At 47.4% G+C, this 276,140-nt stretch overlaps 6 protein-coding genes across 13 annotated transcripts; 3 read left to right on the forward strand and 3 right to left on the reverse strand.

The window, feature by feature from the left end:
* Window positions 1–9,410: 9,410 nt before the first annotated feature.
* Window positions 9,411–29,843, reverse strand: MVK (mevalonate kinase). Of its 2 annotated transcripts, XM_024741555.1 has the most exons (11): window positions 29,741–29,843; window positions 28,732–28,823; window positions 27,704–27,851; window positions 24,898–25,042; window positions 22,930–23,085; window positions 19,726–19,829; window positions 19,089–19,134; window positions 15,061–15,151; window positions 14,569–14,685; window positions 11,220–11,373; window positions 9,411–10,188 (listed from the first exon to the last, which is right to left on the reverse strand). In XM_024741555.1, exons 2-11 carry the CDS (start codon window positions 28,807–28,809, stop codon window positions 10,037–10,039), a joined length of 1,191 nt encoding a protein of 396 aa, XP_024597323.1. In that variant the 5' UTR covers window positions 28,810–28,823; window positions 29,741–29,843; the 3' UTR covers window positions 9,411–10,036. The 2 variants fall into 2 exon arrangements, with proteins under 2 accessions (XP_024597323.1, XP_024597324.1); XM_024741556.1 differs by lacking the exon at window positions 29,741–29,843 and having other exon boundaries at window positions 28,619–28,751.
* A 254-nt stretch (window positions 29,844–30,097) lies between these two features.
* MMAB (metabolism of cobalamin associated B) lies at window positions 30,098–41,984 on the forward strand. Its single transcript, XM_024741592.1, has 9 exons — window positions 30,098–30,227; window positions 31,573–31,634; window positions 33,050–33,143; window positions 35,808–35,865; window positions 37,551–37,623; window positions 37,875–37,972; window positions 38,308–38,372; window positions 40,144–40,203; window positions 41,633–41,984. Exons 1-9 carry the CDS (start codon window positions 30,112–30,114, stop codon window positions 41,730–41,732), a joined length of 726 nt encoding a protein of 241 aa, XP_024597360.1. The 5' UTR covers window positions 30,098–30,111; the 3' UTR covers window positions 41,733–41,984.
* An 11,674-nt stretch (window positions 41,985–53,658) lies between these two features.
* Window positions 53,659–108,572, reverse strand: UBE3B (ubiquitin protein ligase E3B). Of its 2 annotated transcripts, none has more exons than XM_024741467.1 (28): window positions 108,391–108,572; window positions 104,508–104,614; window positions 102,950–103,131; window positions 102,671–102,791; window positions 101,293–101,352; window positions 100,770–100,874; window positions 98,969–99,065; window positions 97,639–97,724; window positions 96,671–96,753; window positions 93,430–93,535; window positions 93,012–93,132; window positions 91,834–92,011; window positions 91,239–91,402; window positions 89,928–90,095; window positions 78,118–78,289; window positions 76,425–76,543; window positions 75,676–75,790; window positions 74,804–74,903; window positions 70,326–70,445; window positions 65,960–66,136; window positions 65,724–65,834; window positions 63,695–63,832; window positions 63,272–63,337; window positions 61,366–61,424; window positions 58,825–59,007; window positions 58,237–58,348; window positions 56,728–56,820; window positions 53,659–55,843 (listed from the first exon to the last, which is right to left on the reverse strand). In XM_024741467.1, exons 3-28 carry the CDS (start codon window positions 103,108–103,110, stop codon window positions 55,652–55,654), a joined length of 3,207 nt encoding a protein of 1,068 aa, XP_024597235.1. In that variant the 5' UTR covers window positions 103,111–103,131; window positions 104,508–104,614; window positions 108,391–108,572; the 3' UTR covers window positions 53,659–55,651. The 2 variants fall into 2 exon arrangements, with proteins under 2 accessions (XP_024597235.1, XP_024597234.1); XM_024741466.1 differs by having other exon boundaries at window positions 108,376–108,571.
* A 252-nt stretch (window positions 108,573–108,824) lies between these two features.
* KCTD10 (potassium channel tetramerization domain containing 10) lies at window positions 108,825–142,458 on the forward strand. Of its 2 annotated transcripts, none has more exons than XM_024741475.1 (7): window positions 108,825–108,909; window positions 115,968–116,181; window positions 124,544–124,713; window positions 127,338–127,427; window positions 127,758–127,810; window positions 129,101–129,296; window positions 139,675–142,458. In XM_024741475.1, exons 1-7 carry the CDS (start codon window positions 108,907–108,909, stop codon window positions 139,897–139,899), a joined length of 951 nt encoding a protein of 316 aa, XP_024597243.1. In that variant the 5' UTR covers window positions 108,825–108,906; the 3' UTR covers window positions 139,900–142,458. The 2 variants fall into 2 exon arrangements, with proteins under 2 accessions (XP_024597243.1, XP_024597244.1); XM_024741476.1 differs by having other exon boundaries at window positions 127,341–127,427.
* A 314-nt stretch (window positions 142,459–142,772) lies between these two features.
* Window positions 142,773–242,866, reverse strand: MYO1H (myosin IH). Of its 5 annotated transcripts, XM_024741469.1 has the most exons (32): window positions 215,104–215,154; window positions 186,790–186,951; window positions 184,135–184,250; window positions 182,704–182,902; window positions 181,671–181,751; window positions 179,154–179,333; window positions 176,203–176,301; window positions 174,952–175,065; window positions 174,558–174,629; window positions 173,558–173,677; window positions 172,402–172,469; window positions 171,961–172,066; window positions 171,587–171,667; window positions 169,530–169,621; window positions 167,710–167,804; window positions 164,532–164,578; window positions 161,041–161,121; window positions 159,788–159,893; window positions 158,942–159,059; window positions 154,845–154,958; window positions 152,259–152,335; window positions 150,810–150,878; window positions 149,291–149,375; window positions 148,457–148,616; window positions 147,744–147,827; window positions 146,870–146,963; window positions 146,613–146,668; window positions 145,627–145,762; window positions 145,188–145,258; window positions 144,957–145,054; window positions 144,244–144,343; window positions 142,773–143,200 (listed from the first exon to the last, which is right to left on the reverse strand). In XM_024741469.1, exons 1-32 carry the CDS (start codon window positions 215,113–215,115, stop codon window positions 143,177–143,179), a joined length of 3,117 nt encoding a protein of 1,038 aa, XP_024597237.1. In that variant the 5' UTR covers window positions 215,116–215,154; the 3' UTR covers window positions 142,773–143,176. The 5 variants fall into 5 exon arrangements, with proteins under 5 accessions (XP_024597237.1, XP_024597238.1, XP_024597236.1 ...); XM_024741470.1 differs by lacking the exon at window positions 215,104–215,154 and adding an exon at window positions 242,805–242,866 and having other exon boundaries at window positions 142,773–144,343; XM_024741468.1 differs by having other exon boundaries at window positions 142,773–144,343.
* An 8,686-nt stretch (window positions 242,867–251,552) lies between these two features.
* Window positions 251,553–274,640, forward strand: FOXN4 (forkhead box N4). Its single transcript, XM_024741474.1, has 9 exons — window positions 251,553–251,638; window positions 265,337–265,482; window positions 268,458–268,582; window positions 268,676–268,789; window positions 269,097–269,224; window positions 269,856–269,952; window positions 270,867–271,074; window positions 272,923–273,315; window positions 274,381–274,640. Exons 1-9 carry the CDS (start codon window positions 251,553–251,555, stop codon window positions 274,638–274,640), a joined length of 1,557 nt encoding a protein of 518 aa, XP_024597242.1.
* The last annotated feature ends 1,500 nt before the right edge of the window (window positions 274,641–276,140 follow it).

A 276,140-nucleotide genomic window follows, 5' to 3' on the forward strand; every position in this document is an offset into this window, starting at 1 on the left:
AGTTAGGGAAGAGGCGGGGAAGGATTCCACCTAGGGTCTCAGAGGGAGCGGGGCCCTGCTGACATCTTGATTTCAGACATCTGGCCCCCAGAAATGTGAGACAAGAAAGTTCTGTTGTTTTCAGCCTCTCAGTGTGTGGTACTGTGTTCCAGCAGCCCTTGGACGCTAATACGAGGGGCTTGCATGCCAACTAAAGAAGTAGCGAAGAGGCCCCACCCCAGGCAGGAGACTATCCGAAAAGGGGACACCTGCTCCCTAAATGGGGGAGTGTAGTGGGACTCCAAAACTGAAAGGCCCCTCTGGGCACCTGGGTAATCCTTCCATCTGTCACCTCCAGTCCGTCTGTTCCCGTTGCCGCCACTCCCTTCCAGCCACTGCCATCTCTCACCTCCCCTTATCCCCCTGCCTCTGTAACACCACAGCCAGAGGACTCACCAAAGCACAACTGTGACCTGCCCTCCCGTGTCTAACACCCACCATGGCTCCCCAGGGCCCTTGCTTCGTGTTGGCCCAGACCCTGCTTCATACAATAGGTGCCATCTGAACACCGAACCATGTGTGCCTTCTCTGCACCTACTCCAGCACTGCTCCCCTCAGTGCCTTTGCTGCCTAGAATGCCCTCGCTCACTTCCCAGCTCAGCCAAAATTCTGCAAAGGCACCTCCTCCTCCAGGTAGCCTTCCCTGATTCCCTTCCCACACTCTAGCTGGGACACCTACCACGCCTCCCTGGGCTCCATGGTAACTCGGAACCTGCCGCTCTTTACTCTCATTGTCATTTTGCTTAGCTGGCTCTGCCTGTGAGCCCTGGAGGGCAGGGACGGGTCTCATTCACCCCTGAGACCCTAGCACCCAGCACACTGTTCGAGGTCAGGTAGTATGTCTACTTGATCCCTTGGCCCCAGCCAAACTCAGGCCTTGGCCAAGAAGCTGGCTCTGGGAACAAATGTTAGCTCAGCCACCTACACCTGGGCCAGTTACTTTCCTGCTTGTGACACTCAGATTGCCCAGGGTAGGGGGAGAGAAACTGGCTTTGGGGTCAGGACCTGGGCTTGAGTCTCACTTACCGGCTGGCCGGCCTTGGGGATGTCACTTTCTCTTTCTGAGCTTCAGCATCCTCAACTGTGAAATGGGAACAGCAATGGGGTCTAATTATAGTGATTATTAATGGTTTTTGTCATTATACTGATGATCAATTCATTGTAATTGTAATGCGTATCATGTGGACTTCTGTCTCTAAAAAATCTTTCAAGGCCACATTCCCTGACCAATTCCTCCGAATTGTGGATCATACACATGCCCTGTGAGAGTGCCCAAAGTTTCTGTTTGTCATTTAGTTCTTATAACTCTTTACATATTAATATGCCACCCTCCCAACTGGATGACATCTTCCTTACCTGTAGGGACAGTGTCATACTTCAGGGGCTTTTGAGGGACCCAACAACTGCTGGTTGATTGATCTGACCCTTCACTACCCAGGGCCTAATACAAATCTGAAACAACCTGGACACTTGAGCTGAGGAGCAAACTGCAGGGTAGAGACTGCAGAGTGGATTTGGAGTCAGGCAGACCTGTGCTTCCACTTGGCTCTGCCTGCCTCTAACAGGCTGTGAGACTGAGGGCCAGCCCTTTCACCTCTCTGCTGAGCTTCGGTTTTCCCTTCTGCAAAATGAGGGACAGAATACCCACTTCTCAGGATGTCTGGAGACATGAAGGTGCCTGGCACACAGCAGACATTAGATGAACGAGCAGGTATTGAACCTCAGAGTCCTGGGTTCCATCCCAGTGCCACTCCTTCCTGGCTGGGTGATGTTGGGCTTGCCCTCCCACCACTCTGAGCCTCAGTTTCCTCTTCTGGAGAATGGGGACAACTCCCACCACTGAGAACCGTTGTGGGAAATAATTCGGTCCTTCGGGTCAAGACTGACACGGGGAATGTGTGCATTTACTGGTGGCTGTTATTCTCTTGCACCGAATGTTATGAGCGTCCAGACCTGCACTCCCCTAGGGCCAGGGCCCCCTCAAGGTCTGGTAAGTGGAGTGAGGAAAGGGTGCAGATGGGTGCTGGCTGCATCACCCCTCCCCCAACAATGAGGACACTTCCTCCTCCTCCCCACCCCCAGACTTTAGAAATACTATTTGTTCCCCAGCCCCTGGTTGCTGGGAGAGGGAGGGTCTGTGGAGGCCCTTCTTTCCCTCTGAGTGAAAATAGGTTAAGAAGGGAAGAGCCCCCTGCCCTCTGACCAAGACCCTGACCCCCACCCATTCCTAAACCCAGCAAAACCCCTTTAGAGAGGTGGTCTGGAGAGGTGGGCTTGGGGATGGCCAGGTTTCCTGAGCTGAGCAGGGTAGCCACGTCGCAGGCAAGAGTGGCCACTTTCTGTCTCCCTACCTTCTCATCCATCCATCCATCCATCCATTCATTCACTCATTCACTCTTCACTCTTATCATGCGCCAGGCACTGTGCTAACCTGGGGAGGGGGCAGCAGTGAGAAGACAGCCTTGGCGCCTGCCCTCAGAGACCTGGCAATTGACTGGGGAGACAGGTGATGTAAGAGCAAATGACGGCACTTTGGAAATAAAACAAAGAGGCAGGTGGGGTGGGGTGGGGTGGGGGTGTGCAGTGGTACTTGCTTCCATCACCATCACCGCCATCCTCACTCTCACCTGCCTGGTCCTCCCCATGTAGCACCGGGAGGGAGTCCATGTTTATTTTCCAACTCTTGCACTGGAATGTAAGCTTCCTGAAGGCAGGCACAGGGGGCCTTACTTCCTCAGTGACGCAGACCAGCGCCTGGCACAGGGCTGTCTCTCAATCATATTTGTTGAGTGATATGCCAAATGAATGCACAGGCACCGTGTTAAATGCCCTACACCTGTTCCTGCAGGTCGTCCCTACACCTGCCTTAATGGAGGCGATGGAGTTGGCTGTCTCCATTTGCCAGATGAAGAAACTGAGGCTTGCCCGCAGCCATACAGCCAGCAAGTGTCAGAGCTGGGATTGAGATTCAGTTCTCCTTGAGCTCTTTTGCTCTACTGCCCAGGCCTGGAGTGGGGGTGAGGGAGGCGTGGGGCTGTAGCAGACAACAGGCCCCCTAGCTCCCCCCAGAAGGAAGCAGGTCGAGAGAAACAGTGCTGCACGTTCCATAAATAACCCGGTCCCCGGGCCCTGCCTGTGGTTTAGCAGCCCGAGAGAGTGTGTGTGTAATACAAACAGCTCTAATCCCCTGTCAGTTAAACTGGATATCAGAGGAGACAAGCTTCCGAGCGGGGAGGCCTAATTGAATCGAATTGAAAAGGCGGAATGGGCGGCCGGGACGCCGGGAGGGAGCAGGCGCGCGCGCGCAGCTCCTGGGCCTCCCCTGCCCTGGGCCGGGCAGGCACCGCAGCCCCCGCAGCAGGAAGCCAGGCTTGGGGGGGGGTGAACATCGCAGTAATGCGGGGCGGGGGGCGCCCCAGCCGCGGCACTCCGCCCCCTCCGGCCTCCCCTTTATCTGCTGGCTCTGCCATTTTCTCTCCGTCGCTGACCCTTTCTCTGTTCCCTCTGTTATCTCGAATAATGTCACTGCCTCTTTAGAATCTATTCATCAGAGCAGAAAGAAGCCAATGCTGACACTGATAAAAAAAAAAATACCATCTGTGCCTGACGGGGAAGCGCTCTCAACCCAACCTCTGGCGCCCCGGCCCGCCCCTGCCTCCCGCCGCCTGCCATTGGCTGGGGCGCCGGGGGTAATCAGATTCCGCTGGGGGCGGGGTGCCCTCCCACAGGTGGTGCCCCTGCTCCCCGGCTCACTCTCCAGAGCCCCAGGGAGATGGGCTCTGAAAGAGGTCTCAAGCCCTGGCGGTTTTCCATCTGCAGAAGAGCTTAATTTGACCATTCGGGGTTTTTAAAAACTGGTTGACAGCATTTAAAAACCAGGTTATTTTACCCCCAAAACCCAGATGTCTGAATTCTCCTTAAAAACTAAATAGAAATGTTGGGCGATAGAGGACCTACCACCCCGCAAGGAAACACCTGTCCGGAGCTGGGGGTGGAGGTGCTGCACCCTCCCCCAGGCCTGGCTTTTCTGTGTCACCTGGCTGGCCCCTGGAGGCTTGTGAATGTGAGACTCCTGGGTGGGTAGGGTTCCTCAGAGCAGGGCTAAGCAGGTGGAACACCCCAGGGTACTTTTCATGGAGCTGAAAATAATATCCTCAGGAACAATCAACCAAGGCCCAGAGAGGGAAGGCCTCAAGTGTAAGTCACACAGCATTTTAGAAATCTCCCAATTCATGGGTAGTGCTCTCCTCAACCACACGAGGCTGGTGGGGAGATGGGGGTCGTGACTCTGGTCCCACCATACCTCCCCTCCCCGCTCCCCATCAAAGCCACAAAGACTCCTGCATCTGTGTGCTATCACATCACCCCTCCTAGAAGCAGGCTCTGGTCGAAGCTCCCTAAGGGTGTCAGGGGAGGTACTAGCATCCAATCTTCTCTCTCCTAGGGCAGGACGTCGCATCGGCAAAACCCAGCCTCGACCGGCAAGGAAAACGGAGGAAGCCCCGGGCTTTGCCATCAGACACTACTGCATTCCAATCCCCGCTCGGCCACCTCCAAGCTGTCCCGTCACCTCTCTGAGCCTCAGTTTCCCCATCTCTGGTAATAACAAGAGCTCCTGCTTATTGGACACTCACTCCACATACCAGGCTCCAGGCTAAGTGTTTGATGTGCATTGTTACCTAGTATTCCCACTTTACAGACGAGGAACCTGATGCTCAGGGAGGTGATGTGGCCACCCCAAGCCCCACAGCTGGAGGTGATCAGGCCACAGAACAAGGCCAGACCTGTCTGACCTCAGAGACCACAAAATAGGAATCACTGGGAAGATGAAACGAGGGCACAAGGGCAAGCTCCTGGCACGGTGAATGGGCCCCGTGGTTTCTATGGGTGGGGCAACCAAGGTCCAGAGAGGGCAAGAGACTTGCCTAAGGTCACACAGCAAGCTGCCTTTTGGCTTCCTCTTCACAGCCAGAGCATCTTAGGAAGAGCACTGTACTGGCCTCTAGAGACCCATCTCAGGGCTTAGCTCCTGCACCTGTTGACTTTGTGGCTTGGAGCAGGGACTCCCTCTGGGCCTCAGTTTCTTCATCTGTAAAATGGGGCTCATCACACTTTCCTCACAGGCTTGCTGTGGGTACAGGTGGAGAGAATGATCATGAGAGCATCCAGAGCCACAGGCCGTCAGGCCTACAAGGGTAGGAGCAGCTCCATCAGTCACCTAGCTTCCCCAGGGCTCAGCCCAGTCCCTGGCATGCATAGGTGCCGATTTAATATCTGCTGAATGAATATTGTCCATGAGTTCAGGGGCCAGGATCTGCCTACAGCCCTTGGCAGTCGTGGGGAGGAGGGCAACCCCTTTCTCTCCGGGCAGGGAGGATGCCCGGGGGGAGGCCAGGTGCATCCCAGGAAAGGCTCGGTGTGCCCCCATCAGCATTCATGGGGGACACCTCAGCCTCAGCCAATACATTACGTAAATGTATTGAAATGGATGTTTTCCTTATCAGATTTAAAACAGTGTGTGAGAACAGACCCAGCTCATCTTCTGTGTGGGGGTGGGGGGTTTTGGCAGAGCAGCCTGCAAAAGAGGCCCAACTCCCCCGTCTCTTCCCCTACGCGTGCAGTTAGGTGGCCTCCCCGTTAGCCCATGAGTGTGGTGAGAATGGATGCGTTCGGCCTCCCCACCCCTTCCCGCTGCCTTGGGGGGAGGAGGGGCGGCCCAGGAGGAGAGGGAGGCCCCTTCCCTCCCCCTCAGGCTATGGCCCCTCACTTCTGCCCCCAGTCTTCAGGAAGAAGCAGACCCCTCAAGAGGGCCCAGCAGGTGGACTGGGCCATTTCCTGCGGTCGCATTTGTCACATTACAAGCTTTACCGTGGGAAAGAAACAAATACAGTAGAGGACTCCAGTTTGACTTACCAGCTGGAGCCCAGCGCTCCTCACCCTCAGTCTGTACTGACACCCCAGCCCTCTCACCCCGGTGGCCAAAGATGGGCCCTGGTCAGACCCTGCAGTGAGGGATGTCGTGTCCAGTCTGACAGATGGGGTTCAAGCCTGGGCTTCACCCGCTTAGATCTGTGGCCTTGGGTGAGTCACTGAACTCTCTCAGGGAGCATCTGTCTGCTCCTCTGCAAAATGGGAAGGCCATTCAGGCCCACGGTCCAAGACACTTTGAAACCCAGAAGCTTGGCACCAAAACTCACTTGTCGGCAGATGCAACACGGGCTGACACACTATGTGTGACCTTTACCCTTCACACCCGTCGCTGCAGTCTGGAGTGGCGCTGCCCCAGATGCCACAAAGGCTGGAACATAGGGTGTCTATCCCTAAAGCTGCAAAATTCTGAATTCCAAATCACATCTGGTCCCAGGGTTTCAGAAAAGGCACCGCGGTCCTGTCCTACAGACACCGCAGAGTCCCTGTGGGAATTAAATGTGACAATGCCTGCGGGGTTTAGCACACTGCCTGGCATTTTTCATGTGACGAAACTGAGGCACATCTGGATATAACAGCCAGATGTGTGGTCCTGGACAGGATTTTGGACATTTGGGGAACAACTGGGAGGAAACGTGACTATGGCCTGGGCACTGGAGATGAAAGCATACTGTAGGCACGTTGCTTAACCTCTCTGGGCCTCGCCTTCCTCATGTAAGCTGATGATTGAGACTGGCACACAGGAAGTGCTAAGACACAGCCAAGGAGCCGGTCCAAAATGAGCTGGAAGGCAGGAAGGGCAGGGGAAGGGGGCGCCTGCTAGTTTTATTTTTTTTAACAAAAAGCTTTCGCAGGAGAATAAGAATGAAAATGGGGACCTCGAGAGGCAAAGGGATGGGCCCAAGCACACTGGTATGGCAGGGCGGGCCCTACCAGCCTGCTGACCTGCAGCCAGCGCCTGACTCAACAGGCTGCCCGCCGTCCATGGGAGCCGGTCTCAGGGAGAAAAAGAGCCCCACCGACAGGAAGAACATGGGTGTGACTGTAGCGGCTCCTCTGTCTGCTGCCTGTCTCCCAAAGCGAGACCTCTGCCAGAGCGGGCAAATGTCCTGCGACTTCTGGCTGGTGGGGGGCGGGGGGTGAGTGTTAAACTGGCTGCAGAGGCTGGGAGCCACTCCAAATGCTGACTTGAGAAACTGCCGTCCTCCAGCAGCCGGAGAGGGCTTGGGGCTACGTCACCGCCTCTTTGGGGAGGAAGCCAGGAGGCTGGAAAGCCAGTTGGCATTCGCTGTGTTTCTCGAACTGCGACCCCGGGGCTCTCCACCTAGGGGCTTTGAACAGACGGGGCTGTGTGCGTCTAACCAGCTCTGTGCACCATTTCTGGGCTCTGAGAGACACCGTCTCTCAGCTCAGGACCGTTAAAATGAGCGTTTACTGAGTGCTTACACTGTGCCAGGCACCGTGCCAAGGGTGTTACGTGCATTTTCTCATTCAGTCTTCATGAAACTCTGTAAGGTGGGCATTACTATTACTTCTATCTTCCCGATGAGGAGCCCACGGCCCCGAGAGTGGACTGGCTTGCCCGAGGTCACGTGGCTAGTGGCTGGCAGAGCCGGTTGGGGGCCCAGGCGAGCTCTCAGTGCCGTGAAGGCTGCAGAAACGACCTTAGGTGTCATCTAGTTCAGTGTCCTCAGCCTGGCCACACATTCGAGTCACCTAGGAGCTTGGACAAACTACCCATGATTGAGTCCCGCCGTGATCTGTTGAATCGGAACAGCTGAGGGTGGGGTGAGGCATTCAGGGGTGGTTTCCAGGCGCAGCTGGGAGTGAGAACCACCACGCTAGGCAACGAGAAGGGCGAGGCTACAGATGCAAATCGTGTACAAATGTTGTATCAAGACAGGTGGCCAGGAGTGGGGCCCACTAGGCCCATATGGTGGCCGGTGACAGTGGCTGAGGTGAGAGCCTGCAGGCCAAGGCACGCCAGGTGGCTGCTTCAGTGGGGCAAGAGTAACGGGTTGGCTTCTGCTCCAGGAGTGACACCTGGTCCCCAGGGAGCGAGGAAGAGGGAGCGTCTCAAGGAGCAGGTAGGTTCTGGGGCCTCAGCCTCTGGACACCCTCCTCTCAGGCCTGCCTCCTGCAGTGCAGAAATGCTGCCAACCAGCCTCATCCCTGAGAAGCATCTTGCAACCCTGAGTGCTCATTCAAACCATATGGGGAACTTTCAAAAAACACCCAGGCCCAAGCCCCACTCTGACCACGTACATCAGAGTCTGGAGGAAATCAGGAGCCCGAGCGTGGAAAACAGCAAGAATCACAACAAACCTGTGTCCAGGCAGAAGCACATAGGGGCTGAGGGCAGGGGCTGGAGTCAGACCATCTGAGTTGGAATCCTGCCTTGGATGCTGATTCGCCGTGTGGCCTTGGATGAGTTACTCAACCTCTCTGAGCTTCAGTTTCCCGATCTGTAAAATGGGACTGAGACTGGCAATTATTCTCCAAGATTGGGGTAGATGAAAAGCGATGACTGAGGGACAGTGCCTAGAACGGTGCCCCACACATGGTAAGCCCTCAGTATTATCATTTTATGCATTATTTGTTTTGAAGGGCAGAGGCAGGCAACCCCCCATCAGTGATGCTAGGGTCATTTTCACATGTTAAGCTGGGGCAGATGTTCTTCCTATTGCCCTCAGATTCCTGGCAGTGACCCCAGGCGGAACCTGGAGAGAGAACCCTGGTGTGGGGGGCAGAGAGACTGTGCTCTAAGGCTGGCTCCTACTCACCCTCCCCGTGAAGATGCTGGGAAAGAAGCCAGCTGCCCCCTAGTGGTCAAGGGCAGAAGCACAGAGCCATTTTAACCAAATCCTGCACTCCCTGCCCCAGCCCCCCCCAAACTTCTCGTCCGGCCTCTTGCAGACCCAGGGCTTCCAGAGCTTCCGGTGGCAACGTGCTAGCTACCAGAGCTTTTGTATGGATTCTGCCATTTCATAGAGCCTTGACTTGCAATATAAAATTCAAATAGGGCCAGCAGGTGCCAGGCACCGGCTACCAGTGCTCGTCTCTTTCCCACCCCCAGTCAATTTTAGAAAGAAAGGAATATTCCATGACCTACAGCAGGTTTGTTTCCATTTCTTAAAAAAGTCTGCGGATTAGTGGGTACTCACGATTTGAGAAGGAAGGAAGCTTAAAATTCCCCTTTTTGGAAAAGTGGGCTGGAGCTCTGCTGAGGGGATGAGAGCTTGATGTCCGGGCATCCGTCCCTGTCTGGCCAGGGCCATCTGGGCAAACCCCGCCCCATCCCCTGAGACACACAACCAAGTGACCCAAAGCCTTTCTTTCCACTGAGAAAGTGGCTGGAGAAGGGACAGGACAGGAGAGGAAGGTGTGGGCAGCTGGAGACTAAGAGGCCCTCCCTCTTCTTTCCCGACACGAGTGAAGCACTGTTTACTCAAGATCTTTTTATTCCCCCTTTGCCATCTTTTCTGCAAACCCCTTGGGTCCAGACTGGAAGAAACTGCACATCAACCCTGCCTTTGGCCAACCCTCGGGCTGCAGGGTAGAAGGCAAAGACCACGACCCGGACACCGCCTGAGGGAACCCACAATCTAGCTGGAGAGAACAGCCTGGGAAGGCTTCCTGGGGGAGGTGAGCAGAGGTGGAAGGAGGGAGAAGGCCCGCTGCTCTGGAAACCAGACCCCTGTATCTCGGATCCAAGCAGCTCTGCCAGGGAATTTGTGGGTCTGTGGGCGCTTCAGGGAGGACAGGAAAGAGGCCCTTGAGTCTCAGAGGACTCCACATGGCCCCACTGTCCGCCGGCTCCAGAGAACGTTGTAGAACACAGACATGGCTTCTGGGCCGCCTGCCTCACCCCGGGGACTGGGGGGCATGGCCAGTGGGAGGGGACACTGAACTAGATGACACCTAAGGTCATTTCTGCAGCCTTCACGGCACAGAGGGGCTGGGGGCCTCCCGGTCAGTGTCAGGAGCTGGGTGCCCACCGGCCGGCACAGAGGACAACTCCAGTGCCCAGGATAATCGGGAAGGGGCTTCGTGGCGGGGTGGTTTCATCTCAGAGGCCATCCAGGGCTTGCCGGACAGGGGGGTCCAGGGAGGCGGCCGTGTGGACGGAGACACCAGGGGCACCGATGCTGGTTTCCCAGCAGTCAAACCCACAGCTGGTCAGCGCCTGCTTCATGGCCTCCACCTCCGGCTGCTCCAGATCTGTGGGGAGGAAGGGCAGCAGGTCACCCCTGACAACCGTCCACTCCCTTGGAGAATGTTTGTCTCCGCTCACGGCACAGGCCCAGGGGCCGGTCTTCCTGTTGGTATGCCGAGCCTGGCACCCTCCCCGGGAGGGTTGTGGATCCCAAGTCACACGGACCTGACCTTGGCTCAGCCGTGGGGCCTCAGACAAATGACATCCCCTCTCTGAGCCTCAGTCTCCTCATCTGGGAAAGGGGATAATAATGAGACCTACCCCTCAAGGGTCACGGTGAGGCTGGCATGGGCTACTGCAGGTGGAGAGCCTGGCACAGCGCCTGGTACACCACACACGCTCAAGAATGTTCTCTCGCCATCGTCATCGCCGCCTGAACTAGGTCCCCACAGTCAAGGTATCCTGAAGTTAGGACACGGTGACTCCCTGAGGCCTGGGAGTCCCACTGAGGCGGAGGGGGCCTCTGTGGGCCACTGAGGGCTTATAGCAGAGCAAAGGGGAAAAGCAGGACAAGAAAAGGAAGGAGGAGGAGGCCAAGAAGGGGAGACAGAGAGAAAGGAAACCAAAAGGAGCAGTGACTCCCACCCCAGCACAGGGGCTGCTATAGGCCCGTTCCTCATCCTCGGCCCTGCTCTTTCCCCAGAGACTAAGAGGAGAGAGACCCCTTTCTTTTGTAGCAAGGTCAGTCCGCATCGTGGCCCCATCAAGAGGTGACAGCAGGGGATGCAAGGCTGGTAGGGTTGGTGGTGACAATGTCCCGGTTACTTCTCAAGCTTGTGGGAGGCTTGGCAGGTAAGGAGGTGGTGCGAACAAGCCCGGCACCAGCCTCTCTAAATGCCTTTTTCCTCCTTGAATCTAGGCAACAATCTTACATAAACTAGATTGTTAGCATCCTCATTTTACCAATGTGGCAACAAAGGCCCAGAGAGGTTAATTCACTTGACCAAGGCCATATAGCAGAGCTGAGACTGTTCAGAGGCCTCTTCTTTCTCCCAAGGGAACTGCCCAGGTGGAACCCTGCCCATCCCCTGGGTACCTGGCCTGAGAAGCGTGATGCCACAGCCCCCGCCGCCCGCGCCAGTGAGCTTGCTGTGCAGTCCGTGGGCCATGGTCACCTGGCACAGCCGGTCCAGCGAGGCATGGCCCACACCAAGGGCATTCAGATGGTGCTGGTTCATGTCGATGAGCTCCTGAGGGAGAGAGGTCTCTGTTCCTGCTTGGCCTGCCTGAGGTCGAGGTCCTGTGCCCGCCCTGTCCACGTGACAGCTGCTGGTTTGGGAACGCAAATGGCTCTGACTACCGAGCACACTGTCCCTCTCCACTGATAAAAGAACCTCTCCTTCCCGCAGGATGTCCCACGGGGCTGGGATGGAGCTGGTGGTGAGCACATGTCCCAGGCCTGGCCACAGAAGGCTCCGGCCATGGGGACTGATCAGGCTTGTGACCCCAGCTGGGCCAATGAGATCCCTCCCAGGGTTTACTCTGCCTCTTTCCTTGGAAGCTGCCAAAACTGGTTGACTTCAGAGGTAGGCCGCCAGAGTTATCTTCCCTGCACATGGTCAGAGATTACAGAGAAGATGGAGATTTCACACTAGATCTTTGGCCCCTGGATCCAGCTATGCCTGAAGCTGTCCCCTCTGGTCGTGTCAGTTATAAGCCAATAAATTCCTTTTCTGCTAAAGTCTAGTTGAGATGGATTTCTGTCATTTGCAGGAAAAGAAGTCTCAAGTAATATGCCATCCTACAGCTCCCTCAGCTACCGATTTTCAGAATAAGAACAGGTTTGTAGTTCTAACAAGGTCACAAGTGGGGGAAATTGCTAAATGTTTGTTCAGGTTTCTTTGATTATGCATAATAAAATTCCTGCCCTCCTGCAGATCAAACAAGATGCAGGTTGATGAAATAACAAAGCTAACAACCCTCACTGCCCAGGCGTTCCTTATTTACATTTCATTTACTCCATCGGTGTCTGGCAAATCCCTTCAACATGCTGCTGGCACCCTGCTAGATGCTGAGGCTCTGAGGATGAGCTCCGGTCTGCAGGGAAGTTACAAATGTGGGATCTGGAGGCAGAGGGGCCTGGGTTTGGGTCCCAGCTCTGCCACTTCTTGGTCGTGTGTCTTGGGAAGAGGTCTTTCACTCTGAGCCTCAGTTATCCCCCTTGTAAAGCAGGGATTGTAAGAGTATCTGCCTCACTGCTGTGAGGATGGAATGAGGTATCTTTCACATGATGCGTGGAATGGGGTAAGTGCTTGGCAAACGTCAGCTGCTGTTAGTACTTTTATGGTTGCATTACTATCATCCCCAGTTTTCAAAGGGGAAAACTGAGGCTCAGAGGAGAAAGTGATTTGCCTAAGGTCACTGAGCTAGTAAGGTACTGAGCTGGCACGGGAAGCCGGGTCTGCCTGATGCGAAGCGTGCATCTACCCCGCCTCTGAGAGCACCCTTGGCATCCCTCCTGCCACCCACTTCTTGCCGTGTGCGGCTTGACAGCATGCAGCTCTGCCCCGGGGTCTTGGGAGCGCCTGTGTGCCATAAGGGTTGCCAATCACAGGGCCGTCTGCCGAGGCCCACCTGGTTCTCCTGCCTGGAGCCGTCGGGCAGGGTCGGGTCTGCCTCCCCCCCGCAGCCCGCCTCACACACCCCAGTACTTTTGACAAACGAGCAGACAGGCGTGATGGCCCGGTGGCAGCCTCGGGTGCCTTTCACCGGCCCCGAGGGCTGGATGGGAGGGAAAACTTCTGGGGGCCTCTCTCTGCGCCTGAGCACCAGGTGTCACGTTGCCAAGGCAGGTTCCAGACACCTGTCACATTCTGATCCAAAATCTGTCAAGGATCAGATGACAGGCTGTGACACAGGAGAACAGCTCGCTGGCTTGAGCGCAGAGCTGTCCGGGAGGCGAGCTGCACATTTCAGCGGCTGCCGAAGCCAAAAATATATACGATGTATAATCGACGTGCTGTTCTGAGGCATTCTCCAGGGGCTCAACAGGGTGTATTTTAGGCAGCACTCCATCATTATTAATTTCCTACTCGGGAAGACTGTGTTCCCTTCCTTTCTACGTGAAAGGAATTGAGAATGAGCAGGCAAAGGCTGGGGGAACGAGGGCAAAAGCCCAGAAATGAATTAGATGGAGTCCCTACACTGGGCCTGTAGTAGATACTCATTAAAAATTTGTTGGGAATTCCCTGGCGGTCCAGCAGTTAGGACTCGACGCTTTCACTGTCGTGGCCCAGGTTCAATCCCTGGTCAGGGAACTAAGATCCTGCAAGCTGTGCAACGAGGCCAAAAAAAAAACATTGTTGACTAAAGGAATAAACAAGTAAGTCAGTGACTCCCTAGCTCAGGGCCACTCACTAGTTGGAAAACCTCAGAGAAAGTCATTCTCTTTAGGTCTTGGTTTTTATATCTGTAAAAGGGTGGCAACTTATCCACTTCACAGGTAGATTGTTGTAGGACTAAGTGAGGAATCATTTGTGAAGAGACCTGGGAGAGTAGCAGTTCCCACTCATTACAGGGGCTGCAGACTCAAATACCTACAGTGGGACAGGGAGGCACCAGGCAAAGAGTATAGTGGCTGTGGGTAATACTTAGGGAGTGGTGGGGACTATGGAGAAATGGAGACCCCAGGGCCACTCTCAAGGGGGTCCCCTGGGCACCTCCAGCTGACCGCTGCCACACAGCTATGTCAGCTGGGGCTGCCGGATCTTCTGATTCTTGCAGGGAAGCCAGATGGCTTTTTAATGCAGTCCATTCACTGGGCCAGATGGACCGGGTCTGGGAATGAGCCTGGGCCCTCTGGCTGAGCTGGTGGCTCATCGGGCATTGTGCTCGTGTGTTACCCACAGGGCCTCACTGCACTCTTAAGACACTCCAGTGAGGCCACGATTCAGACCTGGGCCTGAGGAAACCCAAAGCGTGAGGTCTCAACCTCTACACTAGAATTAGACACAGGGTGGTGGCTGGAGTATTGACAGTGAGAGAACAATTTTAGACCATGTCTGATGCACGGCATGCAGGTGAGAAACAGTTACTGCATGAATAGATGCACTTAGCAAACATGACGGGAAAGAAGCGGCCAGGGGAGAAATTGCTCCTGGACCTATGGAGGACTGTGTCCTTACATGCATGATCCCAAACCTGGCCCGTCGTACTTAGCACATGCCAGGCACCGCCCTCAGTGCTGTCTGTGTGTTCACTTGATTATTCCGAATCACCTGGGAAGAGGCTTCAAAAGAAGGCACGCTTGCTCACGGGTGCACACATGGGTGCCCAGGCCCCGGCCTCTGTGTTTTAGCTCCCAGAGATTCTGAGCGCAGATGGGGAGCCCCTGCCTGGGACAGCGCCATGGGTGAGGGACCCCGATCCTGCAGGCGGGCTCTTACCTCCAGCACGAGGTAGTGCTCTGGGGCTGGGGCCGCCGCCATCTCCCCCAGCAACCGCTCGCACTCCAGGGAAATGGCGTCTATGGAGGTCAGGAGGGGGGCCACGATCTCTGGGAACTGCAGGGAAAGGGATCGAGGGCCCATGAGGCCTGGGGGCTGGCAGACACTGGACAGCTGCTCCAGCACCAGGGCAGGGGGAGGAGGTGTCCCCAGGGCCCACACCCACCCTCTAAGGAGACCCCCTCTCCTTCTGGCCTGGTCCCCACCTTGTCCAGCCATGCTTGACCCAAGCGGGGGTTTTCACTGCAAAGCCAGCACGTCTAACAATTCCTGTTCTGCCTCCCGGCAGGGGTATGGACAGATGGTACCTTCCCAGGTCCCCTCCAGCCCACCCCCCTCCACTAACCCACGAGGCAGAGGGAGGGCTTGGACACCCAAACGTGAGTGCCGTGGCCCTGCCGGGAACCCGCCCAGGAGTGGAGCCAGCAGCACCTTCAGCAGCCTGCTCCTGACGCCGGCCACCAGGGCCTTGGTGCTGCGAGGGACTTTGGTGTTGGTCAGCAGGATCTTCAGAGCTGGTGGCCTGTGGGGTGAAGAGGGTCCACAGTGAGCCCAGGACAGGGCAGCTGGGTCAGGGCTGGGGGCCCGCCTGTACTCCGCCCCACCCTGACCCAGTGCAGGAAGCAGAGGCCCGGGGAGGTGACGTCAATGGCAGGCTGGAGACAGGTCCAGGGAGCATGGGTTCCTGACGCCCACCCCGGGGTGCCCACCACCGCCTACAGCTGCCTCCCTGCTTTGGCCCCTGAGCGGACGGACATTTTCCTTTGGCTTGTGACTCACTCATTCATTCATTCCACCTCGAGCAAACGTGCACATGGAGGGCCTGGCATGCATGGAGTTAGAAGTACAAAGGGTACAAGAAGGGGCTGAGGTTCTGTCCTGTGGGCCACCCCAGGGAACTGGAGAGGAGGGTGCTGAAGATTCAAAAAGAAAAAGCCACAGGACCAGGGATGGGTCATGGAGGGGGCATGGGGAAGAAGGATGCTCCAGTGGGCACAGGAACGCGAGGGGAGGGCAGCCTTATGGGAGAGTCAGGGTCCCAGCGCTCTGAGCCAGTTCTTGCCCTGCCTCGACGGTGCCCAGACCAGTGGCCCTGGTATGATACTAGGTGTGGTTAGAGGAAGTCAGTCACCCCAGATGGGAGAACGGAGGGCCTGGTGGGGCCACGGTCAGCCGGCTCTCCAGCACAACCCTATCGTCTTCATCTGCCCTCTGGGCTTTCTAATCCCTCCTAAAGCCACAACCCCAATTGTCCTTGTGGTTGGCTGTCTTTGGGGACTTAAGCCACTGTTTCTTGTCATCCCAACCTGCCTTTCAGAGCACTGCTCCAAGGCCAGGGACAGAGCGTGGAGAATTTGGATGAGCTCTAGCCAGAGATAGCTGGAGACAGGCCCCTGATACGTTTATTCGCTTTTCTTTTCACAGATCAAGATTGTAAAATCCAACAGGGCTGGAAAAGGCTGTCAGAAACCTGCTTGATCTCACCGCCCATAAGCCCATGAAATTAATATCGATTCTCAGCCTTGGAGACTGGCTTTTTTTAACTTTACAAACGATGAACATTCTATTTGGCTTTTCTCTTCCCTTTAAAGACAAGCCATTCCTCAAAAGGGCAGCATTCTGGTAGGTCACATCTTGATCCTCTCCGCAAACAATGCTTTTATTATTATTTTATTATTGAGAAGCACCAGGCGTGGTCTGGGGTGCAAGGGCTCCCCTTTAAGCCATTGGCGGGATTAATGTGGAGTCTGGCCTCCTGGCTTCTCAGAGAATCTGCCATCTGCTCACCACAGCGCCCTGTAACCAGCAGCAAAGGTCAGCCGCTCTGTCACCATCCATCGGGATGGGAGAACTTTGGGTGTCACATCTTCATCTTTCTCAGAAAAAGTCCTCTGCAAACGGGCCTGCTACTAGCCCTGCGGGCCCCACAAAACTCAGGGTCCTATGACATCCAGTGACCACCACCTGGGGCTATGCCCTGTAAGTGATCTGGGCCTGGCTATGTCCTCAGCCTCATCTCATCTCTGCCCTCCCTTGGAGCTCATTCCACTCAGCCACACTGGCCTCCTGGCTGCTGCTAAGCACGCCAGGAACACTCCTGCCTCAGGGCCTTTGCATGTGCGTCTCCTCCTCCAGGGACCTGCCCCGGCCTCGGCAGCTCTGCTCAAATGCCGTCTGGTTAGAAGCTTCCCTTGATCAGCCTGTCCAACTCCCCCATTCACGTTCTGGCCTTCCCTCTGCTTAATGTGTCCTAAGGCCGTGGGGATGGCCTGCCGCGCCCTTACAGGGACATCTGTCTGTGGGTTGTCCTCCCACAAAGTGGGAGTTCCATGAAGGCGGGATTTGGGGCTCCCTGCTGAGGCCTCAGCACCCAGTAGTTTTTCAGAGATATTTGTAGACCGGATGAATGAACTTGGTCAGGAAGGAGTGAATAAGCACTTGATAAATGCCATTTCTGAGTCCATGCCCAGGATCCCTATTACGTAAATGAGAAGACAGAGGCCTCAGGAGAAGTGACTCACCTAAGGGCCCCCAGCAGGCAAATGGCAGAGCTGGGCTCAAACTTGAGCCTGTGGACCCCAGAGAATCTGCCACCACCTCGCCACCACCACCGGTCACTGTGCACATCTTGGGGCCTCTCCCCACGCCTCCGCATGCCTAGGAAACCCTCCAGCGCTCAGCTCTTAATTCCCCCCAGAGGCCATGCATGTGCCTGGCCACATCTGCATTGATCTTCTGTCCCCAGGGCCCAGTTCAGGGCTTAGGATACAACAGGCTCACAGGGAACAGAGTGAATGACCTGCCCCTGCCCTGAGAAGGACTCCCCAGGTCTGCAGCCTGCCTATGACTGTCATCCCCAGCGGCTTCAGAACCCCGAGGACACCTGTGTGCCGAGGATCACAGCCACGACTGCCTCCTCCAAAAGCCCGTGGGCTGAGGGCAGGCACGGGCCCACAGACCTCTGCATCCCGCCTTCGCTCCTGCTCTCACTGCATGTGGATTCGGTCCACCTGGCAGGGCCAGCCGCCACCTGGGCACAAGACCCCCCCTCCCCCCGCCATCGCTTCCACAAGCAGCCGGAGGGAGCTGTTTCAAGCTCCTAAATGGTTCCGCTCCCTCCTTTGTGTGGAGCAGTGGCTGTCACCCAGGGGCACTTGCCCTCCAGGGGACAGGTGGCAATGTCTGGAGCTCTCTTTGGTTGTCACACTGGGAGACAGGGGAGGTGCTACGGGTATCCGGTGGGCAGAGCCCAGGGATGCTACTAAACATCCCACGCTGCACAGGACCGCCCCCACTGCAAGGAATTCTCCAGCCCCAAATGTCCGCAGCGCTGAGGCTAAAGAAACACTGATGTGGGGCCTCAGAAAGGCAGGCTTGGCTCCCAGAAGCTGACAGAGCAGGGGTGGGGAGATGCCAGAGGTGCAGGCAGAAGGAGTCCGCACCATGGCCTGCCAGGTCACTGAGCCTCGAATGCAGTGGCCCAGCTGGCAGAGGCAGAGGGCCGGGACCTGCTGTTCAGCTGCCAAGAAGACCACCCTGGCTGCAGAAGGTGACAGGGAGCCCTGGGACCCTCAGAGTGTGGAAAGGTGCCCCGAGGCGGCAGAGCACCCTGGGACAACCACTGCCCCCCCACAACTTGATGGAGGGCTCAGGGAAGAGCCAGGAGGTACCTGCTCCTGCTGGCCATGAGCTTCACTCCTGCCGCTGACGTTTCCACACAGAGTGCAAACAGAACAGAGGGTGTTGGAATTTAATACGCATGTCTGTAATTCCAAGGCTTCCGGCGGGAAGGCGGAAGGAAATATAAAACAAGCTGAAAGTTGCTAAATGTCCCTTCCACTCGGACTCCCACGAGCCTGCTGCGGGCTCCAGTCGTGCTCGGCCATGGTGCCATCACTATAGCAACTCCCACGTTGTCTTCTGGTGGCTTGTGTGTGTATGTCTGTCCCTAACCGCCCAGGACTATGTCCGAGATTCATCTTTATACCCCTAAGCCCTAATGCAGTGTCATCTGGAACACAGGAAGGTATCAGTTCTTGTTTACTGAACAAATGGACGGATGAACAGGTAACTGAATGAAGGTCTGGGGAAACAGCCACTTCCTGGAAGTGGAATGGCGCAGCCTTGCATGACCGCCCCCTCTGATCTCTCGGCAATTTAAGAGCTAAAGTGGGGAATTCTCTGGCGGTCCGGTGGTTAGGACTCTGCACTCTCGCTGCTGAGGGCCATGGTTCAATCCTCCCTGGTCAGGGAACTAAGACCCCACAAGCCACGCGGCGCAGCCAAAAAAAAAAAGAGCTAAAGTGGAGAGGAAAGAGCAGGCCTCCTCGCGGCCCACGCCCTGTGGGACCACACAGGGGAGGGGATGCCCAGGGGCACATGCCCCTCACTCCTTCCCAAAGAAATGGGGCTCCCCCCTTCCCTGCCAGACGCGGAAGCTGCGGCTCCCCCAGAATTACCTCTTTAAGGATGAAATCTTCCCTTGCTGGTATCGGAGCGCTCCTCCTAAAGAGAAGAAAGAGTGGGTCAGAGTCGTAGGAAAAGCTCCGTACCTGTGCCTCTCGGGAAAGGGGCTGGGTTTGGGGTAGGGGTAGAGTGTCACCGTAACCAGACTCAACCCCATAACTAGGCATCTCAGCTTCAGGCAGCAAAGGCCCAGGAGGGCGCGAAGGCGCTCTGCACCCAGGACTTGGGGTCCCTCCCTTACATCCAGGCATCCAGCTTCCCTCCGATGGGCTGCACGGTGATGGGGTGGAGGTGGGACTACAGCAGGCGTTCTCATCGGAGGGGAGCCCAGCTGGTGTGGTCTGCAGACCCCACAGCAATGGTTCCACAGCTTCACCATCTGGACCCCTGGGGCTGGGGGTCCCACTGAAACCGTAGCTGCCCAGGCCCCGGCCCACCTCCCAAGATTTGGATCCAGGACATGTGAGGCCCTGAGACGTCCCCCGTTCCCCTCCCACCAGGAAAATGCCATCTTCGTCAGAATCCACTGATGCTGCTCATCCCAAACCCACAGAGCCTGGGCAGCTACGCTTGTCATAAGAATTTCTAAAAGACTAAAAATAAAGAACACAGGCCCGAGGCAGCACCTACCCCAGGTGCTGACAGCGTTGTCCACTCCGGAGGGGTTCCCATGAATCACCCTCTCCCCCTGGAAGGCCCACTTGTTAATTAGTTCCAAGCTCTCCTCAGTCCACCTGGAGGAGACACAGAGATTTGTCTTTACTGTCCATGGTGGTGAAGAGGGGGCTGGGGGTCACCGAGGGAAGCAGAGGGCAGGGGTCACAGGCTGGGCTTGCTGGAGACCAAAAAGGCAAAGGGGCTTGGGCCCCGAACTCAGAAAGAAGAGAAAAATAAACAATTCTGAACCTCTCCAGCTAAAGAGCATGCCCTAAAGCATGCCTTTTCGCCTGGTACAGCGAAAAGAGCCAAGGCTTTGAGTTCACGGGATCCTGCTTTTTGCCTCTTACGAGCTGAGTGACCCTGGGCCCCTTGCCTGCCCTCTCTGAGCCTCACTCTTCTCTGTAGGATGGTAACTCCTCCCTCCTCACAGGCTCAGCGCAGGGGTGTGGAATGTGGGTCATCTCTGGATCCCTCCCCAGCCCGTGGCCACAGTGCCTCCCCAGAAGGGATGCGGACTCAATGACGGTTTAAGTGAACAGACCCAAAACATGCGAGTATCAAACGAGGGCAAGTGCTCAGCCCCACTGCCCCACCTTCTCTCTCAGCTCTTGTTTCCTTTCTGTCGAGCCCCTGTCCCGTGAAATGGCAGAAGCCACTGGGGCTTGTGCAGCTGAGCTGGGAATCAAGCAGGGAGCTGGGGTGAACCCCATCCCGCCGCTGACTCACTGGGCGTCCCTGAGCAGCTGCGTCACCTCCGACCCTCAGTGTTCTCATCTGGGGAATAAGGATAAAGATGTCCACCTCACAGAGGATTTTGTGGGATGGAAAAAACACAGGTGCTTTGTAAAATGCCCAGGGGAGAGTATGTGCTCTGGAAAAAGAGGCCACCTGGGATCACGGCACCTGGAGTCACTCCAAGCCTGGTCCACCCACTCCTTTGCTGTGGAGCCTTGGGCAAGTCAATCACCCCCTCTGAGTCTCTTTCCTCATCTGTCAGATGAGGATTTTAGGGACCTGAGACTCACATGGTGGTTGTGAGGCTATGATTCATAGTGAGTTAACACTGCTCAAAGCTACTGATTACCCAGGGCCAAGCACTGCGCTAAAGGCTTTCTCTAATGGACGATCTGTAATCCTCACAATCACTATAACTCAAAAGGGAAGGCACAATTACCATCCCCTTTCTTACAGCAGAGGACACCGAGATTCAGACCACAGTACCACAGCTGCCTGAGCTCGTTAACTACTGACCATTTTGGTGCCGACGAGACTCACTCACTTGTCCAATATTTATTGAGCATCTACTATGTACCTGTGACTAAGCCCACACAGACGTGGTCCTTAACTGCTTGCAGCTTGGAGTCTAATACAGAGCAGATGTCAGGAAGCCACCAGAACTTAACTACAGCCTCTGGGAAGTGCGATGCTGGCTGCACGGGGTACACCCTGTTCTGAATGGAGGGGCTGAGGGACAAGGTGGGTCAGTGAGGCAAGACATAGCGGGAGAGCAGTCCAGCCCGAGGCTGTGCAGCCTGTGTTACTCCTGGAACTGGACAAGAACTGGCCCTTTCCAGGACCGAAAAGTGAGCGAGCAAGCCAGCAAGTGGGGAAGGGGTAGCTGAACATAGCCCAGGGCCTGGCCCACTCTGCAAACTCGAGACTTCTTTCCGATTGGGAAACGCTGGGGGGCAGGGCGGGTGGGTCTGCTCTCTTCACAGCTTCTGAGAAGGAATGATGGGTCTTCAGGGGAGGTGGGAGAACTGGGTGGAAGGAAGCAGCATGAGAAAGACCACACCCACATGCACATTGGACACTGGCTCACCCACAGGTGTGTACATGCACGCACGCACACAAAACCACCCATATCCTTTGAAAGGCAGAGCCAGTTGGCCGGTCTGTGGGCAGGTGTCTATGTGGGACACCCAGGGCAACACGGCCTTCACTGCTCTGGGCTAGAAGCAGTGATCAGCACACAGTAATGAGCGGCTGTCTTGAAGCCTCCTTCCTGAGTCACCATCTTATCTCAGGATCAGCACATGTCAAAACTGGAAGCTCCCCCCACCCAAGGGATCATAGGTGCTGCCCCTCACTTTCAGATGAGGAAATGGAGCCCCAGAGAGTAGCCAGTTAACCGGCAAACCTGAGATTCCTGAAAACCATTCCGGAGAATAGCTGCCGCGCATCCCCCGCAGGTGCAATCATTACGGGCTCATTACCTGCCTAATGCTTCCCACCCCCACCTCCGACCCCCCCAGCCCCGCCCCAGCCTCTCTCCAGCACACGCCCTTCAGAGCAGCCCTGGGGAATTTGGACCGGGAATCACATCAACAGACCCACACACCTGCTGTGGCCACGGGGACCAAAGCGACCTCCAGGCTTAGCCAGCAGAGCCCCCGACAGCACAGCTGGGCCCACGTGGCTGGTACATAAGGCCCCCCAGCGGGAGGGCTCCCCGGAGCCATGAGGGCCCAGGGCAGGTGTCACCAAGAAGCTGCCAGGCTGGATCCTGGGGCCTCATCCCCAACTCCCAGGGCAAACTGCATTATCTGCGCTAGGGCCGGTTTCTCAAGTTTCCCCAAGTAACAGAAACAGTCCACCGGCACACCTGTCTGGACAAGCCTCAGTGACTTACAATAAGCCGCGGAGGAGACGCTGCGACCTTGTGGGTCGAGGACCCGCGGGAGGGGAGACGCCCTGACCTGACGGATGCTCCTGTTTATTTCTCAGCACGTTACACTGCTTTTCATAACCATTTGGTACCAGCTGGCAACACCCGCCGGGTATCCGTATCGACATTTACAGCCTCACTGAGTGAGGCTCCCAGGGTGAGGTGGGGGGGCAGCAGGCTGGCCAAGGTCCCTCAGCGAGTCGATGGCAGGGGCAGCCCGATGGCTCCTCTGATCCATTGCCCTCTACATCCGGGCTCAGGCTCTTTCTACCAAATCACGGGCACCTGAACCCAAAGGAGGCAAGGAGGGGTGGCGGGTTGGGGGCAAAGAGCTCAGGCTCTGGATTCAGACTGCCGGGTCCAGATCTAGGTCTGCCATCACTAGCTGTGTGGCTGCCCTGTCCCCCAGCGTCCTCAGCTGTAACGTGGCCAAGGGACACCTCTCTCCTCTTGGTGCAGGGTGCGGAGCCCAGGAAGGACAAGGAGCGAGGCAAGGGCCTGATTACCTGCTGGCGGCCTCACCATCCTTCAGTGGGTTTGGGATCTCCTTGCACGCAGTCAGGAGGGCAGCCGCCAAACACACGGAGTAGGCGGCACTGGAGCCGAGGCCGGCCCCAGTGGGCAGCTCCGACCACACGGCAACGTCCAGGCTGGGCAGGGCCCTGAAACACAGCAGGCAGCAGAGCGTGGCTCTCCTGGAGGGCCGCGAGGGGCCCGCGCTGAACCGGCGGCCCAGACCCAGGACTGGACACGGGCAGGGCCTCACCCTAATAGTCTGGCCCAGTTTTCTGACCTCGGGGAGATCTCCCAACCCCAAAGGCACCCCTGTTGGATGCCAGGAACTCATGGTGAATCAGACAACTTGAAAATAGGGAGAGGATCGTTTAAGTCACTATGTTGTTGTCCAACTGGAGTTCTTCCTAAAAGTGCCTCGCGATCCACCGACCATTCCTATAAACTCCTTCCTGCTCCCCACAGAAGCAAGGCTCTTTCAATGCCCTGCCCTCAGCATAGGCTGGTCCCTCTGCCCAGGACAGCTCTGCACCCCTTTCTCCCTCAGGGGAATTCCTACCCATCCTGCAAGACCGTCCTCAAATGATCCCCCTGGGCGCTGATACTGTGTTCACGGGATGCCTCTCCTGCTGGACAGCGTTTCCCAACCGCGTGTAACACAGGCCTGCTCTGGATCAGCAGAGAGTTCCCAATCGCTGCATCTTACCTCTACTTCCCCCCAGCGAGAACTGTCAGACGTCAGGTTCTATCATTTCCATTAAGCACTCTTCCCGTTTTCCAAATATAACATTATAAGACTGAATCTGCCTTTTCAAACTGCACGTGCCCACCCCACCCACATCAGATTCTGGAATGTGTCCCCCGCCCTCACCCCAGAAGGGGACACGCCCCTCTCAAGGTGAAAACCCCGGCACTGGACTAAAAGTGTCAAGACGCGATTGAATGTGTCTGCAGCGCAGCGCCCGGGCCCAGTGGCCGCTTAGCCAGCGTCTGCTGCACGAGTGAAGGGCTGCGCCTTGAGGCTTTCCCTTCAGGTTCTGGCCCACAAATCACAATGAATACGCACTGTGTGCCAGTTACAGTGCTAGGCCCATTTCATCTATAATGTTTCTAATCCTCTGATAGTTTTTCTGAGGAAGGTGATAATAATAATAGCTAACATTTATCAAGCTACGTGCCAGGCTCTGAATCAAACACTTTAATTAAATGAACTCATCTAACTTCACAGGAACCCTACGAGGTAGGTGCTATTACCACCCCCATCTTACAGATGAGGAAACTGAGGCTCAGGAAGGGTAAGAACCTCACAAAAGCTAGTAAATGGTCGCGCTGGGGTGTGAACCAACGCCGTCTGACACTCAGCCCGTGCCCTCTGTCACCCTGTGATACCACCTCAGCAGGAATGTCCCCCTCTAGGAGCCGGCTTTCCCGAGAGAGGAGACAACCCACATCTTATCGTAACACAGGCTTCACTCTGCTAATCACGGAGTTCCCCTGGAGCCTGTGGGATGTGGAACAAGGGTGCCTCTCTGGGCATGGCTTGAAGAAGACACACCGTGGATCTGAGAATGGAATCTGGCTTTGGTTGAATCGAAGAGGCCAGAGGAGGCAGTGTGGGGTTAAAAGGGCAGGCGCCGACACTGAAGGGAACTAAGTTGATTTCCCAGCTCTCACCACTCACTAAGTAGCTGTGTGGCCCTGAATGTCTCTATCTCTCTGGGTCCCAGTTTCTCCCTGTGCAAAATGAGGAGAGTGTCCTTCTCGTGGGGTTGCCATGAATACTGAAAGCAGACCATACATATAGGGTCTAGCACGGCTCCTGGCACGCGGCGAGGACAGCTGCTGTTATTCAGAGCCTGGGAAGGAGCCCGTGCATCGTCCAGCAGCCAAAACTACCTCCACCCTGGCTCAGTTTCCGGGGCAGGCTGCACCCGGACTCCCTGCCCCGACCGCGCACACACCTCTGACTCTGGCAGATGGACAGGTACAAGTAAAGGAAGGACAGCACAGCCAGGTGCTCGTGGTCGGCACAGTCCTCGGGGAAGCCCGCCACCTCCTTCAGCTTCTCCATTTGCTCCGGGGTGAGTGCTGTGACGTCACCTTGCTCTGTCACATGGGCAAACAAGTGCAAGCGGGTGGGTGAGAGGGCCTCGGGGCTTTTATAGACACCAGAATACAAAAGGCCGAGCAATCACGGGAGTCAGCATCTGGATGGACATGGACTCAGGGTCCGAGCACCACAGCTGAGAGTGTCAGGGGACTGCAGGCTTGGGAGGCAGGCAGACTTGCGTTTGGGCCCTGATTGTGCCAGTTACTGTGACCTTGAGTAGGTGACTTAATCTATTTGCACCTCAGTTTCCCTCCTTGGTAAACAGAGATAACAGCAGTACATCCTCCCAGGGTTGTTTAAATAAGGTACAGAGTATCCTTAGCACTGCTCCTGGCATATAGTAAGGGCTTAATTGCTAGTAGTTTTCAAATACACACAAGCACACACACACACACGCACACACAATCAAAGGCCTAGGACTGAACTCCACGGTACAAAATCAAAACCAAAGGCAGTATTATTTCCCTCTCCCAAAGCATAATTAGTGAGAACAGGACACACACATAAAACCAGGACACATAAATGCCCAAATGTTCACTATGTTTAGGACTATTAGGAGGGAACAAAAAACACTGGAAGAAAAATGTGGCAGACCCTGGCAACCTAGTAGAAAACTTGACACCAAAAAGTTCAGATCCCCTTTGTCTCCTTGGAGAAGTAGTCTAACGAGCCCTTGCGAATGACTACACTCCATATCACAGCCTCCACCCACCTCCCACCCTGTGGGATCATCAATAGCAACCCTCCCAGGCATCATGACTCTGCTCACAGGGGCTCAAAGAGGTAAGTGACCCTCCCAGGCTCACACAGGGAGTCTCAGACAGGTGGTCTGAGATGTGTGCCACTATACCTGGCTGCTCAATCCGTGCTACTGACATACAAAAGTAGCAGCCAGTTCTCATGGAACGTTTCCGGCCAGGCTGAGTGGCCTGGGGTAGCACGGAAAGCAAGGGCCAGGTTGCTCCAAAGTAGTGACTCTGAATTGAGGCTGTCCCTGCAATCACCCAAATACACACGCCGGGTCATCTACCACCACCACCGATTCTCAATAGGAGAGGGGCAGGGCCAGGAAGCCATCTGTACTGTTAAAACAACAACAACAAAAACCTCTCCCGGGGATCTCAAGGCAGAACTGAGGCTTGCTTGAAATTGTGGGTTTTCAACTCTTCTTTCATCTCCCTACAGGGTTTGGGAGTGGCTGAGTGACTAGCTGTGGACTGATTCTCATGGGGGACAGGGAACCGTCTGGAAAAGGCTCCTAGGGCTTCCCTGGTGGCACAGTGGTTAAGAATCCACCTGCCAACGTAGGGGACACGGGTTCGAGCCCTGGTCTGGGAGGATCCCACATGCTGCGGAGCAAGTAAGCCCGTGCGCCACAACTACTGAGCCTGCGCTCTAGAGCCCGCGAGCCACAACTACTGAAGCCGGAGTGCCTAGAGCCCGTGCTCTGCAACAAGAGAAGCCACCGCAATAAGCCCGCGCGCCGCAATCAGGAGCAGCCCCCGCTCGCCGCAACTAGAGAAAGCCCGCGCACAGCAACGAAGACCCAACGCAGCCAAATATAATTAATTAATTATTTTTTAAAAAAGAAAGGCCCCTGGAGGAGTCTCACTTGCCCCACCCTGGCTGGGAGACACTGTTCCAAAGGATGAGGCGTCAGCCCAGACAGGAGGCACTGAGAGCAAAGAACACACCGCAGCTTTGCTGCAGACAGTCACTCCGCTGATGAACGAACTGTGTCTGCTCAGGAGTGGACAAAACAGTCCCAACACTAGCAAAAATGAGCACGGAGGCCTTTATTTATTGGTATGGGAAGAGAGCCCCAATATATCGAAGAAGGCAAAAATCCCACACGCTTCTAAGAAGTTTATATGGAAAAAAAAAAAGAAGAAAAAGAAAACAGAAAAAGAAGGAAACAAAAAGAAAAGGAAGGAAAAAAAGAGAGAAAAGAAAAAAAAAGTGTATGTGGCTTGATCCAATTTTGGGTAAAAAACAAGCTCTCTCCCTATCTCAATCAATCAATCTAACTACTGGTCTACAGGAAATTACCCAGAAGGATGAACACCAAAATGCTTAGCGTTGTCCTGGGGCGGTGGAGTGGGAGGCAGTGATAATTGGGGATTTTTTTTCCTGGCAACATCTCAGCATTGACCGTATTTTCCAGTAACATAAGTTACTTTTATTTTTAACGATCTTCAATCACACAAAACACCAAAACATTCTCTTTGTTAAAACAACATTGTAGAAGGGAGGCTCCCTTTGTCCACTCCCCGACCGAAGTACCCTCCAAGACATAACTAATCACCATTGTCAGCGGATATATATCTTCCCAGGCCTCTTCTCTGCATTTACATACCCACTGATACTTAATCTATACGTGTTGTTTTGCATCTTGTGTTTTTTCACTCAACAGTAGGCCCTGATGACCTGTCCCAACGGCTCACATAGACCCAGTGCATCATTTTATGCTTTTAAATTTAAAAAATATTAATAAATAAGTGAAGCTATTTTTGTGGGGACAGGAGAGAAAACACCCCCAGAGTGGCTGGCTTTTGGTCCCTTGGGGACAGCCTGGGCTGACAGCCCAGCTGTCCTCCTTCCCCCTCTTTTCGGGGCCCAGGCTCTTCCCGCACCTGGTTCCTGCTCCCTGCACTTACTCAGAAAGCTGGTGTCCAGCATCTGAAGCTTGGCCACATCCCAGGCCCGCTGGATGCCAATGTTGGGTAAGTTGAGGTCCACTTTCCCATTGCTGTGGGGCTGAAGCCGGAGGAATGTTCTCAAGTTCAAGGCCACAGCCAGTGCTACCTATAGAATGAAGGGCACAAGCAGTTAGCCTGAGGGTGGTTGGCAACAAGCATGGCTCCTGTCTTACGAAAAAGGGGCCCTTGTCAATGAGCCGAGAAGAGAGGGCAAATACTAGCACACAGGCTACTCTCACCTATATGCCCTTGGCAGACACTGCTAATCAACCTTGGCACCCTCTCCTAATCAAACGTTGGCACCCTCTCCCACATGCCTAGGCACAGCCACTACCAATCAATTAGGAGTTAATACCTATTTATATTTGCCCTCCCCACGTAAAAGTTCACACGTTCTCAACACCAAGGAATGGCTTCCCCATAATCACCATGCTTTCAAAGATAAATATAAGTTAAAAATATGAAAAACGACAGCTTGTAAGAGTGGAAAAAGCATGGCTTTTGGGTTCAAGCAGACTTAGGTTCACTCCTAGCTCTACCGAGGTGTACGGGACCTTGATCAAGTTACCGATCCCCTCCTAAGTCCCAGCTTCCACGTCTGCAAAATAGGATAATAAAAGTTTAACAGCAGAGAGTAGTTGTAAGAGGTAAATGAGACAATGCATGTCTCAGGCTCCTTTGCAGAATCCTATTCGTTTTCCCCAGAGTTTAGTCCTTAAAACTCTTCTCCACCGAAGCTCACTTCCTAAGTGGCCTCATTCCACCCACGGGGCTTTCCAGGTCATCTTTTTCCTCTCTTACTGGGTGGGCCAGAGAAGCCCTTCAGAGGGTCTAAGACCTGTCTTTTCTTTGCCCAGCTGGGGAGAAACTGACCTCCTCTCTGATGTACTCCCAAGCTATGCCTCAAGGCTTCCTTTCAGCTTCTTTTAAGGTTAGCATCAGGGAGAAGCAGTTCCTAATCCTCAAAGGCTCAGGGGGCCTTGTACCTTGCCATGGACCACGGCGTGCTCTCCATGAAGGATGACTTTCCCTGGAGCAGACACTAGCAGGACTTCTGACAACATGGCTCCTGGGAGTCCTGAAAAAGAAAGCCAGAAAGCGGATGGAAGGTCCCCAGAACTTAGAGAATGCCTAGTTCAAGCTCACCATTATAATAAAAAAGGCAGCTACCATCAGCATTTGCTATGTGCCCAAATAAAGCAGTGCAGGGTAGCAGTCAGCTAGACACATCAAATAGATCTGGGTTCAAATCCAGCTCTTCCACTCCCCAGTGATATCATCTTAGCTAACTCACTCAAATAGCTATGAACCTCAAAAGTTTCACGGGGACAATAACTGTACTTAGCTCAACGGGTTTTGAGAAGGTTAAATTAAACAATGCAAGGGAAACACTTATGGTCTGGCACACCATAATCACTCAAATACTCATGGTTACTTATTAATGGCTCTGTTCTTGGTTCCAGCTTTTATTATTACTACTATTAAAGACAAATTTAAATGAAATCATGAACCAGAAGGAACCTTTTCCTGGACATTTAGGCTGTTTCTAACGTTTCACAATTACAAACAGGCTGCAGAAAACAGCTGTTATACCTTTTTTTTGCACATTTAAGTCAGGATCTCTACAAGACAGAGTCCTAGAAAGTGACTTGCTGGGCGTACGTGTGCGCGTTTTAGATTTTTATAAATAATGCAAAACTACCATCCATTTAAGGCTTTACCTCAATAGCGTGAGACCAGAACCGCACTATGCGCTAAGTATATACTACAGTGATCCCTGTTTCTTCGGGGGTAAACTCAGGCTCGGAGTGGGGGGACCTATTGCTTGTCCGAAACTCCAAATCCGGTCTGTCAGATTCCAGGTTGCCGGCTCTTCAGGACGGATTCTCAGAGTTGGGGAAACTAAGCCAGAGAAGCCGGGAGCCCGGTCCAGGGTCGTCCTGGGTCTCGGCCTCGGACTTCGCGCCACCCTGTCCCGGGACCCCGACCTCTCACCTGTAGCCACAGGGCCTCTGCTTCCGAGCTCGAGCCGCTCCGGGACTTCATCCCCAAGCTCGCGGGCGGCGGGGGGAAGAGGCCTCTTCCTTCGCTCAGCCAATCAGAGCACGCGAACCGAGAGCCCCTTTACCAATTGGCTTGAGAGTTGGCCAATAGCTGTTGCTAACTAAGTCCTCACGGGTTTCCCCGCCCATCTCCTTCCGTGAACCAATGAGAAACAAGTCTCTGGGAGTGTCCCGCCCTGGGGAGAGAGCCACGGACCAATGGAAGATGGCGGCTGATGGGTGGCGCGGCCGGAGGTAGGTGGAGTCACCCCGGGATCTGGACGGGAGCCTGGCAGGGTCAGTCCCCTACCAGAGCCCTGGAGCATGGCTGTGTGGGGTCTGGGAGTTCGCCTTGGCTTGCGCGGGTGCCTCGGCGCCCGCAAGCTATTGTGTCCCCGTTTCCAGAGCCGCGGCCCCCAGGGCGTGGAAGACGGGGACAGGTGAGTACCTGGCTGGGAGGGTAACTCAGGCATCTGCCCTGAGTTATGTTGTCGCCGTGGTTACGTCAAACCGCTGGGAGGTCACCGCAGCAATCGCCAGGTGACGTCCTCTTTAGTCGTGACGTCACCGTGGCAACGTGGGCTCCGTGGAAGCCAGAGACCGAGGTTTCTTGGCACAAGACAAGTCCAATCGAAGCCCAGCATCCATCAGGACAGGGCATATCCCATGTGAGCCAAGAGGGTCATCTTGCCTGGCCCCACAATCAGGAGGGGCCTCAATTCGGAAATTAACCTATCTCCAAAGCAGTTTATACTTTAAGGCACAGAGATACACCAGCGCGGTCTTAAGAGGACTGTCATTATATGCCTTGAAACTTGCACCCCGTTCCCGGACCTTAGAACCTGATATAATAATGGATTAATCTATTTCACAGATCCAGTAATTTAACCTTTGAATAACCTTCTAATGTCACATTTTAATGTTGAAGTCTTTATTAAAGGTGTTGCTATTTGAAAATGCCAGTTTTCGAACCCTGTTTTGGCAATTCTCCATTTCGGAGTATACTTGAAGCTTTACAGTATGGTAATGGCCCAGGGATTTTTCCCTCCAAGAGTCCCTGGCTTGGTAGAGCAGAGGTAACAATTTTGGGGTGTCGAATAAGATAGTCTTGGGCAAGAATCCCAGCCCTACTGCTTCTTCCCGTGGTGACCTAGGAGGGTGAGTCTCATCCCGTCAGCTACCGATTCCTCAAAAACAAAATGAATGGGCTTCCCTGGTGGCGCAGTGGTTGAGAGTCCGCCTGCCGATGTAGGGGACGCGGGTTCGTGCCCCGGTCCGGGAAGATCCCACATGCCGCGGAGAGGATGGGCCCGTGAGCCATGGCCGCTGGGCCTGCGCGTCTGGAGCCTGTGCTCTGCAACGGGAGAGGCCACAACAGTGAGAGGCCCGCATACGGCAAAAAAAAAAAAAAAATGAACATCATAGGTAGTGCTTGGGAAGATTCCAGGGATAATTCAAGGAGATAATGCCTGTAATTCACTTAGCATAGTGCAGAGACTATGGAAGTGATCGATAAATTCTTTCAGCCAACATTTATAGAGCGTCTGCATTGAGCAATGCACTACATCAGCTATTCTGCAGATAAGGGTGTGGCAAGACACAGAACTTGCCCACAAAGGGCTTAAAACTAAGAGGAACGGAGGGGAAAGATTTCAAGAGATCCAAGCAGAAGGGGGTAAGTGCTGCCTCTGAGGATATGGGTAGCAAACTGTGACCCACTGAAGGACGTGCCCCATTATATATGCCATCCTCACTCATCATCTCTTGATGTTTATTTCTCCTTAGGCCACAGCCTTCCTCAAAGACACCCAAGCTCCCCAAGATCTACACCAAAACAGGAGACAAAGGTAGGGTGGGGACAGGTGAAAAATGCAAAGAAAGACATGGCAGATTCCATCTTAAAGTTCTTCCAAATTCTAGGACTTCCCTGGCAGTCCAGTGGTTAAGACTCCACGCTTCTACTGCAGGGGGCATGGGTTCGATCCTTGGTCAGGGAACTAAGATCCTGTATGCCACGCGGCACTAGAAATTGATGGAAAATTCTGGAATGAGAATTAAATAATAGCTTTAAAATATTTTTTTTAAGTTCTTTCAAATTCTTTACAGACATTAAAAGTATGTGACAGATCTCAACAGGCATCACCCAAATGTGATGTGAAATGAAAGATGCCCAAGATATATTAGGTGATAAAAGCAAGTTGCAGAACATCCAAATAGTTGGAATCCACTCGATAAAAGTGTGTGTGTGTATTTATATGTGTGTTCAGGTGTGCATAGAACATTGTGAAAGGTTATACCTTGGACTGTTACCTGGGAGAGAGATTGAATTGTGGGAGAGGGGAATGAATAGACGGGCTTTCATTGTTTCCTGTACATACTTTTATTCTATTATTTATTTTGTAATGAGCATATATTGCTTCGATAATTTAAAAAAATACCAGAACATAATGTACAGGAAAAAAAAGGTGCAGAAGAACATATCAGTATGATACCGTTTTCTAAAGTTTTAAACCACGCATGGACTTCCCTCGCGGTCCAGTGGTTTGAACTTGGCGCTTCCACTGCAGGGGGCGCGGGTTTGATCCCTGGTTGGGGAACTAAGATCCCTCATGCTGCGTGGCATGGCCCCCCCCCCAAAAAAAAAAACACGCAGATTACCAGTATTTATTGCTTTGGAGGTATATTTATGTAGTAGGAAGATAAAAACATTCATAGATGTACTTAATGCCATTGTACACTTAAAAATGGTTAAAATGGCCAATTTTACATTATGTTTATGTTATCACAATAAGAAAAGAAAAGATGCAAAGGGATGACAGTGTTGATGCCCTCCAGCCAAAGACTCCAGGGACGGAATTCCCTGGCGGTCCAGTGGTTAGGACTCCACGCTCTCACTGCCAAGGACCTGGGTTCAGTCCCTGGTCGGGGAACTAAAATCCCACAAGCCAAGCAGCACAGCCAAGAATAAATAAATAAAGAAAGAAAGTATATCAGGACATAAGTGAGGACAGTGGTTACCCCTGGGGAGGGGGGCAGTGACTGCAAGCGGGGACACGGGGGCTTCTAGGGTGAGGCTCCTATTTTATTTCTTGATCTAGATGCTGATCACAGAGGTCTATATCAGTTAGTAACAGTTCATCAACTTGTACACTTATGATTCGAGCACTTTTCTGTGTATGTTATCCTTCAAGTGGAAAAATGCTTTAAAAGAGCTTATCAGGAAAAAAAACTCTTTAATTTGGGCAGCAAAACATTTTCACAGGGTTTTCCAGCACCTTCACCGGAGAAAGGAGACCGAAAGACGACCAGGTGTTTGAAGCCGTGGGAACTACAGATGAATTAAGTTCAGCCATTGGGTAAGGGGGACGGGATTGGCCTTGAGGTCGGGCTTGAGTTGGTTGTTAGAGGGCATGACTGATGTGCAGCTCTCCAGAGTGTCCGCCAGTCCCAGAGGCTGCCAGCCCTCGATGAACCTTCCTTGGCCTGTGGCTTCTGTCCCTCACCGCGTGATGCTGCCTCGCCCCTCCATCCCTGCTCCCTCATTCTGCTCGTATGTGTGTGCCGTTGAGGTGCATGTGCAAAGTGACAGGTGAGTCGAGCACAGTACACAGGGCATCAGACATGATCCCTTTCGGGAGGCTTATTTTTTAAGCATATACACAGCTAGAGTTTAGAAGGTGGACTCGGAGAAGTAGTCAGGATCGGCCGGGCCATGCCGGTGTAACCAACAACCCCCACATTTCGTGGCTTAAACCACCAAAGGCGTATTTCATCCTCTCACTTCAAGCCCATCGTGGGTTGGGTATGTTTCTTCTCTGCCTGGCCTTCACTCTGGGACCCGGGCTGGTGGGACAGCCTCTGTCTAGAACAACACCAGTAATTGTGGCAGAGGGAAGAAAGATCACGGTGATGCCCACGCTGGCTCTTAAAGCTTCCACGAAGTGACACGCCACCTCTGCTCACATTTCATTGGCCAGAGCCAGGGACGTGGACACATGTGACAGCAGCAGGGGTGGGAGGGGCCGCAAATAATTGAGAACAAAGTTCAGGCCACCATGCTCAGCAAGCCGTTGGCAGCATGAGCTGCAGTTATTATAAGTACTAGTTCACAAGTTCCGACTCGGCCTTGTGGGTGAAGATCATGGTAATCAGACAGACCTGGGTTCAAATTCTCTCCCACTGCTGACTGGCTGTGTGACTTCAGGCAAATCACCTGGCCTCTCTGAGCCTCAGTTTCCTATTCTGTCAAGTGATCCTAGTAATAGTATCCAATCTCATTGGGTTCTTGTGAGGATGTAATGAGAGAACTCCATGTTTCCCCCTTAGGACAGTACCTAGCACCAATCATAATGCTAGCTATTATTATCATCATAATTTTATTAAAACTTACCTGTTCATGGTGGCCATTTCTCAGTGATGGGCCTAAGTGAGGTTCTCAGGAAAGATAATGTAGCTAGTCTGCCAGCAGAGGAGAGAGGGCAGACCCCTTGGTGTGTGTGAGAAGGGTGTGGTGAGGGGGAAGTGCACAGAAGATGAAGTGGGCAGAGGGGCGGGAAGGCAGGTTCTAGCATCGGCTGTTTAGAATTAGCAAATCAGCAGGCCATCATCCCTCAGGTGATGTGGTGCAGGGGACTGGCCACAGCTCAGTTGTGGATTCTTCCGTCCTCAGATGTTGGTGGAGCATCTGCGTGTGCCAGGCTCTGCTGAGTGGGGAGCCTCAGCCCTGCCTTCATGGAGCCTGCGGTCTGCGGGGTGCGGTGCAGCGGGCGGGGCGGAGCAGACAGACGCTGGAGGGGCAGCCACAAGTGGTGGGAGCGGGGATGGAGCGAGCATGGGGAGGGGCCTCCCGCTGGCCTCTGTCGTGGGAACATCCTCGGTGAGCAGATATTCCCGAGCATCTCCAATGTGCCAGGCCTGAGGCATACGCCCCCGCCTCACCATCCAGAGGGGAAGACCAACGCGGGACAGCTTACGTGTGTGCTTATTTAGTTCTGATTGTAAGATGGGCTAGAAGATGCACAGTCGTTCTTCTTTTGTCCTTTCAAAGCCATTCTCCTGTGCCTGGGAGGCTGGCCTGGAGATGGTCTCACCCCGATTCCTTTGTCCTCTGGCTTTAGAGTTGGTCCAACCAATGGGCAGCACCAGCAGGAGATCGGACGAGGGTGAGAGGGGTAGGGGTATGTGTGACCCCGCCCCCAGCCCTGTGCGGCTCTGGCAGTTGTGGGGCTTTCCACTGCTTTCTCCCAGCTGCCCAGCTCCTGGCGATGGCCTCTGCCCAGAATGCAGCTCTCTCCAGGGTTGGTAGCACCTTTGACGCTCCCTTGCCCCTTCAGGCTCTTGCTTTTGCTCATCTCTGCCATCCATCCGCAGTTCCCATAAGCCTTCCCACTCTGTCAGCAGTCCCTTCGTGAAGCTTTTCTCCAGGAACCCTTCAAACACACCACTGCCCGGCCAGGACCCTGACTGGTACAGAAGAGGGTGCAGTGTTCTGAGGGAGGCCAGGGCCACAGTCCTGACCTGCATCGGGGGCACTTTGATTTTCCTGCCCCACCCAGCCTTACCAGCGAACTCCTACTCAGCCTTCAGAGTCCCACCTCCAGCATCGCTTCCTCCAGGAAGCCCTCCCTGAACCCTAATCAAGGCCAAATATCCCAGGACTCTCACCCTTTCCTTCAGAGCACTGACCTCAGTTTGCAACTTCACTGTCAGTCGTGTGACATCTGATTCACATCTCCCTGTCCTGCCTAACGGGGCCTGTGTCACCTCTGTTCATACTGAATCACCTGGACCTGGCCAGAGTAGGCGCTGAAAGAGGAGTTGTTGGCTGGATGAGCGGCGAAAAACAAATACCTCCAACCACATGGAAGGTTACGATGTTCTCAATGTCAGCAAGAAAACAACGGCCTTCCTGTGACAGCTCAATTAGCAAAATGGCCAATCCCCTGAGAATGTATTGCCTTCCAGCAAGACAGGGCCTGGGGATGTTATATTTGAGGCAAATTCTTCCTTCTTCCTCACAGGTTTGCTATGGAATTAATTGCAGAAAAGGGCCACCCGTTTGTGGAAGAGCTTCAGAAAGTGAGTAACATTGTCTCACCCCGAGCTGGGATTTTCCAACCCCGAGGCCTGGTGGCCATAACTGGATTTGCCAACTGACCATCAGTTCCTTTCTGTGTCACCTGGGACTAGTCCACTTACCCTCTGTGAGCCTCAGTTTCTTCATCTGTAAGATGGGGACACACAGAGATGACCCTCCCTCACAGGCGAGTGGTGAGGTTTGGCCTCAGAGAGGGAAATGTGAAGGGCAGTGGTCTCAGCCCAGGGCAGTTCTGCCCCTCAGGGGACACAGGGCAATGTCTGGAGATGTTTTAAGTTGTCACATTGGAGGTGGAGGTGCTACTGGGATCTAGTGCGTAGAGGCAGGGATGCGGCTAAACGTCCTACAACGCACAGGACGGGCCCCATGACAGAGGATGACCTGGGCCAAAATGTCAGTGGCCCTGAGGTTGAGAGACTTGAAAGGCCCAGCTGTGGTTAGCCCTCGGCGGGGGGGATGGTAGGGTTCTTAGAATTACTGTTCTGTTCCTTAAGAGGCAGCGGGGGCTCTGCCCCACAGAGAGGACTTCAGAAATAGAGGCAGGGCCACCACCCCCAGAACGTGGAGAATGTACCTGGGGTTTTAGTCTGCGTGCTGACCTGAGTCAGCTGCTCCCTGGAGGGTCAGCGCTCGGCCTGCTTCAGTCCTCCAGGCCAGGCTGGAGCCCACTGGGGCCCCTGGGAGCAGACACAGGGTAGTGAGGGGCTGCAGAAAGATGGGAGGCCTAAACTGCTGGAACATTCTATGAATGAGGCACCTCCTGTATGAGGGAGACTGGTCTTCAGCCTCAGAATGAGGAATTGCTGGCGTCTACAGTGGTCGTTTCTGTCTGCCGTGCTCACCTCTGAGCGGGGAGCTGCTCCGGGCCTATGGCAGGCCAGGCAGCCTGTTCCCGGCTCTCCCTGCAGAAGCCCATGAGGTGGAGGCCAGCCCTCACGTTTTACAGAGGACAAAACTGAGGCTCAGCCCAAGGCCGCACAGCCAGGAATCAGCGGGGCTGGGATCGGATTCCCAGACTGGGGCCACCTCTCTCCAGCCCCCGGGGTAAACGCTGCAGGTGGCCGCTGGCGGAGTAGTACGGTGACGCCCCTTTCCATTGGAAGCCGCAGAGACACCACGAGGTCAGGGAACTTACCCAGAGTCTGCTTGCTCGGCGGCTCAACAGGGCTCCAGTCCACTCCCGGTGGGCACCGTCTACTCTCACCGACCGTGTCCTGCTCCCGGCACACTGCCACGGTGGCTGTCTCATCAGAGGGCACAGCCCTGTCCTGTACAGTTTAAAAAGCACTGTCAATTTGGGTCTCTCCACCCAAGTGTTATAGGTTAGAAAACCAAGGCCGTCAGTTTAGAGAAAAGAAAAAGCCCTCGAAGGGCCCGGCACATGGGAGAGGAGGGTCGGGGTGAGAAGACTCCTCCCGACTATCCCTGGGTGCTTGACACTCCCTGTCTGCGTCACCCAGGCGTTCCAAGGGAGCCAGGGCCCCTCCCAACAGGGCCGACGTGCTGCGCTGCAGGTTCACACAGAGTTTGCTGATTAGCCTTTGTAAATGCCGGCTCCTTAGAGGCCTGACAGCTCCCGGCAGGCCCAGCCCTGCACGTGGACGCACGAGAGCCCCGCTTGGCCTGCGTGACAGGGTCTTCACCCACGCCTCCCATTCCTTCCCAGATCCAATGCTCCCTGCAGGACGTCGGCTCTGCACTGGCAACACCGCGCTCCTCAGCCAGGGAGGCTCACTTAAGTAATTCCCTCCCTGAACCCACTGTGTGTGCTCAGAGGGCCCCGGGGGGCCTGGGCCCGTGGGCGGGGGGAGTGATTCTGTCCTGGGTGTTGTCTGGGACCCCTGTCAACCTGGCCTGTGCAGCCTGAGACGGAGGGTCCCTCTGAGCCAGGGGAATGGTTGGCGGGCACCCAGGCAGAAGGGACGGGGTGGGTTCCTTGTGATCCTGGGGCAGTGGCCTCACGGCCATGTCCTTCTCCTTGGCTCCACAGAACATGCCACGTTCGAGGCAGGGCCCATCCTGGAGCTGGAGCAGTGGATCGACAGATACTCCAGCCAGCTGCCCCCGCTCACGGCTTTCATCCTGCCTGTAGGTACTGGGCTGCCTCAACCTGGGGGTGGCTGCGGGCCAGTGTGTTGACCAAAACACACAGGCAGGGATTCAGCCTCCCCACTTTTAATTTTTAACAGCGACAAAAGCTTTCCCCCAGCCCCCAAGTCCCCTCCCGACCGTCACGGCTCCCTCCCCAGTCCTGCCTGCTTTGGAGAGGGGTACCCAGTGGGTGTGCCCTGGCAGGGCCCCTGGAGACAGAACACTGCCTGTTGTGGGCGGGGCCTGTGTGTCCCTCCATCCATCCAGGCTCCCTGCCTGTAGTGGGCACCCTCCCCCTGCCCTTCCAGCCAACACCTGCTTTCTCCTTTCAGTCCGGAGGCAAGAGCAGCTCCGCACTGCATCTCTGTCGGGCCGTGTGCCGCCGAGCTGAGAGACGGTACTGGGGTGCGGGGCCGAGGGAGCGTGGCCTGGGCAGAGAGACAGTGATCCTGACGGGGGTGGTGGGGTGGGGGCGGAACAGCACGTCGGGATCAGAGCTTGTGCAGAAGCAGGCAGCTCCAGGAAAGGGGAGGGGGAGGCCCAGCGGGTCTAGGTGATTATTTGTAATTATAATAACACTCACGTGGTATGAAATTCAGGTGCGTATTCAGTGAGGACTCCCTGTTCCTGGGGTTAATCTAAATGGTGGGGGTGGTCTCAGCTGAGCAGAAAGGATTGAAAAGCTCCACACCATGATAAGAGCTATGAGGGAGGGTACTTGGCACCAGAGTGACCCAGCCTGGGACTGGGCATGGGGGGTACTGGGGGCACAGTGGACAGAGTGCCCAGGGTGAGGGGACAGCAAGGGCAGAGGCGGCAGTCTGCATGGAACACACACAAAGGATGCCGAGTGTCTGGTCCAGAGTGAGGGGCGTGAGGCATGACGAGGCTAGAGGCTGAGCTGAGGCCAGGCCGGGCAGGGCCTCATGTGCCCCGAGAGCTCTGCATTTATCCTGCGAGCCATTGATGGGTTTTAGGCCATGAGATGACATGCTGGCTGCTGGGTGAAGAAGGGCCCAGACCAGCCACCTGCTACCCCAATCCCCCAACTCAGAGTCAGGAGAGGAGGGACCCCCCCCGCCCCCCGCCAGAAGCTCCTGACTGCCTTTTCAAGGAAACTTTAAAAGAGTAATTGCGGGGCTTCCCTGGTGGCGCAGTGGTTGAGCGTCCGCCTGCCGATGCAGGGGACACGGGTTCGTGCCCCGGTCCGGGAAGATCCCACATGCTGCGGAGCGGCTGGGCCCGTGAGCCATGGCCACTGAGCCTGCACGTCCCGAGCCTGTGCTCTGCAACGGGAGAGGCCACAACAGTGAGAGGCCCGCATACCGCAAAAAAATAAATAATAAATTTTAAAAAAAAAAGAGTAATTGCAACATCTCCATTTACACCACTCATAGGCCAGGCTGCCAGCCGGCTTTACAGAGAAATGGGAATAAAGCCCTGCTTTATATAACCGGCAGGACCGTGCTGGGCACTTTGTGTCCATTATTTCATTGATTCCTTGTGGTAACCTTGGGAGAGAGGTGGTGGCAGCCCCCACTCTACTGGAGTCAGGACGCTGGGGCTCAGAGGTGACACCGTGGCCAGGGTCACCTGGGTGGTCCATGGCAGAGTCTGGATTTGAGCCCGGGTGTGTCTGCTCCATACCTGAGCTCTGTCCATAGCCCCATGTCATAAAGATTTCACTTTTCATGAAAGGCCCTTGGGGCCAAGTGGTTCCTAAAGTGATGCCGAGTCACAAAAGAGCTTCAGCTTCAAAAGGAAAAAAGTCATTTGTACAAAGCTGTCCACATCAGCAGTGCTCATAGTAGCAAAAAACTGGAAACAACCCAAAGGCCCAACATCAGGGAATGGCCGAGCAGGGGTCGGAGGGGGGCGGTCCTGAGGACACCAAACCCGTGCCCAGGTGACAAAGCCCCTGGGGCAGGAGACACAAACCTGGGGCCTCGGTTTGGGGCGAGCACCTCCCAGCAGGAGTTACGTAGCAGAGGCGACGCGCGTGGAGGGGCTGCCAGCTCACTAGCACTCAGCAGACAGCACCATCTAGCGTGTCTGCACAGACTGGCGAGGCTGCAGCGGGAGTGAAATGCTGACTCAGGACGCAGCTCCTGCCCCCAAGCGTGTTGAGCCTATAACGTAGTGTGATGCTGTGTTTCCTCCCCTTCTAGCGTGGTGCCTCTTGTCCAGTCCGGTGAGACGGATGCAAACGTGGCCAAGTTCTTAAACAGGTACTCAGATGGGATCTGGAGAGTCTTTCTGAAAAAGTAGGCACTTCGTGGCTCCAGCCCTGGCTCGTGCGGCTCCAGCGTGGGCCAGGCCAGGGCTGAGAGCTGAGGGACCCCAGGAGCTGCCTGGGGTCCAGAAAGTGACCTCACAGCCAGGGTCTGGCCCCTTGATGTGGTCACTCCTCCCCCAGGACATGGCCTGGGCTTTGATGGTCCTGACCAGCTCCTTTCCTCCTGGGAGGGGAGTGAGGACCGTTCTGTTCATGTCACAGTAGTGATCCTGGGGAGCCTTCCAGCCCTGTAGGTTGTGTGGGCTGAGCCAGTTCGTTCTCTTAGCAAGGAAGGCATCACCGCACAGATGAGGAACCAGCATATGACAGCTCTGCGGCGGGGGCGATCACCCAGAGTGGAGTCTCTTCCACTGCCCAGTCCCCCACCACACTCCCAGAGAGACAGCCAGGCATCAGGAGGAGGGGGGCATGGTTCCAGGAGGGGGCACGGGTCAGGGAAGGTTCCAGCAGGACCTGGCATGGAGCTGGCCTCGGGGTAGGGTTGGGGCAGGGAGAGAAGAGGAGGGTGGGGTCAGTGCGGCCTGGAAACAAGGGAGAGCACAGGGCAGCTTCGTAAGCTAACTGCCAGCCGCTGAGGGGCAGGCTCGCTGCTGCCTCTCCTGTTTCCCTCCCCACCCAGCCCTGCCCAGAGGCCCCATCACCGCCGGGTCAAAGAAAAAAGGGAGGGGGGCACTAGGGTCTAGCCCACTAGAACATTCCAGGCCAGTGCTTCTCAACCAGGATGTCTGGCAATGTCTGGAGACAAGTGGTTGGGGGCTGGGGTGCTGCCCAGTGTCCTACAATGCACACAACAGCTCCCTCTTCCTGCCACGAAGAATCACCCAGCCACAAGGAATGATCCCGAATGTCACTAGTGCCGAGGTTGAGAAGCCTGCTCTAGGCTCCCTCTACTCAAAGAGTAGACCAGCAGCACCAGAATCACCTGGGCACAGTTTAGACCTGCCAAATCCTGGGCCTGGCCCAGCCAGTCCTCCCGAATCAGAATCTGGTCTGCATGTCACCAGGATCCCCAGTTGACTTGTGTGCACACCCCAGTTTGGGAGGCACCAGTCCTGTTCACTGGAAGGTGCAGAAACCAGGGAGTGGTCCCAAGTCACCAGCCCTGTGAGGTCAGACAGGGTAGTGGCCTCATCTTGCAGGAACCACCCCAGCCCTGGCGCCAGAGTCGGGCGCTGGGCTCTCAGGAAGCTGGCCTGGAGAGCCATCCATCAAGCCCAGGTTGGCTGAGCACCCGCTGTCCCACCCGATGCTCCTGGGGCACGTGACTGATATTTCCTCCTAGAAGGCTAATATAGGGAGGACCCTGTTAGCATTGATCTCTCATTTCAGATCATTCCATTTGCCTTCTTCTGCCCCTCCAGACTCAGTGACTATCTCTTCACGTTAGCCAGATACACAGCCATGAAGGAGGGGAATCCAGAAAAAATATACAAGAAAAATGACTTGTCGGTCCATGCCTGAGGCGCTTGGAAATAATGGAAAAAGGGAGCTTTGCAGACTCCTCTACAGTGACAACGGGAAAGGAAGACTTTGCCCTCGTGTCCTGATTCCTGAAGATCTCACCCAGAGGGGCCAGAAGCTGGTCTTTTATCCAGACTCCGCTTCCTCTCAGGGCCCCCCACTTCCTTCAGGAGCTGAGGCCGGTGAATTCTAGCCCCCTCCCCTGGGCTCTCCTCAGCCTTCCAAAAAAGAATAAAAGTGGGAAAGGCTTGAGGGTGTGTGTGTGGGGGTGTGTGTGTGGGTGTGAGAGAGAGAGAGAGAGAGACAGATGCCCTCCACTGGCAGCTCATTTGGAATGGTACCAGAGGCCCTTGGAAATGTAATTGTGATTTACCTGTGCCAAAGGGGCTTTAAAACGTCACATTTATAAAGAGTAAGGCAGACGGGATTTGGAGTTTAGTCACCTCTGAGCCACTCATCAAGGGGGAAGGACGGCTGCAGACTGACAGGCGAGGCCTCGGAAACACTTGGACTGAAGTGCATGTGTGGCGAGGGTGCAGCCTGGAGAATCTTCTCTAAAGGGGAGCCTTCCTCCATCGAGGGACGGACATCCCGGGGAGAGGAACACCACCACTTTAATGAGGGCATGTCCTGCCCGGGCAGGTGGCGTCCAGGGTCAGAGGTGAACTGCGTTCAGCTTCAGACTATAAGCTCTTATGTTTCCAGCGAGGCTGATACAGACCAGACCTACTTCTCTGATGTTGCACTTGGCTGGTTTATGCCTCTGAGATCCAGGCCACAGCTGTATTTTATTTCAGTTGTCACTGCTGCTCCCGCCCGCTAGGAAGTGACCCTGCCAGTGCCAGGTGTGTCCTTGGGAAGGGGGATATTTATGAAGGGTGAGGAGGCAGCCCTGAGAACCTGAAGACTCCACGCCACTAATTGCAGGAAACAACTTGGGAAGGGCAGGCTCTCACTAACTGTCAGGGCGGAAACGCCCAGTGAACTCCATCCAGCCATCATTTATTAGCCTGAAGCTCGGAAGTCTGGTCCCTCCAGCCATCCTTGCCAGCAGTTAGGAAACATTAAAATGATGAGTTTTGTGCTAGCTTTGCTTTCGTTCTTAACCACCTTACCTGCTCATTTTGCTGGAGGAACATCATTATCTCGTCCCTTCTGGGTCCTTTCGTTCCTGGACTTGAGCAAAGTGGCTGAGGTGCAGGTGACCGTGAGTGAAAGTGAAAACCCTCCCCGGCTTTTGGCCCCGGCCAGCAGTTGGCGCCAGGTCTGGTGCATGGTGGGCACTCGGCCTGTGTGAACAGAACTGAGAACATTACAGAACAGGCTAAAGGTGGTTCACTGTCGGGCAGGCACTCAGGCTGGACCGGGGAGGGTTATGTTCCAAGAGCTCACAGCAAATCCATCAAGTGACTAGGTCCTGCCCACACCTTAGCATCTTCCTGGAAGGAGCAGGACGTACATAATAAAAAGTCCCACATTCCCCACCGTAGTGAAACATCTGCAAAGGACAAGAGGAGTTCTTCGAGTAGATACAGCGTCCTCATGGGATGATCTCTGAAACAAGGCCTTTTCCTGTAGCCATATCCCCTCCCCAGCAGCCCTTGCTGGGAGGGGCTGTCGCAGGCCAGATGGTAACTCTGGGTTCCCAGGTCCCACGCCCCCTGCATCATTCCCTTCCACCAGCAAACATCCCTGAGAAACAAACACCCCTGAGAAACATGCAGGTGCAGGCATGTCCTGTGCCACTGACCTGGGAAGAACTGAGGCGGCCTGCTGGGGAAGGGCTCGCCCAGGGGACGGGTCAGTTTGAAACTTTCGCTCCTCTGCCGTACCTTACATAGCCATGTGGGAGCTGGAAGCAAAAGGAAAAATGTGTTCACCCCCGTACACTTAGCAAAACATCCTCCTCGGTCTCGAACCCAGTGGGAAAAGTTAATGAAAACTCCATGATCGAAACACATGACTGTATATAAAGCCCGTCTGCAACCGCTGTCAACCCTTGTAAATGGTCATCCGCATCACACAGCAACGCAGGTCGGGAGAGAAATGGCAGGCTGTTTTTATATATAATGGTGATACCTTGTCGATCATAGATTTTGTTTTTGCATAAATTTGATTTTTAAAAATATCGCGGTGAGGGACTTCCCTGGTGGTCCAGTGGTTAAGACTTCACCTTCCAGTGCAGGGGTTGTGGGTTCGATCCCTGGTCAGGGAGCTAAGGTCCCAAATACCTTGTGGCCAAAAAAACCAAAAACATAAAACAGAAGCAATATTGTAACAAATTCAATAAAGATTTTAAAAATGGTCCACATCAAAAAAAAATCCTAAAAAAAAAATACTGCAGTGGAATAAATTCTGTAAAAAAAAATTGCACGAAAGTTATTTCTCTCGCTTCCTGGATTTGGGGGTGTTCCCATACATTTTGCACCCAAGAAAGTGCTCCACCTGCCTCTCCCTGGTCCAGGTCTGGCTCTGAGGATCGTATTTAGGGCCACAGTCAGAGGTGGTTGGATATTCCAGTGGTGAGAAGCCCACCAGCCAGCATTGTCGAAGGGCTTGACATGCCAGGCCCCAGGCCAGGGGCTCCACAAACATCATCACATTGAAACCTCACAGCAACCCCGAGGGAGGCACTGTCTATGGCAGGAGCGGGGAAACAGACTTGCAAACCAGCTTGTGTCAGGGAGTCAGTGCCAAGATGTGGGCCAGGGACACAGCCCTGTGACTCCCGGCCCAGTGCTCCTCCCCCCACTGCCACTTGACAGTCATTTTAATCACGCCCTGGGCCGCTGAGAACAATGTCAGGCACTAATAGATTCTGCTGTCTCATTTCTCAACCTACTTTCCCTTAACTGATACTTCATGGCTATTGTTAATGAGCATTTTTCACCGAGTAATTTTCATAACCCGAACTTGTAACTCATCCCAATGACAAACGTCCCCGGTACCAAATCCCCCATCAGCTGCAGTGTCACCCTCATCTCCCCCCACCCCACCCTCACACCTTCCTCCGACAACCCATACAGTTTTATGATCCCTCTGTCCCAGTTATCATTACCGAACCTTTAAGAATCCAGACACATTTCAAGTTTAATTGAATAAAATCCTTTGTGTAATAAATTCCACATGAATGCTGCATAAATCAGTGCCTTGGGAGGATTTGTGGCTCACCCCTCCCTTCAGAACAGGCCCACTGGCGATACTGGACCCAGGCTGGTCCCACCTTGCTTAGGGAGAGGACTGAGGCACCCTTTGCAGCCCAGCCAGGGTGCAGTATTCATTTGCCTTGACCTGTCACTTTTCTTCTCTGGAGTCCATCGTGGAAGACAGTGCTTGGGCGCAAGCAGAGGCAGGAGATGAGCTGGTTGGGGACACCAGGATTTGGAAGGTTGGGGGACACCCAGGAACTTTGGGGGTGTCCCGGTGCTCTCCCACTCCACAGATTCACAAACTTCTGATGAAGGCTCTGTGCATCCTCTCCCACTGTAGTGAAACATCTGCAAAGGACAAGAGAAGTTCTTTGAGTAGATACGGCAGTCTGCGTACAACCCGTGGAAGCCCCGGGGAAGAACCTCTGCTCTCAGTTCTCCAGTGCAGCACCCACTTCAGGAGTGAATCTGTGCACAGGGCTGCCTGCTCCAGCGGCCTCATTGCTGGTTCTGCGGAGCCCCAGGCTTGTGGTGCGAGAAGAGTCAAACGCTCGGCATGGTCGTCAGCTTCAGGCAGACTTGGGTCCAAGACCAGCTCTGTTACTTCCTAGCATCACGACTCTGGGCAAGTCGTTCCATCTTCCTTGGACTTGCTTCTTCAACTGTAAAATGGGAATGAAAATCACATCCACCCCACAGGACCACTGGGAGAGTTTAATGAGGCAATGTTTAAAAGGCTTAGCATGCTCCCCCGTCTCATGTTAGCTATTATTATTTTGATTATTATTTGAAATCAAGTTCCAGCTCTGTCACTTCCTAGCTGAGTCACCTTGAGGGAATCTGTAACCACTCTGAACCTCAATCTTCAGCTTTTATTTTTGGGGACAATGATACCAACTTCCAAGGGTTCAGGAAATATGTCCATGGGCCTGGCACACGGCAGCAGCTCAACAAAAATAAAATGTAGCTACTTTTGAATCAGGTTTTATCCTTTTTCAAAGCACTTTCAAATAGCTCAGGCCCAGGTGGAGCGCACAGGACCGGGAGTAGCACCTCTGGTTTGTTAAGACTTCCCGAGCCGGTGGGAGATGGGGGCCTCCAGAGGGTCCTGGGCCAGGCCAGCCCAGGGGGATGTGGCTCCAGGAGCAACAGGCCGAAGTGAAAGGGAGGGTGACCCGGTCACAGAACAGCGAGAGCCAAAAGGGATCAGTGCCCGAGGACTCCCCGCGGGCAGCAGCAGAACCTGGTCTTCAGATTCCCACAAGGGGTCCTCTTGGGACAGAGGACATGATTGACAAATAACTGGGGCAGAGGAGGAGACGAGGGGACCTAAACCCAGGAGGAGCCCCCTACAAGCTACCTCTCTGAGGAAGGGTGAGCAGCAGGCCAGCTCAGCGTGCACCAGGGCAAAGGCAGCCTGGGGAAGGGATTGAATAAATGGCAGAAAGGCGTCCAGCTGACCCAGGACCTGGGGGTCCTCCCCACACCAGCTGCTCCCAAGGCACAAACCCTTGGCCCTAGTCTTTGGCCATCTGCAGTGCCCACATCCCTCCCCAGTGAGCAGGTGCCTTTATTTACGATCACCTTGGAAGGGTCGAGCAGACATATGTTGCTGAGGGTCGTTTATTCTTGTTTATAAAATTTATGGCTTCACCTCGATTACACACTGTCAAAACGGGAAGGATTGGCCCCAAAGTCTCTTGCCGCATGACTGCCTCAGACGTGTGTACATCTGTTAACTCCGTAGGAGCTGTAGAGGGAAATAAGGCTGCCGATAACTCAGAAGCTCGCTGTCCCGTCACGAGGTGTGGGCTACAGGCCTCAAGGAGAGACATCAGGCGCCTACGTGGAAGGGGAGGAGGTCAGGGTCTGCGGGTGGCCGCACCAGGTGGCATCGGGACCCTGGCCTTGCCTGGCAGACGGGCTCTCTCAGGCGCTTTGGGGTGGGGCATGGAAGGGGAGGAACTTGATTCCTGCAGCCCTCAGGGGTCCGGCTGCAGGACTGGCAGCTGGAGCCAGTTCTAAGCCTGTGGATCTCCACCTGCAGGTGTCAGCGGGGAGAGAGAAACATTGACTCCACTGTGGTGGGTGGAGTTAGGTACGACCTCTCAGGAGGGCAATCTGGCAATGTCTACCCAAGTCCTGGAAATGTGCGTCCTTCTGACCCAGCAATTCCGTGTCTGAGAATTTCTCGGAAGGAAACAGATTCATCAGTGGAGTCATACGGTTTTTTTTTTTTTCAGTGCGTGCTGCTCATTACAGAGAAAAACTGGAAACAAATGTCCAACAACAGGGAGCTTATTATTAAAGAAGAAATATTTAACAATAAGGGACTGTAGGAAATATCATAAAGCTACTGAAAATGATGGTGCCTATATATTTATTACTATGCAAAACTGTTCACAATCTATTAAGTGGGGAAAAAACCCCCAAATTATAAAATGGTAGGTATAGAATGATCCAAATCCTGTAAAAGAAACATGAGTGTAAATATACCATAGAAAAAAGATGCAAGGATTCATTCTATATGTTAATAATGCTTATCTCTAAATCGTGGGATTACTGGGTGGTTTCTACTTACATTTTTGTTTGGATTTCCTTTTTTTTTTTTTTTTACAATGTATTTGGGTTAGATTTGACAGAGGCGCACTTGTATAATAAACATGATTGAAAAAGTGTAAAGAAACTTGACAACTGCTTTCCCTGCCTATAATAAATCATCTACCTCCCTTGGGATGTTTGGAGCCAAGAGAACAGCCCAAGGGGAGGGCGCCCACCAGCAGCCAAAGCCAGGGGGCCCCTCCAAAAACTAGAAGCCTGGTGAGTGTGCCCTGCGTCCGTTCTATTGGAGACAGCTGGCTGTTTGGAGTGCAGCCCCTGTGCAGCCTGAATGTGGATGCTTGGCTTCCGTTCTAGGACAACAGCTGAGGGAAGAAAAATGATCGCAGCCCCACTGAAGTGCACCCGGCGGGTAATCACACCAGCTTTTCAAAGGATGTTGAGGATGCTGGCATCCTTCTTTGTCCTCCGTTGGCTGCTGCATCTTTAACTTGTACAGAATTTGAGAGTAGACAGTGGACTTTCACATTTAATTATTTTATGTGGATTTTTGTTCTGGATTATCACCCTAACTTTACCTGGACAAACTGGCGCCCCATCGGGTAGAGTAATGAATCCTATGTGCCGTAGTCAGCAAGTGGAAAAACCAGCACTCAACCCGGGCTTCCTAGATCAGAATCCAGCTTCCTTGTCCAACTCTGTTCTGCTGAGACAGGGCTTATCCCAGGGATGGGCAAGAAATGCCAATTCCCACTGATTGGTAGTGGCTGCCTAAAGGGCTGTGGTAAGGAGCCTGAAGCTGGATCCGATTCAGCAGGAAGGAGTTTGGTAATCCATTAGTGACATCTGCCATGGCTTCCTACGGAGGTAATGCAATAAATAATGTGTATTCGACGTTTCTGAATTCCTGGGCCAAATCCCTCACAGATTTCAAAAGGGTGGGGACCTCAGAGGTAGGTATGGGTCTTCAGGCTGCCTAAGGGTTCTCCTAACCCTACAGCTCCCCAAGACAGCAAACCAGCAGGACAGGGATTTCTCAGGGCTTTGAGACGACACACCAGGGTCAGAGATCTTTGAGACCCAAACACTTGTAAGTCCGACTAATTGATCAGTCAGCCCTGATGAGCTCCCCAGCAGAATTTAGAATCTGTAATTACATTTCACATTAAAACATGCAAAGTTAAGATTAAAGCCAGTGAAAAGTGGCGTGACACCTCCCGCCCCCAGCCCACCTCTAGCCTCTGCCTCCATCATCCATCCCTCCTCTCGCCAGCAAGCGGGTCTCCTAGGGGCAAGGGCTATAGTTCTGGAAGCCACTTCCTTGGGCTGTTTTCCTCTCAGTTCCCTCTAAGGCTGTTTCCTGCTGTGCTAGGGACCAGGTCCTGCTCCCCTCCCTGCAGTGCTACATTTAGTTAAGGCAAACGCTTTGTTCAGGGGGACATTTTTGGGTCTCCCAATTTACAGTGATCTCCAGCTAAAGACCTCTAAGAACACACCCACACCCGTAGTTGAGCAAAGTCGGATCGACTGTCCTGTTGCAACGAGAGAGCACACAATACAGAGAGCCACGGGGTGTTTCAGGAACAGGGTGTTAGAAAGGACCTAGAGGATTTGGGCTTGTGTCAGGTCCTTTGGGGAAGGTTCAAGGAAGCAGGGGTAGTTCTATGACGGGGTGTCTTAATAAACCTCTATTAGGAGGGAGGAACGTGTGAGGCTAAAGCTGCAATGGAATACACTGGAGGGTCAGACAGGCACAGCCCCCAACCTGTGCGAGGGGCCAGGGGGAGTGACAATAAGACAGGGCAGGGCACCCCTTATCAGGTACATTCCCAAATCCAACCCTGCCTTTTAGCTCTTTAGCTGGGGACCTGCGCGGCTGTGCAAACTGTCACTTCTCCTGGTTTTGCCAGGACTCAGGGAGACTGAGCTCTGGGGTCCTCAGCAAGTCCTTAAAAATGCTGCAGGGCCTTATTTGCAAAGTGGGCGCAATTTTGTCTGTTTCCTTCAGCCCCCAAGAGGGTAGGTGGGACAGGGGACAGCAGCAGACACAGCGGGCTCTGGACAAGGGACAGAACAGCCCCTGGGGCTTCCCTCAAGCTTGGCCCCTTGGCTAGAAGGCTCTCCCACGCCCTCTTCTGCCTGCTCAAACCAGGTAAGGGCTCTGGAGTGTGGCAGACCTGGGTTCAAACCTTGGCTCTGCCGTTTACTGATGCTGAGACATCGGACAAGGGGCTTATCATCTCTGAACCTCAGTTTTCCCAGCTGTGAAGTGAGCATCCTAGCAGCACCACACTGGAGATAAGTGATGACCGTACGTGCTCACACACGTCCTCCTTGGATTAGTTAAGCCTCTTCCCCCACCCCATATCGAGCTCTGCAGGGCAGGGTGGTGCCCACATTCTTCTCTCTGTACCTCCAGCACCAAGCCCAGCCCAGAGCATAGTAGGTCCTGGCTATCTATCTGTTAGATGAATGGACATGAGCCTGAACTCCCTGGCAGTATGGCTTCCTGGGCCAGCTCCTGGCTGGGACACCTGCCAGCTGCCAGGCCCATCTGGCACCATTGTAACGGTGACCAAACCATCCACGCTGCACAGCAGACTCCATGCGGCCCTGCACTGCCCCACTTGGGTGATGGTCCCTTCCCTGGACAGCGTCCCTGGGTGGGTCACAAGCAGGGTGGGGGAGTCAGTGGGGCCAGGCCCAGAGGGAAAGCGAAAGGACCATGGAGCCTGACGTCTGGGATAGGTGTCCAGAGCAGCCCAAACTGTCAAGAGGACGAAGTGTCACTGTGTCTCTCCGACCTGTCTCTTTCTGCCTCTAACTTCAGGCTCCCCGGCCTCCCCTGGAAGCCCCTCCCCTGCAGCCCCCCTGGGTCTGTTTGCACCCAGTGACTTCTAGCCCCCTAGGCTTTGCCACCTCCAGCGCCCCTCACGGCATGGGGCGTCCTGCACAGACCATTCCCCTTGGCGGCAGTGCTAGTAGTGGTGGAAGGGGGACCGCCGTGGTCTCACAGACGCAGGGCCAAATCTCGCTTCTGGCACTTCTGAGCTGCGTGGTCTCATGCAAGCGAATCCACCTCTCTGAACCTGTGTCTTCATCTGCAGAACAGACCAGTTACACTCCCAGGGCCCAGGGTCCCCGGGTGGATTGAATGTGACCACTTGTGCAGAGGGCTGAGCGCAGTGCTGGGCTTGGGCGAAGGCCTAGGGATGGCAGCTACCATCACTACACTTATGGTAGGATGCTCCCACTCCCGTCCTTGGTGATAGATGTGTTCTGATTCCCACCGTCCACCACCTTCACACCTTCCGTCTGGCTGCTTCCTCTGCCCCAAATACCTCCCTTCCCATCTCTGAAGTGGAAACCCTCTTTCTAAGTGAAAATGAAGGAACACCTCCTTTACAGCCCCCTCCTGCCTAAACAGATGTGACCCCTCTTCTTTGACCCCCGCACACTACTTGTTACCATGACGATGCTCTTTAAGGCACGACTCACTAGGCCCAGTTCTTGGATAAGAAGAGAGAGGCTGGCGGAGGTGGTCCAAGCTCCTGCAGCCAATGAGTGGCCGGGATGGGCCTGGCACCCGTGTCTGTGACCCCACAGTCCATGTTTCCACCCCAGCTGTTCGTGAGGTCCTCAGGACAGATACTACCATCGCTGGGGTGATTTTACTGATGAGGAAAGAAGGTTCAGGGAGCTGGAAACTTACCCAGGGTCACTCGGCTTTTGATGCCAAGTCCAGGGTCTTAGCCTGATCGCTGGGGCTTAGCGGACGACACTCCAGCCCTTGCTCCTCTGCGTGGTCTGCGGCGCAGTGCCCCAGCCAGACCAGCTGAAGCAGCATCTCCCTGGGGACTCATGTGCATGTGAGTGTCTTCGACGCTCTGCTTTGGCTTCCTCTGCGGCCCAGCTTCAGTGGGGTGTCTTCTGCTGTCGCTGGGGGGATCCCTGCAGTCTGGCTTCTAGGTGTAGGGTCTGTAAACTGACAGACCCACCCCAGTCCCCCCAAATTTCCAAGAGCTGAGAAAACCACAAAGGGAATGCAGCTGTGAGTCCTGGGTTGGGGAGATGCCTGGCCTGAGTGCGCGGGGAAGCGCAGAGCTCCACCAGGGCTCGGGCAGAGGAGGACCTGCACCCCTGGGGCTGGGCTGAGCGTGGTGGAGCCCAGCTCCTTGGGGTCCTGCGGGCCGCTGACTCCGACTCCTCCGTGACACGGTGAGTGCCGCTCACCTACTTAATGGAAGCCCAGGGAAGCGAGGGGCCTCGCCCACAGCCTCCCAGCTGGCGGGAGGCAGAGCTGGAACGCGAACCCAGTTCCAGATGCTCTGAAGCCCTTGCTCTCTCTAGCGTCCTCAGTTAGAGCTGCACTCCACCAGACTCGGGAGTCAGCTGCCACCTGTTAAGCACATGCTTGTAACAAATGTTAACCATCACGATGATTATAATGAGAGGCTGCTTCATTCTGACTCCATGCTCCAAAGGCTGGAGAAAACCGTGGCTCCCGTCTGGGCCTCAGAGCAGCCCCTTCTCAGTGTTACTCAAGTGTCACACTGTGTGGGTGTGTGGCTGTGTGCGCGTGTGTTGGTTGGGGGATGGGGGGCACAAGCCTGGGAACACCTGGGCCAGGATCCTCTGGCTGACGTGCTCTTGCTTGTGTCCTTTCCTGCTCAGCCCTACGCCGCAGGCAGTGCAGAGGAGGGCGTGTGCTTCTCCCCACTCCGCAGAAGCTCCACAGAGATCACAGAGGACCCTCCTCCGTGTCATCTCTCTTCACCCTGCTGTGACTGTCGGTGGCACCAGAAGCTACTCTGGAAGCCTGGCCAGAGCCCGACGACCAGGTGCGGGGGCAGCCCGGGTTTCGCAACATGAAAGGTGAGGAAGGGCAGGAAGAGGGCTGACATCTGAGTGCTGACTCGTGCTGGGTGCACATCACGCCACTGAACTCTGGCCGCCCCCGTGGTGGCACCAGGACTCCCGGAAACGCACACAGCCAGGCCGCCCCATGACAATTAGAGCAGGAAGTGAGGGACCGGGTTTGCACACGTGCCTTTGTTTCTTGGAAAAGACACCAAATGAACACTTTCCACAGTTCTCTACCAGCTCTTATCAATTTAAGACATTTCCAGGAAATAAGACTTCAGCCTAAGGGGGGCCCTGGGTCTACACGTTAGCCAGGCTTAGAGACAACCCGCCTGTCCGTACCTCTCACAGTCAGCAGCGTGTATCGGCTACATCAGCAGCACAAACATAGGCTGATGGCTTTGCTGGAGTCAGAAACAGTGGTGACCTGTGTTCCTCAAACTGCCTTCCACCTAAATATTCTTAGGCACCTGCAAGTTCTATCAGTGTATTGAATTGTCCTCATTTTAATAGTAATGGAAAACACCCCACTTGTTTTTCCTAGTTATAAAGACAAACTTTCTGTTTGCAGTACTAACTTGTAATTAAAAGCCAAAATATCACAGGATAAGGCTTTAGTTTTTTAGGTGGGCGTGTCCCACACTGGAGGCCACTGATGGATTTGGGGGACTCTGCAGAATGTTTTTCCTTTGCAGGATATAAATGCTCTGTGGGAGGGAGCCTGGCATATGCGAATTCCTCTTGGGAGCCCAGGTGGCCCAACTGGCAGGCTTTCAAGACCTCTCTCCTGATGCTCAGATCCTCAGGTGCCCCCAGGCCAGGGGAGGCAGCAAGAACTCACGGGAGGAGGTGGAAAGACTGGCAGGGTTGAGATGGGCTTTCTGCTGGGTGTAAACCTGGTCTTGTGTAACAGGAAGAGACAGGGCTGGCGTGTCCTGCAAATGCGACCCTCAGTAATGGAGGAAAGCCGAATACACCCAGATTAGCTGGAAAATCTTACTTTGAGCACTTCTGAATTATCTGGATTTTTTTCAATAAACACCTGTCACCATTTTACGTTACCGTGGAAGGCATGTAATCCAGGGTGGTGGCTGCCTCTGGGAAATGCGTGAGAAGGATGGGGAGCACGCAGGGTGCCTAAGGGGGCTTAGCTTTACCTGAAAGGTGACACACTGTCCAGCATTGTTGACCCCGGTGAGGCAGTGAGCCTCGGCTGTCTGCTGCATCCTCCTCTGTGTCTTCTTCCCGCTGTGGAAGCCTGCACGCCCTTTAAGCCCCAGATGCCCCATCCTGAGCTCTCCAGGCACTCGGGTGCAAAGTGCTCCTTCCCGACATAAAAAGCAGAACAAAGCCACTGTGTGCTGAGTACAAATTTAATAAAGCTTTTGTTGTTTTAATCCGAAGTTTTCTATGAAAACAAGCTCCACCCCACAACTTTTTAGAGCCATCAAGAGCCATTGAGGTGTCTGTGAACACCACCTAGAGAAGTACGGACTCAGGGTTTCAGATAGTGCAATACTTCCAGCTGTTGAAGTTAAATGAAACTACAAACTACCCCTCCTCGTCAGAAGAACAAAGTCGATGCTGGTGCTTAGGAACCCACTCTCTCTGCATCCCACACTGGCAGACCCCTAGGAAGTAAGAATCAAACCTCTTAGTGCAGGTTGACAATCCTTTAGGCACCAGCATAAATGTACCCACCTGCCCAGAGCACAACACGCACGTTTAAAAGGAATTTTCCAAGGAATCGAGTGTTTAAAGATAATGGCAAGTCCACGGAATTGGAGATTACTGACAAATCTTAATAATAATAAGAGTAATAAATTCCTATCTGTCTTTAAATTCCTTGCCGTCTCCCCATCAAGGTAAAAAACACGTGCTCTGTTTTGTAGAAGCCTGGGGCTCTAACATGGCCAAACGTGAGCCTGGGCAGGATGCCAGCACCTGGCTGAAACCCTCTGCCGGAGGCCATGGAGACAGGTCCTGCCCGCTTTGCCACCAACATGAAGGTTCTTTCTGGAAGGTGTTTTGCTATGTGGAAGAGAGCTGCGAGTCCTCTGCCGGCTCCTGGCCTCTAGTCTGGCTTCAGTCTGGCTGGTGGGGATGCACCGGGAGTGTGGTGGCGTGGGCGAGGTGGGTGGCTGTCCACGCAGAGCAATAACATGGCTTCTGCCTCAATTCCCTGGATCTAGAGTACAGTTCTCGTGATAAAGGTGAAGAATGACGGCAGGAGAGCGCAATGGGTTGGAAGAGAAAACAAAGTGAAAAACCCCAAACCAAAAAACCCGGAGGGCCCGTGAGTCTCCTCAGCCTCATGAGCCTCCGTCAGTGCAAAGGGCTCCCGGGTTCCCAGTGCTGAGGAAGGACGAGAAACAAGACCCAAGTTTCTTGGGACTTTTACAATCTACAGAGTAAAGCCACTGCCCAGATGGGACAGGTACCTTCAGCTGGTGTTTGTTCCTCACTAGACGACAAGTGTGGCCAACAAGCAGGGGAAAGGCAGCCGCCCTCCCCAGGAATCAGCAGGCTTCGAGTAACAGCTAGCGCCTTCTGGAAATGGAGCTGCTCTTAAGGAACAACGGTTTTTTTCTCTCAAACCCGGGATGCCAACGTGAGTGCCCAAGACGGGAGCAAGCCAAAAGGGGCTCCCTGGCAGCCCGGCTGCTGAGGACCCGGAGCATCTGAGGTGAGAACGGGCAAAGGACCGCCGCCGAGTGGAACTCGTGGCTCTGAGGTGGGAGCAGCGCCCTGAGCTTCCAGTGCTCCGTGGTCTCACCGGCAGGCACCTCTGCTGCCCGGGAGCAGGTGGGCCTGGCTATCTGGAGAGAGGCTGCTGCGGAAGGGATGGAGGCTGAGACTCTGCAGGGTGCATAGAGGCTTGGCGAGGCCTTACCTGAGTAAAGAGTTTTCAGAAACGGAAGGGACGCATCTCACGTTAGGTCGGCTTCATGCATTCAGGCCCACGCCCTGAAAACCACTCCGGAGCCTTGGTGTTCCTGGGATTTGTTCATGCATGGCTCGCTCAGAAAATTAAGGAACAGAAACTCACGAAAAGACCAAATTAACAAAAAGAGAAGCCCCACTGCCATCACAGGCCTCGGCTTCAGGCCACTGTAAAGTAGGAAAGAAGGACCAATGCTGGAGGAATCTGGAGGTTTATTTTCAACACCTCCTTCCTGTTAGTGTCACCTGGAGAGTGCTGGGTAGCTTTGTCACGTGCATCCAAAGTTCTTGAGGCCACAGGGGACATCTCATGGCTACAGAGAGGGTCTGGGGGCCACCGTCCCCTGGCACGTCAGTCGTGCTCCCAGGGGAACGCCGCCTCTTGGGGCTGAGGGTGGCTGGGAGCTAGGAGAGCTCGAAGCCCGTGTTCATGCTGATGGCGTAGCGCAGCTTCTCCCGCAGGACGCTCTTCTTGCTGTAGTTGGGCAGCTTGAGCAGGTTGAAGCAGGTGGAGGAGGTGGGCAGGCGGCCACCTGGCTCCCGCTTGCGGATGGTAAAGAAGCCACGCAGGACGCTGCCCAGGGTGTCGCCGGTGTCCTGCAAGCACACCCCACAGCCTCAGGTTGGGGGGTGCCTGGGGAGAGGGCTGGACCGGCCCCCTGCGGAGGACAACCAGCCTGGAGAGGTGGGTTGCACAGAAGCAAGCCTGGCTCCTGGGGTCCTGCACGGCAGAAGCCTGCATGAAGCAGCACTTGGAAACAGGACCTCTGGTTTAACTGCTAACCATCGGTAAACCAATGTGCAAAGAGCCGGAACACTGTAAAAATCTTATGGTAACAAACTCCTTCCTGACCTTGCCAGCGCTGCGGCCTGCGACTGACCGTAACTTGGGGCAGCCTTCCTTAAGTAAGGGGGCTGAGGGTCGTCTAGTGTCACCTAAGAGGAGGGATCGGCGTGACGGCGGTGGCATCGTGGAAGGCAGCTACACTCAGAGGCCACTGGGTTTTTGTGGGGGTGAGAAACTTATAACAACGGCTACCATCTGAGCACCCACTATGGGTCAGGCTTGTGGCACACAGAACACGATAACCCCTAGGGCGTCCACTCTCCCTGTGCAGAGGGAATGAGGCCGCGTACCCAGGTGTGCACAGCCGGCAGGTGGAGGAGCTGAAGCCTGCGCTTGTCCAATTCCTGAGCCCACGTTCCAACCCCTCTCCCACACTGCCGCTCAGACCTGTACCAGCAGCTACGAAAAATGCCCCGCAGGTATTCTTCCCTGAGGGAGTAACGAGAAAGGGACCTCCAGGAGAGCTGAGGCCCCAAAGTGGCCCACCTGTGCTCCTGGCCCGAGAACCGCGACACCTCCTCACCCGGCCAAGGAGCCTGGCTGCCCGCCCTGTGGATACAACTGGGCAAGCGCCCCACCCGGTAGGTGCAGCAGACCTCACCAAGAGGGGCCAGCTCTTCCCCAGCAGCGGTACCTGATCATCCGACACTTCCACACAGCGGATGGAGAAGGGAGGCTTGAGGTAGGCAAATCCCAGGAGTGGGGGCCTGGAGCAGCTGGTCACAAACTGCAACACAAAGCAGGGCCGGGAGTCAGAGTGGGCCTGGCTGACGCCGTCCTCAGGGAGAGACCACTCGACAAGAGCACCGGAGAGGGAGGAGCCAGTGGGCCCGCTAAGCGTGTCAGGGGGAGGCCTGAGCCGAGGGCGGAGGCCAGGGGCACGCAGCACAGCACCAATCGTGAGTGCTTGCTCTGCACCTGCCTTGCCGCTCGGCTTCTTCGCCACGCAGAGGATGTGCACGCGGGCCTGCTGGGTTGCCGGGCAGCCCCTGTGAGCTTGGTTCCTAATCTCCTCTCAGCACGCTAACAAAAACCAGGCCTCAGGAGCCAGCAGGGCTGAGGGCAGACCAAGGTACTGGATGCCCCAAATGGGGCCTGTGGGCAGCCAGCCTCGCTTCCTTGCTACACTCTTGGACTTCCTTGCATTTTCCAGATGGTAGCTCCTGTGTCATTTCCCAAAATGACTAGTCCTGCCTGGACAGAGGCATCTACCCACCTGGAAATCCAAGTGCTTAACCTGCACAGGGAAATCCTCAGAAACCGTTCACTTTCTTTAGTTCAACATTAGCACAACGCTCTCCCTTCTCTTGGGGATCTAGGGACCTGCTACTTACAACACCAAGCTGTGCTTCAAAACTCCGTGTCAGGCTGAGTGTTTAGGTCTTAAAATAAATATTACCATTTAAACAATGTCATAAATGGTAGTGAGATTCCTGAGACGATCCAAAAAGTTTACGTGTCATGCTTCAAAAACGTATTGACAAGATATATTACTATCCTAATATCCTGTATTTTCCACCATAAAGAACGCAGCAGCAGATCCTATTTAGAAGCATTTCCACACCGTGCTGTGTCCTCTGTGAACCCGAGCTCAGCTAATCATACCACAGGTGCTGTGTGACTCGACCCGTTTGAAGGATGAGGAAACAGACGTAGGTGAGTCTATGCCCCTCCCAGTTCAGGCTGATCAGGCCTGCTGCCCGCTGCCAGCCAGAGCTGGCCCAGGGAGGGAGGGGTGGTCAGTCTCCTGGGACAGGAGGAGGATTGGAGGGCAGGGAGAGCCTTGGGGCTCTGCTATCACTATATTTAAAGAAAGTACAGTCATATTCTCTCCTGTACAACAGTTCTGTGGCTTCCCCCTGGCTCTGGGGCTGTCTGCAGCCACAGAAAAGGGCAGGCACAGGGCAAGGAACTGCAGGTGTGGTGACAGGTCACCCAGAGACATAAATATGCCTGCTCTGAGGGGCACCGACCACGTGGTTAGGAGAGACCGGCTTTCCTCTTTCTAGGAGAGGGGGGAAAGCAGCTCTACAGGTTGGCAGAGATTGTTATGCCTACAAGAGGCCCTGTTGGAAAAACTGGTTCTCTTGAGAATCAACTTCTGGAATTGGCCCCCTGCACGTATAGATAACATATGAAATACCTTCAGAAACATGGCTCTCTCGTCGGGCGTGAAGTCAGAGGCCAGGATATCCCAGAGCCAGATAATGACCCTGTGACTTCCATGGAAACCACCGTAGTACACTGTGTGCTTCCTGAAAACAATGCAGACAAGGGCTCAACCACACATTCTGATGGGCGCTTACAGACACAGGCAGGCATGGAATTTAGACAAGCGGCACAGCAAACTCTGGCCAGCCCGGGTGACGACAAACTTCTCTTAAGCCAGAAGTTCATGCCTTTGTAACCCCAGGTCTCGCAAGCTCAGTGGGTGGAGCGTTGCATTGTAGGCCCTGTTATTTCCCAGCAGAAGCTGACAGGAGACCCTGCGCCACTGTTTCCTAGGACTTTGGAGAGCCTCATGGGCCTCAAGCTCTGCTTCTGCTTCTCAGTCTCCAGGCAGACAAGGGCTTGAGCCTTTCTTCCAAAGCAACTCACCCAGAGATCAGGGAAGAGGAGTCCATCTAGACACAGGACCCTGAAAACTCTCCAAAAGGAACCCAAAAAAAGGAGCAGCTTGCTTTCTTGGAGGCCTAAGAATTTCAACCTTGCCCCTGCACTCACTCCTTACTTTAAATCTTCCAGATCGATCTCAGCATTGTCCCCGGAGATGAGTCGCTGTAGCTCAGGGGTCGAGAACATCCGGGTCCACTCAGGTTTGATGATGGAACGGAATCCACTAATGAGGGCAGCTGTCTGGTTCTTGATTTGAGTGTGCATTCGAAAGTGGGCCATCAGATGGATGTAGCTAATTCTGTTGCCAACAAGGGAAAACAACGGAAATTAACAGGACAGGGTGGGCAGTTGCTGATGGGCTGAAAGATGAGTCCAGTCAGTTCTGAACCATTTTACAAAAACACAAATAGCACCAGAGCACTTCACCAGAACAACGGCGATGAGGATGACAGCCCTCCTGAACGGCCCACGGTGTGCCACTGTGAAAGCGTTAGTGTCAAAGGCGTCACCTCATGCACTCCTCGCGAAAGCCAGTGGGTCAGACGTTGGGGTGACCTCACTGTCAAGAATCAAAGCGAGGCATCTCCAGCTAAGGAGAGGGCCCTTCTTAGGACAAAGGGACTTTTATTTAACTTCATCCTTTTGGACATAAACCAATTAAGATACTGTTCAGTCCTCCAGAGAAAAATTGTTTCATGTTGAAACTTCAACCAAAACCTTGCTAGACTGGACAAGGAGTCTAGGCCATGAGAAGGTAAGGCTGCGGAAAGTTTTAACCACACGCAGCTGGCTGACGATTAGGCTTAATGAGGAAGTTGGAGCACTCACAACGGTTCCAAGCAGCCGGTCCTCCAGGTCTGCTTTCACCAACACACGTAGTTCACCTGCAGCCGCACGGCACAGTGCAATGCTTCTGCCCAGGTGAAATCCCTTTCCACAGGCTTGCCAGCATTGCTGATTTCTTAGCAAACCATTCATTCAGATGAAAGAATGTGAGCCCAGCCCAGGTACAACTCTCAAAATTCCAAATTAGTACAGTCCAAATAAATCTGTTTTACCCCAGGATGCTCAGATCTGAGTTACTGACCTGGAAAATATGCCTGTTTAAAAAAAGCTTCCAGTGGCAAGCTTGCACACTGATATACTTAAATATGATTTTTTTCTATCACTGCTATTTCTTTCATGTACTCGTTGAAGCAGGTGACTAATACTGTTCCATTTTACCAAAAGAGGGAGGGAGCCTCGGAGACTTTCCCATCGAACACCCAGGAAGTGCAAGCTCAAATATCTCTGCAGGAGCAGGTCCTGGTGATGTCTTTTAAGAGTCTGCAGGACTGAACATCCTTGCCCTTATACTGAGGTTTTATGCTAAGAACACATAAGAGCTTGTGAAATGACTTTCCACGTAGGTTTCCAGGCAGGACAGGAACCTCACTCCAACCCAGGCTGTATCAACCCACCTCCACCGGCTGCTGTACATACGGCTCCTACCATCATCCCCGTGCCATGCCTGGCAAAACAGGGCCCATCTGAGGGTAACATATCTGATGATGTGAGATCACTGCTCTCATTTATTAAGGGCCTCCTCTGAGCCAGACATCCTGGAAGGTACTTTACATGCATTCTCATGTGAAATCCTCTGAAGGGATGATTACAGGCACACGGTGGGCAGGCTCAGGACCCACCCTGCTCTCTGACACCCCCAGGCAGCTTCCACCCACCCTGTGGCCCCTGTACTTTCTGTCACTCTAAGGCTCCGTGGCCAAGAGTCAAAATGGGTGTATTTCAATCATGATGAGAACTGGGTCTGCTCTCCTGATTGTTCTGACAGTCTAAATAAAAGCTCCCCGAGCGCGTGACTGACTGACCCGACCCGAGAGGGACACGAGGCTTGGGGACGCTGGGCTGCGAGGTGCATCTGATCCAAATGACTCACCAGGTAGGACTAAGCTCTCACTTGTCGCTGAAGAGAGTGGTGCTCAGATTAACAGTTCAGATGCTCAGCTGAGCCTAGTGGCAGGAGACTGACAGATTGACAAAAGGGCCAATAACTACTCCTTGAGCCGGGTCCTACCGTTTAATTAGGTGAGTACAGGGCTGGGTGGAGACATGCATGGAGGGGCTTTGCTTTGAGGAACCATTTATGATAGATTCCTAAAAGCCTGTTATCTGTGACAAGAGCTGCTGGGCCTCAGGGTCTCCCCACATCCGAGGACCTGTCTGCTGCATCTGAATTCATCACTGTGTCTTCTCAAGAACAGTGTTTTATACAACTGCCACACACCCTCATTCTAAAATGATCTGCCCCTCCAAGGAGTCTTTCCACCTCCGTGCCCTCTGGGTTCAGGACTTCGTGCCCAACCGGCTCAGAACCCATCTGTCTGCATCTAGAGCCGTCATTAAATTCCTAGGAACACCACAGCCTGGGTGCCTCTGACCTTAGAAGTACTACTGCAAAATATAAATTGTCAATTCTTATTTTGCAAATCGAATTTAATACGATTTCGGCCTATGAACTGTAACCAGTAAATTCCATTATGATGTTTATGGCCTCTTTCTACTTCAATTTATCTTAATAAATTCTCAAAGTAAGCCCAGAGAGCCAGAATGAAGTCTTTTCAAGTGGTGACCTTAAAAATCGAATTGCCATACTCACTTATTTTCATTTGTAACAGGAATGGTCTTCCCTCCAGGAATCAGTTCATGGCAAACAAGCTGGGGGAGAGGAAGGGGAACAATTACTCAAGAGAATTCTAATGAGAAAATAAAGCTGCCTGAAGATGGAAGGGCCAGATGCCGACATCCATAATAACGACAGAGGAAGATGAGACATGTTTGGGAACAATCATTTTCACAAAAAGCCAGGGCTTAAATATCAACAAGCCGGCCCTGCATGATCAATATGACAGGTTCCTTCTCATCTGATCCTCGTACAAACGTGTATATTAAGGCTCCGGGGTGTTGTGGAGGGGAACGTATTAGCAATGAAGAGCACAGGAGGACAGATAAATAAATGCTGGTACAACCATACCTTGGAATACAGTGGCGCTATTAAAAAATATGATGAAAAAGTATATTTCTTGAGAAGGTGGGGGGGGGAAAGAGCAGATTATATAACAGCAGTCAAGGTATGCAAAAAATTATATATGTGCCCAGGGAGTAAAACCCTAAAAAGGCTCAGGCCACATGCTAACAGTGGTGCTCTCCAGGCACCAGCACTATAGGTGATTTTCACTTTCACCTTTATACTTTTATTGTAGCTGAATTTTTGGTTAGAAGTTTGCATTATTTTTATAGTCAGGACAGAAAATTAAGAATGTCAGGAAGAAGTCTCAAAATTAAAGATTAAAGTCTCTGATTAAAGATTCAAAAACGCTATAGAATCAACTGCTTTCCTCAACTTCAAGAAGTCTTGTGGGTCGCCTAAAAATCAAAGAATGCATCATTTCAAAGCTAATTTTAATAGAAATTCTACTAACATAATATACTGTAACTCTAGAGACCTGGAAAGGAGTAACGGTGCCCTCTAGTCCCACTGCTATCAACATCTCGGGGCCGACGCTGCAGGATGTTAAAGCTGGATGGCCCTTAGGAATGCCCAGCCAGGTGTTTCCCACAATAGGTTCCAGGGAACTCCTGATCTGTGCACCACCATCTGGAGAATCTCTCTGTGAGGTGGTGTGCCCTCCCTGAAAGAGGAGTTCTGTGACCAAATGAGCTGGGGAAGGTTGAGGTTAACACAACCACAGCAGGTTTCTTTCTCATGGGCTTCTTAGGGCCCTGACGTGCCAGCGTGCTCAGTGGTTCTTCAGGAGGAGGACAGGGCGTGCAGTCTAGAGGGCATCTGGTGACACTGGTCCCAGCAAGGACTAATTCGGCAAATGGTATTTGTTGAGATAAGGAAAGTGTGGCTCAGGGAGACTGAGTGACCTCGCTGAGGCCCTGGGAAGTCGGCCCTGTACTACGAGCTCCAGAGCGGCCCTAACACCACATGCACACTGGGGCTCATGCAGGGGTCCGGGGATGCAAATGGAGGGGCTGGGAGCCCTGCAAGGAAAATCAGGACAGAGAAAGTCTGGGGGAAGCCCCTCGGCTGCCACGACTTCAAGGGTCTTTTTTCCCGGCTCTGCTCTCCATGCCGAGGAGGAGCAAGGACAGGGTTCTGTTAGAGGCACACCCTGTCAGGTGGTTCCTTCCCCATGTCTCAGTCATGATGCTCTGGAACAGCTAATCCTCACCATGGTAACGAAAGGCAGTGTACAAAGTAGGAGTCACAGCTTCCATCAGAAATGACCCCAAAGTGCCCTGGAAGCAGAGCAGGGTCTCGGTGGGAGCTCTCTGGGGGGCGAGCAGGCCAAGGCCAGGTCAGCTGGGAAGGGGAGGGGAGCGCCCTCCCTCCTGGCAGGGTGGCAAAGGGGCTGGGGAGGCAGAGGAGAAGGGTGGACAGACAGACAGACATAGCCCCAGTCTGTGGGTCTCCTGGGGAAAACACCCAGACTGGGGCAGGTCTTAGGAAGCCAAAGTGGGGAGGGGGAACAAGGTTCAGCCAGAGGCCCACCTACCTGACCCATGACATCCTCATCATATGACAGTGTCAGGCCCAAGTCAGCAATGTCCCCATCGTACCGCTAAAGCAACAGAGAAAGGGACAATGTAGGGGCCAAGGAGTGCTACATCCTTGAAGGTTTTAACACTCCCCGCCTATGACATCGGCTTGGGCAGCTACCACTGTTGCTGCCGTACACCTTGAAACAAAGGAAAAGGCCACTCATCACCTGCAGGAAGGAGGCTGTGAGCATCAGTCCCGGGAGGAAGTGCTCAGGAGGGGCCACGAGGCCCTGCAGTGGCTAAGGAGTGTGCCGCTTCACCACAGCAGGAAATCCCACTCCACCCCATGACAACGGGGTACAGCTGAACCCCACGGGGCGCCACCTGGCTGAGTTCACACCGGCACTCAGCTAAGCCATGCCGCCTTCCACACTGACCTTAATGGAAGTGAGGTTTTTATAGAACTCGGAATCCAGAGAAGGCAGTTCATCCACAGAGCTGTAGAAGACACTGTGGTGGTGCCCGAGCAGCTGGCTCAGGAAGAAGGATGCAAAGGGCACGTCCACCACAATTCCCTGCCAGAGAGGAGACAGGAGCTGCCACCTGCTGCCCAGCAGCCCGTCTCGGTGATCTCATCCAGGGCGGCTCCGGCTGCAGATGGGGCTCCGAGGGCGCCAATGACATCTCTAGACTTCCTAAATTTTCAATCTGGAGAGCGATACATCCCTACCACCTAAACACAGTCGAGCGCCTCCTGGGGACATTACCACATAGTGGTTAAGGGTCCAGGCTTTGCAGCGGCACAGCTCAGGGATCACACCTCAGCTCTGCTGCTGCTAGACCATGGCTTTATCATCTGTAAGTGGGGACCAGAAGAGCCTCAGTTTTAAGGGTTAAACGAGCAAGGTGGGGGAAGTTTCCAGGAGGAAGGGATAGCTGGGCAGGAGGCCTTTAGTACAAGGCTCACAGGTGCCCTCCAGGGCTGGAACACAGGTCTGTCGGGCCCCAGCACGAGGTGTGAAGGAGGGGGTGAGCGAGAAGGCCAGGGAGGCAAACAGGGCAGATCAGGAAGAGCTCATAAGCCTCGTGGAGTCTGGTTTCTATCCAGAGGGCAGCAGGGAGCCCTGGGAGGGCTCTCCGCATGGGTACTTCCTGTGGGGAATGGCCTGGAGGCAGGGACACAGCCCGGAAGCCCTTGCACAACGCCAGGAACTTCAGACAGACTGTACTGGGTGGAGAGAGGTGTGCGGGCTGGAGAGACTGAGAAGGGAGAGCCAATCAAACCCCACAACGGGCCTGTCCTGAGGACGAGTGTGAAGTGAGTTAACACAGGCCACTCCTCATCAGGACCCAGGAGGTCCTTATTGCCGGAGAGGGAGGAGACGGAGACTAGGCCCAGGAAGTAGGGGGAGGACATTTACAAAGCGAGGAAGTGGTGTTTTTCAGCTGGCCCAGCCTCTCCTGGGTCTCATCACAGCTACACGTTCAAAGGAAAAACACGGCATATGCCCAGGCAGGGCCTCATGGGTTTTTTTGTTTTGTTTTGTTTGTAAAAAAGGGGAATCAACTGAGAAATTGTCTCCATTTTGCAGATGTGGAAACAGAAGCACAGAGAATGAGCCCAGGCCACCCAACCAGTCCAGGGCAGGAGGAGGCCTGGAGGGTGCTTGGACTCACATGGGGCACCTGACATCACAGCAAGGGCTGAGGCCGTGGACCGGGGCTGTTTACACAGAGAGAATGATGGACTAGAGAGTATGTTCACCCCACATGACCTCCTCTCTCAGCCTGGCCTGCTATAGCTTCTTTGCCTCTGGAAGGCATCCTGGCCTCCCTGGGCTTTGTGATGGGTGTGACACGAGCACTACTCAGGTGGCGGCCGCTGGGGGTGAGGCAGGCTGGGGAGGGACTGGTCTCCTGTGGCTCTGGAGTCCACTGTGAGGCCACAGGGACAGGCTGCTGATGAGCTGAAGGTGGAGCGTTACTTCCTTCCTGGGGAGCAGGATCCTCAGGGCAGGGGGTAAAGCGCCACCTGGAAGCAGTCCTGCCAGTTGGTGGGCTCTCAGGGGAGAGGGATCAGGAGCTGGGAGGGCTCGCCCAGAGCCTGTGGAAGGCCACACCACCCCGGCCCCGTGACACCGGGAGCAGAAGCTCAGACACCCTTCCTCCTAATAACGGTGAGGATGGCAGCTCCGACTTCCCCCGTGACCAGCTGCCAGCCACCATGGGAGATGTTTACCTGTATTACCTCATTTACCACCTGCAGCCATCCAATAACGTAGCTCTACTATCCCCGCTTCACTGACAAGAACACGGTTGGTGCTGGTTCCCGTCCCTCTCTCCTCACCTTTATCCTTGTGACAGGCAGTTGCCACTATGTACCTGATCACTTACATGTATACGAAGCCCACAGTACTTAGAACATTTTATTTTCCATTCCTGTTCACTGGTTCTTAACGTGCCTACCTCATACACAGCTTTCCCCAGCATCTTGCCCACAAACTCAAACAGCTGCAGGTAATTCTCATGAATGTAGGACGTGGGCGAAGGGTAGAGTCTCTCATCCCCACTGGTCGTCTGCAAGGCAAAAGGACGGGTAGGGACAGGGAAGTTAGATGCCTTGCAACAAGCAAGGCCTTCACTTCTCATCTGTCACCTCGAACCCGGCTGCCGTCAACCACGCTCTCGTGCCCTTTAAATACCTTGAACAGGTTGAGTGCTGGGTCAAACACCCTCTTGATGATCTCTTCTAAGAACTCCTTGAAAACACCGTCTTGATCAATCCCTGCCTCGTCCACCCCGAGGTCATTGACAAACTTCACGCGGATGACGCCCTTCATGACGTGCTGGGAGAGCTGCCGAAGTTGCTCATAGCCATCCTGCCAAGGGCAGAATTACCGCCCATTAGGAACCCAAGGCCCCCTGCATAATTCAGGGCTCCCTCCTCAAAGCTCCCTCTCCCCTGTGGGAAGCATTCCCAGTGTAATTACTAAATGTGTCAGGACGCACGGGTGCATGAGGAGAGCCAGCAGTTTTCACCTGCTTCTAGACCAGAGCCTGTTAAAAGAAACACTCATTCTGGGGATGTGACTTTACCACTCTTTGGCAAGGGGAGGCTGCCCTCAGGAGGATGCAGAGCAGGGAGATGGAGAGATCAGACAAGATGAGTCACAAGCTCTCGGTCATCAGACAGGACGGAAGACGCTGAGACAAGATGAAAGCGGTAAGATGAAAAATCAGAGTAGCCCCCCACCACTCAACTCCTGGTACCTTTCCCCAGATCATGAAAGGCTGTGAGTCATGCTGGAAAATTCAGGTTATATCCTGAGGGCGCTGGGGAGCCACAGAAGAGTTTAGGCAGAGAGTCACATGGCTGGCTTTCTGTCTTAGGAAGATTTTTCTGTTGGAAGCAAAGCAGAGGGATGGCAGGGAGCAGGGAGATGGGTGCCAGGAGTGCCGCTGGGCCTGGAGGAGGGCAGAAGCGGTGGGAAGAGAGGCCTCAGCACCTCCGGCTTGCGGTCAGCTCCCTTGAGACACGCAGCCACTGGGCATGTCTCGCTGTCCAGAAAGCTAGGACATGACTCTGGAGCTCTCCTGCTAAATCATCGTGCACAGTCTATCTCTTGATTCTGATCTGTCGAGGCCTTCCTGGCTCCAGAGCCTATCCTCAAATGTATTCCTGGCAGGTGGGTGCTGACGGGCAAGCTGCTTAGGCTTTCATTTCAGAGCAGTGATTATAAAAAACCGTGCTTAGAACACGATAGGGCCCAGGGAGGAGTACTTTGGCCCAGCCTGAGAGGCCCCATAACCAGGGTCAAACCGATGTCTTTAGATACTGTCACAGAATAGGTTACAAATCAGCTGCCATGTCCTATTGTGGCCACCCCACGTTCCTCCCCTCAGGCACAAGTGCAGTGCTCTCAGATGCTCTGTTGACATCAGACAGGCCATCTCCACAGCACCCACTCACCTGCCAGTCTGGTTCCTTGCCACAAAGCAAATGAGGCCAGTATGGCAAGACCCGTTTTGGGGAACGCTTGCTGCCTTCCTGCCGATCATGTTTTCCTTGTGCTCACCTACTGATGCAAAGGCCTGTGCCATGGTGGCTACCCATCTTATTTGGGAGTTAGGTTCCAAAGTTAGTGAGCAGGGAAAAAAAACTACCTCTGAAGTCCCCTAAATCACCTGAAGGAATAAGAACACGGTTTTGAATGCACAATCCTGGAAAGTACTTTTTTATGCACATGAAATATGAAAATCATTACGTTAGACAAAAAGGAGAGAAAAACAGGGAGTCACCAGGCAGCTGCTGCAGCATTTCAATCATTCTGCCTAAATGTAAGGTAATTATCTTGGCACTGAGTGGGGACGGGGAGAGAATTCTAACATGCCCGGGCCTGCAGGACTTCCTCCATTCTGCTTTAAAATGATGCCTCCCTAACCTTAGCATGGGTTAGGAGGTGTCTCAGAGTCATGCAGATTAAACGAGATGGTCCATGTGAAAGCTCTTAGCAAGTGGTCAAACTCATGGCAGGTGCTCCAGGAATGTTTACTGGACTCAAATCTCAGTTTTGCTGGATCAGCCCCACTTTAGCCTCCCTTTGAAACACTGTAGAGAGGAATCTGCTGCCCACCTCCTCTGACATACTTCCTGTTACACCCCACTGCCCTCTCTGGAGGATTCTATATCTGTGCCCCAGGGGAAGGTGAGAGGGGGACTGGGCGTTCCTCTCCTCTTCTGCATCTCAAAGAGCGGATGCACAGAACACTGAAGGGGAACGGGGAACTGGCTTCCAGGCCCAGCTCTGTCACTGACACCTGAGTGACCTTGAATTCCTCTGGTCTCAGTCCTGCCTTTGATGGGGTGAGGGGAAAGGGATGAGCAAGGGTGTGTCCACAGCTCGCAGTGCTGGTGTTCTGGCCCCCGTTCACCCCTGTGACGAGAGGCCTTCCCGCAGGACTTTGGACCATCACCTGGAAGCCTAATACACAAGCCTCACCTTCAGTACAAACCATAAACAAGCGGACAGAATAAAAGCCCAGGATATCATGGGTCAAACATCGGCTTTTTGATGCCCCCTTGTGTCCTAATCAAGCAAAGGCCACTGGGCTCTCAAGTTCTGATACCCAAACCACTGAATCGTGAGAACTGGGGTAACTGAATCAATGACCCTCTCTCCTTCCTAATTCAGTACGAACACCAGTGATCAATTTCATGACAGGATCTATCCCAATGAAACGTAAAGAGGAAAATGGACTTTGCCTAAAATCTAAGACAGAAATCCCTCCTCTGACGTCCCTGAGGGATGTGTTTAAACAAGCTGGCCCAGGGTAAGCGGGTGTCTGGTAAATCTCCCAGTGACACTTGAGGAGGGTGTCGGGGATTCTGTCACTCTCAGGAGACACCACAGTTTCCACCACCCAGACTCCCCGTTGTGCTGGCTACATGGGAGTGGGTATGACGGACGGTGGGATGGAGGAGTTTAAGAGACAGGAAAGGTGCATCTGGGTCCGACAAAGAAAGTGCTGGAGAATTGAGTTCCTACAACACAACTGGGCTTTTTCTTCTTTGAGTCAAAGCAGAGTTCGCAAACTGGTGGCCAGCAGGTTGAATTTGATGGGCAGACAGGTGTTATCTGACCTTCCAGGTACTTTACAAAACCTGACTGGTTCACAACACAAAGGATCTGTGGATTTCACATAAAACCCTAAATTTTGGTCTTTTCTTAACAAGCCGGAGCATTATAGAGCCCAAATCTCCACAAGGCAATACTCAGGTGGCCTCTTTTAGAGGCATGTGTTCTCCACCAGCCCCAACACTGAGGCTGGTTGTCAGTTGTCATTTATCAACTCACTTGTGAGGTCAGTCCAAGGGCTGTGCTTCAAGAAAAACTGGAGCAAGCAGTGGAAGTGGAGAATATTTCTATTCATTTAGCATGCAAACAAAACGCCCCGTGCCGAGACACTCTCAGCGAGCGCTACTCATCTCCATGGCTGGCAGGGCCCCTGGGGGCACTTACATTTCTTATCCTTAGTTTTGAGAATGTCAAAATCATCTGTTCACCACCTGCTGCCTTTCCCCGGCAGTTTTCAGTGTCAATCACCAGTGGTCAGAGAACTTAAACAAGTTCTCCAGGAGCGACAAACACAGCACAAATGCCCCGAGGCAGAAATGAAAACGTGTGGGGAGGAAGGGCTGCTGCCAATGCCGTTTGCTGGTGGCTGGCGATGCGGCCCCGGGCTGTCCGGGATCCCCTGACTGTTCTATGCTGCAGAACATACCGATGAGGAACTGTGGCTGGAGTGTGATGAAAGGCAAGAGAGCAAGCATGGGCATATCAACGAAGCCAGGCCACTCCTGGGAATGCGGACATGGGACTCAATCACCATAGGCGCACACACGCTGCACAATGCCGGAGGAGCGTGTGGCAGGCACGACGCAGACACTGCAGGTGCGTGCGTTTATTATGACAATGTTCAGAGTCTTGTTCCAGCAAAATCAACATATCATGACAACTTCCTGACATACGGAGGACAGTGTCCTGAGGACAGGCACCTATTTCAAAGTCACACAAAGTCGCTGCATGGGAGGAACCCTGGACGCTGGGTTTGGCATAGGTGGGCCACTTCACGTGCAGCTCCTAAGTTTATGTCCAAAAAGAACGTCTAGCTCTGATCGATGTATTTCCCAGGATGGCTCAGTAACTTAACACCCGCGCTCCAGCCTCCACACTCACAGCTGGGCGGCTGGGCAAAGCGCCTGCCAGGACAGACAGAGTCTGCACAGGTATAAGCGTGTCTGTCCTCATTTCAGAGGCACAGAGTGTTGGCCACTCTCACCTCGTGGGGTAAAGGGAGGGAAATGCTGCGCTGGGGTCTCCAGAACTGAGGGCGTGTTTAATCAAGCAGTGCTCAGAGCAGCCGGCAGGACAAACAGGCCCTTCCTGCACCCACAGCCCTGGCTTCAGTGTCATTAGATCAAGGAGTGATAAGAACAGTTCAGAGGCAACAGGTCACCCACTAGAAACCCTACGGTTTACAGAGCGCACTTTGCAACAGGCTTCTCACCTCCAACATCCGGGACCGGCGGATGGTAATGTGAGTGACATGAGGGGAGGCAGAGCTGGTTTCCACAAGCCCCAGTCTCTCCTTCTCCTTGGTCACCATGTTTCGGAACAGGAGAACTCTCTGAAATGAGCAAAGGTGAGACCGATAAAGGGGTCAACAACTGAGGATCCCCTAAAACACACTGTACAAAATTAATGAAATGTAAGCACGTGAGAGGCTCCCAGAATGGGATGCTTTGATGTGTGCTACAGGTTAGAAGTGTTTTGTGAGGACAGTAAACTTCCCCCCAAATGCTCTTGGGAATTAGAAATATAGCTGAATACATGCCAAGGGGAAAGGTTCCAGAAAGAGTGGTCTGGCTACAGCCAGAGCCCAGCTAAGAACAGTCTGGGAGAAAAATCATTCTCCTTGTTCAGTCAATAATCCACTGTAAAAACCGTGCGGCAGCACGCATTACAGAGGGTGCTTTATATAGCCGTGCCTGCTTTAGAGGAAATCAATAGCATGAATTTAAAACACAGAAACATTTCAAAGATATATATATTTTGCTGTCAGAAATGTGTAAATGACCCTACAGTATAAAGGTCCCTGACCTTTCTACCTGCCTCCTCTGTCTCCTCAAGCACATCGCAGTCCCACCAGTAATATTTCTCAAGTATCATTTAAATAGAACCCTCTTGCATTCTCAAGATTCTGACAGGCTCCTTTAGAAGAGCATTGACCTTTGGCCCCATCCTGTAATAGCACTCAAATCCTGTCAGCGGAATGAACGAATAACTCCAACCTCAGCTGTTTTTCTGAAAAACGGAAATCTCCCCAAAGTCAAGAGCATTGCTCAATACAAATAATAACAGTAATAATAATAACAGCCACTAGTAATAACAGTAGTAATAAGAGCTAACTATACACGAGGGGAGGCTACTGCATTTTCATTTGATCATTCTATTAGCTCCCTGAAGTAAATAAGGTGACAGAAAAAGCCACTGCCGACAACCTCGAGATGGGGGATGTGCTCAATGGAGGGACTAGTCAGTGAAGGGGTGCCATGTGGCTGGTTTCCAAGTCTAGAAACTAGGACTGAAGTGCCCTGAAAAACAGCAAAAGCTCTCGGGGCTCCTTGGCGACGCGGAAGGGGGAGCGCGGGCTGAGGACAGCGAGGGTGGCTGGAGATGCACATGGCGGGGACTCTTGCCTCTGCCTTCTGTGCTGGGGAGCTGGAGACAAGCACAGGTATTTAACTCACGGGCGGCCATGTGGCATGACTGCTTCCCGTGACCCCCAAGTCTTTAGCACGATCACCTGAACAAGGGCTGCTGTCTTGTGGAACTTGAGGCAGAAGATAAGCCTCCCGTCAAGGTTAATACCATATGGAGCAGAGACAGCGGACACAGAGGCAGAACTACAGAGGTGACCACAAGATTGCCGGCCTCCCATGAATTGCAGAAAGACTGGATGGGGCTCTGGATTTCCGTGGGGCAGGGAAGAAGGTTTGGGGTAACTTTCACCAGCTCTCAAGGGGCTAGGAGACCTCAGTGAGCACAGGGGACATCTAGGTAAGGATCATCATCCCACTTTGCAGATGAGGAAACTGTCGTGCAAAGTCACACAGCTGGTGCACGGGGGACCAGGGCCCATGCACAGACCACCACACTACCCAGCCCTACCCCCCACATGTGGCCCTAGGCCTTCTAGGCCAAAGTGAGAGAGAGAGAGAGAGAGAGAGAGAGAGAGAGAGAGAGAGAGAGAGAGAGGGAGGGGGGGAGGGAGGGAGGGAGGGAGGCCTTAAGTACCAGTCAGGAGATGAACTGCGTGTAAACGTGTAAAAGCAACATAAGAGAGTGCAGAGGCTGAAGTACTGCGTGTGTGAACCAGGCAGAGCTGAGACTTTTAAAAACATTAAGGAAAGCAATAAAGGCACTATAAGCCACCCACTCAGGTGGCATCAAGAATGAGGGAGAGGTTCGGTGTCCAGGGCAGATGGCATAACAGTAACAGATGAGAGAGACAACGCAGGCCTGGAGAGAGGCTGTCACCCCCTGTATGCCCCAGTAAGAACGTCACCGGAAGAGAATAGCACACACGCTGTGAAGAGAGAGGGGAAGCCTGAGACACAGAAAACACGCCAAGCCTCAGGCACTATCCCAGGCCTGCTGGTGCCATCACAGGAGCAGGACAGGGGCCAGAAGATGAAGAAGGGCCCTATTTTCCCAAGGGAGGCAACAGATTTATGAGCCAAGGACGAATGGCTCATAGTCTTCATGATGTAGATCTTAAGCGCCCCCACCCCGCCCCTTGGTGAGGATTACCATACAGCCTGGACTCATGTCAGGTCAGCTAAACGCAGAGCTTCCCAGACTTTCCTGTTCTCAGCACCCCTAACGGCTCAGTAATATTTCTTACTGCAATCTTAGGTCAAAAGAAATACGTAACAGTTCCATTTAGTAGACAGTTAAGTCCTAACAACTTAATAAGTGTTTATGTCCTAAGAACTTAGTAGCTGTATTTAAAAAACACGCATAAATTGAAATTTAAAACATTTTAATTTCATTTTTTTAAAACCCAGCTTGGCAAATAGGATATCATCGAGAAGAATGGAGCAGAATTTAACGCTGACGCTGTGGACTTGAGCAAGCACTTCACACAGTGCCCAACAGATTTCACTGTGTTTCCCTCAAAAAATTAAAATATCCTGTAGCAACCGGGGTGCCCCAGCACACCGTTTGTTAACTGCAGACACACGGAGTGGAGATTCCAGACCAGACGCTGTGGTCCAGGGCTGAAGTCAGACACCCAGGAACGGGGCGAGAAGCCGCATTTTAAGTCAGATTCCACCAACCTGGACTAGACCCACGAGGTGAAGGGCTGGAACCCACTTCAAATGAGGACTGGCTGGAGAAGGGAAGGGCACCACCCTTGGAAAACAGACCACCCAGAAAGCAAACCGCAGAAGATGACACCATCCACTTTTAGTGGCTGTTCAAGGACCAAAGAGTAGAAGTTACAGGGAAGTAGATTGTGTAAGACAAGGAAGGATGTTCCACCACTGGGAAGACAGAAGCCATACAATGGCCTGCTTTGCAAAGCTGCGCATCCTTTATCTGAGGCAGGGGCAGGGATGCCGCTGAAGGGGCTCATGCATAGAGCGCGCGCGACCAAGTCATCTCCATGAGAGGCTTAGTTCTGTCTGAGCCTTCTGAGAGGCTCTGCTGTCAGGCGCAGTAAGAATTTAAACGGCCACGTGTTTGTGAACCGCTGCTTGAGGGGAAGTAAAGAAGGGCAGCCACAAGTATGACATCAAGGTCAAGACAATACCAGAGAACAGTCAGGAGGACTAAGTAAGTCAGGAGAGAAAGGAAAGGGCACCTGTGGGTTCTAAGGAGCCTCCCCCCGAAGGAGCAGACATTTCTGGGGTGCTCACGACACACCAGGGACGCCCCTCATCTCCCGGGCGCCCCTGCCGCAGCACCTGGCCCTTCCCAAGGCTCTCACGCCCCGTAGCTCTGTATGCCACACACCCCGGTTCTCTTCCTTCCTCTGATCACTCCTCTCCCCGTGCAGGGCTCTGGCCTCCGTCCCCGGTCTGCTCACTCCCTCTGGCTCCCTGACCACCTCAGCCTCATCCATGAATGCACCGAGGAGGTCGCAAGCCGTCCGCATGTCGAGTCCACCTCCAGCCCCGTCCTCTCTCCTGCACTCCAGACCCTCGAGGAGCCACAGACACGTCGCCTGCTCCCGGCTCTTCCCAGTCCCGCTCCTGCCTGTGCCCCCACCTCTGGGAATGGCCCTCCGGAGCAGCCAGGCCCCCAAGCCAGAAACCTGAGCATGCTCTGAATCCCTCCTCTCCTTCCCCCGGAGTGCCATCGTTCTTCAAGGCCTGGAGGTGCTACCTCCTTCAGAATCTCTTGATGTCATTGTCTTTCTACTCCCGTGGACCCACCCGAGTTCAGGCCAGTTGGCCATGACACCTGCCTCTCGCCAGTCCTTCAGGCAACGGCCAGAAGGAATTTTCTAAAGCAGAGCTCTGACCAGGTGCCTCCACAGCTAAAAACTCTCCGATGGCTCTGGACAAAATCCACGCCCCCACCCTTGGGTTACGAGGCCCTTCCTGCTCCAACTCCTACGAACCTCCTCAGTTTGATTTCTTGACCCCACCCGGCTCTCCCTTGGCACCACGTTCTCTCTCACCTTGGGCCTGCAAGCGCAGTCCGACTACCTGTGGAGTCTTCTCCTGAGCCCCTGCCCTGGGTGCCCACGGCATCCATCCCCATAGCATCCACCCCACACTAGCCAAATGGACAGTTCACACTGGCTTCAATCTCTGCACCCCCAGCACTTGGCATAATAGCTGCAACAGCGTAAGAGCCAGTCAGCATCTGTGTTTACTGAACGATCGTTTTTACTCATTTTTAATAATCGCTACAACAAAAATGGGCAGTCAGGAACTTGGTGGGAGGACCCCAGCTCTGAGTGCAACTCACGTTTTTGTGGGGAACAACGTGCGGGGTGTACTGCAGGATCAGCTGAGCCCGCTTTCTGTCCTTGTCAAGTTCCTGGAAGAGCACGCTAGGTTTGAGATCCCTTAAAAACAAAGACATGGATTTGGGATAAGGAACAAGAAAACCATCCTCTAGTGCAGGGCTAGCCAGCTACAGCCTATGGGTCAAATCCAGCCTGCTGCCCATTTTTGTAAATCAAATTTGAATGGAACAGTCACACCCATTCATTAGGTACTGTCTCTAGCTGCTTTTGCACTACAATGGCAGAGTTGAGTAGGTGCAACAGACACTGTCTGGTGTGCAAAGCCTGAAATATCTACTGTCTGGCCCTTTACAGAAAAAGTCTGCTAATCTCTATTCTACTGCCACAACTTCAATAGTTACATAAGAGTTGATCTGTCATTGATTAAAAAAAGGCAGACATGCATCTTACGTTTAGTTGTTGCAAGAGGATTTCCCTACCCTACCCCACAAAAAACCTAGCTGTGGTTTTTATCCCGCTAACTCTGCTGATAAAAACTGCCATTTAATGATCATAACCTGTTGCTTAGTTCAGCTGAAAGAACTTTCCTTTCCAGTTTGCGTATGAAACATCTGCTCAATGCAAGCTCTGGCTGCCAACACTGAGCTCTAATCACCTTCAGCGTACTGTGTCCTAACAGAAGCAGCTGCGAGGTGACCTGTCCTGACAGGTGCTTTATAGGGACATATGCAGATGAAAGGACAAGATGAAGAAGACGGACCAAGTCCTCTCTGCCCTAAAACATAAGTGCTGAGCATCAGGCCACAATGGTCCCAGCGGCAAGACAGAGGGACTCCAGCTTCCGTAAACGCCCTTCCCACCCCGAGCTCACTTGCGCAGCCAGTGGTCCTCGGGGGCGAAGCGCCGCCGGCAGTCCCGCTCGTACAGCACCATCAGCCACCCGTGGACGGACTGGAACAGCTCCAAGGTCTCACCCTTGGCATTCTCTGTGGAGCAAACAACCAGGAGAGCCACAGTCTCGGAGCTGCTCAGAACTGGAGGGGACAGGAGGATAGCCCGTGTCTCCTCTCGTCAGCCCCGAGGCCCAGCAGTTCTTCGTCTCCCTCATGCTGAACGTTACATGGAATCAACAGAATTAAAAGGCTCCCTGGGTACATTCTAAGGGCCTGTGGGACCCGGGAATGTCTCAGACACAATCACTCGCACTGCCTCCCACTTGTATGTCATCCAAAGGACCTTTTAATCTAAGGAGTTTGGTGCTGAACGACTGGAAACACTTCAGGAGGTAGACTCTAACTTGAAGTGGGACCAGACACGTGTTTTATCTTCATGAAAATCAACTCAAAGAATCAAAAGGAGTTTCAGGGCAAAATTAATCATGAATAATCCTTCACACACACATGTAAATCCTGAAGGATGCCTGGGAGAATAAGACTTCTATAACCACACTACTATCTTAAGGGGTCATAAAGAGTGGAGAAATAAAACTTCTAACTATGTGAATAAATGTGCATTTTGAATTAACTTTGATGGACAACAAGGCTAGGAATCAGTTGATGTTATACTCTAGACTTCCCATGTGTAGCAGCAATTAAACAACGGCTGACATCTTTACCTTACCTACGATCCCATCCCAGATCATCTTAAACACAAAGGAATTCAGAAAAGAGGAGATGGTGACCAGTTCTTCTAGTTTGAATGAAATCTGTTCTTCATAAACTTCAATGTCATCAAGGATCCTAAGTGAGACAGAAAATTATTCATAATTTCCCACTAAAAAGAAGGGGAAAAAAAAGATCTATTCCTCATTCTAGACAAAATAATGTTAAGAAATAAGCTCTATCTGTTAGATAAAATTTACAGGTAAAAGGATATGATGGAAGGGTGGGTGGAGGTATAGATGAAGCAAGAGTGGCCATGAGTCAATAACTAACTAACGAAATTGGTGACAGGTACGTGAAGGTTCATTATACTAGTCTTTCCACTTTCTATTTATTTGAAATCGTCTATAGTAAGAAGTTAAAAAATACAATTGAGAAAGGAAAGAAACAACACGTTCTGCTCTACCCTTTTCTTATTCATAAGGATCTGACTGTGACACTGCTTATGAATTCATGTCTGAATTATTAAGGAATCTTGACTGAGAGTCTGTGTCTACTGAGGGAAGTTGTGGAATCTTATTCTGCATCTGTAACAGACACCAGGGGCACTGAGTAAGTGCTTGATAAGTATTTGAGGGTGAATGAATAAATGTCTGAAAGAATATATGAATAAATGAACCATAAGATGCAGCTCTATCTGAAAATCTCCTATAACTGCTCTATTCACTTTAGAGCCTGACTCACTCTTGGGTCACCCTTGACCAGGCAATTAAGTGGGTGTCACCAGCAGCCAAAGACCCCTGCTCTCCCCTCTAACTACTCACTGGGCCCTCCCTCCATGACTCATACCCAATCCGCCACCTACATACCCCTAATCCCCTCCTGCCAATCTCTCCCAGACCGAATATAACTTCCTGAGGTCCATTCTATCTTACAATTCTTCACCAACCTTTTGGGAAAAAGTGGAATTAATAGAATACCAATACTCAAGTAGACACGTAAGCTTAAAGAAAAGGAACTGAACGGGACTAACATTTGTTAATTTCTCACTGTGCCAGGCACTGTACTAGGTACTTGACATTCCTTTTCTCATTTACTCCCTGTCAGATTGGTAATGTTGTCTCCATTCCAGTGTTGAGGAAACTGAGGCTCAGAGAGGTTAAGCAACTTGCCCAGGGTCAGCTTGACAACAGTTGTAAGAATAACAGCCAACACATACTGACTGCTTCCGGTGCCTGGGACTATGCCTATCACTGATCTCTTCTGTACCTTCCCACACAGCTAAGAGGTAGGTGCTATGAATTCCTATCTATAGATGAGGAAACTGAGGCCCAGAGAGGTGGAGCCCCTTCCCCTCTGGACCAGGGTGTCTCAGTGAGTGGCTGAGCCAGGTTCTGCACACTGGCTCTGGAATTTTCCAATTAACTACCTAGCACAGTGAGTAAATAGCCGAGGTGTGATTTGAACCGAGCTCTAGAAGACCCCAAAGCCCACATAAGTGGTAATGACCCAGCTCTCCTGAAAGGATGGGAACTAACAACTGCTGAATCCCTACTAAGTACCACCCACTTTGTAAATGTCTTGTCTAATTCTTCTAATGACAGGTCCAAACGCTTGCAGTAATCACATTAACAAATGCTTCCTTGCTGACACTGTAATTTGGTCTCTCCACATTCTAGGAAAGGAATTCAGCCCCACAGCAGTCAACCTACGTGATGAGGTGCCGGGAACAGTCACAGAACAGCATCAGCATGGCCAAGAGCTGCTTAGACTCTTCAGTGTCATTGTTGAGGCATTCCAAGAAGAGCTTTAACCCTCCATGGGGCCCCAGTTCACAGATAAACGCCCAAAGTTTGGGCAGCAGGTCATCAAGGTAAGTGAGACCTGGAAAAGGATAGAGAAACCCAAGCTTCAGGTGGGGCTCCACCTGGTCCCTTATGTCTCCTCTCCTTCGGGAAAACAAAACACTTAAACCTATTAGTGACCATTTAACGCATGTTGAGAGAAAGAAGGTGCAATTACGAAGAATAACATCACCATGAGAACAACAATGATAATAGCAGCTAACATTTAATGGGTGCTTACTATGTGTCAGATACCATTCTAAATACTTCACAGGCACTATTTCCTTTTCACCTTGGGAAACCCGATGTTATCACCATTTTAAGGGAGGACACTGATGCTCAGAGAGATTGAGTAACTGGCCCCAAATCACACAACCAGTAAGTGTCAGAGCCAAGAACAGAACCCAGATCTGCTGACTCAGTGTTTATGTTTTAAATCAGGGACCAGCAATTTTCTTCTGGAAAGGGCCAGAGAGTCAGTATTTTTAGGTTTTCAGTCTGGACCAGTCTCTGTCACAACTACTCAATGTGCTACCATCACAGCATGAAAGCAGCCATAGACAATAGGTAAAGAAATTCATGAGGCTGTGTTCCCAACAAAACTTTAATTACAAAAGCAAGCGGTGAGCTGGACTTGGCCCATGGGCCATAGTTTGCCAACCCCTGCTTTAAACTATCTTCCAGGCTTATCCACATTTAGCAAAGCTTTCCTCTCATCTACTGCTATTATTCTATCTCTGTTAAAAATGGGAAAGCAGCAAATGACAATATGAGATACTCTGAAGAGTTACACAAAAATTTGACCCCGGGAGAAGCAGAGGGCTTCTCGATGGCTAGGCCTCAGGCACACAGGCTGCATCTCTGTTATCTATGAAGGCTTTTAATATGGCTATTGACCTAGAAAGTGTGGCTCTAAAGTTCCACTTGTCACTGAATGTACAGTAAGATGTGTTCCTCAAATTATTCCTCAGAAAAGGAGGAGTCACCTTATATTTGAGTCCTTATAATGCCTCTCACTTTATAGAGCACTTTGAATGGCTTAATTTTGAACAAAGAACTGTTTGGGGAAGATATATTAGCCTGGGGGCAGACTCAATCAATGCCACTTATGGATGTTTAGAGGGTGAACTGAAGGGATTGTAATGGAGGCAAAGAAATTTAACACCCATCTCATTATTATTCCTAAAGATTTGACCTCACCTTTTCAAGGGTACGGGGATGTGGTTATAAAATGCAGAAACCTCACAATTTAAAAATAAGTTAAAAAAAAACAAAAACAAAAAACAGGGTGACTGAGAGGACCTTCAAGATGGCAGAGGCGTAAGATGTGGAGATCACCTCCTCCCCACAAATACATCAAAAATACATCTGCGTGTGGAACAACTCCTACAGAACACCTACTGAATGCTGGCAGAAGACCTCAGACTTCCCAAAAGGCAAGAAACTCCCCACGTACATGGCCATGTGGCTGACAGGGTCTTGGTGCTCTGGCCGGAGGTCAGGCCTGAGCCTCTGAGGTGGGAGAGCCAAGTTCAGGACATTGGACCACCAGAGACCTCCTGGCCCCACGTGATATCAATTGGCGAGAGCTCTCCCAGAGAACTCCGTCGCAATGGTAAGACCCAGCTCCACTCAATGGCCAGCAAACTCCAGGGCTGGACACCCCATGCCAAACAACTAGCAAGATGGGAACAAAACCCCACCCATTAGCAGAGAGGCTGCCTAAAATCATACTAAGTTCACAAACACCCCAAAACACACCACCGGACACGGTTCTGCCCACCAGAAAGACAAGATCCAGCCTCATCCACCAGAACACAGGCACCAGGCCCTTCTACCAGGAAACCTACACAACCCACTGAACCAACCTCGCCCACTGGGGGCAGACACCAAAAACAACGGGAACTACAAACCTGCAGCCTGCGAAAAGGAGACCCCAAACACAGTAAGTTAAGCAAAAAGCAGCAAGGGAAAAGCAACAAATAACATACAGGGGATCTCCATAAGGTTAACAGCTGATCTTTCAGCAGAAACTCTGCAAGCCAGAAGGGAGTGGCAGGACATATTTAAAGTGATGAAGGAGAAAAACCTGCAACCAAGATTACTCTACCCAGCAAGGATCTCATTCAGATTTGATGGAGAAATTAAAACCTTTACAGACAAGCAAAAAAGCTAAGAGAATTCAGCACCATCAAACCAGCTTTACAACAAATGCTAAAGGAACTTCTCTAGGCAGGAAACACAGAAAAGGAAAACACCTACAATAACAAACCCCAAACAATTAAGAAAATGGTAATAGGAACACACATATTGATAATTACCTTAAATGTAAATGGATTAAATGCTCCAACCAAAAGACACAGACTAGCTGAATGGATACAAAAACAAGACCCGTATATATGCTGTCTACAAGAGACCCACTTCAGACCTAGGGACACATACAGACTGAAAGTAAGGGAATGGAAAAAGATATTCCATGCAAATGGAAATCAAAAGAAAGCTGGAGTAGCAATTCTCATATCAGACAAAACAGACTTTAAAATAAAGACTATTACAAGAGACAAAGAAGGACACTATGTAATGATCAAGGGATCAATCCAAGAAGATATAACAATTATAAATATATATGCACCCAACATAGGAGCACCTCAATACATAAGGCAACTGCTAACAGCCATAAAAGGGGAAACTGACAATAACACAATAATTGTAGGGGACTTTAACACGCCACTTTCACCAATGGACAGATCAACCAAAATGAAAATAAATAAGGAAACACAAGCTTTAAATGATACATTAAACAAGATGGACTTAATTGATATGTATAGGACATTCCATCCAAAAAGAACAGAATACACTTTCTTCTCAAGTGCTCATGGAACATTCTCCGGGATAGATTATATCCCGGGTCACAAATCAAGCCTCAGTAAATTTAAGAAAACTGAAATCGTATCAAGTATCTTTTCCAACCACAACGCTATGAGACTAGATACCAATTACAGGAAAAAAACTGTAAAAAATATAAACACATAGAGGCTAAACAATACGCTACTATTTAACCAAGAGATCACTGAAGAAATCAAAAAGGAAATAAAAAAAATACCAGAAACAAATGACAATGAAAACACGATTGCTCAAAACCTATGGGATGGAGTAAAAGCAGTTCTAAGAGGGAAATTAACAGCAATACAATCGTACCTCAAGAAACAAGAAAAATCTCAAATTAACAACCTAAACTTACACCTAAAGCAATAGAGAAAAAAGAACAAAAACCCCCCAAAGTTAGCACAAGGAAAGAAATCATAAAGATCAGATCAGAAATAAGTGAAAAAGAAATGATAGCAAAGATCATAAAACTAAAAGCTGGTTCTTTGAGAAGATAAACAAAATTGAATAACCATTAGCCAGACTCATCAAGAAAAAAATGGAGAGGACTCAAATCAACAGAATTAGAAATGAAAAAGGAGAAATAACAACTGACATTGCAGAAATACAAAGGATCATGAGAGATTACTACAAGCAACTGTATGCCCATAAAATGGACAACCTGGAAGAAATGGACAAATTCTTAGAAAAGCACAACCTTCCGAGACTGAACCAGGAAGAAATAGAAAATATAAACAGACCAATCACAAGCACTGAAATTGAAACTGTGATTAAAAATATTCCAACAAAAAGGACACAAAAGGGGGGGGCCCATGTACCGAAAAAAAAAAAAAAAAAATTCCAACAAACAAAAGCTCAGGACCAGATGGATTCACAGGCGAATTCTATCAAATATTTAGAGAACAGCTAACACCTATCTTTCTCAAACTCTTCCAAAATATAGCAGAGGGAGGAACACTCCCAAACTCATTCTACAAGGCCACTATCACCCTGATACCAAAATCAGACAAAGATGTCACAAAAAAAGAAAACTACAGGCCAATCATTGATGAAAGATGCAAAAATCCTCAACAAAATACTAGCAAACAGAATCCAGCAGCACATTAAAAGGATCATATACCATGATCGAGTGGGGTTTATCCCAGGAACGCAAGGATTCTTCAGTATACTCAGATCAATCAATGTGATACACCATATTAACAAACTGAAGGATAAAAAAAGATATGATCATCTCAGGCTTCCCTGGTGGTACAGTGGTTGAGAGTCCACATGCCGATGCAGGGGACACAGGTTTGTGCCCCGGTCCGGGAAGATCCCACATGCCATGGAACGGCTAGGCCCGTGAGCCATGGCCGCCGAGCCTGCACGTCCAGAGCCTGTGCTCCACAAGGGGAGAGGCCACAACGGTGAGAGGCCCGCGTACCACAAAATGGAGAACAGTATGGAAATTCCTTAAAAAACTAAAAATAGGACTACCATATGACCCAGCAATCCCACTACTGGGCATGTACCCTGAGAAAACCATAATTCAAAAGTGTCATGTACCACAACGTTCACTGCAGCACTATTTACAATAGCCAGGACATGGAAGCAACCTAAATGTCCATCGACAGATGAATGGATAAAGAAGATATCCATTCTTCTTTATATATGTGGCACATATATACAATGCAATATTACTCAGCCATAAAAAGAAACGAAATTGAGTTATCTGTAGTGAGGGGGATGGACCTAGAGTCTGTCATACGGAGTGAAGTAAGTCAGAAAGAAAAAAACAAATACCGTATGCTAATACATATATATGGAATCTAAAGAAAAAAAAATGGTTCTGAAGAACCCAGGGGCAGGACAGGAATAAAGATGCAGATGTAGAGAATGGACCTGAGGACACCGGGAGGGGGAAGGGTAAGTTGAGACAAAGTGAGAGAGTGGCATTGACATATATACACTACCAAATGTAAAGCAGATAGGTAGTGGGAAGCAGCTGCATAGCACAGGGAGATCAGCTCAGTGCTTTGTGTCCACATAGAGGGATGGGATAGAGAGGGTGGGAGGGAGACGCAGGAGGGCGGGGATATGGGGATATATGTATACATATAGCTGATTCACTTTGTTATACAGCAGCGACTAACACAACAATGTAAAGCAATTATACCCCAATAAAGATGTTTAAAAAAAAACAACAGGGTGACTAAATAGCCAATAGGTCAAGTAAGAAATCAAAAGAGAAATTAAAAAAATACCTTGAGACAAGTGAAAATGGAAATAAAACATTTCAACATTTATGGCATGCAGCAAAGTGGTTCTAAGAGGGAAGTTCATAGTGATTCATGCCTACCTCAAGAAACAACAAAAATCTCAAACAATCTAATTTTTTACCTTAAGGAACTAGAAGAAGAATAAATGAAGCCCAAAGTTAGTAGAAAGAAGTAAATAACAAAGATCAGAGGAGAAATAAATGAAATAGAGACTGAAAAGGCAACCAAAAAGATCAATGAAATTAAGAGCTGGTGCGTCTGGAGCCTGTGCTCCGCAACAAGAGAGGCCGCGATAGTGAGAGGCCCACGCACCGCGATGAAGAGTGGCCCCCGCTTGCCACAACTAGAGAAAGCCCTCGCACAGAAACGAAGACCTAACACAGCAAAAATAAATAAATAAATTACTAAACTCCTACCCCCAACATCTTCTTTAAAAAAAAAGTTAAGAGCCGGTTCTTTGAAATAAAGTTGACAAATCTTTAGCTAGACTCACCAAAGGAAAAAAAAAAAAAGAGGCTCACATAAAATCAGAAATGAAAGAAGAGAAAACTGATTGAAAAAATACAAAATATCGGTCTTCCCTGGTGGCACAGCGGTTGAGAGTCCGCCTGCTGATGCAGGGGATGCGGGTTCGTGCCCCGGTCCGGGAAGATCCCACATGCCGCAGAGCGGCTGGGCCCGTGAGCCATGGCCTACTGGGCCTGCGTGTCTGGAGCCTGTGCTCCGCGGCGGGAGAGGTCACAACAGTGAGAGGCCCGTGTACTGCAAAAAAAAAAAATACAAAATATCCTAAGAGACTATTATGAACAATTATATGCCAACAAACTGGAGAACCTAGAAGAAATGGATAAATTCCTAGAAACATACAATCTTCTAAGACTGAATCATGAAGAAACAAATTCTGAATAGACCTATTACTACTAAGAAAACTGAATCAAAAACCTCTCAACAAATAGAAGTCCAGGACCAGATGACCTCAATGATAAATTCTACCAAACATTCAAAAAAGAATTAATACCCATCCTTCTCAAACTCTTCCAAAAAATTGAAGAGGAGGGAATGCCTCCAAACCCATTTTACAAAGCCAGAATTACCCTGATATCAAAACCAGACAGGCACAACAAAAAAAGAAAATTACAGGCTCTGATGAACATAGATGCAAAAATCCTCAACAAAATATTAGCAAACCGAATTTGACAAGATATTAAAAAGATAATACACCATGATCAAATGGGATTTATTCCAGGAATGCAAGGATGGTTCAGTAACTGCAAATCAATCAATGTGATACATAATATTAACAAAATGAAAGATAAAAATCACATGATCATCTCAATATATGCAGAAAAAACATCTGAAAAAATTCAACATCCATTTACGATAAAAATACTCTCAACACAGTGGGTACAGAGGGGATGTACTTCAACATAATAAAGGCCATATATGAAAAGCCCACAGCTAACATCATTGTGAAAAGCTGAAAGCTTTTCCTTTAAGGTCAGGAACAAAACAAGGAGGCCCACTCTCACCACTTTTATTCAACATGGTACTGGATGTCCTAGCCAGAACTAGGCAAGAAAAAATAAGTAAATAAAAGGCATCCCAGTTGGAAAGGAAGAAGTAAGATTCACTATTTGAGCTGATGTGATATTATATATAGAAAACCCTAAAGATTTCATTAGAAAAACTGTTAGAATAAATTAATTCAGTAGAATTGCAGGATACAAAATCAATATACAAAAATCCACTGCTATCAGAAATGAACTATCAGAAATAGAAATTACAAAAGCAATCCCATTTACAACTGCAACAAAAAGAATAAAATATCTAGAATAAATTTAACCAAGGAGTTCTGAAAGACCTGTACACTGAAAACTATATGACACTGATAAGGGACTTCCCTGGTGGCGGAGTAGTTAAGAATCCGCCTGCCAACGCAGGGGACCCGGGCTTGAGCCCTGCTCCAGAAAGATCCCACATGCCGCGGAGCAACTAAGCCCATGTGCCACAACTCGTGAGCCTGCACTCTAGGGCCCGCAAGCCACAACTACTGAGCCCACGTGCCACAACTACTGAAGCCTGTGTGCTTAGAGAAGCCACCACAATGAGAAACCCGTGCACCACAATAAAGAGTAGTCCCCACTTGCCTCAACTAGAGAAAGCCCGCGCGCAGCAACGAAGACCCAATGCAATGAAAAATAAATAAATAAATAAAATTAAATTAAAGACAGTGATAAAAGAAATCAAAGAAGACACAAATAAATGGAAAGTTATTTCATGCTCATGGACTGGAAGAATTAATATTATTAAAATGTCCATACTACTCTAAGTAATCTATAGATTCAATGCAATCCCTATCAAAATTCCAATGGCATTTTTCAGAGAAATAGAATCAAAATTTGTATGGAACCAAAAAAGACCCTGAATGGAAAGCAATCTGGAGACAGAAGAACAAAGCTGGAGGCATTGCGCACCCTGATTTCAAACTATATTACAAAGATACAGTAATCAAAACAGTATGGTACTGGCATAAAAACACACACACAGATGAATGGAACAGAATAGAGAGCCCAGAAATGAACCCACACATATATGGTCAATTAATTTACAACAAAGGAGGCAAGAATTTACAATGGGGAAAGAACAGTCTCTTCAATAAATGGTATTGGGAAACTGGAACAGCCACAGGCAAAAGAATGAAACTAGACTACTACCTTACACCATATATAAAAATAAACTCAAAATGGAGTAAAGAATTGAATGTAAGATCTGAAACCATGAAACTCCTAAAAGAAATCACAGGCAGTAAGCTCTTTGACAAGGGTCTTGGAAATGATTTTTTTGAACCTGGCTCCAAAAGCAAAGTCAACAAAAATAAAAATCAGCAAGTGGGACTACAACAAACTAAAAAGCTTCTGCAGAGCAAAAGAAACCATCAACAAAATGAAAAGGCAACCTATGGAATGGAAGAAAATATTTGCAAATCATATACCTGATAAGGGGTTAATATCCAAAATATATAAAGAACTCATGCAAGTCAACAAAAAAACAAGTAATCTGTTTAAAAAATGGTTAGAGGATCTGAATACATTTTTCCAGAGATGACATACAAATGACCAACAGGCACATGTAAAGGTGCTCAACATCACTAACCATCTGGGAAATGTAAATTAAAAACCACAATGATAGGGTTTCCCTGGTGGCGCAGTGGTTGAGAGTCTGCCTGCTGATGCAGGGGACACGGGTTCACGCCCTGGTCTGGGAAAATCCCACATGCCGCGGAGCAGCTGGGCCCGTGAGCCATGGCCGCTGAGCCTGCGCGTCCGGAGCCTGTGCTCCGCAACGCGAGAGGCCACAACAGTGAGAGGCCCGCGTACCGCAAAAAAAAATAAAAATTAAAAAAAAAAAACAAAAAAACCCACAATGATATATCACCTCACAGCTGTTAGAATGGCTATTACCAAAAAGACAAGAAATAACTAGTGTTGGTGAGGATGTGGAGAAAAGGGAACCCTTGTGCACTGTTGCTGGAAATGTAAACCGGTGCAGCCACTATGGAAAACAGTATGGAGATTCCTCAAAAAAACTGAAAATAGAACTACCACATGATTCCACAATTGCATTTCTGGGTATTCATCTGAGGAAAACAGAAACACTAATTTGTAAAGATGTATGTACCCCCTTGTTCACAGCAGCATTATTTACAATATCCAAGATAAAGGAAACAACCCAAGTGTCCACCAATGGACAAATGGATAAAAAGATGTGGTGTGCATGTGTGCGCACACGTGCGCGCACACACACACAGGAATACTATTCAGCCATAAAAGAGAATGGTATCTTGTCATTTGTGACAATACGGATGGACCTTGAGGTCATTATACTAACTGAAATAAGTCAGAGAAAGACAAATACCATATAATTTCACTTATATGCAGAAACTAAAAAACAAAGAAAAAAACCCAAGCTCATAGATACAGAGAACAGATTGGTGTACCTATGGTTGCTGGGGCAGGGGGTTGGCGGTAGGGGAAAGGTAAGCAAAATGGGTGAAGGGGATCAAAGAGGACAAACTTCAAGTTATAAAATAGATAAATCATGGGGATGTAAAGTACAGCATGGTGACTATAGTTAATAACATATACTGCATTTCTGAAAGTTGCTAAGAGGGTAGATCTTAAAAGTCTTTAACACAAGAAAAAAAAGAAAAAATTTAACAATGTATGGTGATGGATGTTAACTAGCCTTACTGTGCAATGTGTACAAATATCAAATCATGTTGTACACCTGAAACTAAGATAATGTTACATGTCAACAATACCTCAATTAAAACAAATGGAGTAACAAGTTACAATGCAGAGGTCACAGGTATTCTTCTACAGGACAAATATACTCATTTACAGCATGATATACCAATTCAATGAGGGCTGCATCCCGAGCGACTTAGACAGAAATGAAGATGCCATGCTCTGGAGAGCCGGGTCAGAGGAGCAGCACGTGGCTCCAGGACCAACACACGTATGTGAGGAGCACGAACAAAGACATTTTGTAAATTGTGAGAGCAGAAAAACAGCGGTATTTTTAAAACAAGTGTGTTATTTTCTCTAATCTAGTTTGTGTATAGTTTTGTGTATAGCCAAGCTAATAGAACAAATATTATACATATACTTTAGACTAGCTCATCTTCATTTTTAAAATCATGTATTTTTTTTCCGTCTTTTTTTTTTTGGCCACGCAGCGCAGCTTGTGGGATCATAGTTCCCCGACCAGGGATTGAACCCGGGCCCTGGCAATGAAAGAGCTGAGTCCTAACCACTGTGCCGCCAGGGAATTCCCTAAAATCATATACTTTCAAATTGGCCAAAAAACTTCTTTTTCAATTCTCTCATTGGGACAATGGGGGATGCTTAATGTGGTTATCTTATAAAGGTGGACACAGGCTATTACCTCAAAATCATCTCACTCAGTATGCTTCCCAGACCTTCCCACTCTGCTGGGGTGCCAGCTCATCTGGGCCCCTTCTCCTTCTGCACTCTCCTTAGGGAAATGGCCCTCAGGCCCAGCCCTTTCACCCCACCCCTTTGCTCAAGCCTCCACACAGTACACAGTATGCTGGCTTGGCATCTCTGCTGCAGGTCCAGCAGGTACCTTACACTCATCACAGCCAGACAGAACTCTCGATGGCCCACAATCCCCCCTCCACCTCCTGCCCCCCCCATCCAAGCTGGTCATCCCTTAGCTCAGCAAATGGCCCCACCATCCACACAGTTGCTTGGGCCAGAAATCTGGCAACATCTTTGAAACTTATAGTCCTCACTCCCTCAAATCCAATCTACCAGTAAGACCTGTAAACTCCACTCCTGGAGTGGACTGTAAATCCTCCGGCTTCCATCTCCATCAGCCCAGTGGTTCTGAACCACGGATGATTTTGCACACCGCCCCACCTCAGGGGGCATTTGACAATGTTTGGAGACATGTACGGTTGTCAAAAGTGGGAGAGAGGTGCTACTGGAATTTATGGGTAGGGGTCAGGGGCTGCTAAACATCCTACAACGGATAGGATGCCCTCCACAACAACAAATTATCTGGCCCCAAATGTCAACAGTGCTAAGGCTGAGAAACCCTGCCCTAGTCCAAGTCAACAATGTCTCTCATTATTTTCATTGTCACAGTGTCCTTCATTATATTAAATATACTTTCCTCTTACTTATCATTGGTCTCCTCACTACTGCAATGTAATCCTCTTGGGAACACAGACCTTGGCTGTCTTAGTCCCCTCTGCATCCTCAGTGCCTGGCACGCATAGGCGCTCTATAAACATCTGAAGATGAGTAAGTGAGTGTGAAAGACAGAAGTAGCAGCACTTTGATTTAAAAAATGTAAAATGTAACAGAGAAGTTCTTAACCCTTTATGCAGTCAACAGCTTCAAGGTTTATAGACCTTTTGTCCTCATAACACCCATCATACTAACAACTCCCGTGCTGCTCACAGCGGGGACTTTCTTCCTTGCTCAGCTAAAACGGAAAATGTCGGGCATATCCATGCAATGAGATCTTACACAACCAATAAAAATGAGGTTTTTAAAGAATTCTGACATGATAAAATGCTTATAATGTGATTAATGGAAAGGGAAAAATAAAACTATGTATTTCAATCTAAATATATATTTATGTAACACACTCAGGATCAGGTGGTTATCTATGGACTGTAGGATTAAGAGTGGTTTAAGTTTTCTTTTTTCTGCTTCTTTGTCTTTTCTAGTTTTCTATTCATAAAAAAATATTAACTTTTAAAAAAGCAAGTTGCACTTCATAATGAAAATAAAAGCCAGGTCACAGGAACAAGCTAGAAGTGCTAGGACTGCAATGACCTTAAGCTTTTTAACTGAAGAGAATCAAGTTCTAAGAATAGCTCAAAAATACCCTTCTTCAGAATCTATTTTCTGAGTCAAGGAAGCCAGGAGAAAATCAACTTCTAAGAAAACTTGTCTGGCAAATGTGAGAGATGGCAGAGACCGCCTCAGGACTCCAGACCTGTGAGTATCTGCAGCCGGATCTGGGTTAGAGTCGTCAGCGAGGTCTGGTAGAGGACGCAGATGTTGCAAACCTTCTGTACCTCCGCAGAATCAACACGTTTACCCCCAACAGGCCTGAGAATATTCCGAACTGACGCCGACTTCTGAAATGCACGCTTCAGGAGAGCTGGCGTGGAGAGAAGGAGGAACGTGTGAGCAGAAGTTCAGCCATCTGCCAAACTCCACCCCATAAAGGGAAGAGCACTTCAGTAAAGCTCCTAATTTCCAGCCAGAGCCAGACAGTGAGGCTGCAGCTTTGATTCAAATCACCTCTTTTGGGTAAATCAGAAAAGCAGTAACAAAAGGTTTTTAGACAGAACACAAAGACCTCTTTAGAACAGCACAAGATCTGTCAGAACAAGCCAAACATATTTGATTCTTACTGTGGATTCTTTTACTGTAACCACTTAACTTCAGAACCCACAAAGGTGAAACTTCCAAGGACTGAATTATGGGAAGAGGGGCAAAGGTGGGGGGCCTGGCTAATTCCCAATGTTCTGTGCTTTCAGAGGGAAGTAGGAGCATCAGCCTCCAGTACTCATTATCAGTTTGGGGTTGTACTCTCGTTTTACACCTTCGCATCTATATCCTGCTGAAGTTACACTGAGCCCATGCTCACTGACAGCTACAAGATGGAGCTTTGTGACACACTGGGTGGCAGAAGAAAAACCACACCGAACCTGGCAATCTGCCATAGGCAAGTAACTCCACTGAATTATGTGTTAACAGCATTGCCTTACTTTTATCAGAGTGCGCAATAAGAAACCTTTCCAAGGAACCCATTAGTGACCCTGCAACAGGGATGCCGCTGAGGTGGTAGCCTGGTCAGTGACCACTACCACCTGTATAAGCAGCTCCACAGGGGAGACTTATTTTATGATTAGGAACTCAGAAAAGCTCTACTTCCCCTAAGAAATAGATCTTCCTGCTTCTTCCTACTAATGAGAAGTAATAAAGGGTCCACAAATCCCTTTTCATTTTTGGCCACTGGAAATTCAGAGCCAAATGGCAGTTCAGAGATAAGCATGGCAGCCCTCATGGATCATCTGTGGATATTCTCTACACACAACCTTGATTTTGTTCACATAGTTAAATTTCCCTAGTCCTTGTTTACTATCCCTAAGGACTTCCAGTCACTGTTTTGCTAAATGTGAACTTGATGTAAGCCATCTCAAAATCTTCAGGGGAGAAGTCAGAGGTCACATGACAGAGGGGAGCAGGTACACAGGGCCAGTCAGGCGCTGCACTTTGGGGAAGGAGAGCCACTCACTCTTCACAGGAAGCACATTCTGTGGGGACGCTGGCGGCACGTGGACCGGCTCCTGGTTCTCCAGCAGCTTCTTGCTCAGGATGTCACTGAAGAAGATCCGGATCAGAGGCACCCCCCACAGGAACTGCAGCTGTCTGGTGACCAAGGGCATGGACTCGTTAAGGCTAGGAGAGAGCAGGAGAGCGGGCACGTCAGTTCCACCTGCTGGATGGCCACACGGAAGGGTAGCTGGGGACTGCCACTCAGCATGGCAAGCAAGATGCTATAAGAGAAGTGGGATCCACAAATTGCCGCTGAGCCCTGGATGCAGAAGGCACCAAGCTCTTTCTTGGCTCTCTCGCTCCACACAGACTTCCTGTGCTGCCAGCAGCATTGTTGCTCCCCCCAGGCCCCACGTGTCACAGTCACATCCCAGACAGCCTCTATCTGTTCTTCATCCTAATTCCATCCTGTTTACCACCCAGTCGACAAAAGCTTCCTGATGCCTACGTAGCTGGCTTGCAGGCCTGGCCCACAGATCTCGATGAAAAGGGGGAAGTGGTGGAAGAGAGGCAGGCAGAGACAAGGAAGACGGTGATCTGCCTCCAGAACTCACCCATAGTCCACGGATTGGGAGAACCAGCCAAGGACAGGGTGCCAGTGGGTCAGGTTGGATTTCTTCTGGGACACGTACTTCTGACAGTAGCAGAGCATTTGGGTGAGCAAACTCACAAATCCATCTGTCTCCTCCTCTAACACCCTGGGGCTGAGGGAGCCCAAGTGCAGGAGGTTGCCTACAAAGAGAGAAGGCTGAGTGCGGTAGGCCCGGACAGACACGCTTCCTTACCTCCCAGCCCTGCTCTCTGCCTGGGGCTCATGCATCCATGTCTACGCGCAGGAAGAAATTCCACGTAGAGAGGAACCCATCAGTGCTGGGGCTGCAGTGCTGTGCAGGGCTTAGAAACAGGCAGACCTGGCCTCAAATCCTGGCTCTGCCAGAGGCGAGCTAGGTGACCCTCAACCTACTTCTTGAGTCTGTTTGCTCATCTGTAAGACTGGAGTGGTGACCCCCACTCTTGATGTGAGGACTATATGAAGTAACGTGTAAAATGTCAGGTACACAGATTTTTAAGTTAGTATAACATTTTCTTACATCAAGATTCTAAAACCAAGGGTCAACACAAGCAATGACCTCCTGAAGAATAGCTGAAAAGTCCTGGAAAATCACTGTTATTCAGTGTTCACTGAATTTATTTAATGTTTTCTGTGAGGACTCTTACCATCGACTCCCTTAAAATGTAGCCCCAAGAACCTTTTTCTATGTAAAATAAATTTCCTCTAATTAGGCAACGAGAGTTGTGTACCTCTGCTGTTTCAAATGCTTCTCTATCCCCAAACCCTGTTCTCACCTAAATGAAAACACTGTAAAACAGACATTGTAGACCCTACTCTGATCTAAGCCCCACCAAACTGTGCTCTCTTCTCTCTTGAGATGAGAATTATCCAGGTAACTCAACACGTTTTCATTTTTCCCTTGGCTGCCAGGAAGCTAAGGGCTGAAAGTTAACATTCATTTACAGTCACTCAGCTAGTTTGCCAGGCTGATGTGTTTTTCCATGTGATTTTCAGTTTCATGTGTCTACTTAAACTGTTTACCTCATTACCTGTCTTTTATTGTAAGCACTTCCAACTTTTACTAAAAACAGCTTGTGGCCTCCAGAATGGTGGAAAGCTAAACACCTGGGCTTTTCCCAACGCCCAGAACACAATAAAATTCCAGCCATAGATACCTACCCATGAGACAAAGTGTATGGCATCCTTCTAAACTTTCACATACATCACGGCATCGATCTTCGTCTCTTAAAAATGTGATGAATTTACGGAGCATGTCATGAGATTCTAAAATAGTGAGGCGCTGCGAACAATCGTAGACTGTTAAAGCGGAAGCTGGTAAAAGGAGCTTCCCTCCAGAGTGTGAACTCTATCCCCGCAGATCACCCCCTAGCTGCCAAACATGTTATCCACCACCAAGAAGAAAATGAACAAGATGAGACCCTTTTTCTCTGGGCTTCTAACACAAGTGTGTCTACGGTAGCTACTGATTTAGGAGAACCATCAGGAGACGAGGTAGAAATTAACAGAGGAAACATTTTACTTTCTATTTTAAGGACAAAGGCAAAGATGGCATTGGGGGAATTCAGAGCCCACTCACCTCGGGGGTCACTGTGCTGAGATGAGTCATGAGAGCGGGCACAGACACAATGTGGATGAGGAACGGCCGGATCAGATTGTCTGAAAATTGTGCAGCAATCACAGGGCTAGACACAAACATATCACCTCACTCAGACACGTTTAATGTGAACCTGGAACAAAAGAACAACCCTACCAACACCCCCAAATCCCTTGGAATTATGCTTCACAGGACTTCTAGGAAGACTGAAGGCTGAAAATGGGCCCATTCACTGGGGGAAGGTTGAGTAAGTGATACTTTAGTCTATGACGCAGCTATGAAAAATCAATTTACTGAAGTTTTACTGACATGAGAGAATCCTCATGCTATAATCAACTTTAAAAAAAAAAGCGGAATGAGAAACTATGTACACGGGAGAGGAGGATGGGGATAGTGACTGGAAAGGAGGAAAAGAGGGGCTTCTGGGGTGCTGCTACTGTTGTTCTATTTCACAGGTGGGGTGGTGCTTACATGGGTATGTTTACTGGGTGATAAGTCACCAATAACTCATACTTCAATTAAGCAATTTATTCTGAATATACATCCAGATAATAAATGGAACAAGGTGAGTTTGGGAAGGTTCCCATGGGCCATTAATTTAAGAAATATATATTGATCTTAGAATATAAAAATGTGTTGAATATATGAAGCAAGTATAAAGAGTAAGGAATAAAAAGTGTGGGCTCTGGAGTCAGATGGCCCAGGTTTAATTCCAGGCCCTGCCCCTCCCGGCTGTGTGACCAAGGGCAAGTGACCTAACCTCTCTGGGCCTTAGCTGCCTCATTTATAAAATGGAGATACGAGAATGTGGTGAGGAGTCAGTTAATGTGTGTAGAAGTCTTAAAACAACGTGCGGCCCGTGAATGTTAGCTATTTGTATTATAGAACTTGGTGATCACATCTAAACATATCAGTTATGACTTCATAGACTTTTAGTAGTAGTATCTACATATTGTATGACAAAACCATTGAATATCTTGTTTTACAAGGTCCTGGTCCTGTTCAATTACTTACAAATATTCAGAGGAGGAAAAAAAGTACACTATGCAAGAAAAAGGCTTTAGAACAGCCCGGCCTTAACAAGTGAGTCAATGGATTCTGACATATGGAAAGAAAAAACTTAAAATGATGGACGCTATTATATTCTCAAAGGAGAAGAAACGTGGTGGAATGACTAGATGACCCTCTTGGTGGATCACAGTGTGAACTGCAGCCACAGTGGGACAAGGGAAGGATGCTGGGACGGAAAGACGACTTGTGTTCTTGGGAGATGGAAGACAGGGGAGCTAGAGGATGCTGCTGCGCTCCTGGGCTCAGACGTCTGTGTGTCAATCCTCCGCTGTCTGTGACAGAGGAGAGGGTGGGCGATGCTGCTGGAATGAGCTGCTCAGGTGACTCAGGAGAGGGAGCTGCAGTAAACCTGATCTAGGAAAACATGTGTTACGACTCATTAAATACATCTCTATGTAACTCCTCTCAAAGTGTGTAACGAACGTATGACTGTTACCTAGATAATTTGTTCTACTTCTTTAATCATAGCATAACCGGTTGGATTCTGTTCCTGCTATGAAGGTCTAGCCTCTAGAGGTGTGCTGTCCAATGCAGTAGCCACTGGCCACATGTCAGGGGCTACTGAGCACATAAGATGTGGCTAGGCCAAATTCCTATGTTTTAAGTGTAAAATAGCCACCACTCTTTGAGGACTCAGCATTTGAGGACTCAGCACGGAAAGAAAAATTAATAAATTATCTAATTTCAATTAAAATAATTTAAAAGTATTGATTCCATGCAAAAATGATACATTTGGATATAGCAGTTTATATAAAATATATCGTTAAACTCAATTTCCCCTTTCTTTTGACTTATTTAATGTGGTTCTCATCATATTTCTATCGGACGGTGTACACCAGCCTTGTCCAATAGAACTTTTGGTGATGATGAAAATGTTTCACATTTGTGCTGTCAATATGGTTTTCAACTAGTCACGTGGCCCCCGAGCACCTGAAATATGGCTAATGAAACCAAGGAATTGAATTCTTAATTTTAATAAATTTCCATTTAAACAGCCCCACGTGGCTAATGGTTAGTAGAAACCACAGTCTAGATCAGGTCAGCAAACTGTGGCCCACAGGTCAAAAACTGCCCACTGCCTGTTTTTGTAAATAAAGTTTTATTGGAACACACAGCCGTTCTCATTTGTGTATGTACTGTCTATGGCTGCTTGGCGGCTATAGTGGCACAGTAGTTGTGACAGAAGCTGCGTAGCCCACAGAACTGAAAATATTTACTAGCTGGCCTTTTGCAGAAAAAGTTTGCCAACCTATAATCTAGACCATCATTTTTCAAATTGGTGTTCCATGGAAAATGATTCCACAGGATAGTAACAGACATGTTCCATCATCTAAAACTTGGGCGAGAGTACTCCATGTTCCGATATGTTTGGGTCAAATCAGGTTAAACAAGCCCAAAGAGTTTGCTACCACAGGATCTGTCAGAGCTTTCAGCAGGAAGATGCCTGGTGAATTACCAGGAAGGGGCAGACGGGCAGCTTTACCAAGCTGGTTTGACCACAACACTCCTTCTTTCCCAAATTATTATTATCTTGGGGATTAAGATGATCTCAGATTATCAAGCTATCTTATTAACAACTCTCCAAGTTACTGCTCCTTTCAACAGTTTAAGTATGTTCTGGACCCACTAACAAGCACAGCTCTTTACACTTGGCAGTCTCAGACTTGCTGGTATGATTTCTATCAGGAAATATTTAGCTTCTTACGTACTTTACATCTCCAAACTGACTAAGTGAAGATAAATATCACATCCTCTCTGGTCCTCCGAACTCTAGTGTCTTAAACCCGTGTTCGCAACACTATTCCCTGAATCCTTTCACCCTGCCCTTTGCTGGGCCTCTTTCAGCTCTTAGGTTTCCTTTATCAATTAAAAGCTCAAAAGGAAAAATGGTCATATCTTGGCCCCTGGCAGAATAAAAGCAATTCATTTTGAATAGCTTCCCTCAAATCATGATGCAAAAACATTCAAGGGTACAGCCGGAAGATTAAGAACAGGGCAGTCACAGATGTGTCATTTTCATCAAGAACAACACTTCCTGTAAATTCTAACAAAGTGGGCAAGCCCGTACCTAATACCAGTAACAAGAGAAGAAAAGCAGGAGGAGCAGGCCTTCAGAAGCAAGCTGGCTCCTCAGGCGCAGTTTCTTACTCACCGCATTGCTAGGGAAAAGGCTGCTGTTAAAGTGCCTTTGGACAGACAAGGCCGGGGTCTCGCCAGGCCACGGGTTAACAATACCTGCAAAGAACACTGTAATTGGTCAGGGGGCGGCGCCAACTTTATATTCATGCGCACGTAAAAAATGTACAGTAAGTGCTTCAGATAAAAAACTGTATTGGAATGTTTCTAAAAAAAATGAAAGAAAAGCAATGGGTGTGTATGGAGGTTCACTGTACCACTCTCTCTCTCTAGTTTAAATATTACACTTGAGTTTTAAAAAATAATAGTTAAAAAAATTAGCAGCCGATAAGAAGAACACCAGATTTAAAATCTCAATTATTTTAGAAGCAATTCAGAGTTATGGCATCAAGTAGACTCTTCCACTGAGATGAACTGTTGAGAATCCACCTTTGGTTGCCACAGCACCTTGCAGGGTTGTCGTGAGGAGAAAGTGAAACCCAACCAGGAAACAGCCCATCTCAGTGCCAGGCCAGAGGACAGCCTAGATCAACGTCACTTCTCAAACTCAAGAATTCCAAAGTATCAATACTTTTCAACAGTGATTAGTTACATTTCTGACAATTCCCTGGATGTACGAACTGGCATGATAACATGCAGTGTGGACAGAAGGCTGTTTGAGGACTCAGAGCTAGAAAGACGATTCCAGACACCAACCAAGGAACCTGAGGGAATACATCCTGAGACCTCCTTCCTGAATTTTTAAGTCTCAAATGACTGCATTATCCTCATAGTCAAAAATGTAGCACAGTGAAGGGGTCCCAGTCACTGTCCTCCCTTCACAGAAATCGAGAGGGTCTCAAAGCCGGGGTCGGGGAGGGAGGAGAGGGCGCTTCCTGCAGAAAGCGCTTCTGTGAGGAGGGCAGCAGATAGGCCGAAACCAGAGGTAAAAACCCAAGTTCAGGTATGGAGAGTGAGTCCCACATTAGGGATGGGGTCACAGACCTGCAGCACAGAATAAAATCCATGCTGGTTGAGATGGCCCATTATATTTGCACAAATGTGGTTCATGGCTGGTCGAAGACTCTCACCTAAACAAAGAAAAAAGTCTGAGAAAAAAAATCTCTGGCCATAACGTGAACAGTTTACATGCCCTAGGTCCCAGGCCGTAAGGAAACGAGAGCTCCTCTGGCTTGCCTTCCTGCTCCCCTTGGGTCTGGCACCAGAGGACAGGGAGACGCCACATCTCCAGAATTCTCTCTCCTGCAAGGCCCGGTGGAAGCGTAACCTCTTAGGGGACGGGACCTCTGGTTTCCCAGACGTATCATCCCCGGCCTCCAAGCTCCTGCAGCACATTTTCTACTTCCCTCCGAGGGCCTGGCACTTTCTACCCCCGGTGGCTACCTCCTCTCCCCACTGGGATACAAGCCCCCTGGCAGGGCCAGAACGCACCGAGTTCTAAATACCCCCCCAGAGTCCAGGATCATGACTTAAATGAACCCTCCTTCCTGGCCTGGAGCCTCGGCACACAGTTTCCTCTGCTTCAGAGTCCTGCCCCACCTCTGTGCTCTGCAAACTCCACCTCCCCCTGCAGCTCTCAGCTCAAATGTCACTTCTTCGGGAAAGGCCGAGCCCCACACAAGGCAAGGCCTCCCTCCCCACTGCACTCTCGTTTCTCCTGGGCTCTTCCTTCCAAGCGCCCCTTGTCACACTGTTGTCGTGACCTACACACCCACGTATACTACTCAGATATTCATATATATACGACCTCTCTTCAGTGTCTGTCTCCTCCCCACCCCACCAGACTCAGGTGCTGGGAGGAAGGGCGGGCACACAGAGTTCAGCACCTAAAGCCCCTGGAGGGCAGTGACCTCTCCCCTATCTCCAGTGCCTGCAGAGCATCTGGCACAAAGCAGGCTACTGGGTGAATGGATAAAGTGAATGTATGAAACATGTAAGGCCGAGTTCAGTGTTCAAGGAAGAAGGCAGCTTTACCATGCAATTTTATGGGCAAAATAGAATTATTTGCTGCCGCATATTCTCCAAATGAAATGATGAGGCTTAAGTGAATATTATCAATCTGAAGGCTGAAGTGCTGTGGGAGTTGTAACAAATGAGCTCAGAGGGACTGTGCCTTCAAACGTAAATTCCAAGAAGGGAGAGAGCTGAGCACGTGATACTGAACTTATCCTAGATACCATAGTGCAACGTCTCCATGTGTGTGGTTCTAGGGCCTTCCCTGAGGTTTGTGGCAGCAAAAACACTTCTTGAAAAGGTCCCCGAACTCTCCATGGAAACGCTACTTAGGAAAGATTTTGAAGCAAGTCCCACAGACCTTTTCCCCGGAGAATTTTCCATGTTGAAGTGTCTGTAAAGGTGACAAGCATCGTGAGGTACAGTGTGATGAGTTTGGAGTCTTGTAAAATTTCAGGCTAAAAACAATAAAGAGAGTAAGGTTAAGACACACACCCTCCAGTCCAAGAGAGTAGAGCAACCGTTTTACAGCTTTCTGAATGCAAACCAATGAGTCAGGATTCTAAGTCTTTATTCTTTTTCTCTTGAGGAATGACCACTCTAAGAGTTAAACAACAGGGATTTCAGCACACCAGTGCTTGACCATAGAATTGAAATACTCTTGGAAATGGAGAATTGAGAATTCTTAGAAAACAAGATGACCAGGGCTGGCCTGCTACATGTATGCATTCAGTATTTAACATATGTATGCATGTACACTGGAGCAACAGAGTATAAATGCAATTGAACATAACAAGGACTCTGGGCTCAGACTTTTGGCTTCACCACTTACTAGCTGTGTGATCTTGGGCGAGTTTCTTTTTTTTTTTTTTTTTTTTTTTTTTTTAATTTTTTTTGCGGTACGCGGGCCTCTCACCGTTGCGGCCTCTCCCGCTGCAGAGCACAGGCTCCGGACGCGCAGGCTCAGCGGCCATGGCCCACGGTCCCAGCCGCTCCGCGGCGCGTGGGATCCTCCCGGACCGGGGCACGAACCCGCGTCCCCTGCATCGGCAGGCGGACTCTCAACCGCTGCGCCACCAGGGAAGCCCTTGGGCGAGTTTCTTAACCTCTCTGTACTTCAGCTTCCTCCTCTGTTGACTAGGGACAGTAACACTGCTTCCTTCGTTTAGTTGTTGTGAGAAATAAATGGATTCATGAATATAAAGCGCTAAGAACAGTGCCTCCCACACAGAGAACACTATGTATTGATACTACTGGCTATTACTATAATGATGACTATAATTCTTGCTTGATGCTGGGTCAAGGTCAAGAGAGCCATTCACAAGTGCCTTGAGAGAGATGCCTGGGAATGGATCACTGGGTTCTCTGGGGACATCTGCTCCATTGCTCAGTTACTACCAGAGTCCTTGCCAAGCCTCTGCCCCTGAAACTTCTCCCTCCCTACGTGCAAAGTGGAAACGGCTGCTGTTTGTACACACTCACACCCCTGCCCACCTTCCCATAACACAAGGGTGGGCACTGGACCAGGCAGGCCTGGTGGCAGTACCCCACCCATCTTGCCACTGTGACCAGTTCAGGGTTGAGACCAGGATCCCACCGGACCTTTATGAGTCCTCCCAGATTTCTGAATCGATGGGGGAAGCCTCCCTTTTGTCTTTGGTCAAGACAGAGTCAGGATGTGAGGCTAGAACTGCCAGCTGCCATGATTAGAGTGGGAGAAGACAAGGTGATTCCAAAAGGGAGCACACATGAAAGAAGGAAAGAGAGGGAAAATCCAGAAGCCCCCTGGCTCTAGTATGTATTACCAGCTGCACTCATGTTGGGTTTCTGCACTGTAACAAGGGGCCTGACTAGTATAATTATGCCAGCTACAAAGTATCCACTATATCAAAAGCACTGAAAGGAAGACAAGATTCCCTGCCGTCAACACTGTGGTAAGTGCAGGTCAACGTTCAAAATACCGTGCATGAAAGAAGCTCTCAAGTTGATAACAGCATCTAACTCACTCTCTCTGGGAACAGGGGCTCCAGTAATTCTTTACTAGACTCCAACTGATACATCACAAAGGTATAACCTATGAGGGAACCACGAGGACTCTGAAAATACATTCTACAGGCCTCAAGTGGGAGGGATAGATTTACAGTCTTGTTTTTATTTTTTACCTTGAGCTGCTCAAGAAACTCACAGCAATACCACATAACGTCTTTGATCTGTTTAATCCATAGGAGGGTGAGATCCTTGGAAAGAGCCAGGGACACGTACCATACCTACGAACAGGAAAAAGAGAAATGTAATGGGCAGTTACAGGGATCAAATGACACACATTCCAGCTACTGGAATGGGACCAATTAGCTAGGTCCAGAGCCAGATAAGGCAGGGGGATGAACACAAAAATAAGCAGCAAGGAGGACTTATTTTAACACTAAACCCAAAGGTAAAACTAGCCTGGTAAGTGGATTTACCATCCTGAGTATGAGGCAAGAGCAGCACACAGCTTCTTGGATAACGCAAAGACTAAGGGATTCACCTGCACTTTGTTAATGTTTTCGATCCATTACTTACTCACACACGGGTGTGAACATGCAGAGTCATACACAACAGTCAGAACATTCAACAGGAATTTTCAGAGGTAAACAGGCCAGCTTGAGTGGTCGTGGGAGACTTTCTGGCTTCCGCCCCACTTACCTTGGGTTCATTCTCAACATCCATGCTGCTCAGGATGCAGCGACACAACTTCTCAAATCTCTGCAGAGAGGCAGGATGGGGGTTATAAATTCTCACAATGAATGGAGAAATCAGAAAGCATCCGTGGACCCCTGGCATGGATGTGCCGGCCTGACGCCAGATGACTCACATCGGGATCCTATTTAATTCCGACTTGTAAACGTGGAGACCGAGGATCAGAAAGCCTAAGGAAAGGCTCTCAAACTGGTGACCCGCAGGCAGGATGAGCCCTACATGTGTTTTAGACTGGGGCTCCTTTTGAAAAACAAGATCAACCTGGCAAACTGGGCCTGGATTCCTGCAGACTAGCAGCTGTCTCCTAAATTGTGCTCAGCCATTTGCCATTTTGTAAGCACCACGGATGCTGACTTTTGCCTCACAAACTGTCATATCATCACTTTCATCCTGAAATGCGAAAGCAAGAAAAGTGGTACACCCTGGCCGTACCAACCCTGGATCCACCCTTAAAAGAGGTGTGGCCCTGGCTGCTGCTCTACCAGACTGAGCTGTGGTTTCCTCCTCTGTAAACGGGCGTCACCTCCCTGCGCCTGCCTGTCCTCATCTGCGTGACTGCGTTTACTGCCAGCATCCTCCTCTCTCTCTCCTGCTGGGCTACAGGCTCCTCAAGGGTAGAGACCTTGCCCACTTTGTTTCCTTCTGGGGCCCCGTACCCAGAAGAGGGTCTGGCACAATGTGAAGCTTAGCAGTAATGGATGCCTAACCCCCAGGAACACAGAGGCCCTCCTCAAGGGTCTCCATTAGTACTGATACAGATGACTAGCTGCTCCCCTGGAATTTTACTTTCTAGGCTGATTTTTCTAATTCCACAGGTAAAACTAGCCTGTTTTGTTTGGTTTGCAGGATTTTAAGAGAAATTTCAAATTAGTGGCCAATTTTTACAAATTAGAAAACTGAGTGTCAAAGAGCTCTGGAGTGTCTTTAAAAAAATCAGAGTATCAGTCCCGCAATGGCTGGAGCAGAGGAGCGGCCACCCCTTTGATGGCACACCACAGCCCACCTCTTCCTCCAATGTCCTCACCACCGCCTGTCAGTTACCATTTATTATGACTTGTACCATGTTGTGTCTCATAAATCTGCTAACCTACGCATCTGAGGACAAGTGCCTGTAAGAGTCAATGTGAAAACAATCGTGATGATTCCCAGCACTGGGCATAATCCCTACGAAACAGGTTCCAAGAAAACAAAAGGGGCAGGATGTGGGGGTAACAGAACCTGTCTCACAGAGTTGCTGTCAGGACTAAATGAGTTAATATCTATCAAATACTTACAAAAAGATCTGACACATAAGCACGATGTGGGTTTGCTATTATTATTTTACCTCATCATCCTCTTTAATTCTGAACAAGAACAGCAGTTTCCTGGCAGTCTTAAAAATACACAGTGCACTTCTTTTACTGGACCCAGAGTCATCTGCTTTAAAAAACTCATCAATCTCTCTCCTAGGGAGGGAAGGGTAAAAAAAGACGTTTTAAATTAGGAGTTCATAGCAGCTGGAAGGCTGTTCAAGAACTGTTAAGAGAAAAGCAATCGGTTCGTTTTTTTTTTTGCTATGAATTGGAAACAAAAGAAAACGTGCTGAGGAGCTCCTGACACCCACCTGATTTCTCTTTGCAGTCGACGCCGACAGAGAAAACTCCGTACATGGGCCTGAATCTCCACAGCTGCCCTCTCCCGCTCCTTCTGCACCAGCCTTTCCTCTCGAGCCTGACGGGCTCTATCAATGAACCAAGCTCTCGACGTCTGAGAAACAGTGAACATGTTTGCAAACTTGCACAAACCCTGCAAAGAAAATGGCAAGTGGCTGATGTAGGTCATTATACTAAAAACACTCACGAAAAGGGGCTCAGGAGCAAAGGGCAGGAAGGGACTTGGGCAGCAGCAGAAAGCTACTCGGGACCCCCCAGCTCCCTCCCAAATGGCTGATAGCTGTCCCCGCACAAGTCCCAGCTTCCTGTCGGCTCCTTTCATGCAACTCCTCAGACCAGCGATGCTTTTTCCTGTATTAAGTTATCACATTTTTTTAAGAGAAACAACAGAGTGCCTGGCATAGGGTCTGGGCTCTGCAATGGTTTAATGAATAAACAAAGCATTAATCAATTCCAACCACAAAGCTCTAACTCAAACCAGGCATCCTCTAAGTCAAAGGTCTCTGGATATTTCACTGAGCAGTCAACTTTTATTTTGCCAAGTAAAGACTTGAGGGAAAAACATTAAACATAATTATTTACTGTCACCATTATTTTATTTATCCATTCACTCAACAAATATATACTGATACCTACTTTGTGCCCAACACAAAAGAAGCCTTTCATTTTTTTTTAAAGGGCCATTTAAACACTAAAGCAGCCAAAGGTACATGATTCCAGAATGCCAGACAATCCATTAAATCGAACATGTTTGGTTTTAGGCATAACTTATTCTGTTGTCCTCACCGTTCCCATCCTGCCAAGGGCTGAGGAAGACGTTAGAGTAGAAAGGCCCCCATCCACAGACTGGTATTTTTGGACTCTAAATTAGCCATTACATTTTAATCTAAATCATCAGTAACTGTGTTTTCCCAAAGGGATGGTTTTGGCTATCAGCCTAGAGCACACAGCACTGGTCCACAGAGCCTCCCACACAGGGATGATGTCTTTAGATGCTTGAAAACTTTGTCATTCTATCCAAAATATATAATCAGACCAGCTGACATGGGCACTGAAATGAAATACTCAGAAATCTAGACTTCTTGTAAACCATCTCTTTACCAGGTTACCTCACTCAAAGCAGTGTCCACGTGAAAACATCAAGGATAAGAAGGCTCCTCCCATGTCAACACATCGGGAGACCTCTGTGGCACCTGTTCGACATTGATTCACATCTGTTAAACAGTAAGGCTTTTCCTACACGTGGGTCTCTCATCAGTAATTCTCAAGACAAACGAACATGGAGACGGTCCTTCATGGGGTGTCGGGGGTGGGGGAGGAAGCAGAAGAGAGAGCCTCTTCCCAATAGTAAAACAGGAGGTTGCACACAAACTGTGACTAAGTACCTGTAAGACCATCTTGAAACTTTTACCTGATGATGGGAGGGAGCGTGAGAAGACAGGCAATAAAAAGGTACCAGTCTTCCAAACCATTCACTCTGCCCCAGAAGTGGAAGTCTGGAGCACTCACCTGAGGACCTGCCGGTGACGCAGAAATGTCAGGTAATCAGTCATTAGTGATTTTGCACAGGGCTCACAGCTGAGGACATCTTCTCATTTCAGAGGAGCTTGTGTTTTCTGGCAGAAGCAGAAGAAAAAAAATCCAGATTTAGGATTAGTTTTCTAGGTAGGCATCATTTACCTTCCTCACTGAGAAAAAGTAATAAAGACAGTGCGAAAACATCTGTGTCCTCTCTAGTTAATGTTGGATCTAAATGGTAGACGTATCTCCCCAGTCCTCACAGTTGAAAGGGAACAGGTTGAGAATAAGCCCAAAGAAGTTGCTGAATTAAAGCTGTAAATGTTTTGTGATGGCAACTAAGAATAACAGAGGGGATGACATGTTTAAAAGCCATTGCAAATTATGCTTGACACTTTCAGCAAGTTGGAAAAATATTTATGTCTAAGAAATGAAAAGGAGGCTGGCTGCGAACCAACACTGCTACAGAGTCCAAGGTCATACTGCTTGCCACACGACAGGCCAGTAAATCGAGAGACGAGTCGATGGGGCAAGGAACAGCGATTTTATTTGGAAAGCCAGCAAACCGAGAAGATGGTGGACTCATGCCCCAAAGAACCATCTTGCCTGAATTAGAATTCAGGCTTCTTTTATACTAAAAGGGGAGGGAGGAAAGTCAAACATTTCCTGGTTCTGGTCAGCCTCCAGAGGGGACGTGTTAATTTCTTCCTCCCTGCAGTCATTCAGAGGTGGGCCTGGTCAGGATGTTTCCTGTGAGCTAAACAAAGGTATTTTAGCTTAATGCTCGTTACCTGGGAGGCAGGGTTCCCAGAGGTGGGCAATTATGTATAATTTAAGTTTACAGGCAACATCCCTTTAGCGATTAACTTGTAATAGAATACAAAGGGTTCTTCCCTATTACAACATGATCCTAATTACATAACGAAAGAGAAAAAATCACGTGCGCAGGTAGAGACGAAACTGGGGGGAAAAACACATTAGGAATGGTTGTTTTAACTAATGAATATAACAAAAGAGAAGCAGACTCACAGATACAGAGAACAACTGGTTACCAGTAGGGCGAGGGAAGGAGGAAGGGGCAGTATAGGGGTAAGGGATTAAGAGGTACAAACTGTAAGGTATAAAATAAAGTACAAGGATCTTTTGTACAACATGGGGAATATAGCCAGTATTTTATAACTACAAATGGAGCAAAACCTTTAAAGATTGTGAATCACCATATTTATTGTACACCTGTAACTTATATATATCGTACATCAACTATACTTCAATATTAAAAAAAAAAGAGTGGTTGTTTTGAGATAGGGGAACTGTGGGAAATTTTGCTTCCCTAACTAGTCTGTTTTTCGAACTCTCCATAGAAGGCATGTGGTAGCGTGACATGGCACTGTGAGTCAGAGCTGGAGCCAGCCCCTAGCTCTGCAGTGTACCGCGGGGGGAGATATCTGGGAGTCGTTCTGTCTTGTCTGTTAATCAGCTTAGAGGCCGATCATGAGCACTGAATGAGATGATGACCTCAAGCACCTATAGAGGTGGCTGACGGGGCGCACAGTCAGTAAGTCTAATTGACGTATTATTTTTATAGACACAAAGATTTTCTTTTTTAAAACTCTTCAGCAGAGGCCCTCATCTGTACAGGCACTATGGTTCTCTGGGTAGGAAATAACAGTCACCCGTTAAGAGTTTTTCCTATCCCTGGGTGTACTAAGACTCACCAGTCCTGTCACTTGGGCTATGAGCCCTGGGCGCTGTTTATATTGGGGAACAGCTTCAGGGTCCTGAGAGCTACAAACAAGCTGGCCCAAGCCATGAGCACAATGGTATACTCTTTCCCTAACGTGGAGACAGTCCCTCTTGGGGGGCAGGGGGAGGAAGGGGAGGGAGCAGAAGGAGAAGAGAGCACTTTTTCCCAATAGAAGAACAGGAGGTTGCATGCCAACTGTGACTAAGTACCTCTAAGACTATGTCAAAACTTCACTTCTCCCAGCGGGCCCTGCAGGATAAGATCCCTTCCTTGAGATCATCATCCCCTTGGCAACGCTGTATGTTGGTTTCTGTTTACACCACATAATGGTCTATACTTTGCAGTTCTTCAAATTCTTTCTTATTCACCTCCTCTACCTGCATAACATCTATTACAGTTCATCAATCAAATAAAAACACATCAGAAGTATTTATTAAGTACTTACTCTGCTAAATGCCCTGGAGAATCAAAGAAAAGGCTGTGCATAGAAAAGGCTGTGAGTAGCAGAGAAAGCCTTGGGTCAAAGTAGCCCTTAGTTCTTTCAAGTTCTGGTTCTACCTTATTTGGCCAAGTTACTTATCCTCTCTAGGCCTCAGTTTCCTTATCTGTAAATTGAGGATAATAATAGTACCTGTCTCCTAGAGTTGCTAAAAGGATTAAATGAAAATTTACCCTTCTTGTATCTCGATTTAGTCATCAGGATACTGTGATTAGATTAAATGGGAAAATGTTAATAAGGAGTATCTGAAAGCAGATAGCAGGTAAGTGAGCTTTACCGTTCTGTCCCTAAGAAGTTTACAATCCGGTTAGGGAAACAAAAATGTTATAGGTGGAAAGATAAGGAAACAAGAGATTGTTGATAACCAAGATGGTCTGAAAAGCAAAAGGAAACATGTTGATTTGAGTACCCACTGCTTGTCAAGTCCTTTCTATGTGATCTCATCTAAAAAGAGCAACCCTATAAGATCATTTAATACCTCCCATAATCTCATTTAATATCTCCCATAATCCCAAAAGGGGCAGAGTCAAGATTTTAATACTGAGTCAGGACTCTTCTCTACTTCTATAGTTCCATGAGACTGTTCAAAATCAATCTTTTCTGGATCAGGCCAACTTCATGGAGCACTATGAAAGAGCCTGACAGTCTAGAGAGTGTAGTCCAAAGGTGAAGCACCATATATAACTGCTGTCTGAGCCCAAGGCAATTTTCCGTCTATGGTGGGAATAGCTGGGCAGCTAGGTTGAATGACCTGGTTGAATGACCATTTGTTAGGGGTGGACCATGGATCAGACACTGTACAAATATTTAACCACCTCTGTCTTTTCAGCTCTATCAGGTCTCAACAGTCTAACTTTCTTAAGAATAAGCAACAGGTTTTGAAGGCTACAGCCTATGTAGGTGCATGCTTTCAAATCCCACCTTCACACAGAGAAAATGAAATGTAGAAAGGGACATGACTTGTCAGAGGTTACTAGGCTCCTGAATTTGAACCCACTTCTAACCCCAAAGCAATTATTTATTTTAAGTGCAACAGAGAAGACCCAGGGACGCCACTATTCACGGAAGGCAAAGAAAAATCGAGAATGCAAGGCTGCCCATGGGGCTAAAAGTCAAATTACTACCAAGCTTTCCTTTATTGGTATCATTACCACCAGCTGCTTCCATGGAGCGCTGAATGTCAGACATGGTTCTAAAAGTTTAATTACACAACACCCTTTGGGACACGAGCTAATTACTCCATTTCACAGAGTTGGAAACTGGGCTCAGAGAGGAGAAAGAATTCACCCAAGGTTACAGTGAGTAGGGTTCGAACTCCGGCTTGGGTGACTCCTGCGGCCCGGCGTCTTTCCCCGGCATCAGTAACCACAATAACAAATCTTTTTCGTCCAGCGCTACTCCTATTATAAAGGCCTGTTACCCCTTTTTATCTCATTGGCCCCAGAGATAAAAAGGTCACGGAGAACCCCTCCCCACCCCCCACCTGAACCCGAAAGCCGGCCCCCAGCACCTGCCCCTCCGACCAGGAGAAGCAGGGACCCAGCCCCAAGGGCACCTCCCTCCAAGTCCCCGGCCCCACTACCCAGAGAACCCACAACCCTGTTGCCACTCGCTACCCGCAGGCCGTAGACCTTTATCCACTCGAGGCCCCCGCGCTCGGGGTCGGGGCCGTAGTTTACCACCGCCTCAGCCCAAGACCCCCGAGCTCTGCCTGACCCGGGGCAGTAGCCGAGGCCCGACCGCCATCTTGCCCCGGGATGTTCACTCTGAGAGCTCCGCCGGGAAACAACTATCCAGTTCCGGTAAACGACAGTTCCGAAGAGCTTCTTCGTCCGGAAAGGAAAACCTCCCTGCACCTTGTCCTCCTCTATGGAAGCCGAAAAAGCGGAGCATTAGGAGCGGGATAAATGCCTGACCCAGCCGAGAAGAGATGCAACCCATTCCAACCAGGGAACTTTGAAGGAAAGCGGCCGATATCTAGGAGTACAACGGACCCTTTAGGAAGTTGTCCTCTGCGGGGCGGAAGTGGCATGGCCGAGTGCGGAAATCCTCGCCCCGGCCCCGCCTCCGCCCTAGGCTCACGCGAGCTGGGTGTTTCCTGTCTTTCTTAGTCCGGGTTTGGAGACTCCGGCGTCCTCCGGCTTTTCATGGTAAGGAGGGCGTAGCCCGCGGACTGGGGTCTCTGGGCGGGCGAGGGAGCGGGACAGAGGTAGAATAAAGGGGGCAAGGACCGAGAGGAAGGGGTTTGATGAGGGGCTGTCGCGATAGGAGAGAGGCGGTTGGGGGAATGGATGGGGGGCGAGGCCGGGGGTGGGGGAAGGGCTCTGGACGGAGAAGTGTGTGTGCGTGTGCGTGTGTGTGTGTAGGGGACTGCTGTCCCTGGCTGTTGGGGGATCCGGGAAAGGGCATTTGGGCTCGTGGAGTAGATATGTGCATGGATGAGTGGGGGGGGCAGTCTCTGAGACTTCAGCGCTGGTCGGAAATGAGAATTGGTGATTGTAAAGAGAACAAAGAGATGTCACTGAAGGTAGACATCTGGAGTGGAAAATGAGGATTTGGGCAGGGCTGTGAAGGAGAATGGGTAATTTATGAGAGGGCGAAGTGGGATTCCTTGGAGCGGAGTGTTCGGGGTTTTTGGAAGTTATGCTAGAGTCGCTGGGTTTCGGTGAAGTGGGGATGAGGCTTACAAGTGCGTCTGAACACACGGGCCAGTGGAGCGGAGGAAAGAAACCGAGGGAGCCCGCCGGTGGGCGTGTGCTCGGTGCTGGGAACTCCGCGGAGGTATGATGCCAGGGTCCCGAGGTCAGGGTACCTTCGCCACGGAATCCAGCGCCTTAATTGGCGCCTGGGTACCTATCTAGTCACTTGCGTCGAGACCCGGGGTGGCCACAGCTAAGGAGCTGGGGATCCCTCACACTCTTCTAGCTGTAGAAAGTTTATCTGTGCTTGGAATCCTTCAAGGGTCTGTTCTTGAATAGCCCTTTTTCCCTGGGTGGGAATGACCAAAGTTCAGCCCAGACCCTCTTTTTACTTGTTTGCCCCAAGTCTTTAACCTGGCAAGTGCAGTCTTTAGGGAACACCGGTCCCAAGGCCAATGTTGAAGAAAAAAATGATTCAACCCGTATCTGACTTTGAACAGCTCCATTTTGTGCAAAGTAAGTTCCACTTGAGGGAGAGAAGTCATTAAAGCAGTGGTTCTCAAACGGTGGTCCCCAGACCAGCAGCATCACCTGGGAACTTGTTAGAAATGGCCAAGTTTTCTAGACCTACCAGACTACTGAATCAGTCTCGGGGTGGGGACCAGCAATCTGTTTTAGCAAGCCCTGCAGGGGATGAGTGATGCTTTCTTGATTTGGGCTCTGTAATGAGAGGTGCATGAGAGTGGGAGTCAGAGGATCCTAATAGTTCTGGTACTTACTTTTCTCCCCTTAAAAATGGGAGTGATGATAACGTTTTCCTCACTAGCCTGAAAGAAATAGGCCAATCGTTTGTGTACACAACACAAGAAGAGAAAGTAATTCGACAAAACTCTTGGAAATATCAGTGGCTGTCCTGTAAGTTTTGGATGCAAAATAATGCTACAGTTATGGGGTTGGTTGAATTTCTTTTTTATTTTTTTCATAAATTTATTTATTATTTTTGGCTGCATTGGGTCTCCATTGCTGCGCGCGGGCTTTATCTAGTTGCGGCGAGCAGGGGCTACTCTTCGTTGTGGTGCGTGGTCTCTAGGCGCCCGGGCTTCAGTAGTTGTGGCACACAGGCTCAGTAGTTGTGGTGCACAGGCTTAGTTGCTCTGCGGCATGTGGGATCTTCTCGGACCAGGGCTCAAACCCGTTTCCCCTGCATTGGCAGGCGGATTCTTAACTACTGCGCCACCAGGGAAGTCCACTGGTTGAATTTAGTTTTGTTGAAATGGAACAGCAGACCTTTGAGTTGTAGAAGTACCCTGATTTGGAGGGTAGGGGGAGTTTTATAATTAGCCTCAAGACAATGACTCTTAGCTAGTTAAAGAAACACCTGAGCTTTGTGGCTGCACATTAAAATCACCTGAAGAGCTTTTTAAACACTAGTTTCTGAGTTGCCGTGCCCTTCCCCAATTTGATTAATTGTTCTGGGTGAAGCCAAGGAATCACCACTTTTTAAGTGCACCCAGGTGATTCCAGTACAGCCAAGGCTGGGAAGCTCTGGCCTCAAGGACAACTTGAGCAAAAGGGAAACTACACTAAATACTTAAACATTTATTCCTTGAGGGTTATTCTGAAGATTATGGCTTTAACTTCATTTTACAAGTTAGGAAGCTGAGACTCGGTGAAGCCATTTGTCTGAACATCACACAGAACTGCAGGTTTAGGTTTGCTGAACTCTTATTCAGACTTTCTACACACATCTCCAACACACACACACACACACACACACACACACACGCACGCACGAGACAGTTCTACAGAGAGAGATAGAGGAAACTTCGAAGGGTGAGGGATTTGGTGCCTTTTCTCCTGTTGTACTTGCCTGGGTCTCCTTTCGAGTCAGAGGTTTTACCCCTTAGGCTGATTTTTATTTTTTAAGCATGCGTACAGTTGCTTCTTGTCTGTGTGCGGCCTGAAGCTGTGAAGCAGGGGCCTGCTTTTGTTTCCGATTTGGTTTGTTTTTCTGTGTGGTCAGAAATTCATAGGGCTTATAGAGCCAGAGGTTGGGGAGCTGCTCCAAGACCAGGAAGTTAAATGTAGGCTGATTGGAGTGGGGCGACACAGAACTTTTAGAACAGCGGGTTGAAATCTTGGCTGCACATTGGAATCACCTAGGGAGTTGGAATTCTAAAGTGCTATTGCCTAGCCACACCCCCAGACCAATTGCATCAGAATTTCCCTGAGTAAGGCCCAGGCATCAGGATTTTTTTAATGTGGAGAGCCACTGTTTAGAATCAGCAGCAGTATGCTCAGGAGAGGTGGGAAAGCGAAGCCTGGACTTACTGATCTAACTGGAATAAACTTCTGATTGAGTAGAATCAGTCACCAACACTGCAAGTGTTAATTACCTCTGTTTCTTGTAACCAGTTGTGCTCTCTCCTGCCTCACCTCCCCAACCTCATTAACGATGAAACAAAGGCAGGATCCCAGCGGGGATGGCTGAGGAGGCCTCCGAAGAGAGGTTTGCTGTGAGAGGCTCATTGTCTACTGCTTTGTGTCCTCCGCTCCCTGCGACTCAGGCTTAGGGATGAACACAGCCAGAATCTTTTTTCCAAGGGCCTCTCCTAGTATTGAAGTGACTGGCCTTTAGAAGGGTGGGCTCTGGAAAGGTTCAGGGCTTTCTCTGTCTACTTGGAAGTCTCAAGCTAGATCAGGATGGTTTCTGCCTTTCTCTCTTAGTGTTTCGGTCGAATGTCAGTAGACCTGGAAATGGACTTAAAAGAGAAGATAATTTGAGACTTGGAGCGCATTCCCAGATCATCGTAGTTTGAGTGCTTTGTGTTGTTCTGAGGCAGGGGCTGGGCTGAGTGCTCTCTGGGGCCTCGCAGCCCTGGAAGGTGTGGCCGCCGTCCCCACTCGCTAGACGGGACTAGACTCAGACAGCTGGTAAGTGGCAGGACTTGGGGCCTAAACTCAGGTCTGACTTCCAAACCCAAGCTCTCAGCCACACATGACCTCCTGTCTTTCTTTCAGAGCTTTTTTGTACTTTCTGAAGAATGGGGGGTGGGGCCCCCTTTCTCAATTTCTGTGTCATAGCTCTGTATATACCAAGCATGACCATTGATAAAACCATGGGCTTGGGGCCAGGCAGGACTTGCCCACATCCTTCACTCGCTTCCTCATCAAGACACCTCCGTCACCAGTGCACTTGGAGAAGTGACTGATTGTCTGTGGGCTGAGGTATCCAAGTCCACAAAATGAAGATAGTGATAACTGTCTTCCAGCATTGTTTGGATTTAAATGGTAGTATGTGGTGATAGAAATTAAAACGGTGGTATCTCCTGGAAGGGAGGAGTGGGAAAGGGTCAGGGAGGGGCTTTCTGGAGTGATGGAAATGTTCTCTATCTTGATTTGAGTAGGGGCTACATAGATGCATAAGTTGACCCAAACTCATCAAACTCTTAGAACTTAAAATACACTTTAGTGTATGCAGATTATCTTTAAAAAGGTAAGGAGGGGCTTCCCTGGTGGCGCAGTTGTTGAAAGTCCGCCTGCCAATGCAGGGGACACGGGTTCGTGCCCCGGTCCGGGAAGATCCCACATGCCGCAGAGCGGCTGGGCCCATGAGCCATGGCTGCTGAGCCTGTGCGTCCGGAGCCTGTGCTCCGCAACGGGAGAGGCCACAGCAGTGAGAGGCCCGTGTACCGCAAAAAAAAAAAAAAAAAGGTATTGGAAAGCCAAAAAAGTACAGCACATAAAATTATTCTTTATGACTTTTTTTGTCTGTTTCACGGTAAGTGCCTTACAAAATGCCGTACCATTTCCCAAAAACATATTCATTTTTGTATAAATTTAGATCTGAAATGGGTGCTTAAAAAAGTATTTCCAGTTGGGGGCAAATTTCCTTAACTAACCCCCTCCCCCCAAAAAAACTCCCAATCCATAATTATAAGCTTTTCTTTCCCCCCTGCTCCAGGTCTTCAGAGTTTTCTAAAACTCTTTACTCCCATAAGCCATTTCTGCCATCAAATGGACAACGTGTCTTTCTGGGGGAAATGATTGGTCATAACTGTTAGTGGCAGGTCTCTGAGGACTGATTTCACATGAAAGCTAGGAGGGAGGCATCACTGCTTCCTCTTGGCCTCTGTCTTTTGTGTTTGGCATCAGGCCACAGAGACCCCAGGTGAGCTAAGCCTGAACTTTTGAAAACTTAACCTTCTTGTGATGTTTTCACTTGGTGAACGAAGCAGGAACAGTTTCTTGAGAAAACGCCTTTCTCTCCAGGAGGCCATTCTTCGTCCGTGTCATTCTGCAGCGCCCTGACAACAGTGAGTTCCCCAGTGGGTGATTTCCCGGCCATTCTTTTGAGGGGATGGAGGTCAAGCAAGTTGGCCATTGCCTCTACTATCACTGGTGGATGGCAGGTTGCCACTCATTAGTCCCTTAGCCCATTTAAAAAATAACACTTGTGGGGACTTTCCTGGTGGCGCAGTGCTTAAGAATCCGCCTGCCAATGCAGGGGACTTGGGTTCGAGCCCTGGTCCGGGAATATCTCACATGTCACGGAGCAGCTAAGCTCGTGTGCCACGCTAGTGAGCCTGTGCTCTAGAGCTCACAAGCCACAACTACTGAGGCCCGCGTGCCACAACTAATGAAGCCTGTGTGCCTAGAGCCTGTGTTCTCAACAAGAGAAGCCACCGCATTGAGAAGCCTGCACACCGCAAGGAAGAGTAGCCCCCACTCACCTCAACTAGAGAAAGCCTGTGTGCAGCAACGAAGGCCCAAAGCAGCCAAAAAATAAATAAATGAATAAATTAAAAATGAATAAATAAATTCTAAAAAAATAACAGTTGTGTTTTACCAGCTATAAATGTAATATGTGTTTATTGTGGGAGGTCTGTAAAAAAAAAAGCATAAAGAATAAAAAAAAAAAAAAAGTCCTTTTTCAGTCCAGGGTATAGTTTTAAAGGTTTTGTGTTGTCAGTGCCCTCCAACTGAAACCACCAAGAGTATGTCTGCAGTCATAGTTGGGTTTGTTTTCTTGGTGCATTGAGGGAGAACTGTGGAGAGTCTCAGAGGACTCGGGCTTCTGGTGGGTGATTGTGGGAAGGACTCAGGAAGTGGGGCTCTGCTCTGTGTTGAATGCTGCCGGGAAACAGGGCTGATTCTGGGATTGGGTCTTAGTAATTCCTCACTTGAAGGCGGGAAGGATGGAATGGGGCTCTAATTGGTAAAGAAGCAGCCATGATGACCCTTATTGGTCATTTTTGGGGGGACAATGTCCTTGTTTTTGTCTGTGTTCAGACATAATTACAGAGGGGCCTCGCTTGTGTCTTGATGCATCAGCTGCCGAGTTGCCTTGTCTGCTGGTGATGTGCTGTGAAGTCATTCACATTCTGTGGGAACCCCGAGGCCTCGGCGTGAGTGCTGGGCCAGCTCGTGGCCAGCAGGGGCTGCCTCCTCAGTGCTGTGCTCCAGATCAGTAAAGACTCAGCCACTCTTGGAATCTTCAGCTATAGAATGTTCCCTATTCAAGAAAAGTTTTCTACTGGGAGTCTGGGATTAGCAGATGTAAACTATTATATATAGGATGGATAAACATCTGTGCTACTGTATAGCACGGGCAGCTATATTCAGTATCCTATGATAAACATAATGGAAAAGAATATTAAAAATGTGTATAACTGAGCCACTTTGCTGTACAGCAGAGATGGGCACAACGTTGTAAATCAGCTAGACTTCAATTAAAAAAAATAAAATTTGGTAAAAAAGAAAAGTTTTCTTTGAATACACACATGCCAGGTACCAGTCTCCTTTCCTGCGTCTGCTTAGATCAGACACTGCATCCATTTCTCTTACGGGGATGTACATGGTCGCTGGCAGTGCTCTTTAGGGAGACTCAGCGGATCTTACTGTTTGGGGAAGTGCTAGTACAGGAAGTCTCCAATTTGCAATAACTTGCTTCCAAGAGTTTTTATGTCTTTTGTTGAGTACTTAGAAACACTTATTCCCTGTAAGGGGATGGTAGTTGAGACCCCACTCAATTTCCTGAAAGCTTGTTTCATGGGTAATTCAACGGAAAAGTGGCACTTTTAGCTGTTCTGTTGTGCATAGCAGTAAGGAAACGGGACCTTGGCAGTGCTTTCGGCCACTTTAGGATACAGCCAGGGTGTTCATTTATACGGGTAGTGGGCACAAAGGAAGTCCTTGTAATGCAAGACTTAGTGGCAAACTGGTACTTGCAGGGTCAGCAGTGAAGCCAGTGTATGAGGCTGTCTGCTTGGAGTTTGGGGCAGGTTGGGGAGTGCATGCTTCTCCCAATGGGTTAGCCGACGCCCCAGCTCCCACCACTGGTTCCCCTGCTGGCCTAGTTGGCCTCTGATTTTAAGAGAAGCCAGAAACTCAGATTTTCCTGTGAATTCTCCCGAGTTGTCAACGCTGGGAGCAAACTTTGTTTTCAATGCAGTATACACTTGGACTAAGCAGAACACATCTGGAGGCCAGCTGCAGCACACTGGCTGAGAAAAGTAAATCAGGCCTGGTGCTGTGACCCTAGTGCCCCTGTGTTTGTCCCCTGGCAGGAAGAGATGTCAGGAGAAAGTGTGGTGAGCTCAGCGGTGCCAGCAGCTGCGACCCGCACCACTTCGTTCAAGGGCACGAGCCCCAGTTCCAAGTACGTGAAGCTGAACGTGGGCGGAGCCCTGTACTACACCACCATGCAGACGCTGACCAAGCAGGACACCATGCTGAAGGCCATGTTCAGCGGGCGCATGGAGGTGCTCACAGATAGTGAAGGTAAGCCCAGCCTCCGGGACGTGCCTCTGGGATAGTGAAGGTAAGCCCAGCCTCCGGGACATGCTTGTGGTCGAGGGCTTCCTTCCAGTTCAGAAAACCAACGTGAAACAGGCAGTGTCCACAGGCCCAGGTTTCCTGTTGTGCTCAGTGTTACTGGGCGTGCAGGGAGCCTTGAGAGTGAGTAACAGGGAGACTGGATCTAATCGGGGGGGGAGGGGGAGGTGGTCAAGGAGGGCTTCCCTGAGGAGGTGACACCTAAGCTGAGAGCTGAAGATGAGTAGGAGTCAGTGGGATGGGGGGATCATAATCTCGACTTAGCTGTTGATTTGCAGTGTGACTGTGAGAAAGTCACTTCCCCGCCCCAGGCATCAGCTCTGTACAGTGGACGCTGGACTGGCTGCCCTGGTTAGCTCTCTTTCCATTCTCTCGGTCATGATTCTGTGATGTCAGAGTGAAACTCGAGTGTGACAGAGGTGGGAGCGTTTTCTCTGGACTGTTGTCCTCCTAGGATGGGGTCCTGATAAAAGGCCACAAACCTGGATTTTGGAGTCTCAGCTCCCCATTTTCTTGTCTGGTGACCCTAATCAAGTTGTTTAGCCTGTCATCTCATTTCTCCATCTGGCAAATGGGCACAATGACACCCACACCGGGGGGACTGCTGGCCCATAGTAAGCATTCAATATATGTATATTCAATGCGTGGGGTTTTTGTTTTTGTTTTTGCTTGTTTTTAGTTGCGGCATGGGAACTTAGTTGTGGCATGCGGACTTATTAGTTGCGGCATGCGAGCTTCTTAGTTGCAGCATGCATGCGGGATCTAGTTCCCTGACCAGGGATCGAACCCGGGCCCCCTGCATTGGGAGCATGGAGTCTTACCCACTGGACCACCAGGGAAGTCCCCAGTGTGTGGTTTTTTTTTTTTCTTTTTGTGGAAAGTCATGTTAATGAAAGGCAAAGAATTGTTTAAAGTGGTCCTACTTCCCATAACTACTTCCACCCACCTGGAACACTCAGACCCCTGCAAGAGGGAGCATCCTTCTTTGGCTGGGTTTATGGGGCAGGTCACATGAGGTTTAAAGATGGCCCCATCCTTCATTCCTTGGCCTGAGCTTGCTTGAGACCAGGCCAGACCACGGCTTGGCTTGACCCTACCTTACCTGTTTCCGAGGCTGGCCTCTGTGCTGACGCCCCTGCCTTTCTCGAGATGGTAGTTCCTGGAAGAGTGGCGAGTTTTGACACAGGGGTGGGATTGGGGGCTCTGGGCCTGGTGTGCACAGTGTGTTCTCCTATCCTAAGAGGTCCACACCCTGGACTGTCGGCTAGTGGGGGCGTCTCCCTCTGTGTCCTGGAGAAGCCAGGTTGCTGGGGGACCTTCAGTCCCACTTCCCTGGGCTCCCCACAAACTCAGGTTTCTGGCCCAGCAGCAGGTGAATGAGGTCAGAGCCCCAGAGCTGCCTCAGTGCCCCACCCAGAAAACGCCAGGGTTCTTATGAGTAGGAGGATCCCCTCTGCTGGGCTGCACCCAGCATGGCCCAGGAGTATTTGTGGAAATCAAGACAATAGCACCCCAGCTGCTGAAGGAAGTGGACCTTATCTGAGACCCCAGGATTGTTGTGGCCTTTCTTCCGCCCTGCCCAGTCTCTGGCGGGGCTCAGGAAAAGCGGCTGGCTCGCTTCCAAGGCAAAGTGGAAGCCGTGTCTCCTTAAGAGCCCTCACCTTGGTGGCTTGATGCTGTGTCACAAAGGAGACAGAGTCCACAAGCTTTCCCATTCCCCAACTGGGAGACGCACGAGAGTGGAACCAGTGGGCCTGTGCAGGCTTCTAAACAGCTGCCAGAGGATGTCCTTCCTCGGTGCTTCGTGGAAAACCCAGCATCTCCAGGGAAGCGGTGCTGCCTTGACGCTCCAAACCTCAGCTGTTTCCACTTCACAGAACTCCAGCCCCCTTCAAGTCATCATGAAAAGCTCACAGTATGGCCTTTTATGGGTTTTGTTTCATTTAAGCCTCGCCTTAACCCTTTAAGGGGTGGCTGCTGTTACCAGTTGCTAAGTGAGAAATCCACATCTCAGAGAGGTGAAATGCTTTTTCAAAAGCTACAGGGCTGGAAATGATGAAGCTACTGAATCCAGGACTTGCTGGCTCTTACTGTCTGTTGTGCGTGGTTTGATGTGGGCCCAGCCCTAGGCCTGGTCGTCTGAGTGTGGCAGCCTTATGGTCCAACCACCAGCTTAGAGATGAAGCCCTTTTGGGCCTGGGATGTCAGGCTGAGTGTCTGGTCTTCCAGCCAGCGCTGTGCTGGCAGAGCAATCCTGTTGGCCCCTGGGGAGTACACTGCCCAGCCTGACCCATGGCCTAAGTACACCCTTGGATCTACAAAACGCGTAGACTTTCTGCATCTCACAGCTTCACCCTGGCCTTCAGGCAGGAAGCTTGTCGCTGGCGGTGAAATTTGCCACAAACAGGCCCAAATGCCAAGTGCGGCTCACCCAGGCGAGTGAAGCCAGCAGGACGGCATGCTGGTTAAAGAACAAGGGCTCTGAAGATACCGAACAGTATATGCATTGTGTTGCTAGAAATCTGTACAGGGTACCTGAGAAGCTGGTTGCTTCTGGGGAGGGGACCTGGGGTCCTGGAAGGGTGGCAGACTCTCTTGCACTACACGCCCCTCTGCCTGCCTGAGTTGTATACCGTGTGCACGTAATTCCTCAACAGAGAGGAGCGTGGGTGTTGGGGGTGGACCTGGATTTGAGTCCTGCTCTGTCCCATGGTAGCTGTCCCAGCTAACCGCTATGGAGCAGTTTCCACGTATTGGGCATTGTGCTCACACAGGCTCATTTGCTGTTCACTGGTGATGTGACACTAGTCGAGTGACTTTTTCTCTGAGCCTCTTTCCTCATTTAAAAGTTGTAAATGATAATGCTTTTCGGGGTTGTCATGGGGATTACATGAGGACGTTAGAAAGCCCTTGACAGAATGCCCGGCACTTTGGGAGACTCAGTAAATGGGGGCTGTCTGTTACTGCTTTAGTCCTGCCTGGGCTGGGGTGTAGAGGGGCCGGGGCTGTGGGGAAGGGTCTCAGCACGCTGTGGAGAAGTGGCCTGCCTTGGCCTTGTGGGATGAGGGTGTTGCGGTCTCACGTTCCCCCTACAGGGGTCGCTCTTCTGAGAGGACACGGTGGCAGTGATTAGGCCTTTCCCAGACTCCTCCCCAGAAAGGTTCAGTTCCTGCAGTGCTAGAATTTCTCCCGGAGCCCTTGTCATTGTCGTCATTGGCGGGTGGATTTATGTGGCCCTTTCGTAACACGACTTCTGTCCGGCCCTCACCTGTAGTTGCCTGCCTCATCCCTGTTGCTTGTAGTACTTTCCCGCCTTAAATGGTGTCTGGTCTCTGGCTAATGTTTTTGGAGTAAGGAAGTCTATAAACTAGATCAGAGAAGAGAGTCATTAATCTAATTATCAGTAGGCGTTCCCTAGAAAACCAGTGGGGCAGTGGAATAAGCAGGAAAACTGCAGTACCCGCAGGCCTCCTGCCTTATGCAAAATTCTGAAATAAGTTGAAAGCGTTTAAACTGCATAATGTAACAAACTCCCCTGTGCCCCGACTCAGACAAGGACTAAAACATTACCTGGACCCATGGGGCTTCTCTTTACCCTCTCTGCCTCTCTCCCTTCTAGCCATGACCCCTAAGTAGCCTGACTGTGGGGTCACTGGGGTGGATTTCAGTCTTTGCTGCACAGAGTCACCCGCAGAGCTAAACCTCGATGCCTGTCGTCCACCCACCCCAACCCGCCCCCGCTCCTCAGCCAGATGTAACTGGACAGGGTGTGGTGGGCATTGGGACTTTAAGAGCTCGCCGTGGGATTCTAATGCACGGCCAGGGCTGAGAACCACTGGTGTGGGGCTTTGCGTGAATTACCGTTACTACAGCTGTTTATGTCCGTAACCACCGTATAGTTGGTACATTTTTAAACATCATATAAGCGGTGTTACATGTTATAGCTTGTACGTAGCCTTTTAGCTTTTGCTTTAGTGAGCGTTATGCCTGTGAGAGTGATGCATGAAAAAACAGCTCTAGTTCACACATTTCCCTGAAGTAGAGTGTTCCATGCAGTTTATGGATCCATGTTCTGTGATGGTTATTTAGGCTGTTTCCAGCGTTCACTGTTAGGAATATTATCATTCTCCAACACTCTCCCAGTGCATGTGTGGGCTCTGCTTCCCAACCTCTGCCACATCATGGCACACCCAGAAAATAATATTTTTACTTTGGTGAATGAAGAAGCTCTGGAGTCCCCAGGCCCCAGCCAGCCCCCACAACCCCAGCCCAGGGCCCACAGCATTAAGGTCCTACCCACCATTGGGAGCTCTGTCCCGGAGTTGATTCCCAAGAGGGGAATTGGGGATCATATCCTCGACTTGATTAGGTGTTAGCGGTTGTGTCAGTTATCCTCCCCACAGGGGTCTGAATTTTTGCCAACACTAGGCACCTGTCATTGTTTACTTACTGCCAATCTGATGGTTATGGTACAGTACTTTGTTGTTTTATTTAGCATTTCCAGTGCATTGAGTGACTTATGTTTATTGACCATTGTGTTTCATCATTTAGCTGCCGGACAGTATCTTTACACATTTTCCTTTTTTCTTTCTTTGTAGAAGTATATATTCTGGATCATATTTCTTTGTGGTCTTATGTTGTAAATACCTTCTCCCAGTCTGATTTGTTGACTTTGATACCTCGAAGTTTTTACATTATTTTTTACATTTAGATCTTTGATCTATTTCAGTCAGTGGTGCTCAACCAGAGATGATTTTTGACCCTCAGGGACACTTGGCAATATCCAGAGACATTTCTGGGTGTCACGTTTTGGGTGTGGGAATGCTATTGGGTGGAGGCCAGGGATGCTGCTATATACCCTATGGAGACTCTCTCCATAACAAAGAATTACCTGGTCTAAAGTGTCACTAGTGCTGAGGCAGAGAAACCCTGCCCTAGAGATTCTGATTTAGGAATGAGGCTACTTCCAAGAGTCTGAATTTGTAACAAGGACCCAAGTACCTTAGGCAACTTATGAACAGGCAAGTTTGGGGACCATAAAAATCTAAATACCTTAGTATGGAGAAGGAGAGGTCAGTGAAAGCTCCCTGGAGGAGGTGGGGGAGGGAAGGAGAGAGGAAGTACCTGGTCTGCTGGCGGGGCTGGGAGGGGGCAAGCCCGGCAGTCCAGCCCCCCGTCCCTGAGCCAAGCCTCCTCCCAGGCAGCCCAAAAACCACGCAGACCCCCTTCCTGGGGGCTGGAAGGAACATTCTGCCTCTGGATGCCGCTGCCACTCCTGTCTGTTCTCCAGTGATGATGACATATGTAAAGGGCTCACCATCAGAGACCTATTTGATGGCTGCTGGCAGACCCAGCATTGTGCTCTGTGCTTCCTGTACATTCTCTCATCTTACCTTTATGCCAGCCCAGGGAGGAACCATTTTTAGAACAGGAAACCGTAGGACAGAGAGGTTAAGTGAGACACCAGCGTCATCCAGCAAGTAGGTGCAGAGCTGGGTTTCCAGTACAGGCCTGTGCTCTCTCACTCAACCCGTCCCAGAGCCTCCGGGTCTACACCCCTCACTCTTCTTTCCAGCTCTCCCAAAGGGTCCAGGGAGCCCAGGTCGCCCTGACCTGGCTTGGCTTCCCTTAGCTTGTCTATATGCTGGGGACTGGAGCTGACTGTTTCAAAGGGATTAATTCCTGCTTTGAAAGCAACTAAAATATTTTGAAGTCAGAATGCTAATTGAAACCTCATGGAGAGTGCGCCTGGCTCTGCTCTTTTTTTTTGCCCTTATTTGTCCAAAGTATGATTCCTTCACCACAAGCATTTCCTGACAGCATTCTTGAGCCAGCGCCCAGTGTCATGGTCTGCCTGTTCGTTTATGGAAACTCTGGACTGTCACTTGGGTAATTGATTTCAGGGGCCCTCGTTCTTTCTGAGTGGCTGCGTTGTCCACACATCAAAGGCAGACGAGGACATTTTCTTCCCAGAGCAGCTGGGTGGAATTTGTTGCCCTTTCTCCCAAAGACTGAGGTTCTACGTGTCTTCTCAATTTCGTATGATGAAAAGAGTTTTCCTACGAGTTCCTTGCTTGTTCTTTGTGGTTTAGTTCTGCCTCCCCAGCTTTTGGGAGTGTCCCTGAACCTCTCTGAGCCTCTGTTTTCATCTGAGGAAAATGCAGGGGAATGAGCTTCCATCAGCAAGAACTGTTGGGGAAGATAATACGGTCTTTCCATACCTTGTCGGCTTGCTGGAAGGAGAGCACTTGATCCACAGTAACAACAGGGGTCACAAGCTGGTGGCCAGCAGGCCCTGTTTTGGCTGCCCTGTGGTGGGTTAATGACAGGTTTTTTTAAAAAAATCAGTTTACTGTTCTTTAGAAGTCTGGAGATTTCACAGGGAAATCTGCATTTTTGGCTTCTCCTGGAACACCAGGGGCTCTCTCAGCCCTGGGCCTCATTCCTGCCTGGCCAGTTTTGGCTGGAGTGGGAAGAACCCCCTTGGGGGGCGGGGGCGGGGAGAGGCAGGGCCTGGGCTGTGGTCCGCCCTGCCCACCTGCACCTGGTTATCCTGTGTGCTCAAGGCCCCTGTAGGCATCTGAGCTGCAGGACAGATACTGAGTCCGCACTTAGTTGTCTCAGCTGGAGAAAGGAACGGGAACATAATGTCCAGCGGGCACTGTCAAGGTGACAGGATTTACCACACCTGTGAAGGCCTCGTTGTCCTTCCTGGGATCCAGGGTCTGACTCCAGGCCACACATTTGCTTTGTGTTTGCCGAGATTGGGGATTAACTTCTTGCTGTACTCAGGAAACCATAGCAGCGTGGAAGTGCCACGCAGAAGGCTCTGGAGGGACGAGACGGGACCTTTAACCAAAGGCCCAGGAACCGTGGACTGAGGAGTAGTTGCAAAGCGGAACGTGGAAATGGCCTCCTTGTCAACTCTCCTGGTGATGGCGGCAAAGAACACTAACTAGTGCACTAGAACACCTGAGCACACTTGGCGGGGCTGGACTCTGGGGAGGCGGGCCGACTTGTGACTGGACGTGAAAAGGTGCTTCGGCTGCCCTTGGCCTCCATTGGCCTCTGCTGCTGATCCAGGGCCCGGGGTCTGAGGAGGATTTGGGAAGGCATAGTGGTCTTAGGAGTGGAAACCTGGCTCTTTTCCCAAGCTGAGGGAAAGCAGGGGCAGAGAATGAGTGATTTCTGTGTGAACCTCCTAACTTCCCTGGGCGCTGGCAGTGCGCAGCAGGAGACTTGGGGCCCCCTTCCCGGGGTGACCCTGCTTATCGGGAAGGCCGGGACTTCTCCGTCTGTCTGGCTTCACGTTTTCTCTTGAGATGTACTTGGTCTTCACCGCAACCCTGCTTCCCCTTCTGGTACCTCCTCCTCCCCTTCCCAGGCTCCAGTCCTCTTTCCTCTTCCCAATAGCATTTGCATTTCAGCGGAGGAATTTCGAGAAGCGAAGCCCCATAGCGGCCCTGCAGACCAGGGCCAGGACTGGAGACTGGAGAAGACACTGAGAAGCGTCAGGACTCTCCTTGTCCCCACCCACAAGGCACGATTTCGCACTGTGCCTGGTTCCGGTCAGCAGCTGGAATGTGTTTCTGTATCTCATGAATGCCAGCGCCATCTCCCCAAGTTAGACTGAACTGCTTGAGGGCAGGGTCTGGCTGGTCACCATTTTATCTCTGATCGCTGTCATTAGCCACTAAACACTTGTTTGGGGGGTTACGGATGGAATTTTCTGTGGTGGTGCTGGTGAGTGCCTAGGGGTCACCCTTGGGAGTCAGATGTTACAGACTGCAGCAGTGAGCCGTCTGCTTCCTTAGAAATGGCTCTGTTATTTGGGAGTCTGAAAAGAAAAGCTTTGTTGTGAAAGGGAATAGATATTTTCACACCAGAAGCCTTTCCCCTGTCAATGGGATGTGCTCATTTGGACCCATTTTATCCAGGTGTGGGGTAGGCCCTCTTGCGATATTCTTAACATAGGGATTTTTGAGGTACTTTAGGAGCATGCTTTTAGGCCCCAGGGGCTGTGGACTTCCCTGGCAGTCCAGTGGTTAAGACTCCGTGCTTCCTATGCAGGGGGCACCGGTTCAATCCTTCCTTTGGTGTGGCCAAAAAGTTAAAAATAAATAAATAAAATAAAGGAGCCCAAACCAGTGAGTCTGGGGTGTGCTTGTCTGCAGCCAGCGGGGCCTGGTCAGCCCTTTGCTGGTAGCTGGGCAGGTGGGGCCGCAACCCTCTCTGTGGTCCTGCTCTCCCCGGAGGTGGTGGGAGCCAAGAGACACCCCAGCTCTCCTCCCCCCTCCTCCCACCGCAGGCTGGATCCTCATTGACCGGTGTGGGAAGCACTTTGGTACCATACTCAACTACCTTCGTGATGGGGCGGTCCCCTTGCCTGAGAGCCGCCGGGAGATCGAGGAGCTGCTGGCAGAAGCCAAGTACTACCTGGTCCAGGGCCTGGTGGAAGAGTGCCAGGCAGCCCTGCAAGTAGGTATCACCCTTTCTCCCCGTGTGGGCGGGGAGAGCCCCAGACTCATCTGCCTTTCTCATTGTCCCCCTCCCTCATTGAGCTGTCGTGAGAGTTAATGAGTTGACCCCGGAGCTGCTCCTCTCTGGCCTGCACGACCCCTGAGAGGCTTCCCTGTAATGCTGAGGCCACCTGACTGCTCTCTGGCTTATTTCAGCCCCCATGGTGTTGGGTCCTCTCCCTGTGTGCATTGTAACCCTTCACTACCGAGCTATGGGGTGTAAAACCTGATCCTTTTCTGGACTCATTGGGAGACTTATTCTCATCCCACAAGTCATTGTTGAGAGCCCAGCGTAATCTCTACAGACAGACACCCCTCACTCCTCAGCTGGAGCTGGGGAAGGACTGCTGGGGTCAAGTCTAGGGACAGTAAAATCCCTACAAAACCAGAACACTTCTAGATGTAGCCAACAGCCATTTATTTCAAGGCAAGTTAAGACATGGCAGAGAATCAGAAGAACCCCTTTGCGTTGTCCTAGGAATTGGATCTGTAAACGTGAGGCTCTTTGGTGGCTCTCCACTGGGACAGTACCCACAATGCCAGTCTGCCTGAGGAACTGTTATTTGCCTGAGGAGCTGTTATTTGCACCACCCCTGCCGCTACTGCGAGTCTGTGAACTCCCTGTAAATCTAACTGAATGTTGTAGCTTTTACTTTGCTATTTTTTATTTCATTTGTATGTTTATTAAAGTAATGCATGTAAAGCGTTTACCAAGGCAAGTTGGTATTGTAAGCTAGGTTGATGTCAAAAACACTTCCATACGCTTTCCACCCACTCCCACCCCTGCAGCAGCCTCTTTTAATTCTTGCAGCAGTTCTTTACTCACCTGTTTCTTATATTATTTATTGATTTTTCAGTTTACCACATTATCTACTGGCGTTTCTGTAGAAAATTAAAATTTAGCTCATGTACCACCCCAGCCACTACCAAACTTGCCTGCACATATTCCTTCTCCCAGTATAGTTTATCACAGTTTTGATTAAATCCGTACTCAGAGTTTACGTTGAGTTGTGTAAATATTGTTAACAGTTGAGCCACAGAGTATACAGTGATTATTTCCTTTCTCGTGTAACTTTTCAGTTTGCCAGAATTAGTGATTGCTTCATTGTCTTTTGTTTGCTTGGTTTTCTAAGCACACATCCCTAATTCAGCCCTAAATTCTCAGAAACTTCAGTCTCCTTCTGGTATGTTCAGACACATCAGGGAATCTCTGTTTCATCTTTGTCTTAGAGACATGCCCTCTGGGTTCCTTTTTGTGGTTTCTGTTAGTCTGAGATTAAACCTCCGGGACTGACCTCCTAGTTTCTGTCGCCCTTATCCTTCTATTTTCTCAGAGGGTTTTTTCAGTTTTATCTTTTCAACGCTTCTATTGAATTTTTCATTTCTGCTATCGTATTTCTGACTCCCGAGAGCCTTTTCTAGTTCTCCGAGTGCTCTTTTTTATATAGCACGCTGATCTTGTTTCATGGGATGCGGTATCTGCTCTCATCTGTCTGATGATACTATTTGAAGTTTTCTTTCTGCTGCCTTCATTGTGTGACTCCTTCTCTTACTTTTTCTCTTTGTTTTGGTTTCAGTCTCATATTTGAGAGGCTTTCCGGGTATAATCTGATGGTCCTTGGTCTGTTGAAATTCAAGAGTAAAGGCTCTGAAACACTGTATGTATTGTTGTCCAGTGGGCTTCAGTGGCAGATGATAAGGCTGGCTTTTTCAGTGGGAGCTCTCAATGTCAGAATCTGTAAGCCTTTTTTTTTTTTTTGGACAGGTGGTTCCCTGTAGAGGAATCCTCCACTCTCTTGCCTGGTGGGTATCAGCCCAACTGGCTGCCTTCTGAGATCTGAGTAGGAGAAGGGGCTGGGTCGGGGGGTAGGGCTCACCATTTAGTGTGTAGATGGTTCACTTAATCTCCCGTGTTCGGAATAGCAGCTCAGCCCTGTCCTCTCCTGTACAAACTGCTCCAGGAAAGTGGACTTTTCTCCTGCCCGGCTGGGGTAGGGGATCCATCTGGAGTCTCACCAGTGCTTCTGTCGACTAGCAAGCAACACTCTGCTCTTGCCCTGAGCCCACCAGCCTTCAAAGCTGTGGATTCTTTCCCATCTGCCAACTTAGGTTTCAGCGTTCTCCTCCTTGGTTCACTCACTTGAGACCTGCTTTCCAGACTTGAATTTTTGACATCTTTTGTCTGCTGACCTCACTTTTCCCATTCTTTCTCTCCTTATGGGCTTATAATTCCTCTGCAGTCATTGCAGTGGGGTTTTAGGAGCTTTGATGCAATCATATTTCATCTGCCATATTTAGGGTTTATTTTTGAGTGGCTTCCTGGGCTGTGAAATGTGTCATTGTTGTTAGTATTTATATGCCAAGCACCCTGGCATATAACAGTCCTGGCCAAAGAGCAGGTTCACTGGAGAACTCCACTCCTGGTCGTCCCCCATCATACTTCACTGGTGCTGAGAATCCTCCTCTCTTACCAGCCACGGCTGCCCCATCTCCCCTCGCCAGAGTCCGTCTTTGCCCGGCAGGCCAGCTTAAACAGTTCAATGCTGGGCAGGCCTCCCAGGCTGAAAGCATGTTTTGTTCCAGCAGAACAAAGATACTTATGAGCCTTTCTGCAAAGTTCCTGTCATCACCTCATCCAAGGAAGAACAGAAACTTATAGCGACTTCAAATAAGGTATGGTGGAGGCAACCTTGTGGCATTTCTTTTGCTACCAAAAGCGGTGGAAGTTATTCTGAGTAAGTTTTGGAATAAAAATGTGCGAAATTGCCTGGGCAAGGCCTGAGAAGGGGTCAGGAATGGGAGAGTATAGCTCATCTTTTGTTTCTCCTGGTGCTGGCTCACGCAGTCTCCCTCTCCAGCCAGCAGGACCCCAGCCAGCAGGCTATGCTTATCTGCCTCTTCTGGCGGATGGCAGGGCTCCAGTGCTGTGGGAAGCCAGTGGTCCTTCGCACCTGCACTCCAAGTGACTCTCTTCTTTCCTTTTTTTTTTAAAACAACCCACAGCCAGCCGTGAAGTTGCTCTACAACAGAAGTAACAACAAATACTCGTATACCAGGTAAGGTGTTGGCCAGAAAAGACATCTGCACTCACACCAGCCAGGCCCAGCTCCCCTCGTTCCCTTCAGATGAGGGTGGCCTTTTTGCACCTCTAGAATGCCCAGATGGATCGATAGATATGAAATCAAATTCACACATACCATAAAATTCACCGTTTAAAAATACACAATTCAGTGTTTTTTAGTATATTCAGAGTTGTGCAACCATCACCACTTACCTAATTGTAGACCATTTTCATCACCTCAGAAGGAAACCTATACCTGTTAGCAGTCACTCCCCATGGCGCCCACCCTCTTATCTCCCCCAGCCCTAGGCAACCACTACTTTGCTTTCTGTTTCTATGGATTTGCCTACACCGGACATTTCATATATGTAGAATCTTACAATATGTTGCTTTTTGTGTCTGGCTTCTTTCACTTAGCATAACGTTTTCAAAGTTCATCCATGTTGTAGCACGCATCAGTACTTCATTCATTTTATGGCTGAAAGATACTCCATTGTTCAGACAGACTACATTTTGCTTGTCCATTCATCAGTTGATGGACAATTAGGGTTGTTGCCACCTTCTGGCCGTTAGGAATAATGCTGCTGTGGACATGCATGTACACATACATGTTTTCATTTCTCTTGGGTGGATACCTAGGAGTGCAATTGCTGGGTCATATGGTAACTCTACGTTTAATCACTTGAGGACCTGCCGAACTGTTTTCCAAAGTGATTGTGCCATTTTATGTTCCCACTAGCAATATATACAGGTTTCTAGAATGCCTTTTGGCTCTTGGGAACATGTGGCTCTACATCAGGAACTTATGGGTTGTAGGGGTATTAGATGAAGTTATTCAAGACCCATAAATGGACCCAGGATAAAAAGTCTCCCTCGGGCAGGTCACTCAGCCTCTCATGTGGCTCTGTGGGGCTCTCCTCCATGTCCCCGACCTGGTGCCTCTGCCTGCAGACCCCGTGGTTTCAGCATTTCATTCCTGGCTGTTGCACAGCAGGGCGTCCGCCCTAGCTCTCTGGTGAGGAGCGCAGACTTAAGAGGCCAGAGCTGTCTTTTTGAGGCTCAGCTCTGCCATTTATTAGTTTTTGGCTTCAGCCAGTTCCCTAATTTCTCTGACCCTTGCTTTCCTTTGAGCTTTGGGGACTGTAGTGCCTTCTTCACGGGCTTACTGTGAGGTTGAAAAGGGATGTTGGAGATAATGGGTCCGGTGTGTGGAAACACTCCCCCACTAGTGGTGGCTGTTAACACCAGCTTGTAATCAATCACCTTATCAAATGCTCTTTTGCAGCAATTCTGACGACAATATGTTGAAGAACATCGAACTGTTTGATAAGCTATCACTGCGCTTTAATGGAAGGGTCCTGTTCATAAAGGATGTCATTGGGGACGAAATCTGCTGCTGGTCCTTCTACGGCCAGGGCCGCAAGATCGCTGAAGTCTGCTGTACCTCTATCGTCTACGCCACCGAGAAGAAACAGACCAAGGTAAGGGCCTCCAGAGGACGGTTCTGAGTGGCTAGTCTGAAATCTGTATTTGAAAAACTTCCCTTTCTCCTTGAGCAAAATACACTTCAAGAGGGAAAGGCTCTAAAAATGCTTTCCTTGACTCATGACTGCTCATTGTTCAAATATTCATTCTCTTTTGGGCCCTGGAAAGATCCAAATGTAGGCTTGGAAAAACAGAATGGCGTTTCCTTTCTGACACCCAGTAAGTATAGACAGTCATACTGCTCATGGGTTTCTTTTCTGTAACGGTTGATTCAGACGGGTCCTTGTACCTGTGTGTACCCCGCTGCCTGCATTTTCTCCTCTGTCATCAACGATCTGACCTCACCTGTGCCAGCTCCTTGCCTTCTTCCTCTCGACGCTGTTTCCCACCACACTGGCCCCATCCATCTCACTCATCAGGAGCAGTGCTACCTTCAAGGTCTTGACCTTGGCCTTCTAGTCGTGAGCCCCTACTTCCTTGTCATCTGTCCTCCTCTTACCCACCAACTTGGGCAGCCCTCCACCCTCACGGGGCCCTCTCAGCACTCCTCGTGAATCTGGGTGGCTTCTTCCCGGCATGTGACTCCCTGTCTGATCTGGACTCTGGACCCATTTTTATGTCATCCTCTGCAAATGGACCTGACCTCTCCCTTGGCTTCTGTCCCTGTGCTGTTTTGCAAAGCTAGATCACGCTGCCGAGTGTGGTTAGAGATCTGGTCCACTGTTAATTGATATTCACTCCCTTTAGGTTTCTGCTTGCCTACCCTCCTCCTTAGGCTATGTGACTGGGTTGTTTTTTGTCTTTTGTTTTCCTCCCTTCTATTTTTTTCTTTTTATTGAAGTATAGTTGATTTATAATGTGTTCATTGCTGTACAGCAGAGTGACTCAGTTATACACATTCTTTTTCACATTCTTTTCCATTATGGTTTATCACAGGATATTAAATATAGTTCCCTGTGCTATACAGTAAGACCTTGTTGTTTATCCATCCTATATATACCAGTTTGCATCTGCTAATCCCAAACTCCCAATCCATCCCTCTCCCATTCTATTCTCTGTGTCTATGATTCTGTTTCATAGATAGGTTCATTTGTGTCATAATTTAGATTCCACATATAAGTGATATCATATGGTATTTGTCCTTCTCTTTCTGACCTACTTCACCTAGTATGATAATCTCTAGTTGCATACATGTTGCTGCAAATGGCATTTCTTTCTTTTTTATGGCTGAATAGTAGTCCATTGTATATATGTACCACATCTTCTTTATCCATTCATCTGTTGATGGACATTTAGGTTGTTTCCATGTCATGGCTATTGTGAATAGTGCTGCTATGAACATAGGGGTGCATGTATCTTTTTTTGAATTATAGTTTTGTCTGGGTATATGCCTGGGGATTGCAGGATCATATGGTAATTCTGTTTTTAGTTTTCTGAGGAAAACCTCTACGCTGTTTTCCACAGTGGCTGCACCAACTTACATTCCTACCAACAGTGTAGGAGGGTTCCCTTTTCTCCACACCCTCTCCAGCATTTGTTATTTGTAGACCTTTTTCTTTTTTTTGAAGGTATTTTATTTAATTTTTTTGTGTTTAATTTTTTATTTTATATTGGAGTATAGTTGATTAACGATGTTGTGTAGACTTTTTAATGATGGCCATTCTGACTGGTGTGAGCGTGTAGTTCATTGTAGTTTTGATTTGCATTTCTCTAATATTTAGTGATGTTGAGTATCTTTTCATATGCCTATTGGCCTTCGGTATTCTTTGGAGAAATGTCTCTTTAGGTTTTCTGCCCATTTTGCGATTGGTATGTTTGTTTTTTTTGTTGTTGTTGAGTTGTATGAGCTGTTTGTATATTTTGGAAATTAAGCTCTTGTTGGTTGCATTATTTGCAAATATTTTCTCCCATCCTGTATGTTGTCTTTTCGTTTTGTTTATGGTTTCCTTTACTGTGCAAAAGCTTGTAAGTTTGATTAGGTCCCATTTGTTTATTTTTGTTTTTATTTCTATTGCCTTGGGAGACTGACCTACATTGGTATGGTTTATGTCAGAGAATGTTTTGCCTATGATCGTTTCTAGGAGGTTTATGGTGTCATATCTTACGTTTAAGTCTTTAAGCCACTTTGAGTTTATTTTTTTGTGTGGTGAGAGGGTCTGTTCTAACTTCATTGATTTACATGTGGCTGTCCAATTTTCCCAACACCGCTTGCTGAAGGGACTTTTTCCCATTGTATATTCTTGCCTCCTTTGTTCAAGATCAATTGACTGTAGGTGTGTGGGTTCATTTCTGGGTTCTCTATACTGTTCCGTCGATCCATATGTCTGTTTTTATGCCAATACCACACTGTTTTGATCACTGTAGCTTCGTAGTATTATCTGAAGTCTGCGATGGTTATGCCCCCTGCTTTGTTCTTTTTTTTCAGGATTGCTTTGGCAAGTCTGGGTCTTTTATGGTTCCATGTGACTTTTAGGACTATTTGCTCTAGTTGTGTGAAAAATGTCATGGGTGATTTGATAGGGATCATGTTAAATCTGTAGATTGCTTTAGGTAATATGGCCATTTTAACAATATTAATTCTTCCAACCCAGGAGCATGGGATATCTTTCCATTTATTTGAATCATCTTCAGTTTCCTTTATTAACGTTTTATAGTTCTCAGCATATAAGTCTTTCGCCTCCTTGGTGAGGTTTATTCCTAAGTATTTTATTTGGGGGGTTGTGATTTTAAAAGGTATTGATTTTTTTTTACATTCCCTTTCTGATACTTCATTGTTGGTGTGAAGAAATGCAACCAATTTCTGTATGTTAATCTTGTGTCTTGCTACCTTGCTGAATTCATTTACCAGTTCTAGTAGTTTTTGTGTGGAGTCCTTAGGGTTTTTCTGTATATAGTATTATATCATCTAAGTATAATGACAGTTTTACCTTTTCCCTTCCAATTTGGATACCTTTTATTTTTTTTTCTTATCTGATTACTGTGTCTAGGACTTCCAATACTATGTTGAATAGAAGTGGTTACAGTGGGCATCCTTGTCTTGTTCTAGATTTTAGTGGGAAGGCTTTCAGCTTTTCACCATTGAGTATTATATTGGCTGTGGGTTTGTCATAAATAGTTTTTACTATTTAGAGATACATCCCCTCTATACCCACTTTGGTAAGAGTTTTTATCATGAATGGATGTTGCATTTTTGTTAAATGTCTTTTCTGCATCTAGTGAGATGATCATGTGGTTTTTGTCTTTTCTTTTGTTTATGTGGTGTATCACGTTGATTTGCATATGTTGAACCATCCTTATGAATTTGGGATGAATCCCACTTGGTTGTGATGTAAGATCTTTTTTATGTGTTGTTGGATTAGGTTTGCTAATATTTTGTTGAGAATTTTTGCACCTGTACCATCAAAGATATTGGCCTGTAATTTTCTTCTTTGGTGGTGTCTTTGTCTGGTTTTGGTATCAGAGTGATGGTGGCTTCATATAATGTCCTTGGCAATGTTCCCTCCTCTTCAATTTTTTGGAAGAGTTTGAGAAGGATAGGTGTAAGTTCTTGTTTGTATGTTTGGTAGAATTTGCCTGTGAAACTGTCTGGTTCTGGACTGTTGTTTGTAGGGAGTTTTTAAATTATAGATTCTATTTCAGTTCTATTGATTGGTCTGTTCAAATTATCTATTTTTTCTTGATTCAATTTTGGTGGGCTGTATGTTTCTAGAAACTTGTCCATTTCTTCTAGGTTGTTGAATTTGTTGGCATATAATTGTTCTTAGTAGTCCCTTATGGTTTTTTTGAATTCCTGTGGTATCAGTTGTTATGTCTCCTTTTTCATTTCTAACTTGTTTATTTGAGTTCTCTCTCTTTTCTTCTTTGTGAGCTTGGCCAGAGGTTTATCAATCTTGTTTATCCTTTCAAAGAACCAGCTCTTGGTTTTATTAATTTTTTTATATTGTTTTTTAAATCTCTATTTCCCCTCTGATCTTTATTATTCCCTTCCTTCTGGTGACTAGGTTTTGTTTTTTCTTCTTTTTCTAATTCTTTTAAGTGGTAGGTTAGGTTGTTTATTTGAGACTTTTCTCATTTTTTTGAGGAAGGCCTGAATCTCTATGAGGTCCCCTATAAGAACTGCTTTTGCTGCATCCCATAGATTTTGCATGGTTGTGTTTTCATTGTCACTTGTCTCAAGGTATTTTTTAATCTCCTCTTTGATTTCATCATTGACCCATTGGTTTTTTAGTAGCATGTTGTTTAGTCTCCATGTAATTTTTTTTTCTCATTTCTTTTTCTGTGGCTAATTTCTAGTTTCATGCTGTTGTGTCAGAAAAGATGCTTGAGATAATTTCTGTACTCCTAAATTTGTTGAGGCTTGTTTTGTGCCCTAGTTATGTGGGTCAATCCTAGAGAAAGTTCCATGTGCACTTGAAAAGAATGTGTATTCTGGTTTTCTGGGATGTAATGTCGTGAAAATATCAATTAAGTCTAACTGTTCTATTGTATCATTTAGTATTTCTGTTGCCTTATTGAGTCTCTGTCTGGAAGATCTGTCCATTGATGTGAGTGGGATGGTAAAGTCTCCTACTGTTGGGTTGGCCAAAAAGTTCATTCAGGTTTTCCTGGAAGATGTTACAGAAAAACCCGAACTTTTTGGCCAACCCAATATTCCTGTCACTTTTCTCCCTTTATATGTCTGTTAGTATTTGTTTTATGTATTTGGGTGCTCTTATATTAGGAGTATATATGTTGATGAGTATAAAATCCTTTTCTTGTATTGATCCTTTTATCACTATATAGTGTCCTTCTTTATCTTTCTTTATGGGCTTTGGTTTAAAGTCTGTTTTTTTTTTTTTTTTTGCGGTACGCGGGCCTCTCACTGTTGTGGCCTCTCCTGTTGCGGAGCACAGGCTCCGGATGCGCAGGCTCAGCGGCCATGGCTCACGGGCCCAGCCGCTCCGCGGCATGTGGGATCTTCCCGGACTGGGGCACGAACCCGCGTCCCCTGCATCTGCAGGTGGACTCCCAACCACTGCGCCACCAGGGAAGCCCTAAAGTCTGTTTTTTTTGTTGTTGTTGTTGTTTGTTTTGTGGTACACGGGCCTCTCACTGTTGTGGCCTCTCCCATTGCGGAGCACAGGCTCCGGATGCAGAGGCTCAGCGGCCATGGCTCACGGGCCCAGCCTTTCCGCGGCATGTGGGATCTTCCCAGACCGGGGCACGAACCCGCGTCCCCTGCATCCGCAGGCGGGCTCTCAACCACTGCGCCACCAGGGAAGCCCTGTTTTGTCTGATATTAGTATTGCGACCCACACTTTCTTGTCACTTCCGTTTGCATGAAATATCTTTTTACATCTCTTCACTTTCAGTCTGTGTGTGTCCTTTGCCCTGAAGTGGATCTCTTGTAGGCAGTGTATTGTAGGTTCTTTTTTTTTTTTTTTTTTTTTTTTTTACACCAGGGAAGCCCTGGCTCTTGTCTTTTTAATCCAATCTGCCACTCTGTGTCTTTTGACTGGAGCGTTTAGTCCATTGACATTTAGGGTAATTATTGATAGATATGTATTTATTGCCATTTTAAACCTTGTTTTCCTGTTGTTTTATATTCTTTGTCCCCTTTTTGTTTTTCCTTTTGTGGCTTGATGATATTCTTTTGCATTATACTTATGTTCTTTTCATTTTTTGTGAATCTATTGTATGTTTTTGATTTGTGGTCACCCTGTTTTTCAAGTATGTTAAGCCCTTCCTATATATATTTGCCTTAGACTGGTGGTCATATAGGCTCAAACACATTCTAGGGGGAAAAAAAATTTACATTTTCTTACTCTCCTCCCCAACATTTTATGATTTTGATGTCCTCTTTTACATCTTCATGTTCATCCTTTTGCTGTTCACTGTGGTTATCATCACTTTCACAGAAAATACTTTTTTTTTTTTTTTTTTCCTCAGTATGCAGGCCTCACTGCTGTGGCCTCTCCCATTGCGGAGCACAGGCTCTGGACGTGCAGGCTCAGCGGCCATGGCTCATGGGCCCAGCCACTCCGTGGCATGTGGGATCCTCCCAGACTGGGCCAGGAACCCGTGTCCCCTGCATTGGCAGGTGGACTCTCAACCACTGCACCACCAGGGAAGCCCGAAAATATTTTGATTTTTTTTTTTTTTTTTTTTTAATCTGTATGGGGGCTTTTTTTTTTTTTTGGCTGTGTTAAGTCTTTGTTGCTGCTCACGGGCTTTCTCTAGTTGTGGCGATTGGGGGTTACTGTTTGTTGTGGTGTGTGGGCTTCTCATTGCAGTGGCTTCTCTTGTTGTGGAGCATGGGCTCTAGGCGTGGGGGCATCAGTAGTTGTGGCATGTGGGCTCAGTAGTTATGGCTCGCCAGCTCTAGAGCACAGGTTCAGTATTTGTGGTACATGGGCTTAGTTCTCCATGGCATGTGGGATCTTCCTGGGCCAGGGCTCAAACCCGTGTCCCCTGCATTGGCAGGCGGATTCTCAACCACTGTGCCACTGGGGAAGCCCTCTACTGGCTTTTTTAAGTGATTTATTTTCCAATTGTGATTTTCTCTTTCCTATAGATTTTTACTTCTTTTCTATTTAGAGAAGAGCTTTCAATATTTCCTTTAGGATAGGTTTAGTATTGCTATGTTCTTTTATTTTTTCTTGTGTGAGAAATTTTTTCTCTCTCCTTCTATACTAAGTGATAATCTTACTGGGTAGAGTATCTTAGGTTGCAGATTTTTTCCCTTTTAGGACTTTGAATTTATCTTGCCACTCCCTTCTGGCCTGCAACGTTTCTGTAGAGAAATCAACTGATAGTCTTATGGGCGGGGGGGTTCCCTTGTAATTAACTCTGTTTTCCTCTTGCTGCCTTTAGAATCCTCTCTTTAACTTTTGCCATTTTTATTATAATACGTCTTGGTGTAGGTCTTTTTGTGTTTATCTTGTTTGGGACCCTTGAGCTTCTGGTACCTGGGTATGTTTCTTTCTTTAGGTTTGGGAAGTTTTCAGCCATAATTTCTTCAAATACATTTTTGATCCTCTTTACTCTTTCTTTCCCTTCTGGAGTCCCTATTCTGCATAGGTTGGCACACTTTATATTATCCCACAGGTCTCTTAGATTGCTTTCGGTTTTTTTCATTTGGCTTTCTATCTGCTGTCCTGACTGGGTGATTTCCATTATTTTATCTTCCAGATCACTTATTCATTTGCATTATTCATTCTGCTGTTCATTGCCTTTAGCTCAGCTTTCGTCTCTGCAAATGAGTTTTCTAATTTTTTTTGGTTCCTCTTTATAGTTTCTACTTCCTTTTTACAGTACTCTGCATTTCTTTCAATAGCCTTTCTTAATTCCTTTGGTATTTTCATTATTTTCTTTTTGAAATCAGTGCCTATTAGACTGAAGGGGTCTGTTTCACTCTTTGTTCCTTCAGGGGTCCTTTATCTGGGAGTAGTTCTTCTGCTTCTTCATTTTACAGATTTCTCTTTTGAGTTTAGGAGAAACAATTGTCTACTGTGGTCTTGGAGGGCTGTTTATATGTGGGGTCATCCCTGTGTAGCTTTTGTGAGTTCAATATATTTGGTGTGAGGGCGGTTTTTAGTATGGATGCCCGTGGCCTTTTTCTTCAGTGTGTGCTGGTCGTTACCCCTCGACGGGGGTGTGCAGATGCAGTGGCTGATGCCCAGCCCTGGGTTCTTGGTGGCGGCGGGCAGCTCAGGCACCCCCAGAGCACACGATGGGCATGAGGGCATCTCACAGCCACTCCTGGAGTTTGGGCAGGCAGTGGTGGGGGCCCTGCAACCACTCCTTGGGTCCATGAGGGAGGTGATGGTAGCCTGAAACCACTCCTGGTGTCGGGGGTTGGGGGGGGGCGCTGCGATGGCTCCTGGAGCCCATGTAGGTAGTGTCCTGCCGTCTGCAAGCACACGCACAGAGAAAAAGGCTACATACAATGCAGATCCCACCCCTCCCCTCATGCACCCCCCAAACAATGGCGACTGGCCTCTAAGGTGACCCAGGCTTCCCCTGCATACACCCCCAGCTGTGGTCACACTGGATTCCAGCCCCCCCGGTCCGTCTGCACAACATGCCAACCCCAGTCCTCTCCCCAGTTTTGATCTCTGAAGCCCGAGTTCCAGCACCCAGCCCCCCGCCAGCACTGGCAGACTCGTGTGTCAGGCTGGGGAGTGCAGGGCGGCAGCACTGACTGTCTGTGCAGTCTTCCGTCTGCTTTGGCTGACGCAAACCAGCTGCTGTTTTCTCCTCTGAGGCTCAAGCTCTCCTTCTGTCCCGGCCCATCTCCCCGCCGGTGAGGGGGCTTCCCAGGGTGCAGGAACCTTTCCTCTTTTTCACAGCTCCTTCCCAGTGACACAGGTCCTGTCCCGATTCCTTTCTCTTCTTTTCCTTTTTCTTTTTTCTTTCTTCCTATCTGGTTTCGTGGAGATTTTCTTGCCCTTTCAGCAGTCTGAGGTCTTCTGCCAGTGTTCAGTAGATATTCTGTGAGAATCATTCCACATGTAAATATATTTTTCCTGTATTTGTGGGGGAAGGTAAGGTTCATGTCCTACTATTCTACCATCTTGATTGTGCTTTTTTTTTTTTAAATCATCCCATACACTGGGTTATTTCCTTTTCAACCTATCTGGGGAAATCTGATGACCAGGGACACATGCAGCAGGTCATGCCTCTAGTCACCTTCATACAGATCTGTAGGTCATCTGCTCAGGTTATTATCCTTACTGCAGTCCCAGGAGCCCACAGCTCTGTGTGATGCTAGAGCAGCCTCAAAGGCAAAATGCAGATGAGAGAAAATCAGACCACAAAGTAGAAACCAGAGTTAAAAATCTTTTTTTAACTTCTTTTTTCTTTTTTTAAAAGGGTACATGTTTTTTTTGTTTGTTTATTTTTGGCTGCATTGAATCTTTGTTGCGTTCAGGCTTTCTTTAGTTGCAGCGAGCAGGGGCTACTCTTCGTTGTGGTGCGCGGGCTTCTCATTGTGGTGGCTTCTTTTGTTGCGGAGCATGGGCTCTAGGCACGTGGGCTTCAGTAGTTGCGGCATGCGGGCTCAGTAGTTATGGCTCGTGGGCTTAGTTGCTCCATGGCATGTGGGATCTTCCTGGACCAGGGATTGAACCCGTGTCCCCTGCATTGGCAGGTGGATTCTCAACCACTGTGCCACCAGGGAAGCCCTTTTTTTTTTTTAACTTCTTAGAACATCTGGTCATTAGTATTTAGAATGTATCCTAAAAGGTATGTATTGTTGTAAGGTAGCCAGGAAGGGAAAAACACTTTCTTTTTTTTCCTTTCAAAGATAGTGGGGGAACCAGAATTATTCACATTTCCTCCTGTGTTAACAAGACGTGCCTCTTTTCTTTAGGGCTGTGAATTCCACCTGTAACTAGACTCTCCATTTTGTCATAGTTTGGTTTTTTATATACATGGATTGCCTCTGCCCTTGGATATTCAAAAGCTAATCATCATATCGATTAAACTTAAAAATAGTGACTTTACGTTTTTAGAGCTTAACAGCGAGCAAAGGCACTGAGAGACCTCGTGGTCAGATCCCCACTGTGTATAGATTCCTGGACGGGTTCCAGAGTGAGCCTGTGCTCATGTTCGTGCAGCTGGTTAGTGGTGGAGCCGGGCTGGAGGCCAGAGTCCCTCTCCTGGCTCCCTTCGCTCTGCCTCTTGTCCCTCAGGGCTCCTTCCTTTTTCCAGGGAGTTGGTGTTGGGATGACTGCCCCTTCAGGGACAGTTTCCTCTCCTTCTATCCCACACTTCCAGGACCTGTGCTTTGGAGCTGACACTCATGGTTCGTTGTCTCCCGTAACTGCACAGATGTTCTACTTGGGTTTTTGTATAATCGGTATCTTCCCTGGCAGAACATTTCAAGTGCTTTACCAGTTCTTACTGATTGCCTGGGACCCACCTCTAGTTCACGGCGCCTGACCCCGAAGGGCAGTAAGTACACGCAGCGCTTTACTGAGTGGGAGGGATTTTGTCCATTTTATGAGGGTCCCCAGCTGGTCCCTGTTCAGAAAGTACGCTGCTTTAAGTTGTGGAATGCCTCGTGTACAAGGGTGCAGCCCTGATTGTTAGAAGTAACACATTGGGAATGATGTAAATGTCCAAAGGAAGGCAAACTTCCAAAGGGGGCAGAGAGGGCAGGGAGATCTGTTTCACTGTATCCCTTTTGTCTCTTGTGAATGTAGCGCCATGTGTAAGTGTTGCGTATTGACAATAAAAACTGCTTTAAACATAATAACGACCGTCTTACGGAGTCTTAGGGGCCTGGTGTAGACAGATGGCCCTGCTCAGAAGTCCTGGGTGGTGGCGGAGCTGGTGGGGTGGGGGGTTTGAGAAGCTAATGTACCTGCCTTGTGTTTTGTGGCGCTACAGGTGGAGTTCCCTGAAGCCCGGATCTATGAGGAGACCCTGAATATTTTGCTGTATGAGGCCCAGGATGGCCGGGGACCCGACAACGCACTCCTGGAGGCCACGGGTGGGGCGGCCGGACGCTCCCACCACCTGGACGAGGACGAGGAGCGGGAGCGGGAGCGGATCGAGCGCGTGCGGCGGATCCACATCAAGCGCCCGGACGACCGGGCCCATCTCCACCAGTGAGCGGGCAGGCGCCCCGCCTGCACCCCACCCGCCCTGCTCCTCCCCGCTGTGCACTCAGATTCCCCGAGAGCTCCCGGGCCTCCCGCTGCCCCCGCGTCCGGAGAGACTGCATAAAAAGCCAGATGACGATTTTGGTATTTCTCGACCAGGTGAATGGATTGTCTTTACCCAGGTGAACACACCCCTGCCAGTGAACAAGCTGGGTCCAAGGTCTCTGCTTTCCTGAGAATCCAAGAAGCACTGGAGCCAGGCTTTCCTGGTTCTGGAGGAAGAGGATGAGTGGGTGTGGTGTGTGTGTGAGAACTTGTCTGCGGTATTTATTTCTGTGGGTGTTGACTGCCTCTTTGAGCTTCTTGGGTCGCCTTTCCTCCAGGGTTCACTTTGTCAACTCCGAAACGGGTCCTGTAGTCGGTGGTCACCAGCGGTGTCTGCGAGCTCAGTGTTTCCTAACTCCACCCCAGCACCCTGGCCCCATTCCCGTGCCCGGCACAGGCTCCACGGCTTTGCCAACAGCCCGTCCCGCCTCGGGCATCGATCCTAGAGCTTGTTGGTGAAGGACCACAGCTCTTAGCAGTGGAGATACCACCTGGGGGTTCCTGCCTCTCAGCCGCTGTTTCTAGTGTGGCTCTGGATGCCCAGCTCCGTTGAAGGGGCAGGCCTGTTGCCCCTTCTGCTGATCTGTGGTCTGGTGCTTGTTGGGACCCTGCAGGGTCTGGCCGAGAGCAGAGCTGCCCCTTCCTCTGCCCTCCTTGTTGACCCACTCCATTCCGGGAAGGCTGCCTGGCCTGCTTACGGGCATAGCGTACAAATCACTGCCCGGTGGGCTTCATTCCTTCCTCTTGGGCCTTATGCCCCGTTAAGCGGGGCTTACTGCCCCCAGCGGATGCCCTGCCCTTTGCTTAGAAGAAATTAAACATGGCCCCAGACTCTTTTCTGGCGTCCAGACAGGACCACTGCTCACACCAGCAGCCTCAGGACGGTTCACCTGCTGTCAACGCAGCCGTCGCCTGGAGATCCCTTCCTGTCTCTGATCCTTACACAGTGTGGAGTGGCCATCGGTGAGCAGACGGAGAGGACATGCAGATCCTTTTGGGTCCGGTCAGTGTGCATGTTCATGTTTGTTTAAGGGACGTGTGCGACTGTGGATGAGGATGTGTGCCCATGGTGCCTGGGTGGCCTGCGCTGGAGCCCTGCTGTCTGCACGGCGCTCGTGTGGGACGGACGTTCTCGGTTACCTACCTCCCCGTCTCCGCGCCCGCCCGTGATGCACAGAGGGAGTGGTGACGAATGTGGGTGGTTGAGACTAGGCTGGTAGAGTAGTTCCAGGGAGATTCGGATGTGTGTAAGGTATGGATGGGTTTTGTCTGCTATTCAAGGGAAACATTACCATTTTATACCAAAGGTATTAACACGGGCAGCCTTTGATACAGTGCATTCGAACAAAACGAGTTTATATTTTGAAATGGTTTTTACAGCTTAGACTTTGTATACCCTGCCCTACTTGTGACAGTTGTATGCCTTTATTTTGTATCCAGCAGCAAAGCCTACAATAAAACTTTAAAACAATCATGACCCAACCTAAAAATCATGTTTCGGGTAGATGCTTTCTAAACTGTTGTGTGGGAAACTTTCATATTAGGCCATTTGGATTTTACTAAGTGCTAAGGATGGGAGGGGAGGGGGCTTAAATAATGTTTTGTAAATATTTTATACTGTTTAAGTTTTAAACACCAACCCTGCTGTTTGGGTTGAACTCTTTTAGAAAGTTAAAGTGAATGTCAGTTCTGATGTTTTCTGTAGGAATGGAAAAGCCATCACGTAAGTTCTGTTTTTCAAATGTTTACGTGAAGAGTAACTAACTTTGTGGAACAGTCTGATTAGTTGGGGCTTCTCCACCTTACGACCAAATGTTTCTGGCCGTCTCTCTACTTTCACATTTCCTCCAACTTTGCACTTGTAGTTTGGAGTCTTTGCTTCCCTGGGATATGAACAAGTTCATGAAACATTCCATGGTGAGTGATACTGTTAGTTGCATACAGCCGTGAGCTGACAATGACAAAGTGTTGGCTGGTCCAGGCTCTGTTATCAAACATATTCTACAAAACTGATTTCTTATGTGAGCACTAAGGGCAACAAAAGTCAATATTTGTATTTAAGAACCATCCAAGTAAAGACGAACACTGGCCTAAGATTTGGTGAAGAGCTAAGTTTTATTACACCGTAATAACTTACAATGGAAAAAGCAGAACAGCTTTGGGTCCCTCGTAATGAGGCTTTCTTTCAAGTAAGTCATCTGATTGTGGTGACTGGGGACCTTGCCTCTCCATCGTCCTCCTGTAGTGGCTTAGCAGGGTGGTCGCTGTGCAGGTACCCTGGCCCTCCCTCTGGAATGTGTGTTTTCTAGGGCTCCACCCAGGGTCACTGTAACACGTGTGTGTCACTAACCTTTCTGTCTCTTTGTGCCATGGAAAAAAAACGCTATGAGCTTCAGAAGCAGTCACTGTGTGTTGTACAAGCATCTGTGGACATATGTAAAATAAAAGTTATATAACGCTTCTACTTAAATCTGTTTTTCTGGGTCTTTTCAGAAACGCCCAGCACAGTCCAGCCACTGAACTGAAGTGCAGTTCACAGGAAAGAGAGCAGAGCAGAGATCCCACCTTCTACTTCACCACCTAAAGGCTGCTGCTCAGGGTGGAAAAGATGAGTCCTTTTTCCATAGTGTCTGAACTCAAACACTGGAAGGAAGTCTTGGGTGGAAATGCTGCTGGGCTTGTGAAACAGCAGTCGGCTGCTGTTGCCTCCGACTGCAGGTTTGGGGTGGGGAGAGCTACACCTCACCATGTGGAACCTAAAGCCGTGAAGGAACCGGGTATGTTTCTGAGTTCCATTTATTTAAAGCAAAATTCAGATTTTGCAGCTTTATGCTCAGACCACGTATAATACTTCATTGTGCCTCAGAGGCAGCATGAGAAAGAGAATCTGTCATCCCCCCATACTGCCATGTTCAAGTGCCCGTCAAGTGTAGTCCTACTGGGGATGTTTAAAATCACCCCCTTGGGTGACTTGAGGTTGGCTCCCTAAAGAGAACATGTCGTGCGACAGAACACCTGAGGGTTTGGCCTTTGGCATAAGATGCCACTCTGCTTCTTCAGGGACGATCCTTTTCCTAGAGCCGCTGGAACCTTTGCTTGAAGGTGTCGCTAACTGGACCAAATTCGAGCTTTCCTCAGTTGCAGCAGAAACGACGATGGGAGAGATCAGACGTCACCCTCCATCAGGACTTCATGCGGACCGACACCTGGGGAAGGTACACGCTGAGGTTTAGAGGGCTCTCCTCTCACTCAGGAGGAGGCAGTGAGCGGTGCAGCCGCCCGCATGGTTGAGGGGGACGTGGACAAGCTGCAAGCAGCCAAGCCCCGTCACCCACACCGTCTCCTGCCCCACCTCCCGTGAGACAAGCCATGTCCAGAAATGGGCTCACTGAGGCCTCAGCTTCAGCCTGAGCCAGCCAGGGAGGAATGGGGGTAAGTTTTAAGACAGCATGTAAACTGAAAAGTCACCTTATACTTTACATTAAAAATCATGCTTCAGTATTTTAACTTGTCCCCAAAGGAGTTACCTGTGTTCGGGGGCAATTACGTGGCTTTCATCGTTAAATGTGTATGAGACAGTCCATGTTGTTAGACCATTTTTTAGTTTGTATATATATACCAAGTATTCATAATTTGCTCCAAACCATGTTTTAAAGATTCAGCCCCCTCAGCTTTCAGTTTGTCATTTGCCAGCAGAATTGGATCAGACTTGCTAGCGAGGGCAAAGCACCGAGCACTCAGGCTTGACTTCTTTAAGATGCGCCTGGTTCCCAAACCTCTCCTCCTCAGTCCTGGGATCCTTGTTTTCCAGAGCCCAGGCCTCACCCCCAGCCAGTTATACGTCATGGTGTCGGGGAGCGGGTCGGGGGAGACACACACGCTGGTATTTTTCAAAGCTCGTCAGGAGTTTCCCCCGTGGAGACTCACTTGAGAACCATGTGATAGGGTGTGAGGCCTTTGGCATCCAGTGAAGAGGGGCTTTGACATTTAATAGTGTGAAAAGTTTAATGTCAGCTTCTGGCTCACTGATAAATGTGAGTAAACTGTTCTCTTTTTCAGTCCGTGTTTGAATCTGCACCTCTAGTACCCATTCCTTCCTATTTTTCAACGCAGAATCAGGGACAGAGCGAGAAATAAACTAGACTATGATTCTGGTCAATCTACAGGAGGACTGAAATTGGCAGAATCTTAACCTATAGTCTTATTTAAAACTGCTGACACCTCCCCCTCCCCAGACACGGCCACTCACCACTGTTAACTGTCCGTTTTTATCTTTATAGATTTGTTCTTCTGGTCCGGTGTCAAAAACTATTGTGCCTTCTTTTCCAGGACTAATATAAAACTGTAAACTTAAAATACACAAAGTGATAAATTACTGGCATACTCTATTTTTTCCTTCAGCTGTGGGTCTGCAAAAGAAATTCACCTGTGACGCTTACTAGTTTCGAGATCAAATTCCTGTTTCATTACAGAGTTTTATTGTATATTTGAGTAATCGAAAGAAAACCGTTTCTGCAACTGGGAAAATGGCCACGCCTTCCTGTAGTTATTTTCCAATCGGTTTAGCACAGTTCTTCCACAGGCATCAACAGCAGAGGTGTGGCTGGCACCTGCTCTCGCCCGGGGTCGGGTGGGGGGGGTCCCTCTTTCACTGGGTGACAAATTCCCTTAGGACCATAAGCACCCCCTTTGAAAACTAGATGGTGAGACCACTGTTCATTCCCTTTGGTGAATAAGTGATCACTGACTTCATTTCTGTGGAGCCCAAGTCCTAGGGGGTGAGGAGGGAAGAAAGCTGGTGATCGGAGGAGGCAAGGGTACCCCCACCCCTTGTGGGTAGGCAGTTCTTACTTTGCAGGGAGGGGCAGGCCTGGGTGAAACGATTAACATTTGCGTCTTCCTTGATCTGTTAATAGACACTTAACATTGAATGACTTCCTGAGTACAGACAAAACCACCTACCTTCCTTGAACAACATTTACAAGGTTCTCCTTCTTAGCCAGCATGACGAGTTTAGTAACTGCCTCAAATATGTGTTTGCACTGTAGGACGGCATCCCCCTGCGGCAGAGAGGAGAGAACACGGCCGGTTCAGTGGTAGCGGCTTCACAGAACATCACTGAGGTTTCACTGGGGGCAGCTAAAGATTTTGGCAGTGCTTCCCTCCGTTAGCAGCCCTGTGGCTGTAGGTTACCTTTTGCCTGTTGTCCTCTGGCGAAACGTGAATGACTAACATTCCGTCGCTGAAGCTGCTGGTAGAGACACCTTAGGACAGATCCAAAGTTAGAGGCCAGGAACTGGACAACTTGACATTAATACAGAAAAAAGGCATGCCTGGGGGGTCCCCAACCCCAGGCTTTTTCCCTCCTAGCTGGGCCAAGTGGGGTGGCCCTGCAGTCAGCACCTGTGCTCGGAATAAAAAGCTGGTCCCTGTGAAAGGTGACGAGCGTCCGACCCGGATGCCGGAGTGAGATGCCGTTGGCGTTTGTGCCAGAGTAAGGGGCACAGCCCGGGCCGCCCTGGGTTTTGTGGGCATCTTCACTTAGGTCTTTCAATGAAAGGCTGCTGCACTGCTGGTGTGCCCGGGAGCTGAGTCAACCCAGTGAATTTTCTGAAGATTGCCTGCTGCTTACCTTTGAGCACAGGGTACTCTATCTTCTGTTTGATTTTGGCAAGTTCCACCACGTAAGCTGCTTTCTGAGTGAGAATGAGTTGCCTCTGCCGTGTCTTGAAGCCTTTCCTGTCGTATTTAATGACCGGGATACCGTACTGCAAGGAGGTGACCGTCACTACCAGGCGACGCTTGCTTCGCGGGGGAGGGCGGCAGCGTACCGAGTGCCTTGCTACTCGGCCTCTGGAAACGTTGCTTCGAGCACCCGCACGGAGAGGGGCTCAAACAGATCTTGCATAAATGAGTTTTCCCTGAACCCTGGCTCTCTGCCTGAAAGGCTGTGATTCCTGGCTCTGCCTATGGCGTTGACCTTCTGAGGTATTCAAGGCCACAGCCACTTGCCTCACGGGGCTGCTGTGAAAGGTCAGCAGAGGTGAAGACACTCTGCAGGCGTTAAGAGCCCTGACAGCCAGAGGGTGATCCAACCTAGTCACAGGTTTCTAGTCCCCAGGGACCAAAGTGACCAAGCAGCCACCAGAGCCAGTCACCAGCTGCCGCATGCCAGGCCGCAGCCTGTGCCCTTCACACCATCAACCCCTCCGTCCTCCCCATTCACAGAAGGATGGAGGCACCGAAGGCGTAAGTCACCTGCCCAGGATCACACAGCTAAGTTATGAAACCCACGTCAGCGCCCAGGCACACTGCTTCTAATAGGGGATGTTTAACGATTAAGTGTATGCCTGCATTTCGCTCAACTTCATAGAAAGCCAAACACAGTTCCTGGGTGACGGGTGAGGGCCATAAGAACAGCCACAGGTACCCTAATAGTCACGTAACTGTGATCCCTACCATCTTAACACCCAGAGCATCACAGCTGAGAGCCCGGCCCACGCACACGCACCCCTGCCTTTTAATAGTGCTTCCAGACCCCCTTCACGTAGAGGACAGACCCTGTTCTCAGACCCCACAGGGGAATCCTGTCTCAGGCAAGGACACACATTTCCTTACCTGGATTTTCTCACTGCTGATGAGCTGAAGCACTTTGGGATTGATGTCTCCTTCATCTAAGGAAGCAACCAGAGCACAGCGGATCGTCACTAAATACCACCCCTGTGCACAAGCCACTGGCATCTGCTGGTTTTCTGTCCCTCTGTGACCAAGAGCTCAGCCTGGGAGATAGCTGTCAGGAAATGCGGATCAAGCATCTTCCTTTGACTTTTTTTTTAATAGGGGAAGTGAGCACATAGATGAGAAAAGGGACTTACCTATTCGGCTGTCGGCAAAGGGTTGATTTAAGCTTTCTGCGTAGCCTTCTTTCTTTCCCCTGAATATCTCACTTGTAACCACCTTTTGCTGCATCTGGTAATACAGAATTAAAAGTACAAAATGGTAGCCATGAGGCTTTGGGGGACCTAAAGAGGTCCACACTAGTGCTTGCTCTCCTGAATAAGGCTCCTCAAGGAGCCTTGTCATCCTTCTTCCGCATAGGAGTCAGAACACATAGAAGTCAAACACATTTGGCTTTGGCCAAAATGCCTCAAAAATTCTACTGATTAGAGTCTGAAGTTGACGCTTATGCTTGTCTCTGCTTGCACTGACTTCCTGGCAGTGGAATTTTCAGAGTTGAGAGTTTCTTCTAGGTCAGAGATCCCAAACTGCAGCCCGTGGGCCAAATCCAGTAGTTTTTTTGGAGCGCAGCCATGCCATCCATTTACAGGTTGTCTCTGGCAGCTTGTGTGTACCAGGACAGAATAATTTCAACAGAGATGGTGTGGCCGGCAAAGCCTAGAATATTACCCTCTAGCTCTTTACAGAAAAAGTCTGCCGACCAGCAAATGAACACAAACAGAACTACGCCACCAGCAGAGAAGGGGCCCTGCGTGCTTTGCAGTTCAGAGGCCGTCTAGATGACGTTCCCATGGTAACAAAAGAGCGATGTTACTTTTAACAGCTGCCAGTTAAAGAGGGCTCTGTGCTAAGTGGTCTATATGCGTTTCATCCTCAAAGCATGTATGAGGCGTGAGCCTTGTGTGACCCTTCGCTTACAGGTGAGATGGTGGGTGAGGACTGCTGACTCTCAAGGGGCCAGCACCCACCCCTCCAGCATCTTGCCACCTGCCCGCAACGCCACGTCCCTACCAGGGCTTTCCTCTCGGCTGTGATCCCTCGGCAGTACTTCCGGACCAGGTTCCTCATGCACATTTTCCTGAGCAGATTCGATGCCTGCGTGGAGAACACTCTTCTTTTCCACCTGCCTCCCTCACGCACCCCCGCTTTAGGTTTCAGCCGCCAAAACAGAAGCTTTGAAAGCACAGCTGAATTCAGTTTGAGGTAAAGGACAGCCTTAATATTTTCTAGTCAAAGAAAGCAGCTCATCTTCCAGTCTTGGGCTCACTGTTCGCTGCTGCTAAACTAGTGGTTCCTGATCTTGAATGAGTTTTGAGTCACCTGAGTTGCTGGCCAGGAGGTTCCTAGAGGCGCTAATTCAATGGGCCCGGGTTGGGGCCCAGGAATCTTAGTCACCCCTACTCTGTGCTCCAGACACAGAGGGTTCCCAGAGCATCTTCTGAGAAACACTGTTCTAGGCAACAGTCCCTAAACCCATCTGACATGTTAACATCAAGGACAGAAACCATTCAAGAGTGCTCTGTGTAAACACACACCCACGGGCTTTATAATTCTAGAGAGGATATACGAATTGTGAAGAGTTAAATTCCTCGGGCATCTCAGGGAAGTGGTTTGTGTGCCGAGGAAGCCCTTTCAAGGCGAGGGAGGCGGCACCAAAAAACATACAAGTTAAGCTCCATCCGTGCCCACACCATTTGTAACGTGAGTCCTGGAACAGTCCTTACATTTTCCAAGAGGCCAGGAGGCCTCAGCCAGCTCTTGTCCAAGACGTTCTCTGGGACGTGATACCGAAGATTCAAGATGTAATTCTTCCGCACGAACACGATGAACTCTTCGTTGTCAGGACAGAGGGGCTTGTTGCGATTGATGAATCCCTTTATGAACCTAAGCGGGAGAGAGTTTAGTTAGTTTTCTATTTCTTCACTTACCATTTCTTCACTGAAACTTGCGTTCTCTCCCCCACTGGTTTGATTTAACGGTGGCCAAAACGGTGGAGATTACTTTGTTCGCCAAGTAGGGCCACAGGCCAAATCTGGCCCGAAGATGTTCTATTTCACCCACACCATTTTTTTTCTTTTCAGTGACTTGAATTCATTGCCAACAACAACAAACTGGGAAGTATTACATGAAAGCCAGATTTCCAGCTTTCCTTGGAAAAAAAAAGATCTGCCAACACTGGGCTGGCCGCAGTCTGCTAAAGTGGAGTAGTGACTGCCCCTCTTAGGTGGACTGAGCTTTCCAGTTTGTCACAGTCCCTACCCTACCTTATTGCCTTATCCCAGCTCATGAGACTCGCTGTCCCTGCCTGGCCTCAGAAGGCATTCGACTTTGTGACTTTTGAACTAGGCTAAGAGAAACAACAAACGTTCTGAGTTGCGATCACTGTCAAATTAGGAAGCTCAGAGGAAGGAGAGGGAACAGAATTCCCAAGGGTTGACATCCTGCAGGGAAGATGACTTTTCCGCCCAGAGCCAAAACCTCCAAGTCCATGACCACCCTCTGCAGCACATTAGCACTTAGAGACCTTTCCTCCCTACTGGACCCAACTGAGAACTTACTTTCTTATAATCTGCACAGCCCACTTTCTCCTTTTGGCCTCCTTCCGAGCCAGGGCTCCACGCCAGTGGGCTTCAAGTTTAATGGCTGAAAGAGTTCACTGCTGGCATTAGAAGGTGAGCACAATCACTTAAATACAAAAGCCTTTTCCAGAATTATTCATCCACTCCACAAACACCTGGATGCCCGGCACCGCACTCCACTAGCCCTCGAGATGGAAAGTGGGATGAGAGTCATCAGTCTCTACCCGGACGTGCCCAGACGGACAACTGAACCAGAGTGACAGAGGAGCAGAGGGTGCTGGGAAGCATCAAGGGAAGCTCCAGAATTACGCAGGGGTGTCCGTTTTCTGAGGTCTTTTTGAGGGACCAGAGTGTCACTTGACAGCACAGATTAGTCTCGCCACTGCATTTGCTTTGTCTCACCCCGTGTTTAGTTTTCGTTGTCTACGTTAAAAAATGGGGATACATAAACTGGGACACACAAAAATTAGATTTCTGGCTTGTGTCCCAATTTTTAAATGCTTTTCAGATTGTTTTTCCAGTTAATTCAGATATTCAAAATGCTTTTCTTTTATTCCTCATGGCCACATTGTTACAAAAACAAACAACTGGAAACAACCCAAATGTCCATCAACGGAACAGCTAAATTGCGGTACGCTCATATAGCACACGGGGGTCAGCAAACCGCGGCCCTCGGGCTGGCCACCTGTGTCTGTAAGTAAAGTTTTTGCAACAGAAATGTCGCAGAAGAAAAATACAAACAGCATAATTTTATGGAGTTCAAAACATTCCAGCCTACAAGTATATTATTTAGTGATGCATCCATAGATGATAAAATTATAAAGAAAAACAAGGAAATAAGGGAAAGTTCAGAAGAAAAGTGTGTGTGTTGCGGGGGGGGGAGGTGCAGAGAAGTGATTGAGGAGGGACAAAGTGCAGGGGCTCCAAGTGCACTCATGGTGTTAGTTAATAAAAATAATAATAAAATCATTACTTTTTATTAATAAAAAATTATTCTTTAAACATGCATGGACTTCCCTGGTGGCACAGTGGTTAAGAATCCGCCTGCCAGTGGAAGGGACATGGGTTCGAGCCCTGGTCCGGGAAGATCCCACATGCCACAGAGCAACTAAGCCCGTGCGCCACAACTACTGAGCCTGTGCTCTAGAGCCCACGTGCCACAACTACTGAAGCCCGCATGCCTAGAGCCTGTGCTCTGCAACAAGAGAAGCCACCGCAATGAGAAGCCCGCGCACTGCAGTGAAGACCCAACTCATAAATTAAAAAAAAAAACATGCATATGTTGTGGATCAGATAAAACATGTCTGTGGAACAAGTATAGGCTGCATTGTTGAGTAAAAATGAGGCCCCAGAACTGGACCCCGGGAATGCCTGACACCAAGGTTTCAAGGCCAGGCAGGCGAAAAGGATGCTCAAAGGAGCCTGTGCGTCTAGGTGCCACGTGGATGAGAGGGAAACTGGTCCACGGCAAACCTGAGAGGTCCTGTTCAGTTCTTACCTGCTTGTCTTTTTCTCACGTATGCTCTCCTTTCCAGGCAGCCTTTGTACATGGCTTGGATTCTCGCAACTTAAAAGAAAACAAAACTTTTGGTGAAATGGCTTTCAGTTGTGCAGCTTGGTAGGTGTGACCTTCGGAGGAGGTGTCGGCAGTGGCCCTAGGGACGCGCAGGGTAGAGGTGACAGGAAGCCACGGGATATGACGGGATAGAAACGAGAGTGGGCGGGTTACATTCAGCCTGAGTGCCAGAGCTGGCCTGTAACTGGGGCTCCCTTTCTTCCTCTTGCCTTCCCCCAGCTAAGGAACAGAACCACCAACTGGAGGGCTTGCTGGCCCCTGGTTCTAGGCATTGTATTTCATCCTCCCACCCAACCCTGCAAGGCAGGCAGGCATCAGCACATTTCACAAAGGGGATCACAGACCCAGCCGGTGAAGACCCTTACCAGGTGCGAGGCAACCACGCGGCTATGAAGCAGGAGTGTGAACCCAGGGCTGTGGAACCATACACGTGCCGTGTGGCTTCTCCATTCACAGTGTGCCCCCTCCACCCAGTGACTGGGGTCCCCCCACAGACCAGGCTCCTCGAGGGTCCCGCACACCAGCAGCATCACATCCCCTGGGAGCTGGGTAGAAATGTTAACCCAGGCCCCCGCATTCAGCACCTGCCCATGAACCTGATCTGGGTGATCAGTGCCCGCTGCCGGAGGGGTCAAAAACAGACCACCAAGCACAGTGGTTACGAGCCCAGGCCCTGAAGCCAGACAGACACACACTCAAACCCCTGCTCTGCTGCTCTTGGGCCTCAACCTCCCCACATGTAAAGTGGAGATAATACCACTCGTCCACAGGTTTGTTCCGAGGATACGATGAGATCATGAATACAGCAAGCACTGAGATGACTCAAGCAGAGCTGGTCTCAGCAGGCCAGGTGAGATCTCAGAGGCGAAGCCCCTACCCCCTGGTAGTATTGATTTGTGAGTTTTTGCATTTTCCTCCCGTGTAAGTTTTCTTATTTACCATTCACAACACACACCCTGGCTCTGGGCTTTGCAGCTACACCTTCCGACATCAGACACATACAAATGAAGTTTAAAAAAAACCTTCATCTAAGGGGGATGGACTCCATGGGTTTAGGTCCTGGTGTGGCACGACAAAGTTGGATCCAAACTAAAAATGAGGCAGAACTACAGTGTTTAAGTTTCCAGGTGCATCCATGACAGCCCTCCAAACATAAGGGATAAATTCACCTGTGTCTTATAATCCTGTTGCCTTGTTCTGGGTTAAGGCATAAATTCACCTGTATCTTATAATCCTGTTGCCTTGTTCTGGGTTTCCAAAGCCAGTGCTTCTAACATTATATCAAACATTCATGTTTAAGATGTTTCCCAAGCTAAGCTTGTTCATATCACATTCTATTAAAATCAGGGCAGAAAAAAAAAAAAAACATACCTAATTGATGTTTACTAAATTCAAAGGCATCTTCAGTAGCAAACAGAGTTCTGGGGAAGCGAATGAATATTTTGGATCTAGAAATGAAAAAAATGTTTTAATTATTAACTGGTCGTCACCATCTGTAGTGGATTCAATAGTGTCCTCCCCCCACCCCCAAAGTCACATCCACTTAGATCCTCAGAATGTGATTCTTATTTGGAAATACGGTCTTTGCAGATGTCATCAAGGTAAAGATTGAGATAAAATCACACTAAGTCCAATGAGAGTGTTCTTATAAGAGAGAGGGAAAGACACAGACGCAGGGGAGAAGGCCGTGTGAAGACAGAGGCCGAGATTGGAGTGACGCAGCCACAAGCCAAGGGATGTCAGGAGCCACTGGAAGCAGCAAGGAAGGATCCTCCCAGAGAGACGTCAGAGGGCGCAAGGCCCTGCCAACACCTGGATTTTGGCCTTCCGGCCTCCAGAAATGTGAGAAAATAAATTTCTGTTGCTTAAAGCCAACCAGTCTGTAGGTAATTCATTATGCAGCCCTAGGAAGTTAATTCACCTTCCTAACCCAAAGTGACTTCCCTGGGCTTTAAAAAGTGATGACAGAGGATATGGGTCTAAGTTTAGGAGAAGATCCCATCAGCCAGCAAAGGTAAATTATAAATATTGAGCTCCTATTGCCTGCCCTCTCAAGCTCCCCGGCAACCCACGCTTTGAGGGAAACTTCCCAGGCCAGCCACTGGGGGACAGCAGTGCACCGTGCCACGTGAACCCATCAGAGGTTTTATACCGCTAAGCCTTATTCCTCAGAAATCTGGCTTGGAAAAGTAACTGCTCCTTGGAGCAGGGCCCAGAATAGAAGAATAAAGGATGGAACGGGGTCAGGATGGTCATAGAGGGCCATGTACAAGTTGGCAGGGAAAGCCCACTGACAGATTCAAAGGCAGCAATCCCTGACGCTGGAATCTCTGCGGCCTGGGAGTAGATCCTCTTCATGCGTGGGCCCTGTTCTTTGCAATCAAATGAGCGCTGACCAAAACGTCTAAGAGAACAGATGAAAATTATCCTGGTTCACCCCACTGAGTCCTGCCTTGACGCTTTCAATGTGTACGAAAAGTCCTGCTCACGGACGACAGCTCTACAGTAATGATACCTAGAGTTCTGGAACACCACTTTCTGGGAGATGCTAGAGGAGCTTTCTCGTCGCAGAAGTCCGAATATCCCCTCCGAGAAGTCATGCATACATTTTGAACAATGAAAGAATGTAGGCACAGAGAGATTAGGGAATTCGCGCTGACACTCTCCTCATTTTGCGCAAAAAGCAGCTCATCCCAGTCTCCCGTGCAGGTTTAGAACCCAGGGCTCCTTTATACTCAATATCCTCCAATAGGCAGCTATGTAGCCGTTCTAACCACTTAGCGCTTCTGATACGGTGCTTTATAATAAGAAATATGTATTCGGTCTCTGTCCCGTTCCAGTGTCACAGCTCCCCAAACCCTTGTAATTTCCTAAGTGATTAGAGCAATGGGGCATCTTTTGCTATGATCTTTTGGTTTTTGTTCCTGAAATAGCTTCAAAGTGATAAAGGGGAAATGGGTATCTTTTTAAAAATTCTTTTCCATTATGGTTTATTACAGGATATGGAATATAGTTCCCTGTGCTATACGGTAGGACCATGTTGTTTATTTTATATTTATAGTAGTTCGTATCTGCTAATCCCAAATTCCCAATTTATCCCTCCCCACCCCCTTTCTCCTGGTGTCTTTTATTATTTATAACAAACCCCTTTCAACCGCACCACACCTGAGTTTATGCTAACAGCTGATGTTTGGAAAGCCCCTAGATAACCTAAGGATGGGAACTGGTTGCCAGGGAAACCAACCTTGAGATTAGAGGGTTGGAACTTTCAGCCCCACTCCTGGGCGTGAGGTTGAATGAATGACCACTGGCCAATGAATTTATCAATCATGCCTGTGCCGCTATAAAACCCCCAAAAGGCATGATTTGGAGATCTTCTGGGTGCACCCGGAGAGAGCATGGGACGTCCACATCCCCTCCCACACACCTTGCCCTGTGTATCTCTTCTATTTGGCTGTTCCCGAGTTATATCCTTTTGTAATAAACTGGTAATCCAGGAAGTAAAGTATTTTCCTGATTCTTTGAGCTACTCTAGAAAAATTAATCAGACCCAAGGAGGGGGTCACGGGGACCTCCAATTTATAGCTGATTGGTCAGAAACACAGGTGACAAACTGGACTTGTGATTGGTCTCTGAAGAGAGGATGGACAGTCTTGGGAGACTAAGCCCTTAACCCACGGGATCTGACACCATCTCCAGGTAGACTGTCAGAAGTGAGTTTAATTGTAGGACACCCAGCTGGTGTTAGAAGTGTGATGGAGTGTTTTGAGTGTGAGGGAAGCGCTGAGAGTAGAGACACACAGGAGAGTTTTTCCTTTATAGAGATGCATTTAAATTGAGTGAATGCAAGTATCTGCTTATAAATCTACGTAAACTCCTGAAGAATAGATCTCCAGGCTCAAGATGGATACAGATCGATTAGGAAAACATTTTGACAGCGATATCCGGGACACTCACCTCCCTAACTTGTACTCCTCGGGTTCGTAGCCAATGTACTTGATCAGCCGCTCTACGCCCTCTGCTGGAGGCCCGTGCCAGTGCGGCCAGGTGTCTGGGCACAAGGACTTGTACCTAGGGAGGGGAGAGGCATGTTTCGGAAGCCGCAGACCTTACACTAACTAGCTCCCCTAAGGGTCAGCTTCACTCCTCTGGGCACGCCAACCACTCAGAGTAATAGAGTAGACTCATCACACCCACTTCCTAGAATTCAACGATATATACTCAGCAATAAAGAAGAACTGTTTCAACAGGGTGGGAGGTTTGGCCTGTCTTCATAGAACAATGACCTCATCAGACACTCTACCCAAGAAACTCAATTCTGCTCCTAGGTGTATATGCAAGAGACATGAAAACATGTCCACACAAAAGCTTATAGGTGAATATTCGGAGCATCATTATTTATAACTGACGAAAGGTGGAAACAACCCAAATGTCCATCAACAGACAAAGGAATGTATAAACAAGTATGGTCCAGCACGGGAAGAAAAGGTATCATGCTTGATACGGGATGAGGGATTTTTCAAGGGTAATTTTGGACCCAAGGCTGACTTAAGAACCTGATTACAGTATAAAATGCAACTCCCTTCTAATATGTGGTCGCGATAAAGATAACAATGATGTCTGTAATATGATGAAGAAAGTGAATGCAGGGTTCAGAAGTGCCTGTGGACTGAGGCTAGAAGTGATACAACTGGAGCCACTGGACTAGAACTGCACTGCTTGGGCTGGAGCCCAGCTCAGGAGCTGGACAAGTCGCTTCACCTCCTCACTTCGCAGCACAAACAATGAATGACAGGACCTTCCTTGTGGGGTCGTCACAAGGTTGAAATGAGATACCCCATGGAAAGTATGTGGCACAGTCTGAGACTTCAAAACATGTTAGCTACGGTATTCCTGTTACGCTTCCTTCCCTTAATATCATTATATGGTTTGTGTTACTTTAAAATCAAATGTCAAACCGTTAAGAACATGTTTATTTTCCTGGAATTATACTTTATGAGAAAATCCATTAAGGACATTGCAATGAACTGAATGTTTGTGCCCTCCCACCCCCAAGTTCATATGTTGAAGAATCCTAACCCCCAATATGATGGTATTAGGAGATGGGGCCTTTGGGAGGTGATTAGGTCAGGAGGGTGGATCCCTCATCCTTGGGATTTGTTCCCTTATAAAAGATACCCCAGAGAGCTCCCTTGCCCTCTTTCCACCATGTAAGGATGTGATGAGAAGAGAGCAGGGTGCAATCCAGAAGAGAGCTCTCACCAGAACCTGACTGTGCTTGGCTCCCTGATCTTGGATCTCTAGCCTCCAGAACTGTGAGAAATAAACTTCTGTTGTTTATAAGGCACCCAGTTTATGGTACTTTGTCATAGCAGCCTGAACTAAGACAGGCATTGAGTGTCACATGTTCTTCCCTGATTACTTCCCTCCGTTACTGCCACACACAAAGGTACAGACACATGCCAACCCCAGGGAACGCAGAGCAACGCCAGGCCCTGCTCCCTCCTGTCTGGTCAGCCCCATCACTAGCACACACCATCCAAGCTGTCTAAACGTGGGCTAGACAGACACAGAGGACATGGGGAGATGCTTTAAATGCCTGCAGGGTAGAGGGACTCATAACTTCTGTCCTTCTTAACTCTGAGATGCAGTCGCTCCCTGATCAAGGGAAGCAGTGCCAGGGAGGGTGCACACATTCGGACATCTCCAGCCCACTCCCATGGGCCTCTCCTGCCTTCCCCTGGGCCACTGTCCTGCAACAATGCCAGCCTCCTAGCTGGTCCTCAAGCTGCCCAGTTCCCACCTCCAGGCTCTCCTGCCCAGACAGCTGCCTCCAAATATCCTCATGGCTCGCTTCCTTACTTGGAGAGGCCCTCCTGGACCACTCTTTCCCCAACGCAGATTCATTTTCCTTCAATGAATGTACGCCCCACCTGACCTCCTATATCTCCTTGTTATCGCCAGTAGAAAGTGCACTCCATATGGGCAGGGGTGGGGTCTGTCTTGTTCACTGCTGTTACCCAGCACCTTGGACAGTGCTGGTACAAAGCAGGGGCTCACTAGTATTTATAGAAAGAATAAACAAGCCCCACAGCAGCAACGTAGGAAAAAACGCAGGAAGACTGGAACAGCAGATGCCTGTGTGTTTGGGGCCGGGGTGGGCAGTGGCTGCTACTTCCATCTTCACTAGACTTCAGATTCAGAAAAATGGATGAGATAAGGGTGAATGACAAGTCGCTGATGAACAAAACTGGTATGTCAAGGAGGTTCCCCCCACCTAACCCTAACCCACCACACACACACACAAAAACCCTGGCAAAAAGACTGGCAGATCCTCAAATAAACACTGAGTTACCATCTGACCCAGTAATCTACTCCTAGGTACGTGCCCAAAGAAATGAAAGCATATGATCACACTAAAACTTGGACTTGAGTGTTCCCAGCAGCATTATTCAGAATAGCCAAATAATGGAAACAACCCAAATGCCCACCAACAGAGGAATGGATAAATAAAATGTCTGTCCACACAATTGAGTATCATTCATCCATAAAAAGGAATGAAGTGCTGACATATGCTATAACGTAGATGAACATTAAAAGCTTCATGCTGGGGGCTTCCCTGGTGGCGCAGTGGTTGAGAGTCCGCCTGCTGATGCAGGGGACACGGGTTCGTGCCCCGGTCCGGGAGGACCCCACGTGCCGCGGAGCGGCTGCGCCCGTGAGCCATGGCCGCTGAGCCTGCACGTCCGGAGCCTGTGCTCCGCAATGGGATAGGCCGCAGCAGTGAAAGGCCCGCGTACCGCAAAAAAGAAAAAAAAAAATAAAAAAAAATAAAAAAATAAAAAAATAAAAGCTTCATGCTGGGCTTCCCTGGTGGCGCAGTGGTTGAGAGTCTGCCTGCCGATGCAGGGGACGCGGGTTCGTGCCCCGGTCCGGGAGGATCCCACATGCCATGGAGCGGCTGGGCCCGTGAGCCATGGCCGCTGAGCCTGCGCATCCGGAGCCTGTGCTCCGCGGCGGGAGAGGCCACAACAGTGAGGGGCCCGCATACCACAAAAACAAAAACAGAAATAGACTCACAGACATAGACATCAGACTTGTGGTTGCCAAGGGCAAGAAGAGGAGGGAAAGGGATGGACTGGGAGTTTAGGGTTAATAGATGCAAACGATGACATTTAGAGTGGATAAACAACAAGGTTCTACCGTAGAGCACAGGGATCTCCTGGGATAAACCATAGTGAAAAAGAATATTAAAAAAGGAATGTGTATATGTGTATAGCTGAGTCACTTTTCTATACAGCAGACACTGGCACAACATCGTCAATCAACTATACTTCAACTTAAAAAATTTTTTAAAATAAGAAGTCTAATATTAAGTTAAAATATGAAATTACTGATATTCAACCATGCTGACCCACAAAAAGAACCATTTTATTATGCTTCTCTTGCGAGTGTAAATGTGTTGTTTGCCTGGTAGCACAAACGACATGCAGCCCAACCGCATGCACAGGCAATTTGGGCCACAGTGATAGTGGTGGTGGATGTATGATTAAAGCCTTCCAAACTCCTCGAGAGCAATTTAATCCCCGTGTTACACATGAGGAATTAGGTCTCAGTTGGAAGAGAAAGAATGGGGATTCCCACCCAAGAATCTGTGGCTCCAACGCCCATGTTATCACCACTACACCTGTGTCTCTGGACAGCCCACACGGCCAAGGGCATTGCTCCCAGACCGCGCTAAAACCAGCACCCATGGTCGCCAGGGGAAGGGTCTTCCCCAGCCAAGTACAGCCCCCAAGGGTGCATGTCCCACGTCTGCCCCCTGGGGGCAAGTCTGTGCATCGTGTCTCGTACTTCCTAGATTCCAAGAACTTAGGGGCTTAGCGAAATGAAGGGAAGGTGGCAAACTAAGTCAGCTTCCTATTCTCTGAAATGTCAGTGTTCATCACTGTCACCGCTACAGCAGTTAAGAAGCAAATGGAGTTCCCTCGGGGATGGCCTTTTATTCATCACCACACACTTCACTGGCTTCAGATCAACAAGACAAACTTTACCTTTGCAAGAAATGCTCGTATTTCCGTCGGTACGCAAAGCCGGCCCGTCTCACCCGCAGGTGCTCCATCAGCCCCAGGTACTTGATCTGATGCCTTATGAGGAAGACATCGAACTTGCCTTTGGAAACACAGAAGGAAGAGTGACGGTGAAGGACCCTGTGGCTCTGTTTCAACCGAGGCAGACCAGAGGCTGCAAGCTGACGATATGTGGGCTGGATCTGGCCACGAGGCATGTTTTGTTAGGTCCTAATTGTGTTTCTCTTAATGGGGGGATTTTACAGGAAAGTCTGAATTTCTGGTTTCTCTTGAAAATCCATGAGATCTGGCCATTCTGGGCCTAGAGCCCCACATGGCAACAAATGGCCCTAAGGAAGGAGGACTGCCCCTTTAGACAGGGGTGTGCCCTCTCCAGCTGGCCACGGTCCCCTCCATTCCCTATTGCATTACAGCTGGTCTGCTTCACTCATTCGCTCTTCCTGCCTGGATTCTATAAGCCTTTGACTGTACAGCTTTGTTATGAGACCACGGCACAAGCTTAGAAAACACCCAAGTCATAGACCATTTTGGAAGATTCTTCACTGGCTGGAGAGAAGCAGTGTTGCTTCCCCTCACGTCTGAGGTCTGCCTGGCTCAGCTGTGTTAGTCCTGAAACTGGCCACGCTCTGAGCAAAGCTCACATAGGACCATGAAAGAAACCCTCCTCCTTATTCATTTGCCTTCTATTATTTAAAACAGAGAACAAGCAGCAAGCCTGTGGTGGTTTTTAGGACTTTCCCCACTGTCGTCTTGGTTTTCCGCCCAGCCTCATTTCCCTGAGCTCAGTGTTCTGAACAATTCACAACTCACTGGGTTCTTTACTCTCGTTGGGCTTGATGCAACGGATGTACGAAGGTTCCTTAGAGATGAGAATTTCCAGAAGGCTGCTCAGACTGTTTTTAAACTGAGTCCCCACCTGCAGGGAGAGAGAGAATGAGCTAAACAGACACTGTTGCTCCCCATGTATACAGAGAAGACTGGTTAAATCACAGGACTGGCCCTTTAGACTCAAACACTCGACAGACTGTTTTGCTTGTTACCTGTCACAGACCGTTTTGTCCATTAAGAGAAGGCTTTGAATGTCCTGGCCTGAGAAGCCCAAGCTCAGTCTGGTCAAGTGGAGGCTGGACAAGCATCTTTCCAGGATGCTTCCCTCACTTGGCGAATACAAAGTGAGCACCTCGTAGGAGCCAGCATTGCCGCTGAGCCAGTCACCCTCCACCACCTTCCTGTTTCCTTGTTACCAAGCTTCCTCTATGTCACTCGCACTACTGGAATTTCTTTCTTTATTTGATGATACAGTAAGTCCCCTACATATGAACAAATTCCGTTCTGAGAGCACATTAAGTCCAATTTGTTCATAAGTCCAACAAAGTTAGCCTAAGTACCGAACTAACACAATCGGCTATGTAGTACCGTACTGTAACAGGTTTATAATACTTTTCACACAATAGTGAATTAAAAACAAACACAAAAAATAAGAAAACGTTTTTAATCTCACAGGACAGCACCTTGAAAAGTACGGCAGGACAGCACAACAGCTGGCATCCAGGGGCTGGCATGGAGGGAACAGGCAAGAAGAGTTCCTGACTGGAGGAGGGAGAGGAGGTGGGAGACAGTAGAGCTGAAGGACCGTCAGCAATGGGAGATGGAGGGCAAGCTGCAATTTCACTCATGCCTGACGTTGCTGGCACGCACGTCTGCATCTTTGCAAGTTCGCAACTTGAAGGTTTGTGTGTAGGGGACTTACTGTATCTTCCTATAGCATCTCCCACTAGATTGTAAACCCCACGAGGGCAGGAACACCGTCTGTTCTGTTATTGGTAGATACCCCTGTGCCCAGCACAGTGCCTGACACACAGTAGGTGCTCAATGAATGTCTGCAAATGAACACACGGGTTCTAACCTTGGAAAATATACATTTAGTAGAACATTTAGAGAGTGATACTTCCAAACAAAGGAGAGGACAGCTTAAAAAGCATAGGTAACTGAAGTACTTGCACCCTCTGGGTGATTTTTGCTACCTTTCCAATTTTGCACAGGCATTTCCCCCTGCCACTCACTGTTGGTGGCCTTCTCCGGTTTTCTAACTCGGCCACCCGGAAGCATTCCTTCAGGATTCTGTTTTTGGACCTGCACAGCACCTGTAGGTAAAGAGAAATGAGTACCACATTTGCTGCTTCAGAACTCATGAAGGGGTCTTCAGGAAAGTTCACACAAGTGTGCACAGTGGACCAGAGCCATCTGCCTTGGGAGCACTTGAAGAAGAAGAGGGGAAAAAACACAATCATAGGGGCTTCCCTGGTGGCTCAGTGGTTGAGAGTCCGCCTGCCGATGCAGGGGACACGGGTTCGTGCCCCGGTCCGGGAAGATCCCACATGCCGCGGAGCGGCTGGGCCCATGAGCCATGGCCGCTGAGCCCGCACGTCCGGAGCCTGTGCTCCGCAACGGGAGAGGCCACAACAGTGAGAGGCCCGCGTACCACACACACACACACACAAAAAAAAAACACAATCATAGGGACTTCCCTGGTGGTACAATGATTAAGAATCCACTTGCCAATGCAGGGGACACGGGTTCGAGCCCTGGTCCAGGAAGATCCCACATGCCGCGAAGCAACTAAGCCCGTGCGCCACAACTACTAAGCCCGCGTGCCACGACTACCGAAGCCTGCGCGCTTAGAGCCCGTGCTCCGCAACAAGGGAAGCCACCGTAATGAGAAGCCCGTGCACCACAACGAAGACGCAATGCAGCCCCAAAAAATTAATTAATTAAAAAGAAAAACACAATCATATGTAGAAGAAAATGTTCAAATACCGACTGTCCCCGACTTACGATGGTTTGACTTTACAGTGGGATGAAAGTGATGAACATTCAATAGAAACCATACTTTGAATTTTGTTTTTTTAACTTTTCCTGGGCTTACAACACTCTCATGGTGCTGGGCAGCCCAGCAAGCCACGGCTCCCAGTCAGCCACGCGATCACCAATATACTCAAAACCATTCTGTTTTTCACTTTCAGTACAGTATTTAATCAATAACATGAGATATTCAATAATTTATTATAGAATAGGCTTTGTATTAGGTGATGTGGCCCAACTGTAGGCTAACGTAACCATTCTGAGCACCTTTAAGATGGGCTAGGCTAAGCTACGATGTTCAGTAGTTAGGTGTAGTCAATGCATTTTCAACTTACGATATTTTCAATATATGATGGGTTTATCAGGATGTAACCCATGTAAGTTGAGGAAGATCTGTACTATATCCAGTGCTCTGTCTACTTGGTGAGGCCATCTGATTATTTTTCCTTGGACATGATGAAGCAATAATTATTTCCAGTCCAGCTAGGCTGCTACAGAACAAACCAGCTCTTTAAGAATGATCTCCAAGATACGGTGTTAAGTGAAAAAATAGCAAGATGCAGGACCACATGCATAGTGTGTATGAAGAGAAAAGAAAAAGGGACACACACACACACACACACACACACACACACACACACACGTCGTGGTCTGTACCATCCCTGGGAGGATACACAATAAACTGGTTAGAACAGCTGGCTCTCAGGAGACGGACTTGTTGACATGGGTCCAAGGACATCAGCTTTGGTATGTCTGATCTTTCCTTCTGTGCATATCTTTTCAAAAATTTTAATTGGACACACACAAAAAATATTTTTCCTTATAGCCATACGATGGAGGATGATTCAGCCTTAAAAAGGAAGGAAATTCTGACACATGCAACAACATGGATGAAGCTTGACAACGTGATGCTAAGTGAAACAAGCCAGACACAAAAGACAAATACTGTGTAATTTCACTTATATAAGTACCTAGAGTAGCCAAATTCATATACAAGGTAGAAAAGTGGTTGCCAAGGGCTGGAGGGGAGGAGGAATAAGGGAGTTAGTGGTTAATGGGTACAGAGTTCCAGTTTTGCAAGATGAAAAGAGTTCTGGAGGTGGATTGCACAACAATGGGAATGTACTTAACACAACTGAACTGTGCACTTAAAAATGATTGACATAGTAAGTTTCATATTATGCATGTGTATTTTGCCAGAGTTAAAATTTAGAAAAGAATTTTTTTAAACTCACCCCAATTTTAAACTCACAGTGGCATGAGAGAGTAATTTGCAGGTAGGAAATTTTAAAAATTAGAAAGCACCCATCTCAGAAAGTACAAGGAACTTCAGCCCTGGTGGAAAAAGTGGGAGATTTAGAGATTCTTCCTGTGGGAAGCACCCTTCATGGATGGGTTTGTGAAGGGGATGGGCAATGCCCACAGAGGGGAAAGCCACAAGGGGAACACTGTCTCCCATTTGTCCAACAGAACCTTCCACTCCAAGAGGAAGGCATCAACAGACCCACTTCACTGATGGGGAAATCTGCCATGAGACCTCCACAGGCTGAGACTCAGACCCAGAGAGCACCACCTGGAACAGACATCCAAAGTTAGGAATCGCTTATCCATCCTGAATCCCAGAGGTTGGGACAAGTGGTCCTAAAGTGGTAGAGAAAAATAGGGAAGGGCAGAAAACACTCCTGAGATGAACCGTTTGCATGTTCTCTCTGAAAATGTCTCTCTAGGTTTATTTAAGCTTTTTGTAAACCAAGCTCATTAAATACGATCCAATTTTAAAAAAACAGTTAACTATTTTAATACAAAATAAAGGCTTAAAAAAACTCAAGGTTTCTCTGATCAGTGAGGCATATGAAAAGAGATGGAATTTCATTGGTAGCCCCAGGGGCATAACCTGGTTCCTGCCCCACCTTGAGATATGATCTTGAACAAGTCATGATCTCTCTGGGTCTCAGTTTCTTCATCCTCGGATTGTGTCACCCCAGTGTATTCCCACTGCTCCAAGACAAGATCTCTACTCCTCCCTGGGGACCTCATCCTGCTGAGCTCTCAATGCCCCCCTCACTGAACACATGCTGAGCTCACCTGGGCCTCAGGGCCTTTGCACATGCTGTTCCCTCTACCTGGAGTAGCCCCTGATCTTTCCAAGGCCAAGATCCTTCTCATTCAGGTTTCAGTTCAAAGTCATCTCAATGAGGGTGTTTTCTCAGACCACTTAAACTAAATTTAAAATGTCCCTCTCGGGCTTCCCTGGTGGCGCAGTGGTTGAGAGTCCGCCTGCCGATGCAGGGGACACGGATAGTTCCGTATTTTCTTCATAGCACTTCTCACAGATGGATAACTTAATTGTGTATGTATTTATTCTCAGCCACTCCTCCCTCCCTCCCCACCCTGCCCCCACCCCACGATGATAAGCCTCCTTGAGAACGAGGACTGCCTTGTTCACCACTGAGACCCCAGAGCTAGCACCATGCCTGGCACACAGGAGGGACACCACACACATATGAATGGGTTTGTTGAGTCAAGTGTTCATACAGATGATCTTAAATGTCTGTTCCGGCCATGACATGCTGGAGTTCCAATTTAATGCATGGAAGAGAAAAATCCAGAAAGCCAAATCTATCCCAAAGTCAGTATCACAGGTGATATCTCATAACCATCAGAAACACATATGCTGAAGTTTCAGACTTACTTCTTTCAGATGTCTGTAGAGGAGGTCATTGTTTTTTTCCAAGAATCCTGTAAAACATTGAATAAGAAATCCCTGAATCAATGTTTTTGAGTAAAAATACAATTCCGTCCCAACTGAGTGTAAAGGGAAATTCTAAAAATAATCTTTTAGGATTAGAGTTTCTCAGCCTTGGCAATACTGACATTTGGGGCTGGATCATTCTTTGTTTGGGGGGCTGTCCTGCGTATTGTGGATGTTTAGCAGCAGCCCTGGCCAGATCTCTAGACACTGCTAGATGTCCCTGGGGGATAACTCCATCCTTGGTCAAGAACCAAGTCCTCAGAACTGACCTATAGCTCACATGCTACACGCTAAACCCCGATGAGCTATCCCATGAACGTGGAGTCTTTACACTGAATATTGTACATGTGCCCTAGTAAAGAACTACACATACAATGAATGACATTGAAACAATGGAAGGGAGCTGAGCTCCAAGGGCAGCCAGGTGAGACTACGTAGATGAATGAGAAAATCACCCCCACCACTGACAAAAAACAAGCACAAGCACTTGGACCAGTGGTACCCAATGGCATCAAAGGAAGACGCATTATTTCCAATTTTAAAACTTGGCTTATCAATGCTCACTTAAAACCTAGCCAGTTAGTAATTAAATTAGTAACTAGATGGCATTATAAAGTCAAAACCAGCTAAAGATGACATGCATCAGGAAAAAAAAAAAAAAGCTGCATTGGCAATGTCTAAGATACAACCTTTTTAGATGACAATTTGGACTTATCAAAACTAACATTTTTATTGGGGTAAAACATACATAACATAAAATTTACCATTTAAACTATCTTTAAGTGTGCAGTTCAGCGGCATTAAGCGAATTCATATCGTTGTGCAACCATCCATCCATCTCCAGAACACTTTTCTTTTTCCCCAGCTGAAAATTTGTACTGGTTCAACACTAACTCCCCGTTCCTCCTCCCTGAAGCCCCTGATAACCCCTACTCTACTTTCTGCCTTTATGAATTTGACTACGTACCTCACGTAAGTGGAATGGATTTGTCCTTTCGTGTTTGGCTTCTTTCACTTGGCATAATGTTTTCAAGGTGCATCCATGTTGTAGCAGGTGTCAGAATGTCTTACCTTTTTAAGCCTGAATAATGTTCCATTGAAAGGATAGAATACATTTTGTTTATCCGTTCATCCATCGATGGACACTTGAGTTGCTTCCACCTTTAGGCTATTGTGAATAATGCCCCTATGTACGTGGGTGTACAAATATCTGTTCGTGTTCCTGCTTTCAGTTCTTTTGATAGAATCTTTAACTTAGCAATGCCACTTCTGGGAATTTATCCTAGGTATATAATGTGTACAAATTGGCTAAGTGGAATAGACAAAAGTGTCAAACACACCAGCGTTTATAAGAGACAAAGCTGGAAACAACCAGAGGCCATCAAACAGATGACAGGACACAGCCCCACAGAGAGTACCTGTAGCTTTCCAGAAGAAACGCAGAGGAATCTGTTTGTTGCTATGGAGAGCAAATGCAGGTCTGGAGGCAAGAGGCCTGGGTGTGTGACCTTGGTCAAGTTATTTAACTTCTCTGAGTACAGTGCCTCATAGATTAAAAGGGGGCTAATAAGGCTGCCCACCTCACAGGGTGGTTCTGTAAGGTCTAAACAAGCAACAGAGGTAAAGCATTAGGGACAGTGCCTGGCCCATAGTGAGAGCTCAATGAATATTAGTTGGAGCCCAAATGATTGCCAATATCCATTAAATGAAAAATGCAAAAGAGATGACACAGGGGCTTCCCTGGTGGCGCAGCGGCTGAGAATCTGCCTGCCAATGCAGGGGACACGGGCTCGAGCCCTGGTCTGGGAAGATCCCACATGCCGCGGAGCAACTAGGCCCGTGAGCCACAACTACTGAGCCTGCGCGTCTGGAGCTTGTGCTCCACAACAAGAGAGGCCGCGATAGTGAGAGGCCCGTGCACCGCGATGAAGAGTGGCCCCCACTCACCGCAACTAGAGAAAGCCCACGCACAGAAACGAAGACCCAACACAGCCAAAAATAAATAAATAAATTTAAAAAAAAAAAAAAAAAAAAAAAAAAAAAAAAAAGAGATGACACAAAATAACAATCTGTGCTACTTAGATGTGTGTGTGTGTACACACGTGCATGTCCCCGCGTGTGTAAGTATATGCATGAGACATTTGTATTTTCCAGTTGGTTCTTGTATTTACCTCAGGGAGAGACTAAGAATAAAAGGGGTTTTTAGTTTTCCTTTTGTACTTTTCTGTACTGTCAGAAATTTCTAGCCTTGCAGGTGTATTACTTTATTCTTTACACAAAAATCAATAAGTTATATACATAGAGAGATTTGTCCTATTTAAAAAGTTTTTTATACCACTCTGTACTTAAGGGAAAAAACCCAATACACAGTATTTTACTTTTTAAAGATTTTTTAGCAAAATAAACTTATTTAGAAGTAAAAATTATCTAGAACCTAAAGCAGAAGTGACAAAAGAAAGTGTTTGAAAAATTCTTTGAAAAAAATGTTCACAGCAGCATTATTTATAATAGCGAAAAAGAGGAAACCACCCAAATGCCCATCAACTGATGAAGGGATAAACAAAATGTGGTGTAACCATGCAATGGAATATTATTTGGCAATTAAACAGGAATGACAACGTGGATGAACCCTGAAAACATTATACATTATATAAGTGAAAGAAGCCAGACACAGAAGTCCACATGTTGTGTGATTCCATTTCTATGAAATGTCCAGAATAGGCAAATCTACAGAGACAGAAAGTAGACTGGTTTGTTGCCTAGGGCTGGGGGAGAGGGGCTGGGGGAAAATGGGGAGTGACTGCTAATGAGTAAAGGGGCTCTTCTTGGGGTGATGGGGAAATGTTCTAAAACAGAATGTGGCGATAACTGCACAATTGCAGAGTGAATATACTAAAAACTGTTGAACTGTACACTTTAAACGGGTGAAATAGATGCTATGTGAATTGTCACAATAAAGTGGTCATATATAAAAGTAAAAACTTTAAAAATACTTTTAAAATGGCGTGTTTGCACGCGGGGCTAGGGAACATTTGAGACAGATGTGCGGCATTTTTTCAGTGGACTCGGGGGCACCTGCATGGCTGTGACCTGTAACCTGTGCCCCACAGACACTCACCCTTGGTGCAGTATGTGACCTCTCCCGCATAGTGGAAGAGCCGGAACTCCATCCAGCCAATCCTCTTTCTGCCCTTTGGACCTGCCAGCTTCCGGCTGCAGCAAGACAGAAATAGACACGAACTGAAACTTTCTACATCACTGCCACAAAATGCACCAACATATAAAGCAAAAGAGTTGTTTAGGATTGTGACAATCAGCTGGAGGCCGGCACTGAAAGCTAACCGCAAAGGGCAGCTCCCAGGAAACCTCGCCTCCGATTTCTTCTGGCTACAGACCAAGGTCTCTCTAAAATTAGATCCTTCCTTCTCATAAGCACCGAGGAATGGAAAAAAAAATACATGAGTCACAGAAACACATTTATTTGTACAATGAAATAACTTCCATTTTTCTAGGTGATGCCTAAAAGTCAGTTTTACTACTTTACATTTTTACGATGCTGAGAGACTAAGATACTGATGAAACATTGTTTTTCAGATCCTGGTGATTCATAATCTTTTATAAATTTTTTGAAATGTATATACATATATATTATGTACCCACGTATCCCAAGTGCACAGCTCAATGAGTTTTTGCAAACTGAATTCTTCTGTGTGACTCGCATCAGATCAAGAGACAGAACATTACTAGTCACTGAGAACCCCCAACCTTGAGCCCTCTCCAGGTACAGCCTGACAGCTAACAGAAGACGTTGTTTTTACCTGGTTTGATATTTCATAGGAATGGAACCATATAGTATGTACTCTTTTGTGTCTGATTTCTCTTGATTACATGCTTTTGTGATTTACCTACATCATTACATGTATTACAGATTGTTCATTCTCATGGCCACATATTATCCCATTTGTGAAGATCTTACAACTTATTTTCCCATTCTTGATTCATATACTTATCCAGTTCCACTTATTTATCCTTTCAATAGTCTATAAGTCACTGCAATAGTCTAATAGTCACTACAATTTACTGAATCTTTGCTATGGCCAGAAATTACACTAGGTGATTTATGTAGTCATTTACAATGCTATATGGTAGGTACATTAATTATCCCATCTTGTAGAAGGGGAAACTCAAACTCAGGAGTATTGCTTGCCCGAAGTCACGTGTCTAATAAGTGGCTGAACTGGGATTCATAACCAGCTCCCTACGACTCCAGAGCACATGCCCTCAAATTCTCTCCTCCTTGTCTCAAAGACTATGTTAAATTTCTAGTTGATTTTCTGGGGTGCTGTAAATGCTCTATGTCTTCATCTGTGGGATGGTGATGTGGGTACACACAAATACCATAATTCATCTGGTTGTACAATTCAGATCTACATACACCACCGCATGAATTTTATACCTGAATTAAGAAGAGACATTTCATGCATGTGGACATGTCCAAAATGAAATGATGATGAATAAAGACACAAAATCTTAAAAAAAAAAAATTCTACTTGGAATTCACATGAGCTTGACCCCTACCAACAAAAGTTGTGCAGTTGGCGTATCATCATATTTCTAGGAATGAAGAAGTATCTGTACTCTTGGAGAGCACTGTCCATATATCCAAGATAACGGAGATACAGTTGACCCTTGAACGACATGGGGTTTAGGGGCACCGACTTCCACGCAGTCAAAAATTTGTGTATAACTCATAGCTGGCCTTCCGTATCCATGGATTCAACCAACAGGGGATGGGATCACGTAATACTGGAAGTATTTACTATTGAGGAAAAAAAAAACCCATGTATAAGTGGCCCCACGCCGCTAAAACTCGTGTTGTTCGAAGGTCAACTCTACATGACCTTCCCCCATGCAGCAGCCTCGCAAGGAGACACCTACGTTTGGAAGTGTGCGTGCTTGCCCACTTTCTCTTCCAATCTCTCCAGGAAACTCAAGTCTGTAGCAGGACCAGGACGAATACATTCTTCATCCTACAAAACAGAAACAGAAGTCTCTGTTCATGGCACCACCCTCCATCAATTCCAAGTTTAAATGCTTCCACCAGCTGGGGCAAAATGTAGTGGATTGAAATATATCATCTCACACAAGTTTGGGTGAACATTTCTGGGGGAGGAAGGGTAATCCATCACACGTGCTCAGCTTCTCAAATCTGATCAGGGAACCTTGGAACCAGAGAGACTGGAAATTTCCATGAGAAGTCAACTCTCCCACCTGGCTGACGCCTGTGTCCAAAGTCTTCCCAGAGATACTTCGCAGCTTTCATAACCAGCTGAAACACTCAACTTCATTGTCTCTTTACCACTCGTAACCAGCTGGCCAAGAACATACCCTCTTTGACTAGGAGCAAAGCCCTCAGGGAAAGCGAGCTGTAAAACTAGTTGAGTCTAGCCTTTCCTATTTCACAAGCTATGTCTATTTCCTGTTTTGGGTCCTCAACAGTGATAACATTTAATTGACCATCTTAAAAAAAATGAATCAACCCTGTAGCTTTTATTAAAACAACAAAAAAGCTGGGTTCATGTTGGAGAAACAATCCTTACAAAGCAACATTTCTATGCTTTCTGATTCCATCTATGGCAAACCAAATAGAAACAAGTACTTTATTACTAAGGTATTTTAAAATACTAGTCTAGCAATCTGTAGGCACGTTGAACGTACATGTACTAGCTTACGTCAGTCTGTGCTTCCTGGACGTCCACGCAGCTTGTCCCCACCTTCAGGTCTTTGCTCAAATGTCACCTTCTCAGAGAATCCTTCCTAGACCATCTTACCTAAAATTGAACCTCCCTCCCCAGCACATCTAATCTTTCCTGCTTTTCTCTCCACTGCACAATCTGTGCATTTTGCCCATTCACCTGTTTGTTGTTAGTCTCTCCATGTGAGAATTTAAAGCCTCTGAGTGCAGCTGTTTTGACCTGTTTTGTCCACGGCCATGTCTCAAAGCACAAGGCAGAATCCTGGCACAAAGTAAGCATTCAATAGGTATTTGTTGAACGGATAGATTCTGAATGCTTGCCACGCACCAGGTATAGTTCTAAGCCCTCTGCATGTATTATTTCACTTAATTTGTCCTTACAGCTCCTCTCTGAGGTAAGTGCTGTTATCACTGGACCCACTGAAAGATGATGAAATTGGAGCTCAGAGAGGTTAAGACACCTACCTAAGCTTACACAGCTAATACGCAGTAGGGCTGGGATTTGAATCGAGATGGTGCCCATGTTCCTGGCGACTACAGTCACCACCCATCAATGTCCCTGCTGTGCTTCAGAATCGTGGGTTCACACAGCAGTTAGCTGTCGGGGAGGCAGGAGGAGGAAGGGGACCAGTAATTCTCATTAACAGGGAGGCAAACCATACTACAGATGATCCTGAATGGAAGGCAAGGAAGGCAGGGAAGTCATTTCTCACTGGCCTTCAGAATTTGTTAGAGACGTTGATGTTTGAAGTGGAACCATCGTGGATTCGAGGACCCTGATGTTCTCAGAAGTCACAATAGTTCAAAACAAGGTCACAGGCCCACCTCACAGAGCCTCAACTCAGGATCCACGGATATTCTCTATAAAGCCTTCCTTTAAGTCTTCTGGCTCCCTGCTCAGCGCTAAGCATGAAAGCAGCCCCTCCCCCAAGTGCCTAAACCTGGTCCCCAGTTCCCTGGCTCATCCTGCCATGTCTATCGAAGAGAGACACGCATGCTTTCATGATAAAAGGTCTTTCCTTGTGATCTCCTGATGGGCTATAATTTAGGTCTGTGAATCTGAACAAGAGGGGGACGCTCGGCCTAAAGCCTGCAGCAAACATTCAGCAAAAAAGTTCAACTTGCATCCTTCAATAATCCAGTGGATTTCACTCTTAACCCTTTGTAAGCCTGGGGAAAAGATCTTCCGGGTATTGTAAATACCATTGAATGGGCCCCAAGTCAATGTTAATTTTCTCACCAGAATGGAAATGATTCCCTTGTGCCTCTCTTCTACCAAGTCACAGATGATCTTGTTGTTGAAATACTGAATTGGCTCCCACTAAAATGACAAAGAGGAAAAAAATTCTCCAAGAAGGATTAAGATAAACATCAAATATAATTCTTTTAAAGTGATTTTCCAACTGTTTTTCCCAAATCTGATTTTTATCTCTAACATTTCAAAAAGAATACTTGCTGAATATCAAAATAACTTCCCACGAAATAAGCAGAGAAGGAGTGAAAAATAATCCTTAGTACTAATCCGGAAAAATCTCCAATGAAATAATATTTCGCAAGTAAATGTCTTTTGCTAGGTTAAGAAATCAAATGAGGAGAAAACATCGAAACATTTACCTCTATACCTTCCATTTCATATTCTGCCTGTTCCGCTTTTAGGGTTCTCTCAATTAATAGTTGCTGGAGTTTCTCATTGCAGTAATTTATACAGAACTGTTCAAAACTAGAGGTGCAAAAGATTTAAGTAACTAAAGCTACGTGAGTAGACCAAGTTTTAAAAAATTGCTTTTACTTATTTTTAAGGATGCTTTTCCATACAGAAAAACCAAAGCCCTTATTAAACAAATAATTTACTAAATAGATCAGAAGAGTCAAGCTAAAAGACATTTGCATTTTTTATAGTTATTCCGGTTCTAGAAAAGTCTATTAGGTAGGGGCTATGCAAATCTGGAGAATTTCTAGAAATAGGAAAATGAATTCCAATAACATCAGAGATGCCATAAACCAGACTCAGACCTTAAAGAAAAACAAAGAACCAGTGGGTAACAATGAACTCACCCATTCTTGTCAAAGACTTCAAATCCATAGATATCCAGCAATCCAATCACAGTTTTCCCAGTGAAATCCTAGTCAATGTAACACACACCATTAATCGTTAAGGTTGTTTACTCTGTGACCCTCAAAACCTGGTAGCTGTCCCCGAATCTGGGACTTGGCTATAAATCTCATGCCTTCTCTCTCCAGCAATGGCTCACAGAAGAACCTTAGGGTAGAAATAATTTTCCCAGCCTGCCTCTTCCTGCCTGCGGCCTCCCCAGATCCCATCCCAGCTTCCTTATCCATCACCGGAGCAGTGAAACCTTCTTCTGATTCACTTCCTCGCTTCAGCCCTCTTCAGCCTCCCAATCCCACATTCAATCCAAAAACAAAGAAGAAGAAGAAAGAGATAGAGAAAGAGGGAGAGAAAAGAAGAGGAAGAGAAAAAAAGAAAACAAGGAAGGAAGGGAGAGAGGGAGGGAAGGAAAGAAGGAAGCTAGAAACAGCAGGAAGGAGATGTTTATCCAGGAGAGAGGGCAGATACTTTGGATATCATTTTCAACAGAGGACCAAGTGTTGTCCCGCAAGGATGGCTATTTGAAGAGAGCATGCCTTTTTTTTGGTTTTTATTAAGGGACACAATTTAACATTGTATATGATGTACTGAGTCAATGTATCCAAATCTGTCCTTTGCATGCTTCCTCCGTGAGTCTCACCACATCTATGTACCCCGTTGCCCTCGTATCGTCATTTCCTTAATTTCCAGCTTTGAGTAAACTCCCTTTTTAATTTAAATAACTCCACTTAAAAAGGAAACATGCCCATGGGGTAAATTCGAAGGAGTCAGCCTGTTTTTTCTTATACACATTAAAATATACTGTTAAAAGGAAAAGCTTCTGTGTATACTTAAAGCCACCTGGCATACTTGAAATGCTGTGTGTCCCACACTTGGGGACACCCAGCCAAGATCATTCAGCATGCATTTTTGTGAGCCTACTGTGTGCTAGACACTGGAAATGTAGACGTGAAAAGACACCATCCCTGCCCACCAGGAGCGTACAGGACACCATCCCTGCCCACCAGGAGCGTACAGTCAATTCTCACAAATTCTTTAAAGAGGTTGGTTATAAAACATTACCATGTTAGTGAGCACATTACCCACTGTGTGTGGACCAACCTTGTTCACTAAGGAGGAATTGATTTTGTTGACCAGCCAAGTAAATGTTCGTCCGTAAACGGCCTTTGCCATTGCATCTCTAGCGTAGGCAGAGAGTTCTAGCGTCAGTGGGCATATCACCTGAGAAGAACGACAGGTACATCTTTACAGAGGTTAAAATAATTAAAAGGCCTCCTGAGTGTTCAACCTAGGCTTTAAAGATGACTAGGGGGGCTTCCCTGGTGGCGCAGTGGTTGGGAGTCCGCCTGCCGTTTCAGGGGACGCGGGTTCGTGCCCCGGTCCGGGGGGATCCCACGTGCCGCGGAGCGGCTGGGCCCGTGGGCCATGGCCGCTGAGCCTGCGCGTCTGGAGCCTGTGCTCCGCAACGGGAGAGGCCACAACGGTGAGAGGCCCGCGTACCGCAAAAAAAAAAAAAAAAAGATGACTAGGGAAGGATACTTGCTGGGGAAAGATGCGCCTCCCGCCTGTGCTGTTTATGCTATTTCTTGAGCGCCAGGCTCTGTGCTGATACATAGCCATGACTGAGACAAACGGTTCCAGCCTTTGTGGGCTCACATTTGGCAGGGGGACATTCAACAAGTCACACAAAGAAGCGTCATGCTGCTCTCAAGCTGAGAGTGACAAGTGCTATAAGGAGATACATATGGTGCTTCAGGGTAGGGGTGGGATGAGCAGGGAAAGGACTCTGAAGAAATGATCCCTGGGAACTGAAGGATAAGGCTGGGTTAACTACAAGAAGCATAGGGAAAAGTGTTCCAGCAGAGGGAACAGCATATGCAAAGACTCTGTGGAGGGAAGGCAGGGCGAGTGTGAGGCACAGAGAGCTTGTGATGGTGGGATGTTGGGGGATGGGGAAGTTAAGGCAGGAGATGCTGCCAGAAGCTGGACCACACAGGACCTGGTGGGGAGGATTCAGGAGTCTGGCCTCCCCTAGGGCCACCATCCTGCTGGCAGCAGTGGTGGGAAGGGCAGGTACATTTCCACCTAGAGCCATTTTTACCTCCTCCGTTTTGGCTTCAATCTTTCTATGGGTGAGAGCTTCCAGAAGGACCCATGGGTTGACCCCTAGGAGCTGAATAAATGGAAATCAAAATGCCATTCAGTAACCCAACTTTACTCACTAATAAAGAGTTTCCGGGTCCAGGTGTACCTGCCCAACTAATTGTGCTTTAATGCAAAACAGATCATATTTGGTCTTTCAACCAACTGGCTTTTACCCACTCCCTCATCTACCCCCATGCTCTTTAAACCTCCTAACCAGTGTCAGCTGGAAGAACACGATGTGAGCCATTTGGGACGTGGGCATCCGGCTGCCTCACTCCCCTTCCCCGCCTCTCCGTCTCTGAGAGTGTCTGCTCCCCCCACACCGGGGCTCTCCCAAATTGGACCATCACCTTGGCAATCCATTTGATCTCGTGGGTGTCTGGTATGGAGGCACAGCCTTGCTGGTTCGCTTCAAAACAGATGTTCCCCAGGTGTAGGACACTGGCAATAATTCCATAGAGATTCTAGGAATGTGGGAAGTGGTGAGGAGGACAGGGAGAGAAGACGGTGGCTGCCTAATTGATAAATGTCATCAGGGGAGATACCCGAGGGAGAATGCCCCGCCCCTGAATTCCAGCCTGGAGCTCACAGAACGAATGGAGTCTCCCCCTTCCCCAGATATTAAGGGAAGCCGGGAAAGAGCCTCTGCGGAGGGCAAGATGATGCCTCACTCATCTCCAGCACAAGACACTGCTATTTTGATATCACCCTGTGCCTCCCCACCAATCTAATGTTCAAATGTCATGATCCCAGATATATGTGTGTATATATATGTGTGTATATATATATATATACACACACATATGTGTATATATACATACACATATATATATTTTTTAAAATTATATCCTGGTCCTTGAAAGATCAATAGTTTAACAACCCACCCACCCCCACCCAGAAAACAAGGACAAAAAGATGTAAAAAACAAACTGTTTATAAATCCTACAATTTGGTCCAGTTTGTTCCAATATAGAAGCATAAATAAATGATATTCCTAGAACTCTAGGGGATTAAATATTTGAGATTGGGTTTAAGGGGAAGAGGAAACATGACCACCTGCTGGCACCCAGCACTGGGAAAATTCAGGGCTGCTGGATAAAATGCAGAATGCCCAGTTAACATTTGAATTTCAAGTAAGCAATGACTAATTTTTTTCTTTTTTTTTATTGGAGTAAAATTGCTTTACGATGTTGTGTTAGTTTCTGCTGTACAATGAAATGAATCAGCTATATGTATACATATATCCCCTCCCTCTTGAACCTCCCTCCCCCCACCATCCCCCACCCATCTAGGTCGTTACAGAGCACCGAGTTGAGCTCCCTGTGCTATACAGCAGGTTCCCACGAGCTATCTATTTTACACATGGTAGTGTATTTATGAGCAATGACTAATTTTTAATATGAAGTTTGTCCCATGCAATGTTGGGACATACTTCTACTAAAAACTTAGTCAGTGTTTATCTGAAATGCAAATGTACCTAAGTGTCCTATGTTTTTATCTGCTGAATCTGGCAACCCTACTGTGTAATCACCAAGAAACCAGGATGGTTTCCTCAATCCCAGACCTGACTACTGGCATCTCTGCCCTCGGGGGGCTCATACCTCAAGATCATCTTCAGTAAAATCGATGACAGAAAAGGCATTGGAAACAGTTTTCCAGTCGTTCTTGTCATTAATAGATGACTCTTTGGCACAGTGGCCCTGTTGACACAGAATTGGGTCACTTAACAGCATTTTTATAAGGACAGTTAGGTTTATAAACACCTACTCCTAATCAAAATGATTTTCTCTACAAGCACGAGAAAGCTAGTTCTATAATGTTCTGAGCTGTGAAAAAAATGGATTTTATTCTAACTGTTTAGCACCTGACGATTTGCCAACTGCTGCTTTTTTCAAATTTATCTGCAATTTTGTTTAAAAATCTGTCTGGGAAAACTTTCAAAGTTACATATTAGTGGCATATCTTTAGTGTGTTTTTAAAAATAGGTTTTCTTGCCATTTTTGCTGAATACATTGGAAACACTTGTCTCAATAGATATCTGCTGAAACATACAGGAAAATGACAGAGTTTAAATTCAGAAAATAATCTTGACTCACTTAGCAACCAACATCAGAAACTTCACTGCAGGATTTCCTTCACTCAAGGAAATAAAAGTTCGGCATCTAGAGAAACACAGATTCTACAGGAAGTGTAATAAGACTTTGCCCATTAACTCTAGAGGCTTTCTTTTAAACCAGTAACAGACTACCAGTATCACAATTTAAAGAGAAAACCTTCTAGATGAGGGTTTGTTGTTTTTTGCTTTTGTAGTGCAGAGTATCCCTAGTTTCCTGATTATCTGAAGATTGGTTACCTTAAAAGAGTTCCTTGTTGCGTGGGGAAAACAAAGGAGTCATACCATGAAAACATTCACCAGTGAACTGGCCAGTGTTAAATCTGCAACCTCCCAAATATCCCTGCCCACACAACTAGCAACATCTGCTCTTGCCTCTCCAAGGGCAGGGCTAGTCTAAGTCAGTCCTCAGAGGACACCTAGGGGTTTGGAAGCAGTGCAAATATACTACAAACAGTCACAAAGTTTGCCAAAGTTACAGGAGAACATGAAATCGATCAAAATAATACTGGTGAATTGCTTGAGCCATTTCCAAAGCCACTGTGGCATAAGGATCTTGCCAAATTAATCGGGCCAGAAAAAACCTGCAAGGATAGAGGCATGATACATTCCCAAAGAGAGTGATTTGATAAGCGAATGGTTAGGAGAAGCCCTACATAAATGAAGTCCTCTTAAATGGATGAAATCCATCCTTAATGGATGAAGTCCTCAAAGAGTGTAACAAATTGATCCTCTGATCATGCTACGAAAGCCAAAGGTGATGCTCCCACACAGCTCTGTCGGAAAAATGAGGTCCTCAAAAAGAAAAAAAAATCAAATTTGATTTATTCTTTGCTCTAAGAATTAGTACAAAGTTTGTTAAGTATAAAATGAGATTATGAGATTCTTTTATCTTCCTGATTTAGCTGCATTTTTCAAAATAAATTTCCATCAAGTTGTCTTTTCCTCCATGATTTACTATGATACGCTGGTCTTCGTTTTACAGTATTCACTTTACAAGACATGGCTCTCTTTCTTAAATGATGTCCCTGCTTTGTACTCTGCCAAGTGACCTCCGTTCAAGCCAGTCCCAGAGAGAAGAGAAAAATCCAAAAACCTTGGGGCAAAAAGGTGCTAGTGACATCAAACCCTGAGAGGCGCTATACATCCGGAGCATCCCACACTCTAGTGCTGGTTGCAAAAAAACTCGTGCTGGGAAGTTAAATTCTGGAAGCCACTTTGTACAACACTACATCCTAGGACTGCTCATAGAAATGGTCTGAACTATTTCTGTAAGGGAGGATGTTCATTCATTTCGCAGAAAACAGTTCTCGGGATGGAAGGCAGGAAGGTGCAAAAAAAGTCTTTTCCAAGCTAGTTCTGAAAGCAGAATGAAGTACCATAGGTTGTGGACTCAGATAGACAGTGTGTTTCTATCACACTAGACCAGAAGTTCTCACCGCAGCTGTGCATTAGAATATCCAGGGGATTCACTGAATGACATTTAATCACCAAGGAATGTTTAAAACAACCCTGATGGAAAATATTTCTACAGTGGAAAGATCTGTCTCCACCTTAACCTAGTGATCAAATTCACATCACTAACAGTGAAGCAATGGACAACACGTGTCTGCTGAGATGATGCAGGATGCCTACGCAGAGCATCTATGCAGTGTCCTTACCAAAAATATTTAATCTCAATCTACTGCTCTAGCATCTTCACAGTTAATTTTATGAAAAGAAGTAAGAGTCTAGACTGAAAGAAACGTAATAGCCGATGCATGAGTTTATCTTAGTTGGAAGAAACTGCTATAGATAGTATTATGAGGACAATGGAAAATTTGACTACGGACTAGTTAGATGATATAAGGAGATTATTGTTAATTTTTAAGGTTCAATATGGTAGCACGGTATAAGAAAATATTCTTATTTTTAGAAGCTACATGCTGAATTATTTGCGATGGAAGTGCCATAAAATCGCAAATTGCTTTAAAACGGTTCAGCAGCAGTTAGATGATAGAACAGATATAGCAAAGTGGTAATAATTTTTTTAATGTGAGTGAGGCATGTAATGATATTGATCCAACTTTTCTGAAAACTGAAAATGTTTATAATTGAAAAAATTATAAGAAAAAAAATAACACCACCCTGATGTCCAGGTCTTGCTCTAGACCAATTAAATATGAATCTCTGGAAAGTAGAGCCCAGGCATTTGTGTGTTTCAAAAGCTCCTTGGGTGATTCTAACTTCAGCCAGGGCTGAGAACCACTCACCGAGATATTGGTTACTTTACCAAGATGATATACCTGCCAGGTGTAAAAGGAGGGGTCAAGAAACCAATCAGTAGAATACCTCCACAATGGTAATGAGAAAGTTATTGAACACCCCATAGAAGTCCCCCAAACACCCCTGATCCCCCCCCCCAAAGGGCCACCAGAACCAGGTGCTGGTCTTTCCAACCTGTGAGAGGTATTTATACAGCTGCGGATCTCGCTCAAGTCCCAGGTAAGCAAGGAGCTCCTCTTCTCCACCCTCTAGCAGCTGGTAGAAGATGTGGAAATTCCGCTCACCCTGGTTTTGATAGACGACTCGAGACTTTTCTATCAAGTAACTGATGATATGCCCGCCTACAGGAATGCCCTTCAAAAGAGAACAAAAAATTCGGGGAAAAAAAAAACCCAATAATCAAACCACTCTCTTACTGGTGTCTTCTGATGAACTGAAATTCTGAATTTGAATCAAGTCTGATCTAACGATCTTCCAGGATTAGCGTTTTCTGGGTTCCGTTTCAAAAAGAGTTTTGCCTGCGCCCACGGTCATGAAGATATTTTCTGTGTTTTCGTCTAGAAGCAACTGTTTTACCATTCACGGTTAGGACTATGATCTATCATTATTCAATTTTTGTATATGGGGTGAAGTTGAGGCCAAAGATCTCCTTATCCTCCATATGGATTCCCAGTTGACCAGCACCATTTATTGGGAAGACAATTCTATGTATACTGAATCACAGTGGTGCTTTGGTCATAAGTCTGGTGACCATATACGTGAGCGGGGCGGGGGGAAGGGTCTTTCTCAACTCTCTTCTGGTCCATCAGCCTCTTTACATATTCTTTTGCCAACATCACACTGTCTTGATTATTGCTTTAAATAAGCTATCCAATAAAGGGTTTGTGTTCCAGGACATATATAGAACACTTGCAAATCAATAAGGAAAAAAAAACCAGCCCAATTAAAAATGAGCAAAAGACTTTAATATACAAGAGAGTCTTTAAATGACCAACGGGCAAAACTTCATTAAAAATCAGGGAGATACAAATTTAAACTACAGTGAGAAATCACTATACCCCACCAGAATGCCTAAAACTAAAAGGACTGACAATACCAAATGTTGACAAGAGTGTGGAAAAACCGAAACTCTCAATTATAACATTGCTGGTAAGAACCCAGCAATGCCACCTCTGGATATATACCCAACATAAAGGAGTGTGCTTATATCTACTAAAAGAGGTACAAGACTGTTCACAGCACTATTTGCAATAGCCCCAAATTGGATACAACCCAAATGTCCAACACAGGAGAACAGATAAATGGTGATAAAAGTCGAGCAATCAAAAAATGAGCAATTCCATGCAGCAACATGGTTGAATCTCACAGACGTGTTGATTGAAAGAGGCCAAACACAAAAGAGAACAATTGTATAATTCCATTTTTCTGAAGTTCAAGAAGCAGCAAAATTAATCTGTGATTATAGAGGTCAGAACAGCGATCACCTTTGGGAAGGGGGGTTATTGTCAGAGACAGGTAGGAGAACCTTCTAGGTGCTAGAAATTTTTATATCTTGACCTGAGTGGTGGTTACACAGGTAGATTCATATGTAAAAATTTATCAAGCCATATACATGATTTGTGTCCTTTTTACTATGTGTTGAATTTCAATAAAAAGTGAAAAAATATATACTGTTATTAAATTTTTTTCAAAGTCTATATGCACACACCACCAGAAACGCATGTTCCAGCCTCTGGGAAACCCTGAGTCAGTCTGTCCTCATCACTACACCGAACGCTCAGCCAGTTACTGTTCTCTAGCCTAAGTGTCATTCTGTCACTTGGAATTATGTGTCCTTGAGAACTTTGTCTACCCCTCCTACTTGCATTAGCCTCATTTAAACTCTGTGTACAACACAACCGCACTCATTCATTATGTGTCGTCTCTGGCTACTTTCACGCTACAAGAGCAGAGTTGAGTAGTTGAGACAGAGGCTGTATGGTCCATAAAGCCTAAAATATTTACTATCTGGCCCTCTCCAAATAAGTTTGCCAACCCATGTCATATAATTATGTACACATAAGCAATATATTGTTTACTTTGGAATGTTTTCAAGTTTTATAAGAAATGGCATCACACTGACACCCAGTACGTTCTCACGACCCGTCTACATTGTGCGTAGCTGGCGTTCACATGCTCTCACTGCCATAAAACATCTCAATTGTGTGAGCATCCCGCAAGTTGGCCGTTCTCCTGTTGATGGGCATTCAGCTCTCTCGAGATGTGCTGGTTCTTTTCCAGTCCCTTTACCATCGTGAGCAGTGCTGTTGCGGGCAGGTTTGCACATCTGTAGGAATATCTCCAGGCGGGGAACGGCTCCACCTTAGATTATGTGATTTCAACATCACGAGATGATACACTGTTTTCCAAATGGGCTGTACCAATGTACTCCCCGCCAGCAATGTGTGAGGGTTCCTCATGATGCACATCTTTGCCAACACCTGGTATTATCAGACTTCTTAATTTTTGCCCACATAGTAAAATATGTCATCATGGTCTTTATTTGCATTTCCTAGAGCTAGCACTAATCCTGGATTTTTCAATTTTTTGAGCCAATAAATGCCCTTCCTCCCTTAAGGTGCCTTGAGATGGGTTTCCACTGCTGGCAAGTCCAGGGGTCCCCATGAAGCAGTAGTAGGAACTTCAGTGTACCTTAAAGTCAAACTGTATGTCCATGTATTTTCCAAATCTGCTGGAGTTGTCATTCCGGAGTGTTTTGGCATTTCCAAAAGCCTTGGAATACAAAGGGAGGGGAGACTGAACCAGATTGTCATTCACTGCCATTTAAGTCATTCAGTGTCATTTAACGTGTCACTCAATGACATTAAGTGTCATTCAGTGCCGTTTAAGTCATTCGCCATGCTCATCGAATCCCTGACCCTAACTGACATGCTCACTGGAGGAGGGGACGGGGAACCAGGAATGAAAGCCATACTTCATCTTCTAAGAAGGAAACACTATTTACAGAGGATTTGATGCCAAATATTGGGGCTGGACCCACAGAAAAGAAGGGAAAAATATCTTCTCCCTAGAATCCAATCTAGGAATAGATTAGAACTGGCCTAAGGAGAAGTAGATAGGACCCTAGGCCCTTGCTGTTCTAGAAGCGCACAGTTATTGGCCCCCATCACCAGACACCTTCCTATATCAAAGATGTAAACTGTTCAGCCCAAAGGTCTACTGGGAAAATCCCTTCAACCATAAACACCTTTTACGCAAAGAGCAACCAAAACACAGGAGAAAATAACGTGTTCAAAATCATCCAGCAAGTCAGTGAATTGCAATAGTAGAAATAATCATCAAAAAGATTTTAATTAAACAATAAAAATATTAATGAATAATAAGAGTATTATTTTAGTGCTTACCAATTCTGCTGTGTGCTTTTTATGCATTCATCTTGTTTAATCCTCAAAACCTCTTAAGAGGTAGGTACTACGAGTAGACCCATTCTCCAGATGCAGAGTGACTGCAGAAGCTTGCTGGTGCATGACTGCCCCAGTGTTAGTCTCCAGGCCTGCTGGACTTCAAGGTCACGCCCTTCAACCACAATACTACCCATGTGATCCACTGCCCTCTTCTTAACTTCCAGACCTGCCCATTTTGACCGACCTACCCGAACAGAAGATTCTTCTTACTTAGTGACCTCCCTGGAACTGCCCTCTCTAGGTCCTCAAAGATCGCTCACCTCCAGCACTGGATTGGAGAGTAGCAGTCTGTCACGGGCTATTTGTAGTGACTCAGTCATTGGGCAGGTCACTGCAAAATACTGGAGAATCTTCTTGGAGGCCTCCGTTTTCCCTGCCCCGCTCTCTCCAGAAATGAGGATGAAGTGGTTATTTAGCTCAGAGCACATCATGCGGTAAGCGTTGTCAGCTATGGCGTAGCTGGGGAAGTAGTGAGACAGAAATGCAAGGAATGGAAGTGACTATAACACTCCTTCCCCCGACTCTGATGCTCACCAGAGCAGAAGGACAAAGTACCCTGCCTCCCAGAAGCCACGTCCAGATTGTGGCACAAGGCACTCAGTTCAGACAGATAGCAAACCTTCACCATGACTCATTGACAGATCACTCACAGAGTGTACTAGATAGCAAAACTCTAACAACAGAAGGGTTACAGTGAAGAATTGGGGCAGGAATAAAAAGATTTTTCAAAATTTACCAGTTTTTTTAAAATCTATCAACATTTCTTATAAGAATAAACTACATACTAAGTTACATCCCCAAGAGATGCTCTATTAACTGTAGGTGGAAATAACATTTTGTCTAAATATTGAGTAACTCAATAGATAGAAGATCTCGTGTTTCCTTCCCTTCAAAACCTAAAGTACTAAGAGTATAGAGACAGGAAACCAAAAAGATTCGAAAAGTTCTGTGATAACTTTAGGACAAGAGGTAAAACTAGTATAAGGGCTTTGTCTACAATATCAGAAACCAAAGCAGGAAGGTCTCCCAAGGGTATAACCTTAGTATGTGGCTGAATTTGAAAGCTGGGTATTTCAGAAATCACTGGTGGTGGTGAGGCAGGAAGGTTCATAAATGCCTTGGGAGTGGAATAGGTGAATCACCAAGAAAAGTGAAGGGAGAACCTAGATAATTAGCCCAGAAGTCAACCAAGGAGGAGAACTGGGAAATTCAGCAAAGCCCAAGTCACATAGGGACCAGGCAGGAAATTGCTTTTCTTATGGATCTACAGCCCTGCTAAGTTCCTACCAATGGGCATTCTTCTCAGCTGCCATGACATTCAGGTACCAGTAGAAGGCACTATAGCAATCCATTTCCAAGAGAAGACACCTCTCTGGCCACATTTAGATTTCTCAGGAGTCATACAAAGATTCTACTTCTCATCATATTTAAGCTTAGATTTGATCTGCTGTTGTCTTCCACTCTGTTGAAAGGCAGCAGTTTAAGTGAGAGACACAACCTAATCAGCGTGCATCAAGGATGTACAAGGTTGGGTGGATGGATAATGGATGGGTAGGTGGATGGATGGGTAGATGCATGGGTGGGTAGATGAATGGATGGATGGGTGGTAGGTGGATGGGAGAAAGGGGAAAAAAAGAGAGGCAGAAAGCAAGAAAAATACTCCTATTGCTGACCTCATGGGTGCTACTTACACATGCGGTGGCAGTTCAAAGAAATTGACCCCTTGATAAAGTTCCATCTGGCTCACAGTGTAGATTCCAAGCTCCTGGTATGGGTTCACAGACACAAGGAGGGTCCCAATATATGTCTAGAGGAATAGACCAAAGCACTAGTGAGGAATTGCGGGGTGCAAATGGCTACAGCAAAAGACCATCACGTGCTATAATCCCCTGTGTTCCTTCAGTGCTGGGACAGGTGGGGAGGGGGGTCTCTGCTGTCATGGAGCCTACATGGCATAGGTGGGCAGACAAACAGCCGAGAGACCACGACTGCTTCAGTGAGTGTGCCAAGAAAGGCATAAACAGAGTAATGAGTGAGTGAATGACTAAGGAAGGCCACCTTAGCTAGTGGGCTTTGGGAGGCTTCTCTAAGGAGATGACATCTGAGCTGAGACTTGAAGGATGATGAGCCTGTCATGAAAAATGTAGGCAGGAAGGGCATCTCAGGCTGAGGGGACATGTGTGGCTCTGCATTGGAGGCCAGTGAGGGAGGGGAGACTAGAAAATGGTAGAGAGGATGTTGGGGAGGGTGTGAGTTGAGACCATGCAGGGTGTCAGGAACTGGGGGGTTCATTCCACATGCAATGGATGTCAGAGAGCCCACTCCGCGCTACTGAAATGAAACACTGCCCTGAACTATTATGTAAAAGAGATGACTTTGAGGGTGTGCACCATGATCTGATTGATTCATGTTTCACAAAGGTCTTTCTGGTGACTGAGTGAAAGCGGGGCAAGCATATATAGCTGCCATCTAAAACTGGGCAAACACTCCCACTACTGGCATTCATTTCTCTAGATCTCACTGTTGGATTCAACTAATATTCAAGTGTTTGAAGTGCTTATATTTGTAGTATAGCCACTAAAGAAAGCTTCTTGGAATATGATTATGAATAAAAGTTCTAAGCTCTTATATATAAAAATAAATATTTAGGCTCCTTTAAAAATACATCTGGAGGGCTTCCAGATGGTGGCACAGTGGTTGAGCGTCTGCCTGCCGATGCAGGGGACACAGGTTCGTGCCCCGGTTCGGGAAGATCCCACATGCCACGCAGCGGCTGGGCCCGTGAGCCATGGCCACTGAGCCTGCGTGTCCGGAGCCTGTGCTCCGCAACGGGAGAGGCCACGACAGTGAGAGGCCCGTGTACCGCAAAAATAAATAAATAAATTAAAATGGTATAAAAAAATATATCCGGTGTTTTCAGATTCTGAGTTTGTTGTTGCTTTTCATTTCAGAGTCTCAAAGACTGGAGGTACTCAAGCCTACATTAAATTATGCTAAAATCATTCCAACTATTGTTTCCAATCTCTAGGACAAAGTCAAACAGAGAGCCGGATCACAGATGAGTATTTTGACTAAAACTCTGCATCGCTTCCATCAGTAGAAATCTTCCAAGATAGAGCACAGTTTCTGAAATTTACCTGTTCAGATTGGAAACATTTCGTTTATCCATGATGATCCTATCATCCCACTTATACTTCCCCAAACCATACTATTTCTCTTCTGCTTATACATAAACTTATAGATGAAATCTATTTCCACAATTAAAAATGTACACTCTGAGAAACACTTTGCTTGTTTCTTTTGGTAACCTTGGTTTCCACATGTAGACTGTCATGGGCACTATTACAAACAAAATAACTATAAGAAAAAAAATTTTAATATTTTTAAACTGCTTCTGATCATCTCATTTACTCTTAGCAAAAGCTAATAAAATTAAACAATAACACACAGACACACACACACAGACACACACACACACAGACACACACACACACAGAAACACTGTTGAGTGCACCCTTAAAGGAATTTACCTGAACGGCAACCAATCAAACCAAGGTGGAGTGATAAATGGAGATCTTAATAAAAATTGACCATTAGAAGCAAGGAGACCAACTTGAACAGAGCTCTGGTAAAATACTGCAGTCCTGACCCTTGAAGATTCCTGGGATATGGCGGACATCTCTTATTTTTGCCTGCCTGCCATCAAGTCCCCCTTCTTCCAACAGATTCCTCTGAGAGAACTTCTCCAGCTCTCAGTCCATATCATGAGGTCAGGGGACCACTGGCCTCATCCCTCACCTCTAGAAGTGGGCCTGGGAATAATAGCCTGGCCAGTCAGAATATTCCTCTACCTGTGCGGATTGGTTCAGAGACAGACACATGACCCAACATGGGCCAATCAGAGCCGACCATCCTCCGTCTCCCAGAAGACTTGCTCCCTTCTCAATAGCAGCTTTAAGAGGATAACGTATCAGCCTGGTTCCGCGGGCAGTCCCCTCACCACCATGCAGAGAGGCTGCTCCAGAAGGAAACCGACGCAAAAGAAAGCAGAGGGATGGGAAAGAGTCCTCAAGACATCACCCTAGACCCTAGATCTATTTCTGGACCCTGAAGCTACATAGGTTGATAGATTCCCTCTTGCAGCTTAGGCCGACTTAAGTTGGGTCTCTGCCACCCGCAGACATAAAAGTCTTAATTCAAAGAATCAAAGTGTACCTGACAGTGGTCCCTCGACACCCCCCTTTAATGCCTAACCTAATTAGAGTGATACTGTTCACGATCATCGAGACAAGACCAGAAGGGAGCCACCACTCTAGGAAGAACAGCTGAGAAATGGGTTACATTACATAGATGAGGTTCTCGCTGAAACGCTTGCGAAGGTTGTCCAGAAAAGCAGATTCACTGGTGTAGGCATCCAATAGCACAAAATCCTGCACCCCGACCTTGTCCCGGGCAGTCAGCGCGCTTTCCATGTGCAGACGAATGTGCTTCCGCCGTACTTCTTCTTTCTACAGGAAACAGAACATTCCTCAGCAACTCACTTATTCTGTCATTTTTATTGCGCGTCTAAAACGGAAATAGCAAGATCCCGAACCCTGGGGATAGTTGAGAGCAGAGATTAAATTATGCTCTCTTCATTAAGCATTTCTGATCCAGTTAGGGATACAAGTAATGATAGTAAAAGCAATAACTGTAGTAACAGCGGCTGCTGCCAGGAACTGAGCATTTACTATGTTAGTCACTACACTAAATGCTTGACATGTATTCTCTCTCTTGATCCTCATTCTGACCCTATGCTCTTACCATGCCCATTCTACAGGCCAGAAAACTAAGGACAGAGAGGTTATAAAACATGTCCAAGACCTGCCAAAAGGCAGAGCCAGGATATGCACCTAGAGAGCCTGGCCCTACAGCCTGCTTTCCTGACCATGATGTACTCGCTGAATGTTAGTTGCCTAAACTTCCTATGTAATTCCCAGATGAGTGATGAGAACGTTGGTCAGAAGGAGACTATCTTGTTGCAGAGGAGTATTTCAACATCAACAAAGGACAAACTTGGAGGGTCTCCTCCCAAAGGCTGAGCTTCAGACCTCCCTGGAGAAGGTTGGTGGCAGCCCGCTGGATGGTGGAGAATCTTGCTAGGTTACTAAGGCCAGACCAGGCAGCAGAACAACCCTCCCAGGAACAGACGAGCAAAGGGAGCCAGATCACCGCTGGGCAGGAGACCTGGTGCTGCCCTGTTTGGGTTGGGAGGGCCGTGGGAAACAGCTCTCCAGGGCTCAGGTAAGCTGAGGCTGGGGGTGTGCAGAGGGAGTGGGGAGCAGCTGTGGGTAGGAGGGCTGGAGTGTGTGATGTCTGTACTGGGAGGACTGTGGCAAGGTGGTGACCAGGCCAGGGCTGCAAAGTCACTAGGGCCTCCGTGCTCTGGGTACCCAGTCCGTGTATGTCTGCCCACCACATCCCACTGTGCAGCTGACGGCAGCTGAAAGGCAAGGAAAAGCAAAACATCACAAAAGGAGCCGTGAGGAGAAAACTTCTGCTATTGCAATGCCCTTCCAGCACCTTCCAGTGACAAAGACTGACATCATGCCCTCTTCAAGGAGAAATGCTTAAGGAGTCCACTTCATTATCCCAGAGCAGGTACGGAAGGGTGAATTTGGATCTGAGAGACAATAAATGGACACCTGGCACACATGGCTGTGCAAAGGTCCTAGAATAGCCACAACCATCTTGAAAAAGAAAAACAAAGCTAGAGGACTCACACTTCTTTAGATAATCAAGACTGTGTGCCAACTGATTTTTGTCAAAGGTACCAAAACAACTTGGTGCGGAAGAGGAAAATCTTTTCAACCAATGGTGTACAAACAACCGGATATCTATAAGGAAATATTGCATTTCAACCCCTACATCAGACTACATACATATGTATGTATATTATTCAATAAAATATATTGTACAGTACATACATTTATATATGTATACATAAGTATATAGAGTTAATATATATTAATTTGAGATGGATTTTAGATCTAGATATAAATGCAAGATCTGTAAAGCTACTAGGAGAAAATAGAGGGGAATATCTTTGCATCCAGAGAAAGGCAAAATTTTCTTAGGACACAGGAAGAAATAACTGTAAGAGACAAAAAAAAAGAAATTAGAACTTCATCAAATATAAACCTTCTCATCAGAAGATACTGTTAAGAAATGAATCAGCAAGCCATAGACTGGCAAAAAGATGTTCGTGAACTAGATACCTGCAAAGGATTTGTATCTAGAATAAAAGACTCCAACAGCTCAGTTTTAAAAAAAGCAAAAAACACAGAAATTGGGCAAAAGACTTGAATGGATGCTTCACAAAGGAAGATAGACAGATGGTCAATAAGCACATAGGAAAGTGCTCAACATCATCAGTAATGAGAGAAATACACATCAGAATCGCAATGAGATGCCACCAGAAGAGTTCAAATGAAAACGACTGACGATATCGAACATTCCCAAGATTGTGGAGCAGACAGAACTCTCATACATTGCTGACAGGAAGGTAAAGCGATGGAATCACTGGGGAAAAGTCTGGCAGTTTCTAATGAAGTTAACCAAACCTCTACCCTTTCATCCAGCAATTCTGTTCCTAAGTATTTACACAAGAGCAATGTAGACGTATGTCCACAAAGACTGGAACATGAAGGTTTGCATCGAGTTTATTCATGACGGTCCGAAACTGGAAACAATCCAAATTCCTATCAACTGGAGAATGGTTGTGGAACATCTATACAATAGAATGGGTACAGCAATAAAATAGAAATGACAGGTATGCACAATGACACAGACATTATGCTGAGTGAAAGTACTCAGACACAAAAGTCTGCATGCTGTATGATTCCATTTATATGAAATTCTAGGACAAGCAAAACTAATCGACAGTGAAAATCACAACAATTGTTGCCTGGTTATGGGGGGACTGCCTGGCCAAGGACATTTTTGGAGTGATGGAAATATACTCTAACTTGAGAGGACTCTGAGTTACATGGGTGTATCTATTTGTCAAGATAAATGGTTACAATGTTGTACATTATGATACATGTACATTTTGTTTTAAAAAGAACCATAAAAAATAATCAAGTGGGGAGAGGATGGGGAATAGGTGGAGGTAAAAATGATAACAGGATGGCAGAATGTTCATAATTGTTGAAGCCAGGTGATGGGTACAGGAGGGATTATACTCTTCTGTTTACTTTGTACTTGCTTGCAATTTTCCATAATGAAAAGTTTTAAAAAACAAGATCACCACCAGGTGTCTCCCTTCACTAGCTAAATGCAGCTAGAAGGTGCAATCACCTGCTAAGAATGAAAACGATGCATTTAGATCAAACTGTATTAGTGATTACAAATATTCCCGTTTTAAATATTTTTTATAAGGGAGGCAGTATAGCATAGTGATGAAGCACAAGGACTTTGGAACATGAGTCTGTCCAGTTTCAAATCCTTGGGAAAGTCTCTTAATCTCTCCAAGCCCCAGTCTGTTTCACGTCTGTAAAATGGAATATAATTGTACCTACTTCATAGGGTTATTGGTTTGAACAGAACCATGGAAAGCTCTTGGAACAGTGCCAGATACAATATCAACTCTGTGAGTACTGGCTTCTGTCCTCATTAATATTAATAATACAATTATTAGAAACAAGACCATAATAAAGCAGAAAAGAAATCCGCTGGTAAGTAGTCAACAAGCCCCATATTAAATTAGGAGTGGGCTGGAGTCTGAAGTAATCTCTGGAGCTGTACCCACAAATATTACTGCAGCTGGATCTCTGTGGGTGGAGGGTGCAGAGATTGTAACAAAGCTTCTTTCTTATTCCAGTCCTAGAGATGGGAGCCGCAGCCTGCTTACAGGAGTGAGTCCTGCAGTCAGCCCCAGCGCCTTATGCGACCTTCCAGCCCAAAGAGATTTGACAAAACCTCTTAGATTAAGGAACGTGACAATAATTTTAACTTGCAAGGGCCAAAGCACAGTCTATCCATGTCAGCCTGGAGTTTCGTTTGTCGCAGTATTTCAATTCTAATTATCTGGATTTCTTTTATCTAGTTTGTTTCAAAATACCTTTAGAAGGGTGTGAACAAACTAGAGGAGCCTAATGATATTGACAAGAACGGTCAGAAGGATAAATATTGGAGCAGAAAGGGGAACAGTAATAAAGAAATGGAAGGATTTCAGCTTTGACCAAAAAGAAGACGATTAAGAGACTTTATCAAGAAGAGAACATTAACACCATAAATGACCAGATAAGAGGGAAATTAAAGAGTGAGAGGTCTTTACTATACCTTTGAAAGAACTCCATCTTTGGGGTGATAAAACTTAGTAGATACCACCGCGCAAACACACACAGCAGTGATTACAAACTCTGCTACCTAAAGAGCAGGTACTGGGATTCAGTCAAGCTGCAGGTGGCCAGGACTCACTTAAGACTAGGGAGTGAATGGCCATCTGTGTGCAGCCACTGCTCGGTTTTGGCTGGTTGATGGATATACGGCTTGTGTTGCCAAACCTTTCAATTCCTCAAGAAAAGTTTAAAACATAGAATTTTACGTAAAGTCCTATAGCACGTATTTAGCCTCATGGGACACTAGTTTGCAAGCTCTGCAGCAACACTGCAAAATAGAGCAGGCCACCCTTTGTCATGGTTTAGGTATTTCGCTCATCTGAAGGCAAGGGATTCAATGAGATGCTCCCAACGGGACCACCGTCTTGGAAGCAACACGTTGTCAATGGTGATCTGATCAGATCACCTTCTACACAACCTAGTGCTTGACCCAGTGTGTCCGGGGGATGGAGGGCAGTGGGGGAGGTGGGCACAATGTGAATAAAGATGGTGAGAAGCTTTGGCAGCGACAGAGATGCCTGCCAGATATTCCACGGGCTGCCCCACATTTCCCCTTGCAGTTAGGTGGTGTCACATAACTACTTCTAGACAACAGGTTGTGAATAGAAGTGACGTTTGTGCCAGACCCTTTAGTGGGTTATTAGGACTCCTTCAGTGCTGCAATGATTGAGAACTTCTCTCATTGAATGGATGAGCCACAAAACCAAAACAGCCTAGATTCCTCAGTCATCACATGGAGAAGTTCTAAAGAATCATCCAGACCCTAGTAGACTTTGTGAACAAGAAATAAACTTCTGTTGTGGTAAACTTCTGAGAGTTGGGGGGCTGTTTGTTACTATAGCCTAAGGCTGCTTAACCTGACTAATACAGATGCCAAAAGGCTTTTCCATTGGTAGAATAGCAGTTTGAATGGGAACCACAGCTCTTGCATGTTAAACTCAGCCAACAGGTTTGGCTACTATCCTTAAGCTTGGAAAATGAGAAGGAGGCATTTTTTTAAGGGAGAAAATAAGCCCTTGAGTTGTAGCTTTTGAATTTTATTTTATACTTCAGAACACTTTGTTCAAGGTAAGTCATAAGAAACCTCAATATACAAAATTAAAAAGCAGAGCCTTTCTGATTAAGATGGAAGGGAAAGTCCTTGGAAGAGAGTCTGAGGAGCCCTGAGGGCAAAGGAAAGTTTGCAAACCCCTGCATGTCCCCTGTATCATGTTCCCCAATCTTCATTATTTGATGACTTCCCTTACATTTATAGTCATATCAGTATACCACCAGTACTATTTTTTTACCTCAAATGTTTCCTTAAAGAGCTTTTTTCCTGTAAATATATACAGTTAAAGTTTTATTATGAAAAAATGTTCACACACAAAAGTATCAAACGCATACCAAACCCAATGTACCCATTACTCAGCCTCAACAAATACCAACCGACGGCCCCTCTGACTTCAGCTATGCCTCGCCACTCCTCCCGACACTGGAGGGATTCCTTCAAGGTAAGTCACAGATACCATATCACTATCTATAAATATTTCAGTAGGTATCTCTAAAAGGTAAAAGGCTCTTAAATTATATGTATACAACACTATTATCATATATAAAGACCTTCACAATAATTCCTTAATGTTAATTATCATACACAATCAGTGTTCAAATTTCTCTATCTTCCATGATATTGGTATAATTGGTTTGCTCAAATTAGGATCCAAACAAGGTCTACGCATTAAATTTAGTCAATGGGTCTTTCAAGTCTCTCTCGTTCTACGGGCTCCCTCTCTTTTTTTCTTGCTGTGTATTTGTTGAAGAAATTGGACAATTTGTCCTGTAGAATTTCCCACCTTCTGGATTTTTGTTGATTGCATGCTGATGGGGTTGTTTAACATGTTTTTCTTTGCCCTGCATTTCCTAAAAACTGGTAGTTTGACCTAGAGGACTTATCAAATACAGGCTTGAGTTTTACCCTGGCAAAAAGACTTTATAGGCAGTGAAGTGTACTTCCAGTGGAAGGCACATGAGGTCTCGCTGTCATTTTGAGATGTCAGGGCTCTTACACACATTGCCTAAATCCACATTTTCTTAGAAGACTGCAAAAAAAAATGGTAATGTTCCACTTCTACCACTTCTTCATTTATTAGCTGGGATCTTTCTATAAAGAAAACCTTATCAATTACTTGGTTACCCTGAGGTACAGTTTGAAAAAAGAAAAAAAAAGGCAGGATAAATGCTTGATTTCCTATTTTCAGAATAATGAGTTAGTTCTGTAGCATCCTTCAAAGGGGACAATGAGTTTTTAATATTATGAGCTAGTAGGTTTAAATGTATTTGATATATTTCATTCCGTGGCAATTATTTACCCTTACTGATGCTAAAATTATCCGATTTTTGGCCAGTGGGAACCTTTTAAGTGGGCTCTTGAGTCCTTTTGACATGGCCTTAATAGTCTTGATAGCTTCCCATGCTTATCAAATTGCCAAGCTGTTTTTAGGTTTATTTTATATATTCTCAGCCCAGACCTTGAATCTACCCAAGGAGCTCTGGTTTCTTTCAGTGGGGAGGTGGTAGATACCATAATCAGACACTAGGGGCGCTCATTGCCACTGGGTTGATCATTGTTTCTAAGGCTTTTCACTAGAGAGCAAGGAAGTTTTCTTAAAATAATACACATCATGAGTTTATTCTGATTCTACCAATTCACATACACAACTAAGGGGCTTGTGCTTAAACTTATTTTACTTATATCTCTTCCTCTTTCTCCTATCTAAAATTCCAGTTCAGTGACACGGTAAATTACTCATTGGCTTTATTCCACAATACACACAACCGTCTCAAAATAGCAATACGAACACCATCATCAACATGATTACTGAAGACAGTTTGAAATTTTTTTAATTATTCAGAATGTACTTCACTGGGTTTGTATGGGCACATTACTGTGTTTTTAAGCTCCCTTGAAATAGTTGATTTCCATGTGGCCATCTATACCAGTAACCAGATATATATTTAGGTTAATTCCTGTTTTTTTTTTTTTTTTTTCGGTACGTGGGCCTCTCTCACTGTTGTGGCCTCTCCCGTTGCAGAGCACAGGCTCCGGACGTGCTGGCTCAGCGGCCACGGCTCATGGGCCCAGCCTCTCTGCGGCATGTGGGATCCTCCGGAACCGGGGCACGAACCCGTGTCCCCTGCATCGGCAGGCGGACTCTCAACCACTGAGCCACCAGGGAAGCCCATTCCTGTTGTTTCATTCCTTATTTGGGGAAACTAATTTTAAAATTTTATCATTATGTAAAATGTATTTAATGGTGCCAAAAACAAAATAAGGCATATTCAAAGAGCTAGCTCCCATGCCTGTCCCTTCCACCCTATTCCCTTCTTCCCACTGTAAACAACCATTTCAAAAGCTTTAAAATGCTAAAATTGTTTCTTTTCTTTTTTTTTTTTTTGTTTGTTTGTTTGTTTTTTTTTGTTTGTTTCTTTTCTTAAATGGAAGCAAATACACACGTAGATTTGTTTCCCCCCTTTCTTAGGCATATGCTTGGAAACTCTACATGCTATGTTTCCACCTGTATTTTCATTGGGAAATCTATCCCGGAGATCCCTTCAGAGTTGTTTACAATGACATTCCTCATTCCTTTTTAGATGCAAAGTACTCCACTGTATGTTCATACTATACAGTTGACCCTTGAACAAACACGGGTTTGAACTTTGTGGGTCCACTTAAATGCAGATTTTTTTCACGAGTAAACTGCTTTTCAGCAGTACTACAGGACCTGTGGTTGGTTGAATCTGCGGAGGATCAACTATAAGTTATAAGTGGATTTTCGACTACACAGAGGATCGGCACCCCTAACCCCCATGTTGTTCAGGGGTCAACTGCACTACAGTTTATTCAGACAGTCTAACGGTGGAAGACCTTAACTAACCTCTGTCAGCAACTGACAGAAAACGATGGCCAAAAAATCGGTAGGACAGAGACAATCTAAACAGCACAGTTAGCTAACACAAGTATAACACTACACCCAACAATCGCACAGTATACATTTAGCACGTAGAGCACTGACAAAAATTGACCACCACCTGGGTCATAAAGCAAATCTCAGATTTCAATGGATTCAAATCATGCACGGCTTAATCTTGATTAAGCCTCACTGAACCTGATCAGGCCAACACTTCAAAAGAATAGAACTTTCTGAGAGGATGAAAATATTCTGCAGCTTCACTGTCCAATGCGGCAGCCATGAGCCACACGTGGTCTCTGAGCATCTGAAATATGATGAGACCGAGGAACTGAAATATTAATTTAATTTTAATTAATTTAGATTTAAATAGCCAAAGTTGGCTAGTGACTAGTGTTTAGGCTGCACAGGTCTGGAATCTAATTTCCAATTCAAAGGAAAACAAAGAATGAGAAACACTTTTAAAAAAACGCTTCCACCACAATCACCTAAATTCAGCCTGGGAAATTCTATAGAACAAACTATCTAGTTTCTTCATCATTTGTGGAAGGACACTGCAAGATAGTCTGTATATTAAAAGAGTTGAAATAGGAAAATGCAAATCAAAATCACAATAAGCCATCACTTCATACCCACTAGTATGGCTACAGTCAAAACGTCAGACAACTGCAAGTGTTGTCAAGGAAGTGGAAAAACTGGAGCCCTCACACACTGTTGATGGAATATAAAATGGTGCAGACACTTTGGAAAACAGCCTAGCAGTTCCTCAAAATGTTAAATATAGACTTCCCATATGACCCAGCAGTTCTCCTCTCAGGTATATACCCAAGAGAAATGGAAACATGTGTCCACACAAAAACTCATATAGACATGCTCACAGCAGCATTATTCATAATGGTCCCAAAGTGCAAACAACCCAAATGTCCATGAACTGATGAATGCAAAAACAAAATGTAGTGTGTCCATACAATGGAATGTTAGTTGGCAATAAAAAGGAATGAAGTACTGATACATGACATGGATAAACTTTGAAAACACTATGCTAAGTGAAAGAATCTAGTCACAAGAGATCACATGATTCCATTTATATGAAATGTCCAGAACAGGCAAATATAGAGAGATGGAAAGTTAATTAGTGGTTGCCAAGTGTTAGTGGGTTTGGGAGGAAATGAGAAGTGACTGCTATAGTATAAAAATTTTCTTTTTAAGGTGGTGAAAATGTTCTAAAATTGATTTTGGTGACGGTTGTACAACTGAATATACTGATAAAAACAAACTTGAGTTGTACATTTTAGAGGGTGAATTGCCTGAATGGTATGTGAAATTATATCTCAAAGATGTGACAAAAATCAAGATCTAAATGTGAAAGGCAAAACTATAAATCTTTAGAAGAGAATGTAAAAGTTATCTTCATGGCCATGGGGTAGGATTTCTTCATAATTCATACAAAAATATAACAACCATAAAGGGAATGACATGCAATCTTGACTGTATGAAAATCAAGAGCTTTTGTTTATCAAAAGATAGTTAAAAAGTGAAAAGAAAAGGTACAGGGTGAAAGAAAAACTATTTGTAACACATAAAGAGAATTTACGGATGAATAAGAAAAACCAACCGGCTCAATGACAAACAGGCATTTTGTTGAAGAATGAAATGGCCAATAAAAATACAAAATAGGCAAATTTTTACCCCAATGGAATACAGCTGCATACTTAACAAATTGGTAAAACTTTAAAAACCTGATAGGACAGGATAGCAAAAATGTCCAGCAACAGAAATTCTCAAACTCTGTGGATAGGAGTGTAAATTGGTACAACTACTTTGGAAAACAATTTAGCATAGCCTAGTAAAAGTTGAGGACACACACCCTATGACCAAGCAAATTCATTCCTCTTGTTTATGTGCAGTGAGGGACAAACACAAGAAGCACTCAGCAGCATTATTTGTAACAAGCTAAAACAGGGAACAACCTCAAGTTGTAACAATAATAAAATACATGGCTATCACTATCACATACAGCCATACCAAACAGTTATACAGAGCACCATGCACTACCTCAAGTACTTTTCATATATGAATTCATCTGAAACCTTTGAAACCTTTCAACAACCCTATGAGGTAATAGGTACTTTACTGCCATTTTTCAGGTGTGAAAACTGAGGCTCAGAGAGGTTAAATAACTTGCCACACGGATAGTATAGTTGACAGAGATTCAAACCCCAACAGTCTGATTCCAGAGTCCATGCTCTTTTTAACACACTCCAGAAGCACACAAAACAAGACTTCAAGAAATGGGAATACATGCCAGATCCTGGATAAGGAGATTCAACAAAGAGGTTTAATTCAACTATTACGTTGTACACAGCTGTGAAAGTGAATGAATCACAATTAGGCCCATCAACATGGTTCGATTTATAAAAAAAAACGCAGCATCGTTCAAAGAAAGCAAGTCACATAAGAATATACACATATACCTGTAGTTTCATTCTGTTTTAGTCAAGGTCCCAAACAAGCAAAATTAAGCAATATGTTGCTTAAGGATACATTCACGGGTGATCCAACTACCAGGAAAACCAAGGATTGTACTTAGTATCTTACACTGGGTGGTAGCATATAGTTACTATTCTTTAAGTCACACACATACATATTCTTTCCCATGTATGGTATTTTGCAATAAAAATATTTTTTAAAACTAAGCTAGGGCTTCCCTGGTGGCGCAGTGGTTGAGAGTCCGCCTGCCGATGCAGGGGACACGGGTTCGTGCCCCGGTCCAGGAAGATCCCACATGCCGCGGAGCGGCTAGGCCCGTGAGCCATGGCCGCTGAGCCTGCACGTCCAGAGCCTGTGCTCTGCAACAGGAGAGGCCACAACAGTGAGAGGCCCGCGTACCGCAAAAAAAAAAAACAAAAAAAACAAAAAAACTAAGCTAACTTCATTTAGGTATATCAATACTAACTTCCTCAATAAGTGATTAGTAAACAGAATTCAGTGTAACAATAAAGAAATAGCAAAACGTGACCAAGTGGGATATATTTCAGGAATTCAATATTAGAAAATCTATTAATAATAGATCTACCGTATCAATTGATCAAGAGTGGAAAAACTATGCATCTCATAGATTCTGAAAAGGCATTTGATGAAGTTTCATTTCATTCCTGATAATTACATTTATCAAAAACAATAGAAACCAAAACAAATTCCAGAGGATCACAGATTGAAACATTAAAAAAGAAAATTATAAAATAAAATATTAGAAGAAAATACAGGTGACAGGAGGAATGCCTTTCTAACTATGATACAAAATTCAGAAGCCACAGAAGAAAAGACTGATCAACTACATAGGAAAATTTCAGCCTAGGAAAAAACATGAAAAGCAGAGTCAAAAGATAAAAACAATTTTGGAAAAGAATATTTGCAACTCACAGCTCAGGCAAATGACTCATTTCCTTAATATAAGAGCTTCCATAAATCAATAAGAAAAAGTCAAACACCCTTCCACATGCATACACCCCAAAAGTGGACAAAGGAGATAAACAATAATTCACAGAAAAGAACATGAAAATTTGTCTTTTAAACACAAGGAAAAAATACTTAACTTCTCTCCAAAGAGAAATGCTATTTAAAATATATCGAAAATACTATTGAAATACCATTTCTCATTTTTGGCAATTTGATAGGTAAAGTTTGAGAACATACTCTTTGTGAGTATGGCAATGAAATGTAATTTGCTATTATATTTTAAAAATTAAGTACACATTCTTTGATGCAGTAATTTTATTTATATTTATCCTATTATATATGATCTCACAAAGATAAAATCCAAATATTCATCAATAGGGAAACAGGTAAATTAAATTATGGTACATGCAATACAATGGAACTCTATAAAGGTACAGAATCTCCCAAATAGGTTGCTACCATATAACGTGAGGTCACAATATATATATATATTTTTTTTTAATAAATTTATTTATTTTTTTAATTTATTTTTGGCTTCATTGGGTCTTCTTTGCTGCACACGGGCAGCGAGTTCACAGCGTGCGGGCTTCTCATTGCAGTGGCCTGTCCCTGAGGAGCACTGGCTCCAGGCACGCGGGCCCCAGTAGCTGTGGTTCGCGGGCTCTAGAGCGCAGGCTCAGCAGTTGTGGCTCATGGGCCTAGTTGCCCTGCGGCAGGTAGGATCCTCCCGGACCGGGGCTCGAACCCCTGTCCCCTGCATTGGCAGGCGGACTCTCAACCACTGCGCCACCAGGGAAGCCCACAATATTTCTTTAATAGATTTGTTGTAAGGATATGAGGTAGCACCAAATAAAAAGTAGGCCCTCCCCCAGAAGTAGTAAATAATAAAATAACAATGGATGTAGTAATAATAGTGAGAATTGGCTAAGTTCCTACAGCCGGTAAGGGGCTGAGCTGGGATTCAACACACACCTGTCACTCCCAACTCATTCTTCTTTCTCTACTCAATTTGGCCTTTTATGTAGCAAACGCATGTGTTTTTCTATGTCTGTTTCAATGTTCCAACATAGTACTTCATCCCTTTCATATAACAGGTTTATCTGCATCTGAATGAGAACCACAGATGTGTCCTGCATTTAGAGCTTCCGGTTCTGTGGCAAGGAGATTGTTCTGGAACCTTGAATAGATTTGCTCATCCTACTTAAACCACAAAAGAAAACCACCAGATACAATGGCCTCAAAGCCAGTTCTAGGGCTGTTTCAAGGATCCCTATGTGGTTAGACTTGAGGGGTACAGATGGGGACCCCCAAACTTCTCCAAACCCCCCTATCTTGGAGATTGTAGCTTTAGCTAAAAACTCACCACTGGACCCCTGTGCTTTGGGTTCGATTGTAGTGCCTAAAGTTGATGGGACACAGGTTTGAGAAGTTTTGGCAAAAAGAAGTGAACTGAAAAGAAAAAGCACACGGAGTTCCGGGGAAGGCACATCTCCGTGGTCTGGGTGGTAGTGGGTCTCAGAGAGGCATCTCACCCTCCTTCTGTGATGGAGGATGGGCCACAAATGCACCCTGGGTGCTGGTGCTGGGTCCTTAGCCTTATGTCAACCATCTCATCCTCTCATTTATTCCTTACAAAGCCCCATTACAAAGATAATAGCACCTATCTTGATTTTTCAAAAGAGGAAAGAACTATCTAAGGCCCACGGGTAAGTGAGGGAGGCTTGACTCCAGAGCTCTTGCACCCAACTCCAAGCTTACCGCCCCCACGAGGCTCCAAGTGCCAGAGGGGAAAAGTATGAGATGGAAGAAAAGGATGGGAAAAAAAATCCCAAAGCCATTCTTTAAATAGAAGCTTGATCTCCTTTGGTTTTGCCTACATACCGCCACTTGCCTGGGAAGCATTTTCAGTCTTGCAACAAAATTGGAATAAGGAACATGCCCCGGATTGAGCTACGTTACTGCCATTACTACTGTTGCCTGTGCAGTACCTGACATCTGGGCCAAAGATTACCTATTGGTGCTCAACATCAGTAATATTTAAATTCATACAAATGAAAATAACGACAGCATCATGCTTTTACCAGAAAATATCAAGTAAGGGATAGAATAATACTTGCAAGGTTGAGGTGAGATTAAAACCAAATACACTGCAAGTAGCATAGTAAGTTTCAATTCTCTCTAGAAAGGTAATGTCATATGTAAAAAAAAAAATCATTAGAATAATTATTATACCTTTGGTCCAGTAATGCAGTGCCTGAGAATGTCTGCTAAGGAAATGTTTCGAACAACTGATGTTTCTGGTTTCTGTGGTGTTCTCTAAAATCTACATCAAATTTACAACAGTGAAGAGTCAAGTATATTACACCAGCTGGAGAGAGTATGTATAGAGATTAAAGTAATGTTTATGAGATTATGCAGTCAATCTTTTCTCCCTTTTAAGGGAGAGCAGCAGAGTACAAATGTATATGTATACTGTGACTGCAAAATATATATGCAAATATATGCTAATAGCCCCAGACTGGACTGGGATGTGGGCCAGACAGCGTTACATGAGGTGACAGGTACAGGTACTCGGTTGTCCACACTGTTCCCACTTCTTGTGTCTGTCTGCTTTTCCCACTGCCTGGTCAGACACTGGGTCCAAGAGTATTGTTATTTCTTTTTCCTATTGTGGTACTAAATGTCTGTTTTTGCTCTCACAGCCCCTGTACCTCCTCCTCTGACTACACCCCTACCACAGGTGTGTCCTCTCTCCCACTGGAAGGTGTCACGTGGTCCAGTCCAGTAAGATGCTCCCACCTCCTTTAGCCAAAAAGAGGGTGGAAGACACAGCTCAGACTTCCAGATTTCTCTCTCCAGGGACTTAGACCTTGATTGCAGCAATATAAAGAAGGGAAATGGTCATTACTGACAGCTCAGTTTGGAGGTCACCTCAGTGTCTACCACTAGGGACTGAGGAGCATGGGAGATGCACCCCAGGGAATCGTTTTTTTTTTTTTTTCTCCCCCGGGTGCACTGCATGCATGTGGAGCTTCCCCAACCAGGGATAGAACCCATTCCCCCTGCAGTGGAAGCGAGGAGTCTTAACCACTGGACCGCCAGGAAAGTCACAGTATCATGGAAAGATATTACATGCATTATGACAGACAAAGAAACAAATTTACCCTTTAAGCAACATGCAAATCAAAGCTACATGTTGCACGTGGATATAGCCATATTTAAGGATGTGTTCCAAATGCCCTGAGGGGGAGGGAATCTCTAATTGGGACGGTGAATGGAGGAGAGAAGAAGGAGGAAAACAAATCTGGAGAGAGGCTTCACAAAGACCACAATGTGCGATAGGAACTGGGGACACTCCATCTTTGTCACCTGCATCTAAGGTCAAAAGAAAAGAAAAAAGTAACTCCTTTTTGGCCTAATTAGAGTTATTTCTATTGCTTATAACCAGTGAAATAAGACACAATGTAATAGGGAAGAACAAATCTGACTCCATATTAGATCTGTTCCTTTTCCTGTGCTCAGTCATGCTGGCTCTGCATGGTTTGTAAAAGAATTTTGCCTATAGCCTGAAATATACAGGGTAGCCTATTCTCAGGGCTCTGACCTTTAAGAGTCCATTCACACAGAGATAAAAACTTGCAGAACAGAGAATAAAATTTGTCTTGTTGGAGGTTTACAGGAACATGGTGACCTGACCTATGTGGACAGCTGCAAAAACAAAGGATTCCCACACCAAGAAGTTTGCAACAAGTAACCACGGCCCTCCCTCACCTTGCCTTTAAAAGTGCTTTGCTGAAACCCTTCAAGGACTTGGGGGTTTTTTGGGCACAAGCCCCCGTCTCCTTGCTCGGCCCTGCAATAAACCTTTCTCTGCTCCAAACTCCAAGGTTTTAGTTTGTTTGGCCTCACTGTGCATCAGGTGCATGACTTGCGTTTGGTAACAATAACATAATGGATAGAATTTTTTTTATAAATTCAGTAGAAAAAGGATGATCTTTGGGCTCAAGCTAGAGCTCAAATTTTAAACCATGAGGTTCAATACAGGGATATGCCTTCTCAATAAATCTCTCGATCAGTGGCGCCCTGCCCTCCATCAACAAAATAACAAGGACACACACCTTGATGTTCCTCAACAGTTATTTGGTGACTTGTAGCTTGTGAGTAAAAGCTCTCATTTTTGCTGACAGAATTACAAAGCCTTTGGTGGCTGAACAATAAAGGCTATTGGATATCTGCTTTCTCTTTCCAAACCTAAACTGGAAGCAATCTACTCCATCCAAAAGACAATCACTAATGAATCCAGTCACTGCACGTTTCAGTTGTGACTTTTGCTGGGTCCAAGTCTGACCTTTTTCTATCACTGACTCCGTTGTTTTTCTTTGTATTGATGCAAGATCAGCAACAAGGCCTACTTTCATTTTGTTCTAAGTAATAGTATCTGAACAGTGATGCATTCGGTTTGCTAGTTCTTTTCCTCAATACACATGAACACATAACTATGCCATCTCTGTACCAGTTAAAATCATCTAGATGCTTCCACTTTGTGAAACTAGTCTGATTTTTTTAAAAACTATAATTTTTTTGCAAATACTCAGCAATTGATTAAAAAAAAGTCATGAAAATCCAAATAGTGATTATCTGTAGTGGCTATGAAAGGAGTTGAATGAAAGAGGCACATGAGGGGTTTCTGGGGTAACCAGGATGGTAGTTATATGGGTGTGAGCTTTATAATAATTAATCAAACTGCACATTTATTTATACTCTTTTCAGCGTGTGGGTTATACCCCACAATAAAAAGCCTTATAAAAAACATCACATCTTTGGGCTTCCCTGGTGGCACAGTGGTTAAGAATCTGCCTGCCAATGCAGGGGACACGGGTTCGAGCCCTGGTCCAGGAAGATACAACGTGTCGCAGAGCAACCAAGACCATGCACCACAACTACTGAGCCTGCGCTCTAGAGCCCGTGAGCCACAACTACTGAGCATGTATGCCACAACTACTGAAGCTCGCGCATCTACAGCCCGTGCTCCGCAACAAGAGGAGCCACTGCAATGAGAAGCCCGCGCACCACAAAGAAGAGTAGCCCCCGCTCACCACAACTAGGGAACGCCTGTGTGCAGCAATGAAGACCCAATGCAGCCAAAAATAAATAAATTAAAAAACAAAACCAAAAAAAAAAAATATCACATCTTAATCGTCATGTTTCCTCTCAAGATAAAGAATGTAGGAGAGCAGTGTCTGTGAGGAAGTGCACACTTTTATTTTTCATTTATTCTCTATAAAATCTTAGCTGGGAAAGCTAAGTCACTGAGAAGCCTTGTTTCACCTGGAAAATTCGTTAGACTTGTGAAGACAGCAGGTAACCAGGATAAACCAACAGAGAAAGACTCGGGGGATGGAAGTTACGTTCACGTTATCGGAAAGGAGATCAATCCTCTGTTGCACCTGTTAAAACTGTTGATTTTTGTATCTATTTCTAACACAGAATCCTGTGGCTGTGTCTCTTATCTAAAACTTAAAAACCAACGAGGATTTCAGGCAGCATCTTGCAAGCAAGACCCACTTCTGTCGACATCTTTAATTCGCAGATGAGAAATGCGTATCTGGTCTTTTTTTCTTAGTACAATACTTCAATATGATTAATCCCATGGAAAAAAGCAAGACTGTGGATGTCTTTGGCTACATCCATGAGGACCAAAGAGACTTTTTCCAGGGAATGAACACATTTACCCTCGACCCCATGAAGGCAGATGACCAAAGAGTTTGGAACATTACCTTCCAGAAAAATTTCACCAAGCATCAGACACAGCTATTCTTGTCCTCAGCACCCTCACATCAGTATTAGTAAAATTCCAGGGAGAGACAGAGAGACCCTTGCTATGGCAGTTGTCTCATTGGCAACAAAACAGTATTGAAACTCTGAAGTAGATATCCCCGCACCAATTCAAGCAGCACAGAAACTCCCATTAGTTTTGTCATAAACCGATTAGAGCTGGCACACAAACCCAAGGATCTCAATGCTTAGACGCTGAATAGCCACTCAAATCCCAATAGTTTGCCCCGTAAAACCCACTGGGAAATTCTTAATAAGTTCACCACAAGGTGACATTTGCAATACTCTGCAGTCACATATTCATCCACATGCATCCAGGAAAAAAAATAAAATGAAATTTAGCCAAGAGAAAGTGCCAACCACCCACGCCTGGGACATCTTTGCTTGTCTCTAAGAAAAAGGCTCCAAGAGTCGCTAAAGGAGGACCACGAGTTCAAACATTCCTTTAAACCCCGCAACTTTAAATACTAAATGTGTTTCATGGCTGCCATCTTGAAAAACATTAGTTTGCCAAAAGCGGCCTTTGATTCCCATTTGGGATGGAAACGCTTGCAGATAATCCATTGAAACAGGTCCGGCACAAAGGCCTTTTTGCAACAATCACGGTGCTTGTGAAGGACAACATTTTTGTGCGCAAAATAAAACATTTTAATGCGCTACAATCCATTACACATATAGTCCTCCATTTCCTTTCAGTAATTATTCATTAGAAAACATTTAACGTCACTGTGGATTTCACACTGGGCAGTCTGGACACAAAGAACAAGAGATGGCCCATTTATAAGGGGCTGGGGTCTTCTTTTCTAATCTGAGAAACTCCAAGGAGGTGGGGCCCACAGGACACAACAGGCCGGCTAAATTGTGCGGTTAACGGTCAAAGCCCCCCTGCCTACTTTGACACTCATTTAAAGATGACAGGAAACAAAAGAGATTTGTTCTGTGCAACCCTTTCTTGTTACGCAGTCTACATTGGGCTCCGCACATGAAACCCGCCCGGTATTTTAGTCCACCTGCCAGCTCCCTCCCGCCCTCCTTGACTCTCTCCTCTGCTACTTTGCTCGTTCCCACTTTAACACAAAGAGACAGGTAAAGAATATCGTTAAAAGCGGCCCATTCAGCATGTCAGCTTTCATAATACAATTGCCTGTCAGGTTCCCTAGGAGCTACGAGGCGCTGACACGTCTGGGTTCAGGCCAGAAATCCGGCCCGCAGTTCTGTTAGTTAGTGAGGCAGCTCCCAGTCACCTCCCACCCTCCCGTAGTGAAGGGCCATCTCCCGGGCGCGGACACCGAAAACCATCTTGAATAACAACAGTTTGAAACACTTGCTCCATCAGCGAAAGACTTAAGCCAACTCACGATGGGCTGTATCTGTATTCCTTTCATGCCTCCATTAAAAAATTTAACTGAAAACTCAGACCCAAAGACCTAGAAGCCGATTCGTAGGAAAAGTTGGGAAACATTTATCTTAGAGCCAATTTTTTAAAGGTACTCAAAGGAATAAAATAGTTTTAACACCAGAGGATCCTTCCCTAAGGTGGTGGGGAAAATCCCGTCTTGAAAGTCTGGCCAGATTAAGATGTAGCTAATCATACGGGAATATGTACAAATCTAAAACACCTCTGGTGCTGTTTCTACTTTGCAACTGTATGAAGATTATATACCACCTAGGGATGCTGATAAGAAACCAGTGAGTACCGATGGGCTTGGCTGTCACAGATTCTCAAAAATGACTCATGTCACTTTACGGTTATTTTTATAGCAATCCTGAGGTTTGCATGTTATACTTGCTTCTTGTTATCATCTTGATGTGTCGTAGGAAACTGCCTCTGGTCACAGAGTCAAACAGCGAAAAGATGCTGGAGAAAATCAGTGGGTACTTAAGGAGAAAGCAAAATTCAAAATGAAGCTAGTTACAGAAGCTCGGTCAGTGGTCAATGAAATTCTAAAAACAACACAGTTTTGATGCTCCGTGTCAGAGAACAGCAAACCATGGCCCGCGGGCCAAATCCAGACAACCACCTGTTTTTGCCAAAAACAAATAATAATTTTTTTAAAAGACATGAGAAAATCATATGAAATTCACAGCCACGATATTGTGTATGTCTGTCTGTGGCTGCTTTCCTGCTATGACAGATTTGAGTAGTTGCAACAGAGGCTGATGGTCCACAAAACCTAACATATTTACTATTTGGTCCTTTATAAAAAATTTCTCTATTCCTTAGGAACCAGACTTCTGAATCCATGGTATTTAAAAGCTGCCCGCACCAACGGAAGCAAAGCGGAATTTCAAATATAACCCTTTCCAAACAAACGTTTGACGGCTTATGCTACATCCCTCAAACTGTGGCTAGGATTCTTCTTAGTTAAGATTTTTAGTTAGCATTGTTAGACGTTGAAAAATAAGGTCGTTGAGAACTCGAGGTGAGATGTTACTTTTCCAGACCCACAGCTGCTTCTTTGCTCACCAAACACAAACCAAAAATTAACTGTGCAAACAGCACGTAGCAGTTTCTCGAGTAGGACTTGGTGTTTGCTCCCTAAACAGACAACACTTCTAGCTCTCAAGAAAACCCTTCTGAAGGCACTGTCCCCAAGTCTGAATGACAGTACTCAGTGGCAGCTAAAATTTAAACCAAACAGACCTCCAGAAAGAAAGCATGGCCTGGTATTTTGATTGACAGGGTCACAGCTGTGGAAATGACAAGGCTCATACTTGAGTGATAAGAGCATTATAATATTGCAAGTTTTTACGTCTCCAATTTGCTCAACACCGATGGCTCAACGGCTGAAACGAGGGACTGTCTTTTCATGTAACAAGAAAAGACAAGAAAACGGTCAGCTTTTGATGATCCAACTGCGGCCTCTTAATCACTACTGAAAGCATATAATTATGAATATCAGTAAACAGAATAATGCTTCTAAATTACTTTAGGGATTAGATAGTCTCCTAGTAAGAATTAGAACAGTTCATGGAGCCTTAATTGCCCCATGGGACTTGCAGGTGGAGAAAGAAATGGCCATTAACTGCACATACTTTTCAGCATAAAGGACTAAACAATATCAAAAGCAAGGGCTAGACTTCTCTCACTACTTCCCAACAATAAGTAAATAAATTAGATCCGTAAATATTAGCAAAAAGCTCTTTGGATGTTTACAGCATTTTTTTCCTCCATACACATTCTTTTTTTAAAGTTGAGGTGTAACTGACATATAACATTATATTAGTTTCAGGTGTACAACATGATTTGATTTTTGTATACATTAGGAAAGGATCACCACAAAGTCTAGTTAACAGCCATTAGCTTACATAGTTACACAATTTGTTTCCTTTGATGAGACTTTCAAGATCTCTTTTAGCAACTTTCAAATATAGCTACAATATTATTAACTGTAGTGACCATACTGTACGTTACAGCCCCATGACTTATTTATTTTATAACTGGAAGTTTGTTATCTTTTGACCACCTTCATCCATTTTGCCCAACCCCCAACTCTGGCAACCACCAATCTGTTCTCTGTATCTATCAGCTCGGGTTTTTGTTTTATTTTGTTTTTGAGATTCAACATGGAAGGGGGAGGGGAGGGATAAATTAGGAGCATGGGATTAACAGGTATAGACCACTATATGTAAAATAGATAAACAATAAGGATTTACTCTATAGCATAGCGAACTATATTTCAATATTTTGTAATAACCTATAATGGAAAAGAATCTGAAAAAGAATATATATATAATATGTAATTATATATATATATATATAACTGAATCACTTTGCTGTACACCTGAAAGTAACACAATATTGTAAATCAACAATAGTTTAATAAAAAAAAGGATTCAACATATAAGTAATACCATACAGTATTTGTCTTTCTCTTTCTGACTTATTTCACTTAGCATGAGGCCCTCAAGTTCCATCCATGTTGTCACAAGTGGCAAGATTTCCTTCCTTTTTTATGGCTAATAGTCAATTGTATATTTACACATTTTCTTTATCCACTCACCTATCGATGGATACTTAGGTTGCTTCCATGTCTTAGCTATTATAAATGAGGCTGCAATGAATATGGTGGTACAACCTAGTAGTTTTGAATGGAGGATATCTATCCTAATTACTTTTAGCCTTTGCTCAAGTCCATGGAAGATCTTAAAGTCCCATTTCTCTGAGTTTATAGATGAATTTATAAAAGAAGCGTTTTCTTGCCTGAAGGAGAATCTTCCTGGTATCCTCAGCTATCCTTCACTGGAAAGAAAGATGGTTCGTGGTCTGGGAGCCTTGCAAACCCTCAACAGAAACTGGACATTGGCCATGGATTATACTAAAACCTATCTGGAACAACAAATGCTAATGTGTGGCCTGGAATTTTCCCAGGGAACCCCCCACCCCAGTCCACATCCCTGTGGGACAAGGAGGAAATTAATAGACATCACAGAATAGACAACTTTCAACACAGCTTTTTAAACTATTCCCCATCCCCAAAGGAGTGCTTTCCTAACACTCAGGGAAAAATGGCTGTGGCGTCCCGCACAGTTAGCAATCACTTAAACCTAAGGAAGTGGTTCTCAAACTTCAACACGCAGGAGAATCTCCGGGTGAAGCCTGGGACAGGGCAGAGGGTGGGCCCAGGAATCTGCGTGTTTAACGGGTACCCCAGCCCATTCCAATGAGGGTAGCCCAGGACCATAATTATAACTCTGCTCCTCAAACTGTGGTGCAAGGTATCAGCATCACCTGGGTGCTTGTTAGAATTACAGAGTCTCAGGCTCTGTCCCGGAACTAGTGGGTTAGAATCTGCATTTTAACAACAGCCCTCTGTGATTGGTACGCACCTTACTGTTTGAATAAAACCCATGTTAAGACCCAGTGATCTAGGGAAAATTTTAAAGTTAAGGAAGATTGAAAGTAAAAGGAAACTGTAATTCCCCTGAGGCAGAATGAATGAGAAAATGGAGAAAGAATTAGTGTTGAGAAAAGGGCTCACTGAAGGGGAGGGGGAGAGAGGGAGACCACACACGTATCCCTTGGGGACAAACATGCAACAAATAAAGATCGACGTGTACCACTTTTTAAAATGGACTTTTCTGGATTTTGCTATTAACACTGAGTGGTTTCTGGGACTTCCCTGGTCCAGTGGTTAGGACTCTGCGCTTTCACTGCAGGGTCCCGGTTCAATCCCTGATCTGAGAACTAAGATGCCACAAGCCACGTGGCTCAGCCAAAAGAAAAAAAACAAAAACGAAAAACACTGAATGGTTTCTGATGAGATAAAGTAGGGAGATGAGGATGAAAAGTATACTTATTAAATAGGCAACTATTAAAAGCTCCCCCATAAATATAGCTCTTTTAAAATGCTATCTTTTCTTTTCCTGTCTGATTATAAAAGAATTACACGTTCATTTTAGACATTTTGGGAAAATGTGATGAGGAGAATAAAAAGTATCCATAATCCCACCACTCACAAATTACCACTGGGTCTTCCCTGGTGGCGCAGTGGTTGGGAATCTGTCTGCCAATGCAGGGGACACAGGTTCGAGCCCTGGTCTGGGAAGATCCCACATGCTGCAGAGCAACTTAGGCCCGTGAGCCACAACTACTGAGCCTACGTGTCTGGAGCCTGTGCTCCCCGCTCCCCAACAAGAGAGGCCGCAATAGTGAGAGGCCCGTGCACCGTGATGAAGAGTGGCCCCCGCTTGCCACAACTGGAGAAAGCCCTCGCACAGAAACGAAGACCCAACACAGCCAAAAATAAATAGATTAATTAAAAAAAAAAAAGTAATTACCACTGTTTTCCTTTTGGAATATTCCTTTTAGTCTTTCCCACCCATGTGCATGTGTGTGTGTAAAAATACTGGGATACTGTTTTATATGTGATTTTATGTCATTTTTCTAAAATAACATGATTCTCACAAATTAAGAAGGACACTATAAAATATCACATGGTATAAGATCATCTGGAATTGAAACCTGCAGAATTACAAGGTTAGAAATCAAAATTCAGGCAACAGTTAATTTCCCAGTAAGTTCTCTGGGCCACAATGGTATTGTTTAAGTCTTATGGCCAAGTACCCCTGATATTAAAGTATTAAGAACTAGAATTACTTTCATCATTACATGTCATCTTTTAAAGACTTCATTAAAAGTGGAACCATGAGCAGAGCCAGGCTTCTGTGACAACAAAGGATCTAGCCTTGAAAAGAGGGAAAAACCCTTCGTCTTCTGAACCATACTGAGGGCATCCTCTTGTTCCACTAGTAAAACAAATTCTGAAGCAAAGAAAGAGTAAAGCTCATCTGACAGAATCCTGAACATCTAGAAAATCAAAGGGGAGAGAAAATAGTTTCATTTCCTTTAAATGAAAGTGATGGGGGTAAGAAAGCATAATTGGAACCAGCTTCTCTGACTACCATGGAATCATTTACGTTAGATTCAAGCAGAGAAACTTTTACAAAGCCTGCTAAAACTACTACTGGAAATGTTGACCCTAGAATCTGTACTGTCCACTTAAGAAGCCAACGATCACACTGGAAATTTGAGTGATCCAATTAAACAGGGACATGATGTGGTGCCCCAAGGACAATGGTGCTTCAAGGACAAAGGACGACCCTGCCTGAAAAAGTTTCAGCGACACACCCCCTACTGGACTGTTAATCGCCCTCCCTACCAATGGTTAAGAAATTCCTGAGCCCACCTCGCCAACGCCCACCTGGGCAATGGGACCTGTCCCAAATAAGGAAAGGCATATGCCCTGTCCCACTTCCACCCTATAGAAGGAAGGTATATGTGCCTTGACCAATCAGTAAATGAAATTTTCACCTCGGACCATTCCTTGTTTTCTGGCTATAAAAGCTGATCAATAGCACATGTTCGGGCTCAACCCTCCCAGACTACTAGGAAGTCGGCCCACTGTTCTGGCAGTGACCCTTCCCTCTAATAAATTCTATCTTCTTTACATTCTGCCTTGTGTCTGGAAATTCTTTTCCAACCCGCGTTCGGACCACGACAATGAGCACAATCAAAATCATCATAATTGTGGCTTCCCTGGTGGCGCAGTGGTTGAGAGTCCGCCTGCCGATGCAGGGGACGCGGGTTCGTGCCCCGGTCCGCGAAGATCCCACATGCCGCGGGGCGGCTGGGCCCGTGAGCCATGGCCGCTGAGCCTGCGCGTCCGGAGCCTGTGCCCCGCAACGGGAGAGGCCAGAACAGTGAGAGGCCTGCAAATCATCATAATTATGGGGGCTTTCTTCTCACTTTTCAAATGAACACAGCACCTGATCAACCAGTCAGTAAATATTTTCTGAGCATCTACTGTGTGCAAGGCATTGTGGTAGGTACCTGGTCCTTATAGGGAATTTATAATCTCTTTAGAAATAAAATACGATTATAGGAACAGTGAACAAGACAACAACCCTGGACTCAATGACTAACCTTTTAAATGGCTTTTCTCTGATTCTAGTAAAAAGTGGTTAACTACAAAGTTACTTAAAAGTGTCATAAGTTCCTGCTGTAAAATTTGGTGTGATTTTGCTTTTCTTCAAGATTTTAGTATAAAATATTTATTTTGTTAGTCAAAAAATAAGGTAAGATAGTGGAAGTGGACTGGAGGAAAGCGTTCATAAGAGTTTTCATAGTAGTAATAACAAAAACATGCAGCCTGGTTTAGATGCAGCTTTGCTATAAAAATAAGCCATACCAAAATTAGTGGCAAAATTCAAAATGACGTTATTGGAAATGAAACCCAAGATGCAGCTCGTCCAGCCCAATTATTCTCTGAACCCATCATATTACTTGGCCACCACTTCACCTACATTCTAGTGAAACTACCTCTTAACAGAACAGGAGAAAAAGTTTCTTAGAGGCTTAATGAGCTTAATTAATTAGCACTTAAGACACCAGCATAAAAATAAATACATTGTGGTGATCGTTCCATGGATCTACAGATGTGATAAAAAATGGCATGGAACTACACATGCACTTCGTACCAATGTCATCTGTGCTGGTTTAAATATTGACTATACCTCTGTAAGAGGTAGCCATAGAGGCACACTGGGTTAAGGGTACATGGGATCTTCTCTGTACAATTTCTGAAACTTTTTATGAGTCTATATTTTAAAAATAAAAAGTTTAAAAATTGCTGATTGCATTTTGACTCTTTTTTTTGTTTTGTTTTGTTTTGTCTTGCGGTACGCGGGCCTCTCACTGCTGTGGCCTCTCCCGTTGTGAGCACAGGCTCCGGACGCGCAGGCTCAGCGGCCATGGCTCACGGGCCCAGCCACTCCGCGGCATGTGGGATCCTCCCGGACCGGGACACGAACCTGCGTCCCCTGCATCGACAGGCGGACTCCCAACCACTGCACCACCAGGGAAGCCTGCATTTTGACTCTTTGATGTGTCATAAAGGTACAAAATATATAAAGTCACAAAATATATTTGAACCATAGCAAAGTACTTATTTGAAACATGATGAAAGCCATCCTCTATAGATATTAAACATGTATGTAAACCATGAGTCTCTTCCTTATTACCTGATAGGAGAGTTTTCTGATTTCTGATCAAGTCCCTAAAATCCAGTTAACTTGAAGGAAAGAGGCAACTGACCACATGATTTGCATAAAGTGAGGAGCATATGGAAACACCCAAATATGGATGATGCCCAATCAAGTGGCAGGAACGAAGTACTAAGTTATCAGCATCATTATTCATGTGGCTTTAAGTTCTTCATTTTGCTTCTCTCATCAAACCCAGCTCCCTCTGAGGTCATTTCTAAATGGCTTCATTTCTAATATTTCCAAATAAGTTTCAACTTTTTATTGTGAAATAATTATAGACCCATAAGAAGTTGCAAAAATAATACAGAGATATCCCATGTAACCTTTACCCAAGTCCCCCAAAGGTAATATAACTTTACTACTAGGAAATTGACATTGGGACAATTTTCAGGTTTTATTCGGATTTCACTAGTTTTTACATGTACTCGTGTGTGTGTGTGTGTGTGTGTGTGTGTGTGTGTGTGTGTGTGTGCTTCTATGTAATTTCATCACATGTAAGGATTCATGTAACCACCGTGACAATCAAGATACAGAATTGCTCCATTATCCCTAAAGATACGTTACCCTGTACAGTCATACCAACCATCCTCTCTCTAACTCCAGGCAACCAGGAATCTGTTTTCCATCTCTATAATCAATATCATTTCAAAAATTACATGAAGACGTACAGTATACAAACCTTTGACATGTTTTTTCACTCAGCGTAATGACTTTGAGATCCACCCAACAACTTGGATGGATCAATAGTTTGTTCTTTTTTATTATGGAGTAGTATTCCATTCCAATAATGGTTTACCAAGTGAGTCTGGGAATTAATTCACCAATTAAGAAAGGATAAGTTCCTTCATTTAAAAAAAAAGTATAGGGCTTCCCTGGTGGCGCAGTGGTTGAGAGCCCGCCTGCCGATGCAGGAATAGATACATCTGCATGAATTTCATATGGCCATGACAATAGAAAATACCACACATGACCTTGCTTGAGGACAGGTCTACCTGTGCCATTTCCTCTGAAGACCCCATCGACAGTGAATACTCTTCTCCACCAATCAACCAAATTATTTCTCCCAGTGAATCAGGCTTCCAGAGTTCCTATTTTAAGATATGATGCAGGGGGCTTCCCTGCTGGCTCAGTGGTTAAGAATCCACCTGCCAATGCAGGGGACACGGGTTCGAGCCCTGGTCCGGGAAGATCCCACATGCCGTGGAGGAACTAAGCCCCTGCGCCACAACTACTGAGCCTGCGAGCCACAACTACCGAAGCCCATGCGCCTAGAGCCCGTGCTCCACAACAGGCCACCGCAATGAGAAGCCCGTGCACCACAACGAAGAGTAGCCCCCGCTCGCCACAAGTAGAGAAAGCCTGCGCGCAGCAAAGAAGACCCAACGCAGACAAAAAAAAAAAGATATAATGCAGGAATGGCAAGTAAAACCAGGACCTCTGGGCATTCAAATACATTTTCGGTCAAGGACAGTGCCTTTTGGAGTTACCGGTTGCCAAGGAGACAGTATTAGGTGCTATATAGAAATGAATCATTGACTGCACGGCTCGATGACAAGCTGTATCTAGAGTTTCTTCATTGTGCAGGAGGGTTCTGTGGCCAGCTACTAAATTATTCTAACTATATATATAAATGCTTCTGTAACCTTTTTGACTGTCTAGAGAAGGAGAAATAATCCTTCAACAATTTTTTCTGAATAGATAATGTATGAGACGGTTATGCCCCAAAAAAGGGGGGGAACCAGAAAAAACTGTCCTTCCAGATCTTATGCCTTTTAATTAACTCCTGGAAAAAGGCAATAGGTCTGACACTCAAATTCTATCTTCCGTCACCTCAGGAGAATTTTCTCATTGTCTACAGGCTAATGAAAATATCTGTTTTCGCCTTTTAAGGTCATTTTTACCTGGGATAATTTGGAGTCACCACGTCTAAGAATAAACACAACATATCTGGGATAAAAAAGAAAATTTACAGGTAGTCTCACATCTAAGGGCAAAAATTACCTACGATTTTCTTCACTATTAGGTCACCATCTATTATTTAAGGTTCTAGCTGGGCTGCTCAACACAGTAGCCACTGCCACGTGTGGCTATTAGAATAAAGAAAATTTTTAATTTAGTTCTCCAGTCACAGCAGCCATGTCACAAGCACTCAAAGGTCACACATGGCCCGGGGCTACTACAGGGGCCATCAAGAAAACAGACCACTTCCATCACCACAGAATGTTTGATTGAAGGCTCTGCTCTAGACCAATTTGAAATGAATCTGTAACACACCACATTTCAGTTCTCAGTGATCCCACCTCCTCCAACCAACAAAAGGGAGGCACGTCCAAAGACTGCCTTAAATAAAATTTTCACCAATTTCAGAATCTTATCCATGAGTCCTGTTCTCTCCCCATGCCTAATGGAAGCCCAGGTATTACTGTGTCTAGGTGGCTCCAGGTAGAAGAGAGAACGTCACAGCGAGGCCACCTTTGAGTCCCATTACCTTGGATGCCATCCTGCACAGAAGAGACTGGGTTGTTAGCAATGATTCCGCTTAAGCCACTCAAAGCTTGCTTCCCACTGGCTTATGCTCCCGCGACGCCCGGCGCTCAGTAGCAAAGTATGAGGTGACTCTACCTTGCTGGGCGGAGCAGCATTCATAATTTATCACGGGAGGCAGTGACTGTGTCCTATGGCCACCCCGCTGTGTGCACACGGGGCTGCTGGAGAGTGATAAGAACTGGAAACTGGACCTCCCTCGAGGTTATGTTACAGCTACTGCTGATCTTTGATTAGTCACTTACATTCCTGACAGGTCGCCATGAGGTCCTTCAGTGAGCTATGCTGAAAAAGTAAAAATTAGCCCGACCTCCCAGCCTAGATCCAGCTTAGCAGAAATCCTCTTGGAATCCTCTCTTGATTCTGTTTGGAAAACTTTACATCCTCCGACTTCAAGGAAGCAAGTTGACAGGGCAACTTCAAGATCCAGAATATGGAGACTCTGGCTCTCCCCAGAGATTTCTCTTATTTTCATTTTATTCATTTTCAGAAGCAAATATCATGCATGTGTGCCTCATTTAAAAATTACAATGTTCAGGGCTTCCCTGGTGGCGCAGTGTTTGAGAGTCCGCCTGCTGATGCAGGGCACACGGGTTCGTGCCCCGGTCCGGGAAGATCCCACATGCCGCGGAGAGGGTGGGCCCGTGATCCATGGCCGCTGAGCCTGTGCATCCGGAGCCTGTGCTCCGCAGCAGGAGAGGCCACAACAGTGAGAGGCCCGTGTACCGCAAAAAAAAAAAAAAAATTACAGTGTTCTGAAATCTATAAAACAGAAACAGACTCAGAGACAGAGAGGACAGACTGGTGTTTGCCAAGGGGGAGGGTGTGTGGGGGAGGGAAGGATTGGGAGGGTGGGGTTAGCAGATGCAGAACTATTACATATAGGGATGGAGAAACAACAAGGACCTCCTGTACAGCACAGGGCACTAGATTCAACATCCTGTGATAAACCACCATGGAAAAGAATATGAAAAAGGATATATAGGTGTATAAATGAATCACTTTGCTGTACAGCAGAAATTAATACATTATAAATAAACTATGCTTCAATAAAATTTTTTTAAAAAGAAAATTTTGTGAAATTAAAAAGAATTACAACGTTCGGGTTTTTGGAGGCAGTGGAACTGCAGGTGGCTTTGTGGTGAAACTCAGAGCTGGTCCCTTCCAGGCTTGGAACTAATTTCTTTTTTAATAACTTTATTTATTTTTATTTTTGGCTGCGTTGGGTCTTCGTTGCGCATGGGCTTTCTCTAGTTGCAGCGAGCAGGGGCTACTCTTCCTTGCGGTGCGCGGGCTTCTCATTGCAGTGGCTTCTCTTGTTGTGAAGCATGGGCTCTAGGCGCGCAGACTTCAGTAGTTGTGGCGCACGGGCTTAGTTGCTCCGCGGCATGTGGGATATTCCCAGACCAGGGCTTGAATCCATGTCTCCTACATGGGCAGGAGGATTCTTAACCACTGAGCCACCAGGGAAGTCCTGGAACTAATTTCATGTTTGTCAAGTTGTATTCCATTGAAAAGACTTCTGTGGAGCAGGTATCTGGGTTGTTACCCCCCCCATGATCCCTATAGGATGTAGAAGGACTATGGGCAAGTGGTTCCCCTCTTGGGCCTCAGTTTCCTGCTGTATAAAACTTGGGAGAGGGCTTCCCTGGTGGTGCAGTGGCTGAGAGTCCGCCTGCCGATGCAGGGGACACGGGTTCGTGCCCCGGTCCGGGAAGATCCCACATGCCACTGAGTGGCTGGGCCCGTGATCCATGGCCGCTGAGCCTGCGCGTCCGGAGCCTGTGCTCCACAACGGGAGAGGCCACAACAGTGAGAGGCCCGCGTACCGCAAAAAAAAAAACAACTTGGGAGGATTATGGTACCACCTCCCCAGGCTGTTACGAGGATTGTAATACCTCTAAAGCACTTGGAAAGGTGCCTGGCACCAGTGGCATCATTAAGTGCTAGTACTAATATTATAGCTAAGATTGGCATCCTTAAGCCCACCTCCTCTGCAGGCCCCTCCCCACAGGGGTCCACCATTATTTTCTTGCTGTGTTTCCTTCCAGACTTTTTTCTATGCATGTACGTGCCTGTACATGTACCCATAACAAGTACAGTGTTGATTTGTGTGTAGGGGTATGATCACATGTGCACATTTATGCGAGTGTATCATATGGTATATAAAGTTCTGCAATTTGATATTTTTACTCAATGTTTCAGCTTGGAGTTCTTGGCATTTCAGTGCCCAGCAGGCTATCACTAGATCATGCTTAAAATCTTAACTCGCGGCTTCCCGGGTGGTGCAGTGGTAAAGAATCCGCCCGCCAATACAGGGAACACGGGTTCGTAACCCTGGCCCAGGAAGATCCCACAGGCCGTGGAGCAACTAAGCCCGTGCACGACAACTACTGAGCCTGCGCTCTAGAGCCCGCACGCCACAACTACTGAGCCTGCTTGCCTCGAGCCCACGCTCTGCAACAAGAGAAGACACCGCAATGAGAAGCCCGCGCACCGCAACGAAGAGTAGCCCCTGCTCGCCACAACTAGAGAAAGCCCTCGTGCAGCAACGAAGGCCCAACACTGTCAAAAATAAATAAAATAAAATAAATTTTTAAAAAATCTTAAGTCACTAGTGATGGACATTTGGGTTGTTTCCACTTTCTGGCTATTGTGAACAATGGCTTTATGAACATTCATGTAAAAGTTTTTGTGTACATATGTTTTCATTTCTCCTGGGCATATATTTAGGAGTGGAATTGCTGGTAAGTTATGTGTAACTCTATGTTTAACTTTTTGAGGAACTGCCAAATCTTCCAAAGTGTCTGCACCATTTTATATTCCCATCAGAAATGTACGAGACTTCCAGTTTCTCCGTACCCTGGCCAACACTTGTTATTGTTCTTTTTGATTATAGCCATTCTAGTGTGTGTGAAGCAGTATCCCACAGTGGCTTGGGCTTGCATTTCCCTAATGCCTAATGACGTTGAGCATCTTTTCATGTGTTTTTTGGCCATTTGTATATGTTGTGTGGAAATGTCTATTCAAATCCTTTGCTCATTTTTAAATTGGACTATCCATCCTTTTATTGTTGTGTTGTAAAAACTCTTTGCATATTCTGGATACTAGACTCTTAATAGATAAATAATTTGCAAATATTTTCTTCCTTTTCTGTAGGTTGTCTTCTCATTTTATTTTTAATATTTATTTGGCTGTGCTGAGTCTTAATTGCAGCATGCAGGATATTCGTTGCAGAATGCAAGATCTTCAGTTGTGGCATGCAGGATCTTCAGTTGCAGTGCACGGGCTCTAGTTCCCTGACCAGGGATCGAACCTGGGCCCCCTGCACTGGGAGTGCAGAGTCTTAGCCACTGGACCACCAGGGAAGTCCCTGTCTTATTTTCTTGATAGTGTCCTTTGAAGCACAGAAGTTTTTCATTTCAGTGAAGCCAAATTCATCTGTTTGTTAGGTGCCCTATCTAAGAAACCAGTGCCTAACCCAAGGTCACAAAGATTTACACCTATGTTTCTTCTAAGAATTTTATAGTTGGCCTATTTTGAGTTAATTTTTAAATACAATATGAGGGTCTAACTTCATTATTTTGCATGTGATATCCAGTTGTCCCAGCACCATTTGTTGAAAAGTTCTTCTTTCCCCCATTGAATTGTCTTGGCAACCTTGTAGAAAATCAGTTGAGCATAAATGTATGGGTTTATTTCTGGACTTTCAATTCTATTCCTCTAATCTACACGTCTATCCTTATACCAGTTCTACACAGTCTTTTTGTGTTTGTTTTTTAATATTTATTTATTTATTGGCTGTGTTGGGTCTTCGTTGCTGAGCGCTGGCTTTCTCTAGTTGTGGCAAGCGGGGGCTACTCTTTGTTGTGTTGTGCGGGCTTCTCATTGTGGTGGCTTCTCTTGTGGAGCACGGGCTCTAGGCGTGCAGGCTTCAGTAGTTGTGGCTCACGGGCTCCACAGCACAGGCTCAGTAGTTGTGGCACACAGCCTTAGTTACTTTGAGGCAGTGGGATCTTCCTGGACCAGGGCTTGAACCCGTGTCCCCTGCACTGACAGGCGGATCTTAACCACTGCGCCAGCAGGGAAGTCCCTACACCGTCTTAATTACAGTTGCTTTGTAGTAAAAGTTTTGAAATCGGGAAATTTAAGTAATACAACTTCATTCTTCTTTTTCAAGATTATTTTGGCTATTCTGAGTTAGGATCAGCCTGTCAATTTCTGCAAAAAGCCAGGTGGGATTTTGATAGGGATTGCATTGAATCTGTAGATCAGTTTAGGGGTATTGCCATCTTAACAATATTAAATCGTTCTTTCCATGAACATGTCTTTCCACTTATTTGGGTCTTCTTCAGTTTCTTTCAATGGTATTTTATAGTTTTCAGTGTACAAGTCTTACACTTCTTTTGTTAAATTTAACAAAATTCCTAATTCTTTAATAATTATTATTTAATAATAATTACTATTTAATTTAACAAAATTCCTAATTATTTTATTCTTTTTGATACTTTTTGTAAATGGAATTATTTTCTTGGTTTCATTTTTGGATTCTTCATTGCTAATATACAGAAATACAACGGATTTTTTTGTATATTGATCTTGTATCTTGAAAACTTGCTAAACTCATCAGGTGTAACAGTTCTTTCGGTGTCATAATATATATTTTTTTAATTTAAAAAGAGGTCAAGTCAAGGTCAACATCAACAGTCATAAATTATGGGGTTTTTTCGGTTTATTTTTTAATATTTCTTCTATTTTGGGCTGCGTTGGGTCTTAGTTGTGGCACGCCGCGGTGCACGGGCTCTTTGTTGTGGCATGTGGGTTTCTCTCTAGTTGTGGTGTGCTGGCTCAGTAGTTGCGGTGTGTGGGCTTACTTGCCCCACTGCGTGTGTGATCTTAGTTCCCCGACCAGGTATCGAACCTGCATCCCCTGCATTGGAAGGTGGATTCTTAACCACTAGACCACCAGGGAAGTCCCAGTCATAAATTATGTTTATAGGACATACCCTCAATGTGATGTGATGAAAATGATACTCTAGCCTCTGTGGTTTTCTTCCCAATAACCCATAACCCTGAAATAATCATGAGAAAACATCAGACAAATTTCAAAGAAGAGTGACAGGAGAAAAGACAAAAGAGAATGGCTTTACTGGAAAAAAAAAATTAATCAAGGCACTTAAATTACATTTCTGACATTTTATTTCCACCCATGATTGGCAGCTTGTTCTAAAGCAAAGAATGAAATAACATCAGTGTACACAAGAGACAGAACATATAAATGGACAACGGCCAGACCACGTATAAAATCAGAACTCTGACCCATAACCTGTAGCGACCTGCTCAGGAAACCAACACCGTACCTATAACACACAGCCCAGGAAGCCAACCTGCCACCCATCTCCAGTAATAATCCAGGAAAGTCAAACAATAACTCTGTAACTGTTGGCTCAAAATGGCCAGGACTTGATGAAAAACCACCAGCTTCCCTAGCTTTTGTCCCCACTTCCAACTTAGGACCAATTAGTGAAAGCCAAATATGTACCCTTAGATAATCACAGACGATGCCCTGCTTCTAGTTAGCCCACGTCCAGTTCCCTGTGCCAACAACATCCAGCTGAGGCATCCCTGATGCCTTCCCTTTTTCCCCACTATGCAGGCTTTCTCACTCCTCTCCCGGCCTTTGATTCCCTGCCCAAACACAAATGATGGTGGCTGACTCCCTTGTCGTCCCAAGCTCTGAATAAACAGCCTTTGTTTGTTCTCATTCGGTTGGTCTTCATTTATTTCCACAGTTGCTGTCATTCAGCCGTTTTCACTGATTTTTGCAGAAGAAAAACTTCAGAAATTTTCACTGAATACAGTGAATTCTCTAATAAAATTGTTGTGCTGGAAACTTTCATCTCTGGAGACATTGGAAAGTTGCAAGAATTGAGCTGAAGAAATAGACAGGGACGATATTGCATTTTTCTGGAATGTACTGTGAAAACGAATTTTTATGAGTATCTACCAAGTTTATCCTTATGTTTAAGACTTTTTCTAACTGTTTGCATGGCCTGTTTCTTCACATCTATTTAACATGCATATGCAAAAAAGATCGGTAGCCATGAAGACGTTGGCAAAATTTGCAGAAGGCTTAAAAACTCAAAATGTAATGTTACTGTTCCTCACTGTGACAGAAAATACGTAGGCGTAACTTTTTTCCCCTTTTGTCACAAAACACGTTAATGTAATTAAAAAGTACTGATCCATTACTTCTTTTCCTATTTTGTACTGAAATATTTTAATTTTGAAGTTTTTTTTTTTTACTGGCATGATTTTACATATATTGGGTTGGCCAAAAAGTTCATTCATTTAGTGAATATGTTGTTCCATACAATTCTTGGTGAGAACGAAAAACGTCTCTTACTTGTACTTAAAACCGAACGAACTTTTTGGCCAAACCAATAAAAAGTAAAATAAGACAAATTTCACTCTCTCCACATTTTTTCTGACTATCGTTGTCTAATTTCATGATTCTTACTGAAAATAGTTTTATTGTACAGAAGAGAGAGGTGTTCAAAATGACCTCGGCAGGTGGCAGACGCTCCAGGTACACAACTGTATTGGCTAATGGTCTTTTTCATGGCCGTGTAGGTTCCCGTCGTGTGAATTCACCATAAAATACTGAACCAGACCCCAGAGATTAGCGTTTAGGTTGTTTCAAGTTTTTTGCCGTACACTTGACTTTGAGGCACACATATAGGAAGAACTGTGGGATACTAAATTCCTAAGTGGAATTGCTAAGTCAAGGTTTACATGCATTTTATAATTCGCTCAACATTGCCAGCTGTCCTCCATCAAAGATGCGCAAATTTACATGCCCAGCAGGGCCCAGAGATGCTTATTAGTTCCATCACAATATGGCCTGCCAGCTACCACTGCGTATTATCAAAAGTCTTGATTGCTCCAACTTTCTTTTAGTTGTAAAGAAGGCTGAGACTTTTTTTTCCTTATGCTTAAAGGCCACTTGAATTTCTTCATCCTTAGTCCTTGTCTTTCTCCTCCCTCCCCTTTTCTGGACCGTGGATCTTTATCTCACTGATTTGTAAGCTCTTTATAACTTAAGGAAATTGGCCCTTTGTCGCATGTTGCAAATAATTATCTCAGTTTCTTTCTTGCCTTTTCACATTTTTTGGGAGTTTTCAAACTTTGTTTTCAATTTGCATAGAGTTAAATTCGATCGGAAGTCATTTCCTTAATGGTTTCTAGGTTGGGATTTTGCTCATCAAGGCCTTTGCCGCTCTATGGCCTCTAGTCTTTAAAGGGACAGCAATGGCTCCAGGTGGAAATGTTAACTTATTAATGGGAAGCACTTCTTCCCCCCTAAAATTTTATATATGAACAAACCACTCTTTTACAGAAAAATATACAAGATTTTGAAAGCCTCCTATAAACATAAGTACTATGGCAGGAACTCTAAGAAAAGGGAGCGGGTTATTATTAGCACAGATGCTGTATGTTTTACCCAAGCCAGTCTGACAACAGTTTGTTCTGGAATTTAAAAGAATTCTTGGGAGAGAAAAGCCCTCTTATTCCACTGACATTGATAAACTGTAGGATGTTAGCCTGTAGTACTTAGAAGTGATCTCAAGGAGAAAATCTGTCTGAGGATTAACTCATCTTGGAAGAAAATAGAGCTGGAGAGCAAGTCTTGATATCAGCATAAAACCCTTGAATCCAGTCAAGTTTTTCAGAAGTGTGATCCAATACTCAACCCAGTCTGGGCTGGATTTTTGCCCCTTGAAACTGACAGTCTTAATGAATACAGATGTAGTTCTGAAGGATGTAGTAAGAGGAGCTGGGAGGGAGGGAAGCTGGCAAGATGGATTGGGAAGTGAGGGGAAAGGAATGGGCTAGACTGGGAACAGTCTAGGTCACTGGATGAGGGTCCTTTGGGGCTTAGGAAGGAAAAAGAGAAGTAGAAGAGACCTAACAGACAGCATCAAGGAAGAACCAAATGGATTTGCATAAAAGGAGTCAGGGAAACATTAACTAGAGTGCTGTTTCATGTAGAGATTTCAAAAATTAAGAGGAATGCAGATGAAATGATGACATACCTAGAAAACTTAAGAGAAATAATGTAAAAACCCCTAGAGTTATAAAGGGCACTCGGTAAAGTGGCTGAATACAGGATAAATACAAGACACAACACGTGCTTATTGATTTTCTTTTCTTTCTTTCTTTTGGCCGTGCCACATGGCTTGTGGGATCTTAGTTCCTCGACCAGGGATAGGACCTGTGCCCTCAGCAGTGAAAGCACAGAGTCCCAACCACTGAACCGGCCAGGGAATTCCCTGCCTATTGATTTTCTAACAGAAAATACATTGGGAAGAAAAGCTCATCTACAGGGGCATAAGATCTCTAGCACTAACATTAAAAAGACATGTACAGGAGGCTCCTAAAGAAAAAGTTTTAAGTTTACTAAGAGATAAAGATGGCTTGAACATTCCTGCTACAAAGACAACACTTAAAGATGTCAGTTACCCTCCATTAATATTTATGTAGATTGAATGCAATTCCAATCTACAGATGAATCCGTATTTGAAAACTGACAAAATATTGTCAGTGTTTTGAAAAAGAATAAACAGATAAAAGCTAAGAAAAAGGATTGCAATTTAGGGGTGTTTGTCCTGCTGAGATAGTAAAACACTGTAGAGCTATAATAGTTCTATGTGTATGTACGTGGCTGTATGACTCTGAATGTATATGGTTGTGTAATTCTGAATATATTTTTAAAAACCGTTGAATTGTGCGATTTAAAGTGCTGAGTTGTGTGGTATGCGAATTGGATGGGACTGCAACTAACAAGAGGCTGATGCCTGACAAGGAATCCTACTCCAGGGCAAGGCAGGGGCTGCACGTCCTTTCTTGTGGGAATGGTGTAAATAATCACCATGAGGTCAGCAAGGCCAGAGAGCCCAGGTGCGATGCCCAAATGCAATCATTCATGCACCCCTCAACAAATATTTGTGGAGGGCCTACTGGGTACCACATACTAAGAATTCAGCAGTGAACAAGACAGATGAGATGTGCCCTCAGGATGCTCACAGTACACAGCAGGGCCAGGACTGAGGTGAGGTAAGTGTCTCACGGGTGCAAAATTTAAGAGGGTGTCAAAAAACTCAGTAATTATCTTAGCCTGGGCTGTCATAACAAAAGACCAGAGACCTTGTGGCTTCTACAACAGAAATTCAAACTCACCCTTCCTCCACCTTTGCTTTTTCTTTTTTAACATCTTTTTTGGAGTAAAATGGCTTTACAATGGTGTGTTAGTTTCTGCTGTATAACAAAGTGAATCAGCTATATGTATACATGTATCCCCATCCTCCACCTTTTTATTCTATTCAGATCCTCAAACGACTGAATGACGCCCACCCACATTAATGAGGGTGATCTTTACTCAGTCTACCAATTCAAATACTAATCTCTTCTGGAAACATCCTTACAGACATACCCAGAAATGACATTTACCAGCTACCTGGGCATCCCTTAGCCCTGTCAAGTTGACACATAAAATTAACCATCACGCCTTATAAGAATCTTCTGAGTCAAAGTGAGAGAGTGGCATGGACATATAGGCACTACCAAATATAAAATAGATAGCTAGTGGGAAGCAGCCGCATAGCACAGGGAGATCAGCTCAGTGCTTTGTGACCTCCTACAGGGGTGGGATAGGGAGGGTGGGAGGGAGATGCAAGAAGGCGGAAATATGGGGATATATGTATATGTATAGCTGATTCACTTTGATATAAAGCAGAAACTAACACACCATTGTAAAGCAATTGTACTCCAATAAAGATGTTTAAAAAAAATCTTCTGAGTCAAATACGAATAACCTCATTTTGCAGAGGAGCAAGATATAGATTTGAGAAACCAAGTAACTTGCCCAAGGTCAAGATCACACAGCTAGTAACTAGTGATATCAGGTAGACACGCAAGCCAGTATTCTTAACCACTGTGCCAGATGCTGGGGAAATGTACCCAGTTCTCATTTATCAGGTTCTGGTACAATCAGAACAAAAACCTCTCATATTTTTTTCTTTTCTATTCTGTTGCCTTTGGGCTACATTTAAGAGTTTAAACCAGCATTTTACAACCATCTTAGTAAACACTGAATCAGGCTAGAATCCTGAATGGATACTGAACCCAGGGGGACATTTTGATAAGGCACAGAATATCTTCCAGCAGACTGCACATTAACAGAAAGGAGGAAAAGAGTAACTCTACAGTGGAGAAATCAGACCAACACCTCCACCGGGTGGCGAAAGTCAGCATCACCAACAAGGGGCAAACGGACATGGTGAGACTCCAGATCTGATTCCTTGAGAAGGAAGCAACATCACCTCTGCAGTTTTGTGGACAAGAATGCATAACTGGAATCGAATTGCCAGGAAACATCGGACAAACACAAGATGAACAAGTTCCATTAAGCAAACGGGGTGAGAGGGACTGTATTTTTCCCAAATGTTAATGTTATAAAGACCAGGGAGAGGAACCAAGATGGCGGAGTAGAAGGACGTGCTCTCACTCCCTCTTGTGAGAACACCAGAATCACAACTAGCTGCTGGACAATCATCAACAGGAAGACACTGGAACTCACCAAAAAAGATACCCCACATCCAAAGACAAAGGAGAAGCCACAATGAGACGGTAGGAGGGGCGCAATCACGATAAATTCAAATCCCATAACTGCTGGGGGGGTGACTCACAGACTGGAGAACACTTATATCACAGAAGTCCACCCACTGGAGTGAAGGCTCTGAGCCCCACATCAGGCTTCCCAACCTGGGGGTCCGGCAACGGGAGGAGGAATTCCTAGAGAATCAGACTTTGAAGGCTAGCGGGATTTGACTGCAGGACTTCAACAGGACTGCAGGAAACAGAGACTCCACTCTTGGAGGGCACATACAAAGTAGTGTGAGCAGTGGGACCCAGGGGAAGGAGCACTGACCCCATAGGAGACTAAATCAGACCTACTTGCTAGTGTTGGAGGGTCTCCTGCAGAGGCGGGACAGAGGTGGCTGTGGCTCACCATGGGGACAAGGACACTGGCAGCAAAAGTTCTGGGAAGTACTCCTTGGCGTGAGCACTCCCAGAGCTGTCGTTAGCCCCAGCAAAGAGCCCAGGTAGGCTCCAGTGTTGGGTTGCCTCAGGCCAAATAACCAACAGGGAGGGAACACAGCCCCACACATCAACAGTCAAGTGGGTTAAAGTTTTACTGAGCTCTGCCCACCAGAGCAACAGTCAGCTCTACCCACCACCAGCCTCTCCCATCAAGCCTCTTAGATAGCCACTAACATGGGAAAGGAAACAGCCACCCAAGTCCAGGAAGCACAGCGAGTCCCACACAGGATAAATCCAAGGAGAAACACGCTGAGACAAATAGTAAGCAAATTGGCAAAAATCAAAGACAAAGAAAAATTATTGAAAGCACCAAGGGAAAAACAACAAATAAGAGACAAGGAAACTCCCATAAGGTTAACAGCTGATTTCTCAGCAGAAACTCTACAAGCCAGAAGGGAGTGGCACATGAAAAGCTGCTCAACATCACTAATTATTAGAGAAATACAAATCAAAACTACAATGAAGTATCTCTTCACACTAGTTAGAATGGGCTTCATCAGAAAATCTACAAACTACAAATGCTGGAGAGGTGGAGAAAAGGGAACCCTCTTGCACTGTTGGTGGGAATGTAAATTGATACAGCCACTATGGAGAACAGTATGGAGGTTCCTTAAAAAACTACAAATAGAATTACCATATGATCCAGCAATCCCACTACTGGGCATATACCCAGAGAAAACCATAATTCAAAAAGACACATGCACCCCAATGTTCATTGCAGCACTATTTACAATAGCCAGGTCACAGAAGCAACCTAAATGCTCATCGACAGACGAATGGATAAAGAAGTTGTGGTACATGTGTACAATGGAATATTACTCAGCCATGAAAAAGAGCGAAACTGCGTCATTTGTTGAGACATGGATGGATCTAGAGACTATCGTACAGAGTGAAGTAAGTCAGAAAGAGAAAAACAAATATCGTATATTAATGCATGTATGTGAAACCTAGAAAAATGGTACAGATTACCCGGTTTGCAGGGCAGAAGTTGAGACACAGATGTAGAGAACAAATGTATGGACACCAAGGGGGGAAAACCGTGGTGGGGTGGGGATGGTGGTGTGCTGAATTGGGCGATTGGGATTGACATGTATACACTGATGTATATAAGATTGATGACTAATAAGAACCTGCAGTATAAACAAACAAACAACAACACAAAAAAGACCAGGGAAGGCTGTGAAAAAGTTCCAGGTTAAAGAGTTGTGACAACTAAACACAAAACCTGACCCTTGATGAAATCCTGCACTGGAGGAGAAAAGATGCCAGAAAGAAGATGATTTCAGGGCAAAGGGAGCATGAATGATAAAGCAAATGGGATAAACTGCTCACAATAGGGGAATCTGGGTAAAGGGTGTATGGGTCTTCTTGGCACTATTCTCATTCTTGTATGTAAACATAAACATTAAGAAAAAATATATAAAACCAATCTTCCTTTTGACTCCAGGTTTGGTTTCAATATTTTTTTTTTTTTTGGCTGCACGGCTCACAGGCAGCATGTGGGATCTTCCCGACCAGGGAGTGAACTCATGCCCCCTGCAGTGGAAGCTTGGAGTCTTAACAACTGGACCACCAGGGAAGTCCCGGTTTCAGTATGTTTCTGATAATTACAAAGCTGATTATATTGGTCATATTCCTAAAGAAATTCCTCAAGACCCTTTTAGTGTTCTGGTTACTGAATTCCAATTTTGGGGGGTGAGGTTCCCCACACATATTGTATGACAAGCAATTCTCAGGACACCCCCTGTGTGTCCTACAATTCGTTGATGCTGACACTATACCCAAATTCCACAGGTTAAGGGTTCTCCCCCCCACCCCCACCCCACTTGTGATGCCAACCCCAAGTCCAGGTTGTTACCTGCACTTCTGGCCAACTGGCTATAAACAAGAGGTTCCCATAACCCCCTCCTGATGTTCAGTTAACTTGCTAGAGTGGCTCACAGAACTCTGAGAAACCTATTACTTACTAGATCACTCATTTATTATAAAAGAATGTAACTCAGGGACAGCCAGACGGAAGTGATGCACGGGGCAAGGTATGTGGGAAGGGGCATGGAATCCCCATGTCCTATGCTCACCACTGTCCCAGAATCTCCACGTGCTCACCAACCTGGAAGATCTCTGACTCCTGTCCTTTTGGGGTTTCTATGGAGGCTTCATTACACTGGCATGGTTGTGCCAGCTAAGGAAGGTTGCTCGCCTCCCAGTTCTACAAGAATTAAGTCATGAGCCCCTGCAGTCAATGGCCTTCAACATACCCTGAAAGGAATTCAGGGCAGAGATCAGCAATGAGGCACTCTGCGCACTGGGAAAACTGGCAAAATAGACCTTCAGATAGTTAGATATTTTCAGGAGAAAATTTTATGATCCTGGATTCTTATATCTTCCTACTTAGAAAAGCACTAAAGCCATTAACCAAGATATCAATTCCTTGTGACCAGCAGAAAACTTCTACTGAGATGTGGGCTTGGTTTCAGTACCTTTCACCAAAATCACACATATACTGTCCTCCCCCCTTACCTCTTTGGAGCAGTTCCTCAGAGCTGAGAGGCTCTCTCCCAGGCTATAGTCCTCAGTAGGATACTGAATAAACTCAACCCACAGCTTTTCCATTGTGCCTTTTTTCCCCAAGTCAACAATTGATTAAATCATTGGCCATTGGAGACTGATTCAACTTCTAGCCCCTCTTCCCTCCCCAGAGAGGGAAGAGGTTTTGGGGTGGGAGGTGAGCCCTGGTCTCCTGGCAACCAGCCCCCATCCTCTGGTGCATCCCAAAAGCCACGTCATTAACATAACAAAAGATGCTTTTTATCACTTGTAACACTTAGAAAGTTCCAAGGGTTTGGGGAGCTGTGAGCCAGCAACTGTGGACAAAGACCAAATATATATTTCTTATAAATCACAACATCACATCCAAATTATTTTAACTATTTAACTTTCTTTGTACTTTTCTTTGTTGGCAAAACAAAACAAAAAACCCAAAAAGCTCCTCCTCCTTCCCACCCAATCCCAACATGCAAAATTATATCTGAAACTTACTTCTTATCAAATGTTCTTGCTTGCATCCTGCCCTTCACAGTAACCAGTGTGGAACCAGGCACAGAAGTAGTCTCAAGATAACGCTTTATAGACTCAAAATTCTCTAAATCTAAGGTATGATTAATATCTGGAAGTAGGATATTACCAAAAAGAACCTAGTCATACTGTGTGAGAAATATGGTATGTCAGAGATACTGATCCTGTCTTTATTTACATTTTTGATATTTTACTCACCATGGATTTTTTTACATTAATTGATTTTTAAAAAACATTGTTTATCTTGACTATTGAGTTTTTTTGGCAACCGTTTAAATTTTACACCCTTGCCTCATCCTAGTTCCAGACCTTCTGAGATTCAAAGTTCATTGATTAAAAAAAAAAAAAAAATCAGACGTGAACAGAAAAAAATATTGCAGAATACTGGTGAGATTATGTATGTTAGGTTTATTTCCCTTTGATTCCCTTTACACTATGAAAAGAGCAATTCTGTACAATACTGTTGAAAAGGGGATGAAATGTATACATAATTCTGTAAGAAATAATTTCATTTGCCACAAAGTCTCCTAATCCAGTCAACCTCAAAAAGACCATTTCTTTTCTTTCTTCAAAAGAAATTGTGGACTAAGTTATATAGCATGAAAAAAAATAACAAAATGTCCATTGACTGATAAATGAATAGACAAATGTGTTATGTCCATACAATGTCATATTATTCAGCTTTAAAGAAGAATGAGGGAGTTCCCTGGAAGTCCAGTGGTTAGGACTCTACGACTTAGCACTTTTCACTGCCTTGGCACTTTTCAATCCCTGGTCCAGGAACTAAGATTCCACAATCCGTGCTGCATGGCCAAAAAAAATAAAAAGAATGAAGTTCTGATACATACTGTAAGATGGATACATTTTTGACACATTGCTAAATGAAATACGTCAGACACAAAAGGCCATATATTGTATGATTCTATTTATATGAAGCGTCCAGAGTAGGCAAATCCATAGACAGAAAGTAGATTCGTGTTTGCTAGGGACTAAGGGGAGAAGGAAAAGAGTAGCAACTGCTTATGGGTATGGAGTTTCTTTGTGAGGTGACAAAAATGTTCTGGAATCGTGGTGATGATTGCACAACTTTGTGAATATACTAAAACTCACTGAACCGTATGGTTTAAACAGGTAAATTTTATGGTTTTCAAATGATAATAAAGATGTTATTAAAAACAACAACAAACAGGGAAGAAAAATTAACCACAGCATAAGAATGCTAAATATAAGAAGAGGGGGGAAATGTCCATAAAATGAAACAGAGGCTTCTAGATACATGGCCAAGAAAACATCCTGCTAAAAAGTAGGAGGCAGCTTTAGGCGGTAAAAAATGTAGTAGCTTCAGCCGGCATTTTCAGCAGATCTAATCTTAGCTTTCCTAATTGCTTAATTTTCCTGAGCCTTATTTTCTCATCTGTGAAAATGTAGATAGTGATATCTACTTCCCAGGGTTGGTATGAGGGTGGCCTTCACACACAGTAGGATTGCGACTCATGTCAGCCACAATCATGTATATCTGTGTGCTTCTGGTTGCTGTCTCAGTTCATCTCGAGAAAAAGGATAAGTCGGCAGTGACTAGACTGAATAGGCAAAAGTTATAAGAGAAAGAACATCAGAGGAGACTGCTGCCTACAGAGAGGGAGAGAAAACTAGGAAATGAATAAATAAGGAGAAGGTGATGGATAAGCAAATGGGCAAGTGGGTCATTAGAGACGGCAGGATAAATGTAGAGTAGCTAAGGCATTTAGGTACCACCTAAACTTGGGAGCTGGCTTAAAACGGACTAAGGTCCATGAAAATCTTGCAGCTCTTTGGTAATAGTAGCAAATCCTAACACAGTACTTATTCTGTGGCCAGTATTGTGCTAAGTGTTTTATACATTTTTAATCATTTACTCCCTACAATAACCTACAAGATAGATCCTGTTATTGTTCCTGTTCTCAAGTTAGGAAACGAGGCACAGAGGAGATAAATAACTTACCCAGAGTCACAAAGCCAGAAAGTCAGCTATAGTACATGGTTCTTCTATATTCCACATTTTCTCTATTGTACCTTCAAAATGTTTGCTTTATGAAGTGTGATAAAACCAAAATGTCATAGCAACTTGGGTTAGTAATAGCTTGAAATGATCTTTTAAGAGCCACGCGATTATTGTAACTGAGCTTTCAAATGTGCTATGAAAATGAAGTTGAAAAGATGTAAAACACACACTAGCCTGGGGAGTGAGCCTTGTCAGGGAATTAGACCCTGGGGCTCTCACATGGGGGCGGTGAGCCTGGCATCCTTCCCACCAAGCTTTTTGGGGAAATGGTGAATGGGTCCCCTTCTCAGGGAGAGATATGGTCAAACACCTCACACCCAATCTTCTAAAAAGTGAATTGAGAGGTGTTGGGACCGAAATCAGCAGATGTAAGGTCTAGACAATGTTCTCAATGAACAGTTTTATCACAATTTGAGCAAGTGTTTTCCCATAAATTAGAGACCACAGGGTTATATTTTTTCCTTTCTGCAAGGGGGCAAATTTCCCCAGTCAAGAGGCACGTGGTGCTAATTTTCGGAGCCATAAACGTGTTCTACGTGCATTGGGGGGAAACAGTGCCTATGCCTGTAGAAGTTATTGACTGCCAATCTGCTGTTTCTTCATTTTCTTCTTTATCAGTAAATATTCATTGAGTGTCCACGGAACAAAAACAGAAAGATCTGTGACAAATCCCTCTACTTTATATGGTGAATCTGCCATCAAAAGACACAGCGCCAATTCTGACGTGTCTACTGGAGACAAAAAGAGATTTCAGAAGGAATCTCAAACACGAGAGGGTGGCAGAAAATCCTTATCAGGTTAGGTTGTGTGTCTGCTACAGAACCACACTATTAAAAAAAGCAACAAATCTTCAGCTTTGAAAAAGGAGTTACACTCTACAACTGAGAGCGGGAGGGACAAATCATTGCGGGGGGACTGGAGGAATTGACCCCTGCCATATCCATCATTTCCCATCACATGAAAGACCTGTCCCGACCCTTTTCTCTTTTCTGAAAGGTCTAAAAAGTTCTCCTGAGGAGGCAAAGCACATAAAAGCTGCTCCTAACAATTTTCCTTCCAGGGTGGTCTCCCTTCTTCCCAAGAAGCTCTTGGCTCTGAAGAGGGCCCAGACATTGTGTCTGAATGTTTGGCCAGGCATCTGGGGACTTCAGAGACCCCCACCCTGTGTGGGCATGAGCTCTCTCAAGAGAGATGACCCAGGCTGGATCTCAGAACTTCTACCTCCTGTGGAAACCATTCCTCAAAAGGCCTTCTGAAGTCAGTTGAGCTCAAGAAGGAATTATTTGCCATCTTGGATTGTTAAAATATGAAAGGTGGGACAACCGAAAGCTCTGAAAATCAACAGGAGACATACTCCGGCAAACTTTCTAAAATGGATTTCCTACTTCAGACGCTGACGGACGGTTTAGTAACAGGATAACAATGAAGAAACACTAAAGTGTATGATACGTGAAGGATTATTTTAGAGTAAATTAGAATAATTAACAAAAAAGAGTCCCTTGCAACCAGGAAAATTTATCCATGGCATAATGCCATGCCCAAAAGCTGCATTTAAATGATACTTAAGTGAGCAGTCTGTCAAATTATGTCCAGTATTATAATATTCATTAATTTTGAAAGAAAAACTTCTACTGCTACCCACATTCAAAAACAACAACAACAAAACAAACAAAAAACCAACCCTGTGACGTAAACAGAGACAGTCCCAATGCAATGATTATTTTTGGTTTACCAACCCAAGACTACAACTATAAAGCCAGGTGAAACAAAGGGATAAAAATAGTGTGATTTCCTGGAAATCCCACGATGCAATTTCACTTTGAACTTGCAAGCAAATATCCAGGCATGATCTGCATGCAACTGGGTGGCGTTTTGTTCTAGAACGATGGGCCCCAATTAAAAATAATGAGGCTTGTCTCCAGCCGCCAGACCCAATTAGAGATAATAAGGAGTGATAGTTCCTGAAATAGATTCATTTTTCTCTGATAGATGAATTGGGACAGGGGTCTTGGTCGGGGTCATTGGGATAGGCCTGGCAACAAAACATGGGTCACTCAGGCTTAAGAAGCCCTTACGAATCCAGTTATTAAATAAGGAAGTAGGAATAACACCACAAATCGTTCATTCATCGGCCACTTACACCCCACCACACTCAGATCTACATTGTTAGCCAAACAGGGTGACCATTGATATTAAAAACTTTAAAATAATGACCGTAACCTTTAAATGATTGTTTAAAAAAATACTGGAACGGAAGTGTGGCTGACTTCACGTATGTGTGTGTGTTTATGCATGCGTGTATATGTGCACACACATTTGCCCTTCTTATTTGGAATAACTGTAGACTTGTAGTAAAAGTTGCAGAGACAGTACAGGGAGTTCTTATATAACCTTCGGCTAGTCTCCCTTAATGTTAACATCTTATATAACCTGGCACATTCATCACAACTAACAAATGAAATTACCATTTCTGTCAACTACACTTATTAGTCTGGGACTGGGACAAAAGAGACCAAGATGGTGTGATGGGATTGAAGTAGGGGGACAGGGATACAGCAGGAAGTAATGCAGAAACATATAAATGGCTGGGGCCCTGGGCAACCGGGACAATAATGGGACCACTCACCAGGTGAAAGAGATCACCTGCACAGGTACAGACAGGCAAGCAGGTTGTGCCCAAGGTATCTGATTACCCTCTTCTGGCAAAGGTTGCTGCAAGCTGACAGGACCTCAGCACAGAAATGTTTTCTAGACAGAGGGTTTACCCTGTAATGAAAAATAGTCATCAAGGATGCAAAGGTCTTGTGTAAGCCTTAAAGAAGAGAGAACTAAGCCACTCTCAGGATGGTGCATTTGGAAAGATTCAGTGTGAATCCATCGTCTTCACCCCTGGTTCCCTGAGCAAGATTTTAAACTCTAACAAAATAACAATGTTAACACCTATATAAGAGACATATCAAAAAGGTGTGTTTTGCAAAATATCTTAATCATAAAGAGGAAAAAAAAGTTTTAAAAATAAGTTTGGCAGATGGGATTTTTCCAAAGATGGTCACAAGAGTATCTCCCATTCCACCTGCTCTTCTAGATCTTTCCATTCCTCCATCAAAAGCTAGAGTTTAATTCCTCCCTTGAATCTAGGTGGGCTTGTGACTCACTTGTAACCAACAGAATGTGGCAGAAAGGACACTGTGCGGCTCCAAAGACACAACCGTCATCAGAGCAGCCCGGCTGCCCTGAGGCTGCCACGTTGTGTGGAAGCCCAGCTATGTGGAGAGGCCACCTGCAGCCCGTCTGGTTGGCAGCTCTCATCCTCCAGTCTCCCCAGCCAGGTGCCAGATGCGAGAGTGAACAAGCTTTCAGATAGCTTGAGCCCAGCTATCAAATCACTCCCATCCCAGCCTTCCAGTCTTCCCAGATGAGGACCCGGATATCACGGAGCAAAGACAAGCCCATCCCGCTGTTCCCTACTGGAATTCATCACCCACAGGATTAGTGAGCATAATAAAAGCATGGTTGTTTATGCCACAAAATTTGGGGTGGTTTTTTATTCCCCAGTAGTAACCAAAACAATGAGGCATATACTCTCTTGACTGACATCCATGGACCAAATCCCAAGACTAGCCATTTCTTTCCATCCCCTGTTGACACCTTGATGACACCCAGGCCTGCGGAACTCTCAAAAGCAGAAGACCTTCTAGAACCTTGTTACATAAGGTCCAGGAACTAGCAGCCTCAGCACCATTGGGAGGGCTTAGAACTGTACCATCTCAGGCCCCATCCCAGACTTACTGAATCAGAATCTGCCTTTTGATAAGATCCCCCGGTTAAAATAAAACACTCAGGATTCTGTTTGAGTATTTCAGAATGCATGGCAGACACTGTGCACCAAAGACCAATCAGAGCTCCTTCCTCCCTTGCCTCCTATCTGACAGGATGGAAATGTAAAATGCTGGGTTTTCCAGGCTCCCTTGCAGCTAGGGGAGGCAACACAGCCCATATTTAGCCAAAGAGCTACAAGTGGGAGTGCCTGGGAGAGGCTTTCAAGAAATCTTTTAAAGAAGGAAGAAAGATCCAATATATGTATAGGTCTTTCAACACATCACGAAACATTTTAAAAACACATCTGGTTCTCTGCTTTTCATTGCTGTACAGTATTCCAGGTATAGATCTGCCTTGTTCAACCCATCCATTTCCCTAATGATAGATACTTAGGTCATTTCCAGCTCACCACTCCCTCAAAAACCAGTGTGATGAACATCTCAGATGTGTCCTCTTTTGAACATACACTCAAGTCCTCTCAGGAGTGTATGCCCAGGAGCGAGACTACTGGGTCATAAGGCACATAAGAACATAATTTCATTGCATTCTGCAAAACCCTTTTCTAGAATGATCGTAGAAGTCATTTTGTCCTTCCTTCAATAGTGCATTACGGCTCCTGGTTCTCTGTATCAGAGCCTTTCCTTGGCACTTTCAGGCTTTACAATCTTTGCCAGTCTCGTGGGTATAAAGTGGTATTCCATTGCAGTTTACTTTGTATTACTGATTATTTGTGAAGTTAGAGAGAATGATTAACCACAAATGTTTATTAGCTAGTCAGTTTCACCTTTATGAGCCAGTCAGAGAAACTTTTCTCACATGCATGAGTGCATTTCTGGGTCTCTATTCTTCTTCACTGTTCATGTGTGCTTTCATTATGCCTTAAGAGTGTGGATTAATAATTGATTGGAATTTTCTCAAAATTTAATTTAATTAGTTTAGTTTAGTTAAAATTTAGTTTAATTAAAATTTAGTTTAATTAAGGAGAACTGACATATTTACAATGCTAAATTATCACCTCCAAATCATTAGGGAAATGCAAATCAAAATACAATGAGATATCCCTTCACACCCATTAGGATGGTTATAATTTTTAATTTTTTAAAAAAATACACAAAATAAGTGTTGGTGAAGATGTGGAGAAACTGGAACCCTTGTGCACTGCTGGTAGGACTGTAAAATGGTACAACTGCTATGGCAAACAGTATGGAAGTTCCACAAAATATTAAAAATAGAATTATCATACAAAATTAGAATTCCATACAGAATTGGAATCCAGAATTATCATACAAAAATAGAATTCCATACAGAATTGGAATCCCGCAGTTCCAATTCTGGGTATATATCCCAAAGAATTCAAAGCAAGGACTCAATCAGATATTTGCACACCCATGATCCTAGCAGCATTTTTCAAAACAGACAAAAGGTGGAAGCTGTCTAAATGTTTATTGATGAATGAATGGATAAACAAAAATGTGGTGTGTCTACACACACACACACACACACAGAAGATGATTACTCAGCCTTAACAAGGAAGAAAATGCTGACACATGCTGCAACATGGCTAAAACTGAAAGACATTACACTAAGTGAAATAAGCTAGATACAAAAGCACAAATGAGGCACAGAGTAGAGTCAGATTCATAGAGAGAGAGAAGAATACTTGTGGCCAGACACTGGAGGCAGTTAGTTTCTGATGGATACAGAGTTTCAGTTGGGGAAGACGAAAAGAATTCTGGAGATGAATGGTGGTGATAGTTATACAACAATGTGAATGTACTTAATGCTACAGAACTGTACACTTAAAAATGGTTAAGATGGTAAATTTTGGGCTTCCCTGGTGGCGCAGTGGTTGAGAGTCCGATTATTTATTTTACCACCATAAATAAATTATCTCATGCATGAAAAATTGTCTCTCTCTCCATTTATTCTCATCTTGTTTCTGGATCTTTCAAAGTTTTAAAACTATTCTCCATTAAAGTGTTTTGCAACAATGAACTATCAGATAGAGAAATTAGGGAAATGATCCCATTTACAATAGCATCAAAAATAATAAAATGCTTAGGAATAAATGTAACCAAGTAGGTGAAAGATCTGTACAATGAAAACTACAACACATTGAAATAAATTACACACACAAATAAATAGAAAGATATTTCATGTTCATGGATTAGAAGAATTAATATTGTTAAAATGTCTGTACTACTCAAAGCAAACTACAGATGCAATGCAAAATTCCTATCAAAATTCCAGTGGTTTTTTTTTTTTTTTTAACAGAGATAGGAAAAAAAATCCTGAAATTTGTACAGAACCACAAAAGACCCTCATAGCCAAAATAATATTGAGAAAGACAAGCAAAGCTGGAGGCATCATGCTTCCTGATTTCAAACTATATTACAAAGTCATAGTGGTCAAAACGTGTGGTATCGGCATTAAAACAGACACATAGATCTATGGAACAAATAGAGAGCCCACAAATAAACCCATACATATATGGTCAATTAATTTATAACAAAGGCACCAGGAATATACAGTGGGGAAATGACAATCTCGTCAATAAATGGTGTTGGGAAAACTGGACAGCCATGTGCAAAAGAATGAAACTAGACTCCTATCTTACACCATACAAAAGAAAAATAAATCAACTCAGTATGGATTAACTTAAACATAAGACCTAAAACTGTAAAACTCCTCAAAGAAAACATAGGGGATAAACTCCTTGACACTGGCCTTGGCAATGATGTTTTAGATTTGATACCAAAAGCAGAGCAGCAAAAGCAAAAATAAATAAGTGGGAGTAAAACAAACTAAAAAGCTTCTGCACAGCAAAGAAACCTAGCAAGAAAATGAAAAGGCAACTTACAGAATGGGAGAAAATATTTGCAAACCTCCTAACTGATAAGGGTTCAATATCCAAAATATACAAGGAACTCATACAACTCATAGCAAAAAACAAAAACCCCAATTAAAAAGTGGGCAAAAGACCTGAATAGACATTTTTTCCAAGGAAGACATACAGATGGCCAACAGGTACATGAAAAGATGCTCAACATCATTAATCATCAGGGAAATGCAAATCAAAACCATGATGAGGTATCATCTCACACTTATTAGAATAGCTCTCATCAAAAAGACAAAAGATAACAAATGTTAGCAAGAATGTGTGGAAAAGGGAACCCTTGTGCACTGTTTGTGGGAATGTAAATACACTGATACAGCCACTAGGGAAAACAGTATGGAGATTCCTCAAGAAATTAAAAATAGAACTGTATGACCCAGCAATCCCACTTCTGGTTCTATATCTGAAGGAAACGAAATCACTCTCTTGTTGAGATATCTGCATCCCCTTGTTTATTGAAGCATTATTCCCAATAGCCAAGGTATGGAAACCACCCAAATGTCTGTTGACAGATGAATGGATAAACTCAGCATGGTATATATACACAACGGAGTATTATTCAGCCTCAGAAGGAAATCCTGCCATTTTCGACATCATGGATAAAGCTAGAGGACGTTATGTGAAGTGAAGTATGCCAGACAGAGAAAAACAAATACTACATAGTATCATTTACATGTGAAATCTTTAAAAAAAAGAAAAAAAAAAGAAAAAGACAAACCCAAAGAAACAGAGCGAAAAGTGGTTGCCAGGGGTTGGGGACTGGGGTTAATAGGGCGAGGTTGGGAAAGGGTGCACATTTTCAGCTACAAAATGAACAGTCTGAAGAGCTAATGAAAAACATGGTGACTATAGTTGATAACACTGTCTTATATAATTAAAATTTGCTGAAAGCAGATCTTAAATGTTTTCACATACAAAAAAGGTAAGTATGTGAGGTGATTTGTTAATTACCTTGATGGGGGTGAATCCTTTCACAACATCTATGTTTATCAAATCATCACATTTGTACCCTTTAAATCTTACAATTGTCAATTATACCTCAAAAAAGCTAAAAAAAGTTTTGGATACATCTCATTCTTTTTAGTGGCATATAACATGTGTTTATTGATTGATTGAGGTAAGAACATTTAACATGAGTTTTACCCTCTTAAATTTTTAACTGTGTAACACAGTGTTGTTAAGTGTATTTTACTGGTGTAGTGTTCTACAGACACCTTACCCCATCCTACACCTTTCCAGGCCCCTCTCCCACAAGAAGCCCAATTCTTTCTTGTTATTTTCCAGACCAGAGGAAATCAGGTGGATAAACAAGGTATTGGTGATTTAACAAGTGAATTTTAAAACACCAACAAGGAATGAGATAAGAGCATAAAAGAATGGCTTCACACCACCCTGGACAACCGGAAGGCAGATTATTTGGAAAGAAAAACAGGCAACTAACTGGACCGCTCTTGTACCGAGGATCTTGCCAAGTGTCAGATCCTAGGGAGCTATCCTTTCACCAGAAGACCCTGTCTGAAGGTCTTGGAAAAAAGAAGGAGGAAGCCTGCATTTCCCAATTCTGAGACCTAAAGGTGTGTTTGAATAGTAACAGCTAGTATTTATTTGTCTAAGAGAGGAGAGTAGACATACAGTAGATAATCCAGGAGTGCCTTCTATGTGCTTACGGGATGTAATCAACAACATCCAACTACACGCACATTCCTTCTACCCTCTGCCCTTGGGACCAACAGACCTTGGCTTCCATCTGCTTGTCTGCTCCTTAGACCCAGCTGGGTGGGAAAGAGACCAAGACGGCCAGAATTGGGAGGGACTGCTAACAAGGATTGTTTTCAGCTGATGGGGGTCTCTGTCCTAACTTAAGAGAGGCAATGAGGAGCTCTTAGACCATGCTGTGTCCTATGATCATTGACAGGTGGGTAAGCTCAGTTCAAGTTATTTTGCTTTCTGTCCCCCTTAGTTTTCTCCTGACTGGGACAGTTCTGAGCAGGTAACGAGGGGCAGCTTAGTTAACAGTTATCAGTGTGGCTAAGGGTGAGTCTGCTCTATCGTTCACCATCAATATCGTACGCGTGGAGAGCCTGTAAAGGACTTAAAAGTTACACACACCAAACAGATGAAAACCAATAAACTCAACATCTAGAACAGTGCCGTCAGTAGAACTTCCTATAACGATGGTGATGATCTGGGTCTGCACTGCCCAATATGGTAGCCATCCAGCCCTTGAGATGTGGCTAACGAACAAGCAACAAATTTACATTTTAATTCATTTTAAATAGCCCCATGTGGTTATTGACTACTATATGAGACAGTGAAGGTTTTGTTTTTTTCAATCTGTTCCTTTCCTCCCCAGTCTTACTATAGTCCAATGGTTCTCAGCCAGGGGCAACTTTGCCCCTGAAACCCAGGAGTCATTTATCATTGGAGATATTTTTGGTTTCATCGTGGGGGGTGGGGTGTCACTGGCATCCAGTGGGTAGATACCAGGGTTGCTGCTAAACATCCTACAAAGCCCAGGACAGCTCCACACCCCCAAACAGAGAATCAACAAGCCCAAATGTTAACACCAAGGCTGAGAATCCTTCTCTAGCCTTGTTTATGGTAAGCAAAGCTTTTCATAATTTGTACAACCGTTATATTCATTTTCTTGATTTTTCAAAAAATGTATTAAATTATGGTAAAACACATAAAATTTGTGGGGTAAAACACACAAAATGGCAACTACCATTCTACTTTCTGTCTCTGTGAATTTGACTGTTTCTAGGCCCCTCATATAAGTGGAAAGATGCACTGTTTGTCTTTTTGTGATGGTTTATTTCACTTAGTATAATGTCTTCAAGGTTCATCCATGTTGTAGCATGCGTCAGAATTTCCTTCCTTTTTAAGGCTGAATACTATTAAGTTCTGTTTATCCATTCACCCACTGGTGGACACGTGGGTTGCTTCCACCTCTTGACTCTTTTCCATAACGCCGTGAACATGGATGTGTCATTTACTTGATTTAAAAGAAACTGGGAATGATTTTAAACTTACAGAAAAGTTGCAAAGATTATACAGAGAGCTCTCATCTGCTTCTCACTTAGTTTCCTCCATTACTATTTCATATCACCATGGTACGTTGTCACAACTAAGAAACCAAAGGTGGGACATTTCTATTAACTGCACTCCAGACTTAATTCAGATTTTACCAGTTTTTTTCCACTAATGCCCTCTTCTTCCTCCAGGATCCAACCCAGGACACCACACTGCCTTTAGTCGTCACCCCTACCCGGTCCCTTCTGGGCTGGGAGAGTTTCTTGTTCTTTGTTTTTCATGACCATGACAGTTTTAAAGGGCACGGGTCAGGTATTTTGTAGAATGTGCCTCCATTTGGGTTTATCTGTTATCAGTAGAGCGAAAGTTAGAGATTTAGAAAGAAGACCACAGAGGTGAAGTGCATCTCGTCGCATCCTATCCCATCCCCTCAGGGACTCAGGGGATCCACATGACATCACTGATATTAACTTTTATCACTTGGTTAAGGTTGTATGGGCCAGGCTGCTCCCCTGTAACGTTACTATTTTTCCCTCTCTATACACTGTTATTCGGAGGTGAGTCGTTAAGACCAGCCCAGTGGGGAAGGGGGAAGAAAGGGGAGAGAATTAATAGCCGCCTCCTGGAGGAGAGAGTACGTAAATACATTATTTGGGATCTTCCGTTAAGAATATTTCTCGTTTCTCCCCCATTTATCGATTTTTTTTCAATCATTCATGTCGGTACATGCTCATGGATATTTATTTTACACTTTAGGTTATACTCCAATTTTTTTGTTTGTTTTGGCCGTCCCTCGCTTTTCTAAACAGTATATCAACAACTATGTATCTTGCACTTGATACTTTAACATGTTTCAAACCCGATAGGCTTCTTCCAAGGAATGAGTCTTAGCCTCAATGTTACTGATATCATTGATATTTATGACAATAAAGGCCACATTGATCATTCTGAACAAGGTCCTATCCACCCCAGCGCCTGAGAAACAGAGCTGAGCTAAGAGCCAGTTGCCAAGCTGGCTCTAGAATAATCCTGAGAAGCTTACAAGCGTCGCCTCAAGATGGGGCTGCCAAACCCTTCTGGGAGGGTAATTAATTGGTCCAATAGAGGACATGGTCATTATCACTCAGCTGGCCCATCTCTGTCACAAATCCCTGGGTTCAGGAAAAGCAATAAAACCCGTGTGGGGTGCACATGCCTAAAAGCAAGACAGTTCCTGGAGTCCGACATACACAGTGTTCACTCCTACTTTTGTTTTGAGCTCTGTAACAAACGCTGTTTGGAAACAATACCTAGGATAAACAGTTCATTTGGATATAAGGTTTTGCTTTGTTTTTCAGAAACAAATCCTAAACAGCCAAGAGAATTGCCTTAAACTCTTTTAGGCATTCAGGCTTTTGGGTTTTCTTCTGAGACAACTTATTCTCCTGATTGGAAAGTTATTTCTCACCTTTACATCTGAAATCAAACCAGAGATTTGGAGGGAGAACTTATGTGGTTTTATATAGACATTGCCTATGAATCTTAATTACCACTGAAATGACTACGCTCTGATTTTAAAATGTTGTGAACAGTTATTTTAAGAGTACAAATAGTTTAAAAAGAAAACAGGCTTACTTACCTAGTTCAGAGTCCCAAGAACACACTGGCTGCTCACTTACTGTAACGTGGTCTGGATTCAAGACTGTGTGTACGAGGGTGCCATTTTCACTCTCAACATTAAGTATGTCAAGGGGTTTTCAGTCTGTGGCTCTGCGGGCTGACAGTTTCAAAATCAGGGGCATTGTATCAATCTTTAGGAGTCCTTTTCATTTCTGGTGCAGATTAATTTCTGAAGCAGAGAACCCTCCCTAGCCCCCAGTCCATGTAGCACAGGGTGACTTTCTTCCCCGCAATTAGTGAATAGCAGGTATTGGTTTTGATAACCAGCTCTCTGGGCTGGGCACATCTGCCAAATTCCCACTGCATGTCCCACTATGAAGTTGCTGGCTCTTTACAGGAATTCTCGTGGAATTTACAAGAGTTAAAGCTAAGCACACTGAGAGGATGCTTCTGCATAGACACTTGGTAGGTTTCAGAACACACAGAAGGCACTGCAGAATATGTATGGCACAGGCTAGGTGATGAAACGCGGGCATCCTTAGGGACTGAGCGTCTCAAACAAGTCAGGCGCTAGGACCTCCACCGCATTTCTCCAGGCTGAAGTTGTGGAGGTCTTTTTGTCCGTTACACCCATGCATGTAATCAGCGATTGTTCCTATTGTAAATCCCAGATTCACCATCTGTAGGTTCCAAAGGGCTGGGTGATTGTTAATATCCTGTCCCTATGGGATTAATCTGAAATTTCACACTAAATGATTTTTAAGTGTAATTTGTTACAATGATACAACATTACCATTTCTAAAACAAACAGCCAGGATTGTTACCTTGCAATAAAAAGCAAAAAGTTTGTGTGCTACTGTTTTGCATTCACTTCTCTTTAGACACAAATAGAGGTATGGAAAAAAAACAAAACAACCCAGCCCAGAACCTTGGGAAGGGGTTTTAAGTAAGGGAACACACTGCTTTTTTATTCCTGGTGAACAGGATCTTAACGTGCAGTAGTGATAAAAGTAAGAGAATTCTCTGAGCAGTCTTTAAAAACCACTCAGGGTTGTCTGGTGTTTGCAGAAAAAAGAAACTTACAGTAAAAAAATCCAAGTTTGGATTCTCTATTGAGCAAAGAACTGTTAAAAGCTTTTTGTAGACAAATGAGGAGCCTCCAAAATCAGTCTGTGATATTAAAAAGAGCTGGCTTGAAGTGTGCAGAGAATATTCTTTTTCACGTTTTGGTTTGTTACACGAGAGGCGTTACTCCAATCAAAAGTTTTAACGCTACGAATTTCAAAATATATTGTCCAAAATAGCATATTATTTGGAATAAAGTCTAACCACAGCCAGGATACCAAACATTGAGACAGTTTTGCATACTTTACTAAGAATGAAGCCTTCCCACTAGATTGAAACACATACAGCAATTTTATTTTCCTGAACTTTTTAGGGTGGGTTCAAATTTTCCCTTTTATGGATCAGATGGTTGAGATGTTGGAACCATTTCAACAGTTACAAAGTTCGCTCAACTTCATTTTTATTATAATCTACCCCATAAACTAAATGTATGACACCTATGGGACCTGTGTGGTGACCAGCAATTCCCTGGGATGTAGCTACATCCCTCTCAGTGGGATGTGCCTTGTCCCAAGCCATGCATCATTCAAAAAGATGCCTAAAAGGGCCTGCCCATTAGAAACCACTCAGTGCAGAAGTGTAGGAGGGTGGGGTCCCATTACCACTTCTCCCCCAACCCCTGACACGGTCAGGTAGAATAGCTAAAGTGAGTCAAATCAGAGTTATTTCCTCCTGTCTCATATGGGTGCAACTGCACCCCCCCCCCCACACACACACCACTGTAAGGACCACGAAAGATGTACAAAGCACTTAGCACATCATCATGCAGAATAAGTTTTCCAGAAAGGATACCTTATTTTTTTTTATTAGCTACTGACCATCTTTCTGAGGTTCTGACAGCATCACGGGCACAAAAACCATTTTACTCTTGTCTTCATTATTATAAAAAAACAAAGATCCAAGAAAAACATGGTCAGAGACCAATGGCAAATACCCTGGCCTTGGGGTTGGGCGATAAGGAATAGTGGAGCCTGTGGCAAACTGGAAAGCACGTGACCCTCCCTCTAACGGGGGTGGGGGGTTCGGCAGCGGCATTCAGTCTGAGCCATCCGAGCCGAGGGCTCCCTCCTGGGATTGTGGGCCTAGCACGGCCAACTTTTCAGATTTTTCAAGAAAAGCTGGAAATCACAGCTTGAAGGATTTTAAAATGCTGGCTTCTAATTCAGGTTTTTAAAAAGAAAGCCCATGACCCAAACAAAGCCTGTCTGTGGCTGCGTGTGGCCTGAAGACCCCTGATTAAGGATGCCCGCTAGAAACCAATAGAAAAAGACATACAAAGAAAACAGAATATAGAATAGCGATCGTCACAGTTCTGTCTAATAATGTAGACTCTGATTAGATGTGGAATGGTATATTTATTGCACCCATAATATAGATCTAGAGGCTACAGCAATATACAGTGAGAATATACATATACACACATGACAAAGTATGCAAAGTGGCCAGATTAAATCAATTATAGAATTCAGAGGCAAGAGCCTTCCCCACATGGTGATTGCTGAATGGGAATTCCTGGTGGATAAATGAAAGAAAGGGCTTAGATTGGGTAAAAGTACGGATTGGGGCAGGAGATAACGATCTTGGATATTTTTTTTGTACCTAAAACAGCATTATCTTGAGGGAGCCTAATCTAATGTCTCCCTGGATGCCAGAAAAAGGCTGTCCAACCTTTCAGATCACGAGAGAACTGTAGTAAATCCAGACTATTGATTTGAAAGGTTGAGAGAGCTTCCCAGAGTGACTCAGTTGATTCCTTATTTGCTCCAGCAGAATCTAGCTACAGAACAATTAAGAACCTTTAGGAATACAAACTCACCTGGAAACACAGCCCGTCATTGGTTGAGCATCTCCTATACATCAGGTGCTATTTCCAAGCCTCACACAGCCCTGACAGATGGGTGTTGTTTTTTCAAAACGGGGAAACAAAATTAAGGGAATAACTCACCCCAAAACTACTCAGAAGGGAGGGGCAGCACTGAGACTTGAACCCTGATTGGCCTCACAGCCGAGCCATTACAAAGTCCCCCTCCTAGGGTGCTGTCATCACATTTAGAGTCTGCAGGGAATGGGTGATTCTAAATATTCTAATTCATATGGAATTGCTATGTTAAGATGTCTGTGATTATTTACTTTCCAAAAATAAAATATGCTTCAGGTCAAGATTATGCCAAACAATTAGATATGTCTTTTTTTATTCAAGAAGTATCTCATAGTTTTTCAGGGCCGGATAAATGAGCGTTACATCAAGGAGCATTATAACAATGTAGATAGCCATACCAGCCGAGATCGCCCAGCTTTTTAAAATATTTTTATTCTAGGAGCCTGTTTTAGTCTCTAACGTCTTTGGGGGTTTTTTTGTTTATGTTTTTTAGCCTTTGTGTTTTTAAACTGAAGCCAAATAGAAAGACAACAGGCCAATAGTTTCAATGTAGTCACTGCCAAGATACATACATTGAAATTGATACCGGATTTTAAGTTTTTTTTTTTTCAAAGCATTTTATTTTTTTACTCTGAATTATCAAGATTCGCTGTAATTAAATTTGTTAAAACAACAGAAACTCGCTTGTCCATGTTCAACAGAAAAATTGCTACTTGTGTACATGGACTTGGCACTGACATTCTAGGATGAGGTGTAGAACTCCATGGAGCTTCGGCACTGGGTGAGCCTCAGAGCTCTAATCCAACTTGTCTCTGGTTTGTGAATCCCCCTTCACCTCTTCTTAACCTTTGCATCAGCAGCTGCGTCAAGGGCACTTTCTACCATCAGAGGAGACAGGCCAGCCTGGGACTGCTTTTAGTGTTAGCAAGTTTTTCCTTATCCGGGTTAAAATAAGCCCTGGAACCTACAACCCAGTGATCTCAATTTGGCTTTGGGGAAGTCGCAGACAAAAAAAGCCTCTGGGTTTTATTCTTTCAACACTCAAATTCTCAAAAGAAAAAAATTAATAAAAGGAATGCCTAGACATTGCCAAAACAACAACTAAATTATTATAAAGGGGAGGAGAAAGCTCCAACAACCTGCTTGGAGCACATTCAAGGGTCCCACTCAATAAAAGGCTGAATTTATTAGCTACCAACCACTTTTCTGAAGAATAGGACAGGGTAGTGATTGAACTAGCGGAAGCAATAGGGTACCATCAAGATAGAAAAACCTTAGAGTACTCCCTTCCTGGAAACCTCCAAGGGTTTAGCATACTTTTATTAAATAAGACGTATGCTAACAATTATAAGTGGCATTAGCCTCTACAGGCGCACTCCCAAAGAACCATAATACACATATCAGTCATGCTAACAAGAGCAAAAGAGATCAACGGCCAGTGTACTTTCATGATCTCCCACAGAAAAAACCCATTCTGTCCTCCCATCTGCAGAAGCTGTGTTTAGACATCAAACAGGGGCTTCACAGCGCCGTGGAACCGACATCTTAGGAAATCAGAATCAGAAGTTACTTTTAGAGGCAGCATCAACCTTGGGGAGTGAATACTGGGTAAGCTTTCTGTTGAGAACTTTCTTATGAGAAAATGCCACCTGACTAGATTTTGCAATTGACAAAGCAAGAAAAAAAATTTTTTTTAAGCCTGTAAGTCTCCTGCGTGCCAGACACAGTCCAGGGTGCTGTGGCCTAGACGGGTTGTTCTAGTATAATCATTCGTGAAAAAGCACCTTGACATTTCTGCTTCAAAGATATGCCCTGTGGTTCACTACACCAGCCAGTGGATCAGGGTGGGAGAAAGAGAAGTGATTACTTATTGCTACAAATCATATATTCCAGACCATGCGCCCTTTGCCCCCTCACTACCGGAAAATTAGAACAAGCAAAGCAAAAGTCAAGAACTTAGGAAAAAGAAGAAAGAGTCATAGCCTGTAATAATATCAAGCTGCTTTCTGGTCAAACAAAGCCTGCTTTAAACTTGCTAAGTGGGTGAGTAGTTTTTAATCCTTCAATAGCAGCACAGTTCCTACACACTGCCTATGAACTGGTCTTCCCAGTTTTGACTGAGTTGGTTTTAAGCTCATCAACATCCCAAACAAACATTTCTTACATAGCCTTGGGCACCCTAGCTCTGAACAGACCAGGCAAATAATCTACTGCTTAACTCCCAAAACTTCAGAAATACCAGCCCAAGTTGGAACATTCTCTGCTACATCAAACCAGAGAGCAAGCAGAAAAGCCATATACCTATTGTTTTTGCTCCTTTCTGCATTTCCTTTATAACCAGAGGACTGAGGAACTGTTGAGGCTTTCGGAAATCTTGCTAGCAGGGAAGCAGATCCATTTGCAAAATCAGAATCGATCTGAGGCTCTCCGTAGCCAGAAGCAAATGATAAGGTGCTATATAGCCATGGAAACAGGTGAATTTCACATTCTTTCATTTAAAAAAGAAAAAAGGGTAGTATTGGCCATCTTTATGTAATTCAGTAAGATCACCTGGTACAGGTGCCCATATTTATTCAATCAGAGAATTGCCGGAGACTTGTTACAAAACAAGAATTCCCCAGCTCTTCCCTTTTATGGTTCTAATTTCACCCCAGGTGACTCTTATAATTCAGCAGGCTTGAGAAATACCATACATTTATAAAAGGGAAAATACATTAACCTAACAAAAGAAGGATTTCTGCTAAGTTATCTGGGTTTTCTGAATAACTCTAACAGTAGGCGTTTGAGTGGCAATATTGTCACCAACCAACCCTGAAGCAAAGAACTCAAAAGCTCAACTCTCTAGGGAAATGATACAGTTGCTGACCAAAAATCCCTGCAGAGAGGCCAAGTTCCTAAGGAAAAAAAGGGGGTTTTGAGGACTGCCCAGGACAAACTGAACCTCTATTTTTAAAAAATGTTTTATTTTAGTGAAAGGTCTTTGCTCTTTTTTCTCCATAGTGCATGAGTCTACAGAACTCAGATTGTCTGCCTTTTATTTTAAAAGCTTTACTGACTCCACCAGGCTTCAGAAGGGAGACTTTCTTTCCAAACCACTCTAAAGATATAAAATTATACCTGGATGAAAAGGACTGTTACTTCAAAAGGAGGTTGTCACGTCAACCCCCCACCCCTCCCACACTATTTACTGACAACTCCATTAAGGATTAACAGAAATAAACCCAAATGCTTTGAGTGCTTACAACTTAACCTCTGAATTAATTGGAGGTCATTCGGGGACATTCAAAGCAATGTAAACCACACTGCTACATTAGTGACGTAGTAAACTACATTACTACAGTGTAAACTAGAACCGGTCAAAATACACATTTTCAATATATGCAGGTCGCAGAGAGATGAAGACTGAGACGTTTCATGACCATGACCTTAACTAACATCTGTAAATTACATTTTCCCCCCTAGAGACTGCAAGCTGATCTATTTACTTCTGGCAGAGAAGAAAGGCGCAAGGGCGCCCAGGTGCTACAAGAAAACCATTCGGGACATGGAGCAACGCCAAGGTCACAGCCCACCTGAGTGAAAAATGAAATCCAGGTACTGTACACTCAGCCTAGGCAGTCCCGGCTCCTTCTTGAAAGTACACAGTAGGTCGGAAAGGCTTCCCAACCACAGGGGCGGAGACGCGGTTCCCCTTGCCCGCTATGGGATAAATAAACAACGTGAGGACAGCCTGGAGAAACCCAAGAAGCACTGGATGCCCGGCCTGACTCGGCCAGAGGCACAGATTTGAGTCGAATATCTACACGCAGGGTCAGAGGCTGTGGAGTCGCCGTGGCCTAGTTCGAATCCCCACTCTGCTCGTGCGCCCTTGTCCACTCATTACCGCCCAGGGCTTCAGTTTCCCTCTGTGCCAAAAGGGGACCATCCTCTCCCCTAAGGGGATGGTGTGAAAGATAAACGAGGCGGCAGAAATAAGCAAATAAAGGATGACTGTGACTATTATTGCTGTTGTTATTTCAAACTATTCCAATAGAGGCTCAAGAGGGAGGGAGTCGAAAATGCATGCTTTCTCGGGGGATCAAACTAACTCAAGCCCCACTTCTAAGGCGTCTGGGGAGACCTTTGTCCGCGCTCGCTCCGGGCCGACTCACTCTCCACGCGGGACAGGGGGGCGCGGCGCGCAGACCCGAAACGCCCCGCGCCCGGCCGCCGCGCCCGGCCCACTCCCCACTCCCAACCCCCATTGGTCCCAGCAGGTGGAGGCACCCGGCGCGAGCGCTCCTGGCTCCTAGGGCTCCCTCCGGCCACGCGCCGCGCCTATGCGCGCGGGCGCAACTTTCTTAAAGAGACAGGTGGCCCGAATCCGCGTCTACCTGGTGCCCCGACTCGGCCTCCTGGCCCGTCCCCCCTTTGGGGAAGAGAGAGGGCTGCAACAGATCTCCACACCACCCACGTCCTGTTCCCCTGGGCAGTGACGGATTGCAAATTTTAATGCACCCAGCATCCTTTTGCAACTTAATTCTTTTGGCCTAAATCACCCTCCCACTGCTCCTCAACGCATGCTCGCAGGCGTGCAGCTGGGGCCACTGCTGGCAAAGTTTGAAGAGGGGTGTCCCTACCCCTGCACCATACCCCACCCGGAGCCACGGGGCGTGCAAGGCTCGCTGCTGCTGGGAAACGCCCGTTGCAATCCCCTTGACCCTGCCCTGTAACTGACCCTTGGGGAAAAGCCCCCCGCACAGCTACTGCGCATGCTCTGAGCTGGACAGCTCCAGAGAGGGAAATTTAAAAACGGTTCGAGCTGCGACGGCGGCCAAATTGCAGAACGCGAGGGGCGAGCGCGAGGGAGTCCCCCTCAGAAACCCCATCCCGCCCCAGGAGCGCCTGCGGCGGCGGCCCAGCGAGGATCGGCTCCAGGTACCGCCTTGCAGGGTTGGCTTTGCTCCCTCCTCCCGGGCAGTGCCCTGCATTGCGTTTCCTGGGGGGAGACCCGGGGCAGGGGCAGCGGGGGTCTGCCTCTCTTTGCCCCCCTTTTCTCCTTTCCAGGGGTCCTTGATGACTTTGGGGGCGGATCTGAGAGTCTAGTGGGTTTCTGTGTTCGTTTCAGCCTCAGAGTTTGAGAAACTTAGGGAAGATTTCTTTTAAAGGTTAAGTTTGTGTGCAGCGGGGGCTGAGGAGGTGGAGTGGGGAGTTGTATTGGGTTTCCAGCAAGGGCATGTGGCATTTTTGAAGGCATTTCCAGGGCGGGAGCCCTGCGGAGATTATTCCCTTTGCAAGTGGGAATTTGGCTCCCCCAGAGAAACATACATGACACATCAAACTGTCCTTTTTTGTTTATTTTTTCCAAAGTGGTCAAGCCGAGCCGTGGTTGAAAATACTAGGCTTGGAAGGGAATCAGGTTTTTCTGATTCCTATTTCGCAAGTCTACATTATCCAAGACTTGACATTTGGATTCTAGAGCCTTCCTCTGCCCTTCCCCCATTAATTTGAAAGAACCTGGAATTTCATTCTATTCTCTTCATTTGCTTCTAAAACCCTGTAGAATTGCCCCGGGAAAGTGACCTGTGACACCCAGGAATCCTCTAGTACTTTTTTTTCATTTATCTTTATTGGAGTACAATTGCGTTACAATTTTTTTTTAAAGTGTTCTATTAGTTGTTTGAGCTCCATCCTTCTGAATTGTGGGAAAACTATGAGTTTTCTGCCCTGTCCACATCGTTGCTGATGGGAGCTTTGTTTTCTGCTTGTCTTTTCCCCAAGGAGATGATAGAAAGTGACATCTCATCCATGATGTCAGGAATTATTCAAAACTCAGGGCAAAATCACCACCCCTCTCCACAGGAATACAGGTGAGGGCTTCAACAATAACAAATGATATCTTTTTGAATTGTTTAAAGTGTTTATGTGCTGGTTATGGTTTCTGAAATTGACCAAGAACTATGGTTACATTAAATTCTGTGATTTTGCAGGAGAGCTAGAAGATTTTGGTTTCGAAGGTGGTCTCTCAGGGTGTGTGACTTGTGGCGTGGGGCAATGGGACCACTGAAAGCCTGCAGTTTTTTGTCCCCTCCTGGGTGAGAGGCTGGGCAACTGGGTAGATGTTAAGAGGACAATAGCAGTTATTGCTTCTCCTCCAGTGGTCTTAACAGGGCTCCAGGAAATGCCCCCCAAGAAAGGAGAAAGGGCTTGTCCAAGGTCACCAGCAAAGGGAGGGAGGAGGAGAAAAAGGAAGTATCTCAGCCCCTCTCCCTTGAGCCACTGAAGGGCTGCCCTGGTTCCCAGTGCCCCACCCACAAGGCAAGTACCGTGTCCATGGGTAGAGGGGGCACAGCCCAGATTGTGGAGTGGGGACAGGACAGGGGCTGGCCTGGGAAGAGCAGGCTGTCACGTCAGCTCAGCCCTGTTTCCCCAGCGGCTGTCTGACCTCCCGGAGCCATTGCAACTCACCAGCGGTGCCTTTGGCGAAGACCGAAGCCCCCAATTAGCAGGCGGCTGCTTCCCGAGGGCTGTGAGCCTGAAGGCTGCCTTCTGAGGCCCGAATGAGGCCACACATTCAAACAAATATTTGCTGAGAGACTGCTGTGGGCGGGGCTGGGACCCCAGATGTGGGCCAGGCACACAGCAGTGTGTGGGCACCTACTGTATGCCCAGCTTGGGAGGCTGCTCAGATGAGCCCCCATTGTACAGGTGAGGAAACTGAGGCTCAGAAAAGTGAAATGGTTGTCCCAAGGTCGCACAACCAAAGACCTATGGGCTTCTTTTCTGCACTGAAAGGGTTTAAATTATGGCAAGTGGGCTGGGGACAGCCTAAGGGTTAGGAGCTTGGCTCTGGAGTCGGTTAGAATCCCAGCTTCTCTGGTTGTGTGGACCTCTGAGACTCAGTTTCCTCATCCATGAAATGGGGACAGAAATAGTACCCACTGCATAGACTTGTTAGAAAGATTAAATAACAATTTTAACTCTATCACTTGCCAACTATATGATCTTGGAAAAATCCTGGGGGTCCAGCTGTTCCTTTCCACATGGATTCAGGGCTGTTTTCTTATGTTAAACAGCATAAACAGAAGGCAGAATAACAAAATAACAACAATAATAATAGCTGGTGGTTTCTTAACCGTTTAGTACCTGCCTGCCCTGTGCCACAACCACCCTATGAGGGTAGCACTCTTGTGCCCATTTGGCAGATGAGGAAACCAAGGCTCAGCCAGATTAAGTGACCTAACAAGATGATGCAGGTAGTTATGGGGACAGTGGGAACTCGAACCCTAGGCTGTCCCACCCAGAGGGTACCATGACCACCACCCCCATGCCCCACTGGTGAAGAGCGCATGGGGTTGGAACAGAGCAAGTTTCTCCACCACCTCACAGCTGTGTGACCCTGGACAAGTCACTGCCCCTCTCTGTGCCTCAGTTTCTTCATCTGGGAAATGGAGCAATGAAAGAGCCCAATTTGTGGGTCACTGGGAGGATCCTGTGCTTCCATCTAGAAATGGTGTTCAGCCAGGCCTGGGGTAGAGTGCTTTCTCATGGAGGGGAGATTTTATGATTATACAGAGACTCCCCCACCCCTTCCAACCACTCCCATTTTTCTCCCTGAATAATAGCCCAGGAGAAGTTTATGGGCTTCTCATTCCCCCTCCCACATCTCCAGAGAATGACTCTGAGGACCACTCAGGCTGCTAGTGCAGCCTGGTTCCAGCCCCCTTGCAGCCCTCCATGCAGCTGCCTGCCCCTCCATCCCCAGGGGCTGAGTTTGGCCGTTAAGTCTCAATGGCTGTGTGCAGGGAGGGTGGGGGGCGTAGCAGCTGGAGGCAGCTGCCCTGTCCCCAGGGAGCTGTGGAGAGTCAGTGGCCCGGCCTAGACAGCAAATGGGCAGCAGCATCCCGGCTGCCTGGGGCTGTGGATCTCCTGAGCAATGGCTATAACAACAGCTCGTGCTCAACGTGGGTTAGCTGCTTTCCCCTTGGCTCAAAACTAGGAGGGAATCCACTCTTAAGAGCACTAGGAAATAATGAGAGTTATTAAGCACTTACTGTGTGCTAACTCCTTATTTTAGAGGTCAGATCTAACAACCTCCTTTTACAGATTGGAAAACTGAGGCCCAGAGCTGCAAAAGGAGGCAGGCTGCTAGCTCCTTGGAACTTCAGCTTCTCCCAGGGCCGTGCGGCTCAGTGGTTATCATTACAGAGCCTTGTGCCGGGTGTTTATTCCCCAAACCCTCCGTCCCTCCTCTAAAAAAGAAGGTGACTTTGGGCAAAACTCTTTCCCTCTCTGGACAGTGGTTTTCTCATCAGTGAACCACAGTGCCAGGCACACAGTAGATACTTTATAAATATGCATCGGATGGAGAGATGGATGGATAAATATCACGTGAGAAATAGCACATCCACGGAAACTCAGGGAAGTTTCACTCTCAAGTGATGACAAAGTCCTGTCCTGTGGACCAGGGCAGGCGGACACCACCTGCCTTTCCTCTTAAGCCTCCCACTGCATTGAGTGTGGGGGATGGTTTACCCCCATTCCAGAGTGGCTCCACCCATAGGTTGTAATCTCCTTGGGTGAGGGGCTCCATATGGCAGGAGCAGTGACCATCTGAGCATCTTTACAACCCTGCACCCTTCAGGGTGTTCGGGGTGGCCAGAATAGCTCCTTAGCCCACCCTCGGACAAGGAAAGAGAGGTAGCCTTCGTGGGGTGCAGTCCTCCTTTGGGGTCTTGTGTTTCCACCCCTAGAAACATGCACACAGCATGCCCACGCACACCAAGTCCTGAGCCAAGTTCTAAAAATGAAAGAGTCTCTTTTCCAAATTCCTAATCAAATCATGTCACATTACGCTCACTCTTGGCCCAGTTGGGAATTTCTAAGCTTGCTAAAATGGCATTAGATTTTCTTTTTCCTGTAAACGGTTAGGAAAGATATTACAAATGATATGTTCGCTAAATAAACAGCTCCATGAAATGTTTAATCCCTTTTGTGTAAAGGTTGGATTGTAAACAAGAACAGTTGCTAACGATGTAACAATTTCTTACTAACCATATCTCCAGAAGGCAGGTAAAACCTCCTGGTTATAATCATAGCAGACGTGCCTCTCTGTACCGCAGGGATGCTGATCTGACACCCCACTCCCGCAGAGACAATATTTTCTTGGCAAACCCCTCCTAGTAGCCATGAAAGGTCAGAGGAAAAAAGAAAGAAATGTGGTTTGAGTACCTGCCTGGTGCCCTTTCTTACAGGTTATCTGATCTTATCCTCACAATTTCCCTTTGTGGTGGGAATTCTTATTCCATTTTACAGATGGGAAAACTGAGGCACAGAGATGTGAAGTGACTTGCCCAAGGTCACACAGCTACAAAGGGGTTGAGATAGGACTCGAACCCCAAACAGGTGTTCCTTCCACTGCACAATTGCTGTCTCAACTCTGAGAATTCCCAAGATAGGAAATAAAGGGTTAAATGTGGGCTCTGCCCTGAGAAGGCAGGAGTAGACAAGAGAGTTAAAATTAATGAGTGATCTCAGGAATCTATGCCATGGGTAGATACTAATGGCACTAGTCATTCCCGTGGATGGAAACACTGGGAGATGTTGGACTGGTCTGGGAGGGCTTCCTGGGGGAGGTGGTGTCTAAGCTGGGCAGGCAATGGATAGAGATTGGGGAACACAAGATGTGTTGGAGCTGAACTGGGCTGGACTGCAGGGGGATCCCTCTTCCCTTTCCTACTCCAGCACGTATGGAATAAATGCCCACAGGGTGCCTGGCCCTTTGGTGGGTGCTGAACAAAATAGAGAGCCTCTCCATCCTTGCCCTCCTAGAGTGGAAAGACTAGAAACATGTATAAATGAATATACCTCATGGCAAAATGCTAAATGTTCTGCAGACACAACACAGGAAAGACCACCAGGGGTGGGGGTGACCAGGGAGGACCTCTCAGAGGAGGGAAATTTTAGGCTATGGCCAGAAACATGAGAAAGAGCCAGCTGTGAATGAGTGCATGGAACAGCATTCCAGACAGAGGGAACAGCATTGTGCAAAGAGAACATAGAATGTTTGGGGAACTGAAAGATGGACAGGTTTGCTAGAGGAAAGGGGAGAAGGAAGGAAATGGCCAAGGACCAGATCATGGCAAGGAGCTTGACTCTTACTACCCCAGTGGATTTTAAGGACAGTGACAAGTTCTAGTTCTAATGTCCCTTTTGAAAGGTTGCTTTGAATTCTGGGTATGAAATCCATCCATTCCACAAACACTTGCCTAGCACTCGAGCCACATACTGTACCACGTCCTGCAGTGATTTACCTACCCTGAACCAGGAAGCAGGCCAGGCCCTTTTATCACCTCTATTCTACACCTGAGAAAACTGAGGTTCGAAGGCATTGAGTGACTTGCACAAGGACCCCCATTAGGAGTGGAGCCAGGACTGGAATCCAGGCCCCCCTGGGCTCACCCCATCCAGTGCCCTACTCTCCTGGCTCATCTTCCATCCCTCCATGGGATTAGCTAACACGGCTGATTAGTTAAGGATATTGTTAATTAATGTTATCAGCTTGGTCCCCTGGCCAGTGCAGAATGGCAGCCATGGACTCCAGTTGTATCTCACTTTGCCCAAGGCTACCACAGAGTCCCCTGACCAGTGGCCCCGTCACCGTGGAGGCACCTTGCAGCCTGATCCTTCTAAAAATAACGTGATAATGGTTTGCCCTTCCTGCTTACGTCTTGATTTGTTTCAGCCATACTGGCAGAACATCGAGTGAAGAGGCTCCAGGGTGGGTGGTTTAAATCCCAGCTCCTTTGCTGACATGCTGTGTGGCTGAGGGGTATCCCTTCCTCTCTCTGGGCCTCAGCCATCCCATCTATGAAATGGGCATGACAAATAGCCATCCCACAGGCCGTCAGGAGACGAGGGAGATGCAGACCTAAGAGGGCTGGCAGGAAGGTGGGCATGCCATGGGGCAGACTCCCCCTTCTTTGAATCCCTAGGTCAATTAGAAAGTTCTCTCCTTGGAGAGAGGGAACTTTGTCTGTCTGACAGGGCCTGGCAGGTAGGAGTTCAGGAAAAATTTGTGGAATGAAGCTGGTGCTTCCTGAGTGTCGGGTACTCTGCACGTTGACCTCCCCATGGAGCCCACTTTACGCTGAATCCATACTCTTCGGAGGATGTTGACACTAATCGGAACCACTAGCACGCAATACACATTGATGGGCTGGGCGCCCTACCTGAACTATCTCAGTCAGTCCTTACAGCCACCAATGAGATGTGTACAGGCGTTAGCACTCCCATTTTACAGGTGAGCAAACTGAGGCTCAGAGAAGCAGATGACTGCAGACAAATCTCACAACTACTAAGTGACTGAGTGGGATTCAAAGCCAGGCCTGGTGGACCCAAGAGCCTACACTCCTAACCAACTACACTGAAATGCTGCAAAAAGAGAAACACGGGAGCCAGGGCCCAGGCTTTCTAGCTGAGATGGGCTCAGAATGTAGCATTACGGAGGTCAGGCCTGGGCCTTCTGATAAGCCCAGAACCTTTAGAGCAAAACTCATTACAGGAAACACAGGTAAAGTGATAAGCATGGAGGAAGCACTTGAGAAATGGCAGCCCCATTATTGCACTTACAAGAAGGGGTTATTACTCTGATGTCGATTTTCCCGGGGTACCACCTGGCTCCTAACCAGGGTCTGCCACCTCGCAGACACTCCATGCTGCAACCCCCTCAGAATGGGACTGTACCCTTCAGCATCTCACTTCCTGGCAGAGGTGGGCTGCCCACCTCTACAGTCTTCCACCCCACGTGGCCCTGCAGGTGGTGTGTCCCAGTGGCCGCCCCATGGAGATGGAAGGAGTTCAACCCCCTTGTGTTCCAGATGGGGAAACTGAGGCCTGGGGCGGGTCAGGCTGGAGGTGCTGAGGCCAGTACCTGGGGCCACTGCCAGGAGGCTGCTGGCCTCACCTTTCCTATCTGTGAAAGGGGATGATGATGCCCTCTAGGGTGTGTGTGTGTGTGTGTGTGTGTGTGTTTTAATAAGGAGAAGATGGATGTGGCCGAGCTTTGAAGTGCCTCCTGTATGGGCGGGGAGCTGCGAGTGAACCCTTTTATTCAGAAGGGGACTCTGGAGTGCTACCTAGGTCTTTTTCTTTTCTTTTTGCCCCCAAAGCTTTCTATTCACTAATGAGGATACCCTGCTGGTGACAAATCCTCCACTTGGTTTGAGAAGGTTGCATGGCCAGGGGTCCCCTTTGGAACCCTTGAGGTAATAGTTTAACCTGCTTTTTCAGGTTAAACTGAAATCAGATGCTTCATCTGATATGATGCTTAAATGAACTCTTAATGTGTTCTCAACAGCCCCCTTAGGGTAGGTGCTATTATTATTATTATTCCCATTTTATATGCAGGGAAACTGAGGCCCAGGGCAGGTGATGGTCATACAGCCAGGAAGAGGTCAGGCCCGGGCCCACCTGTCTTGCGGTTCACACCCGCTAACCTTGGGGTGCTACTCTGCCTTCCTAGAGCCCTAGGACCAGTGGGACCCTGAGGGAACTTCTACTCTGCCAGTAATGCTTTATAGATGGGGAAACAGGCCTGGAGAGGGAAAGGGGCTGCCCAAGATGTTAGAACTTTGGAAATGCAACCAGGGATTTAGCTGCAGACTGCTCCCCTGAGTTACAGGGTCTTTGTATCAAAAGGAACCTTGGAGGTTGCTTAAGGCTCATCTTTCATCCAACAGGGGCCTGACAGGCCATCCCTTGGCTCCTACTTGCATGCTCCCAGGATGGAGAGCTCACTACTTCATAAGCTGCCTTATATGCAGCTCCAGTTTTTACAGAGCCCTTCCCCATAACTTCCTCACTGGTGGGTGGGTGGGGTGGAGGACCCTTTTACGCCCACATCTAATAAAACTCAAACTTCCAGGAAATCAGCTCCTTAAGTGTCCAAATCCAAATCAAATGTCCAGTTGTCTTAAGGCAAGGTAGAAACACCACACATTGTTCCATCAAGAGTGAAGAATGTTCCAGAAGGCTGCCGCCTAGTAGGATGCCTGGCGATGATGGGAATGTTCCACATTTGCACAGTCCACTATGGAAGCCATTGGCCACGTATGGGCACCAAGCACTCAAAATGTGACTGGCGTGACGAAGACACTGCATCTATCATTTTATTTAATTTTAGTGAGTTTAAATTTAAATAACCACCTGTGGCTCCCTGTGAGGCAGCGCAGTGCCTGGATTTTCTAGAACTCACAGAGCACATTTCTTCAACTGTTCCTTGTAGGGCAAGGAGAGAGGACGGTGGGGCTGTAATCAACCCAGGCTCTGGCTGGGGGACCCTAGACAGGCCTGTTTCTCCTGGGCCTCAGGGTCCCTACCTGGCAAATGGGAAGGTAGTAATGGTAACATACCTCCCTGATCAGGCTCTCGTGAGGATGACGTGAGATCAGTCACTTCCATTAGGGACAAGGTGCACCCCAGGGGCTCACTCACCCCAACCTGTGTCCACAGGCTGTAATAAGATTCAATTTTATTTAACTATAAAATTAAATAAAATTACACTGAGTCTTTCACCCCCGCCTGGGCCCTGGGGGCAGTGGGGGTGGGACATCTAGACAGCTGGATCTGTTTGCTCACATGTCCAATCTTTGAGTAATTATTAAGCACCCACTGTATGCCCGGCCCTGTGATGGGCTCTGGGTGTATGGCTCCTGCCAGGGTACAAGGGTCCTGCTTTAGCATCAGCACCCAGCAGCGAACTTGGCCCCTGTCCCGGCCTCCTCTTTGCCAGACCTGGGGCCCCCCAAGATCTGGGAGTGCAGCCCCTGTCCTCCCTGGGGACATCAGCCAGGTTCAGAAGGTGGAGGCTTGTGGCCCACTAAGGGGCTCCCTGGAGCTCAGAGAAATGGGGCTCAAGTGAGGGGATGATGACAGGTCCAGAGAAGGAGAAGGGAAGGCATCCTTTGTGAAAGAAGAAGAAGATATGCAGGCACAATGGAGGGTGCTGGAGGAGGTGGGAACATTTGGTACCCTGGGGCCCAGGGCCCGTCACACACTATACCCGTGTCAGAGCATGGGGTCACCTGAGCTGACAGAAGGGTGTGGCAGGGGCCATGGCTCCCCAGCACTGGGCGTGTGGGAATTACCTGGGCGCGGGAGCATGGGTTAACTGCTTTCATCCCCTGAAAGCCTGGCTCAGTGTCTTAAAATAGTGCCGACACTGGGCACACAGGAATGATGGGTGAATGAGTGTGTGGGACGGAGACGGGTCTGCAAGAGATCTGGGGACCCTGGATGCCGCATCAGAGGGAGATGGAACAGGAGGAGAGGATGGACATTTACTAAGAGCCTCTTGTGAGTGCTTTGCCTCTGTCATTGTTACCCCACTCTGCAGAGGAGGAAACCAAGGCTCAGGAAGGTTTGGAAGCAGGTCTGATGTCACCAGGCAGGACAAGTGGGGCCAGGACTTCATCACAGGGCACCACTGACACAATGACAGAGAGACAGAGAGACATACACAGAGACAAACACAGAGATACCAGCAAGGAAAGAGTGGGAGAGAGTCAGAACAGAGGGACGGGGGTGAGATAGGAGCAGGGGCGCGGTGGGGAGAGCGGAGGGAGCAGATGGAAGGAGCTGTGTCTCTGAAGTTTCATAGTTTCGTTCTCCTTGTAGCTTCCTCTGGAGGTGACCCTGGGTGGGGAGGCATCAGCGACATGGTGACCTGGGGCTGGCTCTCCTCCTCACCCAGAGATGCAGAGAGTGAGTAGGACAGGTCTTGGGAGATCCCAGGGTGATGGGGCTAGGTTTGCCTCTTCCTTTGCATTGCAAATATCCCATCATTGTCCAGCAGATGAGAAACCCACTCAGGAGACTGACACAGGGTGTCTCTGTCTCTGTCTCTGTCTCTGTCTCTCTCTCTCTCTCACACACACACACACACACACACACACACACACACACACACACACTCCAGGGAATAATCCCAAACCCTCGCAGATGACAGGATGGTTCACAAGCCACTTGGCCTCCACACCAGCAAGCCAGTCCCAGGCAGGGTATAAGATATTACAGCTCGTATTATCATTTGTGCCCATTTTATAGGTGGGAAAACTGAGGCTAGGGATTAAGTGCCTTTCCAAGGGCTATGGCTCAGAAGCCATGGTGGCTCCTGAACCAAGAAGTCTCTCTTGTCACAACTGCCAAGGATCCCGTGGTTTATGCCACTTAAAATGAAGTGCTAGGAGAGCGCAGGAATGGGGCACATGGGGACACCTTGAATGAGGGGATTCTAGGCATTGGTAAGGGAGAGGTTTGGGGGACCTTTACATGCCACCGTGGAGAGGGGGCTTTGTGCCTCTTTGCAAGGGCAGAGGAGGGTGGGAGAGGAGGCAGAGATGGTCAAGGCCCCGGGCCCGGCAGTGGGTATGGGACACTCCCATTTAGGCCCTAGAGCATCACCTCCTGGTTCCTGTGACACACAGTGAAGAGGTTGGATGCCAGGTGAGCCTAGGGGGCAGCAGGACATAAGCCCACAGAGCTCCGGGGCATCCACAGCCATCTCAGGAGACCAGCAGGGCCAGCTGGGCCATGTGCCACACACATGGAAGCAGGCATTCTGGCCTGAACTGGAGGGGGGACCAGACCACCCTGGGATGCCTGAGGCAGCAGGGGAACAGGACCTGGCTGCCCACCCCCAGAATGAGCAGCAAACCCCCAAGAAGGGAGAACGGGGGCCAGGCCTGTGCCAAAAGTTGAACACACACTGGCTCATCTGATCCCTGCAACAACCCAGGGAGATGTGGTCTGTTCCTCTCCCATTTTCCAGATGAGAAAATGGAGGCTCAGGGGCCAGAAATAACTTGTTTGAGGTCTCACAGACTGGGGTGGGGGGGTCATAAGGACTTGAACCCAGATCCATCCAACCAGAGCCTGAGCTGTGCCGAAGCCCCTGCCACACCCCCTCAGGGCTGTCCTCCCCCCAGAGCTTAGGGAGGCACTAAAACACAGCTTCCCAGGCCCCACAGCCCCAGAGTGGGATTCCAGGGTCTGGGATAGACCTTGGACTCTGCATTTGAACCAGCCCCTGGGTGATGGTCATTCACACAGCCCCAGCTGAGAGCCCAGGACTCAGGGTGGGGTATCTGCCTGAGAGGATATCAGGTTCTCTGCCTGTGGTGCTGCAGGTACAGCCCAAGATGTCAGCAGATAGACCCGAATTCGAGTCCTGGTCACAATTTTGCTTTCACCAGTCTGGCCTCAGTTTCCCCATCTGTAAAGTGGGGCTGTCTGTTCCCTATCCCTGTCCTGAGGCTGTCTCAAGGACTCAAGGGGGCAGAGGTGCTAATGTGACAGTTTGGATGTGACAGTCACTGTCAAGCAGTTCTCTGGTTTGGTGGTCTGGGGTCAGCCTGTTTCAACTGGCCAAGCAGGTATTTAAGTAGTGCCACTATGTCCTGGGCTACAGGGTGATGGGGGCGCTCAGGGCCAGCTCTCAGCGAGCCAAGGGGCAGGATGTGGGCAGAGGGATGGCAAGGCAGGACTCACTGGCCCAGGGAGCAGTCAGGATGCAGAGGGGGTCCCTGAGCTTGGGGTCTGGGTGGCAAAGACTTCCTGGAGGAGAAGGTATTCCTGGGCTAGGAAAGGCCACATGGGGAGCCAGGAGCCCCTGCCCTGGTCGTTTCCTGGAGTATGACATTGGAAACAAACTGTCTCCTTTCTCTCGGCCTCAGTTTCCCCATGGGTAAAATGAGGGGTGGGGTCAGGTGATGTCTGAGGAGACTGGCATTAAGAGGCCAGAAGACAGTTCGAAGGGAGCCTCCAGGGATAGGCACAGTTTGGGTGGGGGAGGAAGAGCCAAAAGGGCTTTCCTAGCATGGGGGTGGGGCCGTGGGGTGCTGGGGCTGCTGCTATGAGGGAAGGGGAGGCCCAACAGGGCTTACAAACAGCAGGAAAAAAAGAAAAGAACGATCAGAAGAGCACCATTAACTCAGCCCCTACCACACGTGCAGCTGTGTGCTAAGCAGTTACATTATGTGATTCTCACTCTGGGGGAAATAAGCTCAGAGCATTTGTGAGCTCGGGACCTCAGTTTCTCCATCTGTAAAATGGGCACACCATGCAGCCCAGCATCTGGCATACAAGAAGTGCTCAGTAAGTGGAAGCCACTAGTGGTAACAGCAGCAGGGTCAGGTCTGTGTGACCCCAGAGTCCAAAGCTTTGATGTATTTCCAGTCCCCTGAGGACTTGGCTAATATTATCATTAACATTAATATTGATATTAATGACAGCAAAGTCAGACATGGTTCCAAGTCTTTTCATGCAACTATATGTTTAATCCTCAGCATACCCTATGTGATGGGAACTATTATTTTAGCCCCACTTTACAGATCAAAAAGTGAGGCTCTGTGGTCATCCATTTACAATGCTTGGTGTCAGTTTATCTCTTGTAAAAATAAAATACAGTGTGTGTGTGTGAAAAAAAAAAAGTGATACAAGAGAAAAGAAAAAAAGAGGATATAAGGTCTTTCTAAGGTTACCCAATTAACACTGTCTCTCAGTCTTTGTATTAATAGTCCACCTATTTCCTTGTGCATTAAACTTATAGTTATTTATAAATTCTTAATAATTGTTTTTGTGTAGTTCACAGCTTTCACAATCATTAGTTATTGTGGCATATTACTTTTGTAGTAATAAATATACATTATTTAAAAAAAACAAAAACTGAGGCTCAGAGAGGTTAAGTCAGTGGCCCAAGGGCACACAGGTAAGTGAAGTTCAGGATTAGAGCCTAGAGTCCAAGCTCTTAACCAACACATAATCTAACAGATTCGCCCTGCCGCCAGAGATCCTGCTCCGTGGCGATGCCCAGGAACCTGGTGTGTTTACAAGTCCCCCACCATTCAGGGGGCTCTGATGGGCCCCCCTCTTGAGAAACCTGCCACCAGGGCCTCATTTCCACTCCTCCCTGAGGCCCCAGCGCCAGGTAGAGCAGCAAGGGCACTGGGGAGCCACAGCAGGTTACTGAGCGGGAGTGGAGCTCGTACCACCAGATGCTGGGAGGTCGGCTGGCCGTGGGGTGAGGAGGGGCCTGGGTGGGGGCTGGCCAGGCTCCCCCGACAGCGACAGCGGGCGGCACGTCAAGCCCTGCCCCTCAGCCTCACCCCATGGTCTCCACGGGCCTGACGGGACAGATGGCATCGCCCAGGCCTGGCCTGTGGCTGTCACTTGTCCAGATGAGTTATGAGTGGGTCAAATGGGCGGCAGCCGGGGGGGCTGTAAAAACAATTGCAGGGAGACCCCAGTACAATGGGAGCCACGTGCCATGGGGGCAACAGTCGTTTGTCACACAATGGGCCGCCAGGGGACAGCAGCCGGGCCAACTGCTGCTACGGACACGGACCAGCCGAGTTTTCAAATCGTTTCCAGGCCCTGTTTTCCTACGAGGCAGCCAATCACCGGGGCAGCCGGGTGGTCACCTGATGCCAGCTTGGTGGGCTGAGGGCCCAGGCCCGGCTACAACCGAGCAGCGGGTGCCATGGCAACGCTAATTGTGGCCCTAAAACACAAGGAAAGAGAGAGCAGGAGAGATGGGAAGGAGGGGGGAAGAGAGACAGAGTGAGGGAAGGAGAGAGAACACAGGCTTGAGGCAGCCACGCAGATGGCAGGAGGGGGTGGAGGCTGATGCCCCAGCTGGGTCCACGGTCACGTGCATGAGAAAACCACAGGCTGCATCCCTCTCTCTCTCTCTCTCTGAGGCCCCAGGACACCTAGTTTTGAAACCTGGAGTTTAGAATTTGGACGATGGGCCTCTGGGCAACAGACCAGAAGGCGCCTGGCCTGCGGGGCCGTGGGTGTGGCGTGGGCTCCTGGCCGGTTTGCAGTTATAACACGGGCAGGATGCTGCCGAGAGGCCCAGGGCCCTGGATCTGTGGGGCAAGCATGACTTCAAGGGCACCGGGGAGCCATGGTTACCCCAAATTGGGGTACCTGCCTGCTGCCCTCGATGGGCAGACTTTTTCTTTCCATAGAAAGCTATGCTTTTGCTTGTGAATCAGTTGAGGGTTGGTGGGTGTGGGTCCTCACTGGAACCTCCAGGGGCTGCCTGGGGTCACGGTGAAGAGTTCACGCTGGGCTCCCAGCCCCACCCCTTCCTGTTCCGTGTGGCCTTGGGCAAGTGACTCAGTGCCCTGAGCCTCAGTTTCCCCATCTGTGAAATGAGAATAATTATAGCACCTGCCTCATCAGGTGGCTCGGGTGTTCCGTGGGTTAATACCTGTGAAGGACGTGATTCAGTACCTGGCACATAGTAAGTGCTCAACAGACATCAGTGCTTATTACTTGGGGGTAGGGACTGAGTAAGACGTGTTAAGTGAATAAAGGAAGGGAAGATTTGAGGGTGTGCGATCTGGCTGCCAAAGGGGGATATCTGGGAGTGGGCAGATTGGAGGATTAGGGTGGCTTGGGGGAGGTAAGAGGCTAAAGGGGGTGATTCCAGAGGTAGGCGAGCCCCCCAAGAGCTGGCCTGAGCTCCCCGCCCCTGCCCGAGCTCCTGCCCCTCCCCGCAGGCTCCTGGCCGCCACCAGCGACGATGACCTTCCCGGGGACCTGCAATCACTGTCGTGGCTCACGGCCGTGGACGTGCCGAGGCTGCAGCAGGTGACGAGTGGCCGTGTGGACCTGGGTGGCCCCAGTGCGCCACACGCGCACCCAGGTAGGCGCGGGGGCAGGGTGGGGTGGCGGGGGAGGGGCGATGCCCAGCACTGCCATCCACCACTGTGTGGCCGTGGCCAGGTCACCCTCTCTCTCTCTGGGCCTCTGTTTCTTCCTCTGTAAAATGGGACTAACTCTACCTTCCCCGGGGGGATGTGGTTTGTTCATAGGCTCATCACTGTGTACCAGGTGCTGTGTGAGCTAAGTTTTCAGCAACAAATAAAGACAGACCTTCCCTTACCCCTGTACATCTTGAACACCTAGAGCAGTCAGCAAACGACGGTCTCCGGAACCAAATGCAGCCTGTGGCCTGTGGCCTTTGTGTTAAGAATGCTTTTACATTTTTCAAGGGTTATTAAAAAACAAAGAAGACAGGTCACGTGGCTGGCAAAACCTAAAGTATTTGCTGTCTGACGCTTTACAAAAGTTTATTTCATTTACCTCTAAAAAGTAAAGTAGTACTTTGAGAGGGGGAGGAGAGATAAATTAGGAGTTTGGGATTAACATATACACACTATCATTGATTATATATAAAATAAACAACAAGGACCTACTGTATAGCACAGGGAGCTATACTCAATATTTTGTATAACCTATAAGGGAAAAGAATATGAAAAAGGACATATATATATATGAATCGCTTTGCTGTACACCCGAAAGTAACACAACGTTGTAAATTAACTAGGCTGCATTTTTTTTTTTTTTGGTTGCACTGGGTCTTCGTGGTGGCAGGCGGGCTCCTTAGTTGTGGCCCGTGAGCTCTTAGTTGCGGCATGCATGTGGGATCTAGTTCCCTGACCAGGGATCGAACATGGGCCCCCTGCATTGGGAGCGCAGAGTCTTATCCACTGGGCCACCAGGGAAGTCCCTACGCTGCAATTTTTAAAAAATGATTATAAAAAAAAATTTTTTTTTTAAGTACCTCGACTTCTTCCAAGAAAGTGCTGAGCTCAGGACCTGGCACACAGTAGGTGCTCAGTAAATGGCAGCTAGTTGCAGTCAAAGCAAGTGGATTAAATGTTTAGAGACACAGAAAGTGTCAAAGAAAAACAGTCAACAAAAACAATCACTGCAGTGCATGCACTAGGCAGCCTTCCTTCCCCTAGACGGGGACAAACACTGGGTTTGCTTCTGTCCTCTTACGAGTGGTTCTCAAGTTCCTATATTTTATAAAGCTATAGTCTTAAAATAAAACACAGATGCTACAAGCAGGAATATATTGTTCTCACAGACTTCTGTATTTCTCTGCTAAAATTAATGGAGTCAGATTTTTAGATAAGTGTAATTTTCTCTCCAGCAGACCAAGTTGTTACATCTGAATTGAATGCCTGTCAGTGATCAAAAGAAACTCAAAAAATGGACCAGAGAGAGGCTTTTGGTATTTAAAAATAAATATGTCGTGGTAATTTTCAGCCAGAAAAAAAATATCACCACAGTACATTAAAAGTACCCATAGTTGAAAAATTAATGCCGAGGAGTCAGTCTTTCTTTCTTTCTTCCTTTCCTTCCTTCCTTCCTTCCTCTGTGCTGCGTGTGGCATGTGGGAATCTTAGTTCCCTGACCAGGGATCGAACCCACTCCCCCTGCAGTGGAGGCACAGTCCTAACCACTGGACTGCCAGGGAAGTCCCCAGGAGTATGTCTCTCATTGGACAAATTGTTCTTGGCCAAGTAGCAGGGGTCAGCAAACTTTCTATAAAGGGCCAGTAAATATTTTAGACCCTGTAACCCAGATGGTCTCTGTTGAAACTTTCCAACTTTGTCACTGATGTGCAAAACCAGCCATACACAATATGTAAGTGAGTGGGTGTATGTGCCAATAAAACTTTATATAAAAAAACATGCTGTGGGGCTTCCCTGGTGGCGCAGTGGTTAAGAAGCCACCTGCCAATGCAAGGGACACTGGTTTGAGCCCTGGTCCAGGAAGATCCCACATGCTGCAGAGCAACTAAGCCCATGCGCCACAACTACTGAGCCTGTGCTCTAGAGCCCATGAGCCACAACTACTGAGCCTGCGTGCCACAACTACTGAAGTCCGTGTGCCTAGAGCCCATGCTCCGCAACAAGAGAAGCCACCACAATGAGAAGCCCGTGCACCACAACGAAGAGTAGACCCCGCTCGCCACAGCTAGAGAAAGCCCATGCGCAGCAACGAAGACCCAACACAGCCAGAAATAAGTAAATTAATTTAAAAAAAGATGCTGTGGGCCAATTTGGCCTAGTGGCCAATAGTTTGTCAATCCCTGATCTAGAACCCCAAGGGACAGCTGTGTGACCTTGGGTGGGTGCCTTCCCCTCTGAACCTCCTTCCTCATCTGCAATGAAAAGATAATAAAACTGTCCTCATAGGGTGTTGTGAGGATTCAATGCAGAAAGTACCTTGCACACAGTAGATGTTCCGTAGATGTAAACTGTGAAATAAGAAAGCCCCTTCCATCACTGCACACCTCCTGCGTGCCTGTCACTATGCCAGGTGTTTGGAGCACTGAGTCACATAAAATGAGGTCCTGGCTCTCAGGGAGCTAAGGATCTGGTCAGACAGAAGGACAAGGCAGACAGACCAAAGCACAAAAGATGAGCCCGGGTGGCAGCCAGAACTGAGGAGAGCTGAAGGCCCCAAGGCAGGATCACCTTGTACATCAGCTTTGCTGGATTGGGGGTGGCTACCTAAAGTCAGGCCGGTGCAGTGAGAATCTGTGATAGATGCAATGTCTGTCACAGGCCCAGCACAGGAGAAGGGGGTACATCTGCTATCCCTGAGCTAATGCTTGGCAGAAGAGCAGATAGGGGCCCGCAGCTGGTAGGAACACACTCTCCACCCCCATACCCAGAGAAGTAATTTGTCAAGTACCTACTATACGCCAGGCCCCAAGGGTGGGGGATGGCTCCATTCTCTGGAGGTGCCCAGGGACTGGGCTGTCCCTGCCCGCAGCCACCATTCCCCCAGCCTGGGCATCTCTGTGCTTCCTTTATCCAGGTGCCTTGGCCAGGGCAGCTGACCTGCACGTGGGAGCAGTCCCAGGTGCCCTGCTCCATGGCCCAGCTGGCATGGCCCCCCAAGGCATGCTGTGTCTGGGTCACCTGACCAACCATGGAGCCAGCGTAAGTGCCACCACAGGGGTCAGGGAGGGAGGGGTGTGTCCGACAGGGCTGGAGTCCTCCTTGACCCTCTGTCTCCTTCTCTCCCGGCCCCAGCAAATGAACCAGTTCCCTGTGGGGGGCCAGTCCGCATCCAGCCTGCAGGACCCGCCACAGCTGTACTCTCCCACCTCCCAACCACAGTTCCCGCTACCCCGGGGCATCCAGCAGGTACCGGGGGCTTGGAGGGGCCCTGGACTCAGAGGCAGACACTCCTCACTTGGACTGGCGAGGGACTGTTCTGAGCCTCAGTTTACCTACCTGGAACATGAGAATAACATGCTTCACCATATCATGGGGTTGTTCATTCGGCTCCCCTGAAAACCCTGCGGTGGGCGGAGACAAGATGGTCTGCTGGGGTTGTAAACCCTGCATCTGGCTCTCTGAGATGGGGTGGGGCGGGGTCATCGTGAGTGACTGATGCTCTCTCTCACCGTCTCTTTCTCTGCCACTCTTCCCCGTCCCCACCCGTGGGAAGTGCGCTCCTGTGGGCCTGTATGGTTCCCCGTTTGGGGCACGGCCTCCCTACCCCCAGCCCCGCATGGCTGTGCATTCATCTCAGGAACTGCACCCCAAACACTACCCCAAGCCCATCTATTCATACAGGTGAGGTCCAGGGGGGCTGGGACTGTGGGGACCTCAGGGAGGAGAGGGGTGAGGGCTGCCTTGAGGGCACCTCAGACAGCTGGGTGTGGTGGCCCAGGCTTCCAAGGGGGAGGTTTCGGGGAGTGGGGAACCCCCAGGTGGGACCCGTTCGTAGGAAGGACCGTCATGTGGTCAGTCAACCCCCAGGGTTGAGAACCCACCCCAGACACAGAGCCCAGCACTCCACTCTGTCACTCACAAGCTATGTGGTCTTGGGGAAGTGGCTTGGCCTCTCTGAGCTTCAGTTCCCTCTGATGTAAAAAGTCATCAAATAATAGTATTACATACCTCACAAGATTTTGGGGAGGGGGGTAAGCAGCCTAGTGAAAGTCTAAAGGCCCATTAGTTATGGGAAATGGATAGAAAGGAGGAAGAAAAGACAAGGTTTCTCAAATCGGTACCAATGGCTGAGCTCAGGGTCAAGGTCAGCGGGTGGGAAAGACACAGGGCCAGGAAAAGGTATCAAGAGCTAACACTATGTGTAGGGGCTGGTACCAGTAGGATTAAGCAGGGCCAGCTTCCTGGCAGAGGAGGCTTAGGCTGTCAGCCTGAGATGACTTCATGCCTGGCCTGCCCCACATTTTGCCTCCAGCTGTCTGATCGCCATGGCCCTGAAGAACAGCAAGACAGGTAGCCTGCCTGTGAGCGAGATCTACAGCTTCATGAAGGAGCACTTCCCCTACTTCAAGGTGAGGGGCCCAGCCAGGGTAGGGATGTTGGAGTAGCTCTGGCCTCTCCCTGGCACTGCCAGAACCCAGGATTGGCCCCGGGCCAAACGGGACCACCCTTTTAGTCCCCTAGTTATGTCCATAGACACCTGCAATGTGCACTCACACAGACATGGGCCAAGAAATCCAGAAAGAGAAGGGGGCATTTGAGCTGGGCTCTGACGGATGAAGAGGAGTTCACCAGGTATCCCAAGGGGCAAAGGGTAGAGGGCCAACCTAGTTATTCAGCGCAGATTCAGTAAAACATAATGATGCTAAACACAGACTTGGTGAGAACCTTTGCCTCTCTGAGCCTCAGTTTCACCCTCCATGCCTCAGTTTCACCCTCCATGCCTCAGTTTCCCCCTAAGATGGGGAGAATGATACCCAGCTGGCAAGGTTAGTAAGGATCTGCATGTAAAGGCACTGGCAGCTCCTGACACCTGGTTGACCATTAGTAAGGGAGAGACAGAGAATAAAATGAATAGGGTATGAGGTGCATTGCAATATCTGGTTACCTAACAATAAAGTATGAGCATTTATAAAAATGATCAGCATTTAATGCACTCAACCAGTTATCCACATATTAGCATCATCTTGCTTGCTTCCTGAGTGGGAGAGAAAGAGCGGGAGATCTGGCAGCCCTGGGCCTTGTCCTCATGTCTTAACCACTGCCCAGAGCTAAAGTGCAGCTGACCCATGTACAATCAGGGCATGGACCCTCCCGTTTGCCACTTTGCCCCCCTGCTCTCTCGTCTTCCCGACTCGAGGTTGAGCATTGGATACTGACATCGTCCCCCTGCCCCTCCAGCCCTGAGTCTGAGATCCCCGAGGAGAGAGAGGGTTCAGAGGGGCGTCCCTGCAGGGGTCTCCCACGGGCCCACTTCTCCCCACAGACGGCTCCCGACGGCTGGAAGAACTCAGTGCGACACAACCTGTCCCTGAACAAGTGCTTTGAGAAGGTGGAGAATAAGATGAGTGGCTCCTCGCGGAAGGGCTGCCTGTGGGCCTTGAACCTGGCCCGCATCGACAAGATGGAGGAGGAGATGCACAAGTGGAAGAGGAAGGACCTGGCCGCCATCCACCGGAGCATGGCCAACCCCGGTGAGGCCCGGGTGCCCCACCTCAGACACACACCCACACACACACATCCCCACCCGGCATCCTGCCCATCCCACAATGAGCCCAGTCACCATGCCGGGGACATGGGCGCCTGGTGACCGTCCCCCCTCCCCTCCCCTGAATACACGTCTCCTCTCCATCCCTACGTGGTGGCTGGTCCATTGAAGGGTCTGGTCAGAAACGTGAAAAGCTGTAGAATCTCGCTAACAGCCCCAGTTTCTCCCACAGACATGTCGAACGAAACACCCATGGGAAAGCACGGCTTCCTTACCTTTCTTACCACATCAGTACAGACTCCCAAAGTAACAAAACAATAACACCCAGTGTGGGCTAGGATGTGGAGAAATCAGCAACATCATGTACAGTTGCTGGGAACGTAAGCTGTGAAACTTTTCCGGGGCCAAGTAATGTAGCGAAAGCTTGCAAACTTGGTCCTCCAATTTGGTCCACTTATTCTACTCATCAAAGATTTGATCAAAAGGTTTACGAACAAAGTTATCCATCATGAAGTGATTTCTGATAGTAAAAAATTGAAAGCAATCTAGACATCCTGCAATAGGGGATTATTTAAATAGATGTAATGTTATACCGTGCAAGTATTAGAGATAAAAATATTTTGGGAATATAAAGAAATGCTCCCAATACAATAAGTGAAAAGAGGCAGGTTATGAAACAATATACACAGCATGGTCACATTCTAAAATGTGTATCCACACCCATTTGTGTGTGTGTGTGTACGTATATATACATACACACACACATGTATATATCTACAGACATACATGTATACACACGCACACACGGACTGGAAGAAATATACCAAAATCTTTACCGTGAATGGAGAGACCACTGATAATTTTTATATTCTTCACGTTTCTCTATTTTCCAAACCTTCTACCCTGTTCGTGAATTACTTTTAGATTAGAAAAAAAAATATTGTACCCGCTTTTTTTTTTTTACTTAAGAGATGGAAGCTGGGGACATACAAGTGACATATGAATGGAAAGAGTGACATGGGAGGCTAATGCCACCCAGCCTTAGGAATATTTGGCCTGGCCCTGTGAATGTCATCGTGTTTGAGGTTTGAGTATCAAGGGGGATGGGAGTCTAGCTCAGAGATGAACAATTCAGTAAGATGGGGAGAAAGGCCATAGCAGGATCCAGTAGGCCCTCAGCTGAGAGCTCCGGGGTCTGGTTCGAGATCCAGGGCCCATCCTGACACATATTTGGGGTGACAGCTAGGGCAGGCCACTTCACCTTCTAAATTCCAAGTGTCCTCGTTTCTAAAATGGATGCAACCCAAATAGATCCTGGGACCCTGTGTTGTAGTCAACGAGATACAAGCCAACAACCAAAAATAATTCAAGAGTAATTTGCGTCTTGTTCTATCCAAGAGCATTAAGGAGGATCCAAGTTTCAATCCACAGCAATGCTTCATGTCTCTTTAGCAGCAGGGAGTGGCTAGGACCCCTTGTATGTTAATAAATTTTGTCCCAATCTCGTGGGATTTGTAATCTCTGCCTCACCTCCCTCTCGTAGGGCTGTGATGAGGTTTAAGTGAAGTCCTAGAGTTACGAGATTGTCCCCGTGGGAGGAGCCCATGTTATCTGAGACTCCTCTCACTTCTCGGAGTCGCTATGTAATCTGTGATTTCATTCCACTTTCACAACCCTGTGGACCGTGTGTGCTGCCATCTCATAGATGAAGAGGCTGGGGCCTAGAGAGTCCAGGAGGCTTGCTAAAATCACTGGGATTTGAATCCAGGCCTGGGCTGGGGCCCAGAAACTGTAGGGTGGCTTCTGATGAGTGACCTCTCCCACTTGCCTGCAGAGGAGCTGGACAAGCTGATCTCGGACAGGCCAGAAAGCTGCCGACGCCCTGACAAGCCAGGGGAGCCTGAGGCCCCCGTGCTGACCCATGCCACCACGGTGGCCATGGCCCACAGCTGCCTGGCTGTCTCCCAGCTCCCACCCCAGCCACTGATGACCCTGTCCCTGCAGTCGGTTCCCCTGCACCACCAGGTCCAGCCCCAGGCACATCTCACCCCAGACTCTCCTGCCCCGGCCCAGACCCCACCCCTGCATGCCCTGCCGGACCTGAGCCCCAGCCCCCTCCCCCAGCCCACCATGGGAAGGGCACCTGTGGACTTCATCAACATCAGCACCGACATGAACACCGAGGTGGACGCCCTGGACCCCAGCATCATGGACTTCGCTCTGCAGGGTGAGGCTGGAGGAAGCGGGGGAGGGGAACAGAGGGGGGAGGGGCAGGCTGGGGGAGGGGCAGCCCGAAAGGTCAGGGAGGGCAAGGGAAAGGAGGGCGGTCTGCATTTACCCCACAGCGCGTCCCTTCAGAAAACACTTCCCAACCACCTAATCCTAGCAAATTACAGCAAGCATTTAGTCAGCACTTGCGGTATACCAGGCCTTGTGCCAAGCACTTCAGAGGCATCATCCAGCAACAGTCCTGGGAGGCCACTGCCATTTCATATTCCCATCCTGCCGATGAGGAAACTGAGGCCAAGAGAAGTGAAGTCACTGGCCCGAGGTCGCCCAGCTAGTAAGTGGCAGAGCTGGGATTTCAACCTGGGCCTCTCTGACCCCAAACTTTCAACCGGTAACTGCTTCAACCTGCATGTACCAACCTCGTGCCAGGTCACACTCTGACCCACATGGTCATCCTCAATACAGGGGGAACGAATGAATGAATGAGCAAGGGGAGTTCAGGCTTCAGTGAAGGCTCATAAGTCATCCATTCGCTAACACCGGTGCGCCTACTGTGTGCCAGCCAACGGCCGAGAAATCCTCTGCCCTCAAGGAGTTGCGTGTCTAGTGAGGGAACTGGACAAGGTATCAGGTTAGTTAGTTAGCAAGTTAGTCAGTTATAGCTGTGAAATGGGTATGTTTGAACTGCCCTGCTTCTCCACCTGGGTTATCATGCAGTTAAAACGTGCTGGGAAAATCATGGTTTTGTCCCCTGGCTTTGATCACGATGGTACCACTTAACGAGGGCCGAGCGTTTCCCACTCATCGCCTAGTTCCAGCCTCTCAATCCTAGGCGGTGGGTTCTCTGATCATCTCATTCCCTCCCGAGGAGTCCAAGGCTCTGAGATGGTAGTGATGTTCCCAAGGACGCCCAGTGGAGAGGGAAGGGCCGGGAACGCTGGCTCCTCCATGCTGTCCTGCGACGCGTGCCTTTAAACTAAACACCACACGTGGTCTCTGCCTCAGCCCTAAGACGGCCTTCAAACTCGGGTCCGTTTGACATGAATGCTCTTGTCTTTGAAAGGGAACCTCTGGGAGGAGATCAAGGACGAGGGCTTCAGCCTGGACACACTGGGCGCCTTCGGAGACTCCCCACTGGGCTGTGAGCTGGGGGCCTCGGGCCTGACCCCCGTCTCCGGCGGCAGTGACCAGTCCTTCCCAGACCTGCAGGTGACCGGTCTCTACAGCACCTACTCGACCCCGGACAGTGCGGCCACGCCAGCCGTCACCTCCTCCTCTCAGTACCTGGGAGCCCCGGGGAACAAGCCTATAGCCCTGCTTTGAGCCCACGACCTCGCCTGCCCCAGAACTTGGGCCCAGGAAGGATGCTCACCGAGCCGGGTGTTCCTGCAAGAAAGGCCCCTCACCCTCCCACAGGCCTCTGAACGGTCGCTGGGGCTGCTGGCCGACAGGGCAGTAGCTGCTCTCCTCCCTGACCTCCACGGGAAGTTTCTGGGGCCTCCCCAAGTCAGGAGGACAGAGGAGAGCGGACAAGCATCCCCGCCTCCCCCACTCTTGATGCTTCTCCGAGGCTTGAGATGCGAGGCCTAGCCGAGCTGAGAACAAGGTCTCTCTAGACTGCTTCCCCAGTCTGGCTCCCAAACATCCTGCAGCCCGCTTTGGGACGCACTGGTGTGCCATGCAAACACCCCAGGGGGAAGGCCTTTAATTTATTATTCTCCTAGGATGAAACACCTGCCTTAGCCTCCGGCGGACAGGCCCTGAGGCTGGGAGCGGGGCTGGCAGACCGTACAACTTCCCTTGGACTGGAGCAACTTGAACTCTGAACCAGGCACCTGCCCCGCTGGCCTCCGGGCCCTCTTCTCCCTTAGTCCGTTAGGGTTTCACAGAGCGAATCCCTGGGCCATGCCGGGCACTGTGACCCTGCGAACATTTATTTATATTTATTGGAGCACGTCCAGGCCACTTCTTCAAACTCAGCCCGTGGCCCCTGGCACAAGACTCTATGGTCCCTCCCTGCAGCCCAGCGATCCTAACTCCTAAATTACCCGCGCACCACGTCTCCAACTGGCTCTTAAGCTCTTTGCAGTCTTGGGCTGCTTTTTAGAACAAGCAAGCACTTTTGATACTGTGAAACATCCTATTTTTTAAAATTAGAGACCAGATATTTTTCTAACCGTTCAGTCATGATTCGAATCTCTTGCCACGTGTACCTAAAAAGAGAGACACCCTAGTTTTGAGCGCTGGGGGCTTCAAGTCAGGATGGGAATGGGAGGAATGGCAGGGGGCTTTCTGTACTGGAATTGAAGACACCCCTGATGGAAGGAAAGTAAACTGTGAACCAGGTAAAACTTGACCCACGTAGCGAGTGGGGCTGTCGAAGCCACAATGCAGAGTATTTATGGGCACTTTTTGGCCTGTCTCACTGCCCCGTGACCTTTTTTATGTTTCTTCCCCCCCCCACTTGTTGCCAGTTACTGACTTTCCAAGTGGCAGGTTCTGCAGACAGTCGGGTTAGAGGGGACCCAGGTGAGTGGGCTGGGACCAGAGGAGGTAACCAGGGATCGGCCTGCAGCAGCAGCTTATACCACTGTCCTGACCAACTGGATGTTGGGTTCCTACATCTGGGAGTTCCTGAACCCTAGAGCCAGAATTTTCTGATTCATCCACAGCCACCTGGGAGCCTTGGTGTTCAGGCCTGTCTCAAAGGACCATCTCTAACTTCTTCCTAATTCTGGAACTTTCCACCAAGCATCACCATCGTTACACACAGCTCAGTGCTGCCCATCTGACTGGCACTGCTCAGCTGCGTTGTGTGACGTG

Source organism: Neophocaena asiaeorientalis, unplaced genomic scaffold (genome assembly GCF_003031525.2).
Source record: "Neophocaena asiaeorientalis asiaeorientalis breed wild unplaced genomic scaffold, Neophocaena_asiaeorientalis_V1.1 scaffold648, whole genome shotgun sequence".
Taxonomy (NCBI): Eukaryota; Metazoa; Chordata; class Mammalia; order Artiodactyla; family Phocoenidae; genus Neophocaena; species Neophocaena asiaeorientalis.

Excerpts from the sequence above, each read along its gene's own strand:
- MMAB (XM_024741592.1), top strand. The coding sequence starts at position 30,112 with ATGGCTGTGTGGGGTCTGGGAGTTCGCCTTGGCTTGCGCGGGTGCCTC. Across the intron at positions 31,635-33,049 it reads CACCAAAACAGGAGACAAAG|GGTTTTCCAGCACCTTCACC; the intron begins GTAGGGTGGGGA and ends ACATTTTCACAG. Across the intron at positions 33,144-35,807 it reads GAATTAAGTTCAGCCATTGG|GTTTGCTATGGAATTAATTG; the intron begins GTAAGGGGGACG and ends TCTTCCTCACAG.
- UBE3B (XM_024741467.1), bottom strand. The coding sequence starts at position 103,110 with ATGTTCACTGTTTCTCAGACGTCGAGAGCTTGGTTCATTGATAGAGCC. Across the intron at positions 101,353-102,670 it reads GAATTAAAGAGGATGATGAG|AGATTTGAGAAGTTGTGTCG; the intron begins GTAAAATAATAA and ends GCCTCTCTGCAG. Across the intron at positions 58,349-58,824 it reads ATCGATCTGGAAGATTTAAA|GAAGCACACAGTGTACTACG; the intron begins GTAAGGAGTGAG and ends CATTGTTTTCAG.
- FOXN4 (XM_024741474.1), top strand. The coding sequence starts at position 251,553 with ATGATAGAAAGTGACATCTCATCCATGATGTCAGGAATTATTCAAAAC. Across the intron at positions 269,225-269,855 it reads AAGCCCATCTATTCATACAG|CTGTCTGATCGCCATGGCCC; the intron begins GTGAGGTCCAGG and ends TTTTGCCTCCAG. Across the intron at positions 271,075-272,922 it reads CCGGAGCATGGCCAACCCCG|AGGAGCTGGACAAGCTGATC; the intron begins GTGAGGCCCGGG and ends ACTTGCCTGCAG.
- MVK (XM_024741555.1), bottom strand. The coding sequence starts at position 28,809 with ATGTTGTCAGAAGTCCTGCTAGTGTCTGCTCCAGGGAAAGTCATCCTT. Across the intron at positions 15,152-19,088 it reads AAGATTTCATCCTTAAAGAG|GCCACCAGCTCTGAAGATCC; the intron begins GTAATTCTGGGG and ends TTCACCCCACAG. Across the intron at positions 11,374-14,568 it reads AGCACTACCTCGTGCTGGAG|GAGCTCATCGACATGAACCA; the intron begins GTAAGAGCCCGC and ends TCTCTCCCTCAG.
- MYO1H (XM_024741468.1), bottom strand. Across the intron at positions 181,752-182,703 it reads TCTCCAATCCAGTGCTGGAG|GCTTTTGGAAATGCCAAAAC; the intron begins GTGAGCGATCTT and ends TTGTATTCCAAG. Across the intron at positions 152,336-154,844 it reads GAGGAGTACAAGTTAGGGAG|ATCCAAAATATTCATTCGCT; the intron begins GTGAGTGTCCCG and ends TTTCATTTCTAG.
- KCTD10 (XM_024741475.1), top strand. Across the intron at positions 127,428-127,757 it reads TTATAGCGACTTCAAATAAG|CCAGCCGTGAAGTTGCTCTA; the intron begins GTATGGTGGAGG and ends AACAACCCACAG. Across the intron at positions 127,811-129,100 it reads AACAAATACTCGTATACCAG|CAATTCTGACGACAATATGT; the intron begins GTAAGGTGTTGG and ends GCTCTTTTGCAG.